Source organism: Ambystoma mexicanum, chromosome 1p (assembly GCF_040938575.1).
Source record: "Ambystoma mexicanum isolate Mex_15411 chromosome 1p, UKY_AmexF1_1, whole genome shotgun sequence".
In the NCBI taxonomy this organism is placed as follows: Eukaryota; Metazoa; Chordata; class Amphibia; order Caudata; family Ambystomatidae; genus Ambystoma; species Ambystoma mexicanum.
The window spans coordinates 242,986,670-243,275,027 of NC_090921.1; the positions used below are offsets into that span (position 1 = coordinate 242,986,670).

The 288,358-nt window shown below is 45.6% G+C and overlaps 1 protein-coding gene across 1 annotated transcript; it reads left to right on the forward strand.

The window, feature by feature from the left end:
- Positions 1–12,283: 12,283 nt before the first annotated feature.
- Positions 12,284–197,625, forward strand: LOC138568643 (hydroperoxide isomerase ALOXE3-like). The gene is made up of 14 exons (XM_069646448.1): positions 12,284–12,453; positions 46,220–46,424; positions 49,983–50,067; positions 92,208–92,330; positions 114,277–114,371; positions 116,660–116,841; positions 159,495–159,638; positions 160,303–160,506; positions 160,734–160,820; positions 162,315–162,475; positions 170,916–171,037; positions 171,912–172,012; positions 173,423–173,593; positions 196,714–197,625. The coding sequence occupies exons 1-14, from the start codon at positions 12,307–12,309 to the stop codon at positions 196,891–196,893; spliced, it is 2,007 nt and encodes a 668-aa protein (XP_069502549.1). The 5' UTR covers positions 12,284–12,306; the 3' UTR covers positions 196,894–197,625.
- Positions 197,626–288,358: the final 90,733 nt, after the last annotated feature.

Genomic DNA, 288,358 nt, shown 5'->3' on the forward strand with positions numbered 1-288,358 from the left:
TACATACAGGACAAGATATACATCCCTGATTCTGAAGCCCGACTCTGTGTCATGCGTTGGTGCCAGGATTCTCTAGTAGCAGTACATCCTGGGAAGACTGGAATTGTTGAGCAGGTGGTTGTGGTGGCCTACCATGTCTAGGTGCTTTGTTGGCTAAATTGCGATGTGGTCCATTTGTGCCCAGTGCAAGGCACAAAGACAAAAACCGGTCGGTCTCTTGCGCCCGCTTCCCATCCCTCACAAATCCTGGTTTATGGTGTCTATGGACTTCATAGTCAAACATCCGCCCATTCTTGGTTACAACACCATTTGGGTGGCCATTGATTACGTCACTAAAGTGGTTGTTTTTGTGCCCTGTAAAGGAATTCCCACTGCTCCAATTCTAGCAGACCTCTTTCAGAAACATGTGTTCTGATTTTTTGGGCTACCTTCTGTGATTGTTTCTGACAGGGGCTCCCAATTTACTACACATTTTTGGTGTGCCCTAACTTCCTCTTTGGGTATCGAGGATCGGTATTCTAGCGCCTATCATCCTCAAACAGATGGCCAGACAGAGAGGCTTAATGCCACGTTAGAGCAGTACTTGCGCTGTTTGTGTCCTTTTCTGGGCTGAGTTGGCCTACAAAATTGTGTTTATTCTTCTACTGGTTCCTCTCCTTTTTATGTCCCATACGGGCAACACCCTCACTTGATACCTCTTGGTATGCCTCTTCCTGCTGAAAACGCTGCTGCGGCCGCCTTTGTCTGGGATTTGGTGGCAGTACATGGGACGGTCATGGTCCAGCTAGTTCAGGCACAGTGCTGTGCCAAGAAGTATGCAGATCTTCATCGTACCCCTGTTCCTGTCTATCGTTCGGGAATGAAGGTTTGGTTATCTACAAAAAATCTAAAGTGCTTGCCATGTTTTGTCGGTCCTTATAAGGTTCTCCAAGTTATCAACCCTGTGGCTTTGCGTTTGCGTCTGCCTAGCAGCTGATGGGTTCACCTTGTGTTCCACGTTTCCCTGTTAAAACCGTGCATGCCCGCTACCCGGCTCCACACTCACCCGTGGCCGGTCTTGGTGGATGGTGATGAGGAATTTGAGGTCAATACAATTCTGGACATGAAGACACGAGGTGGTGTGCGCTTCTATCTGGTTGACCGGAAGGGTTACGGTTCGGAGGAGCGAACTTGGGAACCCTCTGGTAATATCCATGCCCCTGTGCTATTGGCCCGCTTTCATTCTGCTAAAGGGGTGCACTTTCCTTCAGGGGAGGATACTGTCAAGGCTCCGGCTTCTAGCCTTCATCGCCGTCGTTGTTTGAGGCACTAAAGACCTGCGCTCCCTCTCTGGGGTTCTTGGTGGCTTCCATGGTGCCTCTTGGAGTAATGCAGCCCTAGGCAGCCCTGCCCACCTGGCTCTCCGCTCTCTGTTTCAGCTACAATATCAGCCCAGTGTACACTGACTTTGTGTATACGACCACGTATACGCCCACCTCTGCACGCACACAACACATCAACATGCCTAGCCCGGACCTATAAGACTTGCATTTCCATACGCAAGTGCTTCTGATTGAAGTTGTTACGACCTCTTTAATCCCTCGCTCCCATTCTCTGTTGCTTCCTGTTTACTGACTCCTGCATTCCACACATTGTCTTCCTCCTGCTTCGACTTCGGCACTAGTATTTGGATTTTGGCATTTTGGATTACAAATTAGTAATTTCTGTTTATCTGTTTTTTTGATATATTTACTCTTAACGGATTGCCACTGGATTTCCCTTCTTATGCACTACCTATGCTAAATCAGAGTGCTTTGAACTTTGGACGCCTTGTTGTTTCCCTAGCACTTCTGTTTCCATTAGAGTACCCTTGTTCCTTGCGGGAAACAGGTCCCTTACTAACCATATTAACTACCCTTCCCTTTTACCCTGCCTCGCCCTAACCTCCATATTCAGGTGCTGCCACTATAATCCCGCACTTCCATCAGAAAACAATTCTTAAAATACCAGAATTAAGAGTTTTATCCACCCTCTTCTGAACCTTCCATTCTAAGCAAATTTCCAGTCCAATTAGGTTAGTTGAATTTATCTTAAAATTGTCCCTTATACATTCCTAGTTCTTCCGGTACTAAATTGTCGTTCCTTTCTTTTTCAGGCTGGTCAATATCTGGTGGTATTCTGCTCTTCCAGCTGAACTTCTATCCCGTCTGTATATTGGCCTTTCCTGGTAAGGGCAGAGGGGCGTGGACCCAGAACGGGGTGGTATTTCATAGAGAAGGTCACCCACTTTGAGGAGGCCCTTACAGAGCTCATCAATTGTGATTAAGCAATGCATCCTCTGTTCTTCCGAGGTTCACTAAGCACCCACTACCCACTGTAAGTATAACACACACAAGCCCAGCGAAAAAGTTAGGAAACGTGCACTGGCAGCATCAACCAGCGCCCGCATTAAGGTCATTTTCGAGCCAGTCGAGCCCCTCGGGCTGCAACCAACTGCACCCCTGACTGTTGTCATGCTGCAGTCGCTCACACCGTCCGAGACGCCTCGGCCAGTGCTTCAGATCCACCAACCAGCACTGAGATGACGATTCCTGACCCTGAGCCATGTAGGCCAGCCTGCAGCCGTCCGTCCAGCCTTGCTCACTGAACTGCATGATGCCTGATACCCGCAGCAAAGGTACATTGCGGTTCTGTACCCCTGGTCCTTCTCCGAAGGCCCACAGTGACATTTTATGACCCATTGCTCCCTTTGTGCTGAAACCAAGTATCCTTGAACTATTGCGATTGATTACTTTACCAACCACCCTCCTGTCAGTATCCAGAGTGCATCCCCTTTTCTTCTTGACACTGTCTGTCCTATGCATTCCTGTACAGGGATGGTTGTATTTTTTAGTGGGCGAGAACTGCCTGTTGTGATAATAATAAAGTAGATATTTGTATACAACCTTGACTGGACAGTTATCACTGGGTAATAATTGTATTTTGTCTGTGTTGCAATTAACCAATGATCCACGACCTTGCAGAGATAAGCCTGCCGTTCCGTCCACGTTACCAAAATTGGACAAGGAGAGTTACAATTTGCTTGTGTTTCCAATCTGTTCGGATCCCTTCTTGTGTACTAGAGGTGTGGGGCTGATTGATGGTTTAGAAACTGATATTCATCCTTGAACCACTGGTTCCCCGGAAGTTGATCCATCACAGACAACCCCACCGCTAACAAAAGAGAAAAAAGTCCCACTGCAACGTATATGGACTTTCACGGAATTGGCCTTTCCTGGTAAGGGCAGAGAGGCTTGGACCCAGAGCCTCAACGTACTGGGCGCCCCTGCCAGTGGATGTGTTGCTAAATTCAAGCCCATTTGCTCTTTCCTGGTGAGTACTGCCTTCCTACTTTGTGACACCCCGCCACAGCGCCTCAGTTTCCCTGTTTCTGTTGTTTTACAATATTATTTTTCTTGCACGTCTCACTCTCTTATGTGACCAGAAAGGGGGTTTTGGTTTAACCTGGATATCTTGCTTTGGTTATTTTCAAGAAAAAGAAAATGATTTTCCACGCAGTATGATGCGTTTTGGTGCTTGTTTGTGAAAAGGGTTTGTTTATTGATTTTACATTTTTGTAAAATACACGCTTGTTTAAGGTACATCTGGGGCTCTTATGTCCCCATGTGGTCAACCGACACGTGTTTCGACCCGTAGGTCCTTTTCAAGGCTAGGGGTTGCGGTTCGGCGCCCCTTATGGGGTCCTGGTGGAGACTGACTTTGTTCCATAGGTACAGTGGCTCCTGTTGGGCCCTGGGATCAATGTTGATGCACGTAGCAGCTTCGGGTCCCGTAATCACATTGCTTACACATTGTATCAGGGGATCTGTGTTTCAAATAGAAATGATAGGAGTTAGCTCATCAGTTGTGCAACTGTAGCTGAGATATATGTTTAAGCTACATGGCACTGCTCTTTATTTTCATCTTTGTGCAGTGAACTCTGCCCCTTTCTTATTTTTCATTTGAGAGTTTTTTTGTTTGTTATTTATTAAAAACCTGTTTCCATGTAACTTTTGTATGTACTACCAGCTCGATATTTCATGTTAGTCGACGTATTCCAAGACAACTTTACTGAACACATCCACAGCAATCACCGTATGTTGATTCTAAACATGTATGATTCCCGCTGTTTAGAATGTAAGTTGCTGAATTGGGTAACAAGTGCTTACATTTCCTCTTCTCCACTCGCTTAATGTGCCTTATTTTCCACGGCAGCATCATATGGACAGAGAAAGTCTCCTCATTCACGGGTTCATAATTCATAGCATTATTGTAGTTATGGGCAATGCTGCAGGGCCTCCCAAAGCGAGGCAGAGTAACTGCTGTTACCATCAGCAGGCCTGGGGAGGGGCAACCCAACCTCCCCCGCTTCCTGCTGCTCTCCTTCCCCCAAGCCGGAGAGACACGCAGTCTGCACAACACAATACTGAGGAAGGGTGAGGTGTGAACAGTCACCTCACCCTTCCTTCATGCAGCAAGGTGCTAAGCACTTAAGGAAACCAACAGGCAGGCAGGGATCAGGTTCAAAGACCTACCCCCCCAGGGGGCCAGATAGTCCACTATCCGGCCAGGGGCTGGAACATAACAGCCCCCACCACTATACATATCAAAGGCCCAGGGCTCTCCTGGGTCTTATAAATACAGAGCGGCATGCTCAGAGAAAACACAATCAGTTTGTGGACCCTGAACGGGGACCCAAACACACAGGAGGGGCACTGTTTACTCAGTGCCTTCCAAACCTTTGCTTCTTTAGCAAACGCTGAAGTTTGTTGCATTCGCAGCGTCTTTATTTCCCTTTGAACATTGCACTGTTCATGACCTCTGCATGACAGGGAGCGGCGAACAAACAAGGAAAGTCTCCCGGGACGTATCGAAGGGAAGCAGGAATCCACTTACCAACGCGAAAGAAGGAAGAGCCTGCAGTGCAGCCCGGCGTAGGCGGTGTCTTCAGGAGAACGGTCAATTTTGAGGTAAGCCGCCACGCCAGGCTCCGAGCACGTAATAGAAACACTGTTTTCCTACACGAGTAAATAAAAGTAGACATCCGCAGGCAGCCGCTCCCCCGGCGGACTCGGAACGCACGCTGCGTGTCTATTTTCATAGAAGCTTTGCAAAATTCGAAGCACAGAGACCGCAGGGAAACCTTATTCTGGGAAACATAATTTTAAGGCACAACGAACTTTGTAAACAGGTCATTTTTACAGAATAGATATATTTTGTCCCTCATACAACTGGGGCATTTTTTAGGCCCAGGCTAACAACAGCAACACGCAATTAAGTCACAACTAACAAAGGCATAACATACTACGCAGAAAGCAAACCGGGCACAAGAAATAAATCTGCTCCCAAAGTCCACTACATGGAATTTTTTCTCAGCTAAATCAAAATATTTTGGTACAACATTAGACAGTTACCCAGCACGGGAAACCACATTTCTAAGCCCACAACGAATCCACAAATAATATAACAAACATTATAAAAGTGCATGATAGCTGGTGCAATTGCACAGTGAACAGGGAGTTCATTTTGACATCTGTGCAGAGACTGCTGACACGGGATCAAACCCCTGCAAGGCCAAAACACAGCCTTTTCAAAGGTTTCTTTATTTTAATCAAAACAGGCTTAAAGGAAACATGGGTTCTGAACGGAAATCACAGGAACCACCACACCAGTACAGAAACCCAAATCACCCCACCTGCTGGCAGCCATCGAGGTAGCGGAACACTACGGTTGGGCTTGGGTCAGGGAGAATATGTACGGCCTACCAAAGGAAGGGATACCCATGCCACTGTCACGACCCACACTCAGAAGACCCCCTGGCCAACCTATGGGCCAGGAAGAGCCTTGACTCCAGTCCCCACTAAACCCAGGAATTTGTAGCCTAGGCCTTCTTGGGGCAGTCCTGGCGCCTTTGGCGCCAGGCTCATGTTTGAATATTTGAATATGGACTTGTGCTTGGGAGCTACTTTTCGTTAATGCCAGTCATGTGGAGGCATCCACATAACCTGGCTCCTTGAAACCAGGCTTGCAGTATAGTGTTTTTGGGTGTGGTACCATGGGGACTATTTTACCTTGACTTCTTTCTTGAATCTATTTAAACCACACCCGAATGGACTGACACGCTTCGCGTTAGTTTGCATTTCTGCAACGTAACGCTCACCGCGTTCAGCTTCAGCCACGGAAGAACAGCACCTGCAAAAAAGGAAAAGACATTGTGAGAAAAGGCAGCAGCTTACCTGAACTTCATTGCCAGCGGTCCGCAGCTCTCCCGACCATCATCCTGGAACCAGCGCTCCTTCGGATCGACGGACCTGTAAAAGAGAAGAAACAAGGCATTAGACATTGTACAATTAACGAACCATGCAGAAAGGCTTACCTCACCAGCCGCTCCTCATCACTACAGAAATTCCATACTCCAACCGAGTACTGCGACCTGTGGAGAGGAAAAGATAACAGGTTAGCAAAGGCAAGGCATCTTAAGCGCAGCGTATAGCGCCTACTCACCTCATCAAGGCGCTCCAAAAACGCACATACTTACCGGCGAAATACAGATTCCGCCTTGCCACATATTGGACTTCCGCGTACCTAAGGAAGAAAAAGACATTGTTTAAAACAGGCATGCAAGGACACCAATATTAGTAGCAATAAGAGCTACCTGAAAGACTCAAGACAGGCCGGCATCAGTGAAGCAACTCGATCGCCATTGCCCACCAAGCACAACGCGCCCCTGCCAAGACAGCAGGACGGAGAACCCGCCAACATCTCAAACAAGGTGAGGAGAAGTCCAGAAGGGTCGCAGACCTACAGGGAGGTGGGAGGCTGTTTACCCCGGTTGCCCAGTCCTGAACATAGCTTACCTGTATTCCAGGCAGAACTCTTCCGCTGGTCGCATCTGGGCATCGCAAGGAGGGACATCTGAACCCCAACTGCTGGGTGGCGCCCCCGTGGAACCAGGTGAGCGTAACAGCCACCCATTCAAGATAACATCACAACACTGTCAAAGAGACAGAAAGTGATAGATGGCCCTAGAAAAAGTAACAAAAAACTGGCGAAATTGTGCGAGAACATGTCAGAAATGCAACAATTATTGCGGGAAATGAGGGGGAAAGAATTATCCCAAACAGGGGAACAGGGGTCCACAAACCACAACATACCCCTAGAACCTACCATATTGGTGACCCGCCACGCACCAGCAACAATCCAAACAATAGCAGCACCAGCCACATCACTGCCACATGTGACAGCAACGCCGACAGCCGCCAGCACAATTACACCAACGGCAACCACGGCAGATTCAACAGGTGCTTTAAAAGCATGGGCAACCCCCAGTACATACCCAGTGGGACAAACTGGGCAGAGCAACAGCAACCCAACAGACATAGCAATGATCTGCAATGCCCAATTAGATTTAAAAATGAAATCCTTTCAGACTGAAATACTGAATAGATATAAAAGATGCCTAGCATGGAATATTGACACCACAATCAAAGAAGCCATATGGGCCAAAGAGTTCATAGAAATCTTTTCATTAATAGAAGCCCAACGCAAACGGAAAGATGCTTTTAGTGATCCCAAAAAGATAGAAGAGAAAGCCATAGCCAAAAACGCCCAGAATTGGGACAACTGGCTTCAGGCTTTCGCCATCTTGGCAACAATATACGAGGAGAAATTTCCCAATGATGGTAGAAAAATATGGGCTTACATGGATAAAATAAGAGAAGTGAAAATCGCTCGGAAAGGGAAGACCTGGATAGCATACGACATCAGATTTAGGAGAAGAATGTGAGAGAGGCCAGCCATAGAATGGGACGAGGTCCAAAATGACTTATACATGTTGAATGCTGAGCCCCCAGCGGAGGAAGAGACCTCACAGAACTCCTCCAAAAATAACAAAAATACGCAAGGTCCCAGAAATAACAATAACGAGAAACATAAAAAGGGGGAACAGCCCTTTCGGAAGAACCAGCCATGGGCGGCTAAGTCTAATACCCACAGGCAAAACAAGAACCACTCTACAAAAGCCAACATTCCATGCAGGAATTTTGGGAAAAACCAGTGCACCTGGGGTAAGGAATGCTGGTACAAACACGCTTGGACAAACTGCAACGGTGATCACGCAAGTACACCAGACTGCCAGCTAAAAATTCAAAAGATTAGCACCAACCGCGCCTTTTCAACCCCAGGCCTGGCACCAGGCAAAACTCCCATCAACCCAACCAATTTTAGAGAAGCACTCTTGAATTACCCAGACAGGGGAACCAGCGAGGCAATCTGGCAGGGTTTTTCCAAGGGCTTTATCATCCCATTTAAGGGCACAGGGTCACAGAACATCCCATTGAACCTAAAGTTGGCCAGGGACAACCCCCAAAATAGTGGAAGGCAAAATCAAGAAGGACCTGCTGTTAGGCAGGATTGCAGGACCCTGGGACCACATGCCCCTCAAAGATTACATAATATCACCACTAGGATTGGTCCCCAAAAATGAACCTGGAAAAATGAGGCTAATTCACCACTTATCCTATCCCAAAGGACAATCACTGAACGACAGCATTCCACACACGGAATCCGCATTATCCTACACACACTTCCAGGAGGCGGTAAGACTCATACAGGAATGTGGCAGGAACGCCCTGATGGCCAAACTAGACATTGAATCCGCTTTCAGATTATTGCCAGTCCATCCAGATTCCCAGCAATGGTTAGGTTTTACTTTTAACAACAAATTCTATGTAGACAGATGCCTCCCCATGGGGTGCGCAGTATCCTGCGCCCTATTCGAGCAATTCAGCTCCTTTTTTCAATGGGCTTTCCAAAAACAGAGACCAGGGACCCAAGTAGTACACTACCTCGATGATTTCATGGTAATGGGCCCAGCAAATTCTGAGGAATGCAACAGGGCCTTGGCGAAATTAGAAGGAATGGCCGCACAGTGGAGCATACCTCAAGCAAGGGAAAAAACGACCAAACCAGCCACCAACATAATTTTCCTGGGCATTGAAATTGACTCTGTACAGGGACCATGCAAGATCCCGAAAACAAAAATTGCAGAACTATTGGAGAGAATACAAGCCCTGACAACAAAAGACAAGGGCACAGTTAAAGAAATTCAATCATTAGCAGGCAGTCTCAACTTCGCTGCTAGAATAATCCCTCAAGGGAGGGTATTTTCCAGAAGCCTGGAACTAAAAATCAAATCATACACCAAACCCCACCTACACATCCGACTAGGCGCAGAGGTGAAACAAGATCTGGAAATTTGAGGGAATTTCCTCAAAGATTTCAACGGGACCTCACTTTGGTGAACGCCTTTGAACACATGGACAAAAAGGGTCCTTTTCACTGATGCAGCCGGGAGCAAGGGGTTTGGAGCCATACTAGACACAGAGTGGGTGGCTGGACACTGACCCAACTCATGGCAACAGGCAGGGTGGACTAAAAACATCACCCTCCTAGAAATATTTCCCATCTGGCTAACATTACACATCTGGGGTAGGCAGCTAGCTAACACAGAACTCTTGGTCTGGTGTGACAACATGGCAGTAGTAAGCTCCATAAACAGAAGGTCTACCAAATGCTCTTTAGTGCTAAAAGAGCCATCACAGCAGTCACACTACAAGAAAACATTGTGGTCAAAGCAAAACACATCGCTGGGGCGGATAATAACATTGTAGATGCTTTATCTCGCTTTCAGTGGCCAAGATTCCGGGAGCTAGCGCTGCACGCCCAGGAATAGATTACGCCAATACCGGCGGAATGCTGGGAAATAATGGGAAACCAAAAATAACGGCATCAACGCCAGCGCCAGAGAGCCCAGGCCGGGATGCCCAACAAGAAGCAGGCACCTCAATAACGGGTGCCAACAAAATAACGGCATCAACGCCAGTGCCAGAGAGCCAAGGCCGGAATGTCCAGCAAGAACCAGGCACCTCAAAGACGGGTGCCAACAACTCCCTAGGCTTCCTCACAGAGATGGCAGGGAAAGCACTGGCAAGTACCACCGCAGCGCAGTACAGTAAGTGCTTACAAACAGTATTTAAAGCCACAGGCGTATTCCATGTAGAGTTAATAACAATTAAAGACATATACATATTTCTAAAATGGGCGCATGACCAGGGCTTTAAGAGAGATTGGGCAAAAAGACACCTAGATGCAATCTCATATTTCTCAAAAATACGGGGTGATTCAGACCCCACCCAAAGCGCTCTCATTTCTTACGCATTGAAAGGATGGAGTAGAATAGAAGGCTCCCAGGTAGACACCCGCCGCCCCGTGGATTTCAACAAACTGGTACAAATCGCAAACCAGCTGGAAGCCATATGCTGGCATCCATACGAGATCTTATTGTTCAAAACATCTTTTTTCCTGGCATACTTCGGGGCTTACCGTGTGGGAGAGCTCATTGCTTCCAGCACCAAGGCCACCAACGGTCGGGGCGTCACGGAGGTCAGGGTCGGACAGGAGAGCGTCAGCATAGAAATCCAACAATCTAAAACTGGGGCCAAAAGAACTATCAACATTTGTTGCATTGATGAGGCAGTAAACTGCCCGGTATGTATCACCAATCTCTATTACACGCAAAGACCCAAGGTTTGGGGGAGGTTTTTAATCCACAAGGACACCTCGGCACTAAGCCGCTACCAATTCAAAGGGGTGCTGATGAAAACAATCAGCATTGCAGGGTGGGACCCCAAAGATTTTGGCACCCACTCTTTCAGAATAGGTGCTGCCACTTCAGCATGGCAAGGAGGTTTAGCCCCTCAACGACTAAAAAACATAGGGGGCTGGAAGTCAGATTGTTACAAAAGATACATCAGATCACAGCTAATATAGCCAGCCGCCCTTATTTTTCTTTTTCCCACCTTCATACAGAAACACCAGGCGAAGGGAGGACCACTCTCCGATCAGCATGGATAGTCGGCCACTCCTTTATCTTCAGGACGGGCCGATGGGCAGAGGAGGGCAAAGAAAGGCCACCTTTCAGAAACACCATTTCCTCATGGTGGGGATACAGAGGCCTATGGTGGGCAGAAATCCACGAAACATTAGCAGAGCTGGTCGCATACAGAGACCCGTCAGAATTTCTGGTCATACATCTAGGGGGCAATGACCTGGTGTCCATTGGAAGGAGAAATTTATTTGAGGACATGTGCTCCTCCCTGTCAGGCATTTCACACAATTGGAAAGGAACGGAAATATACTTCTCGGCCATCCTACCCAGAAAGAAATGGCAAGGGGCCAACTGATACAAATCTGTAGACATTTCTAGAATAAAACTCAACAGGGGGCTAGAAACATTGTGTACAGCAAGAGGACTGGGCTTCATAAAGCACCCAGCCATTACACTGGGTGACCCGGACCTTTTCCACAACGACGGCACCCATCTATCAAACCAGGGCATGGAACATTTCTTTCGAGAAATTATAGCAACTCTAGCCTCCAGGGGTTGCCAATAGGAGATACTTTCGGGGGGACGTGGTCAGCCGCCAACCTGCCCATTTGTGGCGGCATGGCCCAGGGGGGGGGTAACTCCAAGATCCGGTGCCCAAAAGTATGTTACTATCATGATACGTGATTATTGTTATCGCCATAACCATATCCGTACAATAAAAACCTACGTCCTTTTATTGCAAACACTTGACAAACAATGTGTGAGCAATTTATTCTGGGTGAGGGTACAGGGTCGGCAAAGAGTATGCATGCATATGGGTTCAGCAGTTATGCTACTGTGCATGTAGCAGTATGAATGACACTGGCGTGCATGCAAAGACCAGCACGCAGGTGTGCTGGGCGAACACGGATGATCCTGGGTCTTGGTAGGGGCCCCCAGCAGACCTTTGAAATCAGCCCCTCCTCAACACATGCGCGACCTGCACTTGGCAAGACCACTCCTGTGTCGTGACTGCTTGCCTTCTCCTGCGTTAATTGAACCCGAGGGTGTTAACATTAACCTGACTGGTACTTTACCGCACACCTGGAGTCTAATAGGCAAGTCTCCTTAAAATCAACTTTTTTACACAGGTTTTTGGAAAGTACCAACAGCTCTAAGTAAAGAAGCGAAAGAAACAGCTTATTCTGAAAAGTTGGTATGTTTTGGGGTGGGGTTATTTATCCGGATTTGAAGAAAGCGTCAGAGGAGGTTGACCCCTGAGCCACCTCTCATGTGTGAGGAGGAGTTGGGCCAATCAGCTGAGAGGGAACCCACGGCGCAGTTTCTAAAAGCGCCGCTCGCAGCTCGGCGAAGAGAACTTGCTCTGACGTTCCACGGTGCAGTTTCCGCTACTCGAGGACATGGCTCTGTACAAAGTGACCGTGGCCACCGGTAACTTCCTGGAAGCCAGGACACGCGACTACATCTCCATCACCCTGGTGGGGGCCCTCGGGGCGGGCGAAAAGAGGGTGCTGGACAACTACGGCAGGGATTTCCTGCCGGGAGCGGTGAGTAGTGTGTGCAGAGAGGGGGCGAGTGTGGTAGGCGGCTGGAGAGGCCGCTAAGGTTGACTGTGGGAATAACATACATGGTATAGCAGTGTTTTGGGTCCTGATATTTTAGTGTTGGATGCCAACGGCGGGTTGTTTTGTAGGTACATGAATACTGGGTAAAGCTTGCAGCGCCCTAAAACGAAGACCGTTCTAATGGCCTCTTTCAAGTTCAAAAGAGGCACGTGGAGGATCGAGTCCCGCCAGGATGTTTGATACCAGCTGGCTCTACCTGCTCCCGACTGCTGCCTGCACCCTCCCAGTGGTCATCCAGTCCCCGGCACCTGCTGTACTCTGCGTCCCCAGTTCCTGGTAATCCCCTACTGCCCTTAAGTGCCCCCCGCCCCCTTCGGTCTCTTTTTACCTAGTATCTTTCCTCCTGTTCTCTCCTTTCTTTCTCAACCCTTCCCTCTGTCCTCTAGTTCCGTTTCCGCTTTACCATCTACTCCAAAACGTAATGGTTAGATTTTCTAACTCTAAAAATCCACTTGCCAGCCCTGGTCGTTTCTGCTCAGTCTCTAAACCGGCCTTCTTAGACTATGGGGTGCAGTCAGCCACATTCCCGCTGCCAATCGGGCATCCGTCTGGTTCTTGGTGCTACCCATTTTTTTTTTTTCTTTTTGAAGAACTCAAGCCCTTTTGGGTCCAAGTTCTTTTCCCCAAAGGGTTTTTACTCAAAGCCAAACGCAAACTAATTTATAACATAGCACAACCCACATACCCTCCATATTGCTTTTACTTTTGTCCTTCCGGCACAGAACCTATATGCTTTCTCTCCCCTCTCCTAGATCCTTCACACCTGACCTACATACTCTCACCCAAGGCTTGAAATCTTGTGGTCCTCTGAAAGCGACCTGCAACTATTCATCCCTACCAGGAATGCTTTCTTTTCAAGTTCCTTATTGTAGTCTATAAAGCTATCAATGGTCTTGCTCCAAAGCACCCGCCTGATTGTATCTCAGGTAACTCACCATCTCATTCAATCAGATCTCCTCTGCACTCGATGTCCCTATCGCATACGCCCCTCCCTTCCACAATCCCATACTCTTCTTCCTCTCATTCCTGATCTTATTCCCTTCTTGCCTGACTCCACTGGAACACATTACTGAGAACAATCAAAGCCAACCCAACTGTGGCTCTCTTCAAAGCTTGGCTTATTCTTCACTTTCTTGCTAAAGAGGGCGATCTCCCCGTCCTCCCTACCTGACTCCAGCACTGCTTTCGTTGACGCTTAATATTTTTATGTTGAGCTAGTACTACTGTATACGTTTTGTTGAGGTTTTTGTCCATAGTGTCAATTCTTTAAACACCATCACAAACTGGCTCATGACTTGTTCTCTTCTTTGTGCTATTCCCTTTCTGGGAATGCTTTCGCCATCTGTGAATGGGTTATTGTAAGTCATTTCTGTTTGAAATTGATGATCCTGTTCAAATAACAGATACACTAGTGCTGCGCAATCGCCAACCTTCTTGCATGGTAGTGACCTAGTGAGACTTCGCAACAGTGCTAGTGCAAGCGACATGTAAGAACCATTACAAGTAAGGGGCCTCACAGGGGGCCCCATTGCCCCATCATGTCAGAGTGCAACCGTTAATACTTATGTCTGAACTTCAGACCAGAGAACTTCAGTCAGTTCTCCCGGCTGCTGCTCACCTTGCAGGTAGGTATTGATTCGCCCTTGCTGCTCCCGCATATTGTGATTTTAGCAGTCACTAATTGTTTTACTGTTTCTTATCTTACATACATTTTATTACTTTCCTTTCATGGTACGTTACTTTGGGCCGCAGAGGGTGACTGGGCACCAACTTTTTGCATTTTTGCTTGCACTACTTGGTCAATTATATTTACCATCTGCTCTCGTTTTTCATTTTATTTTCTGCTTTCTTTGTAAACCGTAAATTGCGAAGGGAGGTTGCCTGGTCCCCATAGCCCCCGTGCTTGTTCCGGTGGCTTTCCTTCAATTCTATTCCCTGCACTCACCCGGCGGCAGTCTTTCTTCTGTGGCTGCTTGTCCCGGGGTCTAGAGGATTGGCCTATGCAATATCATGTGCATGTAGGCCAGCCTCTTATCAGGTGCAGCGGGCTTGCGCCTGCCTGTGCCCGTCAACCCAGCCAATTTCCCCACCATAATTTCTTCACAAACAACCAAATGCTTTTGGTTGCACCTCTGGCCATGGCACTTCCAGAGGCATGTGTGATTCAGGAGATGGTGTCACTGTTCCCTCTTCCCACGCCTCCCTGAAATGCCGGTCCCTGGTTGCCCATGCTGCCTGTTGCCACGAGCTGACCGATCTGACTTTACCTGTGTCAGACGTGGCTTGGCCAGGCATCTGGCAAACTTGCTTCCTGCAGACTTTAAAATGTTTCATGTTGACAGCCCCCCTCCTCGGGTTAGGGGTGGTATTGCTATTATCTTCAGATCCCCCTATTTAAGTATTTGCATTTGTAACGTGCCCTAGGGCATCTTGGTGCTATTTATACATGGTACATTTCTCTTATACTCTGCAGGCTTCTTGCTTCCCATTAATCAGATTAAAATGGAGACCCTGCTAGTCCATTTTTCCGTATCTCTGCCTTCTGCTTCCTTTTATTTTAGTTAACTGCCCCACTGGCCCTGACCTGTCTTTTAATGATGTGCAATGTCTAGATCGTCGTCCTGCCCCAACTCGGCAATGATTTACTGATTAGCTTCGAGCGCTCTTTTGAAAGCGTCGACAGTCGGAGAAGAAATGAGGCTCTCCTATGCCCTGATTACCAAACTAGCCCTATCACGGTTCACAGCTCCTTACCATTGTGCTATTAGTACCAAACATACCTACTATGCCTCTCATTGAGACCTCATTAAACGCTCCGATGAGTTTTAACTTGTTCAGGGTCTCTCCTCTGCTCCTCATGTTCCGGTTCCACCGATGCAGGACCTTTTAATTACCTATCCTTCTTGTTTGTGGACAAAATTCACAAGATCGGGTCTAATATTAACCCCCCCCTCCACTCAGTTACCCTTCATCTTGCCACCTTTTTTTACTTTGTCAACTCCCACTGGTTCTTGGTCCACCTTTTCCACGTTCTCACCTCAAGATGTCTCGGTGGCGGTTCTCAGTCTGCTTCCCCGGGATCTATTCATGCTCTGTATAAATAAGGAGATCCTGCCCCAGCTCATTCATGTTGACCAAAGCTGGGAACGCCTTGTTTCACACTGGGGTCATCACTTCCTCTCTCAAGCATGCTACTAGTACCCTGCTGAGAAAAACATCAGTGTACCCCTTGGTTCCAGCTAACCTATGTTCTATTTCTCCTATCCCTTTACCTATGAAGTTTTTGGAATGTCTGGTCTGTCCATTACTCACTGCTTTTCTTGAAGAATCCTTTTTCCAATCTGGTTTCCATCCTGGACTGGGGACCAAGAGTATTCTGGTCTGTTGTGGACGATCTGGCGCGGACCCATGATAAGAGTGGAATAAGCAACTTGCTGTTGCTCGACCTTTCAGCTGCCTTTGATACCATTGATAATGGGGTCCTGTTGGATCACCTAGCAACGGCTCGACTCTTGGGCACTGTCCTGGTTATCCTTTTTCTATCGGATCGCTACCAAACTTTCTTCGTCCTTTCATTTAATTTCTCAGGCAGCGGTACTCGTGTGTGGTGGTACCCAAGGCTCTGCCATCTCCCTAGTCTTAACACCTACATTCAACCTCTGACCAAATGTATCTGTTCCCACGGATTCCTGTTATTCTTATTCCGACAATACTCAGATCCTGGTCCGCCTTGTTCTTTCAAACCCTAAGTCGGCATCCAGGTTCCTTGTCTGCTCTGGAAGCCGTGGGGAATGGATTTGTAACTGGATCAAGTTGAATGGCAGAAGGACCAAGGGGTTGGTGGTTGCCCCCCCTTTGGTTTCCATAGTCAAGGACATGGAGTTTAACTTTCTTCCTCCCTCTCGATGGAGCCGCAAGTTGGCTATTTGTCAGCGGATCTGCTTTCAACTAAACTACTTCTGTGTGTTCTTCCCTTTTCCCTATCTCCATGCTCCAGTAGTCTCTGCCCTTGTCACCTCTGCAATTCCCCCTATTTCTTGCACAACCTCCCTACATTGTTCAGCGTCTCCAGGTCCTTCATAACTCTGCTTGCCAGTTCACACGCTCCCCGCTCGACCCATATTTGGAGTCTTAACTGGCTCCCGCTACCCCAGCGCATCCAGCTTCAAAGCCCTTTGCCTTGTCCTTTGTGCTTTTTATAGAGAAGGTGCTGAATACTTGCAAGCAAAATGTTGTCCCTACATCCCAGGCCGGGCACTGTGCTCCGCCGATGCCTGCCTAATCCCCATCCCTGTGGTTAAATAGTCTGAATGGGGGATGCTCTTTTTCTTGGGTGGCCTCTGGAATTTCCTGCCACGGTTTCTCTGATCCATGATTAGCCACTTTGCCTTCTGTAAGGCACTGAAGACTTAACTCTTCTAAATTCTTTTTCACCTTCCTGCTTGGAGCACCAAGATGCCTTTGCGCTTTACACGTGTTCTTACCATACAATATGCAAGGGTTATCGCTCAAGTTACAGGGGGTTTCAACTCCGCATCAGCCATTGGCACCTTATCATGCCCCCAGCAGCAACAAGGAAGTGCAATGACTGGCTGCAAATGTGACTGTAGTTCCCATTGCACCCTTTCCTCTACTGAGCTCTGCAGAGATCGCCCCCCCCCACACCTGAATGCAGCTTGCTTGAATGCCCTGAACAGCCTGTTTCCTGTATGATTCCTGTCAGTCACCCCAAAACCCCCTGACTCCATGCCCTCACCAACAGCCTTATCCAAGTAGTATGACCAGAGGAGGTATTTTGTACTAGTTGAAAACCCTGTGTACACGGGCTAATGTGCGTGAAGTAAGACCTTTTCAGAGTGTAAATATATTTGGGTGTTTTTCAACATAATTTATATTAATAGGAAATAAAATGTTGTAACAGGCGTAAAAATCAACATGGTACATGCAGGTGTATCTGCTCCTCATTGTCTTGGATTCCACTTTTTTACTCGTGTATATAATGTTGATGGAGTAATGCAATTAACGTGCAGCACGATTCAAAGTAGACATGGGATCATAAAATAAAGTAAATTGAAGTCCATGTTTAAAACGTGCATGAAGAATATTATAATACATACCAAGTAATTTTGTTAGAGAAATAGTACTTGCATATATTTTCTTAGTGTATGCTGTTGGTGGTATCCCTGTCTTGGACTTTTTCTACAGCTAATTGTATGTTATCATTGGTGAAATACACGTTTTGTTCGCCTGGAAGATTAACTTGTAGTCTTGTTTATACGTAATGTGACCGCCCCCTCTAGCAGTGATGGGCGAAGCGGGTAGGACTGCTTCAGACAAAACATAAATCTTGCCTTTTATTTTATTATACAGTATCGCATGATGCATTTCGCAAGTGGTTCCAGGCCACCAGATAGGGTAGGTGGCAGAAGAGGGCATTGGCATGTTAATGAGTAAAATTTCTGTTCCCATCAAGCTGAGCGAAGGTGCCATCATGTAACTTCCTATGCATTCATACCCCAGACATTTCAGCTTTAGAAATGTCGGTTTAAGCAAGATTCATACCCAAGTAAGCAAAGAGATACATGGATATGATTTTTTTTCTTTTATAAAAGCATGTTTAAAGTTTACACAGCTGCCATTATTCTGAGCCTAAGCATGGATTTATTGATGCTAATCTGTTACTTGTGCTTTTGCCAAAGCACTTTACATAAGTAAACACTCAGAATTACAGTCACTTGCTGAAAAATAATTTAATGTTGCCTGTTGGGGGATGAAAGGTTGAGTAGTCAACCTGTGACATGCAGATCACAAATACATTCCAGCATCTTCACCTATTGAGCTATTTTTCTTTAAATGTGCATACCACAGCATTTGGTAATGTTTAGGCTCTGAGGGCTACATTTAATGTAACACGTGGTGATGGTGTTTTTTTAAAGGACTGGAGGCGACGCAGGTGAGCAGAGGTTGGTGGGTGAATATCCTGATATAGGTTTCCTTCAACTGAACTGTTAAACAGTTGTGTGTGTAACTTAATCCTTGTTAGCATGGCTGTGTGATGTGGGTTTGTGTGAATACCGTCATGAGTGGAATGAGAGAATGGGGCGTGGCTTGGAAGCCAGTGACTGGATGGAGTGGCGCTTGGCTCGAAAGAAGCCCATGATCCGGGAGTTAATGGCGATAAAGGGGAAGAGGGGAATCGGTAGAGCAGACTACGGTCTTGATGTTGTACAGCGGGCCGCCTAGTAAGTCTGTAACAGAACATCATAGGACCTAAAATGGCCACCCTAGCAGCTTGATACATGTATGCGGTGCTGACGCAGAGAAGGGTTTCTTGCAGACGGAGGGATGGGTGGCTGTCAGCTGCAGCCCTACACTGTTGGGGAGAATTCTCAATATGTGCTAATTTCCATTACCGCTATTTTCCCTTACCTTTTAGTCCCCCAGCAACTTTGCTGGATTTCTAGGATTTGATGATTGTTTAAAAACATTTTTAACCTGGGAAGAGTGAGCCTTTTTTTCCCACTCTTCCGTGTATTTTGATTTACTTTTGTGTTATTTGGTTATGGACTTCATAGGCATCTTTTTCTGTGTCAAACAGCACATTCAATGCAGTTGCACAGGGTTGTCTTTCAGACTTCCCAAGGTTTAAACACCTTCTCTGGGACTGACTACCGTCTCCCAGAGCATGTAATATTAAATTGACTTTACTAGTCGTTTTAAATTTACTGACCCAGCACACCAGAGTGCTGGAGGGGTTGCCTAGCTTCCCCTGAGTCAAAACACTCATGTAACAGTAAAATGTTAACCTTTCCTACTTTAAATGGCTGGTGGCAGTGGTTTAGATCAAACTAGTATGATTTTTCCCGACCACTAAAAATCGGGTCAGCCATGTCTGTAGAAACCGACTCGGGTCATCTTTTATGAAAGGTCCTTGTGTTTGTCTCTGCACGCCAAACCAGGTTTGGTTCCTTGTTCATTGGCCTTTGGCGGGCTTCAGTGCTGAAGCCCTCCTCTGCCGATAGGTTGTCTGGGGTGGAGAGGATGAGGGAGGGAGATGCCCTTTGCTTAGTCTCCTAGGAGACCAAAATGCACTCTGGCGTGATTGGGTGGCTGACTTTCTGGCAAGGACAGCCACCGTGCTGGCTAAGTGGCAGCTAGGCTGGAATGAATGGGGGAAAACTGTTTAAAAGCCAAGTCTCTGGGACTTGGAAAGTAGAGTCAGCCACTGGAAGGAAAGAACCGAAGACGCGCTGATGGAAGAGGACTGCTGCAACTCCTGGACGACCGGTGAAGCTCTGCTGCAGGTCCGAATTGCCTGAAACTCCATCGACAGACACCCTTCAAGGTTAACATCTTCCCTTGAGTTTTCTGGGAACAAACAACTCACAAGCCACCTGGACACTGTCCCCATCTGGTCGAATTTTCATCAAAGTGCTGTTGCAAACTGGATGGGAAGGAGACCAGCTCGTGGACTTTAGCATGATGTCGGTTTAAGGTACGAGTGCCTTAAACCGACATCATGCTAAAGCTTTTGGCCTCATCCTTGGGCAGTGCAGGAACCTCCTTGTACCCACGATTGAATCTCCGGAACAGCGAGATCTGCTTGAACTGCCTCAGCTACAGCTCTTCATTAACAAGGTACTGTGCAAACGTGGTCTGGAAATCTTTTCGGCCACTGTGTGAAATTAATCAACTACGAAAGTTTCTTTCCCTTACCATTCGTCACACTTTTCGCCTAGCCAGATTTTTCTAATCTCTGTGGCAAAGACGTAACCGTTACTGTGCTTTCCTATACAAAAGACTCTGAACCATTGACTTTGGTCCAGGCCTATTGAGAAGAATTGCTGGTTGTATTTAACTGAAATCCTTTGCCCTACCTATGAATGTATTGGGCTGTCTATTCTTATAACCATGTCTTATTACCCCTTAAGTATCTGAAGTGCCATTTTGCTCCCACTTCATTTTGGAGCTAAACTTACTTACCAGTTGTATTTTTGTTGTTAGTGTGATATTGAGCTGCTTATGCTAGTGTAATGTTTTCTGAGTAAATAAATGTGTATTATTTTTCCAAGAAACCTTGAGTAAGTGTATATTTGAATCACTGTATTTGTTGGTCCTGTGTTACTTGTTCTACTGCTCACTCAACTCTTGAGATGTCTGCCTGCTCAGCCATCGCTACCACTTTACTGTTTAGTACAGGCGTGTAACAAAGGTGACATTGTGCTTACACTCTTAGTCCTAATTGCCTGTAGCGTTCCCCAAGGGTACTGCAGGTGATTCTGCCTAACATACACACAGGCTGTATGGAAGCCACTGTGATGAGGTATGACTCTACCCACTTGCCTGTTCCGTAAGTGTATGGTATCCAGACGGTTAATTGGGATGGTCGTTGCTCAATTAACTGGGGATGCCACCAATGAAAATTAGTGCAGCAAGCGAAGCATCTAGGCTAATTGCCTTTAGCAGTCCCAGTGTTGACCTTACTGGGTATCTGGAGGGTCACCTGAACAATTCACATTGAGAGAGCTGCACTACACGCAGCATGCATGCTGTACATAAACAAAAATGTACAGGTTTGTGCAAGCAGGCGTGACCCCCAGGAAATCTAATTTGCTGTAAGCAAGTCAGAGGCAAGAGGAACCTATTGCACAGCAAGGTGGATCCGAGCGAGCAGTGCTGGATTCAATAGCTGCATTGCATACATTGTTGGAGGCAAAAGTGGATGAAGTTGGAGTGGACATGTCTAACACCAGGACCTCCGCAGTCTCTTTGAAACGGTAACAGAACATGGTAAGAAAATAGCAGAAATGGCTCCATAGACTACTGCACTGCAGGATCAAATGAAAGCTTCAGGATCATACCCGATTCCTGGAAATCTGACTGAAAGCAGGACTAGGAGGCATAACGTGCAGATTAGACTTCAGAAGGTGAAGAGGGAGATGACCCCCCCCCCCCCCACAACTATGTGGAAATCATGTTGCATCGGTGGTCCCAAGCACACTTTCACAGGGCTTTATGGTAGACGGACCATAGAGCACATACCAGAAGATCCCCCCCCCCCCATGCACGATAATGGCTAAGGTACTAAATTACAAAGACCAACAGTTGATGTACAACACAGGCGGGGGGGGAGGGTGCGGTCTACGGTTGTAACAAACATGTGGTGTTTCCAGATCACACCTGGCTGGTACAAGCGCTATGAAGATGGCATGAGAAGTTGGTGTGAGGCCCACAGGCGATACATGCCCATGTTCAGATGAAGCTTACTGTGGCCTGGCTACGAGGGGATACGAGGCCCTCAGTGGGGGTTCTGCCTGAAGGATGACCCCAAAATCGAGATCAGATGTTTGCCTTGGAAGAACATGACACTGTGCCTGGTCATCATCGTACCGCTAGAACACTAGATCAAGGGCCGGGTGCATTGTAATATTGAGACTGGTGCATCTGAAACAGGCCAGCGAGAGCTGGACAACTCTAGACCTCTACTGAACCGGGTCTCTTCAGTTCCTTCCAGCTGCAGCAACAACTACATCATGCACAGGGCTATGTAACCGCTCAGAGCGTTCTGCAGGCAAAGAGCCTCCTTCTACCACCCCAAGGAGAGCTGAAGTCCTAGGGCCACCTACCCTGTGTGCGCACTAGAGGTTGCTGATCACCATGATGCGATGAAAGAAAATGGCTGCTTTGTGAAGGAAAAAGCACATACTGCAAACCCAAAGACATTAACTGCACATCACCAAACACTAGAGCAACGCACACGGATCAGTATATGGACATTTTCAGCGAAACCTATCTAACAGTATGTTTTGAATACAAAATTAAATATGATGTAGTAAATTCTTTTTAAAGCCTCAAACTAGTCAACATTTTATGAGCATTAACGCGTGGTGGCTGCCATTTTGGAAGTAAAAATGTCCGACTAATCCAGCACATGCAAAAAGCGGTGTGGTTTTAGGTGTAGATGGGTGGCAATGGGAGGAAAATCATAGACTTGGGGATGGTGTTAAATGGGTGGGGACACATGGCCAAACACATCCATCCTTCTGTCATATGCATTGAAAAGCATAAGAGAACCTCTTTCAAGGACCCTATTTGAATCCCTTATGTTAAAGCTCTTATATAGTTTCAGCTTAAAGATGGCATTTTCAGCGCCACCTACTAGCCGAACTTAAAATGGCAACCCCACAACACCAACATAACAAAACACGCATGTGCAACCACCCTTGCACCCACTCAGCAACACAACACAGGTTACCATCAACTATTCTTGGTTACTTGGAATATTTTACCAATACCACGCCCCCGCCCCCCCCCACCACCCCAGACTAGATACCCACAGCAGCGGACGCAATCTGTTGTGTAATACCTGGTCAGCAGACGGATTTGGAGGAAGCATTTCATGGGGTGACCTGCCCCTTTTCATGAGCCGTCGGTAATGGCATGAGATTTTAACAAAGATTTATGCACATACACTGAAGAGAGAAACATTTATGGGAGCTGCTTATTTACCTACTGCCTGCAGCCTTGAAGATGCTGGTTACCTTGGCACCAACAGATCCCAGGTACTACATCTGGTCTCCAGGCCACCTTGTGACGTACGTGCACGCCCATGCGACCTTTACTGTATATAAAGAAGCATAAAGATGCGTCTAGAATAAAGAATTATAATTGTGTAAAATTTAGTTTGAATCTTGTGTAAATTTTACTTCTGGTACGCTATGTGCTAGCTCCTCGTTCCCCAGAGGTGTAACCCGTGCCTGCTGGTTTGGCCAGATACCCAAGAGTTGCTGTGGATTCTAGATAAAAGCTTAAAACAGTAACTACCGCGATTGCCTCTACAGGTATGGACCCTGAGGCTGCAGGGACAGGTAAGGGCAGCAGGAGCAGAGCTATTCAATGACATACGCATAGAAAAAAACCTAAGGCAGCATTAGTGTTGCACTGTAGATCTTGAAATGAAGATGCTGCATACCCTGGAAGACTTCCTTGCGTATTGTGCTCTACTAGGGAGAGGTTACCTAGGGAAGTTTACGAATGTTTATCATTTTCAAGAGCATCCAAAGCTAGGAGACGACTTTTATGCAGAAAATCATTTCTCATGAGCAAACTCAATGCAAAGTTCTTTTTGGTGGGGGAAAAGCTGCTTGGCACCACATACGGTTGCTGATAGTGCTGCACCTTTCCTTCAAGGCCCGGAAACCATACCTTCAGCCGCAGCTGCGCCTTAAACTTGATGCACGACCCCTTGATGACCTTTATAAGCCAGCTCCAACACCTCCGGCATCAAACTGGCTGTGATCACCATAATCTACCCTCTCGGCACAAGGCCATCCATGAATGTGACTTGTGACCATATGCGCCACATTTGTTTCAGCAGCTTCATTGCCTCTTGTGCGCACCTGTCTAGCTTTTCTAGGACTGTTCTCCACTCTCTGCGTGCACCCGCTGACTGCAGTATTCAGAAACAAATCACTAGCCGATGCACTGGTGATGTGATTGATGGAAAATGGAGAAAGTGGTTACGGCTGCAGTTGGAATGTGCAGGAACTGTTCCGTCTCCTTCCTCTACCTAACGTCTATGAGGTGTCGAGACAAGTAGTCCGCTGCATTGGTGCTTCCCGGGCAGAATATCAATTCAGTGTCGTATTCCTGCAAGGCAAGCATCCACTTCTGTTGCTGAGCCGGGGTTTGGAGGAAGAGCCGGCCACAATCTGGACATGGGGCTTATGATCAGTTGCAACAATCAGATTTCCCATAGACTCAGACGTTGAAATGTTTACAGCCCCAGAGCACCGCCAATGCCTCGTGTTCAATTTGCAAGTATCATTGCTCATTCTCACATGGGGCGTTACTTGCAAATGCTATGGGGCGAGCAGACCCACCAATATCTGGATGAACCGCCCCAGACCTACAGGCTGGCATCCACAATTTCTGACCTCTTTCAGGATAGAAGAAATCCATGGTGTCACCAGTAATGACGCTCTTGATGTCTTCGAAAGCACTTTACTCCTGAGCAGTCAGCTTGTAAACTCGTTCTGGAGTGGCTCAGACAGGGTGGCCAGATTTTGTATGAACTTCTTTCACACCTCCACACCTTACACCTGCAATGACTTGCTCCAACACCGTCATGTTACAGTGCCACACTCCAGGAACTTAAGTCTCCAGAATTCTCCAATTTACCCTCCAACAAACTAGCAACCTGTGTCCAGTACCCTCCAACACCCTAACAGTGCGAGTCTCAATTTCCCTCCTCCATCTTATATTTGCGTTCAATGCATGTGAACTCTTACAACACATTAAATCTCCCGACATCTGTCACTCGTACAGCCTCAAGTACCAGCCTCCATAACATTGAGCCTCAAGCACACACCTCAAACCCTTCTAAAATCCCAGGTCTGCGAGTCGGTTACCTGCTGCTAACCTCTTACATTTTACACCCTCTTCTACGTCTGGAGCCTAAAGTATCTTAAATCTCTAGCACCCTCCCCCGCATCCCCAGTGGCCCTTAAACACCTTAAATCTCAAGTCCTCTGCACGCTTCTACCATACCTTAAGTCTGCAGTACCATCCACCAACCTTCGACTTTCCAGACCAGTGCACCTCAACTCTTGAAGTCTGGTGCACTCTCCGCCATGTCATACATCTTGCACACCCTTACCCAACTGCCCAGTACCCTCTCACCATCTTTAACTGCATCGCACAAAGATGTAGATTCCTGTGGACACTGCCTAGTCACCCCAAGTACCACTGCCCCCACACCCCTGCTATTTCTTTAAAGTGGTGGCTTATGCCCTCTAAAATCATGCACTTTCAAGTCCGTCATCTTTAATACTTTTATTTTTTAATTGTTCAGTCTCTTTGCAGCCATCACCCTTCTGTTTTGCTTATTCGTGGTAATCCACATTTTTTTTTTGTTAGATAGGACATGGAGGGGAAGGATGTTTTGCAGGTCACATTCGGGTATTTTCTTTCATGTAAACTGCAGCAGCTCTATCGCCTCTAGAAAAGGCCCTTTATTTTCTTAAGTTCATTATCCTCCAGATACTAAACACTGGAACAGGAACTGAATCCATGTTGTACTGCATCCCCTTGTTCCCAAAACAAGTTGTTGCCCCAGAGCTATCCCTCATTTGTTTGTAGCAACAAAAAGCCAGAGGGAAACATCATGTAAATGCTCACCTTGCATCTATCTCAAGTGTACCTGTGATGCAGGCAGGTATCTACAGTGTACCTGTGATACAGGTAGGATTGGTGGCAGAAGTCACCGAGACACACCCTTTTCATCACATGCCCAGTGGCTCACTGGATGTGCAAAGCAAACCATGCGAGAAATAGATTTGCGTTCATGCTGTGCTGCAACTCCAAGATCTGCTCTTGGCACTACCTACCTCACTCCTAGTCCAGGACTATACTCTCCACTCTCTCAGCTAATTACATAGCTGAATACTTTACTGCAAACATGTCAATTTAGTCTCTCCTGACCTTCCTAATACTCTACATTTTACTCTGCCTAGTCATCCACTGCCTCCATCTCCCACTTTAGTAACAATACTGATGAGGTGCTATCTCTACTGATGAAGGCTAACCCCTCTTGTGCTCAGTCAGGCCCTCTTGCTCCTCAGCTAGTCAAGCCTATTGCCTCTCTAGTGACCCCCCTCACATTGCTAAACTCTTCACCTGTCCTTCAACTCCAATTGCTTTCCCTCTGTTTTCAGAAGAACCAGAGCCCTCCCTCTCAAAAAAAGGTACTGGCCCAAACCTGCCAGTTTACGTTCACCCTAAGTCTTGAAAGGGTTGTGTTCAGCTATCTTTCCACGAACATCCACAGCCTTTGAGACCCCCCTACAAGCAGGTTTCCACTCCTATCACTCCAGGAGAAATGCTCTCATGAATGTTTCCAACTTCACCTCGAAGCACTCCAACCTATCCTCTATCCTATTTCTTCTTGATCTGTCTGCTGCCTTTGATACGTGATCACTTTGTTCTTGGGTTTCACAATCCAGCGCTTGTCTGGATTTAATCCTATCTTGCACCTCACCAATTCTGTCTGCTGGAGCAACACCTCTCCTCGCTCCTCCTAGCGGTTGGTGTCCTACAATGGTCTCTTCGGGGAACTCCTCTTTACACTCTACACCTCTGCTCTTGGGGCACTAATCTCCTCCTTTGGGTTCTCATACCAACTCTTCATGAATGATACTCAAATCTTCTCTTTTCCTGAACTCTTGAGCTCTCAACATTTCCAGGTCTCTCTGCCATTACATATTGGATACTCTAACAAAACAGGTGCTCTTCTTCCCTGCCAAACTCTTCCTCTGCCTATCCAGTTACCACCTGAACTCTCCCATACTCTTCAGCTAGAAACCTCTTCATTTATGACTTACACCTTTACTTTCACCTCCAACGGTAGCACCCCTCAAATGTCTAAATATTAGGAAAATCGTGTACTTCCTTCCTTTCAACACAGCCAAGCATCTCTTACCCACTCTTTACTGTGCCAGCATCCTGTTTAGTCTCCCAACTATGCTTTCTGTCCTCAACAAGATCAACTTCGCTACCAGGACTCTTTGAACTCCCTCACTTCACACCTACTTCCTTGTACGGTCACCAGAGGCATAGACAAGATGGGGCCTGAGCAGGCCAGGCCCGCCTGCCATCTGCAAAATGCCCACTCGGCAGCACTGGGCATTTACAGATGTTAATGTCTGAGGTTGGCCCAACTACACTAGCTTCAGGCACCACTTGTAAGACCATCCTAGCTATGCCGCTGACCGTCACTGGGCTAAATGGTGGAAAACTGGGCCAGATTTCAATTTCTGCTCCTAGTTCACAAGTCCATCCATAGGAAGGCACCACCATACCTATCCTTGTTCCAACTCTACAAGCCTTCTCTTAATCTACTCTGCCTCCTCAACTACCCTTGTAGCTCATTGCCCTCCCGATGCTTCCTCTCTTCTTGCTCCACTTGCATGGGTTGCTCTGCCCCCGGACATCCGAGGAACAGTCCATATGTAGCTTGTACAAAACCAAACGAAGCCTACTTAATCACCTGAGTTACCCTCTTAAACCTACCTCTCATCTGACTGCTAGTTAACCTTTTTCCCTTTCCTCTAACCAGACTGCCCCTTACTTCCTCTGCCTCCACTCTACACTTCACCCATTATGGTCACATCCAAAGCACATCTGGCTGTACCACCTACCTGCACTTACAAATGTCCAAAGGTGGTTTTACTTATCTATGTATGTCTACTTATGTATTGTCCCTGGTGACTGTTCCATTTACTTCCCTCCACAACCTGGTCAGATTGTCCCTTAAACTAACCCAGTGGATCCTCGGGAGGGGGGGGGGGGGGAGGTTTCGGACCAGAGCTCCCATTAGCTCTATATAATCTAATGGGGAGGGCTGATGGTATTTGTAAGAGACCATATTGGACAAACATTTACAGAATAAGGCCAACACTGCTGAAAGTGTGTCTTGGCGGCGGATGTGAAATGTAAAAATAAGGTGGGGCAATTGACACCCTCAGGTGTTCAGTACCATGCTACTGTGTGCTGGTATATGCATACCTGAAATGCACCATGCCCGCCCTTGTACCTGAAACTGCTAAAGAGTAAAGAGGAAGGCCACACACTGATTTATATCCATGGTACACATTTTCTATTTGCAAAATTGTATAATTATCAGAAGGAGTCTGGCAAAAAGGCAAGCAGGTTTTTGCACTTCTCAAGTCAACAAGACTAGCCCATCACCCACAGCTATCCTCCAAAGCAAACATTTTGGTGCACACCATTGTTTGGGGTAGATGGATTTTTTCCCAATAGCAAAAAGAGGTTCACATTGCTAATACCATAATGTTAATGGGACAAGAATGGATGCAATATTGTTACAATGTTGCATGTATCAATAGTTAATTACGTTTTGTTAAAGGTTACTTTTTAGTGGTGCTTTGTGTGTAGTATGATATATTTTTGCATACTTGTAGCAATAGGATTCTGTGAACATAATATGGGAGCACATTGTGCAACATATTGGATTTAAAGTGCAGAGCTTTAAGCAGTGGGAGAAGGCTCTTAAATGGGGTAACCCATTAGGGAATGCAGTTTTCAACACATGTCCATAAATATAAACATGCACACCTGGGAAATGCATGAGGAGATTGGGCTGTGTAAGCTGAGGCCTGGGTTTGTGAAATGATTTCTAGCTTGTTCGAAAGATTGGCTGCCCAAGGGGAAGGTATCAATTTGCAGAACAGCTGTAACATGGAAACGGCAGCTTGAAGCTGAAATCTAACGAGTGATGGGGCTGGGGTTTTTAACTTAATTTGTTGGAGTGGCTGAAGCATCTGCCACCTGACAGGGTCAATCTGGGGTTAGTGGCTAAGGGTGATGAAGCGAAGATGACTGTGAAGCTGTGAGAAGGTCCGATATTAGCAAGGAAAATGGTATTTTGGGAGGAGGCCAGAAGGATTGAAATGGTGGTCGCACAATCAAAGGTCATGAGAGGATGCCAAGATGAATGTTTTGTAGAAACAAATTGGTGCCCAATCAAAGGAGATGGCTCTCTGCTCTCTATAGCCTCATGAAATGCCCATACATGAACTATGTGTAACACTTAGCATTTCACGTCTGTGACCAAGTGGAATCACTGTATTGTATGGCCATGTTAGGGTTGTGTCCGGCAGGAAGGAACCCTGGAAGAGGGTTGGGATTGTATTTGCAATGTCATGAAATCGTAAGTTTAAGGGCATGGTACCACAGTGAAGGCCGCCAATGAGATTGTGGGGACTAGATTTCCTTGTATAAGGCTAAACCATTTATATTTTGGGTGATGACTTTGACATGAAGGAAATGTGTGATCTCGCTCTGTTTTGTGGTTCAGGTGGAGTCTGCTTAGTTCAATCTCCAAGGAGTTGTCTAGTCTCGCTCCTAGCAGACGTTGTGAAATAAACTAATGACAATGTGCATTCACTTCTTGAGAGCTTGAGATCCAAGGCCAGCCCTTCTGCCATTTGCAGCCTGTCCAATTCCTGCAACATAGACAGAATGGCAAAGCCTATCAACTGTATAAACGGAGAAAGTGTGCACAGTCCGGCTGTGTCTTATAATGTAATGCACTGAACTCCAAAAGCTTTATAGCTAGGGAGACCTGCAGATATCCTTCAAAGAACTGCAAAATATATACTTATAAATACTACTGCCATATGCCCCTTACTGTAAACCTGAATAGGGATTTAAGAGCATATACAAGCACCTATCTCAGCACACAACATATCCCCAAATGGGGACAGCGTGTTGCACATCAGTGGGTTGGACTCAAAGTGATCCAACTGAGCATGGGCACAGTTCTATAAACTGTTAATCATAAGCCACTAATCGCACAATAATACTTCTGTAATGTTTTTGGCTGGGGGATGCACATCACGCATGAAGTATCCTGCTGCCCTTGCAAGCTGTTGTGCATAAACGGCCATTTGCCAGGCAATGCACTGTAAAAATAAGGCTCAAACTCCGCTTGTATACTGGGTAGACAGAAGTGACCCACCCAAAAGGAGCAGGACCACACCTTTGCACGAGAGAAGAGCTCAGTCTGCACCAGATATTAATACCGGTCCCTTTAAAGCAGATTAACACATGACTACAGAAATCCCAATTCTGTTTTTAATATACAATTCAATGTGTAAATTTAATCCCTGGCACAGCAGACACTGACTAATCATGTGCAGAGTGGTGCCTGGGAAGGGAGAGGTTGAGAAGAGAGCACTGTTCTGCTGGAAATGCATTTGGCGGGACAGTGCCTCCTTGTCCTCTACTCCCTTGTGTCTTGTTTTTCTATTTTCTTCTACACGGGAGTGTTGGGTCCCCTGGCAGTGCAGATCTTCCTTTTACATTGTGGTGAACAGCGACCCTTTGGATACCCTTATGACACCAATGGGTGGAGGTACAACCCTGTACCCCTAGTGTATGTTTCTGGGTACCTTTTGTGTTCTCCACAGAGGGTAAGGGTTGAGCGAGCTACATGCTGAATGTGACAGCACCTCGGAGTAGCCTCCATTCTGGGATTCACCGGCCCTGCCATAGGAATCGGTGGATTCTAATAGAAGGCAAGATGGCTCCTGGGGCTTCTTGGTTCCTATTGCCTGTTACCTGGTTTCCCAAAGTCCTTCCTCTGTCCCTTCCTCTGACTGGAAGAACCATATATGGTATTGTGGGGGGAGGTCAGGCCAGATAGGCTGGAGCCTTCCCAGTGACAATATGTTGTGGGCACACCCATGGGGTGGGACCTGTGCAAATGGTGTGACCAATATGCATTCTATGTTATGGGTGTCTGGTTTCTGATGCAATGAATGGGACAGCCCTGCCTGAAACTGACATGAATGCAGTGTGCTGATAAACTGGGTGCTTGCCCCAATCCACATTTCTTGTTATGGGTGACTGGTTAGAAGTGACTAGCCTGAATGCATTCAAGCCTGATTGCCTGCCTGAATGCCTCCTTTGTGATTGGCTGAGCCTGGCTCAGCCAGAGTGAATGAGGGACAGATGTGTATATCTGGGGACCTCTCGCATACCAAATTTGTTTAAAAGCTGAAGTAGAAACTTGAAGTTCATCCTTGAAGCGCAGCTGGAAGAGGTATTGCTGCTGCTTTTCCCTTGACAAAATCTAAATGCTGTCGGATCTGAGGACTGTTCAGAGAGGAACTGGCTCCTCGAGCTACAGGGGACCATTGTGTAAAACTACAGTTCTTCGAGGCACCCTAGAAGCCAGTCCCAAGAGGCTGTCGACTGGAGAAGGGGTCCGCCGAGAACCCTGAAGAGAAACACCAGGACATTGAGCCCATCGAATTGCATTGCCGTCGACCGGGGTTCAGAGGATTTCCATGACCGCTGGTGAGTCATGTCACCCAGAAGCTGGGATAGCTTGTCGTTGTGCTGCTCTAAGACCAGAGTCTCGAAAGCTCCACCTTTGCCGAAGAACATTAGACTGAGGGCTCACTTGCCATCACTGTCGAAGCTGCTGTCTAGACGCCAGTTTTCCACTTTTATTCAAGGAATCTTTGACACCTTGTGTCTCCTGCTTTTAAAGGGAGTCCACCTGTCAATGATTTGTCAAACTCTCCTATCTTGGGTACATTGTAAACACTAGACATGGGCTTGCTAATACTTGCACAGGTGGGGGGGGTATACTCACTCAGGATTATTAGTAGAAAAAGAAGCATTATGCCAATGCTTAGCCTAACCTGCCTTCCTTATGATCTACGCTGTTACACCTTGCTGATTTGTATGCCTGTCAGCCGTTCATGCATTTTACAGGCATCTAAAGCGAAGTGTGGGACCACATAGACCTAGTATATATTTGCCATATTAGAATTACTGGCGTACAAAGTGTTAAGTGTGTATATATCTCTGAACCCAATCGTGGTTTCTCCATTCTTGAAAGGTTGATGGTTGAGATTTTGCAGCATGTTAAGTAGTCAGCCGGAGACAACCGACGTTTTACTTTCAAATGCTTATTTTCACAACTAACACTTCACAGATAATTGAATTCGTACAACTGAAGACTGTTCCTTTCACCTCGCAGGCACTGCCACTGCGCCTTGCATTTGTCAGTCCCAATTGTCTCTTATCACACCCCGGCATGTCCAGGCTTTCAACCCTCAACCTGCCGCCATCTGATGCACACGAAAAGGAAAACAAATAGCAATGGCCCACAGTACACCTCTCTGAACACTTTTCCTCTGGTTGCCGATTTGCTGCTCTGTACTACTGTCTGGAGTCTCGGACAAGGTACAGCGTCACCCTGCTTTTAACCCTTGAGCCGCTCCTCCCTCGTAATCGGCCCCTGATGTTCTCCGCAACGGTTTTGTCTCACCTGACCCTGATTCCCCACCTCCTCCGGCCGCTGTGGGTTAACCCTGTGCTTTGTGCCTGTTCTGGTGTCTGATACGGGAACCCGGTTTTCCCTTTTCTTATTTTCCTTATCCCATCGGTGGGCCCCCTCCCTGATGCGGTATTCCCTGGGGCATTCTGGGATCAGTAGTCTTTTCCCTCAAAGGCCAGCATTGGTACCCGGCTGCTCACTTCCACAACCCCCTCCTTTCTCCTGTGATCCCGGTCTGCTGCCACCACTTCCATATCACACAGCAACATTAAAAGATGGATCCTGAGACACAAGTTGAAATACAAAATTGTAGCAATTTTCAGTTACTGACAGTGTCAGCCAAAAACATATGTTCACTCTCCTCACTTCACAGGTGTTACATGTGTGCATCTCTTTTTTTTTTTTTTTATCTGAATGGTGCAACAATCATGAAGTGACTTCAATAGTTGTCTTCAGGGACGATCAGAAATCGCTCCATTTGTTTCTGTGACACTTTAGGCATTGTGCTGGATCGGCTTAACCCTTATTAGGTAAGGCATTATGTGCATGAATTACCTGCATTCACTTTGCCTAAAACCTTATGGCACAGGCATGACCTTCAAACAAGGGAAAAGGGATTGCTCAGTGCGCTCAAACATCTGCAATTTAATAAAATATTGAGTCACCATTTCTTTAGTGCACACAATCTGCCTCTGCATCTATTAGATGCAGACTGCAACTTCGGGACCCCTGCATGCTATTTTCATCATTTACAAAACGAGAGGAACCGGGCCAACTCCAGTTTACTTTTTTCCTCTGTTGTAAAAACTTAATCGCGGTCTGCAAATTATGCTTTGCAGATGGTGTTTTCTTATGGAATCCGCCTGTCCTTTAGCAGGTACAAAACCACGGTGGGTTCAAAAGGAATCCATTTCTTTTGTGGCTGCATGAAATTCTCATGCAGGCATAAAATGAAATGCGCGGATAAGATGGAGGTGAGTACTGCAGACATCTCAGTTCTGTTCTGAGTCCCTCCACCCCGGGTGTACTGCATTGCCATTTCCTGCTCTGCCCCATATTGCAAATTCTATAGCAAGGAGGCTAGCTTTATGCTTTTCTTTCTTTATTGCCATCAATACAGCAAACACATCTTTCTGTTTGGGGTAGCAAAAATAAAACACTTCCAGTTTAAAGGTTTTCCTGTCTAAGAGGCTTGAAACGGCCCAAAACTGCAACTCCCATGTGCCTCTACCCTCCTGGTAGTCCTGAGGCTGCACTCTTTCCACCTATCCAGTGCCTGCTTCCTGCAAGTCCCCAACCCTGGGTTCCTTCCTCTTTATATTGACTGCAACACAATCCAATGTCAACTTTTGACAAACTCCACAGAGAACTTCCATCTCTCGACTTGCGGCTCTTATAGTCCAATGGACAACTTGCTTCGTCATGGCACGTTGCTGGTGGCATATTCAAGCAGGCTTCTGCTAATCTCCTAGGAGAGAGAAATAAATCATGAGGGTGGGAATGCAGAGCCTTGTCACAAAGTAGAAGACACAAGTAAAACACAATACTGTAATATTCCTCTATCGCATTCAGATGGGTGGGATGTAATGCTCGCCTCCTTGTCTTTAATAGATTCAAGACTGACCAGTGCACTAAGCATTCTATGGCAAGAGGGAGACTAGCATTGTGCTGGTTCAAAGCTCACCACCACAGTCTTGTCTGACACTGGTTTAAATAGAATGTTTTAAACGTGGATTCTGAGGACCAATCTGCTGCGATTACATCTTCACTCCTGCCAAACGCTCTAGAAGCCATCGCGCCCCTCACAGAATGTGCGCCAAATAAGGTAAAATCTATGCCTGCCCACTGCATCACTTCTCTCACCCATCTGGCTATCATAGCCGTGGCTATCGCTTGATGGGGCTTCCTACGTGCAATCAGCAGTTGGGTGACACCTGGCGGCCTAATAAGCAATGTCTCTGCCTCATCCTTGATGCACTGCGCTACGGTTTCTTGTTTGGAAAGTATGGGTAAACTCGTGTCGGTTTTCGACCTCTGCACTATGGTGTATGCCACCCTCTACGGGTAGAATCTTCCTGTCTATATTAAGGGCTTTCACATCTGAAACCCTTTGACACACTGTCAACCAAAGCAACAAGGCTAACTTGCCCGAGATCTGTGACTGAGAAAGGCACCAGTTCTCTGGCCATCCCATAAACAATTGCAGGACGTCGCAGACGTCCCATATGCTCGCATATTTTGGTTCTGGTGACCTCCTCAATTTGATCCTCCCCGCCCCCCCCCCCCGGCTGGGCTGAGGAGGTCCGGGGTGATGCAGGACTATCCTCGGAAAATCGGAGGTTCAATCGCTACTGGAAACCAGGGCTGGGACTTCCAGAATGGGACCACTGTTAGGCAGAAACCTGTGCAGTTCCCTTACGGACCACTGCAAAGGTTTTAAGACTACAGGTGTTGGCAGTAAACCCACTTGGTAGCAGTCTGTACCACCCAGATTTACCTGGTAGCTGTGGCTGAGCAGTCAGACTTCCCTCAAGAAGTTAGGCAGTATGCAAAGTATACTCAATAGGCACTCGGATACAATAATGCAAGCAAACACTGACCAGAGCTTTGGTATCAAGTATATAATTTATTTAAAAACACAGTTGAAACACTCCAGCACTCTTATTGTAAAATATTCTAAACACAGTTACTATTATATGTACACCCCTTTTTCCCTATTAGAAAATCACAGTAAAACACCACTTATTTTCATACAGAGGTGAGCGCTTAACTAGATTGCACTCTAATAAGTTTGTGAAAAAGGGAGGGAAAAAGACAGAATAAGCAGAGGTACACCACTCTACGATTCCAGAACACTGTTAGCAAGGCAGAGAGCAAAAAGTCACTGGTGAGCCAAAGTCCAAAGGCTGGGCCCACTCTTAGAGAGAGCAGAGCACAAATGCGCCCAAGATCAGTTACACTAGGCTTAGAAAGCCTTGCAGAGGGTTCAGCAAAGCGTTTAGATGGGCTTAGAAAAGTTTAGCCAAGGTGTCCCAAGCTAACCCAGGTTCGAAAGCCGGGGGCTAAATCTACCCCGTACAGTCGGTAGCAAGGGAAGCCAGGCGGGACACGGTACCTTAAGTGGGAAGGATCCTCCAGCGGTGGCAGTTCCTGGTAGTGGGTGCAAGTTGCGTCGTCTTCCAGGGGAAGAGAAGATCTCGACTTGGAGGAAAGATGAAGGTCGTTGCACTACCAGGGCAGAAACCAGCCGCGGAGTTCTCCGGGTAAAAGGTGGTACCTTGGTTTCGCGGTTGTGGGAAAACGTGGTATCCCGGTTGCAGGGGTGCTTGGCACGGGCAAGGCAGCCACGAGATACATCGGGGAAAGCGAAAAGACGGTGAAACTGGTTATCCCCACCAGTCAAAGGAAGACTCCGGCGGGAGATCCCTCTGTCGTTGGGAAAAGTGGTGAGGCAGTCCAGCAGGGCTCCACCGATGGTGTCGTGGCAGGTCGGCTCAGCTTCTCCCTCATCGGATTCTTAGGTCCTGTGGCGACTTCTCAAGTTCCAGTCCCCAAATCCCTGCTTTTATGCAGCAAACCCCCCATTCACTCAGCCTAGCTGTCACTCAAACATGCTAAGTGGTGAGCCGGCCGGCCGGCTCACCACTTGGGCCAATCAGGCGGAGTGTGACTTGCGTTGCCTAGGCAACTCAGTCCAGGGTGCCTAAATTCCCCTCCACCCCTCCTAAGTACCCCAGACACAGTGGCACCACTTTGGAGGGCTTCTGTGGAGAAGCCCGCCAAAAAGTGGAACAAAGGGCTCGACTTGGGTTGGAGTCACAGAAGAGAACACAAACGCCATTTTAGAATCCATACCAACCGGAGAATGAATATTAATTAAATAAACCGGCAGTATGTTCGAGGCTACCGTAAATAATTAAATAAAGATAGTAGCCTAAAATAATGGGAAATCTCATAGGAAAATATTTGCGGTTGAATATAAAAAGTAGTATCCACTGCCACCAGCCGAAACTCGATCAGGGGGGGGGGCGGAGATGTGCCCCCTCGACTAACAGACCCTGGGGCAATCGAATTGCCCCAGCCAGTACGTCCACAATATGATGGTTTGTACTGGTTCTGTTCAGAATTTAAGACTAGTAAAGTCAATGGTGACTTTATATGCCCTGGGAGACAGTTGTCAGTCCCAGGGTATGGAGTCTATACTGGGGGGTCACTATGACACCCCTGTGTTACTGCACGGAGGGTGCTGTATAACACACATCACAAAAACACATGAAGCCCTATGGGGTAAAAGACCCCATAGCACATTAAACACATCTAGATTCAAAGAAACACTCAAATCATGTCCAAGAGTGAGGGTAAAAGTCTCACTCTTGGCAGGAGAAAAAAATAAACCCCAAAAATCCAGCAAAGCTGCTGGGGGACTCACTAGGTTAGGAAATTCAGCCTAAACAGAGAATTCTCCCTAACAAAGTCGAACACTGCCTGCTCCCTGCAAGCTTTCGCTAGAACCCTTGTGATCATGATGAATGGTGCGAACGCGTAATGCACTGCTCCCGCCCAAGACTGGAGGAGTGCATCTGTACCCGCTGCCCCGGGTCTATCCTCCAGCTGAAATACCTGTGCGTTCAGTCTGGATGCAAATAGATCTGTATCCAGGGGACCCCCACCTCTTGCAAGCTGTGAAATACCTGAGTAAGTAGCATCCAATCACTGGAAACTACTAGAGACCATGAGTTCCAGTCTGCTACGTCGTTCTGTGCTCCTGGAAGATACTCTGCTGCTACCGCTATCTGATGTTGAAGGCAATAGTGCCAGAAATCCTTTGCTAGCTCTGCCAGCATCCTCTACTTGGTACAGCTGAGCTGTTGTCCATCTTCAACCACACTCTGCACTTGGCTCTGCCTTTGGTAAAGGCTTGCACTGCAAAGGAGCCTGCCAGTAACTCGAGACAGTTTATGTGAAGCTGTAATTTGTCATCGAACCACTTCCTCCTGTCTCAGCTTGCTCACATCTGGCCCCCTTCCTGCCCTGCTCACGTCTGACTCTATTAAATCTGGAACATTGCCGAAGATAGCTCGAACGTTCCAGGCTTCCATATTCTGCAGCCACCAGTGCAGTTCTATCGTTGCTTCGTTGGCTAGTGTTACTTGCTTGCGTTATCCTAGCACACCTGCAGATGCTTTATTTTGAGTCGCTGCAGCACCCTGTAATGGAGCGTGCCTGTAAAAATGGCCTGGATGGAAGCTGCAAGCAGGCCCACTATCCTGGCTAGATTCCAAAGAGAAATTACTTTCTTCGCTAGAACCGCTCTGAGCTCCTTGATTGCGCTCACTTTGTGACTCAGGAGCTCTAGACTCGCCTTTACAGTGTCTATTGTAAATCCCAGAAATTCGGTCCTCTGGACCAGCTGCGACTTGTCTAGATTCACCAGAAATCCCAGGGAGGATAGCGGGAAGAAAACCCAACACGTCGTTGGCTAGGGAGGCTGTTTGCTCCTAGTACCAGGATATCATCTAGGTATATTATGATCTGGATCCCTCTCCCTTATGGCTGCGGCCACTGGTCGCATCAGCTTGGTAAAGGCCCAAGGTGCTGAGGCAAGACCGAATGGAAGGCACTTGAAGCGCCACCCTTCTGTTCCAGTGAAAACGCAGTAATCTGCGATGCACTTCTGCTATCAGTATTGTCAGATATGCGTCTTTGAGGCCCAGGCGTTCTCGCCAGTCCCCCATGCGCAGTATGTATCTGAGAAGATGGATTCACTCCATCTTGACGTGGTTGTAATTCAGCCATTTGTTCAGGCTTTCAGATTGACGGGTCGGACCTTCTCTTTCCTGTGCACAAGAAACATGATGCTGATAAAACCTGGTTCTACCTGTGTCTCGCACTCTATTGCGTTATTTTGCTGTAGTTTCACTAACTCACTCTGGTGCAAAGCTGCTTCTAGCGTCGGCATGTGAATCGCCTGCAGTTTTTGCCATTGAATGGGGTTGCCTAGAAAATCTGAGCAGCCCAGCTACTGCGTGTCGAAGCCATGCATCGCTGGATTAAGTATACCATGCGCTCAAACTGGAGGGTCCTGCCCCTCACCTGCATGTCAGATGTACTCACCGCCAGAGGCTCCAGACTGCCTGTAGGATCCTCTCTGCTTGCGACCTCTTGGGAATCTTTCCCTGGAAGGGAAGAAGGCATCTTGCTGCCTCCCTTCCCAGTACTGTGCTCGAACTTGGGGTCTGCGATGAAAGGCAATGCAACGGACGCCCGACCACGCTGACGTCCGGTCCATGCAAAAACGCACCCTGGGAAGATCCTCTGTATAAAACTTTGTGCTTTCTCGAGGGCAGAGTAGGTTCCTACGAACTGAGCCATTTCCTTGGCGAATGCCTCACCGAAAAGTCACTTAGCTCCTTGACCTGCTTCATAGGACGAGAGGCCACTCAATTTAGTCAATTTTTAGAGTACGCCTGTCCTCTCTGAGGGCGCAGTTGGCATTCCCCCAACAAGCAAGATGCGCCCAATTGGCTAAGGCGATAGGGTCTATCAGGGCCCCAGTATCTTTGGCCTTCACTGCAAGGTCCATGATCTTTGCTAATGGACTGGCCAGTTCGAGTACCTTGTCCTGGCATCCTCTTCATGCCCTTCCGGACGACCCTGGAGGCATTTGTCACAAAGGTGACCATTTTCAGGTCAAGGCTGGGGATCTCCAATAACTTATCGGGCAGCTCTGGATGGGGGCATTCTGCTCATGCGCAAACATACCTCCTTGTCCAGGGCCTTTCTTATGTGCTGTGCTAATGTATAGCGCCACCCTGGGTGAAGGCACCCATTCTGAGTATTTCAGATGCCTGATGGCTTCTGGGTCGAATATGGCTGTATCCTCATCGAAGGTCGATGTCCTCTGTAGGGTGCCCACAGAGGTCCTCAACTCCATCGGGCGAGTAGCCCTCGTCTATGTCCCCTGGATTATTCACCCCTGGGGTAGGAGGTCTGGACTGGTGATCTACTGTCTTTGCCAGGAAGGCCTTAAGTCTTGTGACTGGGTCGTCTGCCTTTTGGGGATTGGGGTCGACCTTTTTTTTTTTTTCCCCTTGCTCTGGGGGTAGGGGGGGGAGAGATCGGGTCAGTCTCTGCTCTTCCGAGCTGTATGCCCCTGCTCAACCCCTTCCGGGGTGTCCAGCTGACGTGCCTTCACCTGGGCTAAGCGCCAGCTTCTTCCTGGAGGATCTTTGGTCCTTCTAACATCCATGCTTCCAGCATGACCAGCCTGTGCGCAGGACAGCGATCTCCCAACCTTATTTAACACGGAGCGACAGCTGTCTCTTGCTGAGGTCTCTTCCCACCCCCACTCTTCGCTGTACTATGGTGTAGTGGAGTGATCCTCCCTGTATTGAGCCATCTTCCCTTGTGTTAGCAAAGCTAACTGTCTTGTCAGCTGACTGGGCTCACAGTAGGTAGCGGCTGTATTCACTGGCTGAAGGCCTTCTACAGACACCATGTTCAGCTGCTGTTTGTACGTGCGCTGCTTCAGCAGCTGACTCAGCAAGCACTGCGTTCTGTTTTCCTTCGGTTTTGTTCTTTTTGTATATGATGGGCACACTCTCAGCAACACGTCTCGTGTCTCCACTCCAGAGAAAGCAGCGCAAATTGACTGAAGGGCTGGGGGGATGACAGGAAGGTTGGGAAAACATAGGCTTCCCCCGGGTCCTAAATCGTGCCTCTTGAGCGAGTGGCACTGTAGAGTGGGGCCGGCTACCTCACGCCAGCAAATGCGCTCGCGCCTCTGGTCCCGCCTCCACGGCTGGCCTTGACAAAGGAGGTTACAAGTGTGCGGCTGAGCCTCAGTCGCAAACTAACACAGGTAATTCAAGTAGCATTCACCGCACTCACTAGTATATAAACTCTTCGCGATATGTGCGCAGCGTTAGTATAAGTATAGAAGTATGCTTAAACACGCGCACTGCGTCAATACATGAAATTACTTAGTACTGAAGGACCTGAATGTAAAATGATAACCACTTAACTGATGTATGGCAGCAAAAGGAAAGGGGAAGGAACCCAGGGTTGGACTCTTGTACATGAAGTATCCACTGGATAGGTGGAAAGAGTACAGCCTCAGGACTACCAGGAGGGGAGAGGCTCGTGGGATTTGCAGTTTTGAGCCTCTTGGACTGGAGTTAAAATTTTAAACTGGAAGTGTTTTTCTTTTTGCTACCCCAAAATATGGTGGTTTAAATGTTGAAAATTTTGAAATGCTGTGTTGGTGGCAAAGCCTAATGCTCACCTACTTGTCTTTAATAGAATGAAGACTGACCAGTGCAGTAAGCATGGCCAATCTTCATTAGGCTGAATGGCTTTATTCGTATTGTATTGAATTTTCTTTTTTTTTTTTCAAAGGTACAGAATAGTTTAACCTAGTTCCGTCAACATGTTTCACTTGTTTGTATACAGCTTCATCAAAAGGTTTCCTTCTTGTGCTTAAATTGTTTCTATATAGATGGATGCAAAGAGTTGAAGGCTATTTAACAAATTAATATTTGGGGCCTCATGAGTCCCGTGGTAGCTGTGCCGGTAAAACCCAGCACAGCTGCCGCCAGAGTCATGAATTTACCGGCACCCGGCAATTAGGACTTAGCGTGCATTCCAGCCCCGGCGGACACAGTGAATCACCATTGACGGGTGCTGGTAATTACACTCCATTCCCATTGGACTCAATGGGAATGGGGAGGCCAGATGCACCGGCACATTCATGAATGGTGCCGGTGCATCCGTCTAGACCTGCTCGCGGGTGCCAGCCCACCTGCCAGGTCAGACTTGGTGGGCAGAAAGGCACCCGTGAGCAGAAATCGTAGTTTGCTGGTGCGGTAACAGTGCCGGTAGCTCACCTGCACCGTTGTTACTGGACCGGCAGACTTGTAATGAGGCACTTTCATATGTAACCGGTCAGAGTCCATATTTGTGCAAAGGTAATATCTACCTGAACTGGTTAACCTAAACGCGAACATTTCTTTGCCACACTTTTTCTAACCGGAATTCCTTTTCTTTTGATTCTTACAAATAGAAATGCATGTACAACATACCAATGCATCACCATGTAGTGTTCTAAAATGGAATGCAAAGTCTTTAGAATTGGAAATCAGATTAAGAGATACACATTATTCTTGCAACATATTTAGAAGACCTTGTTAAGGGGTTATTTCAGTGTTTAAAATGCTCACTTTTTGCGTCTCTGAGCCAATCCTCCCATAAAAAAAAATGTGTAATGAGCATGGCACATATACGTTAAACTTAAAAGGCAAGGTGCTTTGAAGATGGTGAATTTGGGCTATATCGAGCAAGCAAATGGTAAGTGTGAAAGGAAACCTTATACAAGGTTTTCATACCAGACCAGTTGAAACAGGCATTTGCAGAATGTCAAGTTAAATAAGACATTCAAAGCAATTCATGGTGTCCCAGTTGATTATAATCTATATCTGGACTTCGCCAGAGGGCAATTACTTCACTTCATTTAAACTGCCAGACCTTGGGAAGGAAGACCGTTTGTTTATATTGATATAGCGTGCAAACAGCCCAGGGGCATCGAGGCACTGTTACTTGCAAGCGCTTAGTTAGCGGTACAGGCTTGGTAGCAGTCATTGGCACATTATAAAAACAATACAAACATAATTGTATCATTACAGCTTATGCAATTGGTCTTTACAACGTATACATATGCAGTGGGTCATATGTTTAGTATTCATGCTGATACTAGGGACCTTAAGTGAAGATGATGGCTTTCATAGCTTTACGGAAATCAATGAGGGAGGCCTCACCTCAGATTGTGGGAGGTAGGGCATTCCAGTGTGGGTGCAAGATGTGGGAAGCTGGATCCGCCCGCACTGGCTTTTTATTTATTTATTATTTCTTTTTTATTTACTAGTGGCACACAGAGCATGTTGGCATAGGGTGATCTGGTTGGGCTTGTAGAGGAGACGGGATGGATCCTTTGTGAGAGGTAATCAGGAGCAGTGAGTTGAATGCACTTGTGGGTCAGTGTCAGAGCTATGAAGATGATTCTTTCCTTTATTGGGAGCCAGTGGGCTAGTTTTCTGGCCTCCGGGATGTGTTCTCTTTTAGCAATGCCTTGGGCTGCACGGAAAGCACTATTCTGTATGACATGTAGCCTCTCCAGGTTTTTGGATGTTCCTAGAAGGAGTACATTGCAGTAGTCTAGCCTGAAGCCTGTGATGGCTCTGGCTATTTTTGTAGAGAGCAAAGGCCTCACTGCGTTTAGTTTGGCATGATATGCGGCTGAGGAGGCAATTGCGTTTGACTTGTCTGTCCATAGATAAGATGGAATCTGGATAGACCAAGAGTTTTGACTGAGTCTGAGACAGGTATTTTGATGGTGTCGATGGTGTCGATGGTGTCGATGGTGAAGTGGCTGAATTGGGAGTCTAGATTTTTTAGCGTGTCGGGGGGGGGGGGGACCTACAGGAGGAGTTCAGAGGCATAGTCCAGTGTCTGCCATCCAGGCTTGGGTGGTGTTATAGAGGTTAAGGTTCAAGGAATCTGTCATAGTTGCCAGTAAGGAGGATCTGGGTATTGTCCGCGTAGTTGGTGTAGTAGATACCCATAGCGTTGAGGAAAAGGGGTCGTGTGTAGATGTTGTAGAGGGTGGGGGAGAGGCAGGATCCTTGGGGTACACCAGAGTATGATGGTGGGTGAGGCGGAGGTGAAGTCTGAGAATACTTGCATGGTTCTGTCTTGTAGGAAGGAGGTGATCCATGCTGTGGCGTCCGGGGAGAACTTGGCAGTGGAGGAGAGGTGATGGCATAGGACGTTATGATCTACGAGATCGAAGCTTCGGATAGGCCAGTTTGCCAATGTCTCTGGCATCGTCCATCTGGTTTTTCAGGTCAAGTATGGCAGTTTCAGTCCCGTGTCTGGGGTGGAAACCAGATTGGCGGAGTCCCAGGAGTTTGTTCTCTTCAATGAAGTGCTGAACCTGTAGGTAGGCTGCTTTGTCCAGTATTTTGAGGAGAAAGGGGACAGTGGTGATGGGTCTATAGTTGTTGGGGGAGGTGGGATTGAGAGTAGGTTTTTTTAAGAGGGCAGCACCCATGCTTCCTTGAGGTAGGCAGAGACTTTCCATTGTGGCAAAGGAGGCATTGACAAAGGCTGTTCGGAAAGGAGTTGGCGCTTCCGTACAGTCCTTGATGATAGTGGCTGGACAAGCATCACCTTTACAGTTAGAGGGTTTGATATTCCTCATGATGTTGGTGATGTCTTTTTCTGTATGGATTTGAAGGGTTGGGGGGGGGGGGTCCGAGGCTGGTGGTGGGACAGGGATGTGCGTATTGGGCAGGGTTTGTTTAGTAGCTAGTATTTTGTTTTGGTGACGGCTCAATTTGGTTTGCATGGCCGTTTGAATTTCATCGCACTGGGCTTTGTCTTTGGTGAAATTCTGGGGGGCGGGAGTGGGAGTCTCTAGTTCCCTGAAAATGGCCAAAATTTCTTTTGTGCTAGATTGGGCTTCTGAGATTCTGGATTCAAAAGATTTGGCCTTTGCTTGGGTGATTGCCTTTTTGTATTTGTCAGAGCGGGCTTTGAAGATCAACTTTGTCAGAGTGGGACGCTTGCCATTGTGTAAGTGCACCCTTTTTTTTTCATTGCGTAGTGTGAGATGGTCCTGCGTGAACCAGGAGTTGGAGTGGGTTTTGGGTTTGCATTTACAGGGTTTAAGTGGAGCAATGGAGTTGATGGCAACATCATAGGCTAATGCAAGTGTTTCTGGGTCTGGAGAAAGGTGGTTTTGAAGGCTAGGCCTTGGAGGAAGAGCAGTGTTCTTTCCTTCGTGGGTTGACTGGAGCTTCTTGCGAAGTAGGGTGGCAGGGGTTGGGGTGAAGAAGTTGAGCTGGTGGTGAGTATGCTAAAGGTGGTGATATGGTGGTCAGGTCATGGGGTGGGAGTGTTTCCGGTGACGAGTGGACAGTTGGTGTGCAATCCAGTCAAGAGTTCTGCCCTGGGTGTGAGTTGGGCTAAAGATGGTGTTCTTGTAGCCTAGTGCCTTGAGGGCTGAATCGAGGGATTTGTCTGCTGGGCCCTTGCTGTCCAGGAGGCCTAGGTTGACCTCCCCAAGGAGAATGGCTTTCGAATGTTTTTTAAGGTTGTCCGAGAGGAGGTGGATGAGGGGCTTGGAAGTCTCCTGTTGGGCCTGGAGGGTGATAGTCAGGGTGAACAGCAATGGTACAATGGGGAGAGAGGTTGATTTTTTTGACTTTGAGGTAGTCGTTGTGCAAAGATTTCCCTACCTTTCTAATGGAGAGGCAGTCTTTGGCAATGATTGCTACACCTCCACCTTGAGAGGCGATCTTGTCTAGTGACGAGTAGCCAAGGGGCAGTGCAAGGGAGAGCGCAGGGCCGGAGGCCTCATGTAACCACGTTTCTGAAATCCTGAGCAGGTCGAGTTCATGGGTGGTTGAGGTCATGGATCTCCAGAGCGTGGGCATTAATCATGGCGCATTTAAGTTGGGGTTCTGTAATGGCTGGGGAGGGGTCCATGGGGAGAGTGGGTGAGGTGGTGGGCGTGGTAGCGCTGGGGGAGGTAGATGAGTTGCTCATCAGATTTTGCACTTGGGGGCTCATTTTCAGTGGTGGTGGACATGGGTGGAATCACTTTTGGCACAATAGCATTCAAAAATGGGGTAGGATTGCAGATCAGATTTTGCATTTGGGGGTTCATTTTCAGTGGTGGATATATGTGGAATCATATTTAGTTTAGATCCGTACAGTTTGAAGTGGTGTGAAGTGCTTCATTGGTAGCTATATTGGAGGTAGCTATGTCTGTGGGCTTTGTAGTTGGCCGGATGAGTCTTGCATTGTTAGCACATAACGTGGGTGGCATGGTGCGGGAGCATAGCCGTGCAATGCGGGTGCTCGTGGGGAGGGGTTGGGAGCTGATGTAGGGTGCGGGCAGTCTGAGGCTCCTGGTGTCCGTGCCTGGGATTGAATGGAGTTTGAGATAGTCAGGCTTCTTACCTCCATGGTGCGGCATAGCTTCGTTGCAGACGAGCAGCAAAGAGCTGCAAAGAGCACCGAAGGACTTTCCTTATGGCCTTCCCTGCTCGGCTTCGCCTCTCGGCCCTCTCCCCCTCCATATAAAGCGGGAGGGGTGGGCGGCGCAGCCAATCGGGACACGGCCCACGGCAGTGAATTTCACGGCACATTTTGATTGTGCAGCCATGGCAACGGGGGCCATTTGTCTGGATTCAGTGGTGTCTGTGCACACGGCATCTGAGGACAAAAGGGAACACACGGACATTCCCAAACGAAACAGCTGATTCAGCTCTCAGCTGCTCAATGGTGCTTCATGCTCGCAGCGGATGCGGCAAAGAGCACCGGATGCCTTTCCTTACAGCCTTCCCTGCTCGGCTTCAGTGTTCTGACAATTCGGACTACACTAGGCAAATGTTGTTGCGAGCCCTTCCTTCACAGGCAACTTGAAAGTAACCCTAATAAATATCAGAAGCTTCAAAAGAATTTCCATCATAACTTTGCAACTTGAAACACCTCTGCCATAATTCCTTTAGAGGGGCTTATCTTCCAATTAAATTGGAAGCAGTTAACTTTTCCATAACTTTACAGACCTAGAAGATCTAGCCAATCCCAATGCATATTTGTGAACCTGGGGTTTATAGACCTTCAGAAATTATCAGATTACAGCAAGTTTTAACACATTAGATTTTTGGTTTGTTTTACGAACCTGGTCACACTTGGAATGGTTCATGCAAATTCTTATGAGCTGCTAATGTAAACTTTTCTTGAATTGGTCAGGTGGATGAGTACCACATCAAAGAAGAGCGTGATCTGGGGGAAATCCTGCTAATCCGTCTCCACAAGGAGCCCTTCTCCATCTTCCCTGAGGACAACTGGTACTGCATGTATGTAACTGTGACATCCCCTGGTGGAGCAAGCTACCGCTTCCCCTGTTACCGCTGGATCGAGGGCTACCTGACATTGGAGCTTGCAGAAGGGACAGGTAATGGCACACTTGCATTGCCCTGCCAAAAAAGCTTGACACCTCTGTACGAAGGAGAAAGAATTACAATTTTTGGAATTTCTACTAATTTTTCCAATACAATGTATAACAAGGCAAGAATGTATATAGCAGTCTCCTGTTTCTAAAGTTGCGATGTGGAGGTGATCGACCACAATCCTAGATTTCATCGTGGAGACTACAATTCTTAAAGAAGTGTGTATATATAACGTGTCAAGAGGCTTTGATTTCGAGGAGGCTAAGAAGTGTGTATATATAACGTGTCAAGAAGCTTTGATTTCGAGGAGGCGATCATCCTAGGGCCAGCATTGTAAGTGCTCGAAGTGGTGGGGAATCCTGATTGAAGTCTTCAGACCAGGGGCAAGGAAGAGCAGTGACTGACAGTTTGATTAAAAGTAATAACTTGGGAATTTGTAGAGCGGTGGTGGGTTGTGCCACAGCTGACATACTTACACATACATACCTGAAAGATGCAGGATTAAAGGTGTGAACATAAATGCAAAATTAAATAACATCCAATTAAATGGGCAATTAGTCACCCAATTGCTGAATATGGAACCTAGTCTCTAGGGTGCAACTGTCTCTCGCCCCCAAATGTCTTCATCTAGGCGTGCTTGTCTACGGTCAGTCTGTGCACACTGTACATGTATGTTATCTAGTATTGGTCCTGCATGTTATCTAGGCTTATTGTACTCCATTTGAATACGCAAGTCCAAAGGTAAAAGAAAGAAGCCTAGGGTAGGCACCACAAAGAAACCGGGCATTCAATCTTCACGTGTCAGCTTTGACACATTGGTGTTCTCTTAATGAGACTGAATTTAACTATTACGAATTGACGTGTAAGTTGTCTAACATGGCTAAGAAAATAACTAGTAAATGGCCACCTTCCTTGGAGTCGATTGAATAACCAAACCTCCATCTTCTCTGTGAAATCCCAATGCAGAAAGTAATTTTATTGTTGCTATAACCTATAATAAGAATCTCCCTCCCTTGAAGTCTGAAGGGTGCACTTTTTGGAAACCACCGCAATTGGTTCAGAAAGGCCCCGTATGAAGATGGATAGTAGGGTAATGGAAAATAACAATTTAATGTCTGTGTCCGATCTAGTGGATCATTGACCATGGCACAAATACTTGCACTTCTAGATTTTATTTTAGCTGTTGAGGGCGGTTTTAAGTACAGACATTGACTACATTGAGTTTGTGCCAGACTCGAGATGCTATGTAACACGGGAAAACTGTTCATGGCTCTACATGATGCAACACATTATTTTGAAAAAGGGGCTATGTATTTTATAAATGTAAAGCTAACCATAAATCATGCCAAATTAGGCTTACGGGGACTTTTGAGCTCCGCAAAAGGCAGACAGATTTTATGGCCAAATGCTATGGAGGAACATCAAATAGTATGGTGGGAAAGCAATGTAGGAAGATTGAATAGGTACTGAACCAAAGAACTAGATGCATCTGTATTGAATAGGCTCGCAGGCACTAATGCAGAAGTCATAGATGGGCGAACGTCTCACTTCTCAGCAACCAGTAAATAGGTAAATGTCCAAAATATTGTTGTGGTTACCATCTACCATGCAGAAGCGGCAAGGCAAAAGCAAACCTTTTGTTAATAAAAAAAAAAAAATCAGTTCAAATGGCTGAGCGGGATGCCATGATATTTATAATTAAAGTAAATATAAACCCTGCCTAAATAGACATAAGCACTCTACAGGGACTGTTCATTGGCAAATATTAAAGGTTCTACAGTCCAGCAACACACAACAATTATGTCAAATGGTAAGAAGATGCAGGGCTGGAGGTAAAGCTTGGATGAATCCTATCCCTGTGCAGAAGTGTTGGTATTAAAGCTCTCCACTATCGGTACAAACCTGTTATACGAGTATAATGTTAAAGACATTATCAATATCCTCAAGAATTTTCTTTCATGCACCCGGCTCTAACTGTGTTGCTCATATAATCCTCAAAGGGCCAGAGGCTTGAGGCCACATTATCCGAATTAAAGATCAATAATGGTGGTTTTATACCTACATCTTGATCAATATTTGTTTTTTCTTTTATGAGAAGGGAGACGTTTCTGGCCTGGTAAATAGTCTGTTTGCAATGTTGGATTTGAATAGTGAAATCTTTGCCGAATTGCTTTTTGTGGATTTAGCTAAATGAAAATACCGAATTGATCGCTTGGAGCATTTCATATGGGACATTCTGCACTAGATAATTTGACACGGCAATACTTTATAAGACAAGCCAGGCATCAAGGTTCTCTATATTCAGCTTTAGTAGATATAACCTCAGCAATGATCTGAATTCATTTGGTCTAGGTTGGGGGGCCTGTATATTTTGGCTCCAGATGTTTTGGACCATCGCTCCCATGATCCCTCACCATTGACGCTACTGGCAAGGGATAATGGGAGTTTAAGCCCAAAACATCTGGTGAGCCAAAGAGTGCAAACCTACTAGTCTAGGTTCATTAAATGGGTATCACACCTGGTCTACTTTATATGATCCAACAACTAAATACAGAAACTACATGAATAAATGATTAAACTATGTGGGAGACTATGGCCAACCTTACATTGCAAATGACGTAAAACGGGGAGAATTTGTATGTCCCTTTTTGTATAGGTTGAGTAATCTATACACTGGAGATATGCCAGACACTATTGCATCTACCCAAAATGTCCCTCCCAAGATGGGCAATGATCGGGCATCTCTGGAAGGTTACACTGCTGATATGGATTCGAAACCTATTGGCCTTTAGCAGTATTGTTACATCATTGTAATAAGTTGGAGCTAACTTTCAGAAACAATCTCAGTCTCCAGTCAAGTAGACTCCAGGGAAGGGTTCGAGGTCGTAAGAGGTCAGAAAAGGCCGAGATTTAGGTGTGGCAAGGGCGTGATTTTTGTAAACTGATAATAAAAGTAATCTAAATCATCGGCAACCGCTCTAGTCTTTCCCCAAAGAAACCTTTGCTACAGTAGTTCCTGATCTGCACTTTGTAGTGTGGAGTTTAAATGATCAACTGGGATCTAAAAGGAACCCCAAAGATCTAGCCCTCCAGGCTAGCCGAGGTGAAGTATCCTCTATAAGGAGGGCAACAAGGAAGATTGATCTGGAGAGTAGCTTTTTTTTTAAGTGGCAAGTTAAAATGTAGCATTTTATGTAGTTCAACTTTAGCTGTACTAAGCAAACCCAATCCTTAGTGGTAGAAGAGCAACTATTCAGGTGGAGGGTGTGATCCATAGACAGTAAAGCTGGTTGTTGTCCATGGATCTGAAAGTCCTAATGACACATTGCCCAATGGTGTCATATCATAATTAGTAAAGATCATTGGTGTTGGGGTAGATTCCTTGAGAACTCCATCACTGGCTCGGGTAAAGATCATTGGTGTTGGGGTAGATTCCTTGAGAACTCCATCACTGGCTCGGCTGAGTAATCTAGCCATATCAACTGGGATTAATAATTGTATTAATATATTGTATGCTTTAGTTTTTATTTTTTTAAATGCTTGTTTTCTTTTTGTTTAAGCAGCTATGTTGAGTTCTGCAAGTAATCTTAATGTGGCACTACAAAAACAGCGAGAGAGTGATCTGGAACAGAGAAGAAAGGTCTACAGGTGAGCTTTCTTACAACCGGTTACCTTTTGTGGATTTGTAATGTATGGAAAAGTACTCCAGAAACTAAGCTACAAAAAACAATCTTGGATGTTGATTAGTCTCACTCCTCTTGCATGTTGCAGTGCATAAATGGTTACATTTGTACATTTGGTCTATGGATTGCAATAAACTGTTTTGGTGCTTTTGGTTGATGTGCTCATCCTTCATGCTAGACTTCTGGGGCAGCAATTAAGGTGTGACTGGAGCAGAGGGTGGCAGCCACACCAGAAGGTTCAGTGGTAGACCAGTGTGTGCTCTTAACTAGCAAACACAAGCTCATGCCCATCCCCCATTCTCCAGCATTGAATCTTTCATGGCTTCACATGCTGTGAATAGCCCCGTCAGGTTGGGAAAACCTGGTAATTTTAAAATGGTAGTTTTCCTATGGAAAAGTTGACACTTTAGTGTCCCATCAACATTATTGGTGATTTGGGCAGCACCAATGGGACGGCGAGTGTATAGCTCTGCCTCCACAGCTTCTCCTAAGATTTCAAACGTCTTCCAAACTCTTGGGATTACCTCGCATTCTCTGAGAATCCAATCCTTCTCGTGAACATTTCTTCACTTCAACTTGCGCTGTTTCCAGTCTTTTGATGCAGGAAAACCTTGTTTCCGGCCCTGTAATGGAATCCTCGAGTCCAAAGAAATCTTTGCTCAGGCCGTTTGAGACCTGCCTCAAGAATGTATGAGGGAGACAGTCATTCAGAATTACTTTATTGTTTGTACCTTAATCATTCGGCCGAATATCTGTCCTGGGGTTTTATTTTTTGATTTATATGGCGCACTTCTGGGCGCATTTGCAAAGGGTTAAATATTTACATAAAATTAGTTGCATACAATAACAAGTTCTCCCCGGTATCCTGTTTATTAAGCTAATGCACATTTACATTAGCTTGGTTACATACAGTATATTCAAAATAGGCAGTAGGATAGTCTGGTATAGATACAACCTTTGACAGTCACTGGCATGGTTAAATGCCGTAGATGGTAATATGGGACAGTGAATCTGAGGCTAACAAGGCAAGTCATTGATCCTTCGTCGAGAGCCAGCTGATGGTATTTCGCCTAAAGTTAGGGAAGGGATGGTCCGATCGCAGAGGGGCAGGGGAAGGCATTCAAGAGCTGAGCCGCCATAGCAGGGAAGCTGCTCCCTCCCCATGCCCCCAACCCCAGCTTTTTTTTTTGTACCTGGGAACTATCGGGCAGAATGAGTTTGCCGTCCTGGTGGGACAAGATGAAGAATTTTTTTTTTTTTTCTCGAGCATAGTGGGGCAGCGTGAGTAGGACATTTTGAGGTTTTAAGCTGAATTATATCTTTGATAGCCATTTGTTACGTCTCCTGGTCTCGGATATACTCATCGGTATAATCAAGACAGTTCTAAGTGCATTATTTTGGAGAATTTGGAGTTTATTGATTTACTTAACAGCAACTAAATGTAGGGTGTTGCAATAATCCAACTTTAAGAGGATTAAGGCTCTGGCTAAGATCATACAGCTTTCGTTGGAGAGGGTTTGCAGGCCCGAATCAGCTTACAGCTTTATGCTATGGCCGAGGCTGTAGTGTTGACTTGTTTACCCAGATCCAGAGCTGAATACAAGTTAAACCTTTGTTTTTTCCTCGTTTAAATGAGGCAGATTTATTGCTGAGTTCGTTCCGGTTGGTTGAGTGAAGGTCGTCAAACAGTGGCTTTGTGAAAATGTTATACATTGTTGGTGAAACACAGGACCCATATGGCACACCACATGTTATTGGGGTCTCGCAAAAAACCCTCAAGGACAGGAATAGACTCCTTATTTTTTGGCTAAATGAGGGAGCCTATCCGGCATCTGAGGTCGGCTCTTCACGCAGTGGCAAGGCTTCCACTCCCTCAAGCAAGAGGATGGAACGCTCACCTGGTATCCACAGGGACGTCACTCGGCCTGTTGTGACCTCTTACGACCTCGAACCCTTCCCTGGAGTCTACTTGACTGGAGACTGGGCCTGAAACACAGGATTGGTAGAGTTTAACTCCCTATTGTCTGTGTGCTTGAACCCCTTCTTCCCTGGGGTCCAACCCTTCCCTTTGATCCACAGCCCACCTTGTTTTCTTGGAAAGTGTGCTCAGTCCTGCTTTCAGCGCAGGGGCTCGTTGATTGATGCAGGCTCGTTGCTGCCTAGTTACTTCACTGGCAAGAGTCCGACAGGTAAGTATAATGAGTCTTTTGAACAGTTCTCTAACTTTGTTCCTTTCCTTCCTTAGATGATGGCCGGCATCTGGGGATGGCAACGTGCTGCTGAGATGAGTAGCGCTGAAGGTGAGTGAGAGCACGATGCGCGATGCACCCCTTTCGTATTTGTATTGAACTGACTTCTTTTTCTGTGTCTTTTAGGTGCCGCAACGTTTTCAGCGTGGATGCCAGTAATGAAGAAGAAATGCAGTGAGTAAGCGCGGTATGCAGCGCCTCTAGATGTTTCCACGAGTGTCTTTTCCCTCTCGCAGATGGATGAGACGTTCCGGAGACAGTTCCCCCCAGAGCGGCTGGGATTCAGGTAAGCGTTTGAAGCTTGTACAGTCTTTAAAAATAAGCAAAGATTTGCTGAATGCTTACTAATGCCTTTTTTCTGTTCTTTTCCTTAGGAAGTGGTGTGCCGGGATGGGAATGCCGCCGAAGATGCCCGCAGAACAGAAGCGATGAATGATGGGCAGAAGAGCCACCAGGTAAGGCTGTTCCTAAGTGTTCTTGTTCTTGCAGGAGCTGAGCACAGAAGAAAGATGCAGGCCTACTGGAGACCGATACTAACACGGTGAGTGTCACGCTGCAGGTGCAGAAAACACAAAGCGTGGTTCTCAGCCTGGGCATGGCTTAAATAGTCTCTGTGTATCCCAGGTGTCTCTGGGCTGAACCACACCCAAAAGACTAGACTGCACATGCAGTTCTGGGAACTGAAATATGTGGGGGCATCCATCTTGTCCCATCCAAGCACTAAAAGTCCAATCCCCAATGTTATCCTATGGGAGTGAGTGAGTCTGGTGCCACAAGCGCCAAGTCTGACTCCAAGTGGGTCTTTGGAGGGATGGAGAGGCCCTTGAGGGCCATGTAGGTGATCGTGGCCTGGCTCCAGCCTGACATCTTGGAGGGCTGGGGACATGAGGGGCAGGAATCATGACAGCGGACCCCCATCGCACCAAAGATCAAGATCTGAAGAATTGCAGACAAAGAAATGAAACTGGTGAGACTAGGTGATCTTCCAGTCCGGATAATGCCAAGCTTTCACAACCCCTGAAAAGGCGTTGGTTGAGTGGTCATGGGTTCTCACATCTCATGGCGCTTCCACGTCACGCCCGGAGGGACCAAGGGAGAAGGGCTCACACCCCAAAAATCTGAAGACTTGGCCCAAAAATATTCGTCAACAGAAAAATTAAATCTAGGCCAAAGTCCTCCTCTATGTCGGCAAAGAAGTCTTCTTCCACTGGCAATAAACATCACTCAGTGGCCCATGGGGTTTCGTCCTGCCACAAGTCTACAAAACATCACTTCAAATCCAAGTCGTCATCCAAACCGTCTCGTTCTCCCATCAGCGTCGTTATCGGGGACGAAGACAACATCGTCTGCAGTATTGCCTTCATCAGTCTCGACTCCCGTCTAACTGGGTCATTGACCAGATTGTCGACTCCCATTGCCTCCGACTGCTAAGAAAATCCCCGGCGACACATACATCCTCTACTGGGCCAGACCAGCCTGAGTGAGAAACATATGTTCTATCTCTAAAAGGGCAGATCTAAACGGATAACTGTGCCTACGGAACAACCTTTTTTTTTAGAACGGTCTCCCAGCATACTACCTGAGGAGATCTACAACATGAAATGACTTCAGATTTTGAGGCGCCTTCTTACGACGATCAGGCAGTTAGTCATATCCCGCGGAAGGAGGTTAGCAACCATGTTTTACGGATCCATCAATCTTGGGCCTGCAGCAGACAACACAAGCACCCTTCCTACCATCCACATCAATTGACATGGGTGTTGTGCCATCACAATAGCATTTTATAAATCCCCATTCACTGCTGTCTATGCAAATAATCTCTCCTAGGACAACTGGATGCTAGGCTTCCCATGCCTCAGGCTCCATCAGTCCTGCTGTTGGAAAGCCCACAGATTGTTCCTCAGAGGAATTCCTCTCCCATACAAGACCAGGGCATGCGCTCCAGAAGGCACTCCCCAGCTAGACCAACTCCACCATCCCCTAGAGCACTTGGTACTGGACGCAGGAACTGGTTGACTCTGACCAGGACATCACCCCACAGGACACCCTTTCAGTCTCCTTCTCCAAGGAGAGTGGACACTTGGAATACAGACCCAGACCAGGATCTGCCAGGTAGTCCAGCTCAACCTTCCTCTCCAGACAGGAGCCTTCATTCCATGATGGCTAAAGCATGCCAGGAATATGGCCTTATTCCAGAGGAAGAAAAGAATTGCTTCTTCAATCGCATGTAAAAGGAGAAAGGCTGTCTTTTCAATTCCAATACTAGATCATGTATGGCAGGAGGGCATCCATACAATCGACACCCATTTACAGAACCAGCAGTCAAAGGTCACTTGGAGAAAAAATGTAAAGCCCCGGAATCCTCTCCGAAGTGTTACATCTCAACCAACAGTCTGTTGTGTCACAGCTGCTAGTTGAAAAGCATGCACCCAACACAAGTGTGCTACTCCCCCGGACAATGATAACCGCAGGATGGATGCCTTTGGGAAGAAAGTCTTTATAATATGAGAGATGACTGTAAAGGCTGCAAATTCTTTGCGCATCGTTGCAAGGTATCACTGCAAGATGTGACATTGTCTAGCCCGATTAATGGACCACCTTACAGAGCAGCAGAGGAAAGGGGCTATGCTTTTGGTGCGAGAGGGCAAGGAGGCATCGAGCCATAGCATGAACATTGCTGTAGACGTAGCCGAGACTGGCTTCAAACAAATGAACTGGTTGGTTCTCAGGGGCCAAGCTTGGCTTCACTGCAGAGATCCACCAGGAAGTACAGCACAAGGTTGTAGATAGCCATGTGAGGGTGAGAATCTTTTCAGTGAAAAGAGACTAAGCTTTGAAAGCCATGAAAGTGGATTCAGACACAGCAAGGTCCTTTACGGCCCTACAAAGCAGAAGATCCTTTCGCCCCTTTAATGCATTTCGTGGAGTCTCAAACGCAAGATTTTTCAGGTTCTCGTGACAAGGCATACAATGGATCCACATACTATTCCCAAGGCTACAGGCGTACATTTCAAACCACCCAACGCAACAAGGACTACCAGAGTCAAAGAAAACTGATCTTCCCACTCACAAAGAGGCCGTCGAAGCAAAGCACAAAAATGACTGCACAGGGACAGTCAGATAGGTGGGAAGGTGGCATTCCACCTCAGCGAGTGGCGGTCAATATCCAGACAGATGCGTACTAGATGCTATCCAATACAGCCACTTGTTGTTCAAATGTCCAATTTCCCATTTCTCCCATAAAAACGTCTCCATCTCACCGTCGCATTTTACGTCGAGGTTTGTCCCATGTAAAAAAAAGGCCATTGAGAGGGTTCCCCTCAGAGCGGAAAAGGCATCTATTCCAGATTTTTCATGGTCAAGAAACCAAAAGGCAAGTGGTGCCTGCTACTAGACCTGCGGGCACTGAAAAAACATTCAGTATGCAAATGTTGCAAGAGTTGAGGGCAGTGCAGCTAGAGGAGGAGTTGGCATCTCTGGATCTCAGTAATTATTTTCACATGCCAATTCACCCAAAGCACTGGACATTCCTCAGGTTTACAGTGGGCAACAGCCACTTCCAGTTTTGGGTTCTCCCCTTTGGCATAAAATCAGCTCCCAGAACATTCACCCAGTGGTTGGCTCCTGTAGCAGCTTTCCTCTGCAGAGGGCCACCACGTTTACCCGTACTTGGACGACTGGTTGGTCGGGGGAACAACTTACTAACAGACGAGTCTCAACACCACAAAGCTTTACTGTATTACATTTGTATAGCACAACCACCATAGACCATGGGTGTGAGGGCGCAGACAAAACACAAAAAAGAGAGAAGACCGGGAAATCTTATGAGAAAGGAACCGCAGAAAGAGGGGAACTATTTAAAGAGTAAGGTTTTAAGGCCTTTCTTAAAGATACTCGGGGCTGTTGAATTTCTCAAATGATCTGGCAGTGTTCCAAAGAGCCGGCGCCGCATAGGCAAAGGCCCCGCATTGTGCTTTTTTGCTTTTAACTCTGGGCTGGTGGAGCAGGTTCTGGTTGTTAGATCAAGGATTTTATTCCAATGTACCTTTGAAGATGGTAGGGCATCATGCCCTTAAGGCATTTGAAAGTGATAACCAGAAGTCTAAAGGAGATTCTAGAGTCCACCGGCAACCAGTGTAGCGCTGGCCGTGCCTCAGACATGTGCCCTCTATGCAAGACCAGAAACCACTCTAACTGCTCCATTTTGGACTACCTGAAGACGGTTAATAGTTTTTTTTACTGGAGCCTGCTAATAGACCAACAATAACCCAGTTTGGGGCCAATAATGGCTCGGGCGATGGTCTCTGCATTGGATTGAGAAATCAAAGGTCGCAGATGAGACAACAGTTTAATATAATAGGTGGCAGAAGATACAGTATTAGCCACATAGGATTTCATGTTGAGTGATTGATCTAAGACCACGGCCAGGATTTTTACCGTGGGCAAAGTAGGGATTAGAGCGTCTCCCAGCTGGAATTGTTTGTAAGCTGGGTCTAATTTAGCTACCACAACCATGAGTTCTGTCTTTGCGTGATTAAGGGCAAGATTATTCAACATCCATTGTTCTATGATGGCAAAGATACGATTGAGTTCTTTTTCGTCATCATGCTGGCCTGTTAGGGGGATGACACATTGTGTCATCGGCATAGTTGGAAAAGAGAATGCCCTCCTGGGCAAAATATGGAGACATGCAAATGTTATAAATGCATGGTGACAGACTAGCGCCCTGTGGCACTCTGAATAATAACTGAATAGCTGGTGCTTTGGCATTGTTGGCACACACCCTACTAGATCTGTTGGACAGAAATGATAATAACCAGTTGGTGGCGGCCTGTGAGCAGTTGGCTACAGACATGAGCCTATCTGCTAATTTGGCATGGTCGACAAGGTCAAACGCTGCCGATTGGTCCAAAGAGATCAGAAGAGACCTTTTGGGAGTCCATTCTATGGAGAAGTTGTGACTTAAGGTCCAGAAGCAAGGTCTCAGTACCAAAGCCTTGTCTAAACCCCGACTGGAAGGGATTGACAATAGAATAGAATAGGATGGGAGTTAAGATGTTGCACTATTTGAATATAGGCTACCCTGTCCAGTATCTTAAGCAAGAAAGGAGTATTAGTTATAGGCCTATAATTCGTGGGGACGTTTTGATCCAAGTTGGGTTTTTTCAATAAAGGCGTAACCCACGCTTGTTTCAACTTGTCTGGGACTGTATAGTTCTGCAGTGAAGCATTAACAAATTTACATATGGCTTGAACAAGAGTGGGGGGGGCATGTTTTGATAATGCACAGTAAAGTACCTGTGCAGGCAGGAGGGGCACACTCCGAAACCTTATCCCAGGAAGCTCAAACCATCTGGCACTGGGCCTCAGCACAAAATTCAGATCCTAGCTGGGATTCGGAACATACAGGCAGATGCCCTCAGCAGGGACTCCGCCCAGACATGGGAGTGGCAACTGAAAAGCTCCCAGGTGGCAAATATTTTCACAAAATGATGCCCCCCATCCCCTTAGACCTTTTCACCAGCCCCGAAAACAAACTATGCCAGCATTTTGGCCGCAGGAGCCCTCATCTGAACTCCTCCGGAAGCCTTCTTTTCCTTGGGCCGGGATATTTGCTATGTGTTTCCCCCTTTTCCTCTCATAAGGAAAACTGTTCAAATGATTTGCAAAGTTCCCTGCAAAATCATCCTAGTGGGCCCATTCTGGACATGGCAGGCCAGGTTCTCCAACCTGCTTCATTTGGGAGTGGACGATCAGTTTCATCTAGGATCCCATCCGGATCTCCTATCTCAGAACAAGGGATTGGTATGGCATCACAATTCAGGCTCCCTCAAATTGGCTGCATGGCTCCTGACCACCCAAATCAGAGTTAGGAAATCTAAATACACCTCCATCCTGTTGCTGCATTTTGGCTGCGGCAAGAGCTCCATCTACCAACACTTCATATAGCCGTAAGTGGGGAAACGCTTTTGCGCTTGGTGTGCGCAGCAACCTAACCTGCAGCCATTAATTGTGATACCTCGGCAACTCTTTCCTTTTCTTGGCGAAAGAGGGTCTGGCAATACCTATGATCGATATCAAGATTCACACGAAAACAAACATCTACCCTGCTATACAGTGACGGATTATTAAAGCATTATAGGGGGCTTTTCTTCAGAATCTTTCGCCCAAGGAAAAGGTTTTCCCCTGGAGTCTAAACCTAGTTTTAACAGCCCTCATGAAACCACCTTTTTTAGCCTGTCACCGGCCGACATAATTTCTCACTTGAAAAGTAATCTTTCTGGTGGCCATTACGTCGTCCAGACTATTGGGCTTTGGTCATCGATCCATCATATCTGCGCTTATTGAGGGACAAGGTGGTTCTTTCTACAAATCCATATTTCACCCCAAAGATCCATCTGATTTCCAATAGTGACACTACAGTCACTCTTTCAACCTTTTTTCCCAATGCTTCTACTCCAGCTGAAAAGGCTCTATTCTCTTTCCAGTACTAATGGACCGCACAAGATTGTTCAGATCCTCCAATAAGCTTTGTTGGCAGGGTTCCCTATTCATCTGACAATTTTTTAATTACTGGATTTGATATGATTACTTCATACACAGTTCTGTCGATGTACCCTTGGGTTTCTCCAAAATGCCAAACAAAACATGTTCCACAAAGCGTCATAGAACAACCCATAACAATACTTGTAGATTTCTCAATTGTGAGCGCGGCGGCTGCCAATGACTGTCCACAAGGTAAATGCCCTTTCATAACCTGGTTGAAAACCCCACTATTATACACAGGTTTGTACCCTAATTTAGTCCTGTGTTTAGCACTGCTGTCATAACTGTCCCATTTGTATGTGGAAACCAGAAAAACGCCTCGGTATAATTGGGAATTCCTAAAACGGGAGCTGTACAAATTGCTTTCTTCAAACCTCCCGTTTCCTCAGTCAATTCTATTTTCTTCTTATCCACCTGTGCTCTATTTAAAGCCTGCAAAAGAGAACTTGTGTATGAACTATGTTCTCGCATAATTGCATAATCCCAAAAACGGTTGCCTCTGCTTCACGGTGTGCGGTTTTTCAGTTTTCATGATCGCTTCAGTTCTTTCAGGTGTTAGGCCAGTTGATCTCACATGAGGGAGAGGCCTATGTACAACACTTCTTCTTGACAGTACTGTAACTTCTTTGTATCCCTTGTCTGCTAGAATAGTCATTAATTGAGTCTTGTCTGTACTCATCTTCTGTCGTGCTACAAATCAAAATGTCATCTATGTACTGTATCACGGTGCTCTTCAAATCAGTATTGCCTAGATCCATCTGTCGGACTCTGCCTCAAGGTTACTGTGAGTCCCCATCGATCTTAAACGAGTGTTTAAGCCGGATTTGACAAAATGTAAACTAAGTCCAGTCTTGAGTCTTTGTGCAACAGGATTGAGAAACGCATTCTTCAAATCAATCACTGTGAAATATCACGTTTCTACTGGTATAGTGAATAGTATGATCGCTGGGTTAGGAACTAAAGGAAACTATGTCTCTACAATCTTGTTAATCGGTCTCATATCTTGTATAAATCTCCACCACCCGATACTCTGCGGTATTGCACAATGATTCTGACGGTACCAGGATACCTTGTTCCATCAGTGCTGATTCTAAAATGCCTACATCTGCTTCTCGACACATGGTGTACGGTCTTGGACGAGGTAAAATTGGTCCTGGTTTCAGCTGTATTTTAACTTCCCCTTACTCCCTTTTTAATAAGCTTACATCATAAGGGCCTGTAGTCCATAAAGCACTTGGCAATGCTGGGTGCTGCTGCATTATCGCCATGCACAGTGGGATCTCACTTTTACATATTCTAACCCAATGTGTAAAGCTCATAAATAACACCATTTGATGGATCTCTCCAAACATGTACTCTTCAGTGACCTCAATCTGCACGCTTCCGTAATGGTAATCATTGTTCACCATGGCCTACCTTTATCCGTTCCTTCGAGCATTGCCATTTCCCCTCGTACTACGGCTGCATCTAAGTATAGGAGAGATGGTCTGTCCCTCTTCGTCATGGGTATCTGTGGTCTAAATAAAAATCGGATATTCTGAGGCTTTAGCACTAAACCAGGCAGCCATGTTAACAGAATGCTACCCCATAAAGGAAAACATCGGGCTCTATCGGCACACCTCGCAGAGCCATTTGCCATGTGAATGCCAATATAAATTCATACAGTGTATCCCATGAGGGGAGCACGCTATACTTTTTTTTTTTTTTTTCCAGTAAAATATTGCCATGTTAAAGTCTCTTCCAAAAATATTAACTGGTCTGTCGTGAATACAACAATGGAACAGACTGGTCACACTCCAGAGAACCCTTCAGCATTCTTGGCATGTCCCGACATTGGATATTTTCCCCCTCGTATACATGAATTGTACTACTAGAAGCAAACGATTTGGTTCCTCTTGGGGGGGGGGCGGTGTCTGGTGTCAGATAGTACTGAACACCTCAATTCTCCCTGTGAGCTGTCCTATTGTGGATACAAGCATACCCCTGTACCTGTGAAAGGATTCCCTCCTACCAGTGATGAGCCCTATTCTAGGTGTCAATTACCCTATTTGCGTTCTTCTGTATCTACATAGGGGCCTGCTGCGACTGACCTTGTGGTGGATTCAATAGTGCTTGCTGTGCCTATTGCATTTGCAGCGCTAGTGCCTTATGCACTGTCTGATCTTGGGCAAACCCTTCCCTAGCCTTTGAGCTATATGCTGGAGGATGAGCTGCCCCCCTCTTGAGAATTGGCCATTTTGCACACAGGCTTTGCTAGGGGGGGGGGCTAAGGGGGCTATAGTCCCTGGTCTTTTGATTGTAGCCCCGGATAGAATCTCAGGAGCTGCAACCAAAAGGGGAGCTAGCCCCCAGTCTTGACAGTTCCAACATTAGCGTAGCCCTGGGTCTTTTCCAGACCTAGCAACATCCCTGTTTCTACATATCCTGGCCTACCAAATACTTGCGCAATGTGCCCCGTCATCCCACATGTCCAACATATAGGAGGATCCCATCTGACTAGTGCCCCTTGGTTAAACCATCCTTGCACATTCGTATACTCATTGAAACCCACTGATTATTTTGAATTCCACCCAATCCTCTGTAACCCATGCCTCTACCTCCTGGTACAAACCCATTTTCCTCCTTGGTCCGTCAGGTGCTGATTAATCGCCTGCGATGTACCCACTGCTTGCTCTACTCCTAGTCCTTCTCTGCTTTTTCAATATGGCATATTTTGAAATTTCTTCTGAACTAACTTGGCTTACTCAATATTTCTAGCATAGTCTTTCTTTTGCTTTTCTTCTGTAACTGCCGACAATGATGCACAAAAGTCAACCGTATCTCAGCCCATGACTTTGCTTCCATTCCCACTTCCTTCTTGAGTTGCCTCTGTACCTGCACAGGCAATCCCTGACATAAAATGTGGTACAATACTGCCACTGTTTTTCCCCACGTCTTGCGAGTTTCAAGAGTCCAGCATTCCTGAATGTAAGCAAGCGGATCCTCTTGTGTCATAACTGCACCCATGTCTGATGTATCAGTATACATCTGCCTTACAATTTTTAAATGGCGTTACATTGTGCACTGTATTTTGTGCCGTGAAACTTGAATATAGCCTGCTCTCGTCTAAATGTCTGCTCTTTCCCCAAAAATGGCTGCTAGGTGACCCATAATATGACCTATTGCCAAGGTATTTCCTCCTGTTCATTTTTCTAACTCCTAGATCTGCACCCGCCATTAATATTGGGAGTTTGCACCTTAAATTACACTTATCCATCTAGGGACATGGAATATACTGTGGTCTTGCTCCTCCTTTTCCCAATAAGGCAAACTGCATAAATCCTGATCTGCAATCGTCTCCCGTGGTCTACCTATCCATAGGGGGGGACAATGGTTCCTGATCGCCTTCTTCCTGGCAATGACCTTAACCTGTTTACATATGATGGTGATTCTCTCCTCTCGCTATACGATCATCCTTTAGGGTGCTCTGGATATGCTATAGGATCTGGCATCCTATCCTTGGATTGCTCTAAATCAGACCATCTTGTCTGCCTGCAGACCTCCCTCAGGGGCACATGAACCTCCTCCACGGCAGGATTCTTTGTCTGACATACCTAGTCCCCAACGTCTACTTAAAGACCGGGCTCTATGCTCAAGACAATGAATTATTCTCTTTGCTTTGTGATGAAGACTAGGGTTTGAGCTCCCTTCCCTCGGCGTCCCCTTCTCTTAATGCTTGATCGGATTTATAAAGCCCTTCTCTGATGCTTCTTAGATCAATGTTCTCTTCTAGGGTTCCTCAAGATGGCCCTAGCATTGCTCCCTGTGAAGGGAGAAACTCTTCTATACTGCTTGTATTGCTGGACTTGGCTTCATTTGAATGCGGTCAATATCGCGGTCCCGCTGTCTCCTTTTTTTTTTTTCTACTTTGCTTTTTTGCTTCCCATTTAACTTTCCTCTTGTCTTATCGCTTCTCTCCTTACCCCTGCCCTTCTCGCTTCCTCTTCCTTTCATCTTTGTATTTTGTCAATTTTCTGCACCTCATTTTCCTTTCTTGTCTAGCCCGTTCTTCTAATGCTCTATTATCATACCTCCTATGCTCCCGCCATTTTGTGGCTTCTCCTGATAAATCTGTTCTTGCCGCTGTCTGCTCTTTTTATGCTCCTCTTTCAATCTCTTCTCGTTCCGTCTTTCCTATCCTGTTCTTCCCTTTGGTTAACTTCCTCAATGTTCTTACCATCTAGCTTGAGTAATCTGTCCTTCCATTCATTCTGTATAAGCATTACTTTGTCAGTTTTCTCCTTTTCCCCTTTCCATCTCTTGGTCTCTCAGTCTGTCTTTCCTTCGATCTCTTCCCTATTTTGTTAGACCTTAAAGATCTGACTATCATCACTACTGTAAGCAGGCGGTTCATATATCGGATTACTATGCCCCGTTCCAGCTTTCAGTTCCTTTAATGGATACAATCCTGTCTTCCGTACTATCGCCCTTTTACCTTAGACGAGGCAAGGGGAGTAGAATACTCGACGCCTTCCTCCGTACACTGGTTAAGCATACACTCCTCAGGTGGCGAATACTCTTGATCCATTTTCCAAATCTCTAAAATGGCTTTTCTCCAATTTCTTTCACGTGTACGCAGCGTGCAAGTATGTGGTCGTGTGTTGCAATGCTGCTTTTGACAATGATTTCCCCCCCCCTCTCTCCTTGTGGGCATTGCATGAACATCATATCTGCTGTGCCTTTCAACCATTCTGCACTGTTTGAGCTTGGGCATGTGTTTTGGCAATGTCTACCATATTGCATCAGATTAATGTCTCCCAGACAAGTCTCAATTGACTGTCCATACTTAACAGCAAATGTGAGCAATCTCCACTCAAAACCTCATTTTCAATGATCTTGGTCTACCGCTGAGTCGGTACCGACAGTTTCTCTAGATGGATGTTGTCTCCTTGACCTTTTCTCAATTTTCCTAAGACAATTGTCGCTCTTCGACACCTTAATTTACCACAAATATAAACTAGTTGACTCTTCACATGAATCCTAATAACCCTGATCCTATACGTAGCCTGGTTTACTTCAACTGATGTGTATAACAATTTCTTCTGAACCCAGTTGGGTTAGGAATCTATGGCCCACTCTCTCGTTACACAAACAAATCTTCTGTTACTTTCCCTGTTACTTTCTAAATGACCACAATCCCATCCCCTCGGTTTGCTATTCCCCAGTCTACTCACCATTCGCCCCTTCAGCTCGAGGCTTTCTGTATCGACTCCCTTCCTCAAATAGACCACTTTCACCTTCTGCCCACAAAGTGCATGTGAAAACCAAGAGGGATTTCGTTAGAGGGACCGGTCCCACCATCTCGGTTTTTCTTTCAAGAATTCTAGATCTGCTGCTCTCCACAGGACACCCTGTGATCTTCTGGCTGGATGGCAGAGGGTGCCCCATCGTCCGAAACACTAGAATCTTACTGGTCGATGGGTCTCCCTTCTGAGCCATCTGACATGCTACCAAGTGAACCCTTATGGTCCTTTTAGTTTAGGTAACACATCGTACGATGGACGGGGATGCAGAATAAGTTTACACCAAATAAGACTGACTCAGGAAGTTGGCAAAATGTGTTAGTCTCATCTATCTAAAACGGGGAGTTACAATGGATGTCTCACAGCATCGTCTCAACGCATCTCATTAAAAAGAGCTTCTATAACTAATGTGTCGTACGTGGCAAACTAAGAACCTACATGGGGATGTGGTTGGTTCAAGGGAAACAGCAAAGTAATAAGGGATTGGATTGTGATTGCGTCTCCAAGTGGACCACGCATGCTGTCCTCTAGTGCAAGACATCTTCAACATTTAAGTACACAGCATATCATTGGCTCTCAAACAAGGCCCTTTGTTACATGGCCCTAGAACTTTCGATTCACTAGCAGTGTCACGCTCACCTGGTCTCCACAGGGGCATAGCACGTAGTCGTATGACTAATATCTGTACTGGCATAGTTTTGATGGTGTCCTCTCCCCTGTTATCTCCCCAGGAGGCTTTAGCCTGCAATGTTGAAACAAGATGTTAGCTAATGAGTGGGTTGGATTGGTCCCACTTCCTGCAACCTCCTGATGCCCGACTCCTCTTCTGCTCACCTTTGCGTTTGGTGAGGTTGGCTCTCTGTTCTGCTTGACCTTCAGCAGGGGCGCAGTAGGCTCAGTCTTTCTCTGGGCACAGTTACTTCACTGTTCCGGAGTGTCTGTTGCTGTGTTTCGGGAATGCTTGGATTAATCTGGTAAGTCTCTATCCAATGATAGCGTGGTATAAATGCTCCGTCTTATTATTTCAAGGTTTAAACATGTTTTGTCTTTCTTGCAGACGTGGTTTCGTTAGGAAGGTTAGAAGAAGAATTGACTCCCCTAGGATGCTTGCCTCCAGGTGAGTATTAGTGCGGATGAGTGGCGCCGGATGGCTGAACAATTGTTTGTTTTTTGTATTGTGCGCGACTAGTTTGTTTTTTGTATTGTGCGCGACTAACCTGCTGTTTTCTGTTCCCTTTTTGCAGGCGCGGCGCAACCCCAAGATGAAGAATGGAAGAACCGCTCCAAGTGACCCGGAGGAATGCAGAATCCTTGGTGAGTATTGGAAGCCTGCGTAGAAGTCTCTTCTCAACAGGGGCAGCGGTCGAAAGACCAGCTGGAGACGAGACCAATGGACGGAATTGCAGGTAAAGCCTTTGTCGCTGTAGTAACACCTTTACTTCTTCCAGGCTCCGATGGATGGAAATCTCAGACGGGCGTGGCTGTAGAAACTCAAGCACAAAACTATATATTGGATCAGTAGAACGGGTTGACTCTGGCACAGTAAGAATATATCACATTTTATTTCAAATACTTCATTACAAAAAACATATATATTTAGATTCTTAAGTACTTTTAAAAATTGAACAATTCATCTCCTCATTCATATCCCACACACTCGCCAATCTATCTAAAAAAACATGTTATACCCCACACTCAATTTTTTGCAGAGCATCCACTCTATTATTGTATTTCATTAATATGTTCAACAATGACCCAGTCCATAATATCAGGTGTCATTATATGGCTGATATGATGTTTAACCAGATGTCTTGCTCGTAGACAAACGTCGACACGTGTTTCGGTCAGAGACCTTCTTCAGGACGTCGGGCAAGAAAACAGTGCTCCGCCCTATTTTAAGCTTGTATTGGCCAGAATTCGATCTAAAAACAATGCAAAGCCAGAATGTCAACCCTATTTCTTTTAGAAGGTGACACATTATTGTCACATATAGGTCAAAATTAAATAACCAACTGAAGGATTAAATAACCAAAAGTCATGGCCAACCTAATACATTCCTGTACAAACTGTACAGGAATGTATTAGGTTGGCCATGACTGAAAAAATTTTCTTGTTTAAAAAACAACTTTACAAACAAGAGAGAGGGGTGAGTATGGGGGCTACCTTTGCTCCCGATGTCGCCAATCTATATATGGCTGACTTTGAAGAGAAGTTTATTTTGGGGCAACACAATCTACTGACTAGTCACCCTACTTTGAGTGGCTACTTAAACACATGGCATCGATATATCGATGATGTGTTTTTAATATGGAAAGGGACAGTCACATCTCTAAATGAATTTCATACATGGTTGAATCAATGTGATACACACATAAAATTCACAATCGAATATAGTTATCTACAGGTTAGTTTCCTGGATCTTCTGATCAAAAAAACTGGGAATCATCTTACGACCACCTTGTTCAGAAAACCCACGGACAAGAATACCCTTCTGCATTTTAACAGTTTCCATCCAGCTAGTTTACGACAGAACCTACCTTATGGTCAGTTCTTACGTATTAAAAGAAACTGCTCCGAAAAAGATGATTTCAAGATCCATGCAGAACAACTAAAAGATAGGTTGCAGAAGAGGGGGTACCCGAGAAGGTTGGTAAAAGACCAACTAAAAAGAGCGGAAAATACAAATCGAGAAATTTGTCTGACCCAGAGAGAAAGAAAGAACAATGAACGTTTAGTGTGTGTGTTACCACCTTTAACCCAGTGAGTGCTGATGTAAAGAGAATTATTAACAAACACTGGAACCTTGTAAAGCACCCAGGGTCATTATCACAGAAACCGATGTATGCATTTAAACGTAACCAGAACTTAAGACAGAGACTAGTGCACACGTACAGGGAACCAAAGAGGGTCACTACCATCAATAGACAATGGGGTTTGCCTCCCATAATTGGCCACTATAAGTGTGGCAAATGTGTAGCATGCCCTTTAACAGTAACCAAAAAGGAATTCCAATTTGGCCAAAGAGTGTGGAAGATGAATTGCCACACTAATTGCTTGACCAAGAATGTGATCTATATTATCAGCTGCCCCTGTCAACTCCTCTATGTTGGTAAGACCACACGCGAAGTACGACAGCGGATATCTGAACATAGGAGCTGTATTAGGAATGGAGTGGCAGATAAACCGCTTGTTGATCACTTTTTGAAAATGAAACATAAAGACAGATATAAGATGGTTCGTACTCCAACATATTAAGAGTAATATGAGAGGGGGGGACATCGGTACAATTTTACACCGCACAGAACAAAAATGGATCCATACTCTGAATACTGTTCAGGAAGGATTGAATGTCTCAGTTGAGTGGAACACTCTTGTTACTAGAAACTAATATGCTGTTCCCAACTTATATATATATTGTTTACAATGAATAGTGTATGTTCAAGACAGCTAATATATGTCCAGGTACCATATGAATAATACTGAGTCTAATTTTTGCCGCACAATTACATTTCGTTATAGTTGCTGCATAACAATGGTGCTGGATGTTAGAAAGCAGAAAGAAACAAACTAATTTGGTGTCTGTTGGCATACACTGAAAGAGGATTGAGAAGTAACTACCTTGTGGCCCCAGTGTATGCCTCCACTTTGGTTTTTCCACTTTGGTTTTTCCATTGTGGTCTTTTGAAATTTGTTTTTTCTAACTCGTTTTTCTAACTTGCTTTTCAAAACCGTTTGTATGTTGCTTAAAATATAAAGCCCACAGAACGTTATATACACTTCTATAGACATAATAAGATGGGCTCTGAAGAAATTTGTACATTTATGTCAATGGTATGGGTATATTTCGATTGGTGGAGAGGTCCACTGTAGGACCTGGATATAGATATATTCATGTAATAGGTGTCAGTTGGTAGATGACTCCAACAAAGCACCCAGTTCCTAAAATCAGGCTAAGATGCACCAGGGAATTCGGCATGGTACGCCAGACCCCCTAGGTATCACTTTAGGATTTTTTTACTAAGATTTTTTGGTGTATTGTTCAAATTATTTTTGTTCATTATTTTTGTTGTAAATTAGATATAAGCAGTGAACTGCGCCAATTGACAATAATACAATAATAATTGAATTATGTTTTTAATTCCATTCCACAGCCTGACACGTGTTTCGAGCAAAGCTCTTTTTCAAAGGCGTTGAACCTTGTCCAAAGGAAACTTAATATTACTTGCGGTTGCAATAACCATTAATTAATTACAGCCTTCCGGCAACAACAATGTACAAAGAGAGAGTGCGCACAAGTGGACAAGGTTCAACGCCTTTGAAAAATTTACTTCTTATCGAGGGTCCTTGGTCCGGGTTCCCTCACACTCTCATGTTGAACGCTGCCTTTTTAAACTTCTAACTCTTGTGCAGTTGCGCTGGTCGTTCACATAGGCCTTTGGACCATCTTGTTTACCATTATTTTTGTTGGTTTAGTTTTGTCTAAACATTATGGTGGAACCGTGAACAGTATTTGTTATGGGGAACCATGGTGTGGTTCTCTGCTTGCATTTGGCGGATGCGCGCATTCTAGTGACTTATTGAGGGGAGACGTGTTTGCTAGCATAGACACACGTTTGATCGTGTCCGTTTTTCCACTCATGAAGGGGTTAGACAGCGTTTTGGTGGATCCAGTCCCTTGTTTGTGTCTACTATTGAGGGTTTTGGATTGTCCCCTGTTTATGTCCATCGCTTTCGTTTTAGTCGGTGGTCACGTGCGAGTTGAACGCCGTCCGGAGTAGTGGATTGTTTGGTCGTGGTTTTTGATCGATTGGACCAAGGTAAGAGATGAATGCATATGAGAAACTTTGATCGCGGTGACTGTGGCACGGTATACGCATTGTTAAAAATGCGGAACTCATGTCGTGTCTGCACGTGTGAGAATATCACGAGCAGGCTATGATGTTTAAGGTGACGGCACCTGTAGTATAGTGTTGGGAAGAGATGGGGTTAGCACTTTGGTGTTTTGTATGAGAGAACGGAGTGAATACTTGTGATTTATGGGTGATAATTTGGATTTATGTGATTTTGTTACAGTTGCTGGGGGTCCATCGAGAATCTAATGCCTCCAGTACATTAGTGTACGTCCTTCTTTTACAATACGTGCAGGTCCTGCGTAAAGTGTTCTTTACCATTGGATACATGTAAGTTTTTGTATCATTTGTATTGTTGAGATATATATACAGTTAAAAGCCTTGTTTTGGCCAATATATTAAGTACTAAGTGTTTTGTTTTGTGGTGTGTTGGTTCCACAGGCTCGATATTGATACCGAGGCCAGTGGAGGATTAATCCTTTTGGTTCTTGTCACGATCCTAAGAATTGCATCTTGGGGGTGAGTAAGACGGTTGTCTCTATTTAATTTTGACCTATATGTGACAATAATGTGTCACCTTCTAAAAGAAATAGGGTTGACATTCTGGCTTTGCATTGTTTTTAGATCGAATTCTGGCCCATACAAGCTTAAAATAGGGCGGAAGCACTGTTTTCTTGCCCGACGTCCTGAAGAAGGTCTCTGACCGAAACACGTGTCGACGTTTGTCTACGAGCAAGACATCTGGTTAAACATCATATCAGCCATATAATGACACCTGATATTATGGACTGGGTCATTGTTGAACATATTAATGAAATACAATAATAGAGTGGATGCTCTGCAAAAAATTGAGTGTGGGGTATAACATGTTTTTTTAGATAGATTGGTGAGTGTGTGTGGGATATGAATGAGGAGATGAATTGTTCAATTTTTAAAAGTACTTAAGAATCTAAATATATATGTTTTTTGTAATGAAGTATTTGAAATAAAATGTGATATATTCTTACTGTGCCAGAGTCCACCCGTTCTACTGATCCAATATATAGTTTTGTGCTGCATAATACCTGAAGGATCAGGGACTATAACGCAGGTTTACCCCTTTATTTTTCTTTTCGGTGTAGAAACTCAAGGACACAGCAGACACGGTGAGCGTTACGCTGCAGGAGTGCAGAATAACGCAAAGCGTGTTCTGCCTGCAGGGTGTGGCTTAAATAGCCTTGCAAGTAGTTCCACGTAAAGTAGTCCCTTTACCACACTGTCTCTCAGGAAAAGTAGTCCCTCTGCCACACCCTGGATATACATAAGGCTCGGTCTCACTAGGCAGATTAAGTAGTTCCATAAGTTCAACCCATTTCATCAGCCTGGGGCCAACGGTGACAGGACTGAGTCCATGAGGCTCTGGGGCACTTCCATGGGGCCTGACAAGTCCTTCTGGGTGACGGGGACTGGGGTGGGCCCAACAGTTCCAGGGGTTTCGGAGCACGCACCATGACAAGCAGCACATAAACTGGTACCCCAGGCGCTGGTTGTTGGACTTGCCTTACCTCCCCATCCAATTAGCCCATCCTTTCTCATCACTCGTGCCTTCTGCCATTTAGATCGTCTTTGAACTTGGCTTTGTAGTAGCTTTTTATTCTCTGAATAGAAGGGAGTGTGAGCATGTTCTTACCAAGGTTCAGGTCTGCATGCCCACTTTTATTTCCATCCTGGACTCGCGTGACAGGAGACATGAATGGGCCCATTATAGCATTTAATGGTCTTGAATAAAGAAACTTGGCACTCATGGTGTTCTCTTTGCAACTTACCAAGTTGCCTCAGTGTCTCAACTTGCCTCAGTGTCTCATATTCGCTGTTCTTGGCTGCCTTAGCCTTTGACACCAGGCCAAACGTCCTGTCTTTCCTTGATCTTCTGCTGCTTTCTTCCTGTGACACACATGGCTATCCTTCTTTCTCCATGGTTTTAAGCTTACTAAAAATTGTGACCTTGACGATCATATTTTACACAGCCCGCGGTAGAAGCTGTGTAGTTATGGTAAACTCATAGGAAGAGCACATTTTCTGCAGCTTATAACTTCGCTCCCCCTGGAGGAATCCTCACCAAACTTTGCAAAAGTATTTGGCTGGCTCTATTTTATTGGTAAATTGGGTTTCGCACGGGGGGGGGCTAAGTTATAGGGGGTTCCAACAATTTTCTTTTTTTCCTTAGACTGAATGGGGGGGGGGGAAACTTTGCGCACAGCTACACCCTGAGTGGCTGGACATGGGGGGGAGGGGGCTTGGGTCAAAGCGTGCTTTTGTGTGATTGGTGGAAATCGGACCAGTTCATTTGTTGCAAAGAACTGAAATGTACATCCCAAAAAATCGTGATAGCTGGGTCCGCTCCGCTAACCAATTTCCCTGTTCGCTCTGCAGACCATACACCATGCTGTCGGTGAACAGTAGAGGCAGCCGGTGGTTGGCTGGAGGGAAGTGTGCTGTGCATCAAAAGTTTTGGGGAAATGCCAGGATAGTGCTGCGGTGGAAGGGGTTGCAAAACATTGTTTGCAGACTCTGGTGGGTGAAAGAGGACGAAGCGAAGAAATTGCCCTTGTGTTGTGCTGTAGCCTAGGTTGTGTTTTATGGTGGTGGGTTTGTGGCGAAATGTTCCCATGCTTGGCTGCTTTGCCTTGTAGTTTGTGGCTAAGGCGTAGGCTTTTCAGTGCATGGGCAGAGGCGGCAGGCCTCCCCTTGTACCCAAGAGCCTAGGGCTTGGGCACCACCCCTGCAATTGAATGCTTCCATGCATGCAGCTACTCAAATACTTTATTGCTGGGTAGCTGCACAGGCGACTATCATATTTTGGTCAGTGCAGGCAGGCTGCAGTGGGGATGGGGAGTGCATTGGATATACTGAGGATATTTCCAGTTGGTGCACTGTTGTGCCTCCAAAAACCCCACTGGCTTGTGTGCATGGCTGAGGCCCTTGGACTTAACAGGCTGGCCAGTGGTTGGAAGTAGGTTTCAGAATGTTGCCTTTGGGTCCGTTCTTCTACTGATATGCAACTCCAGCGTACGCTCTTGGAAATGTAAAGTGCCTGCACTTGCATATGGTGGGCGTCCTTGGCCTTGTTGCCATTCAGGGACTGAGATGCCACCTTTATGTTTCATATGGTGTGCCTCTCATAACTTGTGCTTTGAGTGAAGGAAGATATTGCGACATGCCACAAGTTCATAATACACATGTAAAGTATTGATGATGTATAGACCAACCCACATTTGCAGCCGATAACATTATCCACACCATTAATTGCAGCCGAATACAGGACTGCAGGCCATCTGACTGTTGGCTTTGGTTTGCATACTTGTTGAGATGGCCAACTAACATGGTTGGTATTTCTACTGTGTGAAATTATGTGTGCATTGCTTCCATTACTATACGTGTGTGCGGCATACAGCATTGCAACAATCACTTTACTTGTGGACAGTTGTTTCTAACGGCGTGCACTCCAGGTATTTTATTTGTGCTTGCCAAGCGTAGCACACTGGCATGTGAGCACCTAGCTCCGGAAAAGAAAATAAGATAGCAAAAGCCGACATGCACGCACAGAGCATTTGGTTCCAGAACATTCCCATAATTTAGTAACCACAGTCAATTAGTGCTTTATTTTGCTACAGAATGTTTACTACATACAACATGTAAGTTGGCTGCATTCACCCCTCTTTTTTTTATGTGGTAAACAAAATTCTGTGACCAATGCCGTCTGCTAGACGAGAACAGAAGTGCACAAAGCGGGTTAAGGAGTACTTAGTAGGCCATGTGGAACACATTTTGTTTGAAAGGTAGCAACTGGTTCCTCTGGGATGCCTTACAGCATAAAGGTTTGCAGGTTGGTTTGTATGGCCGGAACTGCAAATGGACATACAGCCCATATCGGACGGCCCAGATAACGACAGAAAATAAATCTCTTATGGTAATCTTCCAGTGCTTGGTCCACCAACCGTCTATTGGAAAGTGGAAGGTGTGGCACGTGCAGTAAGGTAAAGATCTGAGAAGAAAGAGGAATAAGAGTAGATTTTAAGTAGCCGGTATTAGTGGCAGCGTATAGGACAAGACTTTGCGGGAAGGATACCGTGATAGCTGGCTGCCTCCTGGACCATGTACTGTGTTAGTGAGTAGTACCATCGGTTACCCCACTATCTTGTAGGTGATGCTGTGATTGTACAGCTTCACACAAGCGAAATATCTTGGAAACGTTGCTACCAGATGCTCTCTTGCTGCGTTTACTTTTTACACTACATACAGTGGTAGCAAGTTTTTCGGCCCATGGCACACAATTGTGTCTGTGAAGAAAGTAGGAACACGAGAGCTCTTATGGGGGGGGGGGTCACCTCGGCTTGCTGGAGAATGGAGGAGCTGCTTTGCTAAGAAATGCGTGAATGAAATGTGAGTTGTCGATGTTTGTGCCGGTTGGGCGCTGCATGCACCTGTGGCCTTTATAACAGTCAGTACACTGAGGGTGCGTAAACATAGTAATTGTGTCAAAGGGCATAGAAAGGGCAAAATGGGGAATGTAGCACTGCACGAGTGAGCAGAAGGTGTTTTAATGCTCGACTTGCATTCCCTTATGTCTACATTTGCAGGGTGTGGGGAAGAATGGTAGCAAAAGGAAGTACAATCACCATTGCAATTTACGGGGAATGGTGAACACATGGCATGTCCTTACTGCCGTCACAAAGCTCTGTACAATGTACAGAGAAAGTGTGCGGCAGAATACATTTATAAATCTGCATACAGAAGAGCAGCTTAATACTTTTTATTCGTAATGCATGTGATGTAAAGTTGTACTTGCATAACTTTGGCAAATTCCATGCTTGTATTGGGTGGGCGAGAAATGGCCGTGCACGGCGCATGGGATCGTTGCAGACTACCTTTGGGGCACATGGACGTAGGAACTGCAGTTTAAGTATCCTTTTTTGCTGTACGTCTTCCACACAATGTCTGACCTTGGAGCTAAACATGCTTTCCCCTCAATGCTGTTTTATAATGAGCATGTGTTCTATTCAAGTAGAGGTATGTTAGGGTTTGCTTCCCGGAGAAGATGCTGGGGGGGGGAAAAAAGGAATCTGCCGGCTACGTGTTTCCATTGTAGCATGCATTTATGAATGTTGGCAGTGTCATTACGATGAAGGTGGCAACATACATTAAATGTGCTTTTACAGTGCCGGACAAGCTTGTGCAGTGTTATAAGGGAACGGTGGACGATGGCAGACTGTGTTCATTGCTTCAGAATACGTGGGTGAGTGGTCCATCATACAGTTTAGTGTGGTGCAGCATGAACCTGTTTGGGGCTGCCGTTCAGCAAAGAAAAGGAGTTGGTGTGTACAGTCGTCAAACAGTGTAAGGGGGTTAGTGTTCAAATGGTGTATCCTTTACACAATAAGAAAGGCAAACTGAAGTTTGAAAACTTCAGTGTTTGCAATATGGCTGCTGAGCTATGAACCATGCACTGAAATGTGTTGGAAATCTTTTTATTTAAATGGTGTAAACAACAATGAAAATGACCTAAAGGCCTACACGGTTCCAGTGGAAAGCAAGGAGGCAAATGTTGCAGCAGTTACGACAGTTATGTAAGATGTATGGATGCATTCATCGAGTTGTATGGTTGTGCAGATTGCCGGGTAGGTTACTGTAGTGTTGTGCATTCAGTGTGTCCACTTATTATAGGCTTAGGTGACCAGTGTATGTAGGAAACAGGTTGTCTTTGGCAGCCAACTGCAGTGGCTAAGGGATAGGTGGGTGCGTTATGTGTGTGGTTAGTGGTACATGGATAGCTGTTTGTATGCATAGTTGTACAGTGCAGCAGGAATTGTGGGCAGGGTGTAGAATGTTGAGTGCATGGCTAGAGGCTCTACACTGTACAGGGTGTAGGTGCAAGCTGCATAGTGTAATATAGGCGGGCATGGCTGTGTATAGCAGGAATAAGTGCACACATTGCACTATAGAGATGAATAATAATCATTGCAGACTTAGTTGATTGAGGAGGGCCTGTACTGTTTTGTATAGAGTGTGAGATGATGTCCTGGTTGCTACATTATCTGTGGGAAAACAGAACATGTTGGAGAAGGTATTTTGTTAATTTGCAGTCCACTACATAGTATACATTTTTTACTTTGGACCCTACTAAGTACTATGCTTTGAACCAGTGTACTGTGCAATGAGTATTAAGCGTAAAAGCGAAGGATCGCTTTGTTGTGCTGTGTGGAGCCCTTCAGCTTGTCCAAATCGGCACTGCGAGCTGCTGCTCTTGCCGATAATTTTCGCCTCACACCCGCTTCCTGGAGGAGGCGGAGCTGCGTGTGGCACGTGACAGCACACGTGACTGCCTTCTGCTTCTAAAGCAGCTGTGAGCCACCCTTGCGGCGATGCCCTGTGGCGTCAAGCCCATCGCCTGTTATGCGGCTGTTTTGCGGATGGTTTGAAAAGTGAATTGCCCATCTAAGGTACTGTACGCACCCGGTGTTATCATTCAGTCCATACTTTGGAGCCAAAACCTGTGATGAACTCCGGAACTATATTTTAGATATTAAAGCTCATAACATTAAGGTTGTTATTATATAATTTTAAGGTTTACATAGTGCTGTTCTCACGAAAGAAAGTGTACTTCATATCATATGTTCACTTTACGAACAGGCATGCCATCCGAGATGACTAGAGACTCTATGACTACGACACCATCTGTCATGCCTAATACACTGGATTTGGCGTTGCCTCCTCAAACCCCCATTAAACAAAATGTAGCCACTTCACATGAAAGGACTAAAAGTCGAATTCGTACATCAAAAAAAAATATTATTTTGACACCTATTAATAAAAACTCAAATGATATACGTAATTTTTATGCAATTAAACCACAGGTTTTAATGAGTTCTAATTTGACAGTGCTTACTCCCTCAGTATTGACTAGAACAGATACGGTTTTATCTAATGGTGATATGAATGATGCGATTCCTAAATCAATTCCCACCGCAAACAATGAGGGTTCTGTCCTCCCTTTGAGCTCTTCTGTATATGATCTAACTCTACTAACTATACCTCATTCACCGATTAGAATTATTAAACCTATGCAAACTTGCACTACTGTTTTAGAAGAGACAACATTAGACCCAAATGTGATGACAAATGAATGTCAAATTTCATTATTGGAGAATGTTACATTAGCCTCAGCAATCATTGAGGACGTGGGACATACCTCTAATAATGAATCTCTTTCTGCTCTCTCACAAAATTCTTCCGAATATAGAGAGCATGAAAGTTCAAGAGTTTCGATCACGACTGATTATGCACAGGCTTGTTCCATGGATTCAACAAGACAAGATGAGATTTCTTTTTTGCAACCTACCCCTCGTCGTTGTCAGACTTCCAATAAGAAACGACAACCAACTGACTCCTTACTGAACCCTGTTTTATTAGAAGTCACTTTGGGAGCTATTAATACTACTATGGCTACTCTATTTAAGCTTTTTAATTCTCTGGATCAGAAGCTAGCTATCCAAACTGATAAATTAAATCAAATAAGTGATTGGATGAAAGACACTTCTCTTAAATGTTCCAAGGAGTTATCTTTGGTAAATTTGGAACAAAGGATTGGAAAGCTTGAATCCAACTGGTCATAAGGCTTAAATGTACATCCAGGGCCATCTATTTTTCAGCGTATATCACACTTAGAGAGGCTGATGCAAGATCCCCTAATAACTACGCCATCTTTACCAATGTTTACTAATATAATTCGACCTATTGAATGTGTTGACGATGAAGACATATCTAAACCTAATGAATCTTGGATTAGTATTGATTCCCCTGTGAGAACTGAGGGTCAACCAATACTGAGCCAGACATGTCGAGACAATATCCTAAAACCACAGAAGCCGGGAGTTTCTTTGTTAAATAAGAAAAAAATTAAACAGTTATCATCTAAGCTTATACAAAGAAATAAAAAAGCTCTTTCAGAGTTAAAAAAAACATCGCAGATACCTCTTTTGCCAGATGTTACTACGTCTCTTTCTTATAGATCTGCTACCCTGCCAGCGCCAAGCAATGAGATACCTAATAAGGACTATGTCAATATACCCGATAATACGCGGGTTGATGGAGCTGTACAAGATATCCCTCCCCCCCCTCTTATTGCTCCTGCTCACAGGACCCCAGCAGAAGTTCCTAAATCATTCCCCAACTATGATCCATTGAATGTGCTGGTTTTTCTTTTAACATCTAAATCTGATAACATACCGACAACACAGGCTTGCCCGAATGTACATACGAAACTGGTGATCCCAAATGAGGTGGATTCGACAGACGCTACAAAGGTATCTTTCCCTAGTGCTCCGATAGCAAAAGCAGAAGATCGTTTAACTGCTTTGAGAAATGCAGTCGATTCCTATCTACTTGATAGAAGATCTGAAGCGCTATCTGATGCCTTCCATACCTTTGAACAGCCCCCTCATACACATAATGTTAATAAAAACCCACAAAATGATGTTGGTGTTCTCAAAAACCGATCTGATAATTGTATGAAAATCATGCCTCTTCCCTCTAATATGCAGCCCCTTTGAGATCAATCTAAAGATAGAAATAGGTGTAACATGAATATACACAATGATTGTAATAAACGTTATGTAAATGATTGTGCTGCCCTTACAAAGAAACTTAACCAGTATCATACTCTGATTCTAAAATGTCGGGATGGCTCCTTTCCAAAATATGATTTATGTCGTGCTAGTGTCTTCAATATATTTGGAGACATAGAGGGCCTAGAAGCCATTTCCTCATCAGATGTGGATCAAGTGGAGTTTCTTTGTGATAAAAACCTTTCCATTGTTAGGCTATGGATAAAATCTGGTATTGTTCGCAATACACTATGGAATGCCAGAATGGAATTGTTTAATCTGGGTTTTTTGTTAGCCCAAGACCCAGCACGTCAACAATTTAAAGAGACTGTTGGAAATAAGCCTATTGGTGGTATAAATTCCGAACCCTCGTGTATCTGCAATTATTGTACTAATGATTCGTCAACTGATTCCAAGGTAGGACCCAATGCCTACTCGTAACCACGAATAACTGTTTCCACCAATACTTTTTCACTTGCCTGTTGGAATACTAGAGGGTACTCATCTGCAGTGGAATGTAGATAATAATTTGAATACTTATGATATTGTAGCCCTACAAGAAACATGGTTACTAAATCTTCCCATATGGGACGATCATGAGATCAGTTTATTACCAGCAGCACATGGTGGTAAAGGTAGACCTACAGCCGGGTTGTTAGCAGTGAAAGTGAGCAGGGGATTGAAAATTATCCCCTGGCAAACACCAAATAAATTCATTCAATTGATCAAGATTCTTTACAACTCACAGACATATGCACTTATTAATCTATATAGAAACCCGGTAGGCATCACTGATGATAGTTTTTATGATGCCCTATCTTGTATGTTTGAGCTTATCTCAAATGAAGCTAACATTGTTGGCATATTACTAATGGGCGATCTGAACTTTTCTTGTTTCTATTCTAATACGAGGAATTGGAGTCGAGAAGGTGCCAGATGGAATTCCTTTATGGAAGATCATGGATTAAGGTTGATAAATGGTGCAATCACAGGTGATATTCCACCTATGAATACCTGGGAAAGAGGTTCCTCTAAATCTACTATCGATTACATCTTTGTGTCGAACTCCATATTTACAAACACTAGCAAATTTGAGATAATCAAACAAACATCTAGTGATCATCACCTCCTATCTTTACATTGGTCGGTAGATAGTGGTGACCATACCAAAATTGCAGTGTACTATAAATATATTTTATCTGTTAATAATGGCAGAAATCGATTCAAATGGTCTACCAACAAACTATTGGCCTTAAATGATGCAATTCTAAAAAATCAAATCTCACCCAGGTCCAGTTCTTATATAGAAATTCTTAGTACCTTCGCGAATCCTCTTCCTGTTCATAGTAAACCAGGTAAAAAACATGTGCATAGCTTTGATCTGGCGTTGTATGAACGAAAGAAAGCTTATAGAAGAGAGATTAGAATTTCTCAGAAATTACCATTAATTGATCAAAATAAGGCTGTTAAAAATGCTTCTTCGAAATATCGAAACTGGGTACGAGCAAGGAGAGCTACCTTGTACCAAAAAGATAGTGAATGTTTTTTAACTGCTTGCCGTGGTAAAAATTCAGGTCTAATATGGGAACTCCTGAATAGATGTAACATCGCAGCCCAACCCCATGTGCAACTTAATGGCGTACCTGAATCGATGTGGGTTACACATTTTTCATCCTTGTATAGTGATCCTATGATGAATCATTATATTTACAATAGTATTGTTGTCAATAGTTGGTCTTTACATTTTACAAAAATGTCCATTCAAACTTTTATCAAAGTTTCTTCGTCATCTAGAGCGGCAGGATTAGATGGGCTGACCAACGTAATGCTCAAACAAAATATAACAGAGTGGTCATTAATTTTGAATAATATGTTTCAGCAGATACTACAAACTAAAAATATTCCGCAATCATGGCGCTCTTCTGTAATTATTCCAGTCTATAAAAAAGGTGATCGGACTAATCCGAAAAATTATCGTCCTATAACGTTATTAGACGTACCGGGAAATTTTTTTTGTAGACTGGTGTTAAGAGATCTTATTGATTGGACAAAGAAAGTAAATCCGTATGACCCAGCACAGACTGGATTTGTAGCAGGGCTGGGCACGAGCATTAATTTAATAACCTTAAATGCTATAAAACAACAAGCAATATATAAAAAGCAAGCCAGATATTTTGCGTTTGTAGATCTTCATTCCGCTTTTGATTCGGTCTCAAGACCAAAACTTATCTATAAGTTAGTCAAAGCGGATTGCCCATCCACTCTTACTGACATTATCTTTGCCCTCCATTCACAAACCAGAGTTTATGTAAGGCTAAACTCTGAGGGGCTTCTATCAACCCCTATTTTAACGTTTAGAGGGCTGAAACAGGGATGCATTTTGGCGGCTGCCTTATTTAACTTTTTTATTAATGATGTACAGGATATCTTTCACAAAGTAATCGCTGACGCTCCTAAATTGAACAATGTAAAAATCTGTGCAATGTGGTATGCAGATGATCTGGTATTGGTATAAAAAACCCCAAGTGGTTTACACAATCTCGTTAGCTTTATGCTCCTATTTTAAAGAAAATGAACTTATAGTAAACACGAGTAAAACACAAATATGTTCCTAAAGGCGCACGTAAACATCTAATGAACTGGCAGATTGACGGAATATCCTTAAACGGTACCAAATTATATTTATCTGGGCCTGATTTTTGATGGTACCCCAACGATAGACTCACACTTAAATAAAATTAAGCAGAAGCTAATTACAGCAATTTGTCAGACACGAGTAATCATTTCTAAATATGGTAAATTTTCCATCAAAGCTGCCATTACTTATTGGGATCAGAATGTTGTAGCAACCATTCTTTATGGTATGGAAACACTAATTGTCCCTTTAAGGTTTTTGAATTTATTAGAAGCCAAGTTTTGGCGTACAATCTTAAATGTACCTCAATGTATTCCAGGTGTGTTAATAAGATATGAATTGGGATTAATTTCTCTAAGTGCACTATACAACTGGCGCTTATGTGCCCTATTTCGTAAATGTCTACTGTCTACTTATGGTGACTCTACATTATCTACTATTTCAAGTTACCTGATTAATTCTACAGAAATGTTTCCAAAACACTGGACTATGAAAATTTTAACAATCATGGTACATGCTGACATTTCACTAAAACTGCTTATTGCTCATCCAGAGCTGGCAAAGAAGAAGGTGTATATGACGGACTGGATCGACACTAGAACTTTGTGTCTAACTTATAAAGACTTTGATCCTACAATTTTTGGTCCAAAACGCTATAAAAACATTGCATCTTATTTGCTTTTAGCACCATCTGCTGCTCTAAGATCTTCGATTCTTCGGTTAAGGTTTAACATCTGGCCTACCGGTGAGGTCAAAACAAGAAGGAAACAAATTGCTTCTGATCATAACTGGTGCCGGTTCTGTAAAAATGTTATGATTGTGGAAACCCTTCAACACTTAATACTGGAATGCCCTGCACTTAGTACACTAAGAAAATTGCACTTTGTTAACCATTTTGCATACTTTGCACAACTCGACCCAAAAAATAGATGGGTCGCCTTGGCTGCTACTGAATGTATGAGTATAAGAATTGCAACAATTAATTTTTTACAGGCCTTGAACCTAGAATGATGATTGTATAATATGAATTGATATAGTTTTTGGCTGTTTAATTTGGATTTTATGTTTAAGAATTTTCTAAATGTTTAAATTGAAAAAGTTGATATAATTTCAACTATATTCAATAATAAAAAAAAAAATGAGCACAGTTCCTGTGTTCCTTTGCATAATCATTGGGTCCGTGGGGGGGGATCCATGCTACATTAAAAAACCTTCCAAATGTATATGCTACTATGGTGCACAATGAATGATAGTCACATTTGGAGTGCTTGCAGCACTTTTTAAAGTGTACTCTTGAAGTAGGAGGAAATGTAAGGGTTTACAATTTGTGGCCTATACTTGTTGGTAGGATGGGTGGTGTGGTATATTGTAAATGTTTACCTGCTACCTTTTTGTACCACGGTTTCTTTATGCTTTTGGTTGCTGTTGGTGGTTTGCAAGCATTGTGGCACTGTGCTAGTGCAGAAATCTGATAGTTGTGTACCTATTGGCATACTGTAACTGCTCATACTTTCGAAGTGTTACTGTTTGTAGCACAGTAGTTGTTGAAGATTGAGTTGGGTTGTTTGAATGCTGCAAATAACATTGTCGTATTCTGGTTGCAGTTGGATACCAGGTGACGTATTCTAACTATTTACAGTGTACCATTTGGTACGTTTAGAAGGTTGTGCATTCCTGTTGCTGCTTGGACATCTGTTTACATTCTGAAGTGTTAGAATGTAACTAATAGTATAATGACAAGTCAAAGTCCAACAAAATTAGAGTCACACGAATAGATGTCAAATAGATCTTGTATTCAATTGGTTTTCATTTGCCAGAGTAATTTGCAGACTTGTGTTTTGACCATCTGCGGTATTTCTCAAGGCAAAAATCTGGAATTTCATACACAACCATGGTAAAAAAACCATATAACTCACAAACAAATCATGGGTCATGATCATTAAGACAAAGATACAAAACTTGAATTGTCACATTTACATCCATATGGATTCGAAGAGAAGGATACATGAGACAACAATATACACATTCAAGGTACAATGCAAAAGTAATGCAAAAATAATACATTACCAAGTGCCCGTGACCCAATTGTGATACATGTTCCAGGTTCACATGGATTGTGTATGAAATTCCAGATTTTTGCCTTGAGAAAAACCGCAGGTGGTCAAAACACGTGTCTGCAAATTACTCTGGCAAATTGAAACCAATTGAATACAAGATATATTTGACATCTGTTCGTGTGACTCTAATTTTGTTGGACTTTGACTTGTCATTATACTATTCTAATTTTGAAACTAGCAGCGCAAATTACTAGTGGAACTCAGCCTTCGCTGGTTTTGTTGTCTGTCATATAGGTAGAGGTGCCTATACAAGTTCCACTTCCCTGCAGCTGCTAGTTAATTGCAATAGTTCTATCCTCTCAAACTGACGGGCCCAAGCGCCACCGTGATCTGGCACACCTCAACATACTGTTGTACATTCTGAAGTGGTAGTGTACCATTATGGAGTTACGTGATGGTGGGTCCATATGTCTTGGAGTTGTATGACTATTCCTGAAGAGCTGGTGACTGCATACGTGGTGGTTACTGAGGATAGTTTTGAATTCACATACTTGGCACTTTCCTTTCCACGGATCCTGTGGAAAATACACAAACAATACGTGCACATACACACAAATCACAGTAGCTGTGAGTGTTCATTGGGGATAGAAATGTCCAACACACTTCGTCAATGCTTGCAGTATGCCAAGTTGCTTTAGGTCGACAGTGTGGAAGGAAACCTTTTTTTGTCCACTTACGAAGGTACTGGTTGGTGCTGGGGAGTAAGGTATAGTAGGTTTGTACATCAATGAGTACATTTTGGCTACAAGAATATTAAGTAGGCATTTGCAAGATTTACAGGTAATCTCTGCTTTGGACTAATGGGAAGTATCATTGCATTCCTACCATGACATTGCTTTCGAATGTATGCAGTATAGTGGCTTCCATTGGTTCAGTCGCCTGTATGGTACATTATGGCTACTGTTAAGGTTTTCTTGCCAAGTGATACCTGTCCGTGTGTGAAGGCAGTAAGTTTGCAGTTTTATTTTGGTTCCATCTGCATTGTATCTTGGGAGCATTATGTAGCGTCGAACGAATATCAGAATGTCACAATTCGGTGCTCAAAGGCACCCGTGCGCCATATTGTAGTAGGAGCCTTTAAACATTCCCTGTGCCACACCCTAAACAGATCTTAAAGGATTTAACTGGACTCAGTCCTGGTGGCTTTGGCACCAGGCTCATAGGAAACGGAATGTGCTCGTACCTATTTCCAAGATGGTGGGTTGTTGAGTCACTGTTTCTGCCTGCCTGCATGCTCGCAGTTTGGGAGTGGCAGGGTGTGGCTAAGTATTTAAGCTCCACCCCTGCTGAAATGCATGCTTTGCGTTACACTGCTCCCAAGCAGCAAGACGCTCACCGTGAACCACTATCTGCTCTTCGCAGCATCAGGACCTAATGACTCAGCTACACCCCAGCTGCAAGAAGGACAAAATAAACCTGATTAGAACACTTACGTGCTACCAGACGCTGACGTGGAAGTTCAGTGGAGGTTGTGTCATCAATCTTTAGAACTGCAGCTACACAGCACCTGGAGAAAAAGAAAGCCACAGGTCAGAACGGAATCAAATGGACTCATGCACACTCTAAACTTCAAACCCCCGCGCAGCCACACTTACCGGGTGACCCCTGCAGGCGGTGCTCAACACTCCATCTCTCCGCCTAGCTCATCCTGGTCAGAGTAGGTCTGCACATTCTGCCCCACGGACACAAGCTCACCTCAGCACCTGCAGAGAAATGGAAAAACATGTGAGTGAATGGACAACACACAAAACTAATAAGGACAATGCTAAACATTTAGCAAAAGCAAGAAAGTAGAAGGGAAGACAGAGCAAACAGGAAAATTCAAGAAAAGGACAGACCACAGACCGGAAAGGTTTGCCTTGGCAAGACTGGGCAGGCGAGTCTTAGCTGGACTGGGCAAGAGGACTGGTGGCGTAACTTGGTCGCCCTGCAACAGCGCCCCTGCATGAATAAGCAGGATGGATAGCTCACCAAACGCAATCACTAGGTGAGGAGCATTCAAGGGAAGAATTCAGTACCTCGGGAACTGAGAGCAGCAAGGGAGGGGGATATAGGCAGACACACGTACTGGTAGCCCAGTGAACCTCACTTTCCCATCCTAGGAGCAGACCTAGAGCAGACTATAACCCCGAAGTCCAGCAGTCCTGCAAACCGTTCTCCCAGCAATGGCCAACGTCCCTGCCGAGACCAGGTGAGCGTAACGGAACACAAAGCCTCCTCCGAACCTCTGCCTGGGCATCATGGAAACCTTGGACACTGACCAATTAGCCCAGTTACTGGGAGTTACGAGCGGAGGTACACGTGGCCCGACAAGAAACCAATGCCCTAAGAAGGGAATTGATTGTGAATCAGGATTGTACCGATGACCTAGCAAGACCATTACTACAGACACAAGCCAGTCAAGCCCCGCTGCCTGGACCAACTCCTCCTCTGCGACATCACATCCCGCCCCAGTACAGGTCATCTTGCCTGGTGCTTTTCCCTTGGCCCCACCTGAATGTTTCTCGGGCAACCCCAACAAATGAGCAATTTTCATGAATCAGTGCCGCTTGCACTTCTATGTAGGCCAGGGGCAATCAAAGGTCGCATTTGTGCTCTCATATTTGGTTGGAAGTGCCGCAGACTGGTCCATCCCATTGGTAAACCGACTAGCTGATGCTCTGACTTCAGGGGGTTTCAACACTAACTCAAAGCTATTTGCACGGCACACCACAGGCCAGGCCCTGGACAAAAAACTATTGTCACTCCGACAGGGCAGCCAGGACCTTTTGACATATATAGCCATCTTAACAGGTTGGTGGCCGAATCCAACTGGCCTGAAGAAAAAAGAACCACACTTTTGTAGAGGGGTGCAGGGAGAGCTAAAGGATGTTTTGGCTTGGGTACTTGACAACAGGCTACAGGATCGCAAGTGTGATCCTGCCTGGTCCTAGGGGCACACCGTGTATGTCCGGTCAAGAGAAACTCAGTACCAGCAACCCGAGAGCCATCCTGAACCCATGCAGATCAGAGGCTTACAGAGCCCACTAACCAAGGCAGAGAGGGAAAAAAGACAGCAGCAATTATGCCTGTACTGTGGGAAGTCGGGTAATTTCCTGAGTGTCCAGTAAAACCACCAAGGAAGACTGTGGGAGCCATGGATAAAGGGGATGTTGAGCCTGATTCGGAAAACCCCAACGCCCAGCAAGCGTATCCGCTTGCCGAGCATTGAGAAGGAACCTTCAGACCTCGCACCTAGTTATACCAGTGATCTGAATCAGCCACAAACAACCGTTTAGAATGCATGTCTTGGAAGCATACATAGATTGTGGAGCAATTGGGAACTATATAGACCAAGATGAGCCTTCCCCTTTGAAAAAAGATAACACAACATGTCAGTCGTCGATGGCAGCCAGCTATCTTCTGGACAATGTACAGAAGTAACTCTGCTTTGTCAGGACGGCGATTGTAAGAAATCTTTGACCTTCACGCTTCAATGCCAGATGATTCTGGGGATGCCCTGGCTGGAGGCTCACAACCCTCAAATCGATTGGCGTGAAAGGGTCTTAACCTTCTCGAAACATTGTGCCGGTTCGTAGGAGGACAAATGAAACTCTTCCAAAAGAGAAGGGTGCTGGCCTAATTGGCATGCTGCCATCCGAATACACGGATTACCAGGATGTTTACCGGAAGGACCAGGCAAATACAATGCCTCCGCACAGGCCCGATAACTGTCAGACCTTATACCAGGAGCCCAGATTACATGTAGTCTGATCTATGCACTCACTGAATAGGAAAATCTCCACCTGAAAACCTCTCGACAATACCTAGCAACCAGCTTCATCCGCCCGTCAGTCACCTTCAGCATCAACCCTTTTCTTCGTTCCTAAGGAGGGGATCTGAGGACATGTATTGATTATCGTTTTCTGAATCGGAACGGTTAAAAACGTTACCCTTTGCACCTCATCCCAGAACTCCTGGACCAAGTTAAGGACGCCCAGATTTACACCACTTGATCTTAGAGGGGCCTACCACCTGGTTCGAGTTAAAAAGGGCGACTAATGGAAAACCACCTTTAGTACTAAATATGGCTTGTAGGAGTACCAGGTTATGCCCTTTGGGATTTGTAATGCCCCTGCGGCGTTTCACTTGATGTATGTGCACTCGTCTACATTGATGACATCCTGATATATTCGGCTACCAAGGAAGATCATGTCAGCCATGTCCAGGCTGTTGAGAAATTTTGGCAACATCTATATGCCAAGTTGGAGAAATGCGCCTTCCATGTAACGGAAGTTGTTCCTAGGCTTCATCCTCGCACCACAGGCCATCCGTATGGACACACGAAAGGTAGACGCCATCCTCAATTGGCCTTCACCATCGTCCGTAAAGGGAGTGCAGAGTACTTAAGTTTGCAAACTTTTATCGCCGGTTCATTCCAAGATTCTCACTGATTGGATGATCACTTGCTACAAAAGCACAAGCACTTTCAGTGGTCGGCAGAAGGAGCTTTTCAGGACCTGAAACGGCAGTTTACTTCAGCCCCGATTTTACAACATCCCCGGCCTGATCGCCCATACGTGGTTGAGACGAATGCCTCCAACATAGCTATGAGAGCAGTCCTTTCGCAAAAAACCCAAACACTGGTCAACTGCATCCTCTAGCATTCTGGTTGCATAAATTCTCAGCCCCAGAATTGAACTACGCCATTACAGATAAAGAACTTCTGGCAATTAAGGCAGCATTCAAGGCTTGGAGGCACTACCTCCTAGGGGCCCGGCATATGGTCACTGTGATCACGGACCATCGTACCCTGCAATACGTAAAGACGGCAATGGTGCAGTTTGCTCCGGAGGGCTTTTTTTTTTTTTTTTTTGCCAAACATGACTACGTGATTACCTACTGCCTGGTGGTACTTATTGGCAAGGCTGACGCTCTGTCCTCTATGGGTGAAGGAGAAGATGCGTACGCAACACCGGATCCGGTGGCTATCACCCCAGAAGAGAGAATTATGGGGGCACTTGCAGTAACTTCACACCTGGATAACTTAAGACGAAGTACAACGTCACATGAACAGAGGCACAACAGGCGTGGCTTTTAAAGGGGAAAAGACACACGGTTACCAACAGTTTACCATATTACCAAGGCCACCTTTATATTCCGAATAAGGATTTACAGAACCAGGTCATTGCAAGTTATCATGACTCATTAATTGAAGGACACCCGGGAGTGACCAAAACACTAGGCAAGATCAAGAGAAGCTACTGGTGGCCGACCTGCCAGAAGGAGGTATTCCAGTTTGTATCAACTCTGTGCACAGAACAAATCCCAAACAAAGCCTGCAGGTCTGCTACGTCCTCTAGAATTTCCTCCAACACCCTGACTCACACTATCCCTCTATTTCATCACTGATTTTCCCCCCCCACATTTCCCCCTGTCGAGGCTTCAACACCATTCTGGTCATGGTAGACTTGTTCTCTAAGATGGCCCACTTCATTCCTCTGAAAGGCCTCCCAACTGCCATCTCCTAGGCAAAGGTATTCCTGGAACAAATTTTCCATCTACACCGATTCCCATCGATCGAGATATCTGACCGTGGCAGCAAATCGTTTCAAAATTCTGGAAAGAGTTGTAAACTTGTACAAATCGATATCCGGCTATCCACAAGCCACCATCTCCAGACAACCGCCAAACAAAAGACAGACACTTGAGCAATACCTGAGGTGAATGCTGCACCAAACAGAAGATACCTGGAAGTACATGTTATGGATAGCTGAGTATGCTTATAACTCCATCCGTACCAGACAAAGCCCTTTCTATACAATGTACCGGCGACATCCATGAACCTCTATCCTTTGTAGTAGTATCCTTTCCTTTGTAGTAGTATCCTTCAAACATTCCCTGAGCCCCACTCTAAACAGATATTGTGGTGCCCCAAAAGGAGTTACTGGACTCGGTCCTGGCACCTTTGGCACAAGGCTCATAGGAAACAGGAAATGCTCGTCCCTATTTCCAAGATGGTAGGTTGAGTCACTGTTGCTGCCTGCATGCAGGCTAGTCTTTTGGGAGTGGCAGGGTGGGACCGAGTATTTAAGCTCCACCCCTGCTGAAATCCATGCTTTGCGTTGCACTGCTTCCAAGCAGCAAGACTCCGTAACCAGCTATCTGCTCTTCGCAGCATCGGGACCTAACTTGACTTCAGCTACACCAGAGCTTCAGCTTCAAGAAAGAAGACAATGAACACAATTGGAACACTTACCTGCTAACGGACGCCGACGTGGAACTTCAGTGGATGCCGCGTCATCAATCTTCAGAACTACAGCTATCTGGCACCTGGAAGAAAAAGCAAGAAGGACAACAGGTCAGAACGGAATCAAAGACTCACGCGCACTCTAAACTTCAAACCCCTGCACAGCCACGCTCACCAGGTGACTCCTGCAGGCGATGCTCGGCATTCCATCTCTCTGCCTAGCCTCATCCATGTCAGAGTAGGTCTGCGCATTCTGCCCCGTGGACACCAGCTCACCTCGGCACCTGCGGAGAAGGGGGAAAAACACGTGTGAATGGACAACACGCAAAACTAATGCTAAAATCAAGTACAATGCTAAATGTTTAGTGCAAGCAAGAAAGCAGAAGGGAAGACAGAGCAAGCAGAAAGTCGAGAGAAGCAGAAGACCAGGAAAGGTTTGCTGTGGCAAGACAGGGCAGGCGAGTCTAAGCTGCAGCCGGACTGGGCAAGAGGACCAGTGGTGTAACTTGGTGCAACAGCACCCCTGCATGAATAAGCAGGACAGATGGCTCACCAAACAGAATCACCAGTTGAGGGCATTCAAGGGAAGAATTCAGTACCCCGGGAAGGGGTAAAGCGGCAAGGGAGTGATGTGTGGGCCAACACACGTACTGGTAGCCCACAGTTAACCTCGCTTTCCCATCCTAGGAGCAGACTATACCCCTCTAAGCTACCAAGTAAAGCAGTCCTGAAGACAGTTCTCCCAGCTACGCCTGACATCCCAGCGGAGACATGGTGAGCGTAACACAGAATTGCACGACCCACACAACATGGAATGGAGTCGGTTATGTATTGATACATACACCAAGCATTCATTGGGGACTTGGTCCTGAATGGCATGGTTGCACAGTGCATGTATGTTTCCAAATGTAGGAAATGTGAAAGATTTCATCTGATTTTTTTTTTCCTTTCTTAAGTACATTAGAAATTCCTGTGGATCTTCTTGTCGGTTTAAAGTGAATTTTGTCAATTCTTGCCTTATTCCTGAGACCCTGTCAATGGTGTCAGGATTACGTACTGCACTGGTCTGCACAATTTAAATATTTTCCACAATTGCTGGCATTTGGAACATTCATTGTTACGTTTGCATAGCAATTACCACCTGTTGTATTGGCAAATTTGAATAGGCCAGGTACTTCTGTGTTTGAGCACTTTGATAGATAGGTACCTAGTTTCTTTGCAGGGGCATTTTGTTTTTGAGGGTGGAGTTGGGTATGGTTTGTCTTTTTGACTCCTTTTGTATGTGCTTTTGGGGGTTGTGCGAGTTGCTTTCAATTTCTTTGGTACTGTTGCCAAATCATTTACAACTTCTGATTGAGCCTTCTTTTCAAACCTTTCGGTTTATGAGGAATAGGGTACATTTTCAGATGGGGTGTGTACAGTGCACGTAGTCTATTGTACTCTTGATGCAATGAATGTCTGCACTGACTGCAGTTGCATCAAAATTCACTAGATCCAATCCTTCCAGTGGACGTAGCCGTGACAGTGCTACTTAACTCATGCATTCTTTAAAGCCTTTGCTGCCAATATCATCAATGCTTGATATATGATTAGACCTTACGATTTATGAATAGTTACTGCATAAACTAGCGACGGATAACTGTTCTCTGCGTACATACTTGTCACTAGTATCGTTTCGAGAAGCTGCTTTCCAAGAAGCTATTGATATGCTATCCTGAGTATTCAGTTGAAAGAAAGTGTGATATGCTACCTGAAGAGAAATTTAATTGGTTTACGAACTTTTGTTTTGTGAGACTATGGCCTTATCAAGAAGGATATAGTGGAAGATATCAATTGCTTTGTATTTGAACTGTGCTGCGAGAGCTATTTTCCTTAACAAAAAGGATATTGTCGTAGACCAGACAATAAGTGCTTTGCTTTTTGGAACAAGTGTTTATGAAGAGACATTTTACTTTATCCAAGGAAAGGTCCTATTTGGAGGAAATGAACTTGTGTTGAACTGAATAGAACTTTGTTGAATCAGAACTTTTCCATGAGTGTTCCTCCATTTACCCTGGTCACAAGGAGTACTCGTCAAAATATTATGACACTGGTGTTGAATTGAAGACAGACAAATAGTGCTTATGTATTAGTATGAGGTCCAGACGTTTTGGACGCTAGGGCCTCCTTTTTTAATTTAGTTTGCTAGGTAGGGACACCATTGTTTGGGTAGGGAAAGATAGGTATTTATCTCACCCCTTTGCATTTATTAAATGAAAACTTTGCAAAAACAATACCTGTGTATCTCGCATTTCTGACCCTCATCAGAGGAAAGGACCCAATTCCAACTATCTTGACTATTTTGTTGGTTTATATTCAAGTTGGTACTTGTAACATTCCCAAGTAAAAATGCTTAAATCGAACATGGCTTTGACTGACTTGGTCCTAGGCAACATTCATATAACGCTCCAAACAATTCTGGAATGTTATTCTCAAACTCTAAAGGAATCGCGTGTTCTAATGTCATGCAGTGTTGCCACTGGAAAGCTTTCCCTAGTGCATTTTCTACATATTCCTCAACTAATTCCCATTTTTGTGTTCTAACTCTCCCTTAACTAAAGCATATTGCTTCAACTGCTCTAGAATCCTCCTGCCTCAGTCTTTAAGATGATCCTGAAACAGAGCTGTATATACTATTTTTGCTTGACCCATTCAAAATGACCTGTCCAAAACCAGGGTAAGGTTTGAACACTGATTCTACGACAACTCTTAATGTTTGGGTGATCTACTGATAGCATAAATATATAGTTTGCAGTGGTCGAAGTGTACGAAAAGAAGTAGTGGAACTTTTCCCTGCTGGCCTGCACCCACTCCCCACAAACCCCATCATGTCCACTCCCACACAATACACACATGCACTTGCACCTGCTGTTTAAGGGGAACGTTCAGTGCACTGAAAGTGCAAGTTTCAACTTCTTCCTACACTTTATTTTAAAACGAAACCATTCCGGAATGCTTTCTTTATCCTATAAAAGTATAGGAGCTGTAAAAGGCAATTAAAAAGTAGAGGAGCACCGCTCCCTTCGACCACTGATAGTTTGGAATCCTAGGGCTGCTAAAGGGAGTGCATAGAAAATGGGGGACCGGGGGGCAGAAGTGGAGGGGGGTAGGGTACATTTCAGCGTTTAAAGGATAATCTCTGGAGGTATTGATGTCTGCACTGGCAGGAAATTAAGAACCGCATTATTCTGCACACTCAAGCTAGAAATAACAATAGTGGGAATGGTCTTGCTCCAAAAGCTGAAGATTGGTTATCGGCCTGTCAGACGATGGATACCAGACGGGTGAATAACAAACAGTAACCAGCTACTGCCTTAGGATGCATTTGGTCCTATGAACATTTACTAATTGTTCTGATGTAGCTTAAAAAAACCTGTGATTGAATGGTATCAAATGTAGATTTATGCGTAGTAGTATTTTATTGAACCTCTAACAATGATTCAATGATTTTCCTATATTTCCATTTTTATTTGAGTCAATTATTGACCTTTTGTCTCTTTTCCTCTCCTGTGCCAGGTGGAAAGTCTACCACCACAGCTTTCCCAAGTGCCTGGATGTGGCCAACAACGATGAGCTGAACAAAGACGCCAAGTACTCCATCACGAAAACAGTCCACTTTGCCATCAACCAGAAAGTTTCGTAAGTTATTCAGAGCCTGTATTAATTCTTCCCCAATCTCTTAATTTCCACTTTAAGGAGCAGGCTGCTAACGGTTAGAAAGGCCACCATTTTGAAATCTGTGTGGATACATTGGTCAAGACCTTTCTTCAGTTTATGAAACTGAAAATCTTGTACTTTAGGATGTCCTGTTTATTACCCAACCAACTGATGAAGAATGCAGCAAGCGTGCTGAAATGTTATTTATTCTTTCTTCTACAGGTGCAAACCAAGCACATGTGCATCAGATGGCCACATAACCAGTTAAAACCTACACTTGCATATGTTAAAAATATAACGCAGACATGGAGTATAATGTACAATACATTTAAAATTAAGAATTGAGCTGAAGACATGACTAAAGTCAACACTGGATGTGTGACTAAAATTGACTACGGCAACAAGTAGAGCAGGCGGACTACTGCTTGGCCTTCCCAGCCCATGTTTTTGTATACCAATGAAAATATAAACAAATGGCTCTCATACAGAAAGAAGATTGTTCCATGGGTGTACACCGGAGGGAAGCTTGGTTTTGGCTGTTTTTTCTACACCTAGGCTCCACCAGCCGTACCACCTCATGGTTGCAAAGGCCACGGTCCTCACAGTAAGGTGATATTGATAACCCTGATGCATTGCTCAATTTAGTCGGACATACACATTTTCAATGTATACAGTTGTAGGTCCGGGGAGCTGCATAGGCCTTATATTTCCTAGAACCTGTTACCAGTTTAGCAGCCCATATGTAGAGCAACCTTTTGGGGGCAAGAGTGGCCATGTGCAAGCCAACCAGGTGAGCAATTTACCCCCCCCCCCCACCCACCCCCAAATCCACACAGAGCACGAACCAGGGCACAGACGTTGACAAATGGAACCTAATTGCATTCAACCTTCAGCACATGGATGACCTAATCCAACACTAGGAGGATTTCTGTCTTGGTGCTATAAGAATGAGAGACTAGTGAGGAACCCGAGCCTGATATGAGCAGTAACATTCTTAAGCTGTCTGGGAGATGCATGCTCCAAGTGCTTCCCCCTAAAGGGAGTACAATGCCATGATCAGCCAGACCGTGTGGTCCAGGGACCCTTTTCTTGATCAAAAGTGTAATCCATGAGGAGGCGTGTCTGCGTGGTTTTGACTAGACATCTGTCCTTACCTCCATGGCTGCAAGATTTCTGCCAAAGCCCTAGTTTACGGGTGTCTAACACCCTGGCAATTTGTAAATGACACATCGGCATCAAACGTTCAAAGCTATATCAATCTGACATTTGAGGCGTTGATTGGCCCGAGTGTCCTGAAAGTGCTTCCCCTTGGGCTGCAGGCACCTGATCCCAAGATGACACCCACCGTTCATCTTTGCTGCAAGACTTGACAAGCAAGAGGAGCAAGCTAGCAGAAAGTGCCTGGGATCCCTGTTCAGCCCATGCTTTCACAAGGTGAGTGAGCTCCATCACACCACCTCGGCCCCTAGGACCAACAACTAATTTCTGCTTCTCCAGGCAGGGGCAACGGGAGTGGATGCATTCTGAAGCAGGTCTCAATCTGCAGTATCATGCAAAATCTAACCCTTTATCACTTGAGCTGCTTTGCAGGTGTCATTACCTATAGGTGTCCTCGCTTATCTGTGCCTTTCAGCCATACCTACAATGCTGCTGATTTTCAACAAACCTGCTTGACATTGACTGGACCATGGTACAGCTAATCACGATTTCTTCTGCATCAGCGCCTGGGTCTGGGCAGACTATTCTTGCTTCCCACCCAGCCGCCTCAGGCACATGTTCACAAGGGTCCATCCGCCTCACCCTGCAGATGGCCTTCGCTCTAGCGGCACATCTCTCCTCTTCATTGTGCAAGCTGCAGTGGAGCAGTCTTCCGAAGTGGTGCTACATCACTAACATCAGTTCTCCTGGCTATCTGACTCCACCGCATACAAATGAGTAGGTGCTTGTTACATATCACATTTAAAGCTATGTCAGCAAGAATGTGCCGCACCTCGGCAGCAGGCACTCGGGGCTCCCTTGTTGGCTATACATGACACCTTTGCAAGACCACTGCAACTCTAGGTCTTCTCTCAGTAAATGGGAGAAATGGATACCTCTGCTCCAGAGCAGAAGCATAAACAGACTAGCAAATCATTTTTGCTTCCTAAAGTAAGCTTGGAAGAAATTAAACCCTCTGGACCATTAAAATCTCGGCCTCAGAGCCCCCATATGCACCACATGACAACTCGTGACCAAGAAAGCAGGCTTTAATGATGTCTTTTGTGTAGTGATAGATGTGTATTGGAAAAAGTAGAGGAACTGACAGAGTAAGAAGGAAGGGACCAACATGCAACACATATTCCAAGGGTTGCCGTCATGCTGGTTGACAGCCAATTGAGTTGACATTGATTTTAGTTGGCTGTAACTGATATCCGGTGGTAAAGTGTGTTTTTTAACTTCACAAACAATTCCCAAATGGTGAAAATGGTTGCAAAAAGTAGTGGAGCTGTTCACAGTAAAAAATAAAAGTAGTGGAACACAGCTCCCGACCGTTCCCACTCACTGCTTTTGACAAACGGGACTGAATTACAGTAACTCTGGGTGATTTGGACAACAATATCATGGCACTGTAGCTTTGAGTTGGAGAGCTTGACGCCAAGGAGGAGCTTGCACGCAACCACTGCAATCTGGTAAGCCTATCATCTGGAGAAGGGTGAAAAAAGATTACGTTGCAATAGGGCTGGGATAGGGGGACCAAAAGTCATGTCTCAATATGTTTGGGCTATATTTCGATATATACAATATATTACTCAATATTGTTTGTGGGTTGACTGCTCAAGCCACCAACTACATGTGAGCTTTCTCAAACACTGTTACTGGTTTCCACTTCCTGTTTGAGAACACACACCGCTGTGTAAATGCAAATTGTAAATAGAAAAAGATAGTATATGTAATCTGTGTGTATACACGCACTCCTATATCGATGTTTAAAATATATCGATATATCGCCCAGCCCTACTTTGGAACATTAGAATCCAGGGAGCCCCACTTTGAAACCTACATATTTATGCTCTTAACATTTTATTTTGCTAGAGATGGAGCTTCCTGCCATACAGCTTGTTTTCACCCATCGCGTCTTATTTCGGCAGAAGGGCTTTGCACCCAACGTCCTTACCTGGTACCTGTTTTCAGGGTTGAACTATTCTCAGAGGGTACAAAACCAACCACTGTGGATCATCCTTCCATTAAACCTAACCAAGAGGAGAGAAATATGTAATGCTGCTGATGAAACCAGGAAGGGGCAGCTCCACTACCACTGGGGATTCCAACTTCAATAGGTCACGCCTACAAAACAATTTCTTATATTTCAACAGCAAGGATACCCTCTAGGCTTTGCTACTTTTTGTTTGCTGGTGGATCAGCAAGGATGCAAGGACTCTGCATCCCAATCCGTGGCTTTATTGAAGAGGCTACACACCTCCACAACCACTGAGTGTAGGCTTCATTGATACAGGTGGATAAATGAGAAGGAAAGAAATCAAACTCTGCGTGAGGACTATTTATTTTAAAAATGTGTTTAATGTCGTATGGTTAAATAATCTGACGATTCAATCTTAAGGGGTTTGCATTTGTCAAAGAGCTGTTTATCTGTAAAAATAGTCTTTTGTTGAAAAGTCTTCTCCATTTGACCATCTACTATTACTAGGAATGTTGCCATTCAGTAAAGAAAGTCCTAACCCACCAAGACCCTTTAACCAGCGCCATTCATGATGCTGCTTCGCAGTCTGCACTCCTGAGTTGGGATCAAACCATGTGAGCAATCCATATTTATACATACTGCATTTAAGTCTCCAGAAAATATACTCTGGCCTCCCAAGTACTTGTCGTTCCAATTGTTGGCACACAGCAAAATGTCGCCGAACAAACTCACAAATCGCTAATTCCTGCATGCCAATACACCTGTAGAATCAAGAGACTCGGAACATGCTGCAGTCATTTTTACATGGTTTGCCAACACACCAAACATTTGCGCAGTCAACTTTTCTTTACATGCCCTAACCAGAGTTAACAGGCAACCCTGGATAGCACGTTTGGGTGCCTGAAAGTTGGGACAAAAATCCATCCAGAGAAACAACCCTCATTAACCAGGTTCTTTGTGTTGAGCTAATGGTGTCCAGTCAAAGTTTTGAATAGATAGTTTCGAAATACAATACTTTCAAAACAAAATATTTTTTATGTAATTTATTTTGGGGTTTCGTATAGTAAAAATAGTGATTTTTCACCAAAAAACAGGGGATTGAGGTGGGCTCCCACCCCCCAAAAATAAAAAACATGCATTTGAAAAGAATGTGGATGCTTTTGAGTCGAAACTGTTGTATTTCGACACTATAACTGTCGAGACTTTGACTATAGATAATGATCTGTTCGAAGTCTGGCCAACTAACTGGTTGGTGATTTGTTGTCCTCACTCTACACCCCTCCCCCCGTATGCCAAGTATTGTCGTTAGTACTACTTTCAGGATGCAATTATTCATGGCAGAGTTCAAAGGGACCAATGGGGACCCAAGCATTATCGGCAGCATTGAGTCACGATTGGCTCTGCTTTTCCCTATTTAGGGGTATCAACTTTCAAACACATTTCATCGGCTTGAAACGTCAGCTTTGGGGCTGTGGGAGTGAGTTTCGCCACTATGGGTGGATGAGCCGTTTGACTACCATAGGAAACTTGGGTCTTCTCTGCCACTATGGTAATGCTTCAAGAACAATAACAGGAGGAGCCTCCCTTGTGGAACGTTCAACTCTCATAGCACCCAGTGTAACTATTGGAGTTTTAGCAGTAGTCTCCTGCAAAACCGCTTTGAAAGTCAACATTCTGGAGAATTGCTTATTGTACTACTGACTGGGTCTATTAGTTTGGTCTATTTAACCAGCTTTATCTTCAGGTTTGTTGAAGTTTACACTTCTTGCCTTTTTGTTCTTGCATGTAGCTATATTACCCACTTGATTCTTCTGGGATTGTTACATTGTTGATAACCGAATGATCCCAATTGGTGATTTCCACCCCTATACAAACTCCCTAATTACAGGAGTGGGAGACCTACGTTCCACTTGGCTTAAGGCAGGTAACCGAGACTTGTCAGCTTCAACACCAGCACTAGGCAAGAGCTTTGTCAGATTGGAGTATTTTTGTTTTCCAATCTGCTTTCCTGAATTCTGCCCCTTCAACATCCAATGTAGATTCTAGCCCAGCGCCCTTATCCACCATAGCGACTTCCCTAGCCTCAGCCAATCTGAGTCACTAATTAAACAAAATTACTTCGGATTAGTATGAACCTTCATATTTTCACATCTGAACAGCAGTGATTCCAACATTGTAGAATGTATCTTGATCTCCACCTTAATACCTACATAAGGGGAGACCAAAACACATGACTATCATCCTGCGCTTCCCCCGGTCTATGATGTGCCTTAGTGTCGCTGAGTCTCCTAGGTGGGACCAGTACAGGTGTGGAACTGTAAGATGAAATAGTGAAACCATCAACCGATCAGGAGTATTGAACAAACATGGGTCATTAGTCCAGTCTTCAGTCAGGTGAGGAGATAACAATCGGTCCCTAGAGCATTTGGAATGGTTAAGTTTCATTGGCGCTATATGTATTCCGATGGTCCCCAGTTTGCTCCCGGGCTGTTTCAAATGCCCAGCTTCTTTTCAAACGGATGGAGTAATCGGAGGGATGGAGTGAAGAAAGGGGATTTTTGAAGGATGTGGATTTGAATCCACCCCAGGTTGTATTCAGGGGTGGTTTGTTAGAAGTTTGCAGTGTCAGAACCACCTGACAAGCCTTCTAGGAACAAGATATTCAGTGCTGCTCATGAGATTCCAAAGGTGGGGACCAAACTTTACAAACATCGAACGCTTCTCCGCCACAGCAGAACTGCACACCCACACATACCGCTGTAACGTACAGGTGTAAACGGCCTCCTCTTATGAACTATCTCCAACATTTGATGAATCCAAAATTGCCTCTACAGAACTGCGCACAGCTCGCACACCTGAGGACTAATGCCTGTCACCTTAAAGCTTTTCTCTTCATCCTGGTTCAGCTTCCGAGGCAGCATTCAGTGACGCATTTAATCTCCCTGATGAGTCTTGAAGGTCAATCGCAAATGACACTGCCAGGACCCACAAGGAAAACCATATCAAAGAGGCCTATATACTGACCTATAGCAAAGTAATTTGGAAGGAGTGTTTGCTTAGCATACACCACAGTAAGCATACCTTACTTTCAGTAAGGCAGTGGGTTGGAAGTGTAAAAGGACTGGACAACACCTGTCGACTGCACTGAGATGGGGAAGTGGACTAAAGTATGCAGCCAGAACTGGTGGGAGCATGCAGTCCAAATGGCACACTAAGTGGAGGCAGACCTTCATCTAATACCTTACTGGCAATGGAATCTTGATATAAACTGCTGAGTGATTGACGAGAAGTCATGATATGAAGGAGATGAGAACCTAGGCAAAAGACGATAGAAAAGGTGAAGGGCAGAGTTATGCAGACAGCGTTAAACAACCCGACATGAAAAATGATGGCATGTTGGCCATGTGAATGATAATCTTGAACTTGCTGAGATCACCATATTGTATTGCTGCCCGTGCTCGTACACATTGACCCAGCAGCTCTATGGGAAAAGAGACCTAATGGGCCCACTACGAGTGGGGTGCAGATGTAGGTCCTCCACTGTACCTCCAAAAATCGATGGTATTCTCACCCATTAATTTCACGGTGTGCCACCAAAAATCCCCATTGGAGTACTATGGATTCCATAAAATGGGGATTTAAACCGCCACTTGTAATTTGGCAGTATTTCTGTGGGAGGTAATACTGCCAGACCAAGTGGTGGTAACTGTAATACTGTTTGGTATCTCGTTGGTATTCACGCTGAGATACCACCAAACTAGTAATGAGCCCCATAGAATTGTCTGCGAGCACAAGGCGCTGAGTGTATCATTCTTTTCAGACCCAATGTGTGGTGTTCAAGTTTATATTCAGCGATGACTGGTTGTTTGGTAATGGCATAGCTTTTTATTTATGCTCCTTTTTTATTTCAAAAGTCAACGTACCCTTGCAGCTAGCCTCCATTCCACCCTCTATTTCGCTGATGTTCCAGATCACGGCCTACCCTCTGACTTGTAGACTGGGAGGAATTTCACTCCCTCCCTGATACAGAACAAATTGACTTATCATACTGAAGGTTACGTTTGTTACCCTTCATATCAAGAGTGTCGACACCCCCAAGAGGAGGGACCTCATACTTTCTCATTTGAATCAGTTGGGCTCTGACCTCGTGCTTTTGTAAGAGACCCACTTTTTAAAGCGGAACAAGCCGAGGCTCTTCGACAGAATATTCTCACTTCAACTGTTACAACCCCTCCCCCCCAGCCCCCTCACTCTTCCAGGTCTATAGCGCTGGTCATCCTGGTACACAGGTTTCCCCTGCAGGTTCCCGTTGACCCTTTCACGCATTGCAGGGCAGATGGTTGGGTGAGGGGCTTTATCAAACAGATTGTAATCCTGATTGTGTCTATACACGCCCTCAATGGGAGCTTGTCTTTCCAATATGCTAATATTTTACTGTGCATCATAACGTTCATGAGAAGCGAATTGGTGTTAAGGGAACTTTAATGCTATCCCAATAAATCTTTCAACACGTCACTGACTGGCCCTGTATAGCAGGAAATGTTCAGAAGCCCTGCCTGAACACACTACAGACTTGGAACTGACTTACAATGGGAGACATTTATAAGGCCACAATTGCAAATGCACGTTGTATTCTGCCCCACATGGCTTCTATACTAGGCTTGATATTGATTCTTTTGTCTCCCAGTATGTTCTAAAGAACATCTCTCAAATGAACGTTGGACCCTTGACAATTGGGGGTCATTGTCAAGTCACTCTCATTGGAGGTCCAAGGACACCTCACCATTTCACTGGAGGTGTGACAATTCTCTGTAGAGAGGCTGTATAATTGAGACCGCTCAGTAATAATTCTTCACCATCAGCACCAGAAAGTCTAATCCTCATGTTTGACACCAGTAATATGGTTGCTATGGCGATATATTGACCACGTAACTTTTCTTAAAGTGTAAAACACTCACTATTAACAAGCTAGCTGAAAAGTGATGCAATCCGGCTCTGCTAAGACTCTATGCAAGGCCACGGAAATTAGAAGCCAATTGGTTTCCCCTCCTGATTGACTGAACAGGGAAGCACCCCATATTCTGAAACATCTTTTGGTAAAGATAAAGAATCTGAAAGGCTACTAGCCCAGGTTTTTACGATCAAATGAAGCCAGACATACCAGAAAGGCACCATGCAGTACTACAGAGAAGCTCATAAACCCCTTGCTTTCCACTTTTTCTCTTGTTACGCCAGGCTCTATTTAAATGAGCCAACAAGTCACCCGGTTCAGGATTACATTATCTGAAGCACTCCTCAGACAAAGACATTGAATCTTACGAATCGGGAGCAACCGCTACGCCCTAGATCCTAATGGGGTCACTTGGATATTTTTCAAAGAGCTGGCATCCCCAATTTGTTCATGTTGGGTAGTGTTATCCATTTCAGGCAGAAATTTCTATCCTCAGAGGAAATGACCCCCCCACCCCCACCCAATTACATCAAGATGTAAAAACATTCTATAAAATGCTGGCCTTCTTGAATAGGCCACATTATGCCAGCTCTAGCTAACCCTGACCAGGTGGGTTTCAGTCAGAATAGGCACAGATTTGGCAATGTCAAAGATTGCCTTGCTCTTCCATGGGTATCCAGGGTACTCTCCCTTCTACCCTCCCTATGGGCATCCTCCGTCAGCAAAAAACCTTTGGGACTGGTGTCTCCTGACCGCCTCATATGCTGTCTCGTTCCAACTGAAAGCCATGCTGCAAAGCAGGATAGCTATTCCGAAGAATTAGAGCTAGTTTTAACATTCACTTCTCAGATCCTTTTCTAGGTGGGTAAAGAATCCAATTGCAACTACGAGGGTGCCTATCCCTTGACTTGACACCATCCTAGAAAGACATTTGGGTTTTATAATGTAACCTCCCAATTATATCCAAATTATTTTAAAACCAGTTACTCAAATGACCCCCAACCCCTGCCCCCCCCCCCGTTGCTCTTTTGGAAGGTGGCGGGAAGTGGGAATTCCAGTGAGCTCACTATATTCTGAAGGTGTTTCACAAGACTTTGAGGCAATCAAAGTAGTCTAATGGAACCTTAACCCATTCACTCATGTTCAGATTAGGCATTGGCTTTCCCGTCTCGAGTTTGAGAGGGGCCGAGAGAACACTCGCCCATTTCAAGAACGCATCAACAGAGGCTCTTCGTCCCTGCTGGTATAGTTGATTTAGAAGTCTCTCAGTGCTGAAGTAACCAAAAACAAACTTCCAAAAATGATGAGCTGGGGATGGGACCTCAATAAGCAAATGGCTTTCTCTAAGACCAGATCATGGAAAAGCCTGCCACATAAACTCACTGCGTTCAGCTGAAGAAAGAAGCGGATACAATAAGCCTTGGGTATCTCTCACCATATAGACTGCACAAGATGTATTCCTTGACCTCTTCCTGTCTGCCGAAAAAAGGATCCAGTGGCTCTGTTCCATATTTCATGACGTTCCCCCCCCCACCCCACATCCTGTATGTATCTTGATGCTTGAAATTTTGCATATTGGCTTGCCCGGGGGGACCCTTCAGTTGTATTGGGCAGAATTTCAGGGTGCTGTGTAACATGTTTGATTAAACTGATCAATTGCCCATTGATAGAAAAACCTGGAGCACCCCCCTGCCATCCTTTCTGAGGCACTATTAATAGGATCAGTTGTCAATGGGCATCATCCCTATTGAGTTTGCCACATTTGTGGCAACCTTGTCCCACTCATTGATTTCACTCAAGCTAATGGACATGGTCTCTACAGGTCAGAGGCCTTCCGTCTCTCACTATGCTTATTACATGTCTTTGGAGTGCAGCAAGGCTACCAGTAGTGGCAAACCGGGTAGCTATACAAGACCACTTAACTTAGATTACATTAAAATCGACAGGTGGTAAAATGGTTCATTGCGATGGGGGGGGGGGGGGGGGCTGCTACTGGAATGTATGTGAGGACCACTGAAAAACTGATCATTAATAATGGGAGGGGGGGGTAGTCTCCACATAATGGCCGGGGCTTGACCAATCCTTTGGGGCGGGTATATATCCTGTCAGAAGGAGAGGTGCAGAAGATGGCCCCGCCAAGCTCCTTCGTGGAGTTCCTTTGGGTCATTAATCGCCCTGATGTGACCTTTGTGCCACGTCCCATCAAACATCCCCACCATTTCGATGTTCAAACTTGGAAGGAAATGAGAAAATCAATAAGAAAGCTTAAGATTGGGGTAAAGGACCTACAGGATTATGGCAGGGAAGTCAAAACCCTGAAAAATGCCTATAGAAATTGGTCCAGATCTCATCGGACCCAGCAAGCACAACTAGAAGAGCGTGGAGGGGGTGGGGTAGTCATGTTGGGGGTCATTGGGGGGGAAAACCACTTGTAATTTCTGGTCTATTGGGTCTTTTGACAAGCCGACAAACACTGCTCCGGATGGAATCATCCAGGAACAAGTGTGGGTTGAGCGCTTCTCTGGGCTGTAAAATAGTGTCCCCTTAGTTGAACTAAACATCAAAAATTACTTAATGTGGTCCTTGAAGTTCTTGCAAGAGGAAATAAACTGATATTGAAAGTTTCAACATGTAGATCGCCTGGGCCAAATGGCTTTAGTAATGGGATTAAGTCAGATCCTGACACTTGGGCCCGGGTCCTGGCTGCCCTATTTAAGGGAATTATAGCTCATGGAAAAGGATGGTTATACTTTCTTACTTTCAAGAGGGGAGACCTTTTGGGTCCCTCAAATGACTGCCGGATTTCCCTACTGGATGCCGATGGGAAAATCTTTGCTGGGTTAGCTCTGGAGGGATTTAGACATGTGGGCAAAATCGCAGGGTATCATTTCAGAACCTCAAACAGACTTTCAGAGGCATGTCGACATCTTTAAATGGCCTTGTCCTGAATGCTGTGAGCAGCAAATGTTTCTCCAAGGGCAGGCAACCCTTGTTTGGGCATTGATAGACCTGTCCCAGTCATTCGATACCATCAATCGGAAACCGCCTTTGGGGGAGGTTGAGAGTGGGGTTTGCCAGAAAACTTGCTGCCCATTTTGATTGAACTGCATAAGAATACTGGGATCCTCTCTAAATCCATTGCTATAACTAGGAGTTTGGGAAAGATGTTTAATAGCCCCCCTCTCTGTTTAGTCTTTATTTAGCTGATTTTAGTGAAATGGATATTTGCATTGGCCAGCCCAAAATTGGATAGTAATATTAGCTGGCTAGCCTACGCCGATGATATTGTGCTTTGGCCTACTGAGGTTGCTCACTGCCTTTCAGAAATACGCAGAGCTGAATGGCCTGAAGACTAACCCTGACAAATCAACGTTTTATCTTTAAACGCCCACTAAAAAGTCCTTCAATTGGCGCTTGGATAACCAAAAAATCTCAATAGTGAAAGATCACCTACCTAGGATCTGTGGTTGGAGTCTTACCAACTAAGGGGCTGGTCACAACCAGTTTGGATGTAATCCTCCAATCTGTGTCTTAAATTAAAGGAATTCTAAATATTGCACATTTTCCATTACACCACTCATCAAATATTATATTAACGAGATAATACTGGCTCTGCTATAGTTTCAATACTAATTCACAATCTCGTGATATAGACTGGAGGACAAATTGTGCCGGAGTGTTGAGCCTGCCCAATTGTGTGCCTATAGTGAGCCTGAGGTATGAGCTGGGCTTGATCATTAAGGGCTCTCTTTAAAATGGAAATGGATCTCACTATATAGGTCAATTCTGATTACTCCTGCACCCCCTCCCCCTTAGTGTGAAGATGTCTCAGTGGCGCTTGGGGTACTACGTAACCACTAGTTTAACAACTTGAAAGAGGTCTCTTAATATAGCTGAGGCAGAATTGTCAGAAGAAATTATGCTTCACGCTCCAGTAAAGGCGAAAGAATTCATGAAAAGAATGGACTGGATTAGAACTATCGCTATAATGAGAAAATCCAGGATTTCCGCTTTGTTGACAAACAGATCCACAATGCCTACTTATTTGACAAAATCCCCAATCCACTTTAGAGCAGATTTTTTGAGATTCTGCCTAAATCTTTTTGCCAACCTCAGAAATTAATCACGTTAGAGATGGTGTAGAGACATCCAAACTTGGTTGTGAAAAATGTAATGGGGCAGTGACTCAGACCTTGAGACCCCTGATTGTCCCAGGAACCTTACAGCTAAGGACACTAAGGTTGGCCAGATTTGACCCCCGCACCCCCGGAAGTGGTGTTTGGAAACTGATTGAGATTCCAAGAGCCATTGAAGGTTTTGGTGTTAAATTGGGCTGTCTAACCTGTTGGTAGGCCTACCCACACTTACTTTGATAAACATGGCTCTTATCCAAAAGGTGGTTTGACAATTTACCAAATGTGTTGGCAGTGCTTCAGCAATGTCTTGAATGGTTGTATACGAATTGATCGTTTTACAACTGCTCGAATGACAATTGACCTTTTCACAATTGACCGAATTGTGAAGGTCAATTGTACCATATATGTGGGGGGAAACCCCCCACAACCCCTACCCAACGCCAAACCCCCCCAAAACACATATATATATATCAATTGTGACCTTTTAAATTCGGTCAATTGTTCATTCGAACAATTGTAAACTACCAATTTGGCTAATACCTCTTGAATAAGGGTCAGGATTCATCTGGCAAAGAAAAAAAAAAATTGAAGTGGTCTCTCCAGATGTACTGACCCAAATTGTTGGCTTGCCAGAGTCCTTGGGAATTACAGGTACGGATTCCCTTGTTGAAACTATGATCCTGAAGTTATTTGGCAAGCAGTAGCTGTCCTTTCTTTGAGTGGGCTTGCTGCTCAATTGGTCCCAAGCCAGTGACTGAGGGCACTCCTAGTTCTGTCATTGCTAAAATCCTTAATTTCAATGGCACTTTGCAGAATAGGGTCCTCACTTGCAATCTACCCTTGGTTCCTTCCGGTGGTCCAGGCCTCTTGCAGATCATTCAATGAAATTATGCTGGGGGAGAGGCAGCTTCAGTATTCCATGCTTTAACTAACCATCAAGTCTTAGAAAGGATTTTCATGGCAAGCGGCCTTTCTTTTCTTCTCCTTGAAAATCAATTGAGGTTTCTGGCCAAGAACACAATAGTCCCCAATCCTATCTGTGACATTTATGGATGCATCATCCTTGTCTCCCATTTCTAAGGCTGGGTAGAATAGAATCTTTCCTCTTGCCCTTTTTATATTTTGTCTGATGTGCTTATACACCTTATTCATGGGTAAACTGCCAAACTCTTGGTTTTCTGGTCTGAGTAATGGTGTTTCTTTGGAGTTTGTTTTCTGTTCTCAGTAGGGTTCAATATTTACTTGTCTGGGAACCTCCTGATAGGTTCTTACTGGTTGCTGGTACTCTGTTGACAAGGAAAACTTTATTCAACCCAATGGTCCACTTATGATTACCCAAACTTGTTTGATGGGGTGGTTACTCTAATCCGAAGTACTCCTGCTCTACAATACTCTGCTGTGTGGTGTATATGCATAGTACTGTCATACACCATTGATTCCTTGTCTGTGCCTGTTAGGATAACTCTTTTCCTCATGATCACTGCTTCGCACAAGTGCTTTCGCTCGCTGTCTGGCTGGGATTCTCATCTCGAACTGTGGACTTTGCCAGTAGGAAGGAGTCGGCATGTTGAACTCGTCACGTGATATCGACCGGAGCAGCCCTGTCGAACAATTGGCTGGGTATGAAAGCTGGCCCTCGGGGCAATTGTCAACAGACTGTGAATAGACTGATAGATTACGGTAACATAGAAGGCACTAAAATTGGTTTATCTTCTTTTTAGGAGTGAGCCTGCCCACCACCTCCCGAAAAACACAAAAGCACAAGTGATTTCGCAAAGTGTTTTTGCTGTCTAGCGGGCAGACGGGGCAATCTCCCTATATTGCGTGTTTATATATTACTCCTTTTTTTAAAATTTTCTTTTGTATAATAATGGGCCCAGAGAAATGTCCTTTGAAAACTGGAATGCTGGCAGTTAACCCAATACAGCTATCGGCAGTAGAACAAGGAAAAACACTGCAAGTAAGTATTTAACTTGCGTGCTAAAAAGCTAGCATCTGCTGCAAGTTTATTACCGCGTCGTTCTGTATCACTTACTTCTGACATTCAAATGTTTTGTACAAATGAGTTGAAAGAGGAAAATCTGGCAAACCCGTGAAACCTGCAGGTACCAGATTTAACTCCAGAGAAATTAACCAGTATAGCTAACCAAGTGATTAACACAAACACTATAGAAGCAGTAGAAGTGAATGAGCGAACCATAAAGAAGGTTGAATTGCATGTACAACCCACTAATGACCTGAAATTAGTCTTGCTGTCGGGAGAAGTAACAGATACCACACTGATTACTGATCGCACAGTAGATGAAACACATTTAATTACGGCAATACAGCCGTTAGTACGAGACATTTCCTTACTCCCCCTGAACCCAATTAGCTGCACTGTAGCGGCGCAAAGGAGATTGAGGCATGCCCATGAACAATTAACACTAGTAGGAGAAATAGATGAGGACGCACTAGATTGTATGTATTAAGTAAATCTAGTCCGCGCTCACAAGAGATTCAATATACATGTTCAAACTCTGGGGATTTAATACAATTGCAAGAAGATATGAGTGATAACATCACTAATGAAAATCAAGAACATGTCTCCCATTAAAAAAAAATAGCTCGAGGAGCTCAAGAGACCTATTCGATGAAGATCAAGGCACTTGTATAAATGAGTCGCTTTCTTTCATTGCTCCAACACCACGCCAAACTAGATTTCAAGGGTTAACGCAAGATCCTGAGTTTTATTTTTTATAAAGAGCATTCGAAACGTTTATCGTTTCCTGAAGCCCCTGCGCTTTACACCTTAGGAGCCATGAATACGGCACTACTAGCCATAGCAAAATTGTATGAAACAATGGAGGCTAAAATAAGTGGGCAGACTTCAATGATAGAGTTGCTCACTTGCAAAATAACGAATATGGAAACTTCTTAAACCCGGTGTAACTCCAATTATGCAGTCATCTAAGAATCTTTCCAATACGTTGGACTTGCCTACAGGGAAAAAAATTCACAAAATGAGCAAGTCATTAATCTTGAGGAAGAACGTAACCTCCAAAATGAAGAAAGTATGGAAACTCAAGTAATTCCAGCTGATATTGATAAGCCCAGAATGGAAAAAACTGAAATAATGCAGTCGACAAATAAGAAACGCGTATCCAAGAAATTAACTGATGTAAATCCACTGGCGGAAGTAACCCCTCTCGGTGAAGTTAACATGTTTAATGTATTTACATCTGTTGGAAGTAAACGGACTATGGAAAAAGGCCCAATGACAAATTTGAATATGCATACAAAAAAAAAGCCGGAAACAGATGAGCAGAGCTAAAAACAAGGCCAAGAAGGATTGTAAAAGCAGTTAGTCGCCTATACAGTCCAGCAAATGACTTTGTCCTCCGTCCCAATGAAAGCTGCCCCTTTCACAATGGTTTTTAAGCCCATAGGCGAGATTATAGCACCACCAGTGGCTTATAAGCCCCTAGACGATCTTGTGGCGCTCTCTAGTGGGATAACCTTGTCAAGGGAAGCAGAGTATAAAGAACAATTAAAAAAATGGGATAGAGGCCATGAAAATACACTAACCTGATAACATCGTTAAAACGGGTATATTATCGTCAGTACCAGTCCATATGATGACCACTGATCCCACTCAAACACGAATTGATATACTCGTAGAGAAATATGTGCATCTATTGATGCTTACATGTTGTAGAAACCTACAGATGGGACCAAAAGTAAAGCTCCCCAAGTTCTAACTATATGCCCAACTATAGGAGGCAAAAATTTAGCGGGAACTCTAGAAGCAACGCAGGAAGTTTAATGTATGGTGGTCAGTCATATTGAAAAAGTCGAAAGACCAGTTCGAGGAAAAAAAGTCGGGTGGGGGGGAACAATCGAATTCTTTATCTTTTTATTTATTTTTTCTGGGGTTTCTTTCGCGAGTAAAAAAAAGGTAAAAACAAAAAGTGGGGTTGGGAGAAGGAAACCCCCATTTTGAATAAAAACGTAGTGAAAAAACATTTTTTTGAAAAAATTACTTTCGACATTTTTGTATTCGATATCACTATGAACCTTACTGTATACCAGCTAATGACCCAAAATCAAATACGTCAGTCTTTACCTTTGGTACAAAATAAGATCGCGCGGGCCGATATACAGTCAAGTTCAGTGTTGCAACCTAGAACAGAACAATCCATTTCACAAGAGTTGAGGGATGTAATTAAATTATCTGACACGTACATCACAGAAAGCCAAAATTATTTAGGATGGGAGGAGACCTCCCACCGGCCAGCTTTTCCAGACATATCAGCATTATTGCAAGACCTTTTGGAATAACCGAAGGTTATAAACAAACGCAGGAAAAAATAACACTCATGATGTGGTGAAACAGTCGTAGCAAATAAAGAAAATGCATAACCATTCTGTCAAGTAAGAGTAGAAATGACTATAAAAATTACCATTCTTTGATACTTTAGTGTTGTGACTTACCAGGTGCCCAATATGTGTCAAACAGAACGAGCATACTAAACATCTGCTCAAATTCCCCTATAGAAGAATCTGATAACAGATATCGATCTAGTAGAGTTCATTAACAGTCACAATTTGGAGGAGGTTAAAATATATGTGCAGTCAGGGTTGGTAGCTAATATATTATGGCAAGCCAAATTAGACCTGTTGAACTTGGGATTTATACTAACTCACAATAATCCAGTGATCCCACACATGGAAACGCCAACAATGAGCATCTATAAACCAATCCAAATAAGGGAAATGGAACAATTCTCAGATGTGCAATCCTATAGAGGTAGGTCGTACCAAGTGGCGAACAATGAAAATATGAGCATAGTCTCTTGGAATACAAGAGGCTATAAGCATTTCATGGGAATCTGAACTTAACACGCAAAACATTATCGCACTGCAGGAAACCTGGTTGATGAGAGCCCCTATATTGGACTCTCGTACCATTGTAATTACGCCTGCAACAAAACTAATTGGGCACCCAAAAGATGGTCTCCTGATAGCAGTTAAAAAAGCTGCAGGAATAAAATGTGTATTGTATCCATCACCGTGCTTTCAAATAGTGAAGATAACTAGGGGCACAATAGTGTTTGCCATCATTAAAGTCTATTGGAGCAGACAATCATCAGCAGAAATGTTTTTTGAAAATATACTTCTAATATTAGATCTGTTACTTCTGGACTCTGAAATCATACATACTATAATTATGGGAGATCCGAATTTGCATCTCATCACGGATACCAATTCAGAATTTACTTGTGATGAAATAAGATGGTCCTCCATAATGAAAGACTTCATAATGTTAAAAGGCACAATAGTGATGTACCTGCACAATTTGGAGTAGAGGTTATCAATCCATTTTGGACTACATATATGTAAACTCTGGTTTATGAAGAATGCAACCTCATTAGAAATCAATCCATCGAAACAAAGTGACCATAGTATTTTACATTTGTCCTGTGTAATGACAATAAGCACCCTGACTATTGTACAAACTTGATAGTAAACAATGGGGGGGTAATCGTCTTCGTTGGAGTCGCTCTAAATTGGATCAATACACATCGACATTGATAAGATCCTCTGATCCCCTGCAGTGAATGACACAGAATGTTATGTCCAACTAATGCAGATATTTAAAGAACACAAATTACAAGATCAGAGTATTAGGTTTGAACATTGCCATCCCTTTGATTCCGCCCTAAAACATCAGAAAGCGGTACTAAAAAATGAGTTGCGTATGTTAAACTGGTAAGTAAATGTAGATAAAAAAGCAAAGAAAAAACATATAAGGTCTGGCTGGAAGATCGCAAATATCTTTGGAATCAACAAGACAGTGAAGCAATGCTCAAATTTTGAATAAATCTACTAGTGGCATATGGGCCTGTATTAATACTATATCAAAAAATCAGAGCTCAGTGCAAATTAATGCCATTCCCAAAAGAGTGGGAAAAATATTTTGGAGGATTGTACAGCTCTCCCTTTGAAAAATTTGAATGGCAAACATTTTTTAAGAACAGACCCCATTCATTTCAAATCGAAATTGAAGATATTATATACTGCATTAGTAACTGGAGCCATTCATAAGCAATGGGAGCCGATGGCCTGCACAACGGCATGATGAAGAAACATCCACAGGAATGGGCGGGCATATTGTATCGAATCTTTAAACATGTCTTTGCAGTGGGTCATATCCCAAAATCATGGAAGCAGTCACCAATTGTCCCGATATTTAAGAAAGGTAGTAGAACTGATCCAAAGTCGTATAGACCAATTGCGCTATTGGACTGTCCAGGAAAGATATTTGCACGATTAGTTCTTGGACAGATCAATGCATGGCTCGATGCAAATAACCAGCGAGATCCTTTTCAGATGGGATTTATACTCTGACTCAGGACAGGAGTCCATATTACTATAAATAACATATTGTGTAAAATGAGGCAACATGGTCAACACTACACACTGCATTCATAGATTTCAGGATGGCGTTTGATGCTATACCACGAGAACATTTATACAAAAAAACTAATCAATAAAGGATGTCCATGGCACATACTAACATGGGTGATTGAATTATATTCAAATACCTCTATCCGGGTTAAATTATCTGCGGATCGTTTACTAACAGACTCCGTTGAAACAGCTTGTGGTTTGAAACGGGGCCGCTTGTTGGCGTCTGCCATGTTAAACTTCATTGCTGATATCAATAAGTGTTTTTCTAAAATCAAGGCAGACTCCCTGAGAATTTATGTAACACATGCGAAATACCTCCTCTATGTAGATGACATGGTGCTATTTTCCAAAACACCAAATGGGCTGAGAGCATTACTTGGTGCGGTGCATTGCTATACTCAGAGTAATTATATATCGATCAATGTAGCAAAAACCAAAATAATTCAATTTGGTAATATTAAACAGCGTAATGCTAAACATAAATGGCTATTACAGAACATATATCTGACATCTGAACCTACATATATATATTTGGGCACATTGATATCTAATCAAACAGGTAGAGCAGCACTAGATCTACATATCAAACACAAATTGCAAACAGCAACTTCGCAAGCGCGTGTAACTTGTGCTAAATTTTGTACATTTTCTGTCTCCTGTTTTGATATATTGCAAAGTAATACCAGTAATTACGTATGGATCAGAAACCCGACCGGTCATATAATTACTGGGCAAAATTGGAAGGAGGGTACTGGAAAAATACTCAATCTTCCAAAATTAGAACCTATATGCCTTATAAAACACGAGCTTGGCCTAATATCACTGCATGCAGAACATGATAGGAACATTTTCTTTCTACAGGAATGTGTTCTATTAGAATCTAAAAATGCATTATTCCATGTTCTTGCAAAATATCTACTGCAATCAATTGATGTGTTTCCCTCATTATGGCGAAGGAAAGCAGAGAAAATCATTATTAATGCAGATATCGCATTAAAATAGTTACTGGAGAATCCGGACAAAGCAAAAATAGGTATTTGGAAGGCTGGCTGGATACAAACTAGGCAGGCATGCTGCAAATATCAAAGGTTTGTGAATAATCCATTTGCAATGAAAAGTTGTGGCATGGTTGGAACATATTTAATGCAAATTCCCAGTCTGCATCAGCAGGATGATTATTTACACTTTCGCTTAAATTAATTGCCCACAAAGGAGCTATTGTGTCTACGCAAACATATATATATTTCAACAAAAAGAGGAAAATGAACCGCACTTTCTGCAGTCAAAATAGAACAGTGAATTCCCAAAATTCCGAACGGAAAAAGCACAGCGCACAACACTAGAAAGGTCACAAAAAATGATTTAATGTTGCACAAGGAAATCATTTAAAATAAACAAAAAAATACAAAGTATGGCTGGAACAGTAGCAAAAACAGAGGCAGGACGCCTGTCAGAACGGCCCGCACACAACGCGTTTCACACTCAACTGAGTGCTTGGTCACGTGTGTGTATATGTATATATATGTATATATATATATATATATATATATATATATATATATATATATATATATATAATTTTTTTTTTAGTGTTAAAGTCAAGATTCTTCTTGATTAAAACGACCAATAAAAAAAATAAACTAATTGCTCCTGGGTCTCATGTGGCACTGCTGGTCTGAAAAGGAATTCTGCTGTTAGGCAGAATATTACATTCCGCAAGCCTGGTAGCCAGCCAATCAAAATAGTGACGACTTCATATGTGAATAGAATCTCACATAATGGTAGGACTTGGTAGGGTTCAGATTGTGTTTGTGCTGCAGGGTGCTTGTATTACTTGTGGAGGATGTCCCTACCCAATAGTCACTGGTGTATGGGGCTGTGATTTCTTGTTCCTATAGTAAGGGGTAATTCATCTGTAAATGGAACCTTTCCAATCTCCCCGCCCCCCGACCATCCCTGCATGTCCATACTTTGGTTTTTCAATGGTCAGGATCTGGTGGCTCCTTTGTCCACCATTAAGGTGACCATTATATTCCCTATCCTCACTCTGTTTAGGCCCCTTATCTGGGTCTGGGGGGTTTGAGAGGACTGGGCATGTTGGGGCTCACTGTGGGCTGTCATATTGTGTATGTGTTTGACCCTGGAAGTGGAAAAGTATTGGTCTCTAGGGCACTAGCTCCAGTATGTGTCACTGTTCCCTGTGGAAGGTCATTTTGTTCCCATGGTACTGCAATTGCTTGGGATGGAGCTTGATGGGTGACAATTGCATAATATTTGGAGTTTGGTATTGTATGTTGTCCCTGTGTAGGTGTGGTTACTTGCGCTGGGCCGATGTTCTGTCTTTGTGTGTATCCTGGGACATACACTGGTTCTATGGCTTGGGACAGAAGCTCCCTGTATTGGTCCTCAGTATGAGGTGCATAATACTGAGTCGAAGTGCTCCCAGGTAGTATTGCATGGGAGGTCTGCTTCGACAATCTCTGGCTATGTACGCCATCTTTCCACATGTCCAACATGAGCCACAAAATCGTGGTCATAACCCCCAAATCCTCCTTTTGTGAATTGTTCCTTGGGCCCCTCCCCTGTCTCTTGAATTGTTATCTGACCATCTTTGTGATAGTTCTGATTTATGTGGGGCATCTGTGGGATTGGTTACTACTGCAGCAGCCATGCTTACCTTTGCCCATTTCTTCGGCAGTAAATTCACGCTGCGCCTTTTCTTCCACTGCCCTTTCTTTCTCACGCATGTGTTAACAGAAATGTACTATGCAACTGTAGTTCACCCCATCCTTTCACTTCCATGCCTACTATTCTATTTAACTCTACTTGCACCTCTGTAGGAAGACCCTTTCGTGTAACATGGTAGAAGAATGGTAAAGAGGGGGATGATGATGGTGGGGGGGTGTGAATAGGGGGGTGGGGATTTATGGGTGGGGGAGGAGAGCTTTCTTCTACTTTCTAAAACCTCTTTTCTCAATACTTCACTGACTTTAACCTACGACTTTAGCTGCTTCATTGTGTATGTGTAAGAAGCGGTGCATTTTAGCATCTGTATTATATCATGCTGTAATTGATTTTTGAAAATGCTGTGTGCCGGAAGGCTAAAGTTAGCAAACACATGTTGGTAAGCTTAATATTAGCATAACATTTTCTGATTTTGACTCGTCTGGTGTATTTCCAGTCAATAACTGCCCCTTCTCTCATTTACAGAGACATCGCAATAAAACTGAAAGGCTTTGACGGAATCCAGAAATCCTGGAAATCATTTGATGAACTGAAGAGGGTTTATTGGACCCTAAAAACAAACTTCAGGTATGATCCGTGCACTGAGCAGCCTTTGGCTCACAGGTGTTTTAGACTACAGCTCCTATCCTGTATAGTGAATTGCAAGGGTTCATGGCAATTGTCCAAATACCTGACTAGCCGCCAGGTATAAACCCCTGGCCTTGCAGTGGCACCAGTCAACCATCACTGCAATTTCGTGACTGGGTTGGCCAGTTTGCGACACCCCATACATGAAGCGATCACCTTTCGATTGAAAACTGAAGCATTCACGGGATGGGAAAGATGCTATAAACTGCTACTACTTTGGAGTCGGACATACAATGCAGGTCAGGTCAGGGGGGCATCTCTTTTTTTTAACCTCTTCTCCACCCACTGATGCGCCTCCTTCCGTCCCCTACCTCAGCCCCTTTCAAATGGCAATCTTGCGGTATTTTCGGCTTCAGGTTCATCAGGTATCCATACTCATTTGTACACTCTTGGTTTAGGCCATATGGTACTCCAAACTCGTATCCAGTAATTGGGACATATCCCACGGAACAAACATCTGTGCATGCCTTGAGGAGCAGGAGGTGACCAGGGTACCTTGAGGTGTGGTAGGTGTTTATCTCCACGTGACCAAGTGTGGTGATCTTGTAACAGGGAATGGTGCACCCTCTCTACAGACGGTCTGTAAATGTCCTTCCCTACCACGGTTGGTGCATGGATGAATCGCAGGGCACTCAACCATGTGCAGAAAATGCAAACCTACAACTGTGGCTCATCCTGGATGGCATGTTGGAAGGTTGTGAATGGATTATATGGGCGGTTAACGGGCCAGGGTACGATCGGATGCTTTTTGAGGCTATTGAATGTTTGGTTACAGAATCTTGCTCTTTGGCGCCTCCATGGTAGCAGCCTGTATATCCACCCTTTCGTGTGTGCATGCGAGGTCAGAAATGTTGTCCAGAAGTAGGTACTTTTTAGGAGCAGTTTACAAAAGGCGGACAAGGTGAAGCCTTTTGTTTGTAAATGGATGGCCTCATCCGATGAATTCGCAAACTGGTAGTGGATAATCTTTTGGCAAAGCCTAGTCGCAAACTCCAACGGTTTCATGCATCATCTGATGACACTGAATACGTATCCCTCATAATCTGTTGGATCACAAACTTGTTGAGCGCTTCAACAAGGGTACGACAGGACGTTCCCTCCGCCTCCGGAATCGTTTTTATAATTTCTTTGACCTCTTTTCCAGCGAGACTTGTGAAGATCTCCACCACAGCCATGGTTTTGTTATCCCCCATGGCTCTTATAAAGTCTGGGAATTCTTCCAACCACTCCACCAATTGGGGCCCTTTGTCATGCTGCTGCTGCTGCGATAGGGGTGGCTTCTAGAGGAATGCTGCCCTGGCAGCTGGAGTGTCCAGCACTTTTGGCCCTACGTCTCCTTCCTCCATTGTGAAACGACTAAAGGGTGTTCCCAGAGTGAGTGCCCTATTTTCAAAGGCACTGAGACATATTGGAAAACCATTGCACCTTGCATTTTTCCACCAGGCCAAAGGTTGCTGTAGTGGTAATGTAGAATTGTATTGGCACTACGGTAAACTTTGCCCTGGTGCAAACACGTATTAAAAAAAGTATCTTTTGTGCAGTAGGCACATTTTTTCCTTGGTCCTTATACCATGAAGCTGCAATGCTTTTCTAATATGTCCCAGTGTTTTTAGGAATTTAGTTAACTTTGACCTATTGCTAATACCTTGTATCTCAACCGACCAATTGCCTAGTCTTGGATCACTTGAAATTACTCCACTTTAGCCACTCAACTTTGAAAAGGCAGTGTATTTAATATGGTTTACTTGTTGCCTTTTTTAAGTTTATTTTTATTTACAGGAGGTGTGGTCATTGATATTCAGTGTTTTGTAAATTGAATTTCCTTCCTGGATTTCTTCTAGTGTTGAAAGGTGAACCAACAAGGAGAGGGGACCTACAAGATAATGCTGTCTAATGAAATTAAGTGGCCCACCCATGCGCAAAAGGTTAAACAGTAGGCTGATTAAGCCCAACGCACAATGGTATTTATTATCCCAGCATCCGCTGTGCTTTTTGGTCCAGATTGTTCCTTGTTCCACAAATTCTTAGCCCCTCTGCTAGGGAGCTGGATCATTTTCCCCGAGGCTGAGCATTTTACTGGTTTTAATACTCCTATCAACAATAAATATTAGTGACACCACGTTGTACAACCTCACAATTGTAAAATCGGTCTGCAGAAGAATATCCTGGATAAACTTTACTCCAGCTGGACGCAATCTCTTCCTCACCCTTTCTTCTCCTTGTCCCTCAGAGTATGTGTCTCACCACTGGAAAGAAGATGCGTTTTTTGGTTACCAGTACCTGAATGGTGTGGACCCCACACTGATCAAGAGGTGCAACACAATTCCTGGCAACTTCCCAGTCACGAATGAGATGGTGTCATACAGTCTGGGAGCTTCAACGAGCCTGGAGAAGGAGCTGCAGGTAGGAACACTTTGTTTCTCAATGATGCATACTGAGTGCAGAGACCCTAGAGTTTAATGATCTGTGCTTTAAGGGGGTTGGGTGCTCAGCTGCTGCGGGACCAAAAAGTTGTTCTCGAGCTTGCCTTTGCCATGGCACTAACATAAATGAATTGACCTGGTTACTCATAAGACTGCATGGTAAAAGTCAATGAAAAGTTGACACTGCTGCTCATGTTATGCTGTGTTATGGCATGCTATGTTAAATGCTTATATTGCGCAACTAACCAAAGGGTATTAAAGTAATAGTCTGAAACCGAAGCTCAATTAGTGGATAAGTGGTGGAGTAGCGGCAGAGTAGCAGTCTTTGGCATTGACTGCAGCTACGCTTTTCCAGCATTTCCAGTCTATCTACAGTTTCTATTGTGTGGAGGTGGAGACTGCCTTCAAAAACCCTGCTTGACCGCAGAGTAGTGGCAGTCTTTGGCAGCTATGGACACTGCGGACTGTCCTCTGCTTAGCCCTGTTGGCCAGGAGAGAGGTCTGCGACTGAAGCTCGCACTCACGTGCTGAGGAAAAGACACCCCTCAGTGGCAAGGGGAAAGCCGTCCGCCTATACACCTGGTCGGAAGCTTCCAGGTGCCAGCCCTGTGGCTCCCGGGACGTCTGGTCCGCTATCCTCCATGACGCAGCTGCCCTTGCTGCAACCAAACATCGCTTCGGCAGCCCTCCTTGAAGCACAAGGCACGTCACGCCATGAAGTTACACAGGGCGTCGCCGGCATTGGCGAAAGCCCCAGCCATCCTAAGTGCCCACCTCCCTGAACATCGCCCATGCGGCATCAGACTTGCTGTCTGCCACGGCTTCCCGGTCAGCTTCATCGACTGCTGGTGTTCTATGCCTTCTCCCTGCGACCGCTGACTCTGTGCCGTCGGAGGATGGACGGCGCAGAGCCGCGGAGGAGAGGGAAGGGCTAGAGCAGCGCCTCAAGCCCCAGAGGGGCAGAGAGTCCCAGCAGATGCGGGTGAACAAATCAGGCGGAAGTCTCTGGAAAGGGGAGTGGAGCATTCAACCTCGAGTGCCTCTACAGCAGGGGAAGACGCCTTCAGTCTAAATGAAAGACCAAACAACCCAACACTCGTATAGTCTGCCTACTGAGGCTCTGAACCACACGCAAGAGGGGTGCTTTCAGCACTCCCAACCCTTCACGGTGAGCATCAATGTGCACCCCATACCAACAAAATTGGCAAGTGCCGCCAGAACAACCCAAATAGACTGTCCAGCCGAGGCCACTTGTGACACACAACTGACTCAAACGAGGAATGGGAAGATTCAGATGCCCAGAGCAGCAACTCAAACTACTCACCAACAATATCTACTTTAACCAAGGGCGAAGTACCCCGCCCTAAGAAAAGCAAAGGACCAAACCACCATGGGCAGCCTGTCACGCAGCCCAACCACCCATACAGGCGGACCGCCAAAAAAAAGGCGAGGAACTTTCTTCTCCTACCAATGGAAAAAAGCAGCCCGCCAAACGCCTAACCAGGAAACTATAAAAATCCAAGGACACCTCCAAAACCGTAGAAACCAAACCTTTCCTAACCCACACCTTAAAAGAATTATTTGGGAAACGATATGACAAGATCTGCAAAATCAGTGAACGTGAAATGCTGGAAGTAGTGTTCAGTTTGGAGGAACACGTAGAGGTCCACAACCCAATGGCAACAAACCCTAACCTGCCTGTTCCTCTGCACCAGGTCGAACCACGGCAGATGGATACTCCCACGGAATCAGAACCAATGGGAGAAAAGTTTAAAAATCCAGAGACACCGGATCTACAACATCAAGCCACCCCAACAAGGGGCCCTGCACCAAGCCAGGAAAAAACACCAGACCGTAGGGGCTACTGCCCTACACGAAAAGAAATCGCCCAGTGGCGTCTCTGTTCCCCTGGCGCATTCAAAAGCACCCATGAACAAACCAGTTGCCCTGGCAAACTCCTACCCACCTCTAACAGAATCTTAGGAAGATAATCCTTTGGAGCCTCCCTAGACCCAAGCACAGTGGAGGGGAAAAGGCTGAGCAGTCAGGAACACTCGGACTCCACATTGGAGCAAGTTCACGGAGCAAATCCCATGCCCATTGACCACCCAACTGAATGGGAAGAAATGGAAGACCTGGTCCTTGCAAGCAAAACGCCTCCACGCGCCAGAAACTCCAAAAAAGACTGACTTCTATGGCACCAACCCCCCTGAGAGCTAGAAGTCGGTGAACTAACAAACACCCTTGAGAGCACAGACTCGACGAACTGCCAGAGTCCACACCAGCTGACTCTCAAAAGAAAAAAACTGGACATTTTGACAATTATGTCAGCTGTGACGGTGGCCCTCGCTCCCTTCACTAAACTCTATGAATCGATAAAGGGCACCTTAAAAGACCACAGCACCATTTCAGCAATGATGCACTCCAAACTCCTCTACCTGGAGGGCTACATTGCCACCAAGAAAAAACAATCAGAAAAAGTTCAACATGCCATAGCTCGACTGTAATCTGATGAAGAGCAGAGGCAAAAGCTGCTGAAGACCAGAGGAAAGCAATCCCAACAACCTTCCAAGAGATGGGGTGCCAGACGTCGAGTAACTAGAACAAAATTAACCAAGCACTATCCAACATGTCACCAGGTCTTGGAAGGGGCGACCACCCGCCCTTCAGCTGACCCCAAACAAATCTACTATCAACCAACCAAGAGAAAACAAAGACGGAGGTAAACAAACTGGCCAACGGGAAACGAAGCGACTGTCTAACTGCGTATGTCAAGGAAACGAGCTAGTAGTGGAAGTTGACCTCGAAAAAACCTAATGCATAGGAAAATTAATCCCAGATGAACAGACTTTCCAATTTTTGGAGACCCGAAGTCCACCCAACTTGAAACTCCGAGGAGGGAGAAACTGATTTTCCGCCTACCACCTTCGGAAAAGGGGTCGGCTGCAATGCCACTCGGAAAGCCGGGGCAGAACGTAAGGCTAGAGGCAAGGAGTGACACTGTTTCTAAACTCACAAAGAGAAATCCAGTTGGCTGTATTGACTTGGAGGAGCCAACAAGCACACTGAACACATAAACGACAGGATCTTCTGATGGAATAAGCCCTATCAAACCTAAGTCAACACCTAAATGATTTTCCCGTGGTTATACCAGACGAGACCCCCCCCCCCCACCCCCAGCCAAGTCCAAAGCACAAAGTCACGAATCCCGAGAAATACAAACACCTGTGATGCAAAAGACGAATCTCCTTTACTGACACTGGAGTAACGCTGTAAAGACGACCCAATTTGAAAAATGGGGGTGGGACCGTCGAGCGCATAAAGAACTGGAGATTACCTCAGACAGACTGCAACCACACTACTCAAAAGCAGAGGTCCCCAAATTACAGCCCAACCGATAAGTCGACCCCTCGAAGACACATTCTCCTCACGAGGCCTGCAGAAGAATCGATCTCCAAAAGAATGTGGAAAAACGAAGCAGAGAATCGAATCCAAAGGCACAGAAAAGCGAGGCAGAGGCACCCCAAAAAAATCCAGTCCTCGCATAGAGAAAATCTCAAACCCAGCCTTTAAACTGGATCAAACGCGTGATAGAGATTACGTCATCCTCAACAGTAGAACAGTAATGGACTTCTTCCACAGCGTACCGACTCTCGGATCAGTGGAATCCAACGTCTTAAAAATAGTAGAACCAAGCCATGAAGGCAGACGGGCGACCACCTACCTGTATATAACCTCTAGATCTGTAAAACGGAGGTTGTGACTCCAAAGTAAACCTCCGGAAACTCTGTTACTCCTGAGAAATTGAACTCTGACACCAACAACCACAGGAAAGGCCACACACTCCAGTCCTTCAACAAGAAAAGAAAAGGCCAGTCTCAACAGGCTACCATCCGACAACAGCCAAAACATGCGCCATCAATCTGGCTATGCGGAAGAGCTAACAAACTCATACGGTGAGAAGGTCTCAGGTGACAAATGCAAAATATTTCAACTTAACCAGGAAAAAAGACCTGAAATAACCCAAAAGCAAAGTAAAGAAAAGCCAGAGGCTGTCGAGGAAACCGGACAAAGACCAACTGGTCCACTGACATCAATAAAAAGAACATTTACGCAGACCATCGACAAAGCATCTGAACAGCCAACTGAAAGGGGAAAACTCAACTCCCTGCAGAACCTATGGGCCTGGCTCCCGAAGTCTCTGGCCCTCCAAAGAAAATGGCAATCCAAGATCACCCAGTCACCTGATCTAACACAACGAACCAACGCCAACTAAATCTCCAAACTTGGTTCATGGAACACACAAGGGGTTTCTCATTTTACGGTTCCGGGAGATGTGAACTTGGACTCCTTTGGATATGTTGTGCCTCCAGGAGACGTGGCTTACAGAAAAGACTGTCTTAGACGGTTACGACTTGGCCCTCGCCCCAGCTAAAAAAGGACCCAAAGGGCGGCCATCCTCGGGTCTTCTAACCACGATACGCTCAGGGAGAGGGACGAAAATTATCAAAATGCTAACATCTACTTTATTACTAACTGTCCAAGTGAAGTGGACCCACTGGAATCCAGAACCAGACAAGCCATCGAATGTCTCTGCTATAATTATGAACACTTACTGGAATCCAGAAGCCATCCTTGACATTGATTTCCTGGACATGATAGCGAAAGAAATTGACCGATCATACATTGGCCATGAAGAAACCCACCTCATTTGCGAGGACCTAACGCAGTCCGCACAAAAAAGACCCAAGGCCCTTTGGGGACTCTGGCAGAGCTGCGTGGTAAAGCTTGGATCTCCTTGATGAACTCTGTAGACCTCCTCAATCTAGACACCATATACGCCCGTACCAACTGTACTGCATCTTGAGAAGGCCGCAACTAATTGGCCACAATCGACTACATCTTTGCCTCAACCCTGTTGCTCGAAATCATTGCCTCCTTTTAACATCTCAAATTTCGGCCAGTTACCACAATTTATTGAGCAGAACATGTCCATCCTTCCCAACGGAAAGTATTGCCAAATTCAAACCTGGTCGTAACCTTCAAAGGAAATCGCCTCACTGGGTGCAATATCACTTTGACCAACAATTACGCCCAGCTGGAAACATCGAGTGCCTAACCCTCAACCAGACTACTGCTGTTTGCTCAACATGTTCAAAAAACCAAAACTGAAGCCAGAAATGGCAACAAAGAAACCTGTTCATAATTATGACCAAACGTTGGTCGCCAAAAGATGCCCTTTATGAAAATTAAGAGCACTAGCCAGCAACGGCTCAGAGGCAAACAGAAAAGCTCTAGCTGATTGATTGAAGCTTTATAGGACCTGGCTAAAATTCTACTGCCTCTCTGTACCAAAAGGACTCGGAGGAAATGCTGATGGTTGTCTGCAGCAAAAACTCGCAAATTCTGGGCCTTGATAAATGCCACAGAACGAACCACGAACGACACGCTAATACACAGCATCGGTAAAGACACCTGGTCGACACACTATAAAAGTCTTCTACGACCCACTTGGGATCTTGTCAAGCCCGCAGGAACAAGACGTGTCACCCTGGGTGGACCTTCATGACTGGCGGGACATCCTGGAAATCCTGAAGAAACTTAAACTCACGTGCCCCAGGACCGGATGGGCTGTCGAAATGCATCTGAAGCAGCATCCGGTAGAATGGTCATCAGTCAAGTCTTCCATAGACTAGCAAAAGCCAAGACACTACGAAACTCCGGGACTACCGCAGTAGTAGTCCCAATCTTCAAAAGGAAATGGAGACGACCCCAAGAACTTTCGTCCCATTGCATTCTTGGACGTCAGTGGCAAAGTATACAGGTCACTGCTGCTACGCAAATTTCAATCCTGGTCAAGCAAAGCACCTTGCGAGGACCCATTCCAGTCTGGGTTCAAGACAAACGCAGGCACCAATACCAACTTACTAACCCTGAGCGTCTTGAAGAGCAAAACACTGCAGGAGGCCATCGCATTTTCATGGCCTTTATTGACCTAAGCCAAGCTTTTGATCAGGTAGGCAGAGCAAGACTGTGGCTGAAATACTGCAACCCATCAGGCACTCCACAACACCAAGATACAAGTCTGCTTAAACCACCAAGGCCTCCAATCTGAAGAGATGACCACAAATTGAGGAATTTAAACCAGGCTGCCTGCTGGCCCTGGCTCTTTGTGGCATATATAGGAGACTATAAAGAAACAGAGGCAAGGGTGAGAGCCTTTCCCCCGCAACTTGGCCAGGCCAACATTTCCAGGATTCTAAATGCGGACGACCTAATCCTTCTTGACCAAACCGCCATCGGTCTACAGATAGCTTACAAACTCTTCTAGGTGGTTTTCTGCGATGTACTCAGCAATCAACAAATCGAGAAACCAAAATACTATCATTTGGTAAAGGGAGAGGCAAAGCGGACAACTTTGTATGTTATTTGGAAGGTGAGCGAATCGAGACGGTCAGACTTCAGTACCTGGGCATTATGATAGACCACTCTCAACACGGAAGTGGCATGCAAAACTACCTGCAAGACAAAACCAAGAGCTTAATCTCAGGCTAAAGCCATTGACAAGAAGTTTGGCCGCTTCTCTTTAACTCCAGTCATAGATTTTTACAAGGCCAAGGTCGTTCGATCACTCTTATACGGCGCAGAAGCCATGCCAGGGTTACATAAGATCTGGTCCACACTTGAAAGTGACTTTTGGCGGAAAGTGCTGAACCTGCCGACCTCCACGCCTATAGCTCTAAGTCGCAAATTGAGACAGCTGTCACTACAATCGGTTGAAAGAAACTCCATGATGCTGTTCAGGAAACTCCTGCTGGAAAACCGCCCCCATCTCCTGGCAGCAATTAAACGAATTGACTGGGGGATGCTGCACAGCCCTAAATCATTGGTCAGCTGACCAAGAAGCCAAACTAGAAATGATGCAATGGTGCAACCAAGATATGATTGAGAACCCAACAAGGATTCACAAAAAAATGAACGAACTAGACTGGATTAGAACATGCGAGTAAGCAGTGACATACAAATTGACCTCACAAATTCCATACGCGCCCCAAAAACTACATGCACTTAAACCTTTTGTGGGCAAATGCCCAAACCGAAAATTGAGGAACATTTTTTTTTTCTAAGCTCGTCTTAATCTTCTACACCAACGAAATTCTCGCCATTCGTGGCCTGACTGTCTCAAACAAATGGAGATTTTGCAAAAACCCCAACGAGGTCGAAACAACGAGGCATCTTCTATCATGCCCAGAAGTGGAAAATCAGACAAGCCTAACTGAATCTCTTCCTACATTTTTGATGAAGACGTCTGGTGGTCAAGACTTATCGGAGGACAGAAGACCGCGTGGGTGACTGCCATAGCTAAAATAATGGATTTAATCTTAATGAACACGGCTGACGAAAGTAGACAAAGAATAGAACAAATAAACAATGACTATTTCTTGTAAAAACCTTGAGGGTTAAATCAAGTATAAGTGTTCCTGTAAGCTTTTATTTAGTGTTGCGAGTGTTTCCATTAATGATATCTGTATTAAACTAAAGAGTAGTAGAAGTGCTCCAGGAGATTTGCCCTTGCTGCTACTGCTCCAGTACTTTTTTCCATTCCTTGAAGGATTTGTATGACAAGTTGACTGTCCTAGGACAGCTTCAATTGCAGATTGTTGGACTGTCCATCTGGAAGGGCAAAGAGGTTGCATTTTTTTGACTGATGCCTTTTCGATGTGAGCAATAGCTGAAAACAATCAGGGATTCACTAAATGGCTTCCCTAGCTCATTTGCCCAATTTAGGGCATTTCATAGCAAGGGTCTAGTGTCGTAGCTTTCTTTCACTACTAGGTTCACACAATGCAACGGTGTACAAATAAAGCTAGTGGCTGTTCTCTTTGAAAGCCTGGGCTCCATGATTTGCCCCAGACATGTTGGCAGCTCATCAAATGCCATACCTCTGAGGAGAGGAAGACTGACAGCACATCAAGAATTAGGTTGGCAATAGAAGCCAATAAACTCTTCACAAGTAGTCCTGTCAATCTACATATCAATGACGGAAGCTTTCATGTTCCTTTTCTGGGGAGTCCATAACGGAATTATACATTGAGCCGTTAATGTCAACTATGATGAACACTTCATGGCTCAGTGAACAGATGATTTAATTCTGCATTGCTGGACTGGTGTAGTCTTGCTTTCGCTGCAGCCACAACTTTGAAATGGTCATTCCCTTCACAGCCGCTTAACACTTTCTTCTTTTTTTTAGAAACGTATTGTTCCCCTCATCCAGTTCATGACCTCCATAGTGGCAGTCCTTGTGAGACGAGATACAAAGCATTGACCTGCTTATATAAGCGCTTCCTTGAAATTTCGTGTCTGCCTTGACTGATCATGCAGAGTAGCATCAATGCTTCATCCATGTAGGGCAGTTTTCCAAGATGCATGCTGGTGAGATTCAGGTGACTGAGCTACATATTTTTCACGTCCCTTCTTCCAGTTGGAAAAGCCGACTGAAGAAAATGTTGATTCACGTCTCGATTCACGTCTCTTTGACAAAGCAAGCAAACCCATTTTTTCACTTTTTGCAAAAGTGAAACGCACCACTGCCTTGAAATCAGGGTTGTATTGTAGCCACTCAAATTCTTTACCAGGCACTTTGAAATGTAAGGCTTCTTTGTCCACAGATTTTTGGTGGCATCTCCTCAGATGGTGGTTGAAAGACACTTCCGAAGTAAGGATGAACATCTGCATTACATGGCCATATGGAGCCTGACAGTTTTTTTGGTGTCAACTTGTTGGAGCAATGTCACCAGCAGTTTGTTGGTTGTGGCTGTGATTCATCTTGGGCTTCTGATTCCTGATCATCGTTGCACTCTGCATTTCCTCTTCATGAGGAGCACTAACTGATGCAGTTTTAGTATAATCTGCGGGATCAATGTCCAGTCTTTTAAAAAGGCTTCCTTGGTTGGCTGGCCTCCCCCTTTTCACTTTATCTACACTCATTCAGGTTTGGAGGGACAAAGTGTAACACCATGTTCATAGAAAACTAGTCACATACTGTTCTGTCAAAATCAGAATCTCTCAGCAAGTACATTTTAGGTTTATCAATCGGTAAAATGTGAGGTGTGGGCAAGCCAAGAATTTCACAGGACTTGCCTGAGCCGAGCCAATAGTAGTCTAGCTTTGCTCTGGCAGCCAAAGACGCATTGGGCACCAAGAGGGCTTGTCTCCAGTTGTCGACTGTCCCATTTGTAAAGTTCTGTTATTTATATACAGATTGAGTGACTTGGCACACTTGAAATGGAGCAGACAGTTGGTGTAGTGCACATTGGTATTAAATTGGAAAGTAATGTAGAAAATGGCTTTTAGATATCATATCAATAAAGGTGGCTTGGTATGTAGCCTAACGCAAGCAAAAATCCTCCAAACCAACAGGATAATGACACCAAGTACGACATTTGAAGTGGAAGTTTGCAGGATTTCATGTTCACACTGCAGCTCGTCTGTTCAGCTGAGGTAAGCTGGGAGAGCGGACAGGGGAGATGATCAGAAACCTGATCTAAATGTAACACTGACATCCGCCCAGGTGAACCAGTTTAAAATAATTTGCAAGGGTGAGCCCTGGGTTAGAATCCTGGAGGCACATTGTTTTGTGATGGTAAATGGTTACTGTCCAAGTGACGCAAAAGTGGCACAACTATAGACTACATATTTGCCAATAGGGCTGGTTTATCTTAGCAAACATGGGAATTGTACCACGCGAAGAGTGACAATTTCCCACTGTCTCCTCGTTGAACCCTTTCACTAATTGATTCCGATCCCAGTCTATTAAGAGATTGGTAATATCTACCTCAACAGACAAAATGGTATACAGTGGAACTAGAAGAATGTGATAAAGGATAACCTAATGGCAGTATGTCATCGAATTGTATTTATACAACATGATGAACCAAATGCCTTTTCAAGTGATGGGACTATTGCTGCGTTTTCAACGCTTGAAAAAAATTCTAGGCCTATGTATAAATCGACCTGTGGAAGCTCTAATATCCCCATCAATAGGAGATGACAAAATTGCAGAAGCAAAAAAGATGCGAAATATGATAGCATCTCTATTGTATACATATATTTATACTCGCGAGTACAGACCTTGTCACCTATGTTAAAAGTGTGAAGCGCTCGTACCTAAATTGGCTAAAGACTTTTGAGATTGGTCACCAGGGGGCGCATGAGCTCTGCTGCCACAGCCCCCAAAGTGGACTGAGCCTCCACTAGTGGTCCCCCCGTGACAAAAATGGTAGTAACGCTGTCGGAAGACCAAACCCCCCCCCACCCCCCCCCTGCCCCCATGTGGTGAAAATCCGACCAAAAATGGCAGAGGATTTGCTGAGAAATCCCCTTGTGAAGACACGGCCAAATCGAAACTAACATACACGTGCTGAGGAGTCTGGTGGGCCCTCTGGCAACGACACACAACAGTGAAGAAGCCGGAGAAGAGCCTGCAACTGGGACCCCTGAAGAGGGCACCGCCGCTGGGAACATGCTGCTCTCCATGGCTAGTGACTAGCACTGTGAGCGGGGAGCCTGCGGCGGGACGGACCCCAAGGTTGGTGACGCCTGGTGTAAGGTGGCGTGGCTGTTGGAATCTGGCCTCTGCGGCTTGCTGGGACAGCCCACTGGCACAAAGTTTCTCTGGCCCCCCCAAGCCCATTGTGATCCAGGGCACAAACAGATCTGCGGGCCCCTGCCAGGTACCCCCCTCACCCCACAAGAGACCCGCCAAACAAACCTTGAAAAGCCCCCAGCACCCTCGTCGGACTGCTCGCCCTATCAGTCTGAAAGGGGGAACGGAGCGGACACTGCTTGCTGCGGCCACTGTGGGAAAGAGGAGACCCGTAGTGGGTTACACGCTGTAGCCTACTGTGGCTCCTGTGCACGACCCTTGCCCACTGCGGTGCTTGTAAGAGGTGCGCGCAAACGGGAACCCGACTGCCCCAGCCCTGATGGAATCCCAGATACACAACACATAACGGAGCGGTACAAAGAGCCCCCTGTCAAGACCCATCTTCATCACCCAATTGGTATCGCAGGACGTGGCCTCACCTACATGACAAGAAAACATTAGTGCATAGAGAACCTGCAACATGAACCAAAAGGGAGAAACGGAGCTGTCCCTTGCAAAGAGGAGCACCTCCAAGCAGGTGGAGAACCCCAAGCAGGATAATCCTTGCGTGCTACACCCTGCCCCGCGCATCCACCAGACCCTACTGATTTCCTGGAGTTCCATCACTGACTGTGAACCCAGACTCGCCATCAGGGAAGGGGCTACTGAAGAAATAGCTGCTTTAAACCAACAGCTACATTACGTGCTTAATGGAAACACCTATATATTTTAACTGCACCTATCCTTTGAGCCCAGGTAACCCGCAGCAATGCATAGCTCCAAGCAACCGCCAGCAGACATTCCAATTCTATTTTGATCTCGAATGAATAGGTCCCATCAAAAATCCTGAACCATGACCAGGCCTGAGAATCGACCCGAAACCACCCTCAGATGCCCATCTAACATGACCCTGCAATCTGGCCTCACCTAGCGTAAGTGGAACAGAGGAAGGAGGGTCCCGCCACACAGAGCACAACAGGAAAATTAATTCAAGAGACAGAGGTACAGGTCCTGTCTCCAGGTATGTGTGCATACAACAGTACACCTCCCAAGCTACTACTGCGGTGCACAAAGAAAAGCGGAACCAAGGAACCAGGCCAGTAGAACATGGAAGACACAATGCCTCCCATACAAGATCTATAATACTGGCCCAGATCTGAACACATCTTGGGCCCGCCTCATAGCATCTACACGATTCCCAAGATCCCGTGAGCATAAGAGAAACTAGCTCAATTCGCCTACACCTCTTTGCCCTCTGAGACCAGCAACCTCAACATGGCAAACGGACACTATGGCAAGTGAATCAGCGCCCACCAAAGGAGACCTCGCTGCTTTAGTAGGAGAAATAAAGAATATGGGGGCCAACAGTGGATGTAAAATGGACAAGATTACAAATCGCCTGGATAGCATGGAAGAAACGCTTGAACGGTAAAGAATAACCAAGCTACCTGGAGGCACAGCTTGATCAGAGGATGACTGAACCAGGACGGGAATAAGACTTCAAATTTAAGCTTGACGACTTGGAAAGATGGAACAACCTACGAATTTTCGGAATCCCAGAACGAGAATGGGAGACAAAGCGACCTGAGGAATCCCTCACATGACATCAAACTTCTAGTCGCTGATGATGTGATTTGATGAACCCAAAACGGAGAGAATACACAGAGCCGGAGGCTATGCCTCACCCCCCGGGTGGACAAAGATCTGTGCTCGCCCGATTCCACCGCTTTCAGGATAAGACCAGGGTCCTTGAAAGGGCAAGGAGCAGCAGCACGATCACTCTGGGAGGTGCCCAGATCTCAATATACCAAGATCTATTATCTATGACCCTTGCACTCTGGTGGATGTGCAGACCCCTTACAAAGCATCTGAAAGAAAAGAATCTAAGATGCAGGTGGGGTTATCCCTTCTCCCTCTCCTTCGAATACGAAGGCAACAAAATGAAGCTGAGCTCGGAAAAAGAAATCAAGGCATGCATCTCCGACGTACTTGGACCGCGCACAGACAACCGGGAAGGACCAAGACGAGAAGACAGAGGATGGCGTATACAGGGTCCCAGGAGAAGACATGTGAAGGGCTTGAGGAAATACCGAAGAGGTATTACCTCCCCGGAGGGAGACAACTGACCATCCACAAATTCGGTAAGATGACAATTATTCCAATGTGAAAGGTAGTAACCTGATTGGAGAAACATGTTTTGCTCTACAACAAGGTCAGGACACGGACATGAGGGGGGAGGATAGAGGGGGCTAAATTAAGATTGAGATGTTATATGAAGTAAAGGGGCATGAAGTAACTTTCCCCACAGGTGGTTTGATGCAAGACCAGTGTTCTCATCTGGGTTCGATTGAACGCCACCAACTTGGGAAGGGAGGGGAATGGCAGGGAAGAGGGGACAGACGTTGGGAAAAGGTTGCAGCAACACCTGTTAATTCAAAACACTGAATACGCTGTTTGACTCAATGAGCAAACAATCTATTGGTCATGGAACATACAAGTACTAACAATGGCATCTGATGAGCTGAAGGGAAGGGACTCCCTTAGAGTAGGGACACTTGATGTGAAAGGCCTGAACTCACCAACCAAGAGGTCACTGGTAGCTAGAGAATTTCGAAGATCCAAAATCGACATCCTCCTTTTACAGGAGACAAAGTTTGCTAAAGGCGAGGAACGATTCATTTCTCGGGGAAGTGGGGGATGGAGGCGGGGGGGGAATTCGGAGTTCTGGGCCACTCAGGAAAGGAGGCGTGGGAATCCTGATTAAGAAGGGAATTCACTTTGAGGTGGACAAGACATGGTCTGATGTGGGAGGGCGTGCTCTTCTGATAACAGGAAAAGTTGAAAAGGTAAATGTAACGGTTCCCGCGATATACCCCCCCCCCACACCAACACCGGACAGGCTAAATTCCTTGAGAAAACAATCCTTAAAATGTTAGAAGCCTCAGGTCATATTGTTCTGGGAGGTGACTTTAACCAGTGGGCATACCTGGCCAAAGACTGGAAAGGAGTAATCCCGAAACCAGAATAAAGGCGACCGCACTGAATTATTAGACATGATGGACATGTACGAAATGATGGATGTGTAGAGGATCATGCACCCCAATGATGGAGGCTACACTTTTTACTCTAACCCGCACAACACATTCACCCAAATCGACTACATATACCTTACAAAGGATCTCCTTGATACCACAACGCACTCAGAAATTATTCTGATAACATGGTCAGATCACGACATGGTCCTGGTAGACATTAATTGGGTAGACCTACCTGTCTTGGGAGGGAAGTGGCGGTGTAATGAGTCTTTGGACAGATGCAGTTTTTAAGACAGAAATGGAGACTGAAATTAATAAATATTTCAAATTGAACAATAACGGTGGATATCCAAGCAAACAATCTGGGAAGCTGGGAAAGCCACTTGGAGGGGCATCTGAATACATGAAGGGTCCTCTAAGAAGAGGGAGCGAAAGATCATAGAACACAGGCTCAGAACTGAAATGTCAATTGGAAGGAGAACTAAGAAAGAGAATCCGGGGTCGATCCTGATAAAATGAACACAGCATAGCGGAAAAGGGTGGAATTACGACTGTTGGAACATGAACAAGTAGTGCATCACTACTCAAACAAATTCTACGAAAAAGGAGACCAGGCCGACGCACCATTAGCCGCCAGACTTGGAGAACAAAGGGCAGAGCGAAAAGTAGAAGAAATTGAAGACAACCCCTCCACGACTCACTCCCCCACACCATCCCAGAGTGTTTTGTCAACTTTTTTGAGATCCTATATACCTCGGAAACAAACCCTGGCCAATCAGATTTCTACCTGTCCTCAATTAACATGCCCAAAATATCACACCCAGAATCCGAGATGCTAGACTCCCCAATATCTGAGCAGGAAGTCCAAGATACAATAAAAAGGTTAACCATAGGCAAATCCTCGGGGGAAGATGGCTACATGGCCGGTCTTTACAAAACCTTTAGTGCGCAGCTAACACCATTTCTGACAATTATTTAATGAGATGCTAGACAGGGGAAGCCCCAGACTCTTTTACAACAGTGATTCCCAAAGAAGGGAGAAACCCTAAATACTGCGGATCATACCGCCCTATCTCCCTATCCAACCTTGATGCCAACATTTACACTAGAGTGTTAGCTGCCACATTAGAAACACTATGCCCCATCTTATACACTCTGACCAAGTTGGTTTATATTGGGATGGCAAGGGGCAGACACTATGCACGAAACACTCCACTTCGTCCATACATTTCATACCCTGCCCTTTTACCGATGGATGCAGAGAAAGCTTTCGACAGTGGGAATTGAATAGGGCCGAGATTTAGGAAGGGAATACAGGCGGTATATACACCCCCAAACCATCAATGTTCGTAAATGGAGAATATTTCAGATGGTTCGAATTGGAACGCGGAACCGGACAAGGTTGTCCCCTCTCTGCAATTCTCTATGCACTTTCCCTAAAACCCCTGGCCCAAAAAATGAGAACCGACCCCATGGTAGAAGGTATGCGGCTGGGAGCAACGGAATATAAGGTAGCACTCTATGCAGATGTACTTCTACACATAACTAACCCTTCCGTACCCATCCCCCGTGCCCTTCATCTATTAGAAGAATATGGTCAACTCTCCGTGTTCAAAGTGAATAGGATTAAATCGATACCATTTCATCTTCAGGGATCGAAAGAAGAAAACTAAACCAAATTCCTCCCATTAGGCCTCAAGATTGAGCATTCCACATTGAAATATTTAGGTGTACAGATCAGCAAAACTCTGGCTGACCTATGAGGCTCATTTCCCTCCCCTCCTCCAGCGAATCTCTGCTGATCTAAACAAGTGGAACAAGCTCACAATTTCCCGGTTAGGACGAATTAACGCTATTAAAATGGTATGTCTGCCCCGGTTCCTGTATCCCTTTCAAATGCTACCCGTTGAGATACCAAAAGGTTTCTTAAAGAAAATGTTAAGGTTCCTCAGGCATGGGAAGAAGGCGAGAATTCCATATAGCCCTCTAACACTTCCCAAAGACCAAGGTGGAGTAGGGCTCCATGACCTACAAAAATATTACAAAGCCACCCAACTACGAATTCTAATCCCTCTACATTACCACAAAAACCTCCAATGGATCCACATGGATAACCATTACTTATCACCAGCTACGGTATCAGAGTGGCTATCGGCCCCGCAAAAAAGCTTCAATGTAGACTCAAAGGCCATCCATTATTAAGCACCATATGGAGTGTATGGCGAATAGGCAAAGAGATGCGCAAGATTACCACCTGGCCATCTCCGCTCAGCCACCTATGGTCCCCCGGCATAAACTACCACATACCCAACATAGGAAGGTTCCAATCTTGGTATGAGGCGGGCCTGGAAAGGGTGGGGCAACTACAGAGAAGACTTTAATCCCGGAATTGACTGAGGTCCTAGGAATAGGCCCACTGTCCACCTTCCAATACATACAGATAAAAGGTGTCATAACGAAACCTGAATGGAAGGATAAACTGAGAAGAGACCTTACCCCGTTTGAAAAACACCTAGACTCCAGGTCTGAAAAGAAGGGCCTGATATCTGCAATGTATAAAGAACTAATACAAGCAGGAAATGGGTCCACGGTAGATAGGGGGAGGAAGGGGGGGAAGAGACATAGGAGACGAGAGAAGCCCTGATCAGTGGGAAACAATGTATAAAGCGGCATCCAAAACATCCATATCTAGCCAATATAAACTTCACGCCTTAAGTTGCTACACAGATGGCAATATGATCCACTCGGGCTCTCCAAACAGGGAGTCCAAGATGCTGGAGCATGTGGTGGAGTTGGCCGTACATGTATTCTGGGATGAGGTCCTGGGTTGGATCAAAGAAATAGCTGGCATACGAAGAGTCGCCGACCCTCACTTGATTTTATTCGGACTGGAGAGAAATGAAGATGACTGGACCGGAACTAAAGGACTGGCCCCACAACTAATGCTAGCGGCTCGTGCCTTACTGGTAATGAAATGGAAATCCACAACGGTCCCGAGGAAAAAATGAATGGATCAATGTAGCATCCAACATCTGCACAGTGGAAATGATCACGGCCTCTCTGCACAATAAAGCTTCGCAATGCGAGACCCTATGGATGGACTTTAAAAATAAACACACCTCAATAACTTCAGAGTCCCAATCTGACGAACTCCCAAGGACTTGATGTAAGTCGAAGGAACTGATAGATGATGCAGGAAGACAGCTCAGATCTCTCAGTTGAGAAACCATCACAACAGTAGAACTGATTACTTTTTCCCCACACACAATGTTCGTAAGATGTCTGCTTGACCGACTGGGGGTATGAGGGGGTGTAAAGTTTTGTTAATTGTTACAGCCAGAGAATGGAGATATGTATGTTTGAAAGAATAACAAAGCTACAAGCTCTGCTCTTGTAATGTAACCATGAGCTAGTAATTACGTACTATATAATGTGAATTATTTTGTTTAAAATCAATAAAACCGAATAAAAAAAAATGTTTGAGTCTGAACACTTGAAATATTCTTACAGTGAAAAGAAATACTGACATTTGGAGGTTAATGCCGGCTTCAGAAGAGTTGACTATGAACTGTGTATGCAAAACAGATAGGGAATCTCATTGAATCCACCATGGGAGTAATCTATCCAAATGAGGTTGCAGTTGATAAACCTAACAGCACCTGGACTTGTTGGGCATCTAAAACTGAAATCCCAAAAACTATTGAACGCCTGAATAATTCACGTGCAGGGGGCCCTGATGGGGTCTGCAATCTGAAAATCATCCCCTGCTAGCTGGCCCACGCACTTTCAATCTTATTCCTTGAAGTTGGATGTAGGGGTGTGGTTCCGGTGACATGGCGGATGAGTAATATTTTTCCAGTATACAAAAAAGGAGCATGTAGTAATGCCGTAAAACTATAGATTGTTGGCCATGGCGATATACCGTCTAAAATTATTGCAAGGGTGCTATTTGTTGAGCTTAACTGGATTTTGGAAAATAAGATCTTGCCCCCCTAATCAAACTGGATTTGGAGCACAATCTAATACTGCACGCATTATCATTTTAACTTATGCAGTATATTCTGCCTGGAGGAGGTGTGAATTAAATGTATTTTGCGCATATATTGATTTTAGTACAGCATTTGATTCAGTGAATAGGAATAAACTGGGCTAAACTAGTCAAATGGAAGATCCCAATGGGACTACTTAAAATGCTGATGTTGTACTCAACATCTGTGTTTGCCTAGATGGTAAAAGGAGACTTTCCAAATCAGTACCTACCTATCAAGGAGTCCAACAAGGATGCATAGTTGCGGCAACGCTATTCAACCTTTATTTGGCAGACCATCTTGTTCCTTCCTTTACTGAGCATGTCAATAAGCTATTACTTTGAATTGGCTTGCATACGCCGATTTGGTATTACTAGATCATACCCCTTATGGATTACAAACTTCTCTTAATGCATTATGTAAATATGCAAACAGTAATAACTTACTGGGCAACAAAGCTAAAAGCAAAATAATGGACTGCCATTAAACATCTGGACATGTGATGGTGTACCCTTGGAACAAGTAGATCTATTTAAATACCTCTGTCTATATGTAGATGAAAATCTGAATTGGAAGAACCATTGGTGTGAAATAATGTAAATGTGTATAAAAACAGTAAATACTTTTAGCATATTTATTTGAAAAAAATGTGGTTTTCTGCCCAAACTATTTTTACGTCTTAATGTGGGATTAAGATGAACTGGGGTTATTGACCCAGCCCTTTAAGATGAGAGAGCCATACTTGGACATGGATGGGGATGCAAGATATTCTCAAACTCGGGGTTAGCAAATCACATCTGTTAAATTTGCAATTGTCTAAAGCAGGGTGTACAACAGACATCGCCCAGCATGATCTCCATGCATTTCAGAAACAGTTTGTATAGTAAAAACACGTCATTGCTGACTTCAACCTATGTGGCAAAACTACAAAAACCTATTTGGAAAAGTGATTGGTTCAAGGGGAGCATCTAGGTATACGTTCCATACTTGTCTGGGAGAGTTGGGTATCTAATGTCAGGTGGGGCACCTAAGCCCTCCTAAACGGGTCACTATGAATGTCCTAAATTACACAATGTCCTATTGGTTATACAAACTAGAGGGCTCCTAGGTACATTGCCCTCTATAATTGGTTGGCACACTAGTATCGCTTGTATTTTTCCACTTAATCCAGCAGCATGCAGGCTGGCCTCCAGGTGCTGGTGGATTGGTCTTGACCATAGCTTCGCACCAATTAGCCTGGCATCTCATCACCTCTGCGGCCTGCACGTCAATTAAAGCTTTGAACTTGCCCTTGGAAATGTTCTCCTGGCTGAAGAATGCAAGGGAATAGAGGTATACTCAGTCTCTTTGCATAGATGTGGTTTGTCATGATTGTCCATTTTCAACCATCCACGTGACTGAAGACTGTTTCAAAGCTTTTCTGTATTTAAAATACTACTTAATGATCCTCTAAAGTCTTCAATGTTCTCGTGCCTCTCCCATGAACAGAACTTCTTCCTGTCACACGTTTGGTAACTGTCTGATTACTCGGGGCCCACGACGGCCTTGACTACTTTGTGCTGGTCCAACGTCACCTTCAATTCAGCTCTGTAATTCAATTGCTTTTCAACTGCGACACACTGGAAAAGCCTTTGTAGTGGAATTGTCCCCAGTTCATCCGCTCCAATACATATACATTTGGTGCATGCTGCAATCTAGTCACTATATACCTAGCCTTATCAATAATTTCTGCTTGCGTTTCATTGCATGTGTACACGTGTAAACTGCATGGGAGCACCACTTGAGGTAGGAGTACTTGGCTAGTTCTCTACAAAGACGTATGTTAATGTATGGAGTGGAGATTTGGGGACACACGAGAATTGCAAAAGTTTGAGGCGCTTATACTGCACAAATTGTTTCGGTTGCCAGTGTCTCGATGGAATACATTTTACTTGCGTTTGATCTGAATAGTGTAGTTACTGATTTTTATTATAGTACAACCATGTGCTGTGACAGATTGTATAGATTAGATGATACTGTTGCTGTACTATATTGCTGCATTTCTACACTGATAACTGCATGAACATGGGTACATTAGGCAAAATGATAGATAAAAATTGAGATTTGAGAGCAAACTTATTTCTAGGCGAGAACAAGTGTTTAAATCTTGGATGAAAAATAAGTGCAAGGGACTGAGCAGAGGTTAGTAGTGTACAACTTGCTACACTCAGCAATAGAGGCCGCTACCTGAATTATAGAATGCAATGCTTTTTAACTCGATTATATTAAGGCATGCCCCAGGCCTAAGATATTTCACCAATTCATCCTTATGAAATGTAACAGTACCGAGACAATAATGGTTGCTAAGTTATGGATAAAACTAGCAGAAAGGTGGTGTCACAAATTAAACGCTTATATCAGACAATCTACCAACAAATGATTACGTTTTTTAAAATCTTATGATGCTCACTAATTGTAATGATTGATTTATGGTGTGTAAAACTTTTATGGAAGGCAATGACATGAATTTTATGTTTACGTTTTTTATTTAAAATGTATTGATGTTTTAAATGTATCGAATGGAGTTTTATTCTGAATCATATGTAGTACCTCTTGCACATATGTTGCATAATCGCTCCCATGAAATGTATTAGGTTTTAAGATTCATAGTGTAATGTGTAATTGCAGTTTTGGTTTAATGGGTTTTATATTGTATAAAACTAAATGCCCTTGAAACCCCAAGTAAAACATTTGAAGTGGATGCATGCAGGATTTCGTGTTCACACTTCAGCTGCTCTGAGCTGAGCGGGGACAGCGGACAGGGGAGATTGATTGCTTCGTCCTCCCACTAAAGCATACATGGAGCAGATTACGGCTCAGGGCTGTCCTTGATATGATATGTCATTTATAACATGGTTTCAAGGTGCGACGCGCCAAGAGGGAGAACAAAGAGAAGACGAAGACAAACTATCTTACTAGGCCAGGTGACTTTGAGATCACGAAAGTGCAGGGGCAAGGGGTTAAGTGCTTAGGGAAGGGGGGCAGTGCAATACATGGGATCAACAGTAGGAATAAATAGAATAGCAGAGCAATAGGTAAAAGTGCAGACATCAAGTGTCAAGAGCTTGTGGGGACTGTAGGGCTACAGATACAGCCCCAAAGTGCAGGGGTTGCCAGGAAGGCAGTGCAGCTGGCAGGGGAGGGGACCTGGGCCTGAGATCAGAGGGTAGCCAGGTGACCAGTGCAGATTCAGTCAGGAGTTGAGGAGAGAAAGCAGAAGCAAAGGGGAAGGTCTTGAGGTGCTTCCCGAACCAGAGATGGTTCTCCAAGTTTCAGGGAGGCTGTTCCAGGAGGCCCCAGCCAAAGGAGATCTACCACCAACTCGTTGCTTGGAGAAGCGACTGACCCTGAGGGAGTTGGAGGCAGATGAGCCAAGAGCTTGAGAGGGAAGATATTTAGGAAGAGTATGTTGGAGGTATTGAGGCCCCAGAAGGCCTTGTGGACAATGCTGATGGTTTTGAACTTAATCCTTGCAGCCACTGGGAGCCAGCGCAGAGATTTTAGTCCTGGATAGATGCGATCCCTGGGCTTGAGGCCAAGGACCAGTCTCGCCGTCCTGTTCTGGTTGAGTTGCAGAGGGCGGAGAGTAGAAGCGGGCAGATTTAGAAAGTGGCTGTTGCAGTAATCCAGCCTAGTGAGAACCAGAGCGCTGGAGAGGGTGAGCTTCTGGGGCAAAGGAGGAATGCCTCTGAGGAGGTGCAGCTGGTAGTGTGACTTCTTAGACGTCCGAGGTGGGGAGAGAGTGGTGTTGAAGATGACCCCGAGGTTTTTGGCCTCCCAGGTAGGAGAAGGAAGAGGGCCAAGAGAGGCTGGCCAGAGAGTGACGGGAAAGGAGGGAGCAGATGTGGCGATGAGGACACTGTCTTACTGGCATTAAGGCAGAGATCGTTGGCAGCACACCACTTCTGGATAGTGGACAGTCGGATATGAGGGGAAGAGATGGTGGAAGGTAGCCTGAAGATGAGCCGAGTCGTTCGCATAGCATTGAAGGTTGGGGCAGAAAGTGGCAATGCGGTGGTCAAGTAGTGACAGGTATAGATGGAGGAGAGGAAGGATCCTACTTGGAACCGGCTGGGTCGATCGGAAAGATGTCAGCCAAGCCAGACCTAATCCGTGATACCCAGGTTATCAAGGAGACGGTTGACCAGGATGGCCTGGTTGATCATGTCAAAGGCAGAAGAGATCAAGTAAGATGAGGACAGAAGGGGTATTGGAGTCAAAGTTGGCGAGCAGGTCTTCACAGATGTTCAGGAGAGCAGTGGCCAAGCTTCTGGCAGCTCTGAAGCCAGACTGATGGTCATGGAGACAACCACCAATTCAGTGTGAAGATTGAGCTGGGAGTTTGCCCAGGAAAGAGTGTTGGAGATTGGGCAGTAGTTATCAGGGCAGGAGGGGTTTGCTCAGGGTTTCTTAAGAGGGTGCACAAGGGAGTGCTTCAGGGGGGAAGGGAAGACTCCATTGGCGAAGTGGTTGAAGTCAGCTGCAGCAAGGGTGTCAATGTGGTCCTTGATGGGTTTTAGAGGAACAGGATAGAACCTGTTTTGACAAGACTTTCATAGATCTGACTTGTCTAGAAACCTCATCAGGGGAGAACAGGGGAAAAGGGGGAGGAAGGGTGGCCACAGATGTTCTTGAGGTAGAGGGATGAAGAGTGGGAGAGAGGATAGGATGTCCTGAGTTTTAGAGATGAAAGCCAGGGCTGTGCTGAGGGCATGGGAGGGGACAGGAGAGGTAGAAACTGCAATAGGATTGTCCAGCTCCTTGCAGATTTTAGAGTTCGGCTGAGTTGTTGGATGCTGCAGAGACACGGGCTTGGATGAGGGCCCTCTTCTTGGTGCGGACAGAGAGCTGGTATTGTCTTTGGAGCAGCTGGCAAGCCAGTTTGTCAGAGGATGTACAGGAAGCACGCCATTTCCTCTCAGCAACCCTGCACTTGTGTTAAGGGTGATGAGGTCTGAGTTGTACCAGGAGTTGCACTTTGGCTTTGGGCTTCAAGCGGATCCTCACGATGGGGGCAAGGACATCCAGAGTATCAAATAGAGCAGAGTGGATCATAGAAAGGGCCGTGTCAGGGTGTGAGTCCGCTAAAGGGGGATGGAGGGGTGAGAAAGTGGCGGTGAAAGCCTCAACTGACACATGCTTCATGGGTTGGATAACCAAAAAGGTAAGTGACAGTGATGGAGTTGGCTTGGCCGGATGGCTGGACAGTGAGCTGGGAAGAAAGGAGAAAGTGATCACTCCAGGAGAGGAGTGGTGAGAGGCATAGAAAGGGGAAGGTCTGTAGAGATCAGAACATCCAGAGTGTGCCCTGCAGAGGGAGTAGGGTCTGAGGGGAGAGGTGTGAGTCGCAGAAGTCACGAAAGTCCAGAGGAAAGACTGGCAGCATCCAAGTGGATGTTGAAGTCTCGAAGGAGGAGTTGAGTGGTCGAGACCAGGAGGGAAGAGGAGCGGTCTGCCCACTCGGAGAGGTAGGTCATCTGACCAGCTGGCCGATAGATGGTGGTCACAGTAAGGGAATGGCTAGGAGGGAGGGAGGGAGCCTGCAGACCAGGCATTCCAAAGAGTAGGCCTCTGTAGAAATGACAGAGGCAGCAAGCCACTCAGGGATTATCAGGACTACACCCCCTCCTGGAACGATTGGACCTATGCGCAGAGCCGTTCTTATTGCCGTTGGGGGCGAGACTGTCAATGCTCATGACCGAGCTGCCCGTGAACCATATCTCCAGTGAGACCGAGTTCAAGTTCTTCAAGGAGGCAGCTGATGTCAGAAGTGTTTGACAGCTGAGCGAGAGTTGAGTGTCAATATGGAGAAGGTTGCTGTCATTGAAGGACAAATCAGAGGTACGCCCTTTAGAGAGCCTGGGGGCGGGGGGGGCGCAGAAGAGGGAGAGGGCAAGGTAGCCAAGGAAGAGACAGCAGGGGGGGCAAGGAAGCTGTGGAGGGAAGAGGGTACATCAGGAGAAGAAAGGAAATTGAGATGCGGGGAGCGTCTATCAAAGAGCAGGTTGGCCTGAGGGCCTTGGACCCAGACGGTACCATTCAGGTCCTTATCTCACTTGGCTCAGTACCTGTCTTACCTGTGTATCCTTTGCCCTGCTGATCTGTTTTTGGTTTTTGAGAAGGTCCTTGAACATGCACACAGTGGTGAACTGCTGCAAGCACTCGTTCTGTCCTCACCTAAAGATTAAAAAATGAGCTACTTTTCGTGCATGTGATCCAAATGTAGTTGAAAGCTTCATTCCGGACCTGCAGATAGCAGTTAGTGGGAGTATAGCTCGGTTGCTTAATCTCTGCCTTATTCAAAGTGTAGGTCACAAGCATATGCTATATAAGAAAAGCAATTTAAAATGCATTTTCTTACAAAATGAACTCCAATTGTGAAATAAAAGCCGTTGCAGACTTAATGTGGATAAGGGCAACCCCAAATATCAAGTGAGAAAAATCACTGCCTGGATAACCGTGCATCACAAGAAACCTTAAACTCCTACTTACAAAGAAGAAACGGAACTAGAAGAACCATGCAGTGTGCAGCCGGTTAGTTCACACTTTGATCATGATGTGACTGAACAGGATTCATTTTCATCAGCATAACATTGCTTAATGTAGATAGTCCAAATGCGAGAACATTTTGTCAATACATTTGCGACCTGCTGTGCCGAGGTCTTTGAAGTTAAGTAGTGCCTGATGTCCCTCCAACCCAGACCTTCCAGGTTGAGAACTGCTTGGTCCTGCAAGAGTTACTGTCTTGAGATTTTGTACTGGAATCGGAGCCAGTGACACAGTAAGAAAGCTAGACTGGCTGCCCCAAAATGCCAGTCTAGCCATGTACTATTTCATATTGGGCTTCTTGATGACCATAAGAAATGCAGTGCCTGCCAAGCACTTCTCATGCACCCACGTCCATACACAAACACTATTTATAAGCCTTTTACCATGGATGGCATCAGAGCCTTTCAACTTTTTCAAATGATGCCCTGAGCCTCAGGGGCGCCCCTGCACCTGCCCCATGTTACCAGTCAGCAGTCTTGCAACACAGCAATGGGTTCATTTCTCTGTTTTCATTCGGGGGTTCAAATGTGCACTTTACAGCGCTCTCATTACAAACTGTATTTCTCTTCCCATGGGATACACAGAATTGTTTATCACCCCATTGCCTTCTAACGCTGGGACGTGGGAATACTGGCATATATAGGTGCACCAGAAGTGACCCCCGCCAACACCGTCTTTGTTTGTATGCTCTCACTATACTCGGTAGCTGCTTCAGATTTGGCCAATTCCATACACAAAACAGATGGTGAATGAAGACTGGCAAACATTTACAGCTACTTCCAGAAGTTTTAGCAGCCCGCTGACACTGTAAAGTTTCTCTGTAAAGTTTATGAAATGGCTGGCCTTGCCAGAGAAAATTCGAGGTCATCACCAGTCAAACATATTGAAAACCTGCACGCCTGGCTCTTGTAAATTAACCCAAGTCACTTTATGGCATCAATCCAGAGATTATCCTTTAACTCCTTTCTGGAACAATCGAAATTTGCAAACGAAAATACTAAATCTTTAGTTTCAGCATTCCAAGATTGTATTTGTTTGCATATGAAATAAATCACTCAATCTAAAAAAAAAAAACAAAAAAAAACAAAAAAAAAAACTTACCTCTGCTCTCCAATGTGGAGGCATCTGAGTTAACAGCTAGCTTTACTTGCGCGCCTCCAGACAGAAACCAGGACTCTGAAGGAGCTTCCTAGTTCCTGTCTGTCGTATGACTGCAAGCTGCAGTGAAGCCGGAAAGTGGTGCTCTACGCAGGAGTGCTGCCAGTCTGTTGGCGTGGGCACTTGGCCCCCCCACTACCCAGTTCAGCGCACTGGCTTCTGATGAGTCAGACAGCTAGCCCGGTGAGGGATTGAGCTGCAGGGGGCATGATCCTGGCCCCAAAGATGCCGCTCCGTGGCTGTCTGCCTTTATGTAATGGGACAGTGCAGGCCTGCTTGGGTGCCCCAGCCAATTTATATAATTGATTGCCGCGGACGCAATGCGACCCACTGGCCCTTACAGTTTTGTTGAGAAATGTAGACCCTGATGGGATATATAGTGTCTGGTAAGTGCGCCCAGCTAATCTCACACCTTTTGGTGGCGGCCAGAATAACACTAGCATGTCATTGGAAAGGTAACGCATCCCAAGACACCTATGAATGGTGGAGTAGGATCTGGTTCTCTTAAAGTATGGATAAGATTGATGCTATCCACAAGGGGAAATGTCCAAATACCTGGAGATGTGGCATCCATTTATCGAATGTATACAATGACTTGCCGCTGGTCCACCACGAACCTCAGAGTATGGTAGTCTTTACGATGGCTTGAAAGTTTAATGTTCACTTGTACAGCTACGGTTGTGCCTACTCTACACCGGAGGGTCTGCAGTGGACCCTGTTTATTGGTGTGTTTTCTCCAAAGCCCAGACTACTACACCTTCTAAAGCTATAAAGTGATATCTTCCCGGGTTCCTTTTTTTCTTTTTTGCCCTTGCCCTTATCCAATTTTCTGATTGGCTCTAGTACAATGACCTTTGGAATTATTGGACTATGTTGTGGAAATCCTATCTGTGGTTCTGAGGAAATTACCGAATTGTTATCTTGAAATGAAATATGCAAGATACTACTAATTTTGTCTTCTAAAATTCATAAGAATTTAATTTGAAAAAATACCATCCAAGACATTTGTTGAAAACAAATTCTGGTTTACTTACTAAAGGGATCAACGCTGCATTTGTTCTATATCTAATCAAATGCACATCTACTCCTTCCCAACAATAAATATCAATAGGTTTACAAGATTCCAGGGCAGGAACTGGTGCTAGAGCTGGTATACCAAGATCTGTATGCTTCTGCGGCTGTGACATAGTGGAAACTGCAAAGCACCTGCTCACTGAGCGTCAAAGCTTTGTTTCTTTATTTATAATGTGCAGAGGCATAGCTTGGGGGGGGGGAATATAGCCCTGGTTTCTTTGGTTGTAGCCCCGGATAGAAGCTCATGGGCTACAACCAAAAGGATATAGCTAGTCCTGAATCCCGCCAGTCCTGACATTAGCTTAGCCCCTGATCTTTTCCAGGCCTAGCAACACCCCTGATAATGTGCACCAGACCCACAAGTAACAGGAGGCAACAATACGAGGATGCAAGGCTTACTAAGTTTCAAATTACAATATAATCAAAGATGTGCAGGTGAAATTAATTACAGGCAGAAGATGGGCAAAATGTTCAGGTTATATACAATTCAATCTATACAATACATTTCTAACTATATTTACAGTGAAGGGCAGCATATGTGAAGTATAGTATCTAACTAACCTGTCAGGTTGAGAGTCTGATTAGCCTTCCGTCAGCTTGAGGTGGGTGATATATCTTTGTAAAGTGTAGCTAAGGTTGGTCTACTCTCCGCTCGTGAGATAGGGAGTTCCAAAGTTTAGTATCCTTCAGAGGAAAGCTATTGCCACCAATCTTAGTGAGCCTAAATCTTGGTACCACGGGGCAGTTATAATTGCTAACTCTTGTTGGCCTGCTAGAAGTTCTTCTCAGCAGTTTGTCTAAGTAACTAGGGGACACATTATTTAGGGCTTTGTGGGTCAGTGGGGCCATTTTTAACTATTTTATTGTAGGTAGAGGGCCCCTTGTGTTGACGTCGAGGCAATGTGTACTCTCCTGTTTATGCCTAATGCAGCTCTTAGTGCATTATTTTGTAAGATTTGTAATCTCTGGATTGTTGCTTTGTTAGCACCACTGTATAGAGCATTACAGTAGTCCAACCTAGAAAGGATTAATGCTCTAGCCAGGATAATGCAACTGTCATGAGAGAGAAATAGCTTACCAGCTCTGAGCTTACATGTGTAGGCTGTGGTGGAGGTGAGAGATTTCAATGGTTTGTCAAAGGACGTGGTTGAATCGAGGATTAAGCCAGTGGTTTTTACCTCCTTGGAGACTTTAATGTTTCCATTGATGGTAAATGATGAGTTTTCGTTACTTAATTTATTGATGTTGGAGTGAGTACCTAGAATTATCAGCTGTCTTGTTGTCATTCAGGCATAGACCATGGGTTGCAATCCATGCCTGAATGATGAGCTATACCCTATTCACCACCGCCGGGTCCTTGCAGTGATCCCCAGAAAGCAGGAGAATCTCATCTGCATAATTAGTGTAGGTGATGCCCAGAAGATCCAAATCTTCAAATATATTGTTTAGGGTAGGGGAAACGCAAGAACCCTGAGGTACACCACACAGGATCGGGGTAAGATCTGCCGCTGCCGATGGGGAGAAAACCCTCATAGTTCTCTCGCTCAGGAAGGATTCTATCCATTTGATAGCCTCTGAAGAAGTGGGCTGCTGAGCCCAAGTGCCCAGAGGACCTTATGATCCACCAAATCATGCGCAGCTGAGAGATCGAGTAATAAAAGCAGTGCTGTTTTCCCCTCCATCTCTCAGCTCATCAATCTGTGTTTTCAAATCTATCAAGGCAGTTTCTGTCCCATGTAGAGGGCGGAAGCCAGACTGTCTGACCCCTAGGAGTTTATGCAGCTCAAGGTATTTTTGAATCTGCGTATAGGTGACTTTATCAAGTATTTTGAGTAGAAATTGTACCGTTGTGATGGGGCGGTAGTTGGTAGCAATAAGTGGATCTAAAGTTTGCTTCTTGAGGAGTGGGAGAACCCAAGATTGTTTAGTTGGCCGGGATAGTACCAGATGAAAATGAAGCATTGATCAATTTGGAGATAAATGGGGAGATCTCTAGCAGCATCTTTTATGATCTGTGCTGGGCAGATATCTCCTTTACAATTGGATGGCTTAAGGGATATGAATTTTTGTCTACCTCTAAGACGGAGGTTTTGGTAAAGCAGAATCTATTGATCTGGTCAGGTTTATCACTGAGTGTAAGTGTTAGCGGAGTTTGGTAGGTTCAGGGAATCTTACTTTAGTTTTATTTTGTTTTGGAGAGTTTATTTTGTTGGCTTGTGCCTGTTGAATATCTGAGCACCAGGTATTATTTTTGTTGCACAAGTCAGGTATATGGATCGGGGACTCAAGTTATTTTAGTATGGAGAATAGTTCCTTCATATTTGAATTAGATTTGGTAATGCGTTTGTTATACGACTTCTGTTTTGCCAGGCAAACTTCATTTTTATAATGCGCAGAGGTAGTTGTTTGTTTTTGTTCTCTATAGATGGGCATAGTCTCCAGGCCGTTTCGCATCTTCTCTTCAGTAGGCGTAGGTGCTTTACTTGTGGAGTGAACCACTTGTTAAGGTGGGCTTTATCTTTAAGTGGGGCAATTTTATCCACGGTAGTAAGCATGATTTTATTATATGCTTTGACAATCTACAAAGGAAGGCACTACTGGCCTATGGCAATTTGAGTTTTTATTCTGTTAATTGTGCTGTCATTTGGGACATGTATGTTGGATAATGACATTACACAAACCTCTTTAAACAAACTTGCAACAGAGGGCTTTAGAAGTTGCTTTGGGTTGTGAAAATCATAACAGCCCTCAACATTTAAATGTTCTTTGCAGATGCACTTAACATCCTGCCAGTTTTCATATTCATAAGCTACCCACTGTCATTCAGGAGAGCACATTCAGTTCCTTATTTCTGCGTCTTGTATGTCACAATGCGGTCTGAAACAATCCTATTGGACAATGTCGTGTCACTCTCCTGAGGTGTACCTCCCCCAGATGGTTCTCCCTCATGTAGCCATCCCAGGGTCAGGATCAGGCAGCGGCTGCCGTCCCCTGGCTATGTAAGAAGTGAGGACATCGTCAGATTCCGCACAGCTCTTCGATTAAGATGAGCCACAATCCTCACAGCACTATTTTGCAGAATCTGAAGTTTAGCAATGTTAATCACAATTGTCACAAGAGATGAAAAAATGCAACACAACAACGTTGGGTAATACGTGGATGACATCATGCATTAATCTGGTCTTTCATGGAAAGATTGGAGTCTAAAACTCCCAGTAGTTTGACCTTAGGAAGAACACAGGAAAATAGAACCCACAACAGTGAAGTTCTTGTACGTAGCTGTAGCTTAAAGAGCCTTTGAGTGCCCACCCAGAGGACTTGGCATCAGTAAGAGCCAGACCATTATGTTCCATCCAACTTTGAATTAAATCAAAAATGACATTCACGCTTGCTAAATCTGAAACGTAGCCACCTGAGTTGCAGCAAAATGTATGTTTCATCTGCATAATTAGTATACAGGATGTCCTTAGCCAATAAATCAAATAAAAGTAAAAATATTAAAGTGTAGGTGAAATGCAAGAGCCCTGCGGGACCCACACAAAGGTTAACAGGGAGGGGGGGGGGGCATAGACTTGCATAAAACTATTGCTGACCTGCAAGATAAATGCATGATCCAGTCAAGAAGGCAGTGGTCTGTTGAATAAATTGTTTAACATCGGCAAGATCAATCTCCGCCGAGAGATCAGGAAGAGATACTGTGTCGTTATTCATAATTGGGAAACTCTCACCTTGAGGTCTAGAAAAGCAGACTCCATGCCATGAAATACTCTGAACCCAGATTGTCTGTATCCCAAGAAATAATGCTCATCCAAATGTTCCTGTTAATAAGCCAGACAATATAAATTCTTCAACAGAAAAGGCTTGCTCGTAATTCAATTTTTGGGAATGTTTGGATCAAGTGTTCCTTGATAAAAAAAAAAGGGAGTCAAAAGTGCCTTTTTAATACACATAGGGATAGAAGCAGTCGTAACTGAGGCATTGATGAATTCCGTGATCATGGGAGCAAGAAATGACACACAATACTTGACAACTTTAGAAGGACCACGAGCCCCAGGACAATTGGTCAGCCTAAGGGATTGCATCACTGTCGCAACTTCCGACTCCAGTTACCTTCCTAAATGAAGAGGTGTTGAAGCGGAGTTGTGAGATGGAATAGTCACAGGAGCCACCACAAGTGACTGCTTGAGCGAGATTTTCAAAAGGGACACCTTGTCAAAAAGCATGTAATTTAGCATGCCAAGCCTGCTCCTTAACAATGGCTTCCTCTGATTTGATGTTGGGCTTTTCAAGTTCTCGTCATAGTTTAAAGGGTTTCTTAAGTTTGGTGCGGCGGAACTAATGCACGAGTAGAAATGTTTTTTCTTAACTTGAGTAATGGAGTCCTTTTTGCCAAGACTGTATGCTTTGTATTTTGGGCGCGCAAACTGTGTCCTGATTAAACCATGCCTGTGCGTGGATTCTACAGAAGTAGTTTCACAAACTCTAGATGGGGCAGTACTGTCAAGGGCCATAGATAATTTCTGATGCTGATCTGTTCCAAAGTCATCTATTGTGGAGATAGAAGTTGATACACCTTTTATGGATCCCATTGGTATTGTAAGGGAAAGTGGTGTAATCTTTCGGAGGTCTGTTTCACCACAAACCTTACAATGATAAATTTGATTATAAGCGACGTGCGGGAATATTAAAACAAATGGAGTGCTCAGACCAAGGGCATGCAAGAATCTCAATGTCCTATGTGAGGAATCTGAGGGCGTCCTCACTTTTCCCTAATGTATCCTCCCATGGGGGCCAGGGAAAGGTGGTCTCTACCAGATCCTGGGTGGTGGATATGCAAAGCAGACCCTGGGAGTGGGATGTGACACCCTTGGTTGAGACGCAGTATTCTCCATTTATTATGAATCTAATGTCCCCCAGTCATTTGTAGGTTACTGCCAGTCCCTGCCCTATATTTCACCTAAATCATCTCACTGAAAACACCAGTCGGTACTAGGACGAGGAGACACCAGATCCATACATCCTATCTTTACTGACTTTTACTCTCACACATCATTTTGATACTGGGCTAAGGAAGAGATATCAAACGCCGAAAAAAGTTGGTTTGACATGAAGCGGTCTAATCTTTCTGGAACTTTAGATGGAGGAAACGACAGCAAGTAAGACTTGCTTTTTCTCTGAGAAACATGGTGGGACACTGGATATGGGGCAGACCTAGAGAAGATGCAGTAGCAGAGGAGTGGGGAACTGGAGAGAAGCCAGATCAAGACTCGCGAGTGAGCCGGGAGAAGCAGAACCGGTTTTGTGGAATGCTGCGAAGCAGCAAGAAGCTCCCTGGGCATTTGCAGCTGCAGGACCAAGAGGACGGTGCTTACTGGTGCTCTAGTGAAGGCAGCAGGGTGAAGTCGAGTCCTTTAAAGGGAACCTGAGGCCGTGGAAGGTGGTGCGAAGCAGCAAGAATCAAATGTTTTCCAGCGCCACACCGAAGCTGACTGATGCGTGACTGGAAGCCGGTTGAGTACCTGAAGGCAAGGGGATCCCAGGGCATGTCAATTTTATGAAGGAAAGCTAAGACATTCAGCGGGTGAAGGGTCCAGGACAGAGAAGGCAAGCTAGCATGACTGCGATGAACATTGTCGAGAGGCAAACCAGCCTTGCCAAGAGTTGAGCAAGCCTTACCAGATGCAAGTATTACTGAAAGAGCTGCATTGTTGAGTAACGGATGGCTATATACACAGGAGTAAAGTGTAAAACCCAGAAAGGGTACCAGATGCTTTGGTCCAGTGAAGTGCAACAGCAACTAAGTTTCCTAGCAGAGTGTATGGGGAAGCTGAAGCTAATTTCTTCAAGCAAAGCTACTAAACACCTGAATGGTGGTGAAACTAGCATCAATGGCACTTGTTGAAACTGTAGCATGAAGCAGACGCAAGTAAGATGTGTTGGGGAGAATTCTCATAAATGTGCTAATTCCCTTCACCTTGGAGACCCCCAGCAACTTTGCTGGATTTTTGAGGACTTGATTTTGTTACCTGGAAAGAGTGAGGCTTTTTTCTCACTCTTTCATATATTTTGATGTGTTTTACACTTGTGTTCTTTGATTATGGACTTTTAGATAACTCCATAGGCATCATTTCATGTGTCACACAGCACCCTCAGTGTAGTGACACAGGGATGTCGACTTCCCACAGGTTTAAATACCTTCTCTGGCATAAACTGTTTCCCAGAGAATGTAAAGTGAAATTGACTACTAGTCTTTCCAAATTCCGAGACCAGCACACACCATCTTACAATGGAATGCTGGAGGGGCTACATAGTATCCACTGTGCCTACTCATGTAGCTGTCAAATGCTCCCCTTTCCTATTGAAAAGGCTGGTGGCAGTGGTTTTACAGTGAACTACCGTGACTATTCCCGACTGCGAACACCAGTAGCTAAAAATCACGGGAGCCATATTTTTCAAGATGGTGCCTTAAGCCCCTTTGTTTAAACGGGTCCCGGTCTTCTTTATTCGCCATTTTCTTTTTGTAAAGGTCCTTCTAGCGTTTTTCTCTGTGCACCAAACCAGGTTTGGTCCCTTTTTGTTTGTGTGCCTTTGGCGGGCTTCAGAACTGAAGACCGGCTCTGGCATCTGAGTGTCTGGGTGGGCAGGAAGTGAGGGAGGTGCCCGGCCCTGTGCTACATCTCCTAGTAGACCCAAATGCACTCTGGCTTGATTGGCTGACTGTCCAGCAAGGACAGCTACCCTGCTTGGTGAGTGACAGCTAGGCTGGAATGGAAGGGAGAAAACTGTTTAAAAGGCAAGTATCTAGGACTGGAAAGCGGTCAACCCCTGGAACGCAAGAACCGAAGTAGAGCTGGAAGAGGACGGCTGCTGCAACTCCTGGACTGTTCGGACTTGCAGCAGGGCTTCACCAGGCAAATGAATTGCCAAGGTCTCACCAACTCATAAGACGCCTGGATACCATTATCAAGGCTGGTTTGGATAAACCAGGGAGAGGGACACCAGTTTGTTCAATCTACAGCTACTGTAAACTGATTTGACTCAAGTTTGCTTTCTTCAACGATCCCGTGCAGGAGTTGCCCGACATCCTCCCTTTTGTCCCCACGACTGAGGCTCAGGAACAGCGAGATCTGCAGGAACTGCCTCTAACCACGACTTCAGCAGCATTTGTTTCTTCATACAAAGGTACTGTGCCAACCCGATTGAGGGAACGCCACTCTTGCGGTAAAAGTTCCTGAAACCTTCCCAACTTGCAGGCCTAATCAGCTTGTGACCTGACATGATACTTTTTCACCTAAACTACTTCGAAGAACTTTCGTAAAGACTTCTCTGTTTGATACCAGAACTGCTCTTTCCTATACAGAACACTAGCCTATTGACGTTGGCCAGGCCTATTGACTTGAATTGAACTATTTTGGTGAACTGAAACTATTTGCACTGTCTACTAAGTAGTATGAATGATCTGTTTTGCTTACCTTGTGCCTTTGCTCCTTTCTAAGTAACTGAACTGCCATTTTGCTCCTATTTCAAGGGACCTCAAACTGTCTCAAAACCTAGAATTTGGTATTGAAGTGTATTGGTTTAAAATAGTAAGTTGTCTTCTGCTTCTAAATGATTGTGTAATAAATTACTAAGTGTGTTTACCAAGAAAGTGTCTACTTGAACCACTGTGATTGAAAGTCCTCTGTGTAACTACTTGTAATGCTCAGTCGCTCTTGAGATGAGCTTGGCTGCTCAGCTCGCTATCAAAAACTGTGTGGTACACTTATACCCAAGGTTGGTTTGGCTAACGCCTGTAGTCCTAATTGTGTGTAGTGGTCCCAGAGGCTACTGCCTGCAATTATGCCTAACGAGGTGCAAGTTGCGTGACAGGTAATGGGTGGGCTGTGTGCTCCAACAACTGCGCCTAGACAGAGTACACACACTCACTTAAGGCAAGCCACTGTTTAAACCAAGGAAAAGGCAAATTAACTGAAATGGAGGAACTGAGCTTTGTTTAATAACTAACCTGGATAGCTGAGAAGTGTCCCACGGAGCCAAGAGATTTTGCAACATTTAAGACTTTGGGAGGGGAACTCATATGTGATAAAAAGGGGACGGGGTGGGGGGCAAGTGAGATAAATGACAATAATGGTCCTACTAGGCCTTGTGACATTCAGATCGTGCAAATGCAGTATCAAGATGTGTGGCGGGGGGGCAGTGCCGCACTAAGTGCATAGACTGGGGTAGGGTAAGGAGAGGGCAAGTGAAAAGTGGGTAGGCATGTGTGGGAAGAGGGCAACTGGTGCTAGGAGAGTGCTAGGCTAAGGCCAGAAAGGCAAGTGCAGGTCCACACGATAAATGAGGGGAGGGTGGTGGCCTGGATGTGAGTGGCCTGCTGCCTTTTTATAACTCGGGGCACCAGGCAACCAGTACCTGAGGCAGAAGGGGAGTGGAAGAGGGAGGGAGAGAGAGAAGAGAAATGGAGGATCTTGAGTTTCTGCAACCATCAGGCTCAAATCTGAGGGGGACAGGGAGACCATTCCAGACGCGCCTGCATGGGTGAGATCTTCCCTCCCCCACCCCCCCACTCTCTGCTCAAACGTCTGATCTGTAAAGAGTTGGAGTTAGAAGACTGAAGACTCTAGCAGGGACGTTTTTTAGGGGGAGTTGGATGTAGCGGGGACCCAGGTCCCAGAAAAACTTGTGGATGATGCGGACATTGAGTTTTTGGGGGAAGTTGAGGAAAGGGAGAATGCATCTAAGGAGGTGAAGCCAATAGTGGGATTTCGTGGGAAGGTCAGCAAAGTAAGGAGAGGAGCTAAAGATAAGGTTTTCTGCCTCATGAGGGCAGGAGGCAGGGACCAATAGTGGTCCGCCACAGGGCAGGAGAGCAGGAGGGAGCAGGTGTCCCAATGAGAAGGGTCTCAGTCTCTGGCATTAAGGCAGAAATTGTTTGTAGCACACCATGCCTGAATAGCCGTCAGTCAGGGATGAGATGAGGAGGCAGTAGAGGTAAACTTGAAGTACTGCATGTGTTCTGCATAACACGCAGTGAGGAGAGATCAGGTGGGCCAGAGGGGCAAGGTAGATTTTGAAGAGCCATGGAGCAAATGGAGCCTTGAGGGATGCCTCAGGTGGAGCATGATGGGGGAGAAAAGGGCCCAGTTAAACCTGGGTCGGTCGGGGAGGAAAGGGGTCAACGTGCCAGGCTTGTGCTGCCAAGGTTGTCGGAGCGATTAGTCATGGTGGCATGATTGACCATGTCAAAGACGGAGGAAGATCCAGAAGGATGGGAAAGATGGAGACTAGGAATTGAGATTAGAGAGCAAGTCACAAGTGTTCAGTGGAGCAGTCTCCATGCCTCTGGCTGCTCTGAAGCCAGAGGTGGTCGTGGAGACAACCAGCAGATTCCGTGTGTTGGATCAGTTGGGAGGTGACCAGCTTCTCCAGGAGTTTGCTAAGTTTGGAGTTTGGTGGGAATGGAGATAGGGCGGTAGTTGGCAAGGCAGGAAGGGTCGGCAGAGGGCTTTTTGAGGAGAGGATGCACAAGGAGTGCTTGAGGGGTAGAGGGAATGACCCAGTGGCACTACCGAAATCAGCCAAGGATGGTGTGAGGGAGGCAATGTTGTCCTTTATAGTTCTGGCGGAATAGGGGAGCATCTGGAGGAGACTTTCATAGAGGACTTCTCTAGAGACCTTGACCGGTGCTATGGGCAAGAAAGAGGGTTGAAGAGTGGAGAGGGGGGCCCTCAGATGGGGAGATCGAGAGCAAGAGGAGAGGGAGGGAGGATGTGACAACCTGAGTTTTTGTATGTGCCAGTGAAGTACAGAGGGTCATGGAAGGCAGGGGAGAAGTGGAGACTTCAGTGGTATTGGCGAGTTCCTTGAACATTTTAAATGGTTCACCCACATTTGTGGCCCCAGAGATGCAGGCTTGAATATGGGTCATCTTGTTAGAGCGGATGGAGAGTCTGTATTGCCTTTGGAATAGGTGACTGGCAGGTGACAGGCCAGTCTATCAGAAGATGTGCCTGCTGCCCACCACTTTGGCTCAGCAACACCTCCATACCAGTTGGGCCTGGGCTTGGAGAGTATCATGTAGCCATCAGGGTGGAGTTTCAAAAGCAGTGACAGAGCTGGCAGTAAACCATGTCTCAGTGAGAGCAAGGACATCAAGGTCAAAGTCTTCAAGGGGGGTGACAGATGTCAGGAGTGTTTAACGGAAGAGTTAAGGCTAGCTAAGAGAAGCATTGCCTCATTTTGAAGGTCTTCCGAGGAGAGGCATAGGTATGTGGTACACCTCAAGGGGGTGGCGGAAGGACAAGTGGCAGGCGAAGGGAGGTGTCCTGACCCTTGCCCCTGGCCCTCACTGGCAAGTCAGCCTTCCAGTTAGGACCAGGTCATAACCATCATGAAGACGAACATTAGAATGGGACTATTTACTTGGGATTATTTAACTTAGGGGGTGGGGGGGGGTTCAGCCAACATGAAGGCACACACATAGCTCAGTTAGAAGGAACTGAGCTATGCAGTGTAGTCTTTTGTATTTGGCAGGCCTGGGACTATTTTACCTGGACTACTTTACCTGAGACTATTTAAACCGCACCCAAACAGCAGAACATGCTTTGTGTTCTTCTGCTGTGGGCAGTGTAACGCTCACCGCCTCTAGTTCTTTGCCAGCTTACCTGAAACCAAGGACCTGCAGAGTGAGAAAGAACACTATGAAACTTACCTGGAACAGTATCCTGTCTTCAATCCATCGCCGACTTCAGTTCCACTCACCTGAAGGTACGAACTCCATCCGGCACCGCATGCATCCTGGAATACCATTTCCTGGAAAGAGGAAAAAGAAAGACAGTAGTAAGCGTTTACTCACGTTTCCTCCCGAATGAAGAAAGCCACCCAATTCTTAACTGGGTAGTCATCTCCTGGTCGGTATTGCTGGAACATTACGGCGCTCGGCGAGGAACATCACAACCTGCAAGGAGTGAAAAAACACAGGTTAGCAATATGAAAGGCAAAACAGCGCCGCGCATCGCACATTACTCACCGGACAGCATCGTGCACACTGCGCTTTCGCCTACCGGCCCATGCTCCTCTTCAAACTGCATGACCACACCAGAATACCTTTCCCTATCTAAAAGCAAGACATTATTATTCGAACTAAGAGGAATATAAGAACTGCATATAAAGACTGTAAAGCAGCAAACCTACAGAGTCGCAGCAGGCTTGGATTCCCACAGGGGGGCTTGCACCAGTTAAGTAACTTGGTCGCTGCTCGCCCCCCACATCTACTCTCCATTGCCACGAGGCGCAGGACAGAGAATCCACCTTTTACAATATTAAGGTGAGGAGAGGGCCCAAGGGGGAGGAAGTAGTTGTGGCCAAGGGAGGTGGGAAAACACAGACAATCTGGTATTGAATCCAGCTCTCCTATATTGCAGACCCATCTTTAACCAAAGGCCTTACCAAGGGACCGGGAGAGGGTTTGAGAGTGCAAATCATCCAACTAGGGCTGGATGGCGTCCCTGTGGATACCAGGTGAGCGTTACAGGAGGAAGTTGATGAGTGACAGAAGATGCCAATCAATGATAAGGTTGTGCTGAGAGCCTTGGGCCATGACGGTGCCGTTCCGGTACATTAATGAAGCACCTAGAGCATGAGAAGTGTGCTAAGAGTACTTCCTATCTGGTGTTGGGCAGAAACCTGTGCAGTTCCCTCTGGGACCACTGCAAAAGATTTAGGACTACAGGTGTTTGGCAGTAAACCCACTTGGTAGCAGTCTGTACCACACAGATTCACTTGGTAGCTGTGGCTGAGCAGTCAGACTTCCCTCAAGAAGAGTTAGGCAGTATACAGAGTATTCACAATAGGTCAAGAGAACACAATAGAACAAGTAAACGCTGACCAGGGTTTGGTGTAAAAGAGATATACGTATTTAAACCACATCTAGAAAAACACACAGGCACTAATAGTAAGCAATTCAAAAACACGGTCACTAAAAGATGTACACTCCCTTAAAAGAATATTAGACCAGTCTTAAGTAAAGCCCCACTTATTTTCAGACAGCGGTGAGCGCTTAACGTAGATGGCACTCTAATAGTTCGTTTTAAAAGGAGAGAAAAGCAGAGAATAAATTGAAACGGATCCCAACACTTTTTCACGAACACAACAAGAGGAAGGCAAAGTAACACCGTGAGTTTTAGAGTCAGTAGGCCGGATCCGCTTTAAGAGGATCAAAACGAAATATGTCCAAGGTCACACGCTTACAGTGCACAAGTCTTGAAAAGGTTCAAAAAGAGTTGGACCAAAGGAGACCAGTTACAGGGTCAAGGCGGCCAGCCCAGTCCAGAAGGTTAAGGGGTTATTACCTTGTAGCAATCTTTAGAAAGGGAGGCCTGGCGGACACGGTACCTTAAAGTGGTGAGAATACTCCAGCGGGGGCAGTTGTGCCTGGCAGCGGATGCAAGTCGGTGCTTCGTCCGGGGGAAGAGAGGATCTTGTCGGGGAGGAAGACAGGAGTCCGTTGCACTGCCAGGGAAGAAACCATCCACAGAGTTTCTCAGGTACAAGGAGCGGTCCGTTGATTCGCGGTTCAGTGGCTATCCGGCCGCCGGGGTGCTTGGCACGGGCAGTTCGACCACAAACCGGTCTGGGGTGCGAAGAAAGAAGGTAAACTGGTTGTACCCACCAGTCAGGGGAAGAAGACTCTCCAGCCGGGAGATCTTCTGTCGTCGGGGAAGTGGTGAGTCGGTTCCACAGGGCTCCACTGATGTTGTGGTAGGTCGGCTCAGCTTCTCCCTCGTCGGATTCTCAGGTCCTGTGGCGACTTCTGAAGTTCCAGTCCCCAAAGCCCTGCTTTTATGCAGCATACCCCCATTCGCTCAGCCTAGCTGTCAATCAAACATGCTAAGTGGTGAGCCGACCGGCTCACCACTTGGGCCAATCACACAAGAGTGCAACTTGAGTTACCAAGGTAACTCAGTCCAGGGTGCCTAAACCCCCTCCCACACCCCCTGTGGTACCCAGAGTGGCACCACTTTTTGGGGCTTCTGTGGAGAAGCCCGCCAAAAAGTGGAACAAAGGGCTCGACTTGGGTTGGAGTCACAGAAGAGAACACAAATGCCATTTTAGAATCGAGTCCTGGCAAAAAATACCAACCGGCGAATTAATAAATAAACCGGCGGTATGTTCGAGGCTATGAGAATTAAATAATTAAAGTTGGTAGCCTCGAGCAATGGGAAAATCCCATAGGGAAATATTCGCGGTCGAATATAAAAAGTAGTTTCCACTGCCACCAGCCAAAACTCTATCAGGGGGGGACGGAGACGTGCCCCCTCGACTAACAGACCCCAGGGCAATCAAATTGCCCCGACCAGTACGTCCACAATATGATGGTTTGTACTGGTTTCTGTTAATAATTTGGGACTAGTAAAGCTAATGGTGACTTTACATGCCCTGGGAGACAGTAGTCACTCCCAGGGTATGGAGTCTATGGTGGGGTGTCACTGACACCTCTGTGTTACTGCACAGAGGGTGCTGTGTAACACACATCGTAAAAACACATGAGACCCTATGGAGTAAAGGACCCCATAGCCCATAAAACACATTAGCAGTCAAAAGAACACCATAAATCATGTCCAAGAGTGGGAGAAAGTCTCCCTCTTGGCAGGAGAAAAAAACAAACTCCAGAAATCCAGCAAAGCTGCTGGTAGACTCACTAGGTTAGGAAATTCAGCCTAAAGAGAATTCTCCCTAACATCTGGTTCCACCAATAATGGGCAAAGAAGTGAAAGGGGAGAGGACTGAGACCATATGCAGAGTCATAGTTCTAAGAGACGAAGAGAATGTCAGTGGCAGTCTACCTGGAAGAAGTGATTACGTTGGTTATGGGTAGGCCTGGGTTGGACATCAGGAGATCTTGCTTCAACTTTTTCCTTCCTGGCTTTGAAAGATTGGTAGGATAGGTCAGAGTAGCAATTTGAGTAAATCAGGGGGTTTGGAACATTATGAAGGGAGAGGCGTAGAGATGGAAGGGGGAGAGATATGGGGAAACGTCACAAGGCTTGATTAACTCACCAGGTGGCCTAGCAGCAGGACAGGAACAGATTTATCTGGAGCACGTCGTTGCACAATTCGCTGAGCGGGGTATTGTGCTACTCCAGCAGAAGAGGTAGGAAGGCGTTCAGGTGGGAAGAACCCTCCACGAGTACGGGGATAGTGCCTAATCACCAGTTGGAAGGCAGTTCTTGTAATTGCATTGACATGGCAACTTGAACAGCAGCTTTTTCCAAGTACAGAGCAGGATCACCCCCACTGGTATTTAAGCCCGTATCACCAGAGCTCACTTATTCCTATATCTCGGCAGCTGCCAGGGCGAGGAAATCCTCTCCTTATTTGTGATCTGGCCCTCCTACTCAAAGCTGTGAGCAGGACTGCTTCATATTGCCCTTAGCTTTGACCCCTTGCCTAGGGTTTTGATGTTGGCAACCCTTTTACCCCAAGTTAGGAAGGATCCCTCGAAGCTTCAGTTAGGACGATGCCCAGGAGGGTGAGCACAAAGCAGTGATTGAACTTTGGCCTTTTTTTAGTTCCCATGGGTGCCTTGCTACTTGGTCATGCCACTGCCACTCCAGCTTCAGAAGTGGTGGGATTAGCCAATGGGTATGATGCTGCTGTCAAGGAGGTTGAACTCCACTGTCAGAAAGGAGTCCATTGTGCTCATCGACTTTCCCCAATCTTAACTTCACATCACAACAGGCAGGGGCAGCACCGAGCTCTCACACTGCACTTATGGCACTTTTCATTTGATGATGGCATCCCTACACATTGTATATATTTAGATCTGAAGGAAGGTATAGGTTTTGGACATGGACAGACCTTTTGTTTCCAACTTTCTGACGGACTATCATTAGTTCAATTTAGGCAAGGAAATGCCACCTTAGCATAGGGCACGTTGGGTATTTTTCCAAACTCCTTATTAATACGTTCAACCCAAACACTATTCAGTTGTCTGTCTACTTCCTGATACTTTCAGACCTACTGGAACGCCCAAAGTACAGAGCCAATTCAAGGTACTGCCATCCTTGTAGGTAGAAGCAGAAAAGACCTGAACAAATCCCCCATCTTCCAAACCCTGATTCAACAGAAGTAGCCGTAGTATCCAGAGTATCGTTCAACCAATAATTAAAATAACTCAGAATAACTTTGGAAAGTGGTTTCACAAATGAATGAAGCAACAAGACAATTCTTCAAAGATCGATGCATTATGAGCCTGGTCTGTACAGTAAGACTAAGAAAGCTGGGGTTGACCAAAATCTTAGCAAGTAATAATTCCACCCATCACGAGCTGCTCGCCTAACTAGATGGATGAGCAATGACTAATGGCAACACCACTGCCAACACTAGAGAATCTGTTTTTATTAATGATACCTGACGGTCAACGCAAGAGCCGAATGCGAACCAGAAGTGTCTGATAGCCAAGTCTCAGTTAAAAAAGCAAGATCAATGGCTTTGGCCTGTATATAATCAGCAACCTCATTGCCATGTTTGACCAGTGAGTGCGTGATAAGCAGGACATGAGTTGAGTGGGCACATCGGAAGGTAAAGTTCTCCTGGGTTTGCTAATGTAACTTACTATCCCAGTGGTCGGTGGACAAGCAACTCCAATGATGAGCTGTCCAAAATAGCCTTCGATTGATTTTGTCAGGATTCAATATGCCAGAAGTAAACTGTGTGAACTCTGCACCTGGCAAACTAGAAGGCAGGGATCTGCTGATATGATCAGTTAAAACTTTACAAGTACTAATGGTTGCCTTTACATCCTTAACAGTGTTAGTGGGTTTTTCAGATAAAATGTGTCTTTACAGCCGTAAGCTGATGTTGTAGCTCAGGAATGAGTCATTTGGATTTTAGGTTGTTAGAATTGGGGAAAACCTGGGCAGAGCAACCATAGTTGGTGAATGAGCCAAATACATGTGTTTTGATTGTGTAGGATTATGACGCAAACTTAGCGATATGGCATGATGGTAACCCCAAAGTACAGACATAATGCACACAAAACGCGCGTAAGACATACCGACTGCTTAATGCGGGCACTCATTCATGCTCGTGTGTTTGTTTGCAGAAAGGTAACATTTTCATTGTGGATCACAAGATGCTGGAAGGACTTCGTGCAAGTGTGTTAAATGGCAAGCAGCAGTACATAACCGCTCCTTTGTGTCTCTTCTACCGCACGCCAAAGGATGAGATTATCCCCTTGGCTATCCAGGTAAGAATTTCTTGAATCGGCTATCCGTCTTATCAATTTTACCTAATCCACCAAAAAGCCTGTCATTGTTCAGAAAGCCAATGACTTCAGTCAAAAGGCAATTCTTGCAGTGTTTGTGATCATGAACCACAGGTCTAGATTGTGTGGTGGGCAATCTGATCTGCAATAGCTACTGGGCAGAATGTTGACACCTTTCCTAGAAACGTGCCTCAAACCACTATTAATGTTGATCTACTTAGCATCAGCCCCACTACTTTTAGCAACTCTTGCATTTGAGGTACCTCTGTAGGGTTTTAGACATTTTGAGAAAATGTGGTTCTATGCATTACTCCTACCCTTTAGATTGGCGAGGGTGCTTGCTCTACTCGGTCTTCCTGCTTTTCTTGGACAAAGCTCTACAAGATAAGTTCCCCACTTGCACAACTCAGTGGAACCTGAATACCATAGGTTTGGCTGCAGCAGGGTCAACTTGGTGCTCTATCTTCCCAAGGTCAATAGAGTACCATACCTTGCAGTGCTCTGAAGTATAAAGAATCTGACATACATAGTACTATGTAAAAAGTTGATATTTAATCAAATGCCTCTTTTATACTCCGCACGGATGAGCTGGGTGCTAAGTCAGATACAGGCAATATCTGCAGTTTGTGTCTTTCTTCCTCTGCAGTTAAATCAGACTCCGGGTTCAGAGACTCCCATCTTCCTGCCAAACGACAATGAGTGGGATTGGATACTCGCTAAAATGTGGGTACGATCTGCAACCTTTTCCTTCCACCAGGCTGTCACACACCTTTTGAGGACGCACCTGTTTGCAGAGGTGTTTTGCATCGCCACTTTGCACCATCTACCAATGGCTCACCCATTATACAAGGTAAGAAAAACAAATTATTTGGCCTCTGCTTTTGATTTTCAAGCTCTAGCAATGAAGAGAAATAGGTCCATGCTGGGTCCACTCTTGCCATACCATGTTGAATGGCAAGCAATTGGACAAGTGAGTTTCTAGTAGATCATACACAGGGCTCCAAGTATAGCTTAGAGTACCGCCAGAACTTGACACTCACTGTCCTCTAACCAATAACTTACTATCTTTCTCCGCAGCTTCTGGTTCCCCACCTACGCTACACTTTGCAAATCAATGTGATTGCGAGGGAGCGTCTAATTGGACCGGGTGGTGTTTTTGATGAGGTAAGATACTGGTATGTCTTCAGTCTCATTCATGCCACCACCTTGCATGCAACCAAAATAGGCTCTTGTAATGATATTTAAAGTGGCTTGATTAGGAGTCCTGCTCTCCTGGGCAGAGAAGCCCAGGCCTAAGAATGCTTCCTGCCTGGACCCAGTGGGAGACAAGCTAATTCCAGCACACGCTCGCCTATCATTTTATTCCTGCATACCTGACCACATTGTGTTTACACTACACGTGCATCAAGCCTCTTTTACCCTAGACTGATTAGTTCAGTAGATTTCTAATTTTTATGTGAGAACCAGTGTGTAAGAAAATACACCAGCCTGCATCTGGGGGTCATTAACTCAGGCAGAAGAAATGCAGCAAACAATGTTACTGTGGTTAGTTGCATAGCTCCCAAACCTTCACCCCCCCCAAAACCCCTCAAGCAATTTTAACTATCTCTTAAGGACAAGGACATAGTTGATTGCCCTGATTTCCCAAGTCACCCTTCCCACATCCCACCAGCTGGGGTAGATCCTTCAGATATTTCCAGAAATTAACGTTTGTTGGGACCAAACCCACCGCACCTTTACCTGGTACCATCCCTTCTAGGTAGTAGTCCACGATGAAGGATGTAAAAATAACTCTGCTGTCCTTTAGCTGTGACTCCTAGAGTAGAGTTTATGGTTACACAGCTAATCTCTAGTGTTTCTGTCCAGACGGTCAGATCATGGGTGACGGCATGTTTAGAAAAAACAAACCTCCATTATCATGGGACAGGTCCTGCTTTGAAAGACCATAAAGAAGACTCTCTACCCATCGTTTGCCTGCAGCATTCAAGCTTGAATTGGACGCTCTAACCACCTAGCAGCCTGAATTGCAGGCTTTACTTTGTGGTGTGGACATGCCAGATAATGGGCAAGGGGATCTGAGCAGGCTCCATCACAACAAACACGAGACGAGGGTTCCTTGTTTCCACCTGAACAAGCCCCAATAGCGTTAGTAACCCTACTATTGGGCTCTGTTGTGTACAAGGTGATCTTTGGCTGGGGGACAACTTTGGTGGTGGTCACCCATCACACTTTTGAGCCCTTTGGTTCAGACTCTAATGCTTCATTAGATGACACTAAACCTCCTACCAGCAGTTAATACATTAAGGGACTTTGTTCCAGCTCTTGTCTACTGGAGACTTGCATTGGCTCAGAAGGAGACCCTTTAGCAATCTGGGATGAAGCAAAGTCATCTACACTCAAGCCTTTGCCATTAGATAACCACCAGCACATAATCTATAGTGTCATATCAGCGAAGTGGTTGGGTTGACAAGAGAAATATCTTTAACTAGTCCTGTCTCATCCCCAGCCTACCCATCAATAGAAGCCCTCAACCCATGATTACATGTGAGGTTTGTGAATTGTGGTCTTGGTGGTGGGCCAGTATGAATGAACATTTGGTTTAAATGAATCAAAATGATCAATTTGCCTAAGGTGAACATTTCCATTTTTAATTCCCAGAACACAGCAGTTGGTACTACTCAGTTGATCAAGAGAGCGATGGAAACTCTGACATACACTACCCTCTGTTTGCCTGAAAATCTCCTGGCCCGTGAGGTCCAGTCGCTGCCCCATTTTTACTACAGAGATGACGGATTGAAAATTTGGCTCGCTATCGAGAGGTAGGACATGCTGTCTGCCAAAGGTCAAGTGTTTTTGTTCTTGGTGGTGGCCCAGGTAACATTTGGCACTTTGAGTCACGTTTTAAAATCACACAACATTGAGGTTTTGATATTTTTTATTGCACTAAATGGAAGTAATATGCAGAGGCAGTAAAATGCATTTGATTTAGCAGCCCCATAGATTTGTTCATTTTCTTCTCAAAGCAAAGAAAAAAGCTTTCCATTTGCACCCCGTTGGCTGAAGGATTAGTTTGCATGAAATAGAAGTCTGGAATGGATGCCTTATCCAAAAGAACACACAACTGATCGAAGTAGGAATATTGCAACAGTTTTACTGAAAACCGTTCACATTTGCAGCTTTTATTTGCATTTTAAGAACCAACCATATTCACATTTATTGTTTTACCGTTACACACAGGCAGTTTTAATGTGGGCCCCAGAACATTTCTAAAATTACTCCTGTTACACTAGAAACATTTTGAAGTGAAACATTAAAAAAACACCATTGGAAAGCATGCTCAGGTTTGCATTTTCCTCAGTCTAGAAGTGTTTTCTTTTTTCAGACTCTAGTGTCACAAGCTCAGTATTTCTAGAGTTTTCTAGTGGGTTTCCTCAGAGTATAACTTCGATTTATCTGTCGGAGTGAGCCTTTTTTCTAGAAGGATGCAATGAGTCTGGCAAGTAGTGGCCCATACATTTCTTTTTGAACATGTGATGGTACCAGATGACATGGTTGTATATAATAGACCATTTTAGTTGGACTGGATGAAAACTAGCCCAGTGCAGCTATTTATGGGTTTCATGTGAACAGCGGTTTCTAGTTGGCCGTTCCTTCCAACAGAGTTGTATCTAAAAAGTGTATGCTCTTCAAATATTTCATGGTGAATTTGGTGGAAGCCATTTAGTAATACATAGACTTGTTAAAGAAGCTCTTTACCTGCTGTCCAAATTAAGGCAATGTCCTCCATATTGGCCAGTAGCAAACTACCATCGGAAGCGGCCTTTGGAGGGTTCAGCTTGACGGCCTGACACTACTGGGTCCTTTCCTCTAACCACCCGCTTCGAGGAGCTGGTGCATCTTCTACATGCGTGCTGCGACATGGTGCAGAGCTTTGGCGTCATTGGGTAGCTGGTGCTGAGCCGGTGGTGTTTGATCTTAAAAGCCAGAGGCGGTGCGCAGCAGTGCCCTTTGGGGTGACTTGGTTGCTGCTCTGGTGAGCTGGGCGGTTAGGGCCCCCAGGAACGTGGAGATGAGTTGAGCTTGTACCAGATTTTTGCCAGTTTTTCACTGCGTACTGTATAGACTCACTTGCCTTGTTGCAGCATTTTTATTTTGCCTCCCTGGCTTATACTTGTTTTCTAGCCCTACCCCTTTTTTCGTGTTTTTTCTGCCTCGGCAGGGCTTGTGGCAGCTGTTGATAGGCCATGCTGTGCAAATGGAGGCTGGCATGTCTGTTAAATAGACTGTCAATTTTTCAGATTCCTAGTTTCTAGTGTGCCCGTTACTAGAGCAAATGGTTGTAAAATGGTTTCTGAGCATCCATCTTGACTGCCACCTTCCTCCCCTGTGCTTGGTTTCTCTTTTCAGGAGGTAAAGAAGGTGGCTTTTCAAGAAAAGCAGAACCATCTGGCCCTTACCAAGCTACCTGCATCGCCTTTAGCAAAAGGGTCTTGTGTGGCTGAGGTACTGGTTAGTAGTTCGTGAAGGAGACTATCCCCAGGTGAAATGGTGGAGACGTTTTCTCCTGGGGGACTCCTACAATCACTGAGGCATTACCAAAGGATGGATGAAGAACAAACTGCAATTTGAACCGGAGAAATGGTGCATAGTTAAGAAAATGCCACCCGGGAGTTAAATCGGTGTAGAAACTTTGCAGACTTCTGTGCTTTGGTGGATAGTGACAAATTTGCTCAGTCCTGGCAGATAAGGTAGACCATTTTTCTCAAACTGTTCGGAAACCTGATCTGGTACATCAGTTTTGTCAGACTGAGTTTGGGCCAGCTCAGCTCTCTATTCGAGAATAAATCTTCTACTAAACAGGATATTACTTAAGTTTCCCAGTTTTGCCAGACTGATTTTTTGGGTGAATACAAGCACCCCACCCAAGGTAAAAAAATGTAAGTCGCAGGATGTTTTGTCCATCTCTAAAACGACTCGCCTGTGGTAGCTGCAACGTCTTCTTGCTTGAATTGTCCAGATAGTTCTATTTTTTAATTCTAGTTTATTACAAACTTTTTTTTACAATCCACGCCAATTTATCTCACTTTCTCATTCAATCACTCACTCTTCCACATCCAAGTACAATAAAATCTTCATCAACACTTCACCAATTCTTGCACATTTGAACTAACTAGTTCAGGCCTTTGCGTAGAACAACTCGGTCTTTTGCACAGTAGAGGTGAAGTACTTTCCTTTCAATCTTCTAATTTTTTCAATAGTTTATCCAGATAATCAACCACGGCACAAATCGACTTGAAGCACAGAGCACCAGTTTTCCATTTAATGCAACAAACTTTCCCAAAAAGGGTTCCTGTGTGCTATTACGGCCAGACATTCGGTGACCAGATGTTTTATGGACTCAACTGTAGCATCACAGAATCGACAGCAGTTTGAAGAATGGCATTTCCTTGGTAACAAATTTAGGACTCGGCCATAAAAACTGGTCAGTGACATCTCAAACTTTTCAAAATATTTGGGGGTTTGATTTACACCACACAATTTGCCTCCTAGTTCAAGACTGGATACAGGATTAGATCTTTTATTTATGGTATTAATCCAGTCACTGTACAATAGTTTTTTCTTAACAGCGCATGGATTTTCCTGACGTGTCTTAATATTCCTGCGTCGGCCAAAGGGGCATAATCAAATCAGTCCATTCTTTCAACAGGCCTTGATGTGCCTTATCAATGTCTTCATTGATATATTTATAGGGTCTGCAGCCCTAATTCATAGCGCATGGCTGATATTCATACACTGTTAGTTGAAGCACCCTGTGCCAAAAATGACCTTCCAAGGTATTCCACGTTGCGCTGTTGAATCCTGCCTTGCTGCCAAAGGTCATTGCAGCTACAACTATTGTCCAGGTAGTTTATTAGGAAATCTTGCTGCTCTAAGGACTGCGTGTAGGCAAAATGCATATACCCATGATTGAGGATAATACTTTGAAAGAATTTGTGATGGACAAGAGGAATTTCTTGATCAACAATGTGGAGAAACCATTAGGGAGTCCAGAGAAACACTAATAAAGCTTTGGCATTTCTTCATCCAAGAACTGGGGCTGGGATTATCAGATCAGGCTTTAAAGTCTTTGGCAAAGCGAATTGGATGAATGGTGTACCCAAGAAAAAACATTGTCTGGTGGGGTGTGGGGACAGCCCCCTCCCACAATTACTTTGTTTTTATAAAAACTTCTCATCGCTCATCGAATTTGAAATGGATAGATGAATTTGCCTGGTGCTAGAATTTGACTGGACACTTATGCAGTTTGATTACAAGGAATGCCCCCTTGGCTTTGAAGTAAGGGATTTCACCTTTTCTCTGATTTTCCTTTTTTAGGTTTCATTTACTTTTTTACTATTCTTTCTTAATGGTGAGTCTGGATAATGTAACCTTTTCTGTGTTTTGTTTGTGGTTGTATGTTTGTTGTTAGCACCCCAATGCCCACGGGCCTACTTCAGCGCATTACAATTAATACTAAACTAATGTAAAGCAGGTATGTTAATGATTTTTTTTGGATTTTTGTAAAAACTCTAAGGCCTTATATGAAGATGTTGGCAAACAGATATGCCTTTTTTGTCTTTAAGCTGTTCTGTACTTTTTATGAGTTTTCCATTGAAGCAAAACTTTGATGGGATTTACACTCACACACGACATGTGATGGTCACATTTGGGTTGTCTATCTTGGTGTTAACTTTTATACGACTCTCTGTAATACAGCAATTAAATCTTTATGTGGAATGTTTGTATACAGTGAGGTGACATCCAGCCGAGCCAAGAGTGCACCCAGTGATAAACGTCCTACCTCTGGAATCTTTGAGGATATATGTGGAGTCCTGTACAAAGCTGGTACAATAAGAGGGTTTAGGGTAGATTCACTAAATCCAGATGCAACTTGTGGTTAGTATTTATACTCCAGAGATCTTGTGGAAGTTAAATTGTAATAAAACCGCTTCTATTTTGCTACAAGAGCATGTTTCACCTTGATCGAGCATCATAGTGACAATCCTAGGGATAAAATGTCCATTTATCTTTTGAATTTAGCAGTTCCTTCAATGATATAGCCCTTTAACAATTTCCTCTATTGGAGATAACCATCTCAGCTTGTCATTTGACTATACTGTGAAATAGTCTGTATTCCTAGACTCACCAACACATAACATTCCTGTCAAAACTCCTCCGTTACACCTTCTAGTTCCCTGGCTTCCCAGCCTTCTCGTCAGTATTCACTGTAGCCTCTTTATGCTCCGGTTTGTAATAAACTTGTTTCTTGCTGTGCTGTTTGCTTTCTCTCCAGCCTCTGGTGCTTCACTTAAGTAGATGGGTCTCTTTGAACCTAAGTGTTTGAGGTAGGTCTTTACCCATACCTCGGGGTTACAGCATTGTCGGGCCTCTCCACTACATTGGTTCTCATCATTCACTGGGCGGGTGTCACCATGACCTTGTTTCTCAACATGCACTTGGACAGTGGTCACAATGATTTGGTTTCTTAGTGTTCACTTCAGAGGGTCACACCATAACTTGGGGATCAGCATTTAATTCTTTAGTCTTTCCTAGACATCTTGCAGGGTCAACTGCCTTGCATCAGGCTCCAGGTAGCCATCAATTACTCTGGTAAAGTTGTGACCTTGTACCAAGTTGTCGTCTGACCGGAAGTAGCAAGTTCCCGGTCTGTTTAATCAGTTCCGACTGTCCCCTGCACTGGGCTCATCAGTTTTTTTCATAGTGTCTAGTAGGCTTCATTAATTTTGTCTGCCCCTGGAATTGGTTGGTGGCTTTAAAATGGTCTCTCTGGCTTTCTCTTAAGAGATGTTGGAATCTCTTTAGAAAGTCCTGGGAGGATAGCTTGGGGCCAACACGCTCGCCTTGGAAGCAAGACTATGCAGAGCAACCGGTTCGATCACCAGGTCTGTGCTTATAAACCTCTGGGTGTTAAGAGCGTTATAAATAACAATTAAAATGAATACATCTGTGGTAAGGAGTCTCGGTGTACTGATTCATGATCTGCTTTCTCTGAACTGATGCTTCCGTAGCTGCATAGTCGCTATGCATGTCAGAGCAATCTTGAATTCTTGTCTAGAACAGATCCTTGTCTCGCGGCATTCCTCATCTCTCTGAATCTAGTATGAAGGCTCATGTAGCATTTTGTCCCAACTAAACAGCTTTTGATCACCTGATTTCTTCCAGCGATGCAGGTCAGTTCAGGGATGGGAGATTGTCCAACTCTTCCCAATACTCCCAGTGGGAAGTTATGGTTTTGAGCTGCCCAGATAAGGTGCCATGCAGGGGTGACCATTCTACAGGATTCCACTCTTTCCACCAAGGGGGACCCCGACAGCACCTGGACCAGGCCATTCCCTTAGTACTCACTCCTTGCATAAGAGTTCAGTCAGCTCACCACGCTCAAAATGCAACCCTACAAATGCCGAGCCTATTTCCTTACTTACAGCTTCATACAAGGTCTTCTGTAAAGTTATTTTGTTCAGGGAATAGAAGTGGGAGGGCATGGGTTCTAGCCTAGCTCTAATACGGGGAAGTTTCAATGGGGAGCCTACACCTTTGAGCAACGTCTCTGCCTGATGCTGGCAGAACCAGCTGTGATCGTGTTAAGTGGAGTGGTTCTAGAGCAAGCTCAGAGGTTTGGATATTTGGTTAGCAGACTTTCTAGTTCTAACTCATGGAAAGATGAGATGAGAACCACAGGTCTAGAAACGGGTTAAAGTGGGGCATGTGTGGGTTATTCTTACATTTAATCTTCACTTTGGGCAGCAGACTGTACGCTGTCGGAGGTCATTTAAATGTGCATGCTCTCCAGAAGGTGGTTTTAAAACCATCTCGGGTACCTCTAGCAAGTACTGCCTGTGTATAGGTGCTTTATAAATGAACATGACCATTACCACAATCCTAAATGAGGAAGATCTGGGTGATAAACCCCTTTGAGATGAGCCGACGCTGGAACTAATGACCTTTTGGGTGAGGATATAAATCTTTCATGGCCCTTGGGTGTAGATATAGATCATTTGAAAAAGTAACTTGCTCAGCCAAGTTTTGAGTACATGTAGTTAGTCCGACCAATCGGATGAGGCCTGGTTGAGCTTGGCCTGGGCCGTTTGTGATGCACCAACCAAATTACAAAACAGATATGGAGGAGTTGAAGGAAAGAAACTGGAAGAAGAAAGGCAACATCTTATGTGTGAAGGCTCTTTAATCTTAGACTCTCCCAATATTTCCATAGGGACAGGAATCCCATCTTGATGGGATCCACAGTTCCAAAAAGTTGTATTTATTCTGAATTCTGCATAGGGTCTATCCTACTAAGAATGGTAGAAGGGAGGTGGCAGTCGCGATCTGTTTGGACGCATCTGTGCCTGTGGCACTTTGATTTTTTTTTTCTGTTTATGCCCATTGCATTATGCCGTAAGGAGTACATGGTTGAAACACGGTCTTAGGAATGCTTGGGTGAGTCAACGGAATGAGGCACTGGAGTGGGCCCACAGCTCTGCTAGTGAGGTGGCAGTGCTTGTGGTAGTATCTGGCGAGCGCAGGCGCTCTGACATCACAGGTAGGATTATGGGGCACATATTTGTGGATAATCATTAGCAAATTATGTATTCAGCTCTGCTACGTTTGCGGCTTGGGAAATGGGGGGGGGGGGGGAGAGGGGAGCCTTGATGATTGTAAGAAGCTGCCTAATGTCTGGTTTTAGTAAATGTCACCAGTAAATATTTATATTGTAATTTCTGTATTGCTTTTTTTTGTCCATCATAGCTAAAATCCAACTTTCTTTGAAGCCCTGCTTCATTTATAGCACTATTCTGTTGCAAAGCCTGCCGCAGCCCGATGCGGGCATTGACTGCCTCTGGGGCGAAGATTGGGCTCCGGCGAGTGGGAGATCATGAAAAATCATGTCACTTGGGTTTTCCTCCATCTTTATGCCCATTATTACTTTACATAGATTTAGATTTCTAGGTTTATTTTCATGTGGCTTTAAAACTTTTGCATTTTAACTTTGTTGCTTGTTGGGGTGTCCTCATGCGGGTTTATAAAAAGAAGTTTGAGCCGCCTTCTGATCGCTAATGAAGAATCAAATTCAGGCACCCTAGATAAACAATATACGATACAAATGCACATCGCGCCTTCAAGTATTACGGATTTCGACCATTAATGGCATGTGCAACTACACTCTGGTTAAACTAGAACATCACATCCTATGGATTCTATGTCTAAAATCCTACTCTGCAAAGATGCTTCATAATTAAAGAAAACTGCATTTTCAGATGTATTGAAAAAGCTTTCATTTAGCATTCCCTTTGCCATTAAGGATGTTTTCCCTTGAAATGGGGATCTCTGCATCTGGTGCCTTTAATATATTGAGCAGCTTACTTTATGTATCCAGTATGCCATAGGTTTAAATCCCCGAGTCGTCTAAAGTAAGCTCTTGCATGATGTCTCCCCTTTTTTCATTTTGTCAAAATGGCAGATGGGCCTAGTGCACTGGATTAAAATGCTGCTTTCTTGGTAGCCCATACAAATATTGATAGAAAAATAAAGGGTTTAAATATTTTATTATTTTTAGACTAAAACTCTGCAGTTAAACTTTCTGGTGACACTGGTGGTGAGAAAGGTAATTAACCTTTTCCCCGCCCCACCTGCCCAGGAAGGGGCCAGAGGAAGCTTGGGCAGTGTGAGGGTTACATGGAGGGGTTGAGGAGTTGTAGGAACACAGTACATTCTTAGTTTTCAGGGGGCAATACATTGGTAGCGGGGAGGCAACTCAAAGCTCATAATCCTTACTTTCAACTGGTTGGGATGTTTATGCAATTGATGCAATGCAACATTTATAGTCCTGTGGTGTTTGTATGGGGTAGATATTGGTTAACCTGTAATGATGATACCAGAGACTAGCCTCTAAGCAAGGCACCAGGATTCTAACCTGTATTGCTGTTCAGTCTTGCTATCAAGACAAACTAGTTGTCCCTGAGCTATCCTCTCGGCCCTAGATATGTTCATGGTATTAATGCAAGACAAGGATCATAATTCCATAATGCTTGGAGGCTGTGGGTCTGTTGATAGTAATGATGCAATGTTCATAATCCTGTAGTGCTTGCAGGAAGTTGGGCTATATTGATCCTATGTTAGCATTATAAAGATCATATAATACCACAGTGCTTGTAATGAGTTGGTGAGTAGATATTTCATTTAAATCCCTCCCTTTTCTCTTAGTTATGTGTCAGGCATTGTTGGCTATTACTATAAGAGTGAGGAGAGCATTCAGAAGGACCCCGAGCTGCAGGCCTGGGTGGCCACGATCTTCAAAGAAGGTTTCTTGGAAAGGGAATCGTCGGGTAAGATTGGATAACCTCAGTGCTGGAAGCTTGGTGCCCGTCAACATGTATGTAAACCAGATCCCCAATAGTGAGACGTCCAGCCTAAATGTTTGAAATTCGAATGTCGTGAAATTTGGGTTTTTGAAGCCCACCCAGCTGCTTAGGGATAATTTGGGGTTTGGTAGGGAGAGATTGCGATCCCCTTTTTTCTGCAAGCACTGTATAAATATCACACTTCGAATACTTGGCTTTTAAAGAGTAAGACTTCAGCTCTTTGATATGGGTGTTTGCACTGGTTATCTATTAGCATTGGTTTGCTGATTCATACAGATACTGATCATGTATCGTGAAGAGTGAAAGATGTTACAATGCATTTTCTTTTCAGGTTATTGGGGATTTGGGCTCATGTGAGGAGTGCCAACTCCACATTCCCTTATTTGTCTGAAATGGCCATCACTGCTGATCAGACTGATGCTCAGAAGGAGCAGGAATTGAAAGGGACATAAACGCAGACTGGCAGACAGGAATTGGCCAGTGTCAACCAACACTTGTAGTGAACTGTGGCAGTTTAACAGGCTTTCATTCAACATAGATATGATTCGAGTTTCCGAAAGAAAGCGGCTTTGCAATACTGTCTTCAGTAATCTAGATCTCTGGAATGCTAATCTACTACCACCAAACACTCGGGTGTATTCAATTTCCCATAACCTGAAAGCATTGCAGTGCTGGTGCTACATAAATAAGCATCCCACAGATGTAATCACAAGCCAACACCCATCAAACTAGCCTGGCTCTGGAGTGCACAGAATTGTGACTCATGTATATGGTGTTCTGGTGCTCCTGAACATGTCCATCGCAGTTACTGGCTTTCTTCTGGTTGCTTTTCTCTTAGGCATCCCTTCTTCTCTGGAGACCCGCGCGGAGCTCATTAAGTATCTGACCGTGGTGATTTTCACATGTTCAGCTCAGCATGCTGCTGTCAACAGTGGGCAGGTGAGTCAGAATGTGCTGCACCTATTTTCAGGAATCAATCTTCATAGCAACGGTTGTAGCCACCGGCTCCATGAACCATCTGTCCTTCTCCAAAGGGCATTTGTGGCTGAGCCTCACCAGAAGTAAAACCTGTAGGGTGATACCTGCTCTCCCTTTCAGTAGTTTGTAATATGACATACATTTAAACTCCAAGGAAGGTCATGATATGGGCAAGTTCTAACCTGTAAATAGGTAACTTGTAAATAAGACATGCCTGACTTGTAATTTGAGACTTAAAGGCTGTCGCAAAATGCAGCATTCCTTTTAACTCACTCAGTGTTTCATATATACAGAGAGAAGTAAATGGTGGGACAGAAGGAAACGGCTATAAACTAAATTAGGCCCTTTGCAATGAAGGGAGATGTGGTGTAGTGATAAGAATTCTAATTCTGGCTTTATACCCGAGCCTCGGGATATTTTATCACTCTGCCTCCACTGCCTTACTGGTCAACATTTGGAGCATTTAGAAGGGCTGTAACATTAGGAGGTGGGCGAATGTCCTGCACATAACTGCTGAAGCAGGCATCCAATCTGCCATCTGTGTGCAAGGTATGGAATTGCTGGAGCAAACCCGGCTCTCGTCTGATTTAGCAAAATCCGGCCAATCATACACGCAGGATTCATGCTCAGCCTTAACGCCATGGAAACCACACCCATCCCTATTAAACATTGCATACATTTTGAAAATGTCACTGGATATAATCGAGCAGAGAGAATTGTATGTTTGCACGTTTTTCTCTTCAGACCTAAAATGTGAGACAAAATGCCATGGTGAGGCTTACATCGGGCAATGAGGTTAAGCCTGTAACATGTTTGTCTTGGGACATCTACACACCCTCATTTTCATTAGGAAATATTGAAGCCTTAGTATTGGGATTCTAGTACTCGAAGAGGTCAAGAGTCTTGTTGATGGCCTTCTTACATTTACGAAGGAGAGTATTTTCTTTTCCAAGCGGATCATACTGAGGCTTCATCGAACCTGTTTTGAATATGCCAAATACATTTTTTCCCCCTTTTGGTTTGTGCCATTTCAGGAATTTGCTCTTGTCACAAATCCTAGAAAAGCACACTAGAAGGTGATTCTGTACTTTTTTTAGAGGATAAAACTGGGGTGATTGAGACAAATAGATAATGGGTAGTGTGTGGATGGGAAGCGGGTAGATTTTTTTTTTTTTTTTTTAACTTGTCCTGGCTGACCGCGCATTACAGTTTACCTATCCTGCTCCCACTGTGGCAATGTCATCCTCATCAGTCATTATTTAATTGGTGTAAACTCGCTCTGTTTTGTATAACCTGTCTGTTAACCTCCTGTTACTCGAGGTCTCGCCACAGTGAAATACTGTTTCTTTCCTTTTGTATTTGGCGCTGTAGTTTGATTTCCTCTCCTGGATGCCCAATGCTCCCAGCACAATGCGCCAGCCTCCTCCCAAGACCAAGGGCTTGGCAACAATGGAAAACGTCCTGGAAGCCCTGCCTGAGGTGGGCATCACCACCAACATAATGACGACTGTCTGGACCCTGAGTAAAGAGCCTGGGGACATGGTAAGGGCGGTCTCTTACTACTTTCATCCTTCTCCCTCCCACGCCTCAACCAGTGAATAACTTGAGGCCACATTGTGACTGGACCAGGAGCCATAGCTTTGAAGTTTAAACTGCATGTAAAGTCGCACAGCTTTGCTTAAGGAAACCCTTCATAGGCCTTGTATGTGGTGCACTTTATGATTTAACACCAGAGTTCAGCAGTACATTTGATGGTCTCCCTTTTCTGGTAGAAAATTCATGTGCCATGCAAGTCAATTTCCAACATTGTAACCCCCCCCCCCCTACTTTCATAACTATTTTTCATTCTTCAATGGGGAGAGGATTTAATAAAAGAAGCAAATGCCATACACTATGGTATCTTAAGGTTTTATGCACCCTGAATCCTCACACTCCCCCCTCTGTATATTCCCTTCTATACCTATATGTTGGAGATGCCTCCCAATCCTACCTGCAGTGCAGGTATTCCCGACCAGTTGTGAAAGAGGAAGGAGTAACAGTACTGGATCACCATGGAGGTTGTTTTCATGTTGGTGGCACATCACTAAAGCAGTGCTTGAAATAGTATGCCATTATTCCACTGAGAAAAATGACAATCCTTAATCTCACAGAAGGTGCGCCAGTTTCTGTCCTGAATTTACCTTTAAAAGCAGTATCTAAAGAGCACGATTTGGTTCCAAAACTTGCTCACCTTTTGGCTGTCTTTCCTACATCTCCTAATGCTATGCTGGTGGATATTTCTGTGATTGATATTGTTGTGAAGGTCCCCCACTTAGTAGCATCCCATGGGAAATTGCATGCACCTAAACAAGTACACAACATTGTTTAATGCACCTGTGAAATGCCTCTTAATTTGTAATCCTGCTCCGTGTGGGGTATTTTAGCATCTGAAGAGTAAATGTGACTCGCAAGCAGCCACCCATTCCTCTCCTCACCACCTGGTACAACTGTACCCCTCATCTGTATCCTACCCCAGCTGTATCTGTTAATCGCTCTGTTATGTATCTGTAATGTTGCACACCTCTGATGTGGAAAGTCAAACGACTTTGTTTGAAGTAGAATTGTGCCACAGGTACCTTGTAGTTTCAATAGTCCAAGAAAGTGGGTACATCAGGACAAGGGACATTGTAGCTGTAGACCTGGCAGGTGAGTGGACCAGGTGAAGTACTGTGGTGTGATTTCAAACTTTGAAGAGGTGACCAGGTCAGAGTACATAATGAACTGTTGTGGAATCATCCTGACAAAACAATATTGCTGACACAAGTTTATTGTTGACTGTTATGGAATCATTCTGACAAGAATTTTGTTGACACAGAACTGTTGAAGTATACTTATGAAGCAGTTGTGTGGAACACTCTGCCACAAGTGGAGAGAAGACTTGCTAAATCATATGAACTGTTCAAATGAGGGACTTACTGGAGCTAGGGGAACTTTGTTGCAAGACAGGATTTCCTTCTTTTGAACTGTTGCTTGAAATCCTGTTTTGATCTGGGGAAAGGGAGCCCCCCTAGGTTACAAGGAGAGTTACCAGGATTTGAAAATAACTTATTTCTATTGTACCTAAATTGCCATATCACCTCGCGTTTGTTGGTAAGGGACAGGATCCTTTTGTTATAGTTTTTACTTTAGTTTATTTCGATAGGTGGGAAATCCTTATCCAGGTACGGGGAGTGAGGCATTTATCAAACCTTTTTTAAGTCCATAAAATGGCATTTTATGAAAAACCTTCAAAGTTGTACGCTTCACATTTCTGGCCCCGCACATAGTGTCAGGAGTAGGATCAGTTGATACAAACTGGGGAATCAACATGCATGTGGTAGATTCTGATCCCACAGATTGAGTCAGAAGAGGATCACTGCTTGGATCATATGCACTCTATAGATCATATCTCCAGTAACTGACCCACTGGGGAAGAAATTAATTTTGGTCCCATTTCCATCAGATGAACCAAAAGACTAAGGGAGCACCCTAATGATAGTTATATTTAGGCTTGTGTGTTTTGAAACTTTCAAGACCGGCTATTCCAGTAAAACGGCCAGCAGGGGGGGTAATATGTACCATCTGTTCTTTCCGCAGAACTATATAATTCATGGGAATTGTAAGATTTTCATTTCCTTATTACTAGAAGTAGAATTCTCTTTATAGATCTGCCTACATTAGGCCTGATCAGGGACCTAGAGTTGAAGTCTATCCTTTCATCTGTAGTTGGAAAGAGCTGAAATTCATGCTCCTGAATCGATCACTAAATCCCTGTAAGATCATGGAGATGGAGCCAGAAGGTTTGTGATGTGTGGGAATCCTGGCACAGGGAGAAGTCTAAAAGCACTACATTCATGTGTCTGGAGAAAGGTCTCCTGCTTGTTTGTTAGCTTTAGGCTTGTTAGAAGTAGTACAGAACATGTGTTTTGAAACGAATCCAACCAAGTCTGAGAAATTGTTGTCCCAACCTTGGGCACCTTAAGGATCAATTGGAAGACGCATGGTGCTCAGGTCAATAATCCTAGACCAAACCACGGTATTACTCAATCACGTTATGCCAAAAAGAATAACCAAAAAGGTTCTCTATCCTCTAGACATTTTCTTTCTTCACATAGAGTATTACAATGAATGACCTCCAGGTCTAAATGCCGCTCAATAATCTGATACACTCCTAGCAGTATTAACCTCTAATTTGAGAGATCTAAGTTTTTTTTCTTAGAATATTGCTTCCACTGAATTGGGAGATTTGAAATGGTGTTCTGAACATCCGGTATATTAATGTGACTCAGCTCCCATCAATCTTGGAAGAAAGACATGGTTTTTCTAATGAAAGTACCATCTCTTACCATTCCACTAAAACGAGATCTCAAGGAAAACCTGAGGTATGGAGAATATTTAGTGTCATCGTGGTATTGCAATGGAAAACGGGGAACAGGGTTTCTGCAGTGCAAGCCGCCATTCTTCCATCAAATTTGGAAACCATAGGACAAAAGAATATTGGTGGTTTTCATGGACTGGCAGAGGGACATCCCTTAAGCTTAATATCATTTTGGAAAAGGCTATCTCAGTATTAGTGGCAGTAATACTGAACCTTGATCTTGGGCTGCAAGGTTCCCCATTTTGAAGAATGTATTTTCCAAGAGGCACAGATAGTTGAAACATGTTAAAACCTCTTGATGAACAGAGCGTGAACACCTCCTTTTATTCTACCCATGATTCCTGGGTACAAGAGACATTCACAGATGGTCCAGTACAGGAAAGCAAGTGACCCTTCAATGAATATGAATATGGGGATGGCTGATGGTGTAGGAATTGGAGAATAACCTGGACCGGGAGGTCGGATCTTTAGGGAAAGATATGTGATGGATCCTGAGGTCATCACAAAACCTCTAGTTAAAGTTTCCTCCCAGGTGAATGCAGCCACTACCTGATCCCGACCATGGGGGTGGTGTTAGCCGGGAGGATCACCTTGGAGGTGAAGGTCCCCAAGGAAACGGGAGGACTCTGTTGGCGGGAAGGGATATTTATCTTTTTCAGAGGACCAAGTCCATGATACCGGAATTTGTAAGAGCTTCCTGTCAGCTTTGGGAAAGAACAGCTCCCTCTATCTATTCTGATGGTGGTAGACACAGTACATTTATGGAGGTGAAAACACCTGTGATCAACAAGGGAATGTTGAATGTGCGTTTTCAAATATTAACCTCTCAGATTCTGAAAACCTTAATTCCCCTGTAAAGACAAATCACTCATTACATCCTTATAATACTACTTTTGAAGATATAGGCAAGGATAGAAGGGAAGTTGATCACCTTTAAAATGGAATATTGTCATGACCACTGCTTCCAAGGAGTCAGGAGCAGCCCAACGCCCTTGGAAGCAGGCTCACAACATTCATTGCAGACGCCAGCAAGTCCCTTTAGGGACCTTTTGGGCCTTGTCCTGGCACCGGTGGTGCCAGGCTCATTGTGGGGACTGGTCCCGGCACAAGAAGCGCCGGGCTCATAGCAAATACAGAAGTGCTTGGGTGGACCTACCTGCAGAAGACCATGCTGCTTCCTTACCGACAAGATGTCTTCAGCCTCTTCTGGCTGGAACTACTTTTCCTCTGGGTGGGGCTGGCACCACTTCCTAGGACTGGAACTCTTCTGAAAACTGGAACTCATTTTCTTACCTGGGCGAGGCTGTGGAAGAAGACGCCTAAGCACTCCTGTGCACTATTTAAACCACACCCGATTGGTGCAACGTGCTTCGCGTTATTCTGCATCAGCAGCAGGACGCTCACCGTGTCTGCTCCAGGGAATCTTCCATTCCGGCTCCTGTGAACGCGAAATCTCCAGATTTACCTGATGAGAATCCGATCTTCAGTCTTCAGCAGCATCTGCAAAACAACAAAAACACAGATCAGCAAAGTCAAGGTCAGCGCTTCAACTTACCCGATCCACCGGAGTGTTTAAGGTATTTGCCGCATTCTTTCTCCGCCATCGAGCCCTGCAAAGGCAAAAGAACATTGGTTAGTAACGATCTGTTTCTGAACGGCTTACCTGTGTGACGTACGCTCCAAAGTCAGCTTGCACCGCACTCCGCCGCCTGCAAGCAAAAGAGAGACATTAAGGTGCGTTTAAAGGCCTAGAACAGACTTTCTACTTGCGTGCCTTCATATGCTCCATCATATTGTTCACTCTTCGGCACAAACCTGGGCATCATCTCCGGCGCCTTCATCATTCTCCATCTGAAAGGGAAAAGACATTAAGGTACGCATTAAAGTACTGTGGCATTCATTCTACTTGCGTGCCTCCACGAACTTTGGCATTCTTTCGCCATCATTTCTTCTCAGTGAACCCTGCAGAAAAGGGACGTTAAAAGAGAACATTAAGGACTTTGATATATGCAAAATACGCTCGTGCAATTAACGGCGGCATCGCTCTCAACTTACCCTCTGCAATCAAGAGGCTGATCCCAAATCCAGTGAAGTAACTGGACCCAGAGCCCCTGCACAAGACTCAGGATGGAGAGCCCGGCATTCACCTATTTAAGGTGAGCACAGTTAGCAACCGAGTACCACGGGAGGAGAGAGTGTGGGGGTAGAGACTTCATCCAACCTTCCAGCTACTAATCCCCTGATTTTTCCACTTGTAGACATCTCACCCTCCAAGTCAAGCTTTCGGTGAGAAGGGGGCCAAACCAGGGAGCCAAACGAACCCTATGCCTAACATTGAAGACGGTTTCACCGCCCAGCCAAGACCCGCGCCTCCGAGGGAACCAGGTGAGCGTTACATATTATTAATATTGGGCTTCAAGTCCCATAATGTCCAAAGTACTGGGTCGAAGAGGGATACAGAGGCATGAGACTGCAAGTTGCAGCCTATTAATGACTCACACCTGAGGGAGACTAAGAGGCATAAATGGCCCCCCTCGGTGCAGGTCGTGGAGTGATTGTAGGTTGTCCACAGTGCAGTTGCATGAGAGCTGAGATGGCCCCCACTAAAGGTCCACATTTAAGGACTTGGGATTCCCCTGTCTGGATTCTTTTAGACCCTGGACATCTGCTTCACTGTGGTACGTGCCGTTTATCGGACCAAAATCTATCCTGTTGCTCGCATTGTCCTGATCACTACCTGAGCACATGGCCATCCATCAATGCTATTTCTCCCTGTGGCATTTATAAAGCCTGCTCATGGGCTGCCATCTCAGTTCATGTGCCACCTCATTATTAACATAACCTTCAAACCCTCAAAACCTGGATGTACGTAATCAAGAAACCTGTGCCTTTCAGCCCACTATTTTTAACTCCCATCATTCTAGAAGGCCCTTGACCACTAGCTCTTGCAATAAATGCATTGGCTCCAGAACTAATAACTTCGACAGCACACCCTCGCATAGACCTGAAACCCTACAATCCTTTTCGCAACCATGCGACTCACTGCCTTCCCAGGGGGTAAAACTGCCCAGCCACCTTTTGCCTTTTCCGACCAGTCTCCAATATCCCCATCAAGGGTTCATAATAAGGAGAATTTAGATCCTAATGTTATCTTTGGAATGAAGGCTTGCAACACCTCAGTCTTGGCAAATACTAATCGCCATGCCAACATCACTGCTGGTCTTCCTATAAGCCCATTCCCTATATCATGTCAACCGTTTCAATTGATGCCTCTCTACCCCTAATTGATGCCTTTGTGCCTAAAATTGTTACCTTGCTCACTCAATGTCACAATTCTGGGACATGCTGGGAATGTAATCGGGACTAACTCTTCCAATAGCCCCTTTCTCCAGCATTGGATGTTTCATGGATTTACATGCTGTGAATATTCCCTGTCATCAGGCTGGGAATCCCCAGTAACTTTGAATTAGTAATTTTTCTATGGGAAAAATGGGCACCTTGAGTACCCTATCGACGTCCTTGTGGGTGCTATTGGTACCCACCAATGGGACATCGAGTGTATAGCTCCGACCCAGCATTTTCCCCTCAGATTTCAACTGTCTTCCGAGCTGTTGGCATTGCTTGGATGTCTCACCTGAGAGAATTACATTTAGATATTTTTTTCCTTCAAATAGTGTCTTTTGGTACAACAGACGTCGAAATACATCAGTTTCCAGTTCCTAGATCCTGAAGCTTCCATGGTTGGAAGTCTTTATTTAGGCCATTAGAAACTTGCGGCCTAACAAAATCTTTACAAAGGGCACAGGCGCAGAGTATAGGCCTTTACGGCCTATTCCCGAACCATTCGGCCAACAGCTGTGACATCTGCCAGAGGTCTCAAAGGACCCTTAAGGACAAGAACCAACACCTTATCTGCTTGCTCGATGAAGGAGTCTATGCAGCGTCTGAGGTTGGCTCGTTATGGAGTGGGAGAGCAACCACTCCCTCTGACCGGAGGTCACTGGCGAGACAGCGGTCCAAATCCGAGGAGCCGGTGGCAAAGAAGCTAGACAGGTGAGGCAAAATTGTCTTTGGGGCATAAGGCCAAACACTTTGCCTGTAAAGATGAATCTTTCCAGTGCTGAAAAGTCCCATTTTAGGGTCCGAACTCTTCCCAGAGTCCATCGTCGTTGCACAGACTTTCACCAGGAAGTGCAACACAAGGTCATCGATGGGCCATGTGAAGGGGAAAATCTGTTTGGCGACAAAATTGATGAAGCCCTTAAAGCCATGAAGGCTGACTCTGACACAGCTAGATCTCGCTGCCCTTCAAAGCAGGTGGTCCTTGTGCCCCTTTCGAGGAGCTTCGGGCAATGGAAGATTTTCAGGCTCTAGAGGAAGCATGATTTATGATAGGCCTGAATATTACTCAGGGCTACAAGCGCACTTCAATCCTCCGAGCGCAATAGAGAATACAAAGGTCAGAGTGTGGATCTTTGATCACCCAGAGGTAGGGAAAAAGGGCACAACAATGACTGCCACAAGGGCAGTCAGGTGGGGGGAAATGTGGCGTTCTAACGAGTGGCAAACACTAACAACTAACAGGTGGGTGCTGGATGCAATCCAGTACGGCCACTTGTTGGAAGTTCATGCGCCCGCAAATGCTGATCTCCCCTACAAAGGTATCTCACCTGCATCACGTTTTACAGCAGGATGTATGTCAAATGCTAAGAAAATGAGCCATTGAAAAAGGTGCCTCCCTCAGCAAGAGGAAAGGGAGTATACTCCAGGTACTTTGTCCTAAAAAAAGATGGTAAGTGGCGCCCTATTCAGGATCTAAGAAGACTCAACATGAACATCAAAACACAAAAATGAAAAATGGTAATTCTCCAGGAGGTCATAAAAGCGGTTCATCCCCAGGAATTACTTGCGGCCTTAGACCTAAAAGATGCATACTTCCATGTACCAATGCATCCAAGGCACCGAAGGTACCTCAGATTCGTAGTTGGCGAAAACCACTATCAATTTCGGGTACTGACTTTCGGCTTAAAATCAGCACCCAGCACCATTGACTAAGTGCCTGGCGCCAGTAGCAGCCTTCCTCCGGAAACAAGGCCACCACATTTTATCCGTACTCGAATGATTGGCTAGTTCAAGGGTCAATGTATCAACAAGCCTTATCGTCTTCAACCAAGCAGAGGCGCTGCTCCAACAGTTGGGCTTTACAATCCACTATACGAAGTCCTGTATAGGTCCCTCCAGGAGCTTAGTTTTCCTGGGTGCTCAATTCCTTACAGACAACGATTCTGTGGAAAGAGTGAAAAAATTGATAAAAGATAAAGGCCTCTGGTCCCCTCTGGACTCCTTACTGCATATCAATGTATTGGAATTATGAGCAGTGCACTGGGCTCTAAAATCCTTCCTCTAATCAAGAACTCAGTGGTGTGTCCTCACCAAGAAAATCACGGTTTGATCCTATTCCGCCTTGCTTCTGTAGATAAAACTTTGTCCCTGGAAGGATAGACCATCTGGTATTGGGCCATGCAGCACAACATTCTACTTCAGATTTTCCACTTGCCCGGGATGCAGACATGCAAGCAGACACCCTCAGCAGGGACTCTCACAAACACTAGTGGCAACTGCACAGCATCCAGATAGCCATAATTTTCTCAAGGTGAGATCATCCCCTTCTAGACTTTTTCGCCAGCCCCAACAAGCAGTGCTAGAGATTTGCCAGCAAGATCCTGCATCCCGACTCTCGGGGATGCATTTTCGTTCTCTTGGAATGGGATGTTTGCCTCTGTGTTCCCTCCTTTTCCTCTCATAACGAAAACGATTGATACGCAAAGGTTGTTCCAGGATAATCTTGGTAGACACATATTGGCCCAGGCAGACCTGGTTCTCCAATCTCCTTCAGTTGGCAGCTGACAATCCAATTCATCTAGGATCTCTGGCTGATCTTCACCAGAACAGGATGATCTTTGATCATGACCAGGCTCTTAACAGCGTGGCTCCTGACCACTCAGAATTTGGTCATTTGAATATCCTAAAGACTGCCGCCGTATTTTAACAGCTAGAGCCCCTTCTACCAACCTTTCCTATAGCCGAAAATGGAAAAGATTCTGTGCACAGCAGCCTAACCTGCAGCCCCTACCATCAGATCCTTCCTTATCTGCTAAGTTAGCTACAAAGGGTCTGGCATTCAATTCCATCAAAGAGCACTTATCGACAATCTCCAGGTTTACGCAGAAAAAAAAAACTTCTCTCTACAGTGACAGGCTAATCAAACACTTTTTTTAAATGGCCTTTTTAGTACCTTCCGCCAAACAAGTTTGCCACCTGTATAGAGCTTGAACCTGGTGCTAGCAGGGCTTATGAAGCCTCCATTTTAACATTTGTCGACAACCCATATCAAATTTCTAACTTGGAAGTTGACTTGTGCCCATTACGTCCTCTAGACTTGTTTCAGAGCTCCAAACGTCATAGACCCTCCATATCTACAGTTCATGAGACAAAGGGGTTACCTCCACTAATTTTTCCTAAAGTACCTTCAGAGTTTCATAAAAATGCTACTATACTACCCACATTCTTTCTAAATGCCACTTCACTAGCAGAAAAGGCTCTGCACTCTCTAGATGTCAAAAGGGCATTGAAATATTATTTGGATCGCACAATCTTTTAGATTAAATAAGCAGCGGTTTGTAGCCTTTGGTCCATCCAATAAAGGAAGATCCACATCAAAACAAGGCATTTCAAGATGGCTTTCTACAATCTACTGAGAAGAAAAATGGGTTGGGAGGCACTCCGAAAAATAAGTAAAATTCACTATAGGTAAATGACCCAAATGGGTCTTGAGTAATGTGTATACTTTCAGTATATAATACTTCAGGTGCAGCAGGGAGAAACTCGAGGCCACTCGAAGTTCAAAAAACTAAAGCAGAAGACACACACCGACCGTTGCCAGTCGGTAGCCCTATGCTGCACTCCTAACGGTAACTAGTCGCAAGTGGTAATTCCACCTTGCAGATACCAGAGACTCCCTCCTGGGAGTATTAGTTCTACAAGGGTTGATCTCAACAACCTTCAAAATGATACATTTGACTTTGTCTAATGTTCAAATAGCGAACAGTGAATGAGGCACTGTCAATCTGTAAATCTACAGACCAGAGTAAATCATGCTGAGAGCAGACCGATATAAGACAGACCCAATTGTCATATCAACACATAATCAGATTTAATTTGCACCACACTGTTACATTAGATTAACTGAGCAGTTGCCTTCACTCTGCTCAGAAATTTCTTAAAGACACTCCTATTGAGTAATCGGTGCCAACGCGTTTCGGATTATTGGAAATCCATCTTCAGGGCAGGACGTGTTTTAGTTTCAACAAAATTCAGTTGGAATTCCTACAAAGTATAAGGATACACTAATTAGCTCTTTAAAGAGTTTAGAAGACTCGACGGGTAACTTCTTATAGATGGAGATATACTAACCTGCTTTTCTTGATAAGCAGAGGCGATTCATAATCACCTGTATGGTTAAAGTGACATAACATAGTTTGTAAAAGTTTGATGCTAGGCGCAAAATCATGTTCTAGAGTACTATTTATGTAATTTGTAATTACTCCCTCGGTCACAAGATCCAAATGTCTCACCGGGTGCAAAGGCAGTGTCCGGCTGTGATTCCGAATATGGGCAACTGGAGGCATGGAGAGAGAAGGGGTAATCTTAATTGCTACACACCCAAGCCAGGCGGCTATGTGAGTCTGACTGTAGTTAGAAGAGTTAACAGTTAATTCCAGAAGTAGTGCTGGTTAAATACAGAGACTATTAAATATCACAATTCTACAGTCGTGATCATAGACTGGCAGTAAATGCATCCAATTCATAGTCTCTTACGTGGAGAGAATCACCCTCGGTACGCCGGAGAGCAGCCCCTCACAAGGAAGTGCTGCACGGCTCTCCCAAGCAAAATAGGTTGCCATAGGAGCAGCGCACAAACGCCTCCCTGTGTGGGGCACTATCTTTGTGTGGGACACAGTGTCCCTGGTACGCTCCTAATTGACAAAGATCATGTCTAGATTTAATGTTCTGCTGTGGCACAGATGGAACGTGCACTGTCTAGTGGCGTGGTTAGTCCGTGGAAAGGCTGTCTGAGGCAGTCGGACAGATGTGTTGAATGAATTCACTGTCGTGCATGCGCACTACGGATTCTCTTGCTAGGGACGGCGTGCAGGCATGCGCTATGCCCTCTGTCTCCTGCAGTGTACACAGATCCCGGTTCTGAAGAAGGGAAGCACGCATGCACCAAAAAGCGTTCGGGCACGCGTGCCTAGGTAGGCAATATAATCACATAATGTTGTGAGGCAATTAAATTGCATGATAGTAAAATCCATTCCATTAGACTTATATAGGCCAACCTCATTCATTAATTGGGAAGCTGGGAGAGGGGCAATGTGGCAGCAAAGAGCTGCCTGGTGCCCCTGCCTCCCGCTAGATTACCAGTGAATAACAGACATCACAAGGGGGACAGAACTAAGGCATCCGCCCACATCCTATCCTACGTGACGGTCATTCTAATTATCGACAGCTATTTTGATTTAGTTAGGCTTGGCCAACCTCTACAATCTAATGCCCCTTGGTTTATGGGCCTCACAGTAGTCCATGTTACCTATTCAAATCTCACTGAAGATTCTGTTGGGCTCCCGGCTGAAGGGCCGTGCACAATCTCAAATCATTTATACAATTAGGTAGAAATCTGATTCTATCATCAGAAAACAGGTCAATTGTGTGGCAAAGTTATGAAACAAAAATCAAAGCTCCCGGTGCCAATCCAGTTCATATTCTGCATGATCACAGCCCAAATAAAACCAATAGGTTATTCACATAGGGGTCAAACGAAACTGCAAACAATGACAGGGGTATATTGAAAATCAATCTCACACAATCTTGTAATCAGAAGTAAGATGTATAAACAAACCTATTTGCAAGCATAACGCTGTTAAAATATTGTTTCTCAATCTGCTTGCGCTTACTGCATTGCCCATTTGCAGCAAAGCTGTGGCTGACCCCCTGTCTGAGCCACAACCACTTGAGAGCCATTGTACAACACGAGGCTGAAGCCATTCCAAGATGGCGGCACGTGCCATCTGAAGCCTCCCCTCCTTTGTGATTACTCTGCCGACCAGAGACGCCGGATGATTGGCTGCTCCACCCTACTTCTCCACCGATCAGGCATCGGGAGGCGCTAGCCGGCCCTTTCAGGAAAGGCCCTGAGGGCAAGGCCAACAACTGTCCAGAGACTGTCCTGAGCTGACCAGAGCCCAGGGCCACACCCCCGGCTTGTTTTGAGGCTGTGAGTAACTTATATTTGCCTTTGGCTTTACTACCTGCTCCCTTGCACCCTATCCTCTCAAACAGCTCTCCTCATTGCCTTTCTAGCACCTGCCTTGCGCTGCAGTCACTGCACTGGTCGCTAAGGTTGCCTAAACTTCCACAACACTGCGCCACCCCAGTCTGCCCTATGTTCTCCACACACTGATGGGCTTCCCTACTATGCTTACTATGCCCTCTCATCCTTTGCCAAAATTACATTGTTGTGTTCTCTGTTCATACATTTTGATCTTGTGTCCTATTGCATTTTAAGTTAGTGCCTTTTTGGCTCCTCATACTAATTTCGAATCTAGGTACTCATGAGCCATGCATCTAATTTGTCTCCCATTGCATTTGTGCCTTATGGTTGCTAACAGACCACTGTGATTGTGTTGCTCCTTATGGTCGCCTACAGACCACATTGATTGCTGTGTTCTCCTTCTGGTCGCCTACAGACCACATCGATTGTTGTGTTGCTCCTTATTGTCGCCTACAGACCACATTGATTGCTGTGTTGCTCCTTATGGTCGCCTACAGACCACATTGATTGCTGTGTTGCTCCTTATGGCTACCCGCTGACTACATTGAATCGATCTGTGCGGTGCCTCTGGTCGCTAACAGACCACACCTGCTACCCTGTGTACTAGCGACACCACCCACATGTATTTGTGCCTATCAACTCTCATCCACCTACAGTATACATACAGTAGACACTGGACTAGTCAACCCAACCCACATTCTAATCAAGACACATTCACCAGCTCATGTATGGTAACCACCACCCTCTCCTCGTGGCCCAGCACCATGACACCTGCAAATCCGTACTTGGATGATCCAGCACTCTGGATACGCCACTTTGCTACTAGACCAACACCTAACCAACCTTGCACCATCGCTATTAGAAACACTAGACTTAATTCTAGAACTAGACTACCTACTTATCCATGCTCTCACCACCCTAGCCTATTGAATAGAAACGCTGGATTGAATTCTAGAACCAGCCCACCTACCTCTCCTTACTCTCACCACCCTAGCATCTTATCCAGAAACTCTAGAGTAAGAGCCCGTAGCATGAAACACTCGCATATTGACCATAACCTTGGCAATTCCCATATTGACTCAGACAATCTAGCCCACAGCCTTCGGCATAGTCGACCGATGCCATCTGAAAAATCTCCAAAAAAAGACAAACTAATCAAAGCAGCCTTGGTGAATGCGAGGTCTCTTCTAGCCCATGCTCTCGACATCGCTGACTTTATAACTTATGAAAATCTTGATCTCCTCGCAGTCACAGAAACTTGGCTTAATGCTGCATCCGGCCCATCTCTGTCCCTCGCCATACCTAATGACTATGCTATCACTAGATCCGATTGAAATACCACTCAAACGAAGGGAGGTGGACTCGCCCTCATATTCAGAAATACCTTCGACATTAAAGTCATCCAAGACGCTCAAATCCCTTCTGCTGAATCCCTATCAATTAAACTACCTCTTTCACCCAGCCACACGGCAACCTTGCACCTTATTTACCATCCACCAGGACCCATTTCCTCCCTTATAGAGGATATTGCATCACTTATAACCATAAATACCAAACCTAATTCTCAAACCATCTTACTTGGGGACTTTAATCTTGCTTTCAACGACCCTAAGGACACTAACGCCCATGACCTTGCCAACACTTTATCTGAACTGGGTCATACGCACATTATACATGAACCCACTCATATCAAAGGCAGAAGACTAGACTGGCTCTCCCACCTCAACTGCTCTATTGACCTATCCAATGACCCTTGCATCTGGTCGGATCATCATAAATTAACCTTCGCTATCAAAGCCAACACACCCCTCCCGGTGCCTATCATCGCCCCTGCCACCTGCACGAGAAACAAAGATATTACTCCTGACAAACTCCTACCTATACTAATCCCTATTTTGAATAATATTGATTCAGATGCTGACCCCACAGTCTTGGTGGACACCTACAACCAGGCTATACTCAAAGCAACTCCATTGCCCCTCTAAAATTGCGGAAACCTAAACCACAGCGTCACCTTAACACCTGGTTCACGCCGCAGTTAAGAGAACTACGCAAAACTAAAAGAACCGCCAAGGCACATTGGAAAAAACACCCCACAGTATCCAATAAGACTGTAGCTAGAGGAGGCTAGGATTAGCTCAAAGAAGCCATACTTCTTGCTAAAAAAAGATACCTATAATAAAAAGATTACACAAGCGGAATCCAACACAAAAGAACTCTTAAGATTCTGAAAGAACTAGAATCCCCCATTGCCCCCATAGACAAATGCGTTACTGACACACTATGGTGTAGCAATATTCAGAAGGCCTTATTAGATAAAATAGCTCGCCTACAATCCAAAATCAACGCAAATAAATCCTTACTATTAGCTGACCCTGACTATAAACAACTACCGAACAAACCAACCTGTAAACCGTTCAGCTTTTCACCTCTCAACCTGGGAAGTAGAAAACATCAGGAAACTTAAACCCTCAAACTGCCAAGGTGATGTCTGCCCTGCCCCGATCATCAAAGTGGCCGCGCACGACCTGGCACCATTCATTACCAACCTCATCAATGCCTCCTTCAAATCTGGAATAGTACCTGACGACCTTAAAGACGCATGGGTCATGCCACTTCTCAAAAAACCTACTCTTGACCCAGCCAACCCGTCTAACTATAGGCCGATAGCGACTGTACCGTTCTTATTAAAAATATTGGACAGAGCAGCCTATTTACAAATACAGGCCTACTTGGAATCAAACAACCTCCTAGGACTTAGGCAATCAGGCTTCCGACCGAGACACGGTACAGAAACTGCACTAATAGACCTCACTACCCAGATCCAAACCCTGAAAGACAATGGCAAACTCGCACTCCTCTTACTGCTTGACCTGTCGGCAGCTTTCGACCTGGTCAACCACCAAACACTGTCACCATTTGAAATCTGCAGCACACTTTTCAGACGCAGCCACGGCTTGGATCAGTTCCTTCCTGGCGAACAGAACCATGAGGGTCTTCTCTCCAATGGATTCTGCCGAACCCTCACCAGTACCCTGTGGAGTCCCGCAAGGCTCTTGCGTGTCCCCAACACTTTATAATGTATTCACAAAACCCCTCTTCGATATCCTTGACTATCTGGGTGTCACGTATACCAATTACGCAGATGGCACCCAGATACTCATTCCTATCACAGGTGATTGCGAAACTGACAGCACCACCCTTACTGAAATCTACTCTGTAATATAAGCATGGATGGCACACCATCTCAATGACGAAAAAACCGAGTTGATCATCCTGGGCACTCATGCCAAACTCAAAAATCTTAATCCTTCATTCAAAGCCTTTACCATAGATGGCAATCTCATCCCTGTGTCAAATAACACTAAAACCCTTGGTATCTACATCGATGCCACCTTATCCTTCTCCAAACAAACTAATGCAGTAGCATCAGCCGCATACACCTGTAAGCTGATCACTGCATGTAGACCGTTCATCTCCGCACCCAATTGCATTACTCTTGCCCGAGCAATAGTCCTATCCAAAATAGACTACTGTAATGCTCTTTACTTGGGCACTAGTCACAAAAATATCAAGAAATTGCAAGTTGTCCAAAACAATGCCATTAGGGCTGCCCTCAACATTCCCAAAAAGGCACACATCTGAGACCAGACGTAAACTACGCTGGCTCCCTGTCGAGCATAGAATATCCCTTAAAACGCTGGCCCTTATACACAAAGCCAGGGCCAACCCTGTGCCAGCATACCTTACTAACCAACTTACACCCCACACCTCTTCAAGACCACTCAGAGCAGCACAAACTAACACTATTACCATACCGAGATTCAAACTTCATAACTCGGGTGGAGCTAGCTTCCCTCTACAAGCTTCCAAATTATGGAACACTATCCCTGCGCCCTTGCGAGCAGAATCCTCATTCAACCTGTTCAAACACAACACGAAGTGCTGGCTTCACAATCTGGATTTTACGACAGCCTAACCTCCTGAACCCAGCAAGTTAGACTGCTGCCGGCACACTCTGCAATTTAATGTATAGTTGTATGCACTAGAAATACTATGTTTGTACCTATCTGTAACTGTAACGTAACCATTGTTGACTGCTTTAAATTGTAACTGTAACCAGATCTAACTTACACGCCCATATGCCCCCGGGCCTGGCTGCGCTTTATAAATAAAATAAATACAAATAAAAACACTACTAAGAACACTTTGTAGGATCTACATGGAAGACATTAGATCTCCCTCTGGAGTAGTCTCTCTTGTACATCTCCCCCTCTTGGACCCACTTTCACTCGTTCTAGAATCGTACATTTCAGTTGGGCAATTAAATGTCTTGCTTCTAGAAAGTGCATTGCCACAGGTGATCTAAGGCTTTTGGTCCGAATGTTGGACTTATGCCCAGTCCAACGCAGTTTTGCCTTCCTTATAGTGATCCCCATGTAATAGCCACAGGGACACTTGAGAGCATAGACTACATTTGTTGAATCACAGGTGCAAGAATGTTTGTGTGATGGGTTTGCCTGTATGAGGGTGCGAGATTAGATTGCCTGGTATGATGATCCCTTGTATTTTGTTGGTGCCCCCTGTGTCGTAGACCGATCAGCTCTGACTAAACTGTTCCTTAAAACATTGCTATTTCTATAGGCAAAAATCGGAAGATGTGGAAGAGTGGCTGTGTTTGTGGGTCCATTTGCAGCATTGGCCAGTTTCTTTGGATAATGCTCCTGATTTTTTTTGCTCTCTGCGAGTATGTCGTGACATGCACCATAGAATCATCTTTCTGGGTGTTCTTAGGTGTGAGTAAGGTGTCCCTTTCGATAGGGACAAAGAGGCTAAGGTAGTAGATTGTACTGTTTCCTAGCAACCATCTGCAAGCTCCATTTAAGAGAAAATGTCATTGCCGGCTGGCGTTAGCCGGCCCCTACAATCGAAGGTTCTGTATACAAGACCCATGTCTGTGACTGTCCGTGGCTGCCGAAGCTGCACTAACAGCCAGCAGTAAACTTCCCCCTGATCTCCCCCCCCCCCCTTCAACGTGGACATTAACAACAAAACTGGACAGCTAAGCGACATGTGCCGCCTCTCGCGGATCCCTCCACATGAAGCGCACATCTTGAACCACACATGTACTGATCACTGCTAATGAAACACTATGGCATTTGTTGGGAAGTCATACCCTGTTAGCATGAAATCTACTGACGTTATACTGTCCAGACCTATCGCCTATAACAAAGTTCCCTCTCCTGCACTGTTCGCTAGCCAAACACGCAGTGTACTAAACGCTTTTCACATTGTGTGCTTTACATTGATTGCTTGTTGTATTCATTCATTGTCACTGATATTGCATGTACGGCTCTGAGGCACTTAGCTACTAACAATCCCTGCAATATGCCAACAGCACACTAAAAACCCCATTCGCTTGATGACGACACACTCAGAACATCTGTTTATCGTCAGACCACTACTTACAACTGTGATATTTATATCAGACTTGTTACCCCACTCACCCATATACTACACTGAGCCACGGCAAGATCAATGTCACAGGGAGCACCCGCGCCTCAGCATTACACAGCCATCCTACTGCTAGGTACGCATGCCCCCTAGCATTGCCACACTTGGGAACCCTACCCCACGGTAGCCTACTTATCACAGATGGACTTCCGACTAAAAGGGACCACTGCTCGCACACAACCACCAGGCCATGACCTTACCTAAAATCACTGTTATGTTAATCCTGTTTATGCACCTACCAGAAGGGAACACCATCCCACCCACCCGTTTCTTACCTTAACTGTCCCCTCACCCCCTGAGGCACATACCTTCTACCCACAAACCTACCTTCGATACAGCTGGCATACCATACTAAGATTGAACAACTCAAATGCAAAAGCAATCCTAGCCCATTGAGCTCCTCAGCCTACCAGTATAGTCTCCCCTCTCCACAGGGACCACTTTACCTTGCCCACTGACCTACAGAAACCAAAGACTAAGGTCTAGACTAATCACCCACCATCTAAAGTCCACTAAACAGCTTGAAGATTATTGTACTCACCCAAGACACAAAGCCTAACTCGAAGAGTACTAATTACACCTTACTATCGGCCTCCAAGACTAGTAACTTAGGCACCTCCCACCCCCCAACAACCAGCCCTAGCTCTCCAGGTAAATTACCCTGACCCATTAGCAGAAGTCACTGACTGACACTATCAAGCCCAGTCTAAACATCCCATCTCAGTCACTACACCTAATGACAGTATCTATCCGCATAGCCCAATTTACTCCTAAAAATACGCCACTAGCCAAAGCATCAGTCGCGAAACTCCCACTATTAAGGGCACACTTATGCTGGATCTGAACCCATTCCATAGCTATTGCTGACCTTTTAACAGGAAAGTTAGACTTCCTAGCGGTTACTGAAACATGGCTCCACACAGCAGTGGGACCAGCCCTCTCTAGCCATTCCTGAAAACTATACTAGATAGAACTGCCCTTAGTGATGAATGCTACCCCTCCTTCCTTAATACTTAGTATCAAAGAATTACCCTCTCATTCGTTCCCTTCAGGGGAACTCCTCCATCAAACTCGCACACTCCGCCAGCATCACACTAATCTACAGGCCACATGCCCCTTCAGACACCTTTTGAAGACTTTAGTCAACTCCTCGCCTGCATCACTAAGCCCAGCTTGCAAAACATTCTGATGGGAGATATATATACCTTGGTCTTATTGACCCCCCCCCCCCAATCGGATGCCAATGCCTCTGCATTAGCCAATTCGATCTCTGCACTAGGCTTTCTGCATTTTCAATAACCTGACGGACATCAAAGGTAGAAGCTTGCATTGGCTAGCAGATCTTAATTGCAATATCAAAGTCCTCCATCACACCACTACCTTGGAAAGACCTCTCATAGCCTTTACCATCCAGCAGAACCTCTGTAGACAATTCATCCAGCATTGTTCCTGCCAATAAACAGATGAAACATCACTGCTGAGGAACTACACCCAATCACATTTACATACACAACCAAGGCACAGACCCCTCAGCTGTGGTTGAGCTATGCAACCAAACATTACTAGCTGTCATCGATAGTTGCCCCTCGAAGCCAGCACAAACCCAAACCACTTCCACCTGAACTCATGTATACACCTAGCCTCAAAACTATGATTAACGCAAAAAGAAAATCTGAGACAACCTGGAAGAAAATCAGTATCGAAGAAAAAGCTTTAATGAGCTTCAAAAAAAATACAAACAAGATATCCTCCAAACAAAGTGATGCACAACAAGAACAGAATCTCCAAAGCCAATTCTGGCAGCTCCCTCAGACCTTTTAGTTTTTTAGATTACTCAGCTGTATTAAACTTGTCACTCACGCATACCTGTCTGCTCTCTCGGTCCTTTGAGCCCGCTCAGCTCTTGCTTGTGGGCTAGGGGTGGGGCAGACTCAATGACCTGCAAAAAGCAGCCCTTCATGTCAAGGGGATTCACTGCTCTGTTAGGCAAGCCACTATCGCTTCCAAGCACCTGCTTTGTTCGCCCTTCTCCCTGTGACTGACCCAAATGGCCCCGTCAGTTTCAGCACTTTAGAACCGTCCTTCTGTTTACATCCCAATTATGACAGTTGGGGATTGATCTGATATGGCATTTATAATGCGCCTATACACAAGTGTTTCAAGGCGCGACGACGCAAGGGAGGGGAAAACGGTGGAAGACGGACAACGATCCTACTAGGCCAGGTGTCATTCAGATCGCACAAGTGCGAGGGAATGGAAAAAAGGGAAGAGTGCCAGGGGGAAGGGAAAGTGCAGTACATGGGATAGAAGAATGAATACGCTAAATAAGACGGCCTGATGGTGGCAAGTGCAAAGTAAGAGCAGACATAAGTTCTGGGAGGGGGACTGTAGGGATACAGAACCAGTCCCTAAGTGCAGGGGGTTGCCAGGGAGACAGGGCAGGTGTGCAGAAGGCGGGACCTGGCCCCAAAAAACAGAAGGGGTGGCCAGGTAACCAGTGCAGAATCGGCAAGGGAATTTCAGCAGGGGAGAGAGGCAGAGAAAGCAGAAGCAAAGAGGAAGGTTTTGAGGTGTTTCCGGAACCGGAGATGGTTCTTAAGTTTCAGGGAGGCAGGAAGTCTGTTCCAGAGGGAGGCCCCTGCCGAAGAGAGATCGACCACCAACTCGTTGCTTGGAGAAACGGCCAGCCCTGAGGGAGTTGGAGGCAGATGAGTGAAGAGCCTGAGAAGGAAGGTATTTAAGAAGAGTTGAAGGGAATGCGGCCCCAGGCCCCACAAGGCCTTGTGGCTAATGCAGAGGCTTTTGAACTTAATCCTTGCAACCACTGGCAGCCAGTGCAGAGATTTCATTCCTGGAGATACGATCCCTGGGCTTGAGGCCAATGACAAGTCTCGCAGCCCTGTTTTGGATAAGTTGCAGAGGGCAGAGAGTAGAGGCAGATTTAGATGGAGGATGTTGCAGTAGTCCAGCTTAGATAGAACCATGGCTTTGGAGATGGTGAGCTTCTGGGGGAAGGAGAGGAAGAATACCTCTGAGGAGATGCAGCTGGTAGTGACTTAGAGACGTCGGAGATGTGAGGAGAGCAGGAGAGGAGTCGAAGATGACCCTGAGGTTTTTAGCCTTACAGATGGGAGCATGAAGAGGGCCAAGAGGCCGGCCAGAGAGCTGAAGGGAAGGAGGGGGAGGGTGTGCCGATGAGTAGAATCTGTCTTACTGGCATTAAGGTAGAGGTCATTTGCGACACACCACTCCTGGATAGACAGTCGGAGATGAGGAGGAGGCCGAGGGTAGTCTGAAAATGAGCTGGGTATCATCCACGTAGCACTGAAAATTGGGACAGAGCAGAGATGCGGTGGGCAAGGATTGCCAGGTATTGGCTGAACAACCAAGGAGAAAGGTTAGAACCCTGGGGGACACCACAGGTAGAGAAAAAGATATTGGAGAGGAAGGACCCAAGTTGTGCCTGGGAGGGTCGGTCGGAGAGGAAAGAAGTCAGCCATGCCAGAGCCTGTCCAGTGATACCCAGGTTGTCATGGAGACGGTTGAGCAGGATGGCGTGGTTGACTGTGTCAAAGGCAGAAGAGAGATTAAGCAAGGTAAGGACACAGTGTTGGAGTCCAGGTTGGAGAGGTCGTTTTCGGATGTTCAGGAGAGCAGTTTCCGTGTTTCCGGCAGCCCTGAAGCCAGACTGATAGTCATGGAGACAACCAACCGATTCGGTGTGGAGATTTAGATGGGAGATGGCCAGTTCCTCCAGGAGCTTGCCCAGGAAGGGAGTGATGGAGATAGGGCGATAGTTAGCCAGGCCGGAGGGTTCGGCAGAGGGTTTCTTAAGAGGGTGCACAAGGGAGTGCTTCAGGGGGGGATGGGAAGACTCCAGTGGCGAAGGAGTGATTGCTGAAATCAGCCAGGGCGGGAGCCAGGGTGTCGATGTGGTCCTTGATAGTTTTGGAGGAACAGGGGTGAACCTGTTTTGAGACTTGTCGAGAAACCTCATCTGCAGAGAAAAGGGGAAAGGGGGAAAGGGGGAGGTAGGGAGGGTGGCAGCAGAACAGCCAAAGGAAGAGCAGGGGCTGGAGGGAGGGAGTAGATGGGAGGAGAGTGAGGACAGGATGTCCTGAGTTTTGGAAATTTAAGTGAGAAGCCAGTGCCATGCAGAGGGCCTGGGAAGGGACAGGAGAGGTAGACTGCAGCATGATTGGCCAGTTCCTTGCAGATGAGTTCAGCCGAGTTGTTAGATGCCGCAGAGATCCAGGCTTGGATATGAGCTCTCTTCTTGGTGAGAGCGGAGAGCCGGTATTGCCGAGGCGGCAGGCCAGTTTGTCAGAGGATGAACATGAAGCATGCTATTTCCTCTCAGCCACCCTGCACTTGCGTTTTAGTGTGACTAGATCGGAGTCATACCAGGAGTTTCACTTGGCTTTGGGCTTCAGGCAGATTCTCATGACGGGGGCAAGGATATCGAGTATCAGATATAGCAGAGTGGAGCATGGAGAGGGCTGTGTCAGGGTGGGACAGCCAAAGGGGGGAGAAGGGGGTGAGAAGGTGGCGGAGATAGCCTCATCTGACACACGCTTTTTGGGTCGGATGACTGCGAAAGTGGGTGGCAGTGATGAAGGTGGCTTGACCTGTGGGGTAGGGAGGGTGAGGTGGGAGGATTGGTTCTCTTCTTTCACCCTCCATTGGAGTCTTTCTGATTGGTTTAACATGCTACTCAATCATGTTGCACTGCTGCGCTAAGTATTTAGGACTGGTAGCCGTTTTGATATTATGGAATATCCCACCCCTGCCTTGAGAGTATAGTTATGTGGCTTGCTTTGCTCAGTTAATTCTGTCAAATCTGGGGAACCTGCATCTCCCGCTGCGAGCTGTTTGCCACAAAGCATCTAACATGAACAGATGAACAGTCATTGACAATGCTGGGTTCTGGCATGTTTTTCCCTCACTTGGATGGAAGTGCCGAGTTTTAGTTGGTTGTCTTGTCTGTAGAAATGGGGATACATTGAGCCTGAGCTCCATGATGGCGACACGAAGCAAATTTATTCAGCTCACATTTGTCCTCATTCTTCAGTCCTAATCACCTATTGGGCCCAGGAAATTGATTTGATCACAAGCCTGAAAGTGAGACTTTTGGTTAAAAAGAGTAGTCCTAAATTATTGTAATAAACAGTTCATGTCAAATGGATTACAGTGTTGATTAAATAATGGAGTAGTTACACAGACAGTCCCAATTAATCTTAGTGCAATCCTAGAACACCCAAGGTACTCCTCACTGCATGCTTGGATTAATTATCCCATGATGTTCCTTGCCTCACGTAGAATTTGCTGATCTGATCTTTTTTCACATGTTCTGTTTTTCAGAGACCTCTGGGCACCTACCCTGATGAACATTTCACGGAGGAGGGACCCAAACGGTGCATCCGGGCATTCCAGGAACGTCTGTCTGAGATATCCAGAGAGATTAAGCACAGAAACGCATCCTTGCCCATCAAGTACAACTACCTGAACCCCAAAGTGATAGAGAACAGTGTGTCCATATAACTCCAGAAGCCAGCAAACACACCCTGCACTGCCCACACACCTCAGTAAAAGCATTCCTCATACCCTTAGATTCCAATAACATCCAGAAAGAACATCCACCCTGAACACCCAGTGTCTGATAACCGACCTAAAAGCACATCATAGTCTGATTTCAACAAGCAACCAGCAAGAATGTTCTGGAATCGATGTGACACAGCCAATGAGAGCATCAACCCTGAGGCAGTTCACGACTTTGCAGGCCATCAGCCGGAATCAACCTCTCGGAGAATGTTAAGGATTCCAGTGTGTGAACTTTGGCCGTCATTACGACCCTGGCGGAAAGCAACTGACCTGACCGCCATAGCGTAAATAGCGTTTCCGCCATTGCACGACAGAGTAAAGTGCGGCTAATTCGGACCCATCGGGCACGAGCACTACGCCTTGGCGGAAGTGCAAAGTCCGCGATGGCGGAAATGTCCCCAAAACGCCCCTCACCGCCGTCGTACGGCGACCTAGGTGCAATTCCGCCACCGGACATAGCGGTCACAATAATGAGCGGCAATCGGAAAATACGGTGACCGTAAATATACGGAAACGGAAGCAAAAACATGGTCCCGGAACGGGAAACAGCACGCCGTACACCTATAAAATCAGAATATTCACACAACCATTAAAAATACTACCCTGAGAGACATCCCAACCCGTCATCCACCCTAGTGAAACCAAAACAATGGGAAAAGTAGCGAAAAAAGCGTGCGACCGCAAGCGGCAGGTCCACTTCTCACGTGAGGAACTCACGGTGCTCACAGAGACCCTCCAGGAGAATGCTGGCGTCGTCTTCTCGACCCAAATGACCAGGACGGCACTTGCGAACAAGAAGGCCATATGGGCCCTGGTGGCACAGCGGGTAAGTGCGGTGGGGACCGCAACCCACAGCAATGCAGAAAGCGATGGGACGACTTGCGGATACGCGTACGGAGCATACTATCCGCCAACCGTAACATTGCCACAGCTACCGGGGGAGGATCGGAATCACCCATCAAGTTGACCCCCTGGGAAGAAATCTGTGCCTCCACCATTGGAATGGAGACCATAGAGGGAGTCGGAGGGATGGAGAAAGGAGTGCAGACATCCGAAGAATCAGGTAGGTGGGCCAAATAAAACTATGCTAAAACCACAATGTCCAATCATGTGAAGTACCATGTGTCCACATAGTGCAACAGAAACACATGTCCAGGAGAACGTCCACTTACATTGGCCTGATAGCGGACATTAAAAGTCAAATTAAATAAATAATTAAAATTCCTAAAAACACCCTCTACACGTGCAGCAGGCACCCCCTAACTGCAGGCTGCAATACAACTGCACCCTCAATCCACACAAAAATGAAACCACCTCCAAGGCCCTGACCCAAATCACCCTCCGGTACCACCCCAATGCATGTGATACATTGCCATTCCAATTTCCACAGACCCATTAATAACGCTCGCCCTCCTTTACTCCACCACAGGGTCCGATTCAAACGACGAGCTCCAGGACACCCCTACCAGCACACCTGCAAAGAGGGCCAAGACCAACGGCCAAAGACCCTCCACCTCAGCTGCACGGATCAAGACATGGCAGCAGCACAAATCAAGTGGCAGCACACAGGAGGGGACTTCAACAGGCACCCCAGCAGCCAGCATGGCCACAACACCACCACCACCACAGGCCCCCCCAATGGATGCCACAGAAGGCACTGCTTCTGGTGGCAGCAGCACCATAGGTGACACTGCATTAATGGCAGCATGCTCCGACACAGAAAACGGTGATGTCGATGTACGATCCATCCATGACCTGTCTCAATCCCCCTGTTTGTTTCATCCCGTACACCATGAGGATACCACGCAGGGGCACTCACAAGACGACGACTGGCCATCCCCCACAAGCCCTGTGTCAAGGCAACATGAGGTGATCAGCCCCTCTGTGACACCACCGCAAATGGCCATGGCCCAGCAGAGGCAACAGTCCCTCGACCAGGTGATCGTGCAACAGCAGCAACTGGCCACGCTCCTCAAGGACCATGCTGATGAATGTGGGGGTACCAAGGCAGCCATAGAAACATGTACAGAGACACTAAGGGCAGAAATGGAGAGAAGCACCGAGAGCCTGAGAGTACAAATGGAGAGAAGCACCGAGAGCCTGAGAGTACAAATGGAGAGAAGCACCGAGAGCCTGAGGAGGGAACTGCATGCGACGTCCAAAGACGTATGTGCTGAACTTGCCGCTGTGCGCCGTGTGCTCACTGAGGTCTCACAAACCCTTAGGGACATGCATGGACGTGAGCAGGCAGAGACATCATCCGTTGCAAGTTCCGTCCAGGGCAGCCCCCAACGTAGATCTGGGAGGAACCTGCGCTCCACAGGCAGGGGTGCCCCTGATACCCGGAGAGGGGGCTTGCAATAGCGTCTGCCCACTGACAATGAGCATCCTTGGACACTGGTGTTCGGGGGGGAGGTAGGAGGATGGAGGGGGTGTGTTGGGCTTAATTGGGTGGCGGGTCGATGGGGTGTGTAACACAATTTCACATATGCTATAAACATTTCACAATCATCCAATGAGATGTGTGGACATTGATCTTTGTGTACGAGGCCATCATAGGCGTACAGTCCATATTGTGCATGTTCCAGACACACACAGTGCCACAAGTCCCGTGTCCATGTATCAGCCACCAGGCGTGAGTGCTAGAAGCATGAATCTATGATAATCTGACGAATTTCACGGCCCTCCTGTGCCTCGCGGACTCCTTGAGGTTCTGCCACATCCCCACCCACATCATGACCATATTCAGGTGCTTGCAGTTCTGCGTCAGGGGGCATGGGCACATTTCTACGTATGCACATGTTGTGTAGCATGACACATGCCATGACCATCTTTGCAACCTTCTCATGGCGGTACAGGAGTGCCCCGCCAGACCTGCTGAGGCAGCAGAAACGACCCTTCAGTAGGCCGAATGCCTGTTCTATGACTACACGGGTACGTGAGTGGGCATGGTTGTAGTCCTCCTCATGCTGGTTCTGTGGGTTCCGGAGTGGTGTAAGGAGCCATCTCTTCAGTGGATACCCGGCATCACCTGTATGTGGACAATAAAGGATGTTTGAGGAATGACATTGCTACGTAAGCACCCCCCCCCCCTTCCTGCCAGGTCATTGCCGCATCACATACCCCACATTATCATGCATGAAATGAGACTCACCGAGTAGCCAGGATCTGTTCCCTGCATGTCGCTCCATGTAGCGTGGTATTGTAGAGTTCCGTAAGACCATGGAATCATGGGTTGATCCAGGAAATCGGGCACAACAATGTGTAATGATCCTGTTTGAGTCACACCATTTGTACATTAAGAGAATGATATTGTTTTCGGTTGCGGTACTGGGCCTCCATGGCATGTGGGACATCCAATTCCACATGGGTGCAGTCGATGGCACCAATGCAACCGGGTATGCCGGCAAGTGCATGGAATCCCACTTTTGTGTTCGTAATTTCCTGCTCCGAGCGTGGTAGCGAGATGTAGTCGTCTGCGTGCTTCAGGAGGGCATCAAGCACTTGCAATAGTGTCCGTGACAACAGTGGCTGTGAAATGCCATGCAACTGTCCGACTGTGTGCTGGTAGGTGCCTGTGGCCAGGAAGTGGAGTACAGACACCACCTTCAGTAGGGGTGGGATGGCGGTTGGGCTATCTATCATGCTGACAAGGTCAGCGTGTGTCATGTCCACAATGGCGGTTATGGTGTCCCGGTCCAAACGGTAGAGGGTGTGGATCTGCTCATCAGTGAGGTTGAACGGATGTGCTCGGAGGCGTGGGATTGCGGGCTGCCTGCGTGGTGGTAGTGGCTGTGCTGGTGGGCCTTGCTGGCCCTGCCTTGCCCTCCTCCTCCTCCTGCGTCTCCTCTGTGCGGCCGGTTGTTGTAGTAGTTGGTGTTCGTCTTCTTCTTGAAGTTGGAGTACTTGCAGTGCTATCAGGTCCCCCAGGGCCAACATCGCTAGTCCTGCCGGTAGCATTTTGGAGTGGGTGTGGTTGTGGGAGGGGGTTGGGTGTGCAATTTATGTGTTTTCAAGCTGTATAGCCTCCACCTGTGGTGATTCATTCCACCTGTGCAAGCAGCAATCCCCTTGGGGCGAGCACCTCCCGCACACACCGCTGCAAATCGACGCATGGCATCTTGCTATTACAATCATGTATTTCATCCCGATGGCAGTGAGATATTGCTTCATATGTTAATTCTGCTATGGTCCCATTGTTTCACATACTATCTTTGCAGTCGGGAACAAACTTGTGAAGGGTCAGTGGAATGTAGTACTCGATTAACGGTGGACCCTCATGCAGCGCTGTACCGCGGTTCACCGACGGGCGGGGCGTCCCATTTGTGAGTGAAGCCAGTTGCCATTTTCACACACTGCCGCACTAAATGGATGGATTTGTGATTTCAAGCGGTCACAGATGCCTTTTCGACGTGATGTTGCAAATGAGGAATTCGAAGGACAGCGCTTTCGGTTTCCAGCTAGCGGCGAGGAGACGCCCACAGGTCTGACTGCAGATAGAAAGTTCTATTGTTTAATGTCCTTGGGACAGGGGCCATGCCGAGAATGCAATGATTGATATGAATAGTATGGGATGCGCAATAGCGTAGTGGAGGATAAGGCAGGACGTTCCCAAATACATGTTACTTCACAACACTAGAATTCCGGCCTGGAGCACAGTGGATTTTGCAGACTGCATTAAGCACAGATTCAATGGAAATTTCAAATGTTATGTGAGTAAATAATCAGGCGTTTTTATACCGGGATGAGGGAATGATGTATGGATGCATGGACAGATGATTTAATAGAGAGTCTACCATGTACATGGCTTTTTGGAATCTATCAACTTCCTCTGCGCTATGTGATGCAGGGCTGCCATAGTGGGACCATCGTCTATCTGCCCTTGTTGAAACCTCCCTGTCTCGACGCGCCTTCAAACACTTGTGTCTATGCACGTTACTAATCCCATCTAATGGATTCTGTTTTAACAGACGCATGCACACAAACACTCGTTTGTAATAATGTTTTCACCTCGATTTATATAGTTATGATTCGCAAGTGATTTTTGGGTGCGAATAATCCTTTTGAGTGGGCTAGCATGCATATGGCTGTGGATTTAGTGTGATCTTTGAAGTGAGTAATTCAAATGGAGTTCTGATGCCCATACTATTCTTGTTCGTTTCATTTGGGTGACAGGTATCTCCTCCCCTTTTGCCGCTGCCATCTGTATGCCACTCCTGCAGATGGCTTTTACTCCCGACACCTGCTGCTTCGTGTTAATCAGTGGAGCACCATTACGATCTTATGGGACGATCGCCAATGGCCCACATGCCCTTACGCAGTACTAGTGGCTAGGAGCAACATTTCGAGCTTTCAGCTGGACTAGTGCCTACCTAATGGGACGGCCCTGCGGTTCTAGGCGCTTCCATGTTGCCTTTTTGAACGTGAATGTAGCCCCTGTGTACCATGGAGGAACAGGGCGTCACACAAGAAGAAGCTGGTCATTTATTGCGGATGCAGCCCACAATTATGAGATATGATTTGGAGTTCATGACCTAATAGCTGTATGGCCCGGGTGATTTTGTTGTGCATTAAATTTTGATTATGATATTGACCGTGTAGCGTTATTCTTTGCAAGTAATGTAGCATATTCCTATTTGTGGAGCGATGTATTGTGAGGAGATCTGCTTTGGGTTCGGCCTTCTGAGTATAGTTGCGTGGTACTGTACTGGGCGCGTTTGCCTACGAAGGCCAGTAAGGTCAGGGATAGGGGATGCAATTATGTCTGTTTTGATGATGTCATGCTCATGGGAGGGGGATTAGCTTTTGTGTAACAGATGCCGGTCAGCCAGGTGGATTGGTGGAATGATGTGATTTTCAGAATATGGCTGGTCACAGGTGCCTGTGTTTGCGTGTGTTTCTTGGAGGGAGACTGAGGTCATGTCCTTTGGCATAGCTTCTGTATTCGTGCCATCTGTGCCCTGCTGCTCCCATTGGCCCCTCTTGAGATGTGCCTGGCTGCTCAGTCACTCTGCCAACTTGTGTGGTACATGCTTATGCTGATGGTTGGTTTGTTTACTGGCAGGAGTACAGGGCTGGTGCAGTCTCACTCAGGATACTGCTTTGTATGTTGCCTTACACTGGTGTCAAGCGATGGGGGGCCTGTTTTTGTTTGTCTCAGTTTTCAGTTCATGTTGCTGTACTTGAAGCTTCACATGTCTGTGCTGCATCAGTACGGCAATGGTGCCATGGCTATTATGGATGGCCACTCACAAGGCACTTGGAGCCCCTACATTCATTTGTTCGTTGGCATGCATGGGTGACTTGTACATTTCACTGGTTGCATTGTGTGACTTCATTGCACCTACGAGGAGTTGTGCAATGTGGCCAGGGAGTGGTGTACAGGCACTCAGTAGGGCCTTTTACGGTTGGTTTGCGATGCCGTACTTCTCACCATGGCGGAATGGTACTTTCCGCCATGCTTGATGGCGTTGGGTACATGTCCGCTAGGGTCAGAATTCCCGTACCGTTGCGCCATGGTGGTAATTACGGTTTCGCAGTGCGCGCGTGCGCGTACTTGGTGCAGTTAGCGTTGGCATTCACTACGGTGTCGCTAATGGCATCGTACTTTATGGTGACGGGTCATAATCGCACCGAGCGGTATTCGATGGCGGTATTGCATTTCCGCCATCGTTTTTCGATTTCCGCCAGGGTCGTAATCAGGGCCTTTGTGATTTGCAAAAGTCTTCAATAAAGTTTCAAGGCTAAAGAGTTATCGAATATGACTTTTTTGCAGTAAAATCACACTAAACCTTTGTGTATAGCAACTATCTGAATTTGCTTTTTGTGGTGGTGGACAATGACCGGGAAGCAATTATGTGGGTTGTTCTAACGGCTGAAGGAAGTTAGGTGATCAGTATTGAGTTTATCTGAATGCTCCCATCACTGACATTGGGCCTTAAAAGCCACTTAGCTATTGGAGTGGAAGGTACAGGCAAAAGTAGGTCTACATCAAGCCTCTGCCAGGTTTTCTCCCACTGCCAGGCGTGAAGGTGTAAAGGCAGAACCTGGGATTTTGCGCTGCATTGAATCGTTCAACAACCTTGGAAGGAAATCTGCCGATACCCCAGTCTATAGATTTTCAAAGGCAGGAAAGATTGGTGGTCTCACCTGTACCACGCCCATTTGGGAGGAACCGGCTATGGTTTTGTTGTCAAATGGGCGTTTGTGTTTTTTTTTTTTTTTTTCTCCCCTTCAAGTTCAAAAATACATCATGTGGGAAGTTGAAACCGATCTGGTGTGACCAGTATGCCCCCCTCCTTTCGAGTAACCCGTTCAAACCCAAGGGTGGGACCCAGAGACCACGCCTTCTGAGGTGCCTTGTTACAGTATAGTCTTAGTTTGTTTTGTAATATAAAAGTACTCCATGGTTTTAGCCAATGGTCATCCTCTGATTTTTATAATGGCTTATTTGAAAACGGATCCGGGGCTGAAGCAAATTAATCTATTGGTCTATGGACTTGAGTCCTGAATCAAAAGGTAACGAGAACTACGCCTTTGTCCCACAATTGGATAAAATAGTGATACACACAGAGTGGGACCCGAAGATAGACACACAATCACAAAAATAGTGAAAAACACAATGACCATCCCCATTGTAGAAGTTTAGTCGAAAATATTTGCTGCTGCGACCATACTCCAGGAACATTCTTTTCAATGGGAATATCGGATTATGGCAGTATTAGCATGTCACAGGTGGACACGCTGACTGATTGCAGGCACACATGATCTCTGAATCTGGAGGGATGCTGCACCTTACGGGTGACGCCGAGCAAGGTAGAAACCTGTCTGGTTGCTATTGGTGTTTGTCTGCAGAGGAGACTTGCTTTCTTTTCATACTGGACTGACGCTGTGGGACCAGACTAACCTGCAAATGAATAGTCTCCCTGTGTATTGCACAGACCTAAAGCAGGATTTCCGATTGCCATGAGCAAGCACCAAGCCACAGACCAGGCCGTCGTGCTTGGTTCGCTTTAAGTAGAGGGGCTCTGAAACAAAGGGGCATGCTCAGCCAACACCAGCCTCACGTGACGATCGTGTGAGCATTGTTTGCCCATTGTTTCCATCTACATTGGGTGCCCTAGCTCTCTGGCGTCCAGTCAAAGGGCTGACCTTTGAAGTTGGTGAGCAGGTGTTATTCTGCTGAGGTGCCCATACATACACGTTACAGATGGAAGACACAGGAGCCATTCTGCACTCCAACCTTCACTTTATTCCTCCGTAACATGACTGCCCTTTTCCTTCCCTTGCTCCTCCCCTTCCTCCTGCCTCCCGCTCCCTCCCATAGTCCTGGGCTCCCTCGTAAAGGGGCTTTGTCCCTTTTCCCACTTAGAACAAGGTGCAAGTGGATATACATCAGGTGGCCTAAGCCTGCGCACTCACCGCTAAACTGTTGGTATCTTCTTGTTTTGCCACCCTTTTTCCTGCTGCGCAGCCTTTTTTTCCTGCTTAAGCAGCCCTCCAGCTTCTTTTCGTTTGCAGTTGGTGAGCAGGCGAAAGTGAATCTAGGTTACGTGGACTAAGCCCCACCCACCTTCTTAGCCCTGCCTCCTCCCTTCTGTTCTCCCTTCGATTAAGGGATGAATTGCCCAGGTGTTTGAATTGAAGGGCGGACAAAGAAAATAAATTCCTGTTTACACCTGTTCGGACCACCAGGAGGCCCAAACCTCTGCTCAGAAAGGTAAGCACGCTCAGACATGTGCTTTCTCCCTCTGTCACCATAGGCCATCCACACCTGTACTCTCTGTACACATTTTTCTCAAGGTTCTAGATGAGGTTTTACTGGGATCAATTGTCTTTTTGGGGACCCCAATTGGTGGGAGGAGGCACTGAGAACCCATATACATTTCAGAGGCCAAGGAGGAGGCAAAAACACGGATGACCCCTGTGTAAGTGTAGTAGAAGGGCACATTACCCCATATGCATTTTGTAGGTGAAGGACTCTGAGCCCAAAGTGCATTTACTAAGCAAAGGTGAAGGCCAAAGACTAACAACCATGAGCACATTTTGTAGGCGAAGGACAAAGCACAGAGCACCACATGCAATGTGTAGGATAAGGCTATCGTACTCTTTTAAAGCACTGAACCCCATGTGAATTTATAAGGTGTAAGATGAAGCGAGAGCCCCGAGAACCTTATGTTCCTTTTGTAGGTGGAGAAGGACACAACAGAGCACCAAGTGCATTTTACTGAGCAATGGAGAAGCCCAAAGCACTCCTGAGTTCATGTTTAACTGCCAAAGCAGTCGGAACCAATGTGTATTTTTCAGTCCTAGGTGATGGCCAAAAACAGTAATTCTTGCATTTTGTAGGCACAGGAAAAGACCAAAGAGACTACATGCATATTCTAGCTGAAGGAGAAGGCCAACGCACTGTAAACTCGCATGCATTCAGCAGATGTTGGGTAAGACCAACTCACTGTGATCCCAATATAGGAGCCCTTTTTATTTTTTAATTTAACATTTGTGTGGCACCTATACAGCAAAAAGTGTCTTCAGGTGCCTCAAGACGAAGGGTGTTGGGGAAGTAACACAGGCTAAACGGTCCTACTAGGACATTGATCGTTCAAGTGCTCTATCAAGACGTGCAGGGAAAGGGGCAGATCCGGACAAAGGGATGGGATTAGGGAGAGGGTGAAGCAGGGTCGGTGGAGCAGGGAAGGGGCCTTGGGCGGCAAGTGTTGAAGGGAGCCCAGGAGGGCAAGTGCCAGGGTGAAAAAGGGGTAGGGGAAGGGGAAGGGGAAACTGGTGCAATGACTGAGGTGGACCAGCCTCAGTAGGCTAGTCAGGGAAAGGTACCTGAGGGCAAATGCTGGTAAGAGGGGATGTGGGGGAGGGAGAGACTGGTCGGGGGGGGGGGCCTGAACCCAAGAGACTCCAAAGGGCACAGGCAACCAGGCTAACATGGGAGGGGCAGAGGGAAGGAGGAGGAGGAAAAAGGGAAGGTCTCAAGAAGCTCCTGGATCTGGTCTGGTTCAAGACTGAGGGGAAGGGAGGCTGCCAAAGAAAGGTATAGTCCCCCCACTCTTGACTTGGAGAAACGTCTGATCTGCAGAGAATTGAAGCTAGAGGACCAAAATCCTCCAGCAGGGAGGTATTTAGGGAGAGCGAGTTGGATGTGGCGAGGGCCCAGGCCCCCAGTAAGCCTTGTGGATGATGCAGAGTCTTGAATCGATCCTTGCAAACACCATGAGCCAGTGGAAAGTGTTTGGAGCTGGAGATGGGGTCCCTGGGCTTGATGGCAAGGAGAAGTCTTGCAGTACTTGTTGGATTAATTGAATAGGGTGGATGGAGGAAAGTCAGATTAAGGAAGAGCAGTAATCCAGCCTGGAGAGAACCTGAGCTCTGGAGACATTGAGTTTCTGGGGAAGGTGTGGAAAGGGAGAATGCCTCTGAGGAGGCAAAGCTGACATTTGGCTTTCTTGGCTAGGTCAGCGATATGAGGTGAGGAGAGTGGGCGAGGAGTTGAAGATTGTAAGAGGATTCAATTCAACACTACAGCTAAGTCAATGCCTAGTCTGGGATACTGAATGGAAACCCTTATTGATATAACTATGTCCAGTTCATGAGTTCTGGATGACTACCCCTATATAACACCCCTCTCTTGGAATCCCCCTGACCCCACTGAGCCAAGAAGTAGTTCTGTTTTGCAAGTTAAAAGGTTTATTTGAGAATTTAAACAATATATATATATATATAACACTTTATAATAAATTAATAATTGAATATCACACTTAATCTGAGCAGTAATCAATAATGGATAGTCTGGCACTAGCACACTTCTTTATAATCAATGATGAGTGGTTATAGGATGGATAAGATAGCAGCAATACTTTTATGGCTTCAAATGGATGCAAGGTGGATTGAAAATGCAGTACAGAAAATAACTTGATAGGGTTTCAGCAAAAGACAATGTAATCACTTTTCTCTGGCAATTCACCCCCCCCCCTTAAGCAATGCAAGGAAATGGAAGGAAAGCACACAGTTCTCAGAAATGCAATCAAATGTAATTCAGTTCACCCCAGCAAGCTTAGAGAAAACAGGTATGAGTTTGAATTACAGGCAAAAGTGCTTTGAATATGGTGTCAATGCAGTGATAAATATGCTGAAAAATGCTTTTAATTCCCTTCAGGAGGTTCAGGGTGAGTGGTATCTAGTTAATGAGTTCAGGCTCACTCTAGCAATGATTCTAGGATGGTTCTTAAGAGGCAAACGAATTTTAGCAAGGAAAGAGATGACTGCTGATGGTTACATGTTGCTGGATTTTTAACCAAATCGCGGTAAAATTCGCGAATGCGTGAATCACGATTACGGCAAAAGTATAATGAGTTGCAAGTCGGTTCTAGGTTCGCTGAAAAGCTAAGATTCTAAGCTTTCAGAGGAAAGTTAAAGCAAGTTTCTAGCCCAAACAGTTACGGAGTTATGAACGATTTTGTGAAGGTTGTTTTTCGGATCTGAAATTTTAAACGTTCAAAGCGACAGGTTACAGCTTGCAGATAGAAAATGACAGGTGACCGCTTTTAAAAATGACAGGTGACAACTTCTAGGAGGCAGTTCTGGTTAGATTAAAATAGTTTAGATTATTTTAACTAAGATTGGTTCTGCACAGTTCTGCTAGGTACTCACAATATATTTTAGAAATATGCCTCGCCACGGATCTGGTCAGGTTTTGGACTGGACTCCGGTTCTGGTCTCGGCACTTCAGTGATCTGGGTCAGCTCTGCTCTGCTGGTCTCTGGTTCTGGATACTGCTCTGCTTTCTCTGGGTACAGCACTGCTTCTGGATCTTTCTGCACAGCTTTCTCTGGACCCAGCGCTGATCTGCACGGCTCCTGGATGCTGCTACCGCTGTTAGGTTTGCTGGATGGTGAGGCCTACTGAGAAGAGTTCTCAGTTTGTGGGTTTAGGCCCTTGCTTTGAGTTCTGAATCAAGTTCTTTGGAGTTTTAAAGTCTAAGTGTTGAAGCTGGTATCTTCTGGATGTTGTATGGTCCGGCAGAGCGCGTTGCAGTAAATGGAATTGAATGTCTCTACCTGTCCCAGCAGTCTCTTTTTATGTGTTTTGAAAGTGGGTGTGTGCCTGGGCCTAGCTAAGCCTGCCCCTTTCTACTTGTCATTGGCCCAATTCTCCCCTCTCCCATGATTGGGGAAGGAACTGTGAGTCAGAGTGATGCTGTAGGTTTTATGTGTCAGAGGATCCTCCCCTAGTCAGTTTGCCCACAAATCTAGATTTGATCAAAATACACATTTCTCAAATACATAGTGGTTTGTCATTGCATGTACATATTACCTATCGCATGAGGTATACTCTGTTCAAACTCTGCTCTTCCTAAGGGCTTGCATTCAAAAATGGCAACTTATTTTCGATTTTAGTGGGTTATGCAACCTTGGTTCTTCATTAAAAATTATACACATATACACGGCCTGTCCATACATACTCCAGTAAATTCCCATGTCTCTAGCTTAAACACAGTCTGTAGTATACATAAATAGCAGGGTTTTGCCCCAGAACATCACTCAAATTGGAGTTTGGGCTTGAATCGAAGGTACATTTTTTAAATGAAGGCTCTCAAAGTTATACATTCCTGTCATTTGATTACAAAGAGTTATCAGTGTTTCTGTAAAATATATATTTTGCTTTCAATTCAGTTCTCAGAGTGTTGGAGTCCGCCTCCAAGACTTGGGTGGGTCAGTGATCACATGTGTCTTCTGGCAGGCAGGCCTTTGACAGGAAACAGTCAAAATCAACATATCCTATTCAAGTGCAAGAGCCTATTGTGTGGTCTCCAGGAGGCTCCCAGCCAGTCTGCCTTCTATCAATCAAGAGGTCATGTGAGATTCTAACTCCTGGTGTGAATCTCTGGAGGTGAGGTTTCCCAGCCTTTGGCCTGTTAATTAAATCGGATTGTCTTCTGGGAACAGCATGTGGTTAAGATTTTAATTAACTCCCAGCCTTTGATGTAAAGGCCTCTCCTGCAACTCCTGACATGCAGTTTCCCTGTCAGTTTAGGCCGCTAGCGCCGCCCTCAGTCAAAAGCGGGTACTGCATGCATTTTTGGGATCTTTCTTGGATTAATGCATTCTAAACAGGAATGGTTCTTACATGGTAGTAAATAATCCTTGCTTAACATTGTTTTGATGGGGCTCCTTACAGTAAAATGGTTGTGGAACCCCACAAAAGGGTTGAATCTTTAAAGTGGTCCGATGAGCCACGATTTCAGCAACTTTTTGACATCCGTAACAATGGATTTTGTTAACAAAGATCTTTCTTTACACTGGTGGGTGGCAAGTTAGGTAACCATTTTGGTGTGCGCACAAACTGCGCGGTTCTCCTGGATTCTGGCGCACATGTGGGCTTTTTGGCCATCTTGGATTTTCTAAGCCCACAGCACCAAATGTTGCAGCATGATAGCTCAAACTTGGGTCAGGACACCCAACAAAGCCCCCCCCCACCCGACTGCACTTTAATTTGAGTCGATGGGGAGTCGGGTGCACAAAAGGTGATGACCCACGCACTGGTATGTCCGCATAGTCTTCTTCCAATTCTGCAAATGGCACAGTTCTGCATCTTTTCCTCCATCCGGTATTGATCGATCGGTTCTCCTTGCCGGTCCTCATGGGAATATTGGGCGGTGCCCCTTGCGTCTCTGCTCCCGGTCTCCGGATCGTCCTCCTTGGCCAGTCTCCACGTTTTCCTTCTCCTAGGACGACAAAGGAAGAGCGGCAATACCTATTCATGGACATTTCTCCCCCACCATTGATATAATGGGGTGGCATATATATATTTTAGAACTCAACAGATATGAACATGCACATTTTTTAAATTAAGCGACAGGAACACATAAACTTGAGAAACACAGAATTTGATAGGTTATATGTAGGATATTTTAGGGTTGGAATTGAATTACTCTGGAGCGGTACCCTCTGGGATTGCTGAGGACTCCTCCAGTTGTTGCAGAGTGTGCCTGGGATGGCAACACTTCAACTGGTTGATGTGGACCCACTTGTCTTCCCCCTCTGCCAAACCGCCTTTGGGGATGCAGATCTTGTAGGCCACAGGGGAGATCTTGTCTATAATCTCAAACGGTCCCTTTCATGTAGGCAAACATTTTCGCTGTTTGGCCTAGTTCCTTTGGAAATTATATAAATAGACCCGGTCCCCCACCTGATATTCCTTCCTGGAAGTTTTCAGGTCATAGTGGGTCTTCATACTCTAAGCTGATCTTTCGAGATTCTGCTGAGCATAGGCAAAAGCATGTTGAAGGTGTTTCCTTAAATTCTCCACATACTCATGAGTTGTGGAGGCATTTATTAGTGTCTGCTCTTGGGTCCTGTAGAGCAAATGCTGCGGAAGCACCATCTTGCGTCCAGTCATCAACTCGAATGGTGACATTTTGGTTGCAGATGAAGGGGTAGATCTGATGGCCATTAGGACCAGAGGTAATCGAATATCCCAACTTGGCCCAGAATTTGCCACAAACCTCTTTAATATGCTCACAATGGTTTGGTTATATCTCTACTGCCCCAGAAGAAGCTGGCCTGTAAGCAATGTGTAGCTTTCTCTTGACCCCCAGTATCTCCCACATCTTTGTCATTACTTCACTGGTGAAGTGGCTACCCCTGTCGGACTCAATCCTTTGAGGTAGACCAAAACGGGAAAAGATGTGGGTAATCATCAGGGCAGCTGCTGTTTCTGCCTTGCAATTTGGGGCTGGGAGACATTCCACCCACTTGGTAAACAAGCATGTAACGGTCAACATGTACTTTTTTCCCGTAGACGAGCGAATCACAGGGCCTACAAAGTCGATTTGCAAATCTGACCATGGCAGTGTCATCCCCCTCTTTTGGAGGGGTGCACGGTGCTTGAGGGATGATGGCTGAAATTGTGCACACACAAGACACCCCTTCAAGTATTGGTCAAGGTCCTGCCCCATGTGTGGCCAGTATGCAACCTCTCAAGATTTCCAGTGTTGTGTGAAACCCCCTATGACCGGCGGTGGCCGCATCATGGGCGTGACTTAACATCAGGCTTCGGAATGAGGTAGGAACCACCCACTGATCGTGGCCAGCTTTGGATTTCCTTACCAGCAAACCGTCTTGGATTCGGAACATTTTTGGACATTTCATCAACACTCTTAGGTCCTCTTTCCCAATGTAATCGGTATCCGTCAGGGGAAAGTTCTCAGGGTCCTCAAGGTGTTGGTAAAACTTACCAATAATTGGATCCCCCTTCTGAGCTGTAATCAAATCCGCATCAGGGGTCTCCTTGCTCCATTGGGCAGTTGAAAGATCATTGTGAGCATTTGTCTGTGACCTAGTGATAGCAGTGACCTGGATTTCCCCCAACAGGGACTCAATCTCAATTAGGTCACCTTGGATGGCCCCGGTTTTGGCCAGCTGATCAGCTAAGTCGTTTCCAGTTTTGTCTGGTCCCTCTACTTTGGAATGACCCTTGATCTTCTTCCAGTAGATGGTCATCCCATTCGATGTGACCAGATCATCAATGTTTTGGATCAACTTCCCATGTTTCAAGGGTTTGTTGTTAGCACATAACATGCCTCTGGTTTTCCAATTAACCAGGTGCTCCACGAACCCGTTCCGTACATAATCCGAATCTGTGATTATGACCAGTTTGTGGAGGTGATGCTGGACAGCAGTGAGGATGGCCTGATGCATAGCCATCAATTCTGCCACCTGACTACTTCGGGGACCAATTTTGTATCCAGCGGAGGGTTCTGGGGACTCATTCACCCATGCATTCCCTACGCCGGCCACCAGTTCTTTCTCCCCGTTGTCAACATGGTAATAGCATCCATCCACATAGACAGTGGGCATTCCCTCACACTTGTCCTCTTCAAAGACTTTGTGTGGGGAATTAAGGTATGCCTCTGTGTTGTCCTTGATTTTTAGACTTTCGTCCTCGAGACAGTTTTCTCTGGCACAATCATGCAAGTCAGCCAGACCTTGCGCGAGGGGACTCTTCTTGTTTTGGCCATATCTGACCTCCACAGAACAGCCTTGCATTGACAGAATCCAGGAAGTAATTCGGGAATTACTCACATTTCCGGCCTGGATTCTGTCACTTTTGAGATATTGCAGAGGCTGGTGTGGAGTCTCCACTATGATGTGTTCCCTCTGGATAAACGGGCGGTAATTCTTCAATGCCCACACCGTTGCCAGGAGTGCCTTCTCACAATCGTTGAATTTTTCCTCAACAGAGGATAAAGTTTTGCTCGCATAGGAGATTACTTTATTGACCTTGTCATGCTTTTGGTATAATACTGCCGTCAAGCACGTATTAGAGAACCCCGTCTCCAGGAAAAACTCCTTGTTTCTGACAGGGTAAGCTAGGCAGGGCGCTTGTGAGAGGCTTCTTTTGAGTTGACTTACTGCCTTGGCTTGTTCTGGACCCCATTCCCACTTGACCCCCCCCCCTTCAGGAGATGAATCGGGGGTCTGGTGATCTCTGCATAGCCCTCAATGAACTTTCTGCTGTAATTAGTCAGTCCAAGGAGGCTCCTTAGTTCCCGCAGAGTTGTGGGGTCTTTCAGTTTCTGAAGTGCTTCCACTTTCTTTTCCTGGGGACAGAGACCCTGAGGAGTAATCTCATGCCCCAGGAAATTAACACGGGTTCTACACCACTGTGCTTTCTGAAAGGAAAGTTTTGCTCCGGCGGCCCTCAACTGGGTCAGAACATAACGGATCTCCGCTATGTGTTCCTCCACAGATGAACTTTTGATGAGGACATCATCTAGATAAGCCAGGTTACCCCTTGCACCCAGGTCGGGCATGGCCTTGTGTAGGAAAATGTTGAATTTGTTGCCGGAGTTGAGGTATCCGAAGGGAGTCCGGGTCCATGTGTACTGCTGGCCCCCCAAAGGTAAAAGCCAGCTTGTATTGGTCCTCCCTACTGACAGGCACAGTCCAGTATCCATTGGTCAGGTCTATTGCAGTGAATACCTGTGACCCCTGGATCTGGGCCAGCCCTTGGTCAATGTAGGGCAGAGGCCATCGGGAAGTATGGACCCGTTTGTTGAGCTCCCTAAGGTCGGCGCAGAGTCTCCACTGGCCGTTCGGCTTCAATATTCCCAGCACCGGATTATTGAAGGTGCTGTGTATTGGACAAATTATCTCCCGGGACTCAAGGTTCTTAATTATTTCAGTAAGGGACTCCATGGATGCGAGAGGCAAACGATATTGCTTCACAAACACTGGAGTCATGCCAGGGTCCGTGGGGATTGTTGTTGTGTGGATGTCGGTGCGACCACAGTCATGAGTCTACCGCAAAGAGATCTTGGAAATCCAAGAAAACTTGTTTCAACTTTTGCTTTTGTTCCAGAGTGTCACAGGCATCAGCTAGGTTGACTCTCTTCCACCATCTGCCTGAAGCCTGGAAAGACTTCTGGTTTGGCTATTTCAGCAGCCTCCTCCAGCTGGGTGGAGAAGTCCCTGGTCAGAGTGCTGATTTGGACTGGAGGCTTCAGGTGGGAAAGGCAACCCTTATGGACCTGGAAAATCACCTCATCCCTCCTGAAGTCACAAGTCACATCTTCCTTACCATAGGGGCAAGAAGTGTACACCAGGAAGTCCTTCCACCCCCCCATGCCGGGTAAAAATCCTGTCTGGTGTTGTATTGTCATCACTGTCACTGTCAAAACAGTCCTTGGGGATTGGTCCTAACAGTTCATTTCCTAAATCGATGGAAAAATGTCGGTCATCAACCGCCATTCCAATAATGGTGCCTGCGGCTAGAGTAATACTCTTTAAGTCGCTGTTGTCCACCTCTATTGGAATGGTGTCATGTTCTATATGGACTAATGGAGTTGGGTTTACCCCCAACCCTTGCTGTTGGAGAGAAGCATTTAGATGTATATAAGCATCAGGGTTTTGCAAATATTGTCCTCTTAACTTTCACTTCCAGGGAGAATTGTCGGGTCCTTTCTGGGATGGTGACTTCCTCTTTGATCTGAATTTCAACTGCATAAGGTAGCAATTGAGCTGACCTAAATGCTTTTTCTAGATCATCAAAGCCCATGGGATTATCTGCTAATCGGGACCAAGCTTTGAAGTTTATTAGGTCCAAACTAATGGCAAAGCGATTGAGAATGTCACTGCCTAAGTAAAAAGGTGCAGTGACGTCTCGCACGACCCAACAATTGTGGACTATGCTCTTGTTGCCAATGGAGATTTTGAGTATACACCTGCTTGGCAGGAGATGTTTGGAATTGGGTGCTTCCAGGTCCATTTCCCATTTGTCTATCAGTTTGAATGTGGGAATGGCTGGATCTTTTGGGAGTTGGCGGAACATGGGTTCGCTGATGAAGCTCTTACCATTGTTCACGCACACTCGAGCGAGAACAGAGTCCTTCCCATCATTTAACTGAACAGGGATGAACAACTGCTCTCCAATTTGCTGAATATCAGCCAGGCTCTGAGCTGATTTCACATCTTTCTGGACTATAGGAGTGAGAGTTTCTGATTGTGGATTAGTAAAGAATTTCAGGGTGTTTCCTTCCAGTGTGGAATACCACCTTAAACTGGAAGGAAGGTTGATTTTCAGAAATAGAGAGGACCCCCCCATCACCAGTCTGTTGTCCTACTGCTATTACTGTCACGTCGGGAGTTTGGTTGTTCTGGAAGTGAAATTCTACTTGGTCAGATTTTTGTTCAACTATGTGGCAGGTGCCGTTTAAACTAACATGGTTGACACTCTGTTTTAATTTTTATTGGTCGGCTAGTCTGGGTCCAGAGGACCTTGTTTACACAATCTATTAGGGGTGACAACCTTCTCAGGAGGTCATTCCCTAGTAAACAAGGGGTGCCCTCTGGAGTCACTACTATGACCGGGTGTTTCACCTTGTGTCGCCCAATTTTAATGTCCAAGTCTGCAGTCCCCTCAACGGGAATTTCCTTCCTGTCAAAGTTCTGCAGTTGTCCAGGAAGAGAGGTGAGAGGAATACGGTAATTCTCCCCCCTTCCGGCATTTAGTTCCTCAAAGGCCCTTTTGGACAGAAGGGTAGCTTGGGATCCAGTGTCCACCAGTGCCAAAATTGTTCCCTGCCCCTGTACTTGTACCGGGGCATAGTATCTTCCCTCCTTCTCCTCAAGGGGGCACAGATAATGCACATTTTTGGACAACTGGTGTACTAACTTTCTGGTTTTGGACATTGCTAGCGAAGAGATTTGGGCAGAATTCTGTGGAGAGCCTTGGGAATCTGAAAGAAAAAGTTGGCAACTGGAGATCAGAGCCATTGTGGGTTCCCCTGGTTCCGGTTCTGGGCCGCCACGCCCTTTTTGGAGGCAGTCATCAGGATGGGTTTGAACCAGGGGATTTCGGTATTGTGGGTTCTGGGATGAGATGATGGGTGGCGGTAGCTCAGTCTCCATATCTCCCCAGTCTGGACTGGAATCCCTTGGGACCCATTTTTCTTTGGGAGGAGTTCCCCCATCTCTGAAGGAGAAGATCCTTTTCCCAGGATCTTCTGAGGATCCCTCTCCCTCAAATTGGAAGATCTGTACCTCCTCCACAAAGTGGGTCTGTTTGGGTCCCTTGTTTCTCCTATCCCCCCTCTGCTCCTTGGGAGGCAGGCTTTCAGGGGTAGGAGATTTTGTTTCCGGTTCCTGGTTTTCCACGGGCTGTTTACAAGTTGGGAAGGAAGCTTCCTCCAAGGCTTTACACCCCCCCCTTCCCCTTGTGCCTCCTCCCTGGGAACCGGTGTGTTATCGGGGTGCTGCCCCTGTCATTGTTCTGGAGTACCAGGTCCAGAGTTTGGGGCATTCTGCGGTGGCACGCTCATCTGAGGGTTCTGTTGAGCCCTCAGTATGTGACCCAGATCCCGTGCCATATTTTGGACCTGGCGCTCTAACTGGGAAACCCGCTCAGGCTGATACGGGGCTCTATTTTCTCCCCTGGGCTGATCCCGGGAAGGGTAGCTATCCCTTCTCTGGTAGTACCCCTGGTTGGGAAGATTTTGGTACCCCTCCACCCTTGGCCTCCCCTCTCCCGGATTAGGTTGTCTGAGCTCAGGGAATTGGGGAAAGAAGGATGGATGATTTTGGGGCTGGATATTGGGTGGATACCTGGGGGAAAAGTTCTGCCCAGGATTTGGAGAATTTCTGCCCTCCTGGGGGAAGTTAGGAGGGAAGTTCCCCGGGTCAGGTGCTTGGCTGGATCCCCCCCTTGGGCTGGAGGAGTCCACACATAACCCAGGATTGGTCGGTTTCCCTTGTAGCGGGGACTTACATAGTCAGGGGAGCGGGGGACCCCATTTGTGGGACTACCTCCTCGACTCCCTGTCTGTGACTGGCCCAGGGGATTTCTGGGCTTAGGATTATTAGGTGCAGGTAGGTTTTTAGGCCCCCCCATCTCCAAGTCTAAACCGGGGGCAACCTTTACCTCTGCCACCTTGGCAGCAGCAGGGGTGCTGTTGGTTTTGGGGTTTTTGGGCGCATATTTTTATTTTCTATGGGCTTCTGCACCTCATAGATCCGGGTAGCCTGTTCAATGACCCAGTCTAAAGATCTTTTCTCGTGAAAATCTCTCACGAGCTGGGTCATGATGTATTTGGGCAAGGCATGGAAAAATGTATTGACAAATTCTCTGCTGTCTATGCGCACCCTTCTGGTGGTCTGTGCAAAGGCACGTTTCAGTTCTTGCACGAATTCTTGTGGGGCCTGATCCTCCCCACATTGCAAATTGTAGGCTGCCTTGCGAGCCTCTTGGGGATTTCTGTGAACAGAAAAATGTTTTAATATGGCCGCCCTATAGGTGGACCACCTTGAATGATTTTGGTCCTCCAGCCCCGCAAAGAAACTGGAGTACTCTGGGGAGAATGTCCACTTTACATATTGGATACAGCTTTGGCTGTCCTTCAAATGAAAAGTCTCCATCATTTGCTCATAGAGCTCCAAGTGTTCACAAACAGAGTACTTGGCGTTCTTATGATGACACTCCTAATTGCCTTAATCTGTTTCAATGGGTCCTTAAGCAAGGCCCTTTTTGGTTCGGGTAACCCTGGTCCATTCATCCTCTGACTCAGAGGCACTGCTCCCAGAGGTTCCTGTCTGATCTTCCAGGTTTTCCCGGATTCTGCGAGCCTGGGAATGGCTGACATGTGGGGACCTGGTCTCCTGTGTCCTGCGCTGTTCAGAGGAGTCTTCAGATTCCTCCTTGCTGCCAGGATTTGATGGGTACCCCCCCCTACTGACCTAACTGAGCTGAAGTTTTCAGGATGCCCTTAATGGGCCTATTCTCCTGGGGTTCCCCACTAAATTGCACTGTGCTTGGGTGCCCATACCCGGATGCCCGCCCATCCATTCCTGGGAGGTACTGGCCTATGAGCCCCATGCTTCTGGCTGGATAGTAATCTGCCATCCTTGTGGCCCGGTGCTCATGTGCGCCAGGGGACAGGGGGGGTGGCAGAGTCCAGGGACTGAGAGAGATAAAGGCCTCTGGTACTAGGGCTCCTGAGGTTATGCTCAGGAGTTTCCCTTTCCCAGCGAACCTGGTCTCTATCCGCCCCTGCTCCCTGTTGCAATGCAAGAGCCTGCGCCTTCAGTTCCTCAGTTAAGGCCTTACTAGACTCAGTCTCTCCTGCATCGCTACCTGTTGTTGGAGCCTATCATTGTGCTGGCAGAGAGCCTCATTCTCTCGCTGCGTTTCCTGATTGGTCCTGGAGCACTGGGCCTGTCTTTGCTACAGGAGGGTTACCTCCTGAGTTGTGTCCCTATTGGCCTGCTCCTTTCTTGCCAGAGCATCCTCTACCCTCCTGGTGTGCTCTAACAAGTTCTGGTGTTCTTTTTGGAGGTCACCCAGTCCCTGGAGGGCCAGGTGATTTTCTTCCCTTTTCCTTTTTAAGTGGCAGACTTCCTGGCCTAAGGTATCCCTTTCCTGACTAAGAGCCTGCATCTGTGCCGCCAGGTCGTCCCTTTGCCTTTGGAAGGCACCAGCTTTCTGGCGCTCCTGGTCAAACTCTGCCTGGGTATCCAGGTCTTTCAAAATCAGTTTATTGCTCTCTGCCTTCTCCCTATCTAGGTAGCTTTGCAGGGTGATTACCTGCTCAGCACATGCCCTATTGAAGTCTAACTGTTGCTCCAGCTTTTTCTGGCTCTGCAGTAGGGAGTCCAAACCTTCTTGGTACTCCTTGTGCAAGGCCAGACATCTGGTATCCTGGTGCGCCTTTTCCTGTTGCAGCACATCCATATCCTCCTTTATTTTAGTGATGTACCGTCTGCTGTCATTTTCTGACTCCTGGCTCCTAAGCAGCCTCTGCTCAGAAGAGTCCAGATCAGATTGGGCCTTCTGTAGTGCCAGCAGTTGCCTAGTTGCCAGATCTTGGCCTTCAGCACATTTGTCCTGCATGGCTCCCATATGTAAATATAAATATGCCGCTACCCTGGCAATCTTGTGGTGCTCATCCTTGGCCTTAGGGGCCATATATAGTTCACTCAGGGCCACATGTAGGGGACCCTGATCCCCCCCATATATCTGACCCTGTTTCAGTGACCTGTTGCGCGATTGCCTGCAACCAGACCGTTTGGTCTTGATGAGTCCACTCACCTCTCACAAATAGCTTATGTAAGAAGTGTTCTCTGGCTTTTTTCATATCTACCAAGGTCGTCATTCTGGAATTTGAGTTCCTTCCTGACTTACAGAAGTTTGTATTTTATTTTTGCAAAACAGACCTTTTCCTTAGAGCGTTCCTTTGAGGAGTGCTTTACAGCGTGGTGATCCGACCGGATATGTATATCTGGTCAGTTGGCACACTGTATTAATCTGCACAAGTGATAGATCTAACCCAAATGATAGATCTTACCCAAACGTCCGGCTCGAGCCCCCACTTTGTAAGAGGATTCAATTCAACACTACAGCTAAGTCAATGCCTAGTCTGGGATACTGAATGGAAACCCTTATTGATATATCTTTATGTCCAGTTCACGAGTTCTGGATGACTACCCCTATATAACACCCCTCTCTTGGAATCCCCCTGAGCCAAGAAGTAGTTCTGTTTTGCAAGTTAAAAGGTTTATTTGAGAATTTAAACAATATATATATATATATATATATATATATATATATATATATATATATATATATATATATATATATCACACTTTATAATAAATTAATAATTGAATATCACACTTAATCTGAGCAGTAATCAATGGATAGTCTGGCACTAGCACACTTCTTTATAATCAATGATGAGTGGTTATAGGATGGATAAGATAGCAGCAATACTTTTATGGTTTCAAATGGATGCAAGGTGGATTGAAAATGCAGTACAGAAAATAACTTGATAGGGTTTCAGCAAAAGACAATGTAATCACTTTTCTCTGGCAATTCACCCCCCCCCCTTTAAGCAATGCAAGGAAATGGAAGGAAAGCACACAGTTCTCAGAAATGCAATCAAGTGTAATTCAGTTCCCCCCAGCAAGCTTAGAGAAAACAGGTATGAGTTTGAAATACAGGCAAAAGTGCTTTGAATATGGTGTCAATGCAGTGATAAATATGCTGAAAAATGCTTTTAATTCCCTTCAGGAGGTTCAGGGTGAGTGGTATCTAGTTAATGAGTTCAGGCTCACTCTAGCAATGATTCTAGGATGGTTCTTAAGAGGCAAATGAATTTTTAGCAAGGAAAGAGATGACTGCTGATGGTTACACGTGGCTGGATTTTTAACCAAATCGCGGTAAAATTCGCGAATGCGTGAATCACGATTACGGCAAAAGTATAAGGAGTTGCAAGTTGGTTCTAGGTTCGTTGAAAAGCTAACATTCTAAGCCTTCAGAGGAAAGTTAAAGCAAGTTTCTACGGTTACGGAGTTATGAACGATTTTGTGAAGGTTGTTTTTCGGATTAGAAATTTTAAAAGTTCAAAGCGACAGGTTACAGCTTGCAGCTAGAAAATGACAGGTGACAGCTTTTAAAAATGACAGGTGACAACTTCTAGGAGGCAGTTCTGGTTAGATTAAAATAGTTTAGATTAGATTATTTTAACTAAGAGATTGGTTCTGCTAGGTACTGACAATATATTTTAGAAATATGCCTTGCCACGGATCTGGTCAGGTTTTGGACTGGACTCCGGTTCTGGTCTCGGCACTTCACCGTGATCTGGGTCAGCTCTGCTCTGCTGGTCTCTGGTTCTGGATACTGCTCTGCTTTCTCTGGGTACAGCACTGCTTCTGGATCTTTCTGCACAGCTTTCTCTGGACCCATCGCTGATCTGCACGGCTCCTGTATGCTGCTACCGCTGTTAGGTTTGCTGGATGCTGAGGCCTACTGAGAAGAGTTCTCAGTTTGTGGGTTTAGGCCCTTGCTTTGAGTTCTGAATCAAGTTCTTTGGAGTTTTAAAATCTAAGTGTTGAATCTGGTATCTTCTGGATTTTGTATGGTCCGGGAGAGCGCGTTGCAGTAAATGGAATTGAATGTCTCTACCTGTCCCAGCAGTCTCTTTATATGTGTTTTGAAAGTGGGTGTGTGCCTGGGCCTAGCTAAGCCTGTCCCTTTCTACTTGTCATTGGCCCAATTCTCCCCTCTCCCATGATTGGGGAAGGAACTGTGAGTCAGAGTGATGCTGTAGGATTTATGGGTCAGAGGATCCTCCCCTGGTTAGTTTGCCCACAAATCTATATTTGATCAAAATACACATTTCTCAAATACATAGTGGTTTGTCATTGCATGTACATATTACCTATCGCATGAGGTATACTCTGTTCAAACTCTGCTCTTCCTAAGGGCTTGCATTCAAAAATGGCAACTTATTTTCGATTTTAGTGGTTTATGCAACCTTGGTTCTTCATTAAAAATTATACACATATACACGGCCTGTCCATACATACTCCAGTAAATTCCCATGTCTCTAGCTTAAACACAGAGTCTGTAGTATACATAAATAGCAGGGTTTTGCCCCAGAACATCACACAAATTGGAGTTTGGGCTTGAATCGAAGGTACATTTTTTAAATGAAGGCTCTCAAAGTTATACATTCCTGTCATTTGATTACAAAGAGTTATCAGTGTTTCTGTAAAATATATATTTTGCTTTAAATTCAGTTCTCAGAGTGTTGGAGTCCGCCTCCAAGACTTGGGTGGGTCAGTGATCACATGTGTCTTCTGGCAGGCAGGCCTTTGTTGACAGGAAACAGTCAAAATCAACATATCCTATTCAAGTGCAAGAGCCTATTGTGTGGTCTCCAGGAGGCTCCCAGCCAGTCTGCCTTCTATCAATCAAGAGGTCATGTGAGAGTCTAACTCCTGGTGTGAATCTCTGGAGGTGAGAGGTTTCCCAGCCTTTGGCTGTAACGCTCACCTGATTCCCACGGAGGCGCAGGTCCGGCTTCGAGTGCTGATGCTTCTTCAATGGTGAAGCGCAGGACTCTGAGGATGGACAGGAAGGGCCCCTCTACTCTGGCTCGCAGGAATATTCCCCTGTGCGTGAAAAGGGAGTATTACCTACTGACTGAGTTATGCTCAAGCCTCCCACTCTCTTCCAACCCTCCACGATACCCTTCCACGATTCCCCGTGAAGTCTCACCTTAGGGTCAGGAAGGATGAGCTCTCCATCCTGCTTCTGCTGCAGGGGCGCGTTGAAACCCAGTTACTTCTCTGGATTGAGGATTGATGGGAGTTCAGGTAAGCTTGACTATTCAGGGTAGGCGCTGTAAAAGTTCTGCTGCAAGTTCAAAAGTCCAAGCTTAAAAATAATGTTCATTGTCTTGTTGCAGCAAGCGCTAATGCTTATGTCTTTTTCCCCTTAGGGGCTGGGGTTCGGAATGCCGGAGATATGGCGCCGACCCGAAGTGAAATGTGCAGTTCCAGTAAATGACAGGTAAGTTCTGGATGAGCGCTCGGGTAATGACTTTGCATTCGCTCATTCAATGTCTGTCTTTTTTTCCCCATAGGGGCCGGGGTCCGGAAAATGCCTGGAAGCAGCAAGACCCGAAATGAAATGGGAATGACCCAACAGGTAAGTCTTAGAAGGAAACTGAGCTTTTCCTATTCCTTTCCTTCTCTCACCTTGTTCTTGTCTTTTTCTCTCTAGGCTCTGGCTGTGGATCCGGATGATCGCTGCTGAAGATGGAGGAGTCCAGGATAGGTGAGAGAAATGCAGCGCTGCAGCTATCGTAGCGAAATGCTTTTAAAAATGTTGTCTTCCTTTTCAGGATCGTCGGTGTGAAGTCTCCGTGGTGCTGATTTAGCAGGTAAGGTCTTTTGTCTTCCTTTGCAGGTGACCCAGGATACTGACAGGCGTGGCTGAGGTCCAGATGCAGGAGCTGACACGGTGAGCGTCCAGCTGCGAGGAGCAGAACAACGCGAAGCGTGAGTTGCTGCTCGGGTGTGGTTTAAATAGCTTTGGAAGAAGTTCCAAGTGTGTATCCTTCCACCGATCAGGTATGTATCCTTCCCCGACCACACCCGGGTGGAAAGTAGTCCCACAGTTAAAGTAGTTCCATTCAGGCCTCAAGAGGGCCTGGATGTAGCAGCATGGTCTGCATCAGGTAAGTGCACATTAAAACACTTGAACACATGTCTAGCTTTATGAGCCTGGCGCCAGGATAGGGGTCCAACATGAGCCTGGCGCCTAAGGCGCCAGGACTGCGTCCAAAGGGGCCCCAGCTTGGGCCCGCTGGCACTCCCCTGGGGGAAATGATGCCTGCCTCTGGGGTTGCTGGGTCGGACCTGGCTCCTTGGAGGTAGGCATCATGACAGTACCCCCCCTCAAGACCCCTCACAAGTTTCTTTCCTCCGGGGGTTTTGGCTTGTTCGGAAATCTCCGGTGAAACATTTGTACTAATCGAGGTGCGTGGACATGGTTACTAGGCTCCCACGATCTCTCCTGAGGTCCATATCCCTTCCAGTCAACAAGATAGAAGAGTTTCGACTTTACCACCTTGGAGTCTAAAATGTCTTTAACTTCGAATTCTAATTCCCCTTCAATTTGAACTGGATCTGGAGGCTTGGACAATCGGGTTCCTGGTTGTACTGGCTTCAAAAGTGATGCATGAAAAACTGGATGAATACGCATGTTGGACGGTAGATCCAGTTTAAAGGCCACTGGGTTGATTATAGCCTTGATGGGATAAGGTCCTATGAATCTGGGATTGAAGGTTCGCGGGCCCTGAGGGGTAAATGTTTAGTTGCTAGCCATACCTGGTCTCCTACTTGGTAAGGAGGAGTTTCACTTCGGTGCAAATCAGCGTTTTCTTTATACTTTTTCCTGGCTTGCTGTAAATGACTTGCAGCTTCTTTGAAGGCTCGGGTTATTGTGGAATGCAGATGATTTACTGCGGGCATTTCCAGGGTCAGAGGTGGATCTAGGTCAGAGGTCCGAGGATGGTGACCATACAAAGTATAAAAAGGGGTTTGTCCGGTTCCAGAATGCACTGAGTTGTTGTATGCATATTCTGCGATCCAAAGAATGTCTTTCCAATTCAACTCAGATTGGTGTAACATGCACCGAAGATATTGCTCGAGAGTCTGATTGGTTCTCTCGGTTTGTCCGTCGGTCTGGGGGTGGTGGCTGGTGGATAACTGCACATCTATTTGTGCTAATCGGCAACACTTCTTCCAAAAATGGGAGATAAATTGACTTCCACGATCCGAGACTAATACGGAAGGTAAACCATGTATGCGAACTATATTCTCCAGGAATTCCTTGGCCAAGGTGGAAGCTGAAGGCAAACATTTTAAAGGGATAAAGTGGGCCATTTTGGAGAATAGGTCCACAATTACAAGGATTGTGTTGTACCCAGCACAAGGTGGCAGGTCGGTTATAAAGTCCATTGACAGGGTGTGCCATGGTGCCGGTGGAATATCCAAGGGTTGAAGCAGGCCGGCTGGCCTTTTCTTTTGAGCTTTGTTTTGGGCGCAGATTCCGCAAGACAGAACAAAAGTCTGTCTTTTCTCCAAGAAGGCCACCAGAAGTGGCATTTGATTTTTTTTTCCTCCGTTTTAGCGATACTAAGGTGTCCTTCCATTAAAGATTCATGATGATGGGCAATAACAAGTTCTTGCAATTCTTTACTTGGCAGAAACAACCGCTCCTGGAAGTAGGGTAAGTCATCCTTAACGGTGTAATGAGGACCCTTTTGACTCCATTCCAGTAAGGTTGAAGAGTCTAGAAGTTGTTTTACTTGCGTTTGGATGTCCTCAATAGTTTGCAATGAAGTTAAGCCTAAGATTCTTTGCTCAGGTATGATGGGCACAGGTTCCAAGGTCGAATTAGGTTCTTCCATGCCAAACCGGGATAAGGCGTCCGCTTTTCCATTCTTGCAGCCAGGGCGATAGGTAATTACAAAATCAAATTCCGCAAAGAATAGAGCCCATCGGAGTTGTCGTGAAGATTGAGCTTTGGCCGTCTTTAAATACTGTAAGTTTCTGTGGTCCGTAATTACGGTGATGGTGTGTCTTGCCCCGAGAAGGTAGTGACGCCAAGCCTTGAAAGCAGATTTGATGGCCAGTAACTCTTTATCGGTAATTGCGTAGTTCATTTCAGGAGGAGAACATTTTCTGGACCAAAAGGCCACTGGGGGTAGTTGGTTAGTTTTTGGGTCTCTTTGCGACAGGACAGCTCCCATGGCCGAACTGGATGCGTCGGTTTCCACAATGTACGGGAGATCTGGGTGCGGGTGCTTCAATACAGGTGCAGAGGTGAATTTGGTTTTCAGGTCCTGAAAGGCTTGTTCGGCCTCAAGAGTCCATTCGAAGCGTTTGTTTTTCTTTAGGTGAGCAGTGATGGGGGTTGGACTGTTCGGGAAAATTCCGGGATGAATGTTCGATAGAAATTGGCAAAGCCGAGCATGCTCTGAACTCCCTTCACCGAGCTAGGAGATGGCCATTTGAGGATGGCGTCCACCTTTCGCGAGTCCATTCGGACTCCTTGAGGTGTCAGGATGAATCCAAGAAACTCAACTTCTGTGGTATGAAAAACGCATTTTTCGAGTTTTGCAAATAGTCTGTGCTGGCGCAATTTCTCAAGAACTGCCCTAACATGTTTTCTGTGCTCAGATTCTGAAGAAGAGTACACCAGGATGTCGTCAATGTCAACAATGACACAGACATTGATAAGTTCCCGAAGAACATAATTCATAAAGTACTGAAAGGCGGCAGGTGCATTGCACAAACCGAAGGGCATCACTTGATATTCGAAGAGCCCAAACTTGGTGCGGAATGCAGTCTTCCATTCGTCGCCTTCTTTTATACGCACCAGGTGATAAGCTCCTCGGAGACATTGGCCTGTTAATTAAATCAGATTGTCTTCTGGGAACAGCATGTGGTTAAGATTTTAATTAACTCCCAGCCTTTGATGTAAAGGCCTCTCCTGCAACTCCTGACATGCAGTTTCCCTGTCAGAGTTTAGACCGCTAGCGCCGCCCTCAGTCAAAAGCGGGTACTGCATGCATTTTTGGGATCTTTCTTGGATTAATGCATTCTAAACAGGAATGGTTCTTACATGGTAGTAAATAATCCTTGCTTAACATTGTTTTGATGGGGCTCCTTACAGTAAAATGGTTATGTGGAACCCCACAAAAGGGTTGAATCTTTAAAGTGGTCCGATGAGCCACGATTTCAGCAACTTTTTGACATCTGTAACAGTGGATTTTGTTAACAAAGATCTTTCTTTACACTGGTGGGTGGCAAGTTAGGTAACCATTTTGGTGTGCGCACAAACTGCGTGGTTCTCCGGCATTCTGGCGCACATGTGGGCTTTTTGGCCATCTTGGATTTTCTAAGCCCACAGCACCAAATGTTGCAGCATGATGGCTCAAACGTGGGTCAGGACACCCAACAAGATGACACCCAAGTTTTTAGCCTCGCAGGAGGGTGAGAGGTGGTGGACCAAGTTGGGCAGACCGAGTGTAAGAGGGAGTAGGAGTCCATTGAGAAGGATCTCAATCTTACTGGCTTTAAGGCAGCAATTTTTTGCAGGACACCATGCCTAAATAGCAGTCGGACAGTGAGGAATGAGAAGAGTAGGGAAGCTTGAAGGAGAGATGTATTGTCAGCTTAATATTGGAAATGAGGAGAGAAGGTGAGATCAAGTAGGCAAGAGGGGGATGGTAAATGTTGAAAACCCATGGCAAAAAGATAGCCCTGAGGGACGCCGCAATTCGAGAGTGAGGTAGAGAAAAGGGCCCAATTGCACTTGGGAGGGCTGATTCAAGAGTAGAGGACCACTAATCCAGTGCCCAGTCAGTGATGCCCAGGGTATCATTGAGACAGTTTAAGGATGGAATGACCATGTCCAAGGCAGAGGACTGATCGAGGATGATGGCAGAGGGTGAGTTGGAGTTGGTCTAGGTTTGAGCGCTAGTCCTCACGTTTTCAGGAGAGCAGTTTCTGTGCCTCTGGCTGCTCTGAAGCCAGACTGGTGATTGTGGCGGCAACCAATTTCAGTTTGTTTGGGAGAAAAGCAACTTCTCCAAGAGTTTGCCCAAGAAGGGGGTAGTGGAGATAGGGCAGTAGGTAGCCGGACAGGAAGGGTCCACAGATGGCTTTTTATTTTAAAGATTGGGTGCACTTGGGAGTGCTTGAGGGGTGAAAGGAAGGAGCCAGTGGCAAGAGTGGTTATAGAACTCAGCCAAGGGTGGAGCAAGAGAGGCAATGTTATGTTGTTCTTGATGGTTCTGGAGGAGTAGTAAACCACCTGTTTGGAGGAGACTTTCATAGAGCAGACTGTCTTGGTGACCTCCTCCAGTGCCATGGGTGAAAAGGAGGAGGGAGAGGGGGGCAAGAGGATCCCTGCATGCGTAGGAGGGAGGGGCATAGAGGAACAGGAGAACAGGATGTTCTGGGTGTGAAATGGTCGGCCACCGCTGTGAAGAGTGCCTGAGAAGGAATCGAGGTGGAGACTGCAGTAGGATTGGAAAGTTGCTTACAGATTTTGAAAGGTTCAGCTGTTAGTGGCTCCCAAGATGCAGGCTTGGATATGGGCCCTTTTCTTGGAGCAGTTGGAGTCTGTATTGCCTTTGGAGCAGGTGACAGGCTAGTTTGTGAGAAGATGTGCTAGAAGCCAGCCCCTTCCGTTATGCAACTTTGCACTTGTGTTTCAGTGAGACCAGGTCGGAATCATATCAACTATTGCAGTTGGAAGCAGGCTTCATGCAGATCCTCATGGCGGGGGCAAGGATGTTGAGGGTTCGAGATGGAAAGGTGCAGGTTAGTAAGAGCTGAGTCAGTGTGAGTGGGTGAAAGAGGTGACAAAAGCAGCTACTGATACTTGCTTCATCGGTTGAATGACAGAGAAGGCGGCTTGCAGTGCTGGCTGGGGCTTAGCCAAGGAAGCCCCGGGAGCACCGGATCAGAGGAGGAGAGTGCGTGGTCAGACCAGGAGAGAATAGTAGTGAGAGGGTTAAAGAGGATATCGGCTGAGATGAGTGCGTCCAAGTTGTGTTGAACCTATCTATATAAATAGTATTTGCAGGCTATCAAAGCATGCAAACATGAGAACTTAATCTTATAGCGGAAAAAATACCTCACGAGGATTTAGAAAAATAACAAAACTGGAAAAATCAATCAATAAATGCAAAAAAAAAGGCAATGCTATGAAATGTGAACGCAGCAATAGCCAAAAATACTGGGTTCCTAGAGACCAGAATGACCACTTGCTAATAATCCTGGGTGAATGCATTCAGCCAAACCACGAATCCCCGGACTTTTCACTGCATTCAGGTGATTTGTGTACAAGTGAACCTTTGAGAGATTCGGGTCTAATATTCAGGTTCAGCTCCTAAGTCATGATCATGAAATGTTGCTGTGAACATTGGGTGTTCCTGCCAGCACATATTCAAAGTAAAACAAAGTGTAAACTTAATGAACTAGGTCATAGCCGTTCCTGCCAGGGATTCTCGAAGAAAGCAAATGATCTAAATGGCTAATGCCTTGCACATGGCTGCTCCTTTACAATAGATGTCAAAATTAACTTTCTTTGCATCTGACAAACTTTTAGAAAACACATTGAGTGCCAAATTCACAACGAAGGCAAATAAAAAAATGTGCAGCAGAGAATGCTTTTTTTCTTGAGGAATGTTACAAAGAGGGCCTATGCATTTCTAAGGGGCTGTGCTGCAGCAAAAATGATCTGCTGGCCAACCCTCTTGCATACACTAGTGTCAGGAACATGTGAAACACTCCCTGCTATGATGTGGATGCTGGGAGTACAGTTCATCATTACAGGACCTTAAGGGTCCTTTCATTGCAATCTGTTACAAAAACAAAAATACATTGCCATCACTGTTTGATACTAATGTAAGTGGGGTGGCAGCGGTTCATGTGGTTGCGGTTCCATACTTAAAATATAAATGCATGAATGGGCCAAAATGGCCCTGTAACGCATTGCAATACCACTGCATCTGTTCCATAGAAACACAGGGGAATGTTTGCTTTTTGCACTTTTTAATTTGCTTCCCTTCTCTGAATCCAAGATGAACGTGTTTAAATATGCAAAAATGTTCTCTTATTTTTGCAAAAGGATGAAAAGTGAGCTCATCACATGCGCCATCAAACGTTTTGAGAATAGACCACTTACTGTAGATATGTAATTGCTTTTATCCCAGACACAGAGCTTATAACACTGCATACCTGACTAAATGGTACTTCTTTAAGGAATGCCAGTTGTTACATCATGAATGTGACATGTGACTGACTCTGCCTCAGCCCTACCAGCCTTTTTAATGTCATTGACCTGTATCCATGGTCTCACTTAACAATAAATAACCTCAGAACTCTTCATGGAAGCAAACTCGTGGCTCTTCCCTAACCCCCATTTATTTCCTGGGTGCACGTCTGTTCTACATTCCTTACATTGTAATATTAACCTCAAATACTGAATGTGCCAACCAATGGACCATGACGAGCAGACCCAGGCGTGTCTGGTTCTCCTGGTCTGACACGGTCATAAAATTCCCCGATTCTACTTTACTAATTTGATCATCTTCAGGAGGATGAAAGGCGGAGTTTTAAAAACAAAATACCACCTTCCTGTATTGCACTTGCAAGTGAATCCACTTGGTGGGGTGGATAGCTCGGGGGCAACACGTTTAACCTGGAAGCAAGACAACAGTGCTTAGAAACTGGTGCCTGGTATGGAGTGCGTTTACAAAGAAACATTCTAAGTAAAATTACCATGACTACTCGTCTTTGTTGACGAATTGTCAAATGTATTAGATCAATGAAAAGAACATTTAATGTGTACACGGAAACCTAAGATGTTCAAAAACCGCTTCCATTTTCCGTCACATCTCGTATATGCATTTGAATAATAAAGTGAGCCTGCTGTAATTAAAGTATTTTCAATATTGTTTATGAAAGACGACCTGTGTACATCTTTTGTTTATAAATCAAATGCACAAGAAAACATCACAATCAAATACACAAACGATCATCACCAATTACTAAAACAATACAATTGTGACGCTGGCTATTGCTGGCCAGTCAAAGCCACCAACATGTTTCAGTTCCAGGTATAGGCAGGCTGTGCCAGATAAAGAGTTACAATAATCACTCCGACTAAGGACCAGAGCAGAAACCACCAGAGCCCGCAGCTGTGAAGGAATACATTGAGAAGGAACAAAATGCAAACATGGTTCTTATGGCGGCTGCAGATATCCATCTTCCATCCAAGAAAAGGAGCTCTTTGGGTAATTACTTGTCATCGACATGTGTAATGTCTGAGACCGATGCACTCTTTGCGGTAATAGGGTAACATTCACCTCTGCAAGCTGTCTCCCGCATATTTATTACTTTGCTTTCCCCATCACCCATATGCACAAAAGCAAAACAAATGCAGCCCTCCAATCTCTTAAGGGATGGTGCTAGCTGAAAATCGCGCTGTCCCTGGGCACGCTTTAAGCCCTACCCATCATGTCCTATTTAGCCACTTCCCTAAATTGTACCCAACATGGATCCCGCGGCCTAGTCAAGTGCTGTTATCATTGGGTTATTTATTGAGCCGCAGACCTCACTTCAGGAAGCAACAGAGCACTTTACAATCATAGGGAGAAGAACAGGATCAGGGAAGCAGAGAAACGTGGGACTGGGCATCGAACTGGGTGGGGCGAGGGCATCGAACTGGGTGGGGCGAGGGCAATTTGTCAGAAGCTGATCTACAAGCAACCAGAGGAGCAAACGGGGGATACGATCACTGTACTTTGCTTAAACCTATAACTGAAGCTGACTCATGACATAAATAGTACATATATAATCCCACTTTTGTCCCTTTCGCCCTGTTTATCCTCTCTGCAGCACCACAGAGTGCTCCCCTTTGATGTGAGCTGTAGCAAGGGCGTGTGGGCCTGACGGGGAACTCTTTTCAGAGTTATTTTTGGGAGTCTTTAATGGTGATGGTCATTGATCTTCTCATATTATGATACTTCATTAGATGTGAACAAAGCGATGCACAGCAGGGGCCTCCAACCTGCGCACTGTGGTATTTCCATACTGTGGCTGGTGGTGCATGCTGGCTTTGCAGAGCACATGAGTTCATCCACTGAGGCTAGAAAATGAGGCTCAATGATAGAAAAGTATTGTGCCACAGTGTAATCCAGCCATGTTCCAGACCCCCTCCAGATGCGATTCAAGCCTTCGTCTCATTCCCGATGGAAGGAGGGTGAAGGCTCTGCTACCAGGCCAAGGAGTGGCTGTTATGTGATTGGTCTGACCATGATGTTTAGAAAGTAATGTTTGATTTTTTTTTTATTTATTAAACAAGCCTGGGAATGATTGGTTAGATATTCTATCAATATCCTCTTGGTATTTGCACTGATGATGACTCGAAGAAAGTTGTACCTGGTGAAGCTTGAAAGCTGAAAGAAGACAAAGTGGGCAGCTTATTCCATAGCACAACTGTTGGTTTGTGGGAGTAGGGTGATAAGGTTTGCTGGGAGGGTGATTCCATTTAAGTTTATGGGAGTGTATGGATGACTTGTCGAGAGGGCGGGATAGTGAAATTGGTCAGAGGCAGCTGGCACTCTCCAAATCATGGACATTTTACTGGTCTGTATCTGCTATACCCAAATTGTGTAACCCTGATTCTGTAACTATGATTCATTGCTTGCTTGGAATTTTAATAACCAATGTGCTCCAGCACCTTGAAGCGTCTTTTGTGCTGGATAGGATTATAATAATGATAGACCAAATAATCAGACAGACTCAAAGAATATGGCAAAGTACTACTTTATTATCAATTCAATAAAGCCGGTACTGGCAGACATGGGACTGATGCATGCACTCTCACAAACAAATTTGATTGCATAGAGGTCTTATACCCCAATGTGCGTCATCTATGATGTAATTCTACGTGGAAAGATACAAAACCTATCAAGGGAAGGGATACTATCTCAACCTTGGATTTTTGGCTTCTATCTCATATGAACTTGCTACACTTTTAATTGACCTGCAGTTTGGCTCTCACAGATGTTTTCGTCTTTGTTCATCTATGAAAAAAATGTCCCGCATTCAAAGCTTATCCATGTACTCCCTTTGCCCTCTGTGCTTATCTTTTGAAAATAGCATTGTTAACTCAGGGCCAACCTTGACTTATCGTCGGCTCTCCACACTAAGCTGTTTCCTACGTCTCCTGATCCTACAGCCTCGGCTTATCAATGAGGTAGCTTGGTTAAATTCAATGCGAGCCAGCGTCCATCTTCCTAATATGGCCGTCCTTGCCACATTATATATTCCTTTATATTAAACTTCTACATGTTGTCTTTCTACCTTGCGTTACTGCTTATTTACACTTCTTGGTCAGTGTCTTCATCTTTAGATCCATTATTACTCTAGATCTAGATACATGTTAGTGCTTCAGTTATATCGTTACTTATAAGTATTTGCGTACCATTTGAGCATAGGTTCATATTTCTTCTTCATGATATCACTTTGTCTTTGTTAGATTTCACTTCTGTAATATTCACTGATGCATTCTGATATATCTGCAAGCAAAATCGTTCCATGTAGCATTCTTCCATGCGACATCCTTCCACACTTTCAGTGCAAGGGTACATTCTGTAGTGCATAACGTCTCTCATACACTCAATGGGGTATAGGAATGATGCAGGAGTTCCCATTTATGGTTTTTCTCCGACTGTTCTAATATGACAGCGGTAAGGGGGCAGGAACTGGCAAGATAGCATCTACCTGCTCCTCTACACCTCTATTAGTTACTAGAATCATTTTGGTGTCATCGGCCCACATAAGAATACTAACTAGCCCATAATCAAATTATCAATACCCTGAAATTTTAGAGCAGCAGCGAGTTACAGGTTTTACCATGCATTTAGAAGCATTGATGTATTTGAAAGACGGTGAGGCAACTCCCCATTAAACTCTGTATGTATGGCCAACTCACTCAGTGACAGTCCAAGTGTCCTTGATTTGAATAATTAAAATATGGTAACTATATGCCACAATACTTTAACATTATCTTTTTTATGTTTCACTTCAGCCGTCTCTACAAGATAGTAGAAGATCTACAGCAACAAGATGACAGGAGGACAGGTTATTAGCTTAAGGCAACCTGTTGCATGGTCGCAGGATCAGGGTTAGCATGGGTGTAACCTATTGTGCTCTGCAGTTTGTGTTGGCACTTTAGGACTGCAAGGTCAGTTACTGAACAGTATATTTGGGTGGTGACCAGAGCAGGGTTAATTTATTATAAACTATAAACAATTATGAAATTGGCTATCCAGATGAAATAAAGTCACATGCCCATCCAAGTAAGACAGCATAGGGATGTGACCAAGCAGTTTGGGTTAGAATGCCTCTTTTTTGGTGCAACCATGCCTGATTTGGATATGGTCTTTCCCTTTTCTGTAATGGCTTGGCCGGCTGAAAACCAGTGATCTAGAGGGTTGCCCAGAGCTATGCCAGATTAATTCTGAACCTTCCAGCCATATCCTTGTTTGCTTTGTGAGAAAGAGTTCCATTATTCTGGCGAGCCAATAAAGGCTTGTGATGGCTGGTACGTCTCATGGAGTGTGGGGTCAAGGGCAGGTTTCTTGCATGGGGATAGTTGAATTGTTTTGAGAGCTGAAGGGATTGTGCTGTATGAGAGTCAGTGTGCAGCTAAGGTGGCGACACAGTTAGATGTGGTCTGAGATAGGCATGCATCATCCAGGAAGTGTGCTTGTTAGTTTGGGCTAGGTAGGCGACGATGGTGTCTCGGTCGATGGGGTGGAATGTGTCTCATGTGTTAGTGTTTGGGAGTGGGGGTGGAAGTGGGTCTGTGGAGGGGAAGGCTTGACCAATGTCGTAATTTTGAAGTTGAAGTAGTCCATAATGGAGCTACACTCTGAGGTCAATTGTGGTGTGGTATGAGTGGTTCGTGGTTTGGAGGGTGGCTTAACAATTAAAAAAATTATTTGTGTGACTGAGGGTGGATTGTAGCTCTTTGAGAAGATGTGGTGCTTCGTATGGTCCTCCTGTTTTTGGAGGGCTAGTCTTTGAGGAGCATCCTGGTAGAGAAGGATGGGCTCTTTTGCCAGGCTCTTTCTAGGTATCTGGCAGCTTGGTTGATGGTGCAGAGGGAGTTTTTGAACCAATGCTGCTGGTGGTGGTTGCAGGGTTTCTGTGTTTAGAAGGGGGCTAGTTGAGTGCTTTGGTGATTGTGGTGATGTAATTGCTGATACGTGAGTTAGGTTGGGTGTTTGGGGTCGGAAGATGTCATGAGTAGTGTGTGAGCTGTTTGTGATGTGTGCCATTTGTCCAGTTGGGTGAAGGGGGAATGTGTGGCAGGTTGCGGGATACGTAGCAGAGTGAAGGGAATGGTAAAGTTGTCTGGCCACAGTACTAGAATCAATTTTGCCCACAATCCTCTTTTCTCAGGAAATCCGAATGTCCAGGTTGTTGCCAGCAATGTGTGCAGGGTATCTTATGTGTAAGGTGCGGTTGTAGGAGGAGAGTGGAGTGAGGATACTATTTACTGTGGGGGGGGGTTGTTGTCTGGTTGGGAAGTGCATGGGTTGAAATCACCCAGGTAGATGCTTGTGCAGGGGGATTTATGGTTGAAATGGACATTTCAGTGTGGAAGTTGGGACTGTGCGTTGGGCGAGGTAAATGAGGTGGATGAATGTGGGTTGTGGGTGTGATGGTGGGGAGCAGCTGAGAGGGGTCCTCAAAGGATGTGTAGGGTGGGAGGGGTTGCTGACAGTAAGTGAATCTTTGGAAATGATTGCAATGCCACCTCCAGTTTTGTGTTGTCAGTACCTGTGGTGCATGAGGTAGAGTGGGGGATCATGCCAGGTATGATAGGTGTGTGGCAGGGTTTCAGCCATGTCTCTGTGAAAGAGCATGTCTGGATTATGTGTGGTGATGAGTTCATTGATGTCATTCATGTGTACAGAGGAAGAGTGGTAGCTGAGCAGTGTGCATGTGATTAGCTGTTTCAGGGTATATATTCCAGTGTTCATCTCCAGATGCATCAGATGTCACATTCGGGATCCAGTAAAGTCCTTCTCCTTCAGCGCCCTCCCCATCCGGCCCGATGAAGGTGTAGTCCCTGCAGGCTCCTCGGTCATGCGAGCTGCCCCACACATGCCTCTTGGCCACTGGGGAAATGCAATCTTCACTGCCCACTCTGTTTGGCCCACGGGGTGAGCAGATTGCTCAGTAGGCCACACCCTCTTCACCTGGGCTGCCGTGCTCCATGCAGCCTTTTACTTTCGATCTTCTCCGGTCTGCCCAGTCCGGCCCCCTGGCAGACAGTACCTTGAACAGGCTGTGCCCCAGTACGGGACACCCAGACAACCTAGGCTTGGGGTGCTTTTTTCGCCCAGGATGCACTCCTCTCGTGGCCCGGGTTTGCTTCCTTACCAGCCTGTCTGGTCTGGCACTCTGGTGGACGATTGTACTCCCAGACAATGCAACGTGCTTGGAATCGCCCCGCTAATGCGGTTCTGGGCTGCAGAACTTCTTCACCTGGGCCACACCCCTCACGCATTCTGGGGCTTTGATCTCTGCTGGGCTGAAGCTGACATAACCAGCCCGGCTAATTGCAACCTTATAGTCCCGGGGACCACTTAAGACTGTGCCCCTTCCCTCTATCCATTGAGATCACGTGTTTCTTCACCCTCCTTGCTTCTTTCTTTCTCTTTTCCCTGCTCCCTCCAACTTTCACTTTTCTCTATTTCTCTGTACTGTCTCTCTTTTGCTCTCTCTCAGCTTGAGAGGGGGACCGGCACCACGTGGGTACTGCTCCAAGAAACTCTGGTCGATCCCGACCGGAGTAAAACTACAGAAATCAGAAGGCCGTAGGAGAGTTAGGTCAAAGTGGTCATACAGGAGGTCAAGCAAAATCCCCGTACAGTCGAAACCCTTTGACCTATGAACTTGAGAAAGCAAGCGAAGTGAATCCTGCAAACAATTGTGAATGTGAAGTTGGCAAGAGTGAATCCGAACGAGGGGTGCTGATGAGAAGGGGCAAGTCTAAAGTCTGAAGAAACAGTGTGTCGACCAGAGTTTCTTGGAGCAGCACCCATGTGGTGCCTTCCCCCTCTCAAGCTGGTCTCCTCTTTACACTTTTAAAGTTATTTGAACTTTCTCACTTTGCCACTTTGATTCACCACAGCTCAGTTCTAATCGGCTCTCCCCTTGACTCACCGGCTGTGATGAAATGCTTGGCTTTCTTCTTTACTGGAGTCAAGGCAAGGTACCACGGTTTCCCTCGCGCACGCTTATCAGCATCGACATGCTCCGTGTACCATTGGCATCTGTTGCAGCACGTTTGGGCTATTGTCCTCTGTCTTACGATTCCCTCTGCTGTGGTTTTGCAGGTCTGCGTCGGAAAGGACAAGATATTGTCTCTCCTTGACAGCCTCTCGATATTCGCCGCCTTTCTCCTCCTCTTGAACTGCCGGGTCTGGATAGCTGTGGTGTTGTGCAGCCTGCCTTGCTCCTACTGTGCTCTCTTGCTCCACCTTTTATCCCTGTGGGGACTTTGCCTGACTCTTGTATTGGGACATTGTGACGAATCAATCAGCTTCCAGGTCACCAGTGGTCCAGGGATGAATATCGGTTTCTAAACCATCAATCAACCCCACACCTCTAGTACACTAGAAGGGATCCCAACAGATTGGAATACAAGTGAATTATAAGACGACCTTGTTCAATATTTGGTGACGTGGAAGGAACGGCAGGCTTATCTCCGCAAGGTCGTGCATCGTTGGTTAGTTGCAACACAGCGAAAATACAATTATTACCCAATGATTAAAGGGACTGTTCAGTCAAGGTTGTATACAAATATCTACTTTATTACTACAACAGACAGTTGTAGCACACTACAAATGCAACCCACCCTGTAAAGGAACACAGAGGACGGACAGTTTCACAAAGGAAAGGGATGCACTCTGGATACTGACAGCAGGGTAGTTGGTAATCAGTCTTGCAGTTCAAGGTTATTCGGTTTCAGCATGCAGGGGTGTAAAGGGTCGTAACTGTCTCTAGGGGCCTTCGGAGAAGGACCAGAGGGGCAGAATCACAATGAACCTGGAGAATCCCAATGTACCTGGTGCTGAAGATGTTCTTGGTGCTCAACAGCATCGAGGCGGTTCCAGGGCACTTTGCAGCCCTTGAGACAGAGTTAGTGGTGGGAGACAGCTGCGGGTACAAGGCGGCAGGCAGTTCGGCAAGCGAGGCTGGACAGAGTCTCTGGACTGCGATATGTTTATGGGAGAGTTCTTGCTTCCCTCTTGGAACTCCTGCCCTTTCTTCACTAGAGGAAGATGTAAGGTAGACTGTACCTTCAGCTCAGGTCCAAATGATTCCTTCTTCTTACTCCTTTCAAAGTCTTCAGATCTGCTAAGTGAGGGTTTCAGGCCTCTTTTAAAGCCAACTGGGCTCCAGTGATTAGTGCAGGCTAAACAAATATTAATGAATCAATCCGGGGTCCCCACCAACAATCTTCTGTTATGCATAAGGTCAGGACCATAGTGGTCTGCAACAGGACAGACAAGTGGGTGACAACATATACCTAAGTCCCACCCATCTCCTGGTCTGGTGTAAATCAAAGTGTCTCTCTGGTTAACTGAGACCTCTGACTCTTGATTAAAGCTCAGGGGTCTCTTGAAGTTTGTGCTGGGAGCAGACTTCCTGTCTCCACCAAACCACATACTTCTCCCCTCTGAAAGGGGTCTGCTCTGCAGGGACACCTGCGCTAACTGCTGGACCCAGACAGGCCATTCACTGCCTTTCATCCAGAGAGGTGGGAGCTAGGTTCAAGTTGACACATTGCATACCAAAGGGTGTTAGTCCAGCCTTCCTGTTGTCTCTTCGGCAACCAAACGCACTCAGCAGGTTTGCCTCAATTATCTTGTTAGTATGCACTGTCACCAGCCGGAGGACAAAAGGAATGCAGATCCATGTAGCCTTTGATATTTAAATGCCCATGCTGCAGGAAGGTGAATGGGTGTGGAATGGCTGCACACATTTCTCTCCCCATGCGGATGTTTGAATTCCTCAGACATGTCAGATAAATGGCTCTGGTGTTAGTCCATTCTCTGGTGTGTCGTGTGAAAATGTTCATGTCGGAGAGAGGGGGGGGGGGGGTAGTGGTTTTGTCCTTCGGTCTCCCACTCCCCAAGGACTCCCCATCCAGGTAATCCTCCCTCACTGGTCCACACCCAGGAAATGGATCCAATAGCGATGACCATGCCCTGGCCATCTGGAAGGCAGACCCCCAGGGAGTAGCCAGGGAGACACCTTCAGGTTTCTCACATTATATACAGTCCAGTTCAGTGGAGGAATCCAGACTTTGGCATTGGGCCCTGCCAGAAGGCCAGTTCAGTAAGAACCTCTTATTGATGACAGATTTACTCAAGGAAATCTTCCTTCTCTTTTGAATCCAAAGTCTCCAGCTCATCTATATATATAAAACACTTAGGTATGTTTCTGTACTCAGCTGATGCAATTTATCAGGTTGCCCTATGCTGTCAGAATGGCAAAGTGAAACTCTGTGTGCACTTTCACTTCAACAACAGATATCATTTTAACAAACAGAATGAGCACAGATCTACGCGGTCATCTCCAACTTCCACTATCGCAATAAGTAGGAATAATTTTAAGTTACTACTTTCCACCCCACTTCTCTTCACACATGGAATAGCGGTTCCAGTGCCAATGAACTGTTAATTACCAGCTCACTGTTTTAGTCTGTAAGGAGCAAAATGCTGTAGGATGAATGCCTCACGAGCTAAAACTGAAAGTAGGTGCTGTAATAATATTACTATGCACTATTATGCCATTACAGGGACTCTGCACTGAAATAAGGTTGACAATTACGCGCCCACAAAGATAGAGGCATGTGTAATCAATGGATTGAACTTTGATACCGTTCTTATACCATGCATACCACTCATTCCATCTGATACAAATATGCCTTTCAAAATCAAGACAGTTTCCTATACATTTAGCCTTTTCAACATTTAGCCTTTTCAATAGCCATTAATAAGTCACAGGGACCTATGCTTCCTTCCTGGAAGCAATCAGTGGTCATTTCGATATTTAAGAATAAGAAGGGGCACAGAAGTAAATTAACCTATGAATTAATGACCGATATTGATCTTTAATATATGCTAGAATTGTGTTTCTTACGCCTGGAACAGCTAGTAAAAACCAGATTTCTCTCTTTACCATAGATGTGGCGTATCTGAGAATTAATAGAGACCAGGAAACTGGACAAAGTCCAGAGAGTTGTTGGCAATGGTCAGCACCAAACCCTAGAAACTGGTGCAGTGGCTTGTATGCTGGAGGAACCCACACGGAGCTCTAATTGAGCTATCAGGGGGTGCGTCTGCCAGCTTGACTAAACTCAGTGGGCTCTTGCTCCACCACCAGAGCCAGAAGCAGGTGCCAGCATCACCAACCTTCACGGTAATGTCCAGCATCAGTTGACTGGATGCCTTCCACTAGCCCTGATTAGAGGAGCTAGAGGCGGAACTGTACCTTAAGTGGTGATTCTTCAGAAGGGTCCTCATCCTCCCTGGAGCAGGCATGATGGCTTCTTTTCTGGGGTAGGTGGAGAAGAATGCTATTTTGATGGGTGACCAGGTCCTCTTGTGGTGCTACTGATATTTTACTTTTCTGTCTTCATCCCAGGAGCTGAGATCTCCTCTTCTGTCCTGGTAAAATGAGTCTCTTGGAGGAAGGCTCTGATGTCAGTGACTTTGAAGATGTGAGATTCCCACCCATGTCGAAAGCATAATGTTTTGCAGCATCGTCTTGGAGGGCCCTATAGGGCATGAATTGCCAAGAATAAATAGGCAACAGTGAAATGCATGTTGATAAATTGAGTGCCACAATGGTTCAGAAGTTAGCTCGTTGTGTGAAGGACCCATTGCAGAGATGTGTTCATATGCAAAATTAGAATATCACATTTCAGCAAGGCTGGCTGAGCCTTTCCTATGTCTGATGTTTATAAACCTGCCTGCATATGTACTTGATTTTGCAGAACCACATCTGCTATTATCAGCAATTTACCTGCATCAGATAGGGATTGTTATAAAAATGAACATATCATCCGTATGGTGAAGGTCTAGAAATTGGTTTGTTCAGATGGGGTTTTGTAAAACCTAGGCAATCGCCTCCAACGATGGCATAAACTGTTAGTCCAAGAGGTGAATAAGTATCCAAATTCATGACTATGGAACGAAAGCATTCACGCTTGTATCCTGTATTCGTCAGCAGACGATACTGTGATCCTGCTCAAATCATCTAATATATCTTACATAACTTTGCTGTCTTTTGTGAGGTTTGCCTTCTTGCATGCTGCTGGTATTTTTGTTAGCCCATTACTTGATCTTTCTTCTTATGGAGGCCATTTGGGTGAACGGGTTGGCAGACAGAAGCGAGCGGACCAGATATTGCAGGACTTGGGGAAGCATATTTTAAGGTCTGCTTGTTTGACACAAACAACGGTTTGCTTTTTGGTAAAAGTCAAAGTTTTTTATGCATGTTTATAAATGAAAATGTCACAAGCCATTGTTTTGGAAGTAATTAAAGCTTTAAAATACAAAACACAAACCTATTGATATGCTGGTACTAATATACTTCCCTTGATGGAGAGAATTAAGCTACAATCATTCCCATTTTGCATAACACCCTTCTATAATATTTTGTTTAAAAATGGTCATGTTTAGTAATGTGATTTCTGTACTTTCCAAGTCCATTTTTATAAAATGAGATTGTTTTAGTTCATGTCACAGCTCGCCCCTGGAAGGTGTGGCAAAGATGGAGGTTCCATTGAGCTGACACCGGAACTATAGCAGTGCTCTAGCCTTCCAGACCACTGTTTATAGGGGAGCAACGCCCCTTCCTTTCGCGTTGCAACTCGCTCGCTTCAGTGCCCCTTACTGCTCCGTGTGCTAGAATTGCTCTGTGACCCTTCTGTGCTTCTTTGACTTCCCCTCAGGAGCGGATATGCTGTATGCGGCTCTGACATTGGCCTTTTCTCTCTTTGAGACTGTCTCTGCCTTTTCTTACCTTCCCATCAGCGGTTACCTTTCGTTCCGCCTTCGGGTTCCTCCTCTTTTGAGTCCATCCGATAGATTCCCGAATCTTTCTCTTTCGGGTCCTCCTCCCTTCTGTCTTCCTGTGCTCGTATCTTACCTGTCCCTTTGCTTCGCTTCGTGCGTTCCTTCGTTCATTTCTATTAGCTGGTCTCTCTTCCTACTTCCAGAGCGGGTTACACGGGCCGGCATCTTTAGCCCTGTGATCCGTTCCTTTTCCTATCATACCCTTCTGCGTCTCCCTCCTGGTACTCTGGGGAAGACGTTTCTTTTACATTGTCTGCCTTAATTGTTTCCTCCATTGTATCTTCACTCTACAGTGTCTCATCCTTTCCTCTTTAGGTATTCTTTGGGGTCTTCTGGGGGCTGTTCCTTCTGGCTACCAGCTAATTCTGTTACCTTTTAGTTCAGATTTTTACAGCCCCATCCCCATTTTGGCCGGGTTCTTCCCTGTTTTGAACCTGTCACTCCTGCAAAGTCTACTACGACTTCTCGCAAAGCCTCCTGTCTGCCTTCCAGCCAGCCTCAATTCGATCTTGCATCGTTGGTCGACCCAATTGGCTACCTTCAGTCCAGCATTTCATACCATCAGTCGGCAAGATTGTATTCAGCAATCAATCCAGCGTACAACATCACAGGGTTTTTATGCCTTAACCGGCTTTTTCCCTGTATTGGGGCTGGCTCCCTTGGGTCCACCTGACTGTAGTCACAATCCATGGTCAAGGTGGCCTCAGGTGGGGCTCGTCCCTATCTCTACGAAAGGAAAAAGGGCAAGAAGACTGAAGAGACTGGTAGAGATCAAAAGACTTCTAAGAGAGAAGAAAGGAAGAGAAGACCCTTCAAGAACAGTCCTTTAAGGATTCAGGTGAGGAGAATAAGGGGGTGGTGAGTGCGGAGTCTGACAGCTTGCAACACAAACAAACATGGTCTCCTTAGAACAGAATCAGGAGATAAATGCCATTCAGAGCCTTCAGGCAGAAGTCCAGAACATCCGAACAGAGAACATGAATTTAAAACAGGTGGCTGCATGGGAGGACTCTCGCGGGGACTTACCCCCCTCACATTCTTCTTTGGAATTTTTGGATGCCTGCATGGTATACTTCACGTTCCATCCCAAGGCATATGAGCTAGATCGAGCCAAGGTGGTATTTGTTGTATCTAACCTGGTGGGGAATGCCCTGGCCTGCGCAACACCGCTCATTACGTAGACTGATCCCGCTGTGAATAACTACACCCAGTTTACCCAACTCTTGAAGAATAGATTTGGGTGCCCGGAAGTGCAGTACTCTTCGTATGAGGCCCTCTTAGACATCCGTCAAGGAGTTCAAGATGTCCAGATGTATGCCTCGGCTTTCAGTAGATTGGCCACAGAAGCGGATTGGCCAGATTCAGCCCAACAAACCCTTTTTTCGCCGAGGTCTGCACAAAGATTTAAAGGATGAATTGGCGAGAGTAGCCCGTCCTGCCACGTTCAGGGAACTGGTTACTCTGACCCTCCAGTTGGAATATAAACTTCAAGAAAGATAGCAAGAAAGGCGAAGAACCAGATTTCCACTTCCCACAGGAACTTTGGCTGTGAATCTTCTAACTCGTTCTCAGAATGAGGAGCCCATGCAAATTGGTACGACCAGAGGTCCCCTGACACCTGAAGAACGTAAACGGCGTAGAGATCAGGGCCTTTGTATGTACTGTGGATCTTCTAAGCACCTACTACGCAATTGCGCTGAGGTACTATCCAGACGCTTGGGGAAACTCGTCACCCCGGTCTTGTGCAGGGAAAAGGTCCAGGCAGAGGTATTAGGTCCCTGCAAAATCTCAGTCTAATAAGTCTAGGGAAGACCATCGACTTATGGTGTTTACTGTCAGCCTTAAGTTTGCCTCAGCACCCCCTGTAGAGATCCTTGCCATGCTGGACTGTGGAGCCGCAGGAAACTTCATAGACATACAGTGGGCACAAGGGCACCAGATACCTTTCCGTCAGAAGGACAGTCCTCTCCCAGTAGATGGGGTAAATGGCACCCCTCTCACGTCTGGTCCGATTTATACAAGAGACAGGCCCCGCCATCATGTCCATGTTTCAACATCAAGAACAAATATCCTTTGATGTGATCAGGGCAGCCCACTTCCCGATTATCCTGGGCATCCCATGGTTGCGTCGGCATAACCTTATGATTGACTGGTCTGGGAATACCATTTGTTTTTCTTCCTCGTACTGTGCCTCACACTACCACAAGCCAGTCGAGTTTCTGGAGACGGTCACGCGATTCCAGTATCTGCATCGGGAATTCAGTCTGTGCCTACTTATTATCAGGACTATGCAGACATATTTGAAGATAAATTACCGCGAGCTCTGCCACCTCATCGAGCCGAGGACTGTGCTATAGACTTGAAACCAGGTGCACCGGTACTGTTTGGGCGAATGTACCTGATGTCTCTCCCTGAAAGAAGGGCTCTCAAGGCTTATCTTGAAGCCAACCTCAAATGGTCTCATTCAGGAGTCTCACTCTTCCGCAGGTGCTTTTATGTTCTTTATACCCAAGAAGGGGACCACAGAACTGAGACCATGTATCGACTATCGTGGATTAAAAAGCTTTACAATACATGATCGTTACCCCATGCCCCTGATAAAGGAGGTACTTGAAGCTGTAGAAGGGGCTAGTATCTTCACCAAGTTAGATTTACGCAGAGCTTACCATTTAAGGATCCGAGAAGGCGATGAGTGGAAGACTGCGTTCCGGACCCCTTTTGGGCATTTTGAATACCGTGTGATGCCATTTGGTCTGTGAACGCCCCCGCTGTTTTTCAACGTTTTGTTGACAAGATCTTTCCCGACATGCTGTACTCGTCTGTAGTGGTGTACTTGGATGGCATTTTGGTGTTTTCTTCATCTCTATCAGCACATCGACGACATGTTATGGAGGTTTTAGGAAGATTGCGAGAAAACCAACTATTGGTCAAGCCTGAAAAGTGTGCATTTGAGGTCTCCTCTGTGTCCTACTTGGGATTCATACTTTCTAAGGGAGGCGTGTAAATGGATCCTGAAAAGGCTAAGGCTGTTACATTGGTCTACCCCTGGAAGCATTAAGGACATCCAGCGAATCTTGGGATTATCGAACTTTTATCAGAGATTTATCCCTAACTTTTCCAACATTGTCCTACCCATCACTCGTCTATTGAAAAAGAAGGAAATTTGAATGGGACACGGAAGCGGATCAGGCATTTCAGCAGCTTAAGCAAGCCTTTACTTCAGTCCCAATCCTTATTCAGCCCAACCAGTCGCTTCCCTTTGTAGTGGAAACGGATGCCTCTGGAGGAGCTATAGGTGCGGCGCTTTTGCAAACAGGCAAGGACGGTGAAGAACATCCCGTGGCATATTATTCCCGGACGCTTACAGCAAGCAAAAGAAATTATTCGGTCCTTGAAAGAGAACTCCTGGCTATTCGCCAAGCGTGTCTAGAATGGAGGCATTTATTAAGGGGTCTACTCACCCTTTTCTGGTCCGTACGGACCACCGTAATTTAAAGGTGCTACAGGAAATGGAGTGTCGGAATTCCAGACATGCCTTCTGGGCTTATTTTTTTTCACAGTACGATTTTGAGATCTTATCTCCCGGGGAAGGAGAATATCCTGGCAGATGCCTTATCCAGGAGTCGGGGAGGTGAGCTTGGTGAGCACCCAGTCAACGAAGGTATACTTTCGGGGAAAAGATTTTTGGGGGCGGATCACTCTTTTTTTTGCAGGAAGTAGAACATTCTACCAGAGCGTCATTGATCCCACAGCCACATTTGCAGCTACTGGAGAAAAAAGGAACCCTCTACTTTCATCAAGGGAAATTGTACCTGCCATCTAAAGAGCTCCGAATACAGGCAATGTCTTGGTGTCACGATTTGCCTTCTGCTGGACACAAAGGCCAAGGGTCCACCCTGAACCTTATCTCACAATATTTTTGGTGGCCCACTATACATAAGGATGTCAAGGAGTATGTGGCAATGTGTCGCGTATGCGCATCCTGCAAACATTCTACTTTAAAGCCCATAGGTCTACTGCAACAGGAACAGTTACCATCCAAACCATGGGAACAGATCTCCACTGATTTCATTGTAGACCTCCCACCTTCATTGGGGTTCACGGCGATTATGGTCACGGTGGACACCTTGGGTAAATTGGGGCATTTCTCCCCACTGCCGGGCTTACCGTCTGCCCCTGAAGCAGCAGCTGTTTTCCCGAGAGACCTGGTTAGATTGCATGGCACTGCCTCGAACCATAATATCTGATCGAGGTATGCAATTTGCTTCTAAATTCTGGTCCTCTATGTGTAGTACTTGGGCATCAAGCGATCCTTATCTGGTTTTTATCCACAAAGTAATGGTCAGACCGAACGACTTAACCCCACTTTGGAACAATATCTCTGCTGCTTTTGTAGTCAGGAACAGGAGGGGTGGGCATCCTTTTTGTCAATGGCAGAGTTTGCTTAACAACAGTACCCACTCGGCCACAGGGGTTAGTCCTTTCCTCCTTACTTATGGATTCCATCCCAAACGCATACCTTATTACGGCCTCGCGCCTACGGTTGTGCCTTCGGTTGACCAACATCTTCACGATCTTAGGCAGATTCAGAAAGAAGCAGTACGGAGGCTAGAAGCTAGTAGAACCCAGTATAAAAGGTACTCTGATATAAAGAGAACGCAAAATCCGAAATGGGAGATCCGAACTAAGGTTTGGCTATCAACGAAGTATTTACCACGGTGGATTCATTCTGGGAAATTAGCAGCCCGCTATATAGGCCCATACCCTATCCTGTCACAAATGAATCCAGTGGCCTTCCGTTTATGATTACCACCTTGTCTTAAGAGAATACAGCCTGTCTTTCACACCTCCCTCCTTAAGGCCCATCATCCTGACCCTCATGGACGCAAGGCCCTTCACCCTTTGTCCCATAAGGACCCTGAATCCGAAGAATATGAGGTGGAGAGGCTGATAGATTCTCGGTACAAAAATGGTACCCTTCAATACTTGGTCCAACGGAAGGGTTATTCAACAGCGGAACGCATGTGGGAACCAAGAAATCACATCCATGCGCCATGTCTTCTCCGGCTGTTTCACCGCCTTCACCCGGAGGAACCCCGATGAAGAGGGGGCATACTGTCACAGCTCGCCCCTGGAATGTGTGGCAAAGATGGAGGTTCCATTGAGCCGACACCGGAACTATAGCAGCGCTCTAGCCTTCCAGACCACTGTTTATAGAGGAGCCGCTGTCACGATCCTCGCCCAAAACCCCCTCTGGCAAACCCATTGGCCAGGTGGAGACCGGACTCGGGCCTCTAGTGCCTGGCATCCTCTTCAAAAGCCATCATGGGGCCAGTCCTGGCGCCAGGCTCATAAACAATGAAAAACAATTTGCTTGGGAACTACTGTATTGTATTGTCAGCCAACATGGAGGCATCCACATAGCTTGGTTCCTAAGAACCAAGCTATGCGGTCTAGTGTTTTAGGTGTGATAGCCTAGGGACTACTTTACCTGGACTATTTTGTTGGGGCTATTTAAACCACACCCGAGCAAGACAACACGCTTCGCGTTACTTTGCAACGTGACGCTCACCGTGTCCAGCTATTCCCTCGAACCTCGGAGAAGCAGAACCTGCAAGGAGACAAAAGGAACATCATTAGCAGAAGCATCTTATCTGCAGTCTTCATCTTTAAACACTCACAGCTACTGAGAACAGCTTCCTCGTATCTGCACGCCTCCCGGACAGAACGACCTGAAAGAGGAAGATAGAAGCAACATTAAAGAAAGCAGTAGAGACATTTACAAATCACAAACTGCTCAAAAAGCTTACCTGGCTGGTCGCCTCTCGGATGGCACCACTCCGGACATTCCACTCGCGCTGAAGAACACTGCGACCTACAAGGAAGGAAAACACAGGTTAGCAAAGGCAAGACTTTGCTGCGCATAGCACTTACTTACCGCATCATAGCGCTCTTAATGCGCCATCCTTTACCAGCGGGGCTCAACCAAGCCAGTTCGCCGCGATGAAGCTCTGCATACCTAAGGGAGAAAAAAGAGACATTTTAAACAAAGAAAGGCATGCAGGATAGCAACAAAACTAAAGAACAGCAATAAGACCTACATGAACAATATCAAACGGGCTGCTTCAGTGAAGTAACTGGACCGCACTCGCCCATGAAAGACAACGCGCCCCTGCAAAGAAGGCAGGATGGAGAGCACGCCTAATTCTACCACAAGGTGAGGAGAGGGCGCCAGAGGGACTGAAATCATACGGGGTGAAGGGGGGATACTTACCCCAGTCAGTCAGTCTTGAACACAGTCCTCCTGTATTTTCAGGCAGAACCTTCCCCGCAGACCACATCGGGGCAAAGCTGAGAAGCATACCAGCGAGTAACCCGGCTGGGTGGCGTCCCTGTGGATACCAGGTGAGCGTAATAGACACGCCCCCTTCCTTTTGCCTTGCAACTCACTCGCTTTAGTGCCCCTTACTGCTCCGTGTGCTGGCATTGCTCTGTGATCCTTCTGTGCTTCTTTGACTTCCCTTCGGGAGAGGGTATGCTGCACGGCGCTCTGACATTGGCCTTTTCTCTCTCTGTCTCTACCTTTTTCTTACCTTCCCGTCAGCGGTTCCCTTTCATTCCGCCTTCGGGTGCCTCCTCTTTTGGGTCCGTCTGATCGGTTCCCGAATCTTTCTCTCTTTCGGCTTCTTCTCCCTTCTGTCTTCCTGTGCTCCTATCTTACCTGTCCCTTTCCTTCGCTTCGTGCTTTCCTTCATGCATTTCTATTAGTTGGTCTCTCTTCCTACTTCCAGAGTGGGTTACACAGGCCGTTATCTTTAGCCCTGTGATCCGTTCCTTTTCCCATCGTACCCTTCTGCGTCTCCCTCCTGGTACTCTGGGGAAGACATTTCTTTTACATTGTCTGCCTTCATTGTTTCCTCCATTGTATCTGCACTCTACAGTTTTTCATCCTTTCCTCTCTGGTTTAGGTATTATTTGGGCTTTTCTCTGGGCTGTTTCTTCTGGCTACCTGCATATTCTGTTACCTTTAGTTCAGACCTTTACGGCCCCATCCCCATTTTGACCGGGTTCTTCCCTGTTCTGAACCTGTCAGTCCTGCAAAGTCTACTTCGACTTCTCGCCAAGCTTCCTGTCTGCCTTCCAGCCAGCCTCAATTCGATCTTGCATCCTTGGTCGACCCAATTGGCTACCTTCAGTCCGGCATTTCATACCATCAGTCAGCAAGATTGGATTCAGCAACTACAATCAATCCAGCGTACAACATCACAGGGATGTTTATGCCTTAACCGGCTTTTTCCCTGAATTGGGGCTGGCTCCCTTGGGTTCGCCTGATTGTAGTCACATCCACGGTAAAGGTGGCCTCAGGTGGAGCTTGTCCCTATCTCTACGAAAGGAAAAAGGGCAAGAAGACTGAAGAGACTGGTAGAGATCAAACGACTTCTAAGAGAGAGAAGAAAGGAAGAGAAGACCCTTCAAGAACAGTCCTTTAAGGATTCAGATGAGGAGAATAAGGGGGTGGTGAATGCAGAGTCTGACAGTTCATGGTAAGAACTGGAAAAGAAAGTGTTCAAATGCAGATATTGCACAGTTGGCACAAATCCCAGCTTCAGCCCTTAACCAATGTGTTAGGTTATTGCCTAACCTCTCAATATTGCCATTCCCTAAACCTTTCAAAATTGTCAGCCCTTCAGAGTGATTTCCTTCTCATAGTATGATCTTCATAAAAACCTTATTCATGGTTTCACTGGCTATAGAGTTGCTTCCACTTTAATAGTGAGAATATTTATATTGCTCACTACAGGCACACCACAATATGGTTTTCCATACCTGTTATTGAATGTAGCGTCATATACCATTGGGGTACATAGCATGCATTGTCGTGTTATATATCTAATGGAAACACTATTTGAAAACCATATCCCACTTCTAAACTGTGTGTCTGGATAAAGACACCGTCCTGGTGGCTTCTAATCTGCATCCACTATCCATGCTACGGTATGTGTAGCTTTTTGCTTCCTTCCAATTGGTCTTCTCTGCTCCATGCTTGAGCACTTTTGCATTCTGTGAGGCAGCTAATGTGAGTTCTCTGTCTATTCTGGGTTGCATGTACCTTTTGCATACTGTCCTGCATTAATACTCCAGGCTGCATACCTTCCTGGATGCTATTGATAAAAAGTATCCTGTATGTGCTAGAACAGTAACCGCTTTGTAGACTGCTAATGTTGGTCTTCAAATTCTACTTGTTTATCATTCTGGTTAGAGCAAGAATAAAGGGACTTAAAAGGGAGTAAACGTGCTTATTATGTTGCGAGACAGCAGATCAACCTAAAGATTGAGAGTGTGACGGGTGGGGGGCAGGGAGTGGGGACGCGACCATTACTCTTCATCCCTTAATTCCTTTGCTTTGGTGGAGAGGGGCCCCAAAGATGGCCGTACCCAGGGCCCCATAACTGCTTATGATGGGCCTGTCCCCATAGCTAGTTGCCAGGGATCTGTCACCCAGGTGGCCAGGACACAGCCATCACTATTGGATCCAGTTCCTGGGGTTGGACCAGAAAGGGAGGATCACCTGGATCGGGGGTCCTCGGGGAGTGGGACACTGATGGGTGAAGCGTGGTATCCTCCTTCCTTTTACACCTTTCCCATCATCTCACATTCCAAACCAGTGCCCCCCACCTTTATAACTCTAATACTTTCGCACAACACAAAGGATAACGAACTAACACCAGAGCCGTTTACCTGACATGTGCCAATACAAGGGTCAGGAAAAGTCAGGCAATTGATCAGAATTACAGACACTTGACGGCCCTTTCCCTTCCCCACAGAGAGAAAAGGTGAAGCCAGCGAGCACAGTACGAGCAAGGTGAGCATGACCGACAGCACAGCGAGAGGGTGGCGACGAGAGAATTGGCCTTGCCCTTTTTGTCCTAGACCCACAGAACCTTCATGGAAGAGAGCCTAAGACCCCGAACAATAGCACAAGTGTCCTGCAGCAGATGTCAACAGTACACGGGGCAAGCCTATGCTGAAAGGCAGGAGCAAGGGAAGCTCCCACGCCCGTGTTACCTGTGTTGACTTCAGAGAAGCCACCAACCAAGTAGTTCATCCAGGGGTGAAGCTATCCCCCAAAGTCGATTGATAAAGGAACTGTGATATATTTGGAATAGGATTGAGAAGGGTCAGCACCCAGAAGAGGGGGACCCAGGGGTGAACCCATCACCAATGAGCATTGGAAAAATAAAATCATTTGTTAAAGGAACTTTTGTTCTGTTTAAATATGTCAGGTCCTCGAAGGCAAGAGACTTTCAAGTGAAACGAGACTTGGCCTTCAACGCCCTGATAACTGAAAGCTCGAGGGTTAGAAGCTGAACTGTCATCTTGTGCTAGAAAAGCCCTGAGAGTGTGCCCTGAGAGCTGCCATTGGAACTGCCGTCTCGTGCTGGAGAAGCCCGAGACTGTACTGTGCTTCAAGCTCCCACCTTAGCCCGCATCCAAAATGTAGGAATGGCAGACCCAGGCTACTGCATCCTGACATATTATTTGAGAACACTTCTTTCTTTTCTTGAGAACTATCCCTCACCCTTTTTTGTATTAGTTGTGAGGTTTGTCAATATGTTTCTTACTATTTGCCCTTTTATTTTGACACAACGCCACTAGAACCACCTTATATTCTGTTGATGGTTGACGCTTGCTCCCACCTTAGATTTAGGTTTAGATTATGCAAACACCATTTCTTTGTTCAATAAACTCCCTTGAATTGTGATCACTTGTGTCTGTCTTACTTTTTGTCATCATGAGTTCCTCACATATGGTATCAGAGTGGGATGCGACCCAATTGAAACAAATGGGGAACCCTACATTTTCAAAAGCTTAGTCAGAGGGCCTCCAAGCATTCCATTGCCACCAAGGAATTAACACAGGGTTTGATATCTGTAGTACAGAAGCTATCATTCCCCCTGTGAAGAGGGGAATGATTCCTACGGATTTAGTTTTGACCCCCACCCCCCTCAGTCCCCAGATGTTACATCCGATTAGACTTAAAATGTGGCTTAACATGGAACCTCGGGATAGATGTTTTAGCAGGCGTTATTGACCTGGACTTCCAGAGAGACGTAAAGGTTCTCTTACAGAATCATGGCACAGTCCATTTTGAGGTATGTCGGGGAACCCAACTTGCACAGTGAATTTTGGAGAGAGCTCTGTCCTTCAATTCCAAGAAAGTGAACCAGATGAAACAGACAGTTAATTTAGGCTTTGGAGAAGCTGATAAATCCCCTACCATCGAAGAAAGGAAAGTAGAGGAGCCCACAATCTATCCTGACCTAGCCTCTGCCCAGAGAAATGATCCAGCCTTTGCTGAAGATTTATTTAAGGGCCAATCCTGAAGAAGAAGGCTGAGAGAAGGGAACTCCCTTTTTCTTCTTAAAACTAGGGTTACTTTACAGAAAAGAAAACCTCCCCTGAAGGTTTAATAACAATTCAACTGGTAATACCTAAAAGTCACAGAAAGGTTGTGCTAGAGATCGCACCTTCCCATCTTACGTGAGGACATTTCGGCCAAGCTAAAACCCAGGCGCATATTAGTGGGACATTTTACTGGCCAGGGATCTAGGCCGACCAACACATTCATACAAACATGCAAGCTATGCCAAAAGACCAACCCGCACATTCCATTATCTGCCCTTCTGAACCCATTGCCAATTATAGAAGTCTCCTTTTCATGAATTGGCATGGACATAATAGGACCTATAGAAACATCTAAATTGGGCAACAAGTATGTCCTGGTGATCGTGGTTTTTGCGACCCGATACCCTGAGGCATTCCCAATTTGATATAATACCACTCAGCAAATCTTGAAACATCTTCTACCGTGTATCTCCATGGTTGGCTTTCCCAAAGAAATACTGACGGATCAGAGAACCGAGGGATGTCCTGGACATGCTCTGGGAAACCTGAGAAGAACGCGAGGAGGCCCCCATTCCAATATCCCAAACCGCCACTAGAATGCGAGAACACATGAAATTAGTCCGAGACTTCGTTTTGCACTCACATGGGAAAGGCCCAAAACCAGTAAAGGGCCAGCTATGACAAAGTCAATTTACGATCTTTTTCTACAGACCGTACTAGTCCTCTTTCCCACCTCAGAAAACAAACGTGTCTCCAAATGGCACAATGAAATAATAGAGAGAACGTGCACATATAAAATAGCCCAACCAGACTGAAAACACTACACTTATACAACATTAAGCTCCTAAAAGAGTGGAAAGAAAACCTGTCAGCCACCCATGTCAAAGTGCTAGCCTGCCATGTTCCCAAAGACATAGATAACTTTGACTTAATTCCATCCGAGTTATCTAGCCAACCATGAGAAGATATAAAGGACGTAATAGTCTCATTCCCTGATGTATTCTCAGAGAAACCGGGAAGACGAAAAGGTACATATCATTACATCTGAACACCTAAAGGCAAAGTAGTTCACGTAAAACCTTATTGTCTGCCAGAGGCACGTAAACCGGTAGTGTTTGAGGAAGCCAACAAAATGTTGAAGGCTAATATCAACAAGCCTTCCTCAAGTCCATGGTCCTCTCCTATCGCGTTGGTCACTAAATCCGACTGGTCCTGGAGATTCTGCATCGACTTCCGTCAAGTCAATGCCATATTGGACTTCGATGTATATCCCATGCCACGCATCGATGACCTAATTGATAAACTAGAAACAGTCACCGATCTACCCTAGATTTAACCCAGGGGTAGTAGCAAGTCCCAGTATATGTGCCAAATAAGGAAAAAATTCATTTTCAACACCCCTAGGGTAATTCCAGTTTAAAGTCCTCCCTTTTGGCCTACACGGTGCACCAGCCATGTTCCAACGTCTTATGGATAACCTCCTACAACCCTATTTGGACTTTTGTGTAGTGTACATTGACTATCTTTTTTAGTACGATCTGGGAACACCATCTCTTCCATCTTTATACCATCATGAAAGTCCTTAGAAATGTTGGTCTAACTGCAAATCCAGCTAAATGCAGATTAGCCCAATCCACTGTGAAATATCTTGGCTTTTTTTAGGAAACTGAACTGTAGAGCCCCAACATGAAAAAGTAAAAGCCACTGAAGAGGGAGTCAGGGTCTTGCCACCAACACCCACCACGCCCACCCCCACTAAATTCATGACAATACAAAAGGCCAGAAAACACTGCAATCATCCATTCTATTTGGGACAAATTCCTAACAGAACAATGATCGATAAATGTGTTGAATAATGGCAGTGGTTTTCATTGATGGTTCATCCAATATAGACCAACAAACTGGGGTGAGACATTAAGGATCGGCAGTAGTAAGTGTGGCCCAAGAGGGTACCTTTGAAGTACTAATGAGCAGATGATTACCGTCAACCTATTCAGCGCAGGCTGCAGAATTATCTGTGCTCATTGATGCACTGCAAAGCTTCGAGGATGAGGAAGTGATGGTGTACTCTGACTCTGCCTATGTGATGTCTACGCTAGACGCAGACCTACCACGTTGAAAGAGGAGGGTTTTTCTCTGTGCAACGGCACTCCAGTTCAACATATGGAGCTATTTTACAAACCTTAAGCATAAGTTTGCTTCTGCCTATCATCCGCAAGCTAATGGGATATGTGAGCAATTAAATGGAGTATTGAGGGAAAGGATAGCAAAGCTAAAGTTAACACTAAAGAAAGTATGGCTACATTGCCTACCTCTTGCATTATATGCACTGAGGAATCAACCTGGTCCAGATCACCATTTTACGACCCATGAGTTGGTGACTGGATGCCGAATGAGGCCTCAAAATGATGACTCAAAGTATTTCTTTTATTTCTCAACAGATAAAGCGTCAACAGGAGGGGTCAAATGTAAACGGAGGATAATTTGCCTAACAATTTGGGAATCACATTAACGGCATTGCCAGTATATATAGGAGGCCAAGTGTTAGTATGCAAATTTGTACACACTTGGAGTACACCTCGATTTGATAGTCCATTTGCGGTGGAGGACATAAGCCCTATTACTATTGAAATTGAAAGGAAGAAGGGTTTGGATCCACCTCCACAATATCAAACCATAATAAAATGAAGCAACATTGACTTCTCCTGCACCCGTTACAAGAGAAGCATGCATTTCCAGTGAAGCAAGTGTCCACAGCAAAGCAAGAGTAGAACAGCAAATGATGAGCACAAAATTATCAAAAGCCTGGATAAATAAAAGAAAACACTTTTAGATTAGAATTGACTTATAGAATAATTCAACTGAAATATCTTCCCTAGAACTAGAATATAGAAAACTATTGAATAATCAAAGAGAAAACAATATTTGAGCTTTTATGTTGCCAATCGTCTGTACATTCTTACTTGCTGTTTTCTCCTACATACTTCAGTCTTAACCAGCGTTAATGGGAAGAAATACGAATATAGTGATATTTTTCAGGGATGCAAAAAAAAGGTTTATTGTAAGAATTATTTTGGCAATCATTTTACAGTTCTTGTTATAAATTTATGACTTACAATTAAAATGATAAAAACTGACATATGTCAAAAATAAAGTGGTGACAATGGAAACGTTCCAAGAGGCGAGAGCTGTCGCTTCAAGAAAAAGATATAACAAACACAGAATAATATGTGGAATTTCTTGTGGTATTCTGATTTTGACCACTCTCCTTAGAACATTGGCATTCTCCAATATTATAAGCAGTGAGAAAGTAGGAAATAAGACATCCCCTACAGTACCATTATTCCCATTTTCCAGATTGAGAGACCAAGGAACCCTGTATGTTCTGATGTTAAACATTTTTCCCAAATGAAAAGAGATGCTAAAGAAGACAATGAAAGTATTAATTCATATTTAGACAAGTCGGCTCATTTGGCAAATACTGTATGGTATCAGCACATGAAAGAGTAGGGAAAGAGGACGTCAGAAGAAAGTTGCTATGTTGGTCCCTAATCCTGTATGCTATGAATGAGGCACAAACATTTATTGCAAGAGAAATGTATTCACGTGATACAACATGTCTGTCATTTAGCAGCCTGCAATACAAGAGGCCAATTCGAAGGGAAGTGGGCAACTTTAAGATGGCAATCAAGACAAACATTTCAATACGAAGATAAAAATGTAAAGACAAAAAGGATGGGGAGCGGTTTAGAGTAGACAAACAACAAAGTATGTATCCCTACCAATTTGGAGAGAACATACAGTTTGTTTAAATGACGAGTATGAATTGTTCTGACATGACTGAAAAATCAGGAGAACCAGGATGCTGGGAAAGAACGGAGCTGTTGGTATATGGTCACGTAGCCCTGCACACTTATTGAAGAAAGAAGTAATTCATGAGGTGCAGAAGGTGAATGATGAATGCCTAGAATCATGGACCAAGCATGCAGGACAACTAACCTGTGTTGAGAACGAAGCAGTACCAGTGCATATATTGTAAGTGACGAATGCAACAACATGCTTCAAGAATGATGGCAAGGACTATGCTGGACACAATAAAGGATGTGGAGAAATAATTGTAGTGCCGGGAATGAATGGAGGAACTGCAGTTCGAATGGGCGCTGTGCCCAGCAGGGTCAGACCAGCCGGGCACAGGGACTCCGGCAAGCAGATTTGTACTTTGCCGCTCTGGAAACTACAGTGGCTGTAAGCTTACCGGCAATGTTGTTTCCGGACCGGCAAAGTTGCAATGAGGCGCTTTGACTTCTATACAGCACAAGATAGTGATCCAGAAATCCAAAGTGAAGCCAAGCATTTTGCGTTTGTTCATAATAAAAAGATGTATTTTCATATAAAATTGACTCATTTAAAGGGAAAGGCCTATTTTATTTTTTGTAAAAATTAACACTGGTTTCTATGTAATTGCGGCCTATGTGTAATTAATACCGAATGTGAACTTATATCTGTTCAAACAGTATGTACAGAAAAATAGTAAACATGCACAGATGCAATACACATTTTGCAATGTAAACACATCCTGTCGATTTAAAAGCTTTACTTTCAGAAGTATGGATGCAGCTTGTGCCTTTTCAAGTGCAATGAAACTGTAACCTTAAGGCCTTTGGCTGGGGCTGTCTAGGAGAAAATAGGCCTGAGTTCTAGTTAAATGCAAAAGAAATATAAAGATAAGCCGGTCAGCATAAGTGGCCAACAGAAATGACCTTATTAGGGGTGGCTTGACCTCAAGAAATGTTCTTCAGAGCCACTAATGGATCTTCAAACACTGTGTAGGAACAGACTTTGCTGATAAACGGAGGTTCGTGTCAGGTCACAGAAGAGAAATGAAACTAAAAAAAAGGTGGGAGCTACGTATGAAACTATGAACTCCCAGGTGATGCCTTTCCATAGATTAACATTGGGGCACCTTTTCTTTAATAAAAAGATTATCGTGTGTCCCAGTGAGCTCATCCTGGACACATATTGAAGGGGATGAGAAGCCTGTCGGTACCAACTAAATACGAATATTGTGTGTTGTATACAATTGCAGTCATGAAGAGGATTATGATTCAGGCCTTCTCATAATTCTGAGGAAATGGAAAGTTGATGTGGTGATAGATTGTGAAATTAAGGTTTGACTCTTGAAGTGTCACATATTTAACAATTTCGCAAATTGGAAAAAATTATACCTCCTCCCAGGAAGGGCGTGCCAAAATCAGCATAGTATTTTCTGACTCGCCATAAAATATAGAACTGAAATATATATATATGTGCCTACAGTTATCTGAAAAATTAAGGTAGCTGCCACGTTGTGAGATTTTAAGAACACTGAAAAGGTAATTCTGTCATTTTGGGATGATAAATCTTTCTCCTCCCTCAGCCTCCATCAAACACCTGCCAACTCCTTGTTCTATCAGCAGGCGGTGGGCATATATCGTGGGAGGGAGAGAAAGAGAGCTAGCCAATCCTTATCATGGGAATTTTCTATAATATGCGAGTGTCATCAGCTCTATAAGAGATCAATTTTCAATCTGGAGGGACTTTACTTTTGACTTTTCCACTCTATTCATGGTAGCCTACTTCTGGACGCTTGCAAGAAACTACTAGCAGAGCGACAAGGAGAACTACCTAGGAAATCAGGTTAAACCTTGCAAGGAGAAAAGCTGTTTACCTGGAAAGGCCTCTAACCTTGCATGGGAGACAGAGACTGAGAAATCTAGAAGCTAGCTGGGCCTGCCATTTGAGGAGCCAGATGAGGACTGGCTGCTGGGGACTATCCTTGACAGAAGCCTTTGACCAGATCTGTGCTGTCCTCAGAGGAATCCTGCTGTTTCCTTTGATGCCCCAGAACCAAGCCCTCCCATATAAGAAGATTAATTCAAATGCCAACAATAGTGTGGGGGAATCTGCCAGCCTTAATCTCCATCTTGCATAGCGGTTAGGGGGAGTGGTGGAACTGGGTAGACCATTGGCACATTGTTTTAAATATAACTCAAATTAATTCCCCCTTTGAAAACCACCCTATCCATTTAAATTGAATTGTGTTAGGAACTGCCTACCTTAATCCTTTCCCTTTCACTCTGGGGGAAGGGGTGACATTGAGTAGACCCTTAGCACATTTAATTAAAGTTAAATCAAGTAATTCCCATGTAGAAAAATCATGGATGATTATTAGTTTGAAACTATCAAAGCTCATCCCCAGTGTCTTAGAGCCGGTATAAACAATAAGTACTTAAGTGACAATTTCTTTCGGAAACACCTGACTTCTGTAGAGAAGGGGGTGTTCTTAATGCCAAAAAGAAGTAACCCTAAAACTCAGTGAATACTGAGTGTGTTAAAACACATTTTCTCATTCATTTAAAACAATATTCCCAAAGAATTGCAATTCCCTTGTATGAGTGGTGAAAAATGAAATGTTCCATTTATTCCCATCTATTCTCGAACCAGAATCCTCAAAGCCTTGCTTTCACTTTATTGTGTGTTGAAGAGCGTTCATTCCCAAACCTTGCCTTGCAAATAAAAAGCCAAAACGATTTTCCCATTGAACTCCCACCTGTACCTTGCCCTCACCACAAAGGGGTCATATCGGCTTGATGCTTGGAGGGCGGGGGAAAAGAGTGTGGTAGCAAATGAAGTAATCACTGTGTTTTACGTGTTTCTATGGGTTCGATTGCAAGAAATCTGATGTAAAGTGATGACTGCCCATCTCCAAATTTTACCTATGTGTTGTAGAATCTGAAAGTCAATTAGAAATATAAGTCAGTCAGTTGGTGCGAGTAATTTGAAATTGTGATACTGTGTAGTGCCACAGTGCTGGTGGTTGATGCTTTGGTGACTGTTCTATTATTCTTTGTAAAGACTTAAATAAATATATATATTCTTACAATACACCTGCCTGGTTCCTAGCTTGTTGGTGGTAAAGAGGATATTTGCTGAATGGTATTATATAGTTTGGTGGTCTCACTAAAGTTGAATCTGCAAAGTGCTTTGTTGGGTGCAATAATACTTACCAGGAGATGCCTACCCAGGTAAGAATTGTGTGGCTTTATTCGTTCGGGAGGAAACGTGAGTAAACACTTATTAATGCTGTCTTTCTTCCTCCTCTTTCCATGTTATGGTATTCTAGGATGCATGCAGTGCCGGATGGAGTTCGTACCTTCAGGTGAGTGGCACTGAAGTGGGCGATGGATTGAAGACAGGATACTATTCCAGGTAAGTTTCGAAGTGGTGTTTCTCTCTCTGCAGGTCCTTGGTTTCAGGTAAGCTGGCATCAAGAACTGCACACGTTGAGCGTTACGCTGCCCACAGCAGAATAACATGACGCGTGTTCTGCTGTTTGGGTGTGGTTTAAATAGTCTCAGGTAAAGTAGTCCAGGTAAAATAGTCGCAGACCTGCCACACCCAAAGTAGTCCAGGAAAGTAGTCCCAGGCCTGCTACACCCAAAAGACTAGCCCGCATAGCTCAGTTCCTTGTAACTGAGCTATGTGTGTGCCTCCATGTTGGCTGAACCCTCTGCCCCCCACCCCCCCAAGTTAAATAGTCCCAAGTAAATAGTCCCATTCTAATGTTGGTCTTCATGATGGTTATGAGCCTGGCACCAAAGTGCCAGGACTGACTCTAAGAGAGTCGTGGATAAGGTTTTAAGGCCTTTGACCTGGCCCTAACTGGAAGGCTGACTTGCCAGTGAGGGCCAGGGTTGAGGGTCATAAATCCCCCCCCCCCAAGGCCCCTCTCACAGTGGCACTTCTGCCTGGTCCTGGTTTGGCTGGGTAATTCTGATGGAACCTTTTAATTAAGTGAGGTGCATGGATGTATTCACTAGGTTTCCATGAAATGTCTTGAGGGCTGTATCCCTTCCCTTCCAATCAACTAAGTAGTATAGTTTGGATCTGGTGTATTTTGAGTCTAGGATATCCTTTACTTCAAACTCTGGTTCTCCGTCAGCTAATACTGGTTTTGGTGGTGTTCTAATCCCAGTACCAGGTTATATCGGTTTCAGGAGTGATACGTGAAACACAGGATGAATCTGCATAGTGGGTGATAGTGCTAATTTAACTGCCACTGGATTTATTATGGATTCAATAGAATAAGGTCCCAGATATAAAGGTCCGAGTCCCTTTTATGGGCACATATTTTGATGCTAACCACACCTTGTCTCCAATTTGCTAGTCGGGGGCTTTACTATGATGTTGGTCAGCGAATTTCTTTTGTCTGTTCTTAGCTTGGAGTAAATCTTCTGCTGCTTCTTTGAAGGCCTGGGAAATAGTCGTATGTAGGGTTTTAACCGCTGGCATTTGCAAAGGGGTTGGGAGAGCCAATTCTGAAGTACGTGGATGTCTACCATATATAGTGTAGAAAGGGGTTTGTCCAGTGCTGGTGTGTAATGAATTATTATAGGCATATTCAGCTATCCATAACAAGTCCTTTCAATTTCTTTCCACTTGATGTAAAATGCAACTTAAGTATTGCTCGAGGGTTTGGTTAGTTCTTTCTGTTTGGCCATCTGTTTGAGGATGGTGACTTGTGGATAGTCAAATGTCAATTTGGGCCATTGAACAGCATTTCCTCCAGAAGTTGGATACAAACTGACTACCTCAATCTGAGATCAAGGCCGATGGAAAGCCATGTAGCCGTACGATTTCCTCCAGAATACTTTTGCTAAACTGGATGCATTTGGAAGAACCTTAAAAGGAATAAAGTGTGCCATTTTAGAGAACAAGTCTACAATAACTAAGATGGTGTTGAATCCTTGACTGGGAGGTAGATCTGTAATGAAATCAAGGGACAGTGTGTGCCATGGTGCGGGAGGATTTTCCAATGGTTGGAGAAGACCAGCTGGTTTCTGCTTTTGGGACTTGTTTTGTGCACACAAACCGCAAGATTGGATACATTGGATGATGTCTTTACGCCATGTGGGCCACCAATAGTTTTGTTTTACTTTAGCTAGAGTTTTGGCAACTCCAGGATGACCTTCAATCAGGGAGTCGTGATAACCCGAAATAACCTGCTCTTGTAAATCTTTATTTGGCAGGCATAGACGGTTCCTAAAATATGGTAACTGGTCTTTAATGGTGTAATGTTCTCCTTGAGTACACCACTCTTGTGAGAGAGTGGGATCCATTAAGGGTTGGATCTTGTTTTGGAGTTCACCCTGTGTCAATGTTGTCGTAAGACCCAGGAGTTTGTCTTCTGGAATGATGGCTACTGGATCTGGAGTTATGTATACCTTTTCATCAATACCCATGCGGGACAAGGCGTCTGCCTTTCCGTTTCAGACTCCGGGCTGGTAGGTGATCACATAGTCATATTCAGCAAAGAAAAGAGCCCACCGCAGTTGACGGGATGATTGAGCCTTTGCTGTTTTTAGGTATTGCAGGTTTCGATGATCATTTATGTTATGTTATTTTGCATTTATATAGCGCCTTATATACCATTGGTCTGGTCTGAAGGCGCCGGTCGGTTCAACGCCCTTGGGAACTGAAGTTCAGATCCGTAGAGAGAGTCGAGAGAGTCAAAGGTGCATGTGAGCACCGGGTATGTGTGCAGCTGGTGCGGAATTTGTGTAATAGCTGCTTCTTAGCTGTAGGTGTGGTGGTTGAGGGATCAGGAGTATGTGTTCGTTCTGGCAGGATTTATCCAGATCGAGTGTGGCTGTGTTAGGCCTGAGGAGAACGCCTGGCTGGGGGGGGTGTAATCAGCAGTGTTTACTTAGAATGATGTGGAGTGAGTGGCGGATGTTTGTATGAGTACAGTTATACCAAATGGTGTCATAATATCCCTGTGTTCTAGTTGAGTGGTGATGTAAAGTAGAGAGTAAGCATGGTGGTGTGATATGATGGGTTATATATTCTTTCCAAACCTTCTCTGCATTCCAGACCATACTATACTATATATGTCACGCAGTTCTATGCGCTCCAGTTGGTTCCATGCACTCCTATCCACTCCATGCATCCCAATCTGCACCACATACTCTGGTTCGCTCGACGCACTCATGCACTTCAGTCCGCCCCGCACGCTCCAGTCCGCCCTGTGCGCTCCAGTCAGTCCCACGCATGCGCTCTTGTCTGCTCCACGCATGCGCTCTTGTCTGCTCCATGCATGCTCTCCAGTCCGCCACACCCACTCAAATGCGCTCTATTTACTCCGATCCATGTCGTGTATATTAGGTTGTTGTATGCACCCCGTCCACACATTTTGCCTGTGACATCTTCATTCTTCATCCTTCGCATCAACCTATTTCACACATTTACATCATCCGTTTCATCCACATACGGCACCCAATCCATCCACCTATGGCACCCGCTCCATCCATATACAGCACTCATTCTATCCACATGTTAGCCGTTCCATCCACATATGTTAGCCGTTCCATCTACATACGTCATGCCCGGCATTCGTTTGATCCATATATGTGAATAATTCCATTCACATATAACATTTGTTCCATCCATATAGACTCCATCTACATACTTCATTCGGTCTATCCGCTCTACGCATTCAGCAGCTCTGCGTACTCATCCATTTTACGCACTCATCAGTACTGCTTGGAATCTGGGCTTGTTCGTTCTACGTATTCATCCGCTCTACGCAACTGGTCTACTATACCCGACATGTCCATTCCACTTAAGGCACTCGTTCATTCCAGGCACTTGTCCTCTTTATGTCCTCACACGCACTTATGCATTCGCCTGTTTTGCTCACTCATCCCCTCTATGCACTCTGCCCCTCTATGCACTCTGCCCCTCTATGCACTCTGCCCCTCTATGCACTCTGCCCCTTTATGCACTCTGCCCCTCTATGCACTCCGCCCCTCTACGCATCCCATTTTTCATATGCACTCTTTCGCTCATATGCACTCTTCTTTATATACTTGTCGGCCCTAGACTCTAGTCTATTCAATGCAGTCCTCCATCCATCCCGCTCCGCTCATCCATCAGTTCTTCGCACTCATCGGCTCTGCATGTATTCCGCATTCATACGTTTAACATGCTTATCCGTTCTGCGCACTCAGTTGGTCTATGTAGCTCCTCTGCTCTAGGCATTTGTCCGCTTTATTTTCTCGTATGCATCATACCTTCATCTGTTCTACGCATTCACCCACCCTACGCAATCACGTGTTCCCCGCACTCGCTTGCTCCCTGAACTCACCAGCTCCCCACGCGCATCCGCTTTCCATGCGCATCCGCTCCCCGCACTCGTCCGCTCCCCGCACTTGTCCGCTCCCCGCACTTGCCCACTCGCCTGCTCCCGGCGCTCATCTGCTCCCTGCGCTCATCCGGTCCCTATGCATTTAACAGCAATATGCACTCATCAGCCTTAAAAAGTCACTTGCTAATACGCAGTATCCTGTTCTATCTATTCGCCTGCTCTGTGCACTCGGGCGCTCTGTGCACTCGGGCGCTCTGTACACTCGGGCGCTCTGTACACTCGGGCTCTCTATGCATTCATCCGCTCTACACACCCAACCTGATCATCCATTCTATACACTCATCCAATCTACATATTAATTCGATGTACAGACTCATTCGAACTATATAGTCGTCTGTTCTTCCACTCGCGCATTCTTCCACTCAGCGCATTCATTTGGTCCACACGCTTCATCCATTCTAACTATTCAATACACGCCATTCATTTCTTTCACTCCTCATGCATTGTCATTTCAGGAGTTTAAGTTTCTTTACTGTTTCCATAAGATTTATTCTTATTAACCACTTAATTGCTTTGATCTATTTTATTCGGTTAATTCTGATTGTCCTTCTAGTTTATATTAGGGGTTATTAGCTGTCAATTTCTCGCATCTGGTAGTTTGTTGGATTGGTGTCATTGAGATGCTGTTAGTCTGTCTGGGTTAGTTTGGTATGGGTTGGTTTTAGGGCAAGAGCCAGGTTTTCAGCAGTTTGCAGAAAGACGTTAAGTCCTCAGTTGGGCGGATGTGAGGTGGGAGAGCGTTCCATAGCATGGGGGCCAAGGCTGAGAATGATGATCCACCTAACCTGACTGATTTTGTCTTAGGTATGACTAGGAGGCCAGCTGAGCTTGATCTTAGGGTACGTGGGGGTTGATAGGGTTTTAGCTTGTCTTGAAGATATCGCGGTACGGTTTTATGCAGTGCCCGATGGGAGAGGCATAAGGTTTTGAAAGCCACCCTTCGGGCTACAGGAAGCCAGAGCAGCGTCTTAAGGACTGGGGAGATGTGGTCTCTTGGACCGAGCGCAAGTAGCATTTTGGCCGCCGCGTTTTGTGCCCTTTGGAATTTATTCAGTTGGTAGGCATGGATTCCAAGGTATAGGGGGTTTACGTAGTCCAGTCTTGACATAACTATGGATTGGACCGCGGAGAGTGTGTTGGGAAATGAGATATGGAAAGATGCGCCTAAGGGTTTTAAGTTGGTAGTGGCAGGACTTTGAGACATTGTTGATTTGGCGCGAGAGTGTTGGGTCAGAGTCAAGGATGCATCCAAGATTTTTCACTGAGTTGGAGGGGGTCGATGAGTTGCCCATGGTGGGTGGCCAGGGTAGTTGGTGCGGAAGAGGTTCGGAGTTGCCGCAAACCATGATTTCCGTTTTGGAGGGGTTTAACAAGAGGTGGCTTTGGGTCATCCAGAGTTCTATGTCAAGGAGGCGGGATGCCAGGTCCGGTCGGGAGTTGGGTTTTGAGTTCAGGAGTTTTAGAATTAGTTGAGTGTCGTCGGCGTAGTTGTAACACAGGATGTTGTGTGAAGGAATTATTGGTGGCAGGGTGATCAAGTAGAGATTGAACAGAAGGGCGGATAGGCATGCTCCTTGTGGGACTTCCGTCTCGACCGGTCGGGCTTGGGAGGTATAGGTGGAGGGTATAGTTATTTGGTGCCCATCTTTGAGAAATGAAGCTATCCATTTAAGAGCGGTTCCACAGATTCCTAGGTAGTGGAGGCGGTCTAGGAGGATTGAGTGATTGATTGTGTCAAAGGCAGCGGATAAGTCAAGAAGGATTAGTGCGGCGTATCCCGCAGAGTCTGCTGTCATCTTAAGGTCATCCCAGATTGAGGTTAGGGTGGTTTCAGGTCCATGACGGGCTCTGAAACCTGATTATGTGGGGTCTAGGAGATTGTTGGCTTCGACAAAGGCATTTAGTTGGGAGTAGGCGGTTCGGTCAATGAGTTTGGCAAGGAACCTGGTGTTTGAGATGGGGCGGTAGTTTTTGGGCTCGAGAGGGTCGAGGGAAGGTTTTTTAATTAGAGGTTTGACATGAACCATTTTGAATGCGTCAGGAAAAATACCGGAGGAAAGGGAGGCATTTCTGATGGATCTTGCGTGTTCTCCTGTGCAGGTTGAAGCGAGAATTTCTTTCAGGGTTGTGGCTGGGCAAGGGTCTAGCGGAGAGCCAGATGGTTTGCGGGCAGATAGAAGTTTGAGAAATTGCTCTGGTGATATTGGACTAAAGGATTCGAACGTTGGTTGTGTAGTGGCTGCTGCTGGTGGGCAGGTCGGAATGGGGGGGAGGGGAGTATTGCCTGGTGGATGTAGGAGAGCTACTTTGGTGGCTAGAGGATTTGTTCTTTCAAGAGCTGTGGTGTAAAAGTGGAGGGAGAGCGAGTCGCACAGAGATTGTGAGGGGGTCGGGACGGTCGTGGTGCAAGCCGGTTTGGTGAATTCAGAGTTGATTTTGTGGAGTTCTTTGCTTGGGTTTTTGCAGTTTAGGATTCAGGAGTTGTAGTGGGCTTTTTTTGCTTTCCGGATTCCGGCCTTGTATTGATAAAGGTGTCGGGACAAGGTGGCCCTGCTTTCCTGGGTTTTGTCGTTCTGCCATTTGCGTTCTAGGTATTTATATAGTTGTTTAGTAGTCTTCAACTCAGGAGTGAACCATTTGGGGAAGAGGCCACGCCGCTTTGAGGGTTTGCAAGGGGGTGAGCCGGATAAGAGATGTGTTGAGCCATGAGTCAAAGGCGTCAGGGGTTAGTTGTTTATTGAGTTGGCAGGACGTTGTTGGAGATTGGAGGAGCGCGTCAGCTAGGTCCGGGACGATAGTTTTTTCCAGCATTTGCGTAGATTCGGAGGTTCGGATTCGAGTAGGGGAAGGGGGTCGGGTGAGCGAATGGTGAACGAGAGAAAGAAGTGATCGGACCAGATGATGGGGGTGGGAAGCTTTAAATGTATCCGGGTGTTGGAGCTGAAGATGGCATCAAGAGTGTGTCCTTTATAGTGAGTCAGGCCATTTATGTGGGGTTGGAGGTTAATTGCATCTAAACCTTCAACCAGAGAGTGTGTCATAGGGTTGGAGGGAATGTCGAGCCATATGTTGAAGTCTCTATGAAGTGTGAGGTTGGGATGGTTTAGTTGAATGGTGTCAATAGAGTTGCAGAGGTTGTTTGCGAATTGTCTATCGTAGCCAGGGGGCCTGTAGATTATTAGGAAGCTGTGTGAGAGCGACGGGGAGAGGGATAGTTTAACGAGGAGAGATTCGCAGGAAGGAATGGAAGGTTGGCTGTCGATGATTGAGGCGTGGAAGAGAGACTTGAAGACAAATGCTACTCCCCCCTCCTCTGGAGGGACGGTTCAGTGGGATGAGGGAGTAGTCAGGGGGGAAGGCTTCATTAGCTATTGAGGCGAAGTCGTCAGAGAACCAAGTTTCGGGGATGAAAACCAGGTCTCGTTTGTCAGAGGCGATGAGGTCAAAGATGCAATGTCTGTTTTTTGCTACGGATCGGGCATTAAATAGGATGCAGTTCACGTCGGAAGGTGAGGATGGTCTCGGAGCTGGAGCGGAAGGGGGTGTTGGCGGAGAGAGTGGAAGCTCGAGAGAGAGGGCGGTGGGGTGGATGATGATCGATGGGAATAGTGGGCGAGCAGAAGTATTGGCGGGCTTGGGCCAGGACTGGGTGGCTGCGTGTGTTATGATGATCCGGTCTGTCCCGGGCGATTTGAAGGTGGGGTCTGGGCGGTAAGGAGATTCAGTTGCAGTTGATGAGCAATCGAGGGAGAGGGGTTTCAGGGAGGGTGAAGCCACGGGCGAAGGAGGTGAGTGGGGGAATGAGGTGGTGGGTCGAGACAGGGGAGGCGAAGAGTGCTGAGAGATTGAGGGGGACCAGTTACGTTTCCTCTTTAGTTTCTTCTTTGCGATTGGAGTGTGAGAGAGGGTAGGGGGGTCGAGGGGGAGAGGGATGCGGCTTTGGTTCTTGCTAGGGCTAGGCGTACAGTTTTTAGGTCGGGGAAAGGGTGCGGTTGGGGCGGGAAGGTGGTGGGGGTTTGAGGGCAAGGCGGGGGGTGGGTAATTGCACGGCGGGGTGTGCCAGGTATGATAGTGAAGGGATCGGGCATGGTTAGCGTTGGTTGGTCAGTGGTGGGGTTCAAGGAAGGAGTGGTCTTAGGGTGGTTGGCTCGCCATTGTGCCCCTCTGGCTTGGTGTTTGGAGAGGGGAATGGCGGGGAGTGCGAAGGAGGGTGGGGTGATTTGTGGGGGGGACGGGAGGGACGGCAGGTCGGGGGTGTGGAGCGGTCCACTGTGGTTGTTTCCGACAAGCTCTGGTGGAATGGGTGCACTCATGCTTGGTACAAGCTTTTATGTGGATTTAGGAGGGATTTCTAGTTGTAGTTCTAAATTCAATGGGGGCACGCTTTAAGGCACACTTCCAAGTTCAAACTGCGCAGAGATGATACTAGACTATTAGGTACACTTCTAAGTTCAACTGTACACAGAGATATTGGGTCTACCTCTAGGTTCAATTTTGTATAGAGGGGATATTAGATTATTAGGCTCAGTTCTAGATTCTACAATACACAGATATACTATTAGGATTAATTAGGATATTTAGGCGCCCTTCTACGTTTATCTTTACCTCAGAAATTATTGGGCACACTTCTAGATTCAACTTTCACATAGAAGCTGTCCAGCACACTACTAAATCACTTCACTGAGAGTCTATTGGGCACACTTCTAAATTCAACACTTCACAGAGAGGCTATTGGGTACGCTTCTAGATTCGACTTTTAAATTCAACTTCCAATGAGCGGCTACTGGGCACTCTTCAAATTCAACTTTCACAGAGAGATTTAGTGAGCACACTTCTAAATACAGCTTTTCGCAGTGAGGCTATTGGGCGCGTTTCTAGAATCAATTTTTCACAGAGAGGCTATTGGACACACTTCCAAGTTGAGCTCTCACAGAGAGGCTACTGGGCACACTTCCAGATTCAACTCTCACAGAGATGCCATCGGCCAGACTTCTAATTCGACCTCTAAATGTACTTCTAAATGCAACTGTCAATGGGCTGCTATTGTGCAATCTTCAAATTCAACTTTCACAGAGAGGCTATTGGGGACATTTCTAGATAAAAGTTTCCATGAGCGGCTATTGGGCTCTCTTCTAGATTAAACTTTCACACGGAGGCTGTTAGGCACGTTTCAAAATACAACTTCAAAATGTACTTCTAAATTTAACTTTCACAACGTGTCCATTGGGTTCACTTCCAGATTTAGCTTTCCACAGAGAGGCCACTGGGCACTTCCAAATGCAACTTCCACAGAGGCTATCGGGCAGACTTCCAAATACAACTCCCACACAGTGGCTATCGGGCACACTTCTAGATGCAAATTTCATAGAGAGGCTATTGGGTGCACTTCCATATACAACTTTACATGAGCGGCTATTGGGTACGTTTCTCAATTCAACTTTTCAACAGAGTGGCTATTGGGCACACTTCTGAATGCAACTTTCACAGAGAGGCTATTGGGCACACTTCTAAAAGCCACTTTTCACAGAGTGACTATTGGGAACATTTCTAAATGCAAGTTTTCACAGAGTGGCTATTGGGCATACTTCCAAGTTGAGCTCTCACAGAGAGGCTATCTGGCACACTTCCAGATTCAACTCTCACAGAGATGCCATCGGCCACACTTCTAATTCGACCTCTAAATGTACTTCTACATTCAACTTTCCATGAGCGGCTATTGGGCACACTTTTAAAAGCAGCTTTCACAGAGACGCTATTGGGAACACTACTAAATGCAGCTTTCACAGAGGCTATTGGGCACACTTCAAAATGCAATTTTTCACAGAGGGGCTATTGGGCACACTTCAAAATGCATTTTTTCACAGAGAGGCTATTGGGCACACTTCTAAATGCATCTTTTCACAGAGAGGCTATTGGGCACACTTCTAAATGCAACTTTTCACAGAGTGGCTATTGGGCACACTTCTAAATGCAACTTTTCACAGAGTGGCTATTGGGCGCACTTCTAAATGCAACTTTCACAGAGAGGCTATTGGGCACACTTCTAAATGCAACTTTTCACAGAGAGGCTATTGGGCCCACTTCTGAATGCAACTTTCACAGAGAGGCTATTGGGCACACTTCTGAATGCAACTTTCACAGAGAGGCTATTGGGCACACTTCTAAATGCGTCTTTTTGTATGTATAGAACAGTTTCCAAATGCAGATATATTACAGATATAACGAGTTTACAGTGGTGGTTGGGTAATACGGTGTGAAGTAATTGCCTCTGGCCCTGCCCTTCCACCACTTATTGTTGGCTTCTTGCTTCTCCTGCGAATACCTGCAGATACGATCTGGTGCCGTCTCTGTAGGAGCTGTCCTTTGCCTCAGGCCCTTAGCCGATGGGCTGCCGGGCAGAGGGCTGCCCTGGGAGGACTGGCAATGAGTGCAGAATCTTCTTTTCAGGACAAATTAGGGGAGGGGGCGGGCTGGGAGGCGGGAGGGCTCAAGGAAGCAGGAAGAGTGAGCGGGGAGGGAGGGAGAGTGAAACAGGGGGCTCCGGGGCTTTGGCAACGTGGATTGCCTTTAGGTTGTACTCAAAATTGGGGCACCTCGCACACACTGGCACACACTCACCTGGTCACGGCCTACAGAATAAACAGACAGCCTAAACTTATGCGGGTTGCTAGACCCGGAGAGTTGTAGGCGTGCAGCCAATGGAAGCACGGGGGAGGGCTGGGAGGCGGGAGGGCTTGATGAAGCAGGAAGAGGGAGCGGGGAGGGAGGGAGAGTAAAACAGGGGGCTCCGGGGGCTTTGGCAACGTGGATTGAATTTAGGTTGTACTCAAAATGGGGGAACCTCACACACGCTGGCACACACTCACCTGGTCACGACAGTATGTCTAGCACCAAGGAGATAATGTCGCCATGCCTTGAAAGCTGATTTTATAGCCAAGAGTTCTTTGTCTGTGATAGCATAGTTGAGTTCGGGAGGTGATAATTTTCGTGACCAGAAGGCCACAGGGTGTAACTGGCCAGTTCCTGTGTCCCTTTGTGAGAGAACAGCTCCCATAGCCATGCTAGAGACATCTGTTTCAACTATATAAGGTAGTTCTGGGCGAGGATGCTGCAGAACTGGAGCAGAAGTGAATTGTTTCTTAAGTTCTTGAAAGGCCGCCTCTGCTTCTTCGGTCGAACAGAACTTTTTATTGTTTTTTTCACAATAGTGATGTAATTGGATGCACTATTTGGGGAAAAATCTTTGATGAAGCGGTGGTAAAATTTGCAAAGCCCAACATACTCTGGATTCCTTTAAATGAAGTTGGTGACGGCCAGTTAAGACATCTACGTCAAGGCATCTACCTTGTGCCTATCCATTCTGATACCTTGTGGTGTGAGGATAAAACCGAGGAACTCCACTTTGGTGACATAAAAAGAGCATTTTTCGAGTTTAGCATACAGATTATGTTGGCAGAGTTTAGTAAGGATGGAGCAGACCTGCCTGACATGCTCTTCTTTTGTAGCAGAATACGCTAAGATGTCATCAATGTAAACCAGGGCGCAAACGTCGATTAACTCCCGCAAAAACATCATTCATAAAGTACTGGAATACAGCAGGAGCATTGCAAAGTCCAAAAGGCATTACCTGGTATACATACAAGCCGTATCTGGTACGAAAGGCGGTTTTCCATTTGTCTCCTTTCTTCACTCGAACAAGATGGTACGCCCCCCTAAGGTCCAGTTTGGTATAGATTTGGGTGTCTTTGACTTGATCCAATATTTCGGGATTAAGGGGAAGTGGATAACTGTTTTTTACTGTCATCTGGTTTAATCCGCGATAGTCGATGCAAGTCCTCAAATCTCCTTCCTTCTTTGGTGTGAAGAATAAGGGACTGGGTGCTGGTGATTTAGATGGGCGGATAAATCCATTTGCCAGGTACTGTTCAAGATAAGATTTCAAATGGAGGTTTTCTGGTTCAGTAAGTGCATAGATTTGGCCACAAGGAATTTGCGCACCAGGTATGAGATCGATCTGACAATCGTAGGGCCTGTGCGGTGGTAGAGTATTGGCTTGTTCTTTCTGGAACACTTCTTGAAAATCTTGGCATTCATTTGGTAGAGTACTAGTCACACGTAGTACAATCGCTGCCGTACTGTGAGTAGCAGATGTACATAAGTCTGGTTTCCCTGTTTTTTGGTAATAACAGGTGCGAGCACAATCATCGGAAAAGGCCAACTTCTTGGCACGCCAATCTATTAGAGGGTTGTGAGCTACCAACCAAGGCATCCCTAAGATTAATTGAAACTGAGGAGCTTTGATGAGATTGAATGCAATTGATTCTCGGTGTCCATCCTGGCATAGTAGGGTTAGTGCTGCTGTGCATTGGGTTACGGTCCGGAAGCTATTTCTCTCCCATCAACAGTAGTAACTTTTTCAGTAGCCGACTTAGAACATAAGTGAAGCCCCATCTCTGCTGCCAGATCTTGGTCTACATAATTCCCAACTGGTGCGCTGTCTATGTATGCTTCGACAGCATGCATCCGAGAAGGTTGTTGGTGATTGATCAAAATTACTGGTAAGTGTGAGGTCTGTGGCTCATCCTTCTCGCTCGACAAGCGGACCTCTACGCTTGCCGGGCTTGGTAGTTTTCTGACTCCTTGTTATTATCTTCCTTCTCTGTGGCTCCAACAGTTCTCCTTGGTGGTTTCACTGGATATTCTTTGAGGAAGTCGCCTGATTTTCCGCAATATAAGCATAATCGCTGTTGCCTTCTCTTGTCTCTTTAAGTTTTAGTTAAAGGGGGCCGTACACCTCCGATTTGCATGGGTTCTACCGTGTTTTCCAATGTACGTGGAACATTATTCTTTGACTGGACATACACAGCTCGAGTGTCTAACCTTATCCGGTCTGCTTTTCGGTCTTGTAATCTGTGATCTAATTGCACCACAAGGTTGATGAAGTTTTGCACAGTCTTTAGGTGGGTTAACCACTTGAGAAGGACATCCTTTAGTTCCCCTCATAGACCCCGAGACAGGATACTATTCCAGGTAAGTTTCGTAGTGTTCTTTCTTTCTCTGCAGGTCCTTGGTTTCAGGTAAGCTGGCATCAAGAACTGGACAGGACTGACTCCAAGAGAGTCTTGGATAAGGTTTTAAGGCCTTTGACCTGGCCCTAACTGGAAGGCTGGCTTGCCAGTGAGGGCCAGAGTTAAGGGTCATGACACCACCCCACGATCAATGTTATCACACTAAGATCCCTAACCCTGGTACTCCATATAAGTCCCAATGAGTGATGTTGTGATTATATGTATGCAATTTATAGGTTTATGATGATTTACTTAAAGGAACTGTAGTGACTATTATTTAGTGCATGTCTAATGGTAGTATCTCATGATAGCTTAGTTAGTGTCCCCCCTACCTCAGTGACCTGACCCTCACCCCGCCCGGACACAAGCAGATGGACCACGTGACGCTCACCCTCCTGCCAACTGAGCAGCCAATCCTGAGGAAGCAGCACCTACAGGCACCTATGTATCGTCGCCTTGTGTCCAATCATAATGCACTTTGTAACGCTCATAACTGACATCACTGATGACGCTTATTGCCAATATAATCTATTGAACATGTAATGTTTACCAGAGCGCTCTCAGGCCGCAGAGTTCTATGGATGCCAATTTAACGTAAACGAAAATTAACTCATGCAACCTGGTCTTAGTCTCATTCCCCATTGGGTTGTGTTATATTTTTTGGTACCTCATGTGTAAGACTGGGAGTGAGCCTTTACATTTAGTGACCCCTGAGATGTGATTGGGACAGGTGCACCGAGGCCCCGTGCAGAGCGGCGAGATCCGGGACGCCCCCAGCAAAACCATTGCCTCCACGGTTGACCAGTTCACGTGCACAAACGAAAGGTTCCAAGGGTCCCTGTCATCTTTGCAAATACCCAACTAAACTGATCACCAAGGCGGGTCACGGCTTGGTTGGGGTGCGGACCAGATTGTGGATAGACCGTGAACAGCGGCTCTTGGACCACCCTACTGAACACTTGAGTACTGGTTGCGAGACTCTCAGGGGAGAAAAGGAAAAAATGGAAAGGGGTATAAAAAACAAGAGGGATAAAATAGTGGGAAAAAATAAACTGAGGGTGAGGTTCAGGGCCTCTGTGAATGTGACTGAGGCTTTTTCTTTTCTATCCTTTAAGGTTGTTGTGAAAATAGAGAAAAAAAGGAATACGGGTTCCTAGCTCCAAAGGTGGGTAGATGGCGGCACCGCATAGTATTGTCTCGACCAGTGCAGGTAACAAGTGGAGATAAGAGAAGAAAAGAGTAGGAGTCTCATATATTTAGTAGACTCGGAGTAATCATTTAGAATATTCTTTTTACGTGTGAGCAGAATTATTTGAAAGGTAGCCTAAGGGGGCTCAGAGGTGGGGGAATGACTAAGAAGATAAAAACAATGGGTGGGGTACTAGAGTAATATAGAGGGGATGTAAAATTGAAAGGTAGTATGTTACATGTTCAACGTGTTAAAGTCTTCCGTTTTGGTTTGTCAATAAGCGCATGTGTGTGTGTGTATTCTACAATATAAGGCTTGATGAGAAATGGTGATGAATAATTTGTGATTCCTGCAAAAGGGTGTAAGTAAAAAAGATTATTTTGTCGATATTGACAGTGGAATAAGGGCGAAGAGAGGTGTAAGAGAAAGGAGGTGATTTGGTGACTGACATTGTGTATTTATATCTGGAAAAAGTGAACACTGATAAAGGTGAGAAATATAGTAACATGGGAGGGACCACACCATTAGCACATATCTGCCAACACCTCCCTTTGTATAGTGAAAAAATACAAAAGTATCACGACCAATGGTTGTCAGAAATAAAAGGAGAGAGTGTGTCGCCAATATGGCCTGAGGGAGGGTCTTTTGAGAAAAGAGTATTAGATCTTGTATCAACACATCTGCTAGCACAATACAGGGGGAAGCAATTGCAAAACAGGAGGGAGGTACTAGACTTATGGGGAATGTGCCTAGTGGGGAGGTAAGTAAAGACGCACCCATAGAAAAGGAGAAAGCCCCAGAAGGGGGGGGGGGAACGATGCTGCAGGGGAAGAATGTACCATAAGACCAAGAGAGAATGACCTCACTAGAATTTACCCATTATTGACAAGGCCCACATTGGGATACAGTGAGCCCATATATGTGGCGGCGCCAACTACACGAAACACAATGGAAGCAGTGGCTGCCACAGCCCCGCCACCGTATGAAACAGGAGGGATATACAGGCCAACTAGTGCCCCTCCAGTGAATCTAGTGCAGCTGACTGGAAATTTAGACAGGCAGCTTGCACATGCCCGAATGGAAATAACACGATTAAGAGCCCTGTGTGATAAGGGCCAGATGTTGCCAGGGGGAAGGGAAGTACCACCATTAGCAGAAGTTGATCTCACACCTCCACCAAGTGTAGCGGGGGGGGATCTACACTGTCCCCTCCACCACCAGCACCTATACCGAAAGGGCAGGAGCAAGAGTGGCAATTGGGAGAGTTCCTTTCCATTTAAATGGCAAACCTGTAAGAATAATACGACTAATAAGAATAATGGACCTGGAACACCAGACAGTCAAAGAGGCGAGGGACAGGGAGAAAGGGGGTCATAAGAAGAGATAGAGGAAGTATGGAGTGACCTAGAAGAGTACGAAGAGGCGGCAGCAGCAGCGAGGTCTCCGCTGCCATTCCCATTCGACCAAGAGGATGAAAGAGCCACGCCAAGGTGGCAAGGGAGGTTAAAGCAAAGAGTAGGGAACATGCTGGTAAGTAAAACAAGGAAGGGAACGGTAAGTAAGAAAGGAGGAAAGGTGAAACTACCTGTCCCTGAAACATAAGGGAGCAGGGAGACCACACTACATACCATGGGCACAGATGGAAAAGAATAACTTGTTGAAACTTCTCCCTCCACTTTCGGGTGGGGCATGGAAGTGGATACATGCATTTGAAAAAACACAGCAGGGGTGCCACTAGCTATAGGGGATGTAAAGAGTTTACTAGTGTCTGCCGTTGGTGATCAAGCAGATGCACTGAGGTTGAAGGCGGGCTTCCCGGGGGTTATAATGAACTGTGACCGCCATGATGGGTCATCATTTAATAACGGTAGAGCACAAGTATGGGATGCATTGCGAGGAACTTTTCCAGACACTCCAGACACTTAGTGATGCAATGCACTATGGGAGAGGAGGAGGAGCCTACACAATTCATCCTTTTGGGTGAAAGACCTGTGGAGATCTGAAACCGCCATGGTGTGGGACCAATCCACTGCTTTGTTCTATTTCTTAATAAAAAAGGGCTCCCGAAGGAGGTACAGAAGGCCTTGGATAAAATAGCTGGGATAGAAGCCAAAGGCTGGCCAGAGATTCAGAGTATAATTGTGCACCATTGTAGGAGGATAAAAGAAAGAAAAATAGAGATAGCACAGAGAAGGTTGGCAGACGAAGCAAAGTTAGTACAAAATAAATTAGTGAAGGTCGTGGCGATGAATGCAGCAACATCCACTGACAGGCAGGGGGAACGAGAGGAGGGTTTAGGAAATACTCCAGCAGGGATGGCCGCAACTTGGGCTGCAAACGGACAGGAGCAATGGGATGGAGAGAAGCAGTACAGAGGGCCCCATGGCAGGGCAGGCCCACAAGAGGATGAGGTGGGTACCGAGGGCAGAGAGGGGGATTCGTAGGAATGCGAAATAGAGATTTTGGAGGGCAAGGAATGAGAGTAGGACCACGAGGGTCATGTTGGAATTGCGGAAGGTGGGGGAATTTTTCGAGAGACTGCAGAATGCGACCAATGGGTTATTACCAAGGGCAACAGCCCGTGGGAAATGAACAGCAGTATGGCCACCTACACCCAGGCAGCCCCTATGGATTAGTAATGGGAGGGAACGGACAGAATGAACAATGTTAAAATGAACAACAGCAGAGAGAGCCACCAATGCAACAAAGACAGCAACCACAGCAAAGAGGTATGCAGCAACAAATGGCAAGGCAGAACACTGTGGGAAACGTGAACACCAACATTTTTGCAACTTCTGCAAATGGCGTGCCGGCACCTTTTCATGACGCAGCAGTAGTGGGGGACAATGTATTCTCCGTACCAGGATCGGAGGCATATGCAGATTGGGACAGCCCACAGAAAGCACTTGCGTGTCCAGCCCTATCCACTACCCTACGTGCAGAAGAGGAACCACTAGTGGGGGCAGAGATAGGCAACAAACAGTTCATCTTTATGGTGGACTCGGGAGCTCAAAAATCGTGTCTCATGGAAGGCCGGTTCCCGCTCTCTGGGGAAAATTTGGAAATGCAACGGTTCTCTGGGGCTATTTTAAAAGTTCCTTACGCAAAGGATCTTGACATAACGGTGTGGGAAAAACAGTACGATCACCTCTACTATATCATGAAGACTCGCCAATAAATTTGTTGGGAGGAGACCTCCTGGGGGATAGTGTGTTCTACACAAGGGGTATGCCCAGTAAGAGCGATGTTGATGATAAGTACCATGACAAACAAAATTGCTGTGGGGGGTGCCCATAGACATGGACATGTTCATTTATGGGATCAGGGTGCTTGCCAGGGTGGTACAAGAAATAACCAGAAAAGAGTGGAAAGTGCCTTCTGATTTTGTCTTTCGGCCAATTGTAAATGCAGATGTTGTGGCCGGCACCATTTTGTCAATTGATCTGGAAGGGGTACAGGTCTCAAACAAACGTATTGCAGTGATAGGACCGGACACACATGGTTGCAAATGGAGAACAGTGCTGTACATATACCCAAACATAACTTTGTGATTTAACTGATGAAGAATTGTTCACTGACAGTGATAATGATGGGGAAATAATAATGGTAATAAGTGTACCATGCTACATCATGATCCAACATAGAGAAATACACAACCCTCTCATTGCTAGTGTTAATGTGCCACCCACTATATTTGAGGAAGATATGGAAAAGGTACTGCCTGAATTAAGGACCACAGGCCCCCATGACGTAGGACTATTGCAAGAGGTCACGCCCATTAAAATAAAACTAAAACCAGGTGCAATACCGGCTATAGCAAAACAGTACCCGCTATCAAGAGAGGCAGAGGAAGGGATATGAGAAACAATAATGTACTATTACAACAATGGATAATAGTGCCGTCCAATTCACCATGTAATACTGCAATTTTCCTAATCAAAAAAGCAAGGGCGGGTCTTGGAGAATGATCCAGGACCTATGCCCACTTAATGACGTCATACAGAAAGAGTTCTCATTAGTGCCTAATCCTGCATCAATTCTATGTAGCATACCTAATGATGCTACTTGCTTTACAGTGGTGGATCTGAAGAATGCCTTCTTCTCGATACCACTCTACCCCAGCTGTCAGTATCTTACAGCGTTCACACTGGGAGGAAACAGATATGAGCATTGTAGGTTACCACAAGGGTATTTTGAGAGCCCAAGCATTTTCAATCGAATATTGCATGAAGATCTTGGTAACATTGATGTAGAGAGCACGATAATTCAGTACGTAGGCGACTTACTCGTCTGCTCCAAAAGTGAAGAGCAGTGCAGGGCCGATTCGGTATCACTGTTAAATTAACTAGTCACAAAAGGATACAGGTGGACAAAGGCAAGCTGCAATATTGCTTAGCATTAGTGCTCGATTTAGGACAACTGATTTCAAAAGATGGCAAAAGAATTATACCAGACAGAGCAGCGGCAATACGCAACCTACTAATACCAAAAACAGTAAAAGATATGCAAAATTGTCTTGTCATCTGCAATTACTGCCGCACGTGGATACGTGACTACGCAGCATGTACATGGCCACTATTGCAAGCATTAAAAGAAGCACAAAAGGACAACGTTCCATTAAAATGGACACATGTAATGATGACACAATATTTTAAATTGAAAGACCTCATTGCACACTCACCAGTCTTAGCGAACCCTGATTATGCTCGGGAGTTCTACCTTTTCTCACACTGCAACAGCATTTAATGACTACAGTTCTAACACAAAAGACATCATTAGTTCACAAGTCATTGGCCTACTACAGCGGCACTCTAGACTAATGCAGGGCCACGTCGCATGCGAGCAAGCTCTCGCTGCAGCGGCCTTCGTGTTAGAAAAAAGCGCCACAATCATGGTTTGTTCAGTGACACTATACGCGGTACACTCACTGTTTGCCATTTTAGAACGGTCCAAATCTACCCTAGCAACACAGAAGGCAACACCATACGAGCTTATAATATCCAGCACAAACGTTCATGTGGTTAGGTGCAAGACAGTACACCCAGCCATATTCATTACAGAGCCATGCACAGTAGAAGACATGCAGGAGCACGACTGCGCCGCGTATGAGGGAGAAGAGGATGACATTCCCTAAGCGAGCGAAAATGCACCACAGGAAGGTGAAATATACTTTGTCGATGGGTCAGCATCGATCGACAGTGAGACAGGAGAAAAGCATGTAGGGGTGGCAGTGGCAGGAATGGAGAAAGAAGGGTATGAAGTTATTGTACAGAGGCGCCTCCCCTCTCATTATTCAGCACAAGCAGCAGAACTGACGGTGCTTACTCAGCATATTCAACAACAACAGTGCACTCAGGGTTTTCACGATGGCGACAAAGAGGGTTTCGAAAGGCAGATGGGTCGCCAGTACAACATGCAGCACTATTAAATTACCTGATAGAAGCACTAGCAGAACCGTTGGTGGTAGCATTGGTGAAGTGCCAAGCACATACCAATAACACGGACACAATCTCATTGGGGAATGCGGCAGCAGATGCTGCCGCGAAAGAACAGAATATTTCAATATCCCACAAGTGTATCATAAAAACACCCAGTTCAGAAACACAAGAAGGATACAGCCATACACCAATTGCCCAAATAATTGAGCTCCAAAAGCGTGTACCTATAGAAGAACAAGAATTGTGGGAGAAAAGAGGATGCTAACAGTCACCAACAGATTTGATATGGTGACAGGAACTAACAGGGAAGGTAGTAATGCCAGTGGACTTGTTAGAGATAGCATTTCAACAACTGCACTTCCCAACACATGTTACTAAACAGCACATTGCAGCTGAAATACAAGAACACTGGTTCATTCCGAACTTACAGGAACACTTGTCAAAATTCACAGTAGAATGCACGACTTGCCAAACATACAGCACAGGGATGACTCATAGAACGTTGCGAGGAACACTACTGCACCTGGTGGGCCCTTTTAGAGAGCTCCACATTGACTACGCGGATATGGGGGAGAGATGCAATGGAGCAAGATATCTGATTGTGATTGTTTCTCCATTTTCATGCTGGGTGGAAGCTGGACCCTGTCCACACCCAGACACGAAGGGTGCTGCCAAATTTTTAGTACGAGAGGTTTTCCCCAGGTGGGGTATATTGTTACGCTCACCTGGCTCCCACGGGGGCGTCGATCTGAACTGGCCAGCTGTTGTTTCCACCAGTGAGACGCGTAGTGCCGAGATGATGGACTGGACTGGCCTACCCAGCTTTGTTTGTTTGACTTGTAGGAATATCCTTCTGTAATGGAGAAAGGGAATTAACCACCTGTGGAGTTCGAGCGCTAACCCCACCTTCCCCTCTCCCGTAGTTCTTCCCACAGGTCACTTTTGGATTCCCTCTATGCTCTCACCTGATGGTTTGGAAAGATGAGCTCTCCATCCTGCTTCGAGCGCAGGGGCGCGTAGATGACCAGTTTCTTCACTGGCGTGGAGGAATTGGGGAATTCCATAATGGTATTGACTCAAAGAATGCCGGCGAGACGCCGTAAGTCTGTAGTTCGTAAGAGTTCAAAAAATGTCTGACCTTCACTCTGTCCAATTCCTTTTAGGTTGCTGAATTGCCCTTATGAAGAGTTCCACGTGGCAACCGGTAAGATGCAGGTAGGGTTTATATTATCCAGCACAGTTCGACAAAATGGTGTCAATGTTTAACATGTGGCTTTTCACCCATTCAGGCGCTGATATGGTATGAGGTCTTGGGGATTGATGCCTCCAGCGGTAAAACCAGGTGAAAAAATCAGTTTCCCCTTATTGCGCCTTGCTGTTCTGTTGTTTCCCCATAGGGTCCGGGGCACACCGGAGATGCAGCGGAGGCTGTGCCGACCCGAAATGAGGTAAGTACCCCCTGTGGTAAATCAGGTAAGTCTTGGGGGGTAGCTTGTACAGTCTTAGAGTATCCCCTTGGCTCACCTTGCTGTTTTTGTCTCCTTAGGTGTCGGAGAGCAGCCGCGAGATGGAGAAGAGCGTGATGGAATGCTGAAGTGCTGCAAGGCAGGTGAGTACAGCGCGGCGCTGCAGGATGCGAAGTAAGACGTTTTTAAAGACTTCCTCTCCAGCTCCATGGCGTGATGGATCAGGATTCAAGTAAGGATTAAAGGTAAAACTCCTGTTCTGACCTTTCCTCCTTCTTTCTTCTGGTTTCCAGGAGCTCCGGACTCGAGGCAGGTGTGGCTGAAGACTGGAAGCTGCTGCAGGCACGGTGAGCGTTATGCTGCTGGATGCAGAATAACGCGAAGCGTGTGCTGCTGTCCGGGCGTGGTTTAAATAGCCTTGGAAGTAGTCCCAGGTAAGTATTCTTCCACAGCCCCACCCGTGTAAAAGGTAGTCCCTTAGGTAAAATAGTCCCTCCTAAGCCTCATTTGGCTTGTGGCTTCTTGCAGCATGGTCTGCATCAGGTAGGTTTTCTACTATGAGCCTGGCCCGTGGCGCCAGGACTGACTCTATTCTTATGAGCCTGGCGCCATAGGCACCAGGACCGCACCCAAACAGCCCCTAGCTGTGGTTTTTGGGCTTGTTCCAAATGGCATGATGCCTGCTTCTGGGGTTGCTGGGCCTGGTCTGGTTTCCCGGGGCAGGCATCATGACAGCACTCCCCCTCAAGGCCCCTCCTAAAGTCGTTCTTCCCCTTGGCTTTGTTTTGTTTGGGAAGTCTCGGTGGAATCTTTTCACCAATTGAGGTGCATGCACGTGGTCACTAGGTTCCCAAGACCTTTCCTGTGGTCCGTAATCTTTTCAGTCGATTAGATAGAAGAGTTTTGACCTCACCCTTTTTGAGTCCAAGATGTTCTTAACTTCAAATTCGGGTTCCCCGTCTGAGGATGGGATCTGGTGGTTTGGTTAGCCTTGTTCCTGGTTGCACTGGCTTCAAAAGTGACACGTGAAAGACGGGATGAATTCGCATATGAGCAGTGTAGGTCCAACTTGACGGCCACCGGGTTGATAATGGCCTTGATAGAGTAAGGTCCCAAATACCTAGGGTTAAAGGTCCATGTTCCCTTGAGTAGTATGTGCTTAGTGGCCAACCATACTTGGTCCCCTATCTGGTATTTCGGTGCTTCACTTCTGTGCTGATCAGCATCTTTCTTGTATTTTTCCTTAGCTTTTCGTAAATGTGCAGTTGCTTCTTTAAAGGCTTGTGTAATAACCGCGTGGAGATGGTCCACCGCAGGCATCTCTAAGTGTTGGGGCGAATCAAGGTTCGAGGATGGTGTCCATATATGGTATAAAAAGGACTTTGTCCAGTTCCCGAGTGTACAGAATTATTGTACGCATAATCGGCGATCCAAAGAATGTCTTTCCAATTACCCTCAGACTGATGTAGCATACAATACAGGTATTGTTCAAGAGTCTGGTTGGTCCTCTCTGTTTGACCGTCGGTCTGAGGGTGGTGACTGGTCGAAAGCCTAACATCTATCTGCGCCAGTTGGCAACATTTTCTCCAAAAATGTGAAATGGATTGACTGTCCCGGTCCGAAATCAACACGGATGGAAAGCCGTGTATGCGAACTATGTTTTCAAGGAACTCTTTGGCCAGGGCTGAAGCTGAAGGTATCCCCTTTAAAGGAATAAAGTGGGCCATTTTGGAAAAAAGATCCACAATAACTCAAATGGTGTTAAAACCATTGTACGGGGGTAGATCCGTGATAAAGTCTAATGACAAGGTGTGCCAAGGAGTAGGTGGGATGTCCAAAGGTTGTAATAGTCCAGCTGTTTTTTTCTTTTGACTTTGGTTTTGGGCGCAAATGCCACAAGACATGACAAATAACTTAATGTCTTTTCGCCAGGTGGGCCACCAGAATTGTTTCTTGATTTTAACTTCAGTTTGTGCAATACCAGGGTGTCCCTCCATTAAGGTATCATGGTAACGGGAAATGACTAGCTCTTGTAGTTCCTTTTGTGGCAGAAATAGCCGCCCTTGGTAATAAGGCAAATCATTGGTGACAGAGTATTCCGGGCCTTTTCTTGCCCAGTCCTGTAAGGCAGTAGGATCAAAGAGTTGTTGGATCTGCCCCTGAATGTCCTCCAGTGTCTGTACAGTTGTCATGCCAAGGATTCTCTGTTCGGGAATTATGGGTATGGGTTCTAGGGTCATTTCTGCTTCTCCCATCCCAATTCGGGACAAGGCGTCTGCTTTACCATTCTTACAACCTGGTCGATAGGTTATCACGAAATCAAACTCGGCGAAGAACAATGCCCAACAGAGTTGGTGCGAAGATTGGGCCTTGGCTGTCTTTAGATATTGCAAGTTTCGGTGATCGGTGATGACCGTAATGGTATGCCTGGCACCAAGTAGATAGTGCCGCCAAGCCTTGTAGGCGGACTTGATGGCTAACAGCTCCTTGTCGGTAATGGCATAGTTTAATTCGGGAGCTGAAAACTTTCTAGACCAAAACGCCACTGGGTGAAGCTGGTTAGTTTCGGGGTCCTTTTGAGATAGGACAGCTCCCATGGCTAGACTGGATGCATCAGTTTCCACTATGTATGGGAGATCAGGACGCGGGTGCCTTAATACAGGGGAAGATGTGAATTTCGCTTTTAATTCTTGGAAGGCGCTTTCGGCTTCTTCTGTCCACACAAAGCGTTTATTTTTTCGCAAGAGTGTTGTAATGGGATGTACAATGTGTGAAAAGTCTGGGATAAACCTAGGGTAGAAATTGGCAAAGCCAAGCATGCTTTGTACTCCTTTGACTGAACTTGGCGAAGGCCATTTAAGAATTGCGTCCACCTTACGCATATCCATCCTGATCCCTCTCGGGGTCAGAATAAACCCAAGGAATTCTACTTCTGTGGCGTCAAAGATGCACTTTTCCAGTTTAGCATATAGTTTGTGCTGGCGTAACTTCTCTAGGACTGCTCGGACGTGTTTCACATGATCAGATTCTGATAAGGAGTATACTAGGATATCATCGATATAAACGACAACACAAATGTCGATAAGTTCTCGAAGGACATCATTCATGAAGAATTGGAAGGCTGCTGGTGCATTGCATAGTCCGAAAGGCATCACTTGGTACTCAAATAACCCGTACTTGGTGTGAAAAGCAGTTTTCCATTCATCGCCCTCTTTGACACGTACCAGATGATATGCCCCCCGAAGGTCCAGATTAGTGTATATGCAAGCGTCCTTCACCTGGTCTAGTAGTTCAGGGATCAAAGGCAATGGGTATCGATTCTTAATGGTTATCTGGTTCAGTGCGAGGTAGTCTATGCACGTTCTGAGGTCACCTTCCTTTTTGGGCACGAAGAACAAAGCTGAAGATGCAGGGGACTTGGACGGGCGAAGGAAGCCATTAGCAAGGTACTGGTCTAAGTATTGGCGCAGGAGAAGGTTTTCAGGCTCTGTAAGCGCATAGATCCTGCTGCAAGGAGGTTGTGCGCCGGGTATGAGATCTATTTGACAATCATACGATCTGTGAGGTGTTAAGGTGTTTGCCTGTTCTTTTTGGAAGACGTCCTGAAAGTCTTGGTATTCTGCAGGTAATTGCACGGCGGCTGGGGTTACTGGGGCCAGGACTGCGTTTAGTGTTTTCTTTGGGTCACAGGTGTGCGCACATTCTGGGAAGGTTATTCTCTTCTCTCGCCAATCGATACAGGGATTATGTTTTTCCAACCAAGGTATCCCCAGTATTACTTGGAACTGTGGGGCCTTGATTAAATCAAACACCATAGCCTCTTGGTGCCCATCCTGACCCAGCAATGTCATCTCTGCGGTGGAATGAGTTACGGGCCCAGAGGCAATCTCCGTTCCATCTACTGTGGTGATGACATCTGAGGTGGTCTTTCGGGTGAGAGGTAGATTCATCCTGGAAGCCAATTCATAGTCCACATAGTTTCCTATGGCTCCGCTATCAACGTATGCTTTTACCGCGTGCATACATGATGGCTGCTCTGGATCTACAAGGACCATTGGTATGATGAAATGCGAGGTCCGAGTGTCCTTCTTCAAGCTCGGCAATCTACAATCTTCTTGGGTGGTTTTACAGGGCAGTTCCGTAGAAAATGACCAGTAGTCCCGCAATATAGACATAATTGCATTTGCCGTCTTCTTTCTCTTTCTTTCTGGGTTAAGGGTCCTCTAACCCCTCCGATTTGCATGGGTTCTGAGGCATCTGCTCCCTTGGGACTAAGGTGGGTTTTGACCAACACCCTATTCTCAAACTTGGCTCGATCAGCCTTTCTGTTTTGAAGTCTGTGATCTAACTGGACCACTAAGTCTATGTATTCTGCACAGTCTTGAGGCGGGTTCACGATTTGGGCCAAGACATCTTTGAGTTCTCCCCGAAGCCCTCGATGGAATAATGTGATTCGCTTTACTTCAGGCCATCCGGTTTCCACTATTAATCTGTTAAAGGTTGCAATGTAAAATAGAAGATCCTGATTACCCTGCCGCAAGGACAAAAGTTTGTTATCCAGGGCCTTTCCCTGGGAGTGTCGGGCGAATAGTCTTTCCATGTTTGTTTGAAAACCCTGGAAATCCCGAAGAATTGGGTCATCCTGATTGACTAGTGGAATCGACCAATCCGCTGCACTGCCGCTGAGATAGGACAGTACAAAGGCTACCTTGGCTTGATCATTTGGGAAAGCTCCAGGTCTGCATAAAAAGTGCAAGCGGCACTGATTCATAAATACGGCGAACCTTTTAGGGTCTCCGGCAAAACATTCGGGCGGAGCCAATGGAACGGTTCCTGGTAGGTTTATGTGCACCGGGTTACTCGATGGTACCGGAGTTGGACTTGCCCCGAGTCCTGGTAGGGGTGTTTGCCCAGCCTGGCTTTGCAATAGTTGTCTGGCCAGATCATCTGTTCGTTCCTTTGATAGAATCAGTTCTCTCCTGAGAGGATTGGTTTCTTGGCGGGCGGAATGCACTTCGGCCCTCAGTTCCCCTAATAATTGGGCCAACTGATCAGTTTCCGAGGTCTCCATAACGCCCATGTGGGTATTTGTGGGTAGGCTTCACGTTCTGTTACGCTCACCTCGCTCCCACGGGGGCGTCGATCTGAACTAGCCAGCTGTTGTTTCCACCAGTGAGATGCGTAGTGCCGAGATGATGGCGTGGAAAGGCCCACCCAGCTTCGTTTGTTTGACTCGTAGGAATATCCTTCTGTAATGGGGAAAGGGAATTAACCACCTGTGGAGTTCGAGTGCTAACCCCACCTTCCCCTCTCCCGTAGTTCTTCCCACAGGTCACTTTTGGATTCCCTCTATGCGCTCACCTGATGGTTTGGAAAGATGAGCTCTCCATCCTGCTTCGAGCGCAGGGGCGCGTAGATGGCCAGTTTCTTCACTGGCGTGGTGGAATTGGGGAGTTCCAGAACGGTATTGACTCAAAAAATGCCGGCGAGACGCCGTAAGTCTGTAGTTCGTAAGAGTTCAAAAAACGTCTGACCTTCACTCTGTCCAATTCCTTTTAGGTTGCTGAATTGCCCTTATGAAGAGTTCCACGTGGCAACCGGTAAGATGCAGGTAGGGTTTATATTATCCCTACAGTTCGACAAAATGGTGTCAATGTTTAACATGTGGCTTTTCCCCCATTCAGGCGCTGATGTGTTATGAGGTCTTGGGGATTGATGCCTCCACCGGTAAAACCAGGTAAGTCTATTGGGAAAAAATCGGTTTACCCTTATTGCGCCTTGCTGTTCTGTTGTTTCCCCATAGGGGCCGGGGCACGCCGGAGATGCAGCGGAGGCTGCGCCGACCCGAAATGAGGTAAGTACCCCCTGTGGTAAATCAGGTAAGTCTTAGGGGGAAGCTTGTACAGTCTTAGAGTATCCCCTTGGCTCACCTTGCTGTTTTTGTCTCCTTAGGTGTCGGAGAGCGGCTGCGAGATGGAGAAGAGCGTGATGGAATGCTGAAGTGCTGCAAGGCAGGTGAGTACAGCGCGGCGCTGCAGGATGCGAAGTAAGACGTTTTTAAAGACTTCCTCTCCAGCTCCGTGGCGTGATGGATCAGGATTCAGGTAAGGATTAAAGGTAAAACTCCTGTTCTGACCTTTCCTCCTTCTTTCTTCTTGTTTCCAGGAGCTCCGGACTCGAGGCGGGCGTGGCTGAAGACTGGAAGCTGCCGCAGGCACGGTGAGCGTTACGCTGCTGGATGCAGAATAACGCGAAGCGTGTGCTGCTGTCCGGGCGTGGTTTAAATAGCCTTGGAAGTGGTCCAAGGTAAGTATTCTTCCACAGCCCCACCCGAGTAAAAAGTAGTCCCTTAGGTAAAATAGACCCTCCTAAGCCTCATTTGGCTTGTGGCTTCTTGCAGCATGGTCTGTATCAGGTAAGTTCGCAGCATGGTCTGCATCAGGTAGGTTTTCTACTATGAGCCCATGGCGCCAGGACTGACTCTATTCTTATGAGCCTGGCGCCAGGACTGCACCCAAACGGCCCCTAGCTGGGGTTTATGGGCTTGTTCCAAATGGCATGATGCCTGCTTCTGGGGTTGCTGGGCCTGGTCTGGTTTCCCAGGGGCAGGCATCATGACATATATGTGACGTTATAAGATCAGACAATGGCACGCATTTTGTAAATGATCTTTTCAAGGCAGTGACTACATTACTGGGGGTCAAGCACAAATTATGTTCGATTTATCACCTGTAGGCGAACGGATTGGTGGAAAAAATCAATTTGCTCAAAAGCAAATTGTCAAAATTGTGTAACACGCTCAAGAAAAACTGGGTGTATTGCTTGCCCCTAGCAATGTTCCAACTATGAACGCAGCCCAGTAAGGACCACCATTTGAGCCCGCATGAAATAGTGATGGGATGGCGCATTCATACGCCACTCTCCCCAGTAAGAGAAGCATCAGATGCTCACACAGCTGCCACAGTGCTGGGGGATGAGTTTAAGGAATGCATTACCTAACTAACACGCGCAGTGCGTAGCATAGCAAGACAGAATGCACCACCCTTTACTCAAAACACTGAGAGATACTACAATGCTAGCACAGGACAGCCCAATAGGACAATTAATACCAGGTGAAAATGTGTATGTGCGAAAATTTGTGCAGAGGTGGAACTCTCCGAGATTTCATGGGCCTTATGAGGTTGTATATTGCACGCCAACTGCGGTCAAATTGAAGGGGTTGAAATATTGGGTGCATCTATCAGATGTGAGAAGAGCACACGATAGTACAATCTCCCAATGTCAACGAAACGATAGCAACAAAGTTTCAAATGGCTAAAACAAAGGTGTGCAAAAACAAAATGTCAAATTAAGAATGGTGTACAAGAACAATTGCATACTAATAGAAAAGCGTATAAATGATTGTATATATATATATGAAACAGCATACAGCTCTCTCTCACTCACTGTCTTACTTCACTTTATGTATAAAAGGTCACTGCCACTACTAAAGTTTTTTATGGTTTACAAATGAGTTTATTTTCGTTCTTTTAAAGAGGACAGTAACAGAATAGAATAGAAGTGTGCAAATTGAAGTTGAATAATAGAAAAGTAGGAAATTAATATGATGCCAATGAAGAAGAAATTAATGTAAGAAATAATGAAAAGTATGTATGCATGGTACTTAACCATTTTATATCACTCCTTCAGGTGGAAAAATGGCAGAAAGGAGGGCCCTCACTGACAACGACACAAATGTAGATAGTGACAGAGTAGAGAGTAGAATAAATATGTGGTACAGCTTCGAATGCGGACTTAAACTTGCAGCAATATTGTTTTCTGTGATGCTATTCTTTGGGGCCTAGTATTGTACAGTGTCTTTCATAATTAAGGATATGGAAGAGGGGGGAGTGGGGTAAACCTGATACGGGAAGGCTCAACACTCATATGGGCTGGAGTTAAAACTATGTGGAAACATAATACTTCTATAAATAAAAATCTTACCACGTTGCATAAAAATCGTACTGCCACAACTCCATTTGTTTCACTTGCTGCTATTGAA

Bases quoted from the DNA above. Each gene is read 5' to 3' on its own strand.
- LOC138568643 (XM_069646448.1), top strand. From the start codon at position 12,307: ATGGCTCTGTACAAAGTGACCGTGGCCACCGGTAACTTCCTGGAAGCC. The intron at 46,425-49,982 runs GTAATGGCACAC...TTGTTTAAGCAG, and splicing joins GGAGCTTGCAGAAGGGACAG to CTATGTTGAGTTCTGCAAGT. The intron at 162,476-170,915 runs GTAGGACATGCT...CTTTTCTCTTAG, and splicing joins ATTTGGCTCGCTATCGAGAG to TTATGTGTCAGGCATTGTTG.